General features: G+C 33.9%; 21 protein-coding genes, 1 long non-coding RNA gene, 1 other non-coding gene and 3 pseudogenes across 31 annotated transcripts in view; 9 read left to right on the forward strand and 17 right to left on the reverse strand.

Annotated features, from left to right (window-relative positions):
• Positions 1-6,651: 6,651 nt before the first annotated feature.
• Positions 6,652-8,137, forward strand: LOC114379318 (serine/threonine-protein kinase-like protein At5g23170). Its single transcript, XM_028337959.1, has one exon. The coding sequence runs from the start codon at positions 6,770-6,772 to the stop codon at positions 7,811-7,813; it is 1,044 nt and encodes a 347-aa protein (XP_028193760.1). The 5' UTR covers positions 6,652-6,769; the 3' UTR covers positions 7,814-8,137.
• A 1,182-nt stretch (positions 8,138-9,319) lies between these two features.
• LOC114380544 (protein transport protein Sec61 subunit gamma) lies at positions 9,320-13,407 on the reverse strand. The gene is made up of 3 exons (XM_028339653.1): positions 13,246-13,407; positions 13,047-13,162; positions 9,320-9,574 (listed from the first exon to the last, which is right to left on the reverse strand). Exons 1-2 carry the CDS (start codon positions 13,337-13,339, stop codon positions 13,047-13,049), a joined length of 210 nt encoding a protein of 69 aa, XP_028195454.1. The 5' UTR covers positions 13,340-13,407; the 3' UTR covers positions 9,320-9,574.
• An 18,366-nt stretch (positions 13,408-31,773) lies between these two features.
• On the reverse strand, positions 31,774-32,292 carry LOC114378969. The gene has a single exon (XM_028337546.1). It carries the CDS (start codon positions 32,290-32,292, stop codon positions 31,774-31,776), a length of 519 nt encoding a protein of 172 aa, XP_028193347.1.
• Positions 32,293-39,825: 7,533 nt separating this feature from the next.
• Positions 39,826-40,266, reverse strand: LOC114378970 (zinc-finger homeodomain protein 2-like). Its single transcript, XM_028337547.1, has one exon. It carries the CDS (start codon positions 40,264-40,266, stop codon positions 39,826-39,828), a length of 441 nt encoding a protein of 146 aa, XP_028193348.1.
• A 20,694-nt stretch (positions 40,267-60,960) lies between these two features.
• Positions 60,961-61,401, reverse strand: LOC114378972 (zinc-finger homeodomain protein 5-like). The gene has a single exon (XM_028337548.1). The coding sequence runs from the start codon at positions 61,399-61,401 to the stop codon at positions 60,961-60,963; it is 441 nt and encodes a 146-aa protein (XP_028193349.1).
• Positions 61,402-67,764: 6,363 nt separating this feature from the next.
• LOC114378973 lies at positions 67,765-72,831 on the forward strand (annotated as a pseudogene).
• A 1,357-nt stretch (positions 72,832-74,188) lies between these two features.
• Positions 74,189-78,500, forward strand: LOC114379672 (dnaJ homolog subfamily C member 2-like). The gene is made up of 2 exons (XM_028338363.1): positions 74,189-74,340; positions 76,341-78,500. The coding sequence occupies exon 2, from the start codon at positions 76,405-76,407 to the stop codon at positions 78,313-78,315; it is 1,911 nt and encodes a 636-aa protein (XP_028194164.1). The 5' UTR covers positions 74,189-74,340; positions 76,341-76,404; the 3' UTR covers positions 78,316-78,500.
• Positions 78,501-79,528: 1,028 nt separating this feature from the next.
• Positions 79,529-87,118, reverse strand: LOC114377892 (cleavage and polyadenylation specificity factor subunit 3-I-like). Of its 2 annotated transcripts, none has more exons than XM_028336358.1 (4): positions 86,972-87,118; positions 84,802-84,964; positions 81,957-82,499; positions 79,529-81,608 (listed from the first exon to the last, which is right to left on the reverse strand). In XM_028336358.1, exons 3-4 carry the CDS (start codon positions 82,389-82,391, stop codon positions 79,974-79,976), a joined length of 2,070 nt encoding a protein of 689 aa, XP_028192159.1. In that variant the 5' UTR covers positions 82,392-82,499; positions 84,802-84,964; positions 86,972-87,118; the 3' UTR covers positions 79,529-79,973. The 2 variants fall into 2 exon arrangements, with proteins under 2 accessions (XP_028192159.1, XP_028192160.1); XM_028336359.1 differs by lacking the exon at positions 86,972-87,118 and adding an exon at positions 85,500-85,641.
• A 12,106-nt stretch (positions 87,119-99,224) lies between these two features.
• Positions 99,225-99,298, reverse strand: TRNAR-UCG. Its single transcript has one exon. It is a non-coding gene; the product is annotated as a tRNA-Arg (tRNA).
• Positions 99,299-100,553: 1,255 nt separating this feature from the next.
• On the reverse strand, positions 100,554-102,917 carry LOC114379911 (multiple organellar RNA editing factor 1, mitochondrial-like). The gene is made up of 5 exons (XM_028338731.1): positions 102,453-102,917; positions 102,265-102,362; positions 102,117-102,182; positions 101,105-101,946; positions 100,554-100,859 (listed from the first exon to the last, which is right to left on the reverse strand). The coding sequence occupies exons 1-5, from the start codon at positions 102,821-102,823 to the stop codon at positions 100,848-100,850; spliced, it is 1,389 nt and encodes a 462-aa protein (XP_028194532.1). The 5' UTR covers positions 102,824-102,917; the 3' UTR covers positions 100,554-100,847.
• A 10,416-nt stretch (positions 102,918-113,333) lies between these two features.
• LOC114378444 lies at positions 113,334-117,233 on the forward strand (annotated as a pseudogene).
• A 391-nt stretch (positions 117,234-117,624) lies between these two features.
• LOC114378442 (ferredoxin-A-like) lies at positions 117,625-118,390 on the reverse strand. Its single transcript, XM_028337034.1, has one exon. The coding sequence runs from the start codon at positions 118,319-118,321 to the stop codon at positions 117,884-117,886; it is 438 nt and encodes a 145-aa protein (XP_028192835.1). The 5' UTR covers positions 118,322-118,390; the 3' UTR covers positions 117,625-117,883.
• Positions 118,391-119,787: 1,397 nt separating this feature from the next.
• On the reverse strand, positions 119,788-120,539 carry LOC114378440 (ferredoxin-like). Its single transcript, XM_028337032.1, has one exon. The coding sequence runs from the start codon at positions 120,364-120,366 to the stop codon at positions 119,923-119,925; it is 444 nt and encodes a 147-aa protein (XP_028192833.1). The 5' UTR covers positions 120,367-120,539; the 3' UTR covers positions 119,788-119,922.
• A 2,407-nt stretch (positions 120,540-122,946) lies between these two features.
• Positions 122,947-123,678, reverse strand: LOC114380335 (ferredoxin-A-like). Its single transcript, XM_028339338.1, has one exon. The coding sequence runs from the start codon at positions 123,574-123,576 to the stop codon at positions 123,133-123,135; it is 444 nt and encodes a 147-aa protein (XP_028195139.1). The 5' UTR covers positions 123,577-123,678; the 3' UTR covers positions 122,947-123,132.
• An 894-nt stretch (positions 123,679-124,572) lies between these two features.
• LOC114380334 (transmembrane 9 superfamily member 1) lies at positions 124,573-130,978 on the reverse strand. The gene is made up of 12 exons (XM_028339337.1): positions 130,831-130,978; positions 129,418-129,610; positions 129,223-129,327; positions 127,579-127,596; positions 127,389-127,486; positions 127,148-127,300; positions 126,877-127,011; positions 126,572-126,738; positions 126,245-126,339; positions 125,765-126,138; positions 125,249-125,522; positions 124,573-125,103 (listed from the first exon to the last, which is right to left on the reverse strand). The coding sequence occupies exons 1-12, from the start codon at positions 130,903-130,905 to the stop codon at positions 125,036-125,038; spliced, it is 1,755 nt and encodes a 584-aa protein (XP_028195138.1). The 5' UTR covers positions 130,906-130,978; the 3' UTR covers positions 124,573-125,035.
• A 3,228-nt stretch (positions 130,979-134,206) lies between these two features.
• LOC114380013 (serine/threonine-protein kinase SRK2A-like) lies at positions 134,207-137,273 on the forward strand. 2 transcript variants are annotated; one of them, XM_028338896.1, is made up of 9 exons: positions 134,207-134,673; positions 134,813-134,887; positions 134,983-135,084; positions 135,409-135,462; positions 135,563-135,655; positions 135,739-135,831; positions 136,258-136,362; positions 136,446-136,544; positions 136,720-137,273. In XM_028338896.1, the coding sequence occupies exons 1-9, from the start codon at positions 134,554-134,556 to the stop codon at positions 137,056-137,058; spliced, it is 1,080 nt and encodes a 359-aa protein (XP_028194697.1). In that variant the 5' UTR covers positions 134,207-134,553; the 3' UTR covers positions 137,059-137,273. The 2 variants fall into 2 exon arrangements, with proteins under 2 accessions (XP_028194697.1, XP_028194698.1); XM_028338897.1 differs by lacking the exon at positions 134,207-134,673 and having other exon boundaries at positions 134,975-135,084.
• Positions 137,274-138,181: 908 nt separating this feature from the next.
• LOC114380012 (thiamine biosynthetic bifunctional enzyme TH1, chloroplastic-like) lies at positions 138,182-142,877 on the reverse strand. The gene is made up of 8 exons (XM_028338895.1): positions 142,603-142,877; positions 142,437-142,512; positions 142,273-142,348; positions 141,868-142,002; positions 140,689-140,753; positions 140,399-140,526; positions 139,984-140,237; positions 138,182-138,974 (listed from the first exon to the last, which is right to left on the reverse strand). The coding sequence occupies exons 1-8, from the start codon at positions 142,858-142,860 to the stop codon at positions 138,464-138,466; spliced, it is 1,503 nt and encodes a 500-aa protein (XP_028194696.1). The 5' UTR covers positions 142,861-142,877; the 3' UTR covers positions 138,182-138,463.
• A 5,065-nt stretch (positions 142,878-147,942) lies between these two features.
• Positions 147,943-155,671, forward strand: LOC114380494 (ATP-dependent DNA helicase Q-like 4A). Of its 2 annotated transcripts, XM_028339581.1 has the most exons (25): positions 147,945-148,214; positions 148,303-148,340; positions 148,421-148,570; positions 149,008-149,065; positions 149,408-149,860; positions 149,947-150,077; positions 150,290-150,659; positions 150,729-150,860; positions 151,017-151,103; positions 151,202-151,329; positions 151,449-151,569; positions 151,656-151,807; positions 151,879-152,014; positions 152,317-152,440; positions 152,512-152,582; positions 152,666-152,734; positions 152,901-153,029; positions 153,117-153,275; positions 153,400-153,480; positions 153,593-153,754; positions 153,923-153,975; positions 154,205-154,334; positions 154,417-154,511; positions 154,720-154,797; positions 154,870-155,671. In XM_028339581.1, exons 2-25 carry the CDS (start codon positions 148,330-148,332, stop codon positions 155,246-155,248), a joined length of 3,459 nt encoding a protein of 1,152 aa, XP_028195382.1. In that variant the 5' UTR covers positions 147,945-148,214; positions 148,303-148,329; the 3' UTR covers positions 155,249-155,671. The 2 variants fall into 2 exon arrangements, 1 of the variants encoding a protein (XP_028195382.1); XR_003659759.1 differs by lacking the exon at positions 154,870-155,671 and having other exon boundaries at positions 147,943-148,214; positions 154,427-154,511; positions 154,720-154,799.
• Positions 155,672-161,730: 6,059 nt separating this feature from the next.
• Positions 161,731-169,450, reverse strand: LOC114380151. Its single transcript, XM_028339097.1, has 11 exons — positions 168,882-169,450; positions 167,969-168,093; positions 166,545-166,989; positions 166,315-166,430; positions 165,278-166,061; positions 164,501-164,953; positions 164,048-164,236; positions 163,710-163,937; positions 162,822-163,158; positions 162,529-162,712; positions 161,731-162,424 (listed from the first exon to the last, which is right to left on the reverse strand). The coding sequence occupies exons 1-11, from the start codon at positions 169,089-169,091 to the stop codon at positions 161,947-161,949; spliced, it is 3,549 nt and encodes a 1,182-aa protein (XP_028194898.1). The 5' UTR covers positions 169,092-169,450; the 3' UTR covers positions 161,731-161,946.
• A 9,379-nt stretch (positions 169,451-178,829) lies between these two features.
• On the forward strand, positions 178,830-183,608 carry LOC114379425 (serine hydroxymethyltransferase 7-like). Of its 2 annotated transcripts, XR_003659482.1 has the most exons (6): positions 178,830-180,074; positions 180,846-181,251; positions 182,138-182,239; positions 182,345-182,956; positions 183,211-183,319; positions 183,423-183,608. XR_003659482.1 is itself a non-coding variant. In XM_028338076.1 (4 exons), exons 1-4 carry the CDS (start codon positions 179,115-179,117, stop codon positions 182,566-182,568), a joined length of 1,692 nt encoding a protein of 563 aa, XP_028193877.1. In that variant the 5' UTR covers positions 178,830-179,114; the 3' UTR covers positions 182,569-183,174. The 2 variants fall into 2 exon arrangements, 1 of the variants encoding a protein (XP_028193877.1); XM_028338076.1 differs by lacking the exons at positions 183,211-183,319; positions 183,423-183,608 and having other exon boundaries at positions 182,345-183,174.
• Positions 183,609-201,058: 17,450 nt separating this feature from the next.
• On the reverse strand, positions 201,059-202,891 carry LOC114379348. Its single transcript, XM_028337992.1, has 2 exons — positions 201,967-202,891; positions 201,059-201,740 (listed from the first exon to the last, which is right to left on the reverse strand). Exons 1-2 carry the CDS (start codon positions 202,318-202,320, stop codon positions 201,153-201,155), a joined length of 942 nt encoding a protein of 313 aa, XP_028193793.1. The 5' UTR covers positions 202,321-202,891; the 3' UTR covers positions 201,059-201,152.
• Positions 202,892-205,904: 3,013 nt separating this feature from the next.
• LOC114380099 (potassium channel AKT2/3-like) lies at positions 205,905-215,371 on the reverse strand. 2 transcript variants are annotated; one of them, XM_028339029.1, is made up of 11 exons: positions 214,840-215,371; positions 214,318-214,536; positions 209,614-209,772; positions 209,465-209,522; positions 208,853-209,170; positions 208,140-208,379; positions 207,742-208,056; positions 207,466-207,651; positions 207,127-207,202; positions 206,454-207,020; positions 205,905-206,243 (listed from the first exon to the last, which is right to left on the reverse strand). In XM_028339029.1, the coding sequence occupies exons 1-11, from the start codon at positions 215,082-215,084 to the stop codon at positions 206,131-206,133; spliced, it is 2,496 nt and encodes an 831-aa protein (XP_028194830.1). In that variant the 5' UTR covers positions 215,085-215,371; the 3' UTR covers positions 205,905-206,130. The 2 variants fall into 2 exon arrangements, with proteins under 2 accessions (XP_028194830.1, XP_028194831.1); XM_028339030.1 differs by having other exon boundaries at positions 209,614-209,783; positions 214,840-215,370.
• A 13,587-nt stretch (positions 215,372-228,958) lies between these two features.
• On the reverse strand, positions 228,959-230,766 carry LOC114378411 (annotated as a pseudogene).
• A 2,021-nt stretch (positions 230,767-232,787) lies between these two features.
• Positions 232,788-244,238, reverse strand: LOC114378412. Of its 2 annotated transcripts, XR_003659325.1 has the most exons (11): positions 243,926-244,238; positions 243,779-243,854; positions 243,593-243,688; positions 237,727-242,796; positions 236,897-237,625; positions 236,121-236,818; positions 235,948-236,020; positions 235,756-235,851; positions 235,240-235,341; positions 233,641-233,743; positions 232,788-233,489 (listed from the first exon to the last, which is right to left on the reverse strand). It is a non-coding gene; the product is annotated as an uncharacterized LOC114378412 (long non-coding RNA). The 2 variants fall into 2 exon arrangements; XR_003659326.1 differs by lacking the exons at positions 232,788-233,489; positions 233,641-233,743; positions 235,240-235,341 and adding an exon at positions 235,348-235,656.
• Positions 244,239-246,522: 2,284 nt separating this feature from the next.
• On the forward strand, positions 246,523-247,186 carry LOC114378974 (protein MAIN-LIKE 1-like). Its single transcript, XM_028337549.1, has 2 exons — positions 246,523-246,717; positions 246,842-247,186. Exons 1-2 carry the CDS (start codon positions 246,523-246,525, stop codon positions 247,184-247,186), a joined length of 540 nt encoding a protein of 179 aa, XP_028193350.1.
• Positions 247,187-285,158: 37,972 nt separating this feature from the next.
• The window catches only part of LOC114379483 (E3 SUMO-protein ligase SIZ1-like), a 12,405-nt gene continuing 9,205 nt past the window's right edge, over positions 285,159-288,358 (forward strand). The window contains exons 1-4 of one of the 3 annotated variants that reach the window (XM_028338156.1): positions 285,159-285,374; positions 285,549-285,696; positions 286,157-286,237; positions 286,624-286,666. In XM_028338156.1, the coding sequence (XP_028193957.1) occupies positions 285,673-285,696; positions 286,157-286,237; positions 286,624-286,666 (148 nt within the window). In that variant the 5' untranslated portion in view covers positions 285,159-285,374; positions 285,549-285,672. The remainder of the gene's footprint in view (positions 285,375-285,548; positions 285,697-286,156; positions 286,238-286,623; positions 286,667-288,358) is intronic. The other 2 variants (XM_028338154.1, XM_028338153.1) reach the window with 2 other exon arrangements.

Raw genomic sequence — 288,358 nt, forward strand, 5'->3', positions numbered from 1 at the left:
TTTCATCATGGCAGAACAAGCTAGACAAGTATTTTACGTGCAAGACCTTTGTGATGAAAAGTGGTGCGTGGTTCTACAGGGCAAAACAATTGGTGTTAATGTAGAAGATGATGATTTATACATGGACACCTATGTTAGTCCTTTGACCGCTCAAATCACTCCTAACCTTGTCGGAGAAGAAGAAGCTGACGACGTTCATGCTAATCGAAATGATCATGATGAAGGAGAATTGATTAACATCGTCTAATGTAATTTTCTGCAGAGATAGAACTCACCAAAGCAAGTAAGTCACAACTACTTTTTTCTCTGATTGAGGCATCGGTATTTTCTTTTAGATGGTATCCTTACGAATTCATACAGCTCATGTTTGTCGCCAGTTTCATCATCCACCACCCTTTTCTTCTCTGTCTTCTCTCGTTTATTGTTGTTAAACCCATATTTATGCTTTCTTCCCTTCATGTCTTGTTTTATCACAAATTTAGCTGAATCTCCTATCTTCAACACAGTTGAATCTCCTGTCTTATTCTCCAATGACACACTTTGATGTCCTGTATCTTTTTTTTTCATATGTTCTAGTGCTTCAGCTTCAGAATGCATAAGGCAATCTGAATTTTCCAGTGATCACCAAAGGCTTCTGCATCAGCATTGACACTCTCCACCCTCTTTGGTTTATGCTTATGTGCTGCATTCCGTGCTTCCTCGTTATAAATCTCATATTTATTAGAGGTTGCACTAGAACGATCAGCACCAATCTGTGCTTCTTCCTCGTCTACCAGCTCAATATCTTTCCTTTCAACTTTTGTTTTGTAAATTACAGTGTAGTTTACAAAAGCAAAGGTGAAACGAAAGATATTGAGCTGGTAGAGGAGGAACAAGCACAGATTGGTGCTGATTCTTCTAGTGAGACCTCCAATAAATCTGAGAATTATAAGGAGGAAGCACGGAATGCAACACAGAAGCATAAACCAAAGAGGGTAGAGAGTGTCAATGCTGATGCAGAAGCCTTTGGTGATGACTGGAAAGTTCAGATTGCTCTATGCATTCTGAAGCTAAAGCACTAGAACATATGAAGAAAAGAGATACAGGACATCAAAGTGTGTCATTGGAGAATAAGACAGGAGATTCAACTGTGATGACGATAGGAAATTCGGCTAAAGTTGTTATAAAACAAGACATGAAGGGAAGAAGGCATAAATATGGGTTTAACAACAATAAACGTGAGAAGGCAGAGAAGGTAAGGGTGGTGGATGATGAAACTGGCGACAAACATTAGCTAGATGAAGTCCTAACGATGCCATGTACATGTGTATTTCTTAAGATATAGTATTTACATTCCGTGAAGCATACATTGACTGTTCATTACATGTAATACACTTTTTATAACATGGTTGCCCCAAATCACAATTAAAAAGCACAACTAAATCACTTTCGGGGCACCCCTTTTGTTGGGTTTTTTGTTTTTGGAAGGTGGCACCTTGGGTGTCTTGTATGTTTTATTAATAATATTATACTTTTGCCTTCCAAAAAAAAAACTTATGACTGATCCTCTTTTCATTAATCCTATTTTATATGTTATTGTATAAAAGATCATGGGTTCTCCACCTGCCTCCACTCCTCCTCCTCCTTCTCCTCCTCCTCCTCCTCCTTCGGAAGCATCGGCTTCGTTGTCTGCCGTGAAGCAGACACGCAAAGCCTCACGTCTACGATCGCTGTCCACTAGACCACCTGGTGCTGAGAGACCAGTGGTGCATGTTGATCCTGCTACCGGGAAGGCCGACGGTCCCCACAGGAAGAAATTAAGAACATATTTGGGGATTGTGGCGCGTGATAAGGTGGACATCACCTACGAGAACTGGAAGGAGGTCCCTACTGCTCAGAAGGACCTGATTTGGGAGGATATTCAGGTATTTTTCTTTGCTTATTTGATTTTGTTTAATTAATAGCCAAAAAATACATTATTGTAACAAATAAACTTTATTTCATGTTGTCAGGCGGAATTTGATATCCCAGAGGCTTCTGACAGTAGGAGGAAAATGAAGTTACTGCAGACCGTGGGGGAGAGATGGAGACAATTTAAATCAGACCTCATGAGTAAATGGGCCCTTGCAGCCGATCAGGACGGTGTCGAGGACACTGTCTGTGAGAAATATGGCATCAGCAAGGAAAAGTGGGCCCAGTTTAGCCAGACTCGCAGAGACCCTTCTTGGGAGGTATGTTCCTTGCCATTTAAGTTGTTTTTCAAATAACATGATGTTGTTATACTTCATTCTACCAATTTCAAACATTATTGTTTAATTTTTTCAGGATGTGCGCAAGAAGGCACAGGCCATCCAGAAGCAGAATACTTCCCCCCACGTTTTGTCTCGTGGGGGTTACGATTATTTGGAGCAGAAGCTCCTGGCTAAGAAGACCAAGAAGAAGCTGGAGGAAGCTGCATAGTCAGGAAGCGTTGATGGCGTCATTAACCCTCCATCCCCGGTCAAACGCCACGTGAAGTGGAAGATGGTCCGCACGAAGAAAACAGGGGAGATGACGACTGAGGCCGCAAAGGAAATCACTGAGAAGATTGTAAGTCATTTTCAACTAACCATTACAATTATATTTCAATATTTTGTGAATGCCATGTACCACTGTGTGTTTTCTGTGCAGGATTCCTTTGAGGAGCAGGCCACACAGGGATCCTTCGTCCCCCGTGGACGTCAGGATGTTCTCGTCGTTGCTATTGGACGTCCAGAGCACCCTGGACGTGTCCGTGCTGCTGGAGCCGGTGTGACCATCAAGCAATACTTTGGATTGGCTCCACGGACGTCCCACAGTGCTTCCTCCCTGCCTCCTGACGAATTGCAGCAGCTGATCCAGCAAATCAGGGACCAGCTAGAGGAGTCCATCACAGAGAAAGTGACGAGGCAGGTCATGGCATCCTTCAGCCATATGCAGTCCCAGCTTCAGTCGCAGATGCAATCTCAGGGACTTGCAGTGCCTCCTGAGCCTCTGGTTGGTCCCTCCAGTCCTCGAGTGAGCACAAAGGGAAGTTGTGTTGATCCCTCAGGAAATGATCCTGAGACCGGTGACTCTGACAGGTGCGGCTTGTACATAAAATCAGATCCTGCCCGCCTGGTTGCCATGGGGAGAGTTTATGAGGGATCCACTGTTGTTCATAAAACTCCTTTGTTGTCTGGCCAAGTAAAGGTGAGTGTGGAGGAGGTTACAGATACAGATGCTTTAGTTCTTGTACCCACTGATGAGGTTTCCTTAGTGGGGCAGGCACTTCACACCTTCCTTGCTTGGCCGACACATCTGGTCAAGTCTTTATCACAACAGGTACTTATTGTCCTTACTATATGTTTCTTCTTTTTAAATTAATTCATTAAGCGTGCCTCAAATTAGCCTATTTAACTTTGTTTCATGAACAGGTAGCTGTGTCTCCAGCAAAACCACCTCCAAAGCCCGATCCGGAGGTCGATGATCCACTTTATCTGATGACATTGACCATCCCAGAGCTTTTCTTGAGGCCTTATCAGGTTAGATGGGATGTCACCGTGTTCGGGGTCTTTAATCTAGATTTCCCCCTCTACATAAAGCACGAAGACCTCTCCGAAATCGCACACGGTGGTCAATGTCTCAGCATATCAATGTTACAGTTGTGGATTTTGTAAGTCATTTTATATTACTTTTAATTACCTAAGTTATTGCTTTCAATTCATAAATATTTAACTTTGACTTAACATAAACAGGCATCTCACTGAAACATGTATGCGAGTGGGGAATTCTGATATCTATGGATTCCTCGAGCCACAGTCCATTCAGAGGTCTGGGCAATCGCAGTTTGAGTCTGAAAGTTACATAAAGAGTTGGATGCAGAGTTCACAACGCGATGTCTATCTTGGAGCCTACCTAAATGGGTAAGTCACAAAATAACTAAATTTAATTAATGTTTACTAATGTACTAACCCATTTTAGGTTCCACTGCAGCGGACACTGGCAGATAGTGGTCATCCTGCCCAAGGAACACCTAGTTGTCTGGTTTTGTTCATTGCATAATAGGCCAGACAACTACCTTAAGGGGATTATTAATAGGTTAGTGTTCTTTTCAATACATTTGCATTGTAATACCTCATCGTACAACACCAGTTGTTAATTGTTACTCATCTGGAACAATGCGTTAAAAGGTCTTGATGATGCTCCACAACCTAAATCAAAGGCTTCTGCTAGGTGGATTATCGTCAAGGTACGTCATTTACATAAAACTTCGACTTATATATATTTCTTTATGTGTCTGTACACTAGTTGTTTAATTAATATTCAAATTTCATTATGTATTTAGTGTAATAGATAAAAAGGAAGTACAGAGTGCGGCTACTATGTGATGCACTGGATGTCCACCATCATTTTAGGAACTTTTAGGAATAATTGGAAAGCGGTAAGTTTATTTCAAACAAAATCGATTTATTTATAATTTGTATTACATTATTAACTTATTATCATTTATTTCATCATGCAGTATTTTAACGATCCTAGACCATTGGAGCCAGAGAGATTAAAGGCATTGCGGATCCAGTGGGCACAGTTTTATCTCCGAGTTAGAGATTAAAGGCATTGTTTTTTTCCTTAGTTTACTTTGGTTTAACATTTTTTACATTTTCTATGTAATATGAACATTGAATTCATTTGATGATTGTTCTTTATGATAAATCAATTATTTGATGTTTATTATCATTAAAACTGCTTGAAAGCAGAATAAAATGTTTATTTGCTGTGAATTGGCCTTGAAATTGCATTTGGCAGGTACAATTTTGGGTTTATTGTAAAAACAGAAAGTATATATAAAAAAAATACTTGAAAACAACATCGGTTATTAACAAAAACCGATGTTAATATGATAAACAATATCGGTTATTTACAAAAACCGATGTCGACATGAACCTTAACATCGGTTGTAATAGAAAACCGATGTTAAGGTTTGCATATTAACATCGGTTATTTGTATATAACCGATGTCAGCGTTTGTATTTTAACATCGGTCATTTGTAGATAACCGATGTCAATGCTTGTATATTAACATCGATTATTTATAAATAACCGATGTGAACATTTGAATATTAACATCGGTTGTCTACACATAACCGATGTTATACACTAAGAACTACACCAAATAAGTGTATGCATCATCAACGTTGACATCGATTTTCTAGAAAAACCGATGTTAACGGAATATATTAACATCGGATATCGTAGAAAACCAATGTGAATATATTTCATTAACATCGGTTTTTATGAAAAATCGATGTTAATATAACATATTAACATCGGTTGTACTGCAAAACCGATGTCAACATTCATCATGCGTACACTTTTTTTGTTGTTGTTCATTGTGTTTAACACCGGGTATTCAAAGAACCAATGTTCTCATATATATGTTAACATCGATTTTACAAAACCGATGTTAACATCCATACATTCAACATCGGCACTTTCAACATCGGTTTTAGAACCGATGTTAAAAGTGTATTTTCTAATAGTGTGACTAATTTTAAAACATGCTATATGAATATTGAAATAAAAATATTAATATATGATCTTTGGAGACCTGCAACTACCTTACAAATAATTTTAATTATTTTAATAAAATAAACAATTATGATCTTAAAAATATGTTAACTAAGCATTAAACTAATATAATTAATCAGAATGATTGATTTCATTAATAATTAAAAATGAACATACTAGCTCTAGCAAGGCAGATTAATCTTAAACATGCACTCATAAAAGTAAGATGGAATTCACTAGGGACTGAAAAGTTTGGATTCAGTAGAAACGAAACGACTATCGTCTGATTAGGCTATTATGAGGTAAACTTCTCAGGAAGAAAGCAAAGGTACCGTGGCGTACGGGAATCATATATCATTGCTTCTCCTCTTTTGTTCTTACCTTACACCTTAAAAATTACTTGTGTAGATAACAATAAATGAATCTTACATAAACAAACGAGTTTTGCATAGTCTCTTTTGTTTCACACATTCCAAATCTCTCCTCAGATGCCTCGCTTATCTTAACTTTATATTAGTACGTGATTGAGAAGTTAAGGTTTGTCTTTGGGATATATATAAGGATTGTAACTGATTTGTAAGATAATTATATATTATGTGTTTATAAGTTTATTCCTATGATAAATAAAAAGACCTGTGTAGAGAAATATAGCAATCATAATATAATATGATGTAATCACACCAGTATAATTAATTTGATGAGATGAGAATAGAGGATGGGAGAGGAATTTTTTTAAAAAAAAAGTTGAAACAAAAGAAGGCAAAGAACTGAGACAGGGGTCCCAATAACCAGCTAATGGGCATGGCATCCCTCGTCAGAATCCTGTCCCTTTGGTATAGAGGACACTCACAGGACACTTTCTTTTCTTTTGCTTTTCATTTAACTTTTCCTTTTCTCAATAATCTATATTAGTTTTAATTCTTTCTTAGGTCTCCAAAGCACCTTTATTCTCTGGGTACTACAAAAAGCTAAGCTAATGTGCATCTAGATATTGAAACTCACGGCCTCATCTTACTACAAATTAATATAAAAAAAATGGTTACATTATTTATTTATATATTCATCTAACAATCTTATTCCTTATTTCTTTAATTTCTCTTCTTTTGGTATCTCTTTATTTCTTGTAAAATAAAAGATATAAATTTGTCGTAAGTATTCGACATGCACTCCGTTGATATATATCCCCAAATGCTAAAGAAGAAAGAGTGATAAGTAATTAAGAATGGAAGAGATGGAGTTTGATTATGAAGAGGTTGTAAAAGCAACGGAAAACTTCAACCCTAGAAGAATCATAGGCAAAGGAAGCCATGGCATGGTCTACAAAGGCGTTCTTTTCAACGACAGATTGCAGGTTGCTGTGAAGAAGCCATCTCAAGGCCTTGAATCACTCCACAACAACTCCAAGCTCGAAAACGAAATTCGAGTTCTATCTTCTCTACGCGAAAGTCCTCATGTGGTTAATCTTCTGGGGACGAGTAGCTATAATGATCACAAGAAGCTCATCGTGATGGAGCTCATGCCCAATGGTTCCCTCCATGACTTGCTCCATGGCCATGCTAATAAAACCACGTGGCCAAAACGCGTTGAAATCGCCATGCAAATTGCTCGTGCAGTTCAGTTTCTTCACGAAGCTGTAGTGATTCACAGAGACATCAAGTCCTCTAACATCTTGTTTGATTCACATTGGAATGCTAAGTTGGCAGATTTTGGACTCGCGGTGAAAGGAGGATTGAGTGAACCGGGTCCTGCTCCCGCAGGGACAATAGGGTACATAGACCCATGTTACACCACCCCAGATAAACTTAGCACCAAAAACGACATTTTCAGCTTTGGGGTTGTGCTGTTGGAGATCATAAGTGGTAGAAAAGCCATTGATGTGTGCAAAACGCCGGCTTCAATTGTGGAGCGGGTGAAGACGAGTGATGAGTTGAAAGAATTTTGTGACACGAGAATGCCACTGCCACCGAATTACATGGTTGGCAGCGTCACTCGCTTGTTAAGCTTTGCTGCACGATGTGTGTCACTAAATGAAGAAGAACGTCCTTGGGCAGGGGAAGTTGTTATGGGAATGGAAATGGAGTTAAATTGCTTCTTCAGAGTCCCTGCTTGGAGATTATGCGTTTTGAAGGGTGTGGTGTGGTTCAGAAACAGAAAGAGGAGGAAGAAGCCTTTTGTGAGTATTATAAGTGTGTCAAGTGGGAAGAAGAAGTCATCGATGACCATGACCATCAAGGACGTTTTGGCTGATCTTACATTCCATTCTTGATGACTGAGGCTCAACTCGTTTTTCTCAATGTTCAACCGCTTTAATACATAAAATATGTTTTGTTTTTGGGCCTGCAGGGAAAGGGAATGCACTACAAACATTCGTACCAAGCCTAATTAACGTGATGGTTACGTATGGGGTAGGCAGAGAATACAAAGCCTTTAAGGGGATGCCCATGAATCATGATGATTTCGAGCTTTTTTTCTTTCTTTCTTTTTATTCTTTATCTTTCTAGTTTTTCTATTGTAAATTTATGATATTTGCATGCTCTAATGATTTTCTTTCATTACTTATTTAAGAAAATAAAAAAATAAAGATTGGGTTGAAACAATCTGTTTTTATTGTTTTGTTATTTAAAAACTTTCTTCCTTAAAATGTGTTAGACTTTTGGAAAATTATTAAGACTTAAATATTATGAGATAATATTTTTATTTTTATTTTTGGTCCTTATAAGTTTATTTTTTTAATTTTGATCTTTATAAGTTTTTTTTTAATTTTAGTGCTTTTAGTATTTTTTTTCATTAATAACTTCCATAAATTTATGTTTATAAGGATCAAAAATATATTATGCATGTGGTTGTCTTCCATTTGGATTCTTGATAGTGTAGTAGTCATGTCCCGAACTTGACTTGTCGGTGTCCTTTACCTTGGTTATTTATTGTATATCAAATATTAAAACAAGTTATATTCGTTTTTGTTTTATTCAATTGGCACGAGTAAATTTGAAAGAAAAAAAAAATACCTTCATCGCCTTGTATTTGAATCATATAGTTGTCACGAGAAAGGGAAGTTATTTCATCTTAAAATCTCTGAATATAACACAAGTTTAAGTCTTAGTAGTGAAATTTTACAGTGGTATTTACAAACTAATGATGAAAGTCCTTTGACACGAATCAGACCCAAATTCTATCGGTTAACACGTGGGAGCTTTAGATTTAGATTTCCTACAATAAAAAAAATTATACGTTCACTTAAATTAGAATCGTTAAGTGAAAGTCTGAATGATTCATTTTATTTTCGGTAAATCAGAGTGAAACCCGCACTTCTGAATCATCCAATCATCACCCAACCACACCAATTTAAAAGAATGCGTAAATGTGTGATTTACCTATTACATCAAAAGTACATTTTCAGGAGTTTCATGGTGGTTATGGATTTCGGCACAACATAAGGGGGAACTGTGCGGTTGTTTATGCGGGATAAAGGTTCTATGAATACTAAATAGAACAATGTGGTGATGGTGTGGACGATTTACAAGAGCTCGGGCAAATTATGGTGGTCGTACTATAGTTTTGTGACAAGTTATAGTTGGATGTGAGAAATTGCGACAGAAGCTTAGTCGAAAATGGAGGCATAACTGTTAGAGGAGTAGGGGTTTTATGGATAAAGGTTCTCTCTAATGGTAAGCTTTTAGCAAGGTCAAATGAGGGTATTAAGAAGGTGAATGCAAGGTGACTATGGTGTGGTGTGGCAGCTTTGGTTCTTAATTATGGAGAGAAAGGGATATTGGCTAACTATAGATATTTTTCATTCTTTTCCTGAATCAAAACAATGTGTCTAAAGGTCCAGCACATGGAAAAACAAAATTTTACATTTCAAATAAAATTGTAATGCTTCCGAAGATACAAAGGTAAACCAAAAATGAAATACAGCAGAACTACAATTAATTTCATTGAGCTATCTATTTGAAGTTGGAACTCTTTCTGCCTCTCATTTTGTTTGATAACTTGAATTCCTGAGGCGATTGCGATTCCCCTCATCCTGCAGAAATAACCAAGGATCATTTATCATTCATTTTGCACACTTAGCTAAAGACGCAGTTTCACCAACAAAACGGCCAACATCTCAAAACAGACAAAAGAAAAACAACATTAAATCGATAATAAAAACTAGATTATCTATAAAAGCTTTCAAAGAGTGTAGATATTCCAAAAACATAAAAGTTCTCATCATAGAAATAGGTTCCGTTGGGAAAAGGTAGCAAAGATAGGCTACTAACAAATAATCAAGGATCATCTCTCATTCATGTACCCATGCAGTAACTTCTCCCTGAGATGTTAGAACATGAAATATGCATACAGACTGATTACATCTTCAGGTTGTCCCTTGATAAATCACAGCACCTCATTGTCAAATATGTTTATTTAAAAAATTGCTGCAGTAGACTATACCCTAAAGAAGTCACTTTATAATGCGGTCAATTAACTCATTAATTTATTGACACTTTAAACAAATTCAACAATCTACATCAAAAACAATCCCATTCCAAATAAGCAAAGGCAACGTGGAACATAGTCAACACATACCACAGTCCAAGAACCAGACAATTATGGCCAGGAATACACCATTGATATGCATTAGTCAACACATACCACCGTCCCTAGACGAACAAGTACACGATACATACGGGATATTAGTAACCGTTAAGTACACTTGACTGACTTGAGTACTTATCAAAATTAATTTCTTGAAGGAAAAAAAAAATTGTACACAGCTTTAGTATACCTATGATAAGACTAAGTGAGACTTGGGAATTGGGATATAAATTGGGTTTTTTTGTCTCTCTCAATGTTTCATACTGTCCCTCCATTTTATCAATTACATTCACTATGCAGTAGCAGTATAGACCAACATACAAATCAACATATAATAATTTGGCTTGTTTGAATATACAACTGAATTAAATATTCAATAAGTTTTGGGGACATAAGTTTTTAATTATCAGGAGAAGGTATGTTATACTACGCCCAATTACAAATTACAACTGGTATATCTTATTTCAATTAAGTGGTAGTCAAATTTGGGCGTGATAAAATTGACTATAAAATAAATAAATTAAAATTAATTTCATAAACTATTACGCCCAAAAGTTTATTGAAATAAAATGGAAAAAGCTTATAAAAGTCATAAATTATTTTATTAGCTTAAATAAACTCCACATAAGTTCAAGTAGTTTTTTAAATAGAAAAAATTGATTGAAATAAGAGATTTTATTAAAAATAATTAATTGATTTTTTGGAAAGAAAATAATTAGTCATTGGTATTTTTTTGTTATCTAATGTTAAAGATCACAAATATTTTTCAATTCATTTATTCGGAGATTAATTTCGTTTACGATAATTTCATTTACGATAGATAACCCAGAAACATTTTGTACACATAAAAAACCAAACACAAATTATCTTAGATGTCCCCCACGTATGAACGCTCATTAATTGGTATTTAACAAAGTGAAGTAAATATTCCGCATCTTATATCATACTTAATAAACAATGCACGATAAATGACCAAAGAATTATCAATAAGATGTAAACCTTTTTCAACAACTTCTGCAATATTTACCACAATTATCTATTATATATTTTTCCTGCATATTTAAATACGTTAGAAAATAATTATGTAGGAAACTTTTACGCTTGTTGCCAATTGTCCTGCAAATTTTGTCTCTAGATTTATATGCTCACAAAAATTTTATTTTATTTTCAAAATTTGCAGGAATGTTTTTATACATAATTTTTTTTATAAATTTTCTTATAAACTTATTTATATTTTAAGAATAAAAATTACAAGAAAATTCATAGAAGTATCTATGAATTTTCTTACAAATTTATTTATTAAAATTTCCATTTTTAAAAATATTTTGCAGAAAAATATTTCTGAAAATATGATAGTGTGTAAAATATCCAGGGAATAAGTAATGATAAGGTATAACTAAATGAATTTAATATTTTAATATAATTGTATATATATATATAATTAAAAATATTAAGTCCATTTAATATTTTGCAGAAAATCCGTAGGAAAATTATAATTTAAAGACAAATTTAAACAAATCTGTATTATTTACTATATTTTTTACAGTTACTTCACTCACAAGTATTTTTTTTTTAACATATTTCCCTCACAAATATTTCCTCCGTCCCATAATAATAATAATCATCTTTGTAAAAGAAAATTATCCCAATATAATTATCGTTTTAACTTTTTAATATAATATTAATTATTTTTTTTCACTTATATACCTTATAATAATATTAATAATATTAATGATATGGACTAAACAAACTAAAAACGAATTGATGACCATAAGACTAATTTTATAAAATTATTATCATCTTTCATTCATTTATTATTTTTTCTTGATGTAGGTAAAATAACCAAAAATAACAATTATAATATGACAGATGCGGATGGAGTATTAATTAACATTAAACATACTTTCTTAAAAATAAGATTTACTCCATAGGTAATGGTGAACTAGGATTCAAATCCTAAACAAATTGAATACAAACCACTACACTCGTGTCAACATTGTTGGTCAGATAAAAAAATAAAATAAAAAGTCAAATTAAAAAATTAAAAAAAACGCATTTATTACATTGACAATAAAAATATCATATTTTAATATTTTTTAAAATAAGAGTCCAACTAGCAAGTATTTTAAGGACAATAATGAAATAGTATTATAAATATCATATTATTTTTTTTATTTTAAAAAGTAAGTGTCCATTAAATGGATTTAATTTTTTTTTATATAATACTATATTTTTTTTTAATGTCCCTAAAATACTCGTAGTTGAACTCTTATCTTAAAAAGTATTAAAATATGATATTTTTATTTTCAATGTAATAAATGCGTTCTCTCAATTTTTCATACTGTCCCTCCCCATTTTATCAATTACATTCACTATGCAGTAGCAGTATAGAGTATAGACCAACAGATAAATCAATAAGGAGATAATGAAGTTTACTGGCATATGAACCATACTGCGTTCTGATTCCTAGAAAGAAGAAAGTTAAGCAGAGAATCTACAATCGTTTTTCATCATGCAATGTGACGATGACAAAAAAGCAGCCAAAAAAGAAGTTGATCATAATTTGTACAATAAGCAGACAAGCAGAATTTATTTTTAATCTCAAACAAGCCAATCCATTATGCCTGACGCATCATAAATGTAACGAAACAGAGCACCCAATTCTATTTATTTTTTCCAATTTCTAACCTAAATTCCTTATTCATATCAAACAAATTGTTCTAAGATACCACAGCCAACAACTGAAACAATACTTCTTAGTAACCAAATAAGCCATCCAATTAGAAGAATTAAAAAATTACAAAAGAAAAAACAAATTCAGATCACGATCTCCAACTAAACATAGATCCAAGTAGGCAAGAAGGGGAATAGATAAAACGACTAAAAAACATAAATTTTGCGAAAGAATATAAGTTTACCTAACCAGATCCGACGATGATGTTGTTAATTGGAATGAAGATGAGCTTAACGAAAAAACCCACGAATCCCATCACAACGAAACCGATCGCGGTACGCACAGCAACCTTGGAGAATTCTAAAATACCAAAGGCATCCGAAAAATTAAGATCAGCAGTAAAGCGAAATGGAAGAAAAGGAGTGTTAGGATTAAGGTTGCACCTTTGCGATCGGGCTTGTGGCATCGCTTGACGAGCCTGACGCTGTCCTTGGCGAATTCCCTGAGCGGATCGAACACAGAATCAATAGCGTCCATTCTCTTCTCTGTCTGTCTCTCCTGCGTTTCGTTTGGATCTGAATTCTAATGTAATAGATGTTGATTTTTATACACTTTTCTTCTCGTTCATCAAATGTTTGTGCAAATTGAGTTCGGAAATATACGTGTACTGGCCAATAGAATCGTGCCATGCTGGATCAAGCGACGTCATTTTGGAACTCTATCTTGTCCTTCTAATCTAAAGTAAAATAAATGATATTTTTACAAATATTAATTTAAATAATACAAGATTATTTTAATAATAACTAAAAAAAAATAAAAATGCATAGGCTTAAATATGAAAATGGTCCAATAGATTGACATTTTGTTTCATTTTTTGTATGATTTTTTTGTTTAGTTTCGTCAAAGGATCTATTTTGAATTAGTTTAACTTTTTTTTACCGATTCAGCAATCATTTTTATTCTCAAATAATATTAAAAGATTTTGTTGTCATGGTAGATATTTTATTTTTCCTACAATTATTTGTCTCTTCCTTAAGGGAATAAGAAATCGTAAAATCTTATAATAATTTGTGATCAATTCATTCAAATGTTTTGATTTTTCTGAGTGGTCGAATCGATTACCAAATCGTTCCAGATTGAACCAACTTGTCCAATTCGATTTTCAAACATGGGCTAATCATTATTACAAATAAATATTGGCAATGATATCATCATGACATCATGCTAACATCATTGTGCATTGCATTAACAAAAGATAATGTGATTACATGTCAAATCAACATAATGTCACGTTGTTACCATATTAGCAAAAAGAATACATTGTCAATGTCATGTCAACAATGATGTCAAAAAAACTAAAAATGAAAAAAAATTACACCTCACCATAGTGTTGAATCTCACCTACATTGACAATCAACCCTAACATAAACAACACAAATAGGTAAGAGAGTGAGATATTGTGAATGTATGTATACATGATTTTGATGATGTCAAAAGAAGAATTAAACAAGGTTCATTTTGCTTCAAGATTAATACAAGATTGTTTCAACAAACAAAGCCTTGATTCAAGATTTCTTCAAGATCAAGCCTTGCCTCACAATGAAAGGTTTCAAGTCATTCAAGGCACATGTAATCGATTACCAATACATGTAATCAATTACCAATGGTTTGAAAGTGTGTAATCGATTACAGATCATATGTAATCGATTACCAGAGACTCTGAACGTTGGGAATTCAAATTTTAAATGAAGGGTCACAACTGTTCAAGAAAAACAACTGTGTAATCGATTACACTAATTCTGTAATCGATTACCAGAGAGGATTTTCAAGGAATATCGCCAACAGTCACATTTTTTCATTAGATTTGTGAATGGCCATCAAAGGCCTATAAATAGGTGACTTGGGCACGAATTTTATGCAAAGAGTTTTGCTTGGCAAAAATGTCTTATCCTCTCAAAAGACCATGAGAGAGATTCCAAAAGAACTTCATTGTCAAATGCTCTCTCAAGAAATCCTTGATCAAACACTTGCAAAATCTATAAGGATTCTTACATGATCTTCATTGTAATATTCTTCTCTTGAAGAGAGAATTCTTCTTCCATTCTTCTTATTCAATGAGATTGGTTAAGAGACTGTGAGTCTCTTGTTGTAAAGGATTCCTGAACACAAGGGATGGGTTGTCCCTGTGTGGTTCAGACTTTGTAATGGATTTTACAAAGATAGTGGAAATCTCAAGTGGGTTGCTTGAGTACTGGACGTAGGCACGGGTTGTGGCCGAACCAGTATAAAACTGTGTTTGCATTCTCTCTTCCCTTATCTCATTTATGTTAATGCAATCAATTTTGCCTTGCATGTTTATAGAACATTATTAAATTGATTGTTGTTGCTTCTTCTGCATTCTAAGCCTATCCCTCTTAAGATTATTGAGGCCACAAGGTTCAACAGATATCTCATCACATATAACATGATAGAGGTTGAGAGCAATTAAACACATACATAATTTTACATGTCAAACCATTTGTATCCTATGTAAAATCTTTAAGGGGTTTCCTAGATTATCAATTATAGGAAATCAACAGGATCTTGAAACCTATGATTATCACAAACAATAAATAAACAGATAATACGTATCTTTCTCCATAGGAACACTTATCTCCAATGTACTTTGCTTTCCTTGAAAGAGGAGAGAAACAAGATCTCACTTCCTTAGACTATTCTTTTTGTTTCTCTACGTTCGTGATGACTATGAGTGAGAGAGAACACTTTTCTGTCAGGAAGGGGACCTTATTTCACGTTGGAGGGTATTAACCCCCTTTTATAACCACTACTCCCATCAAGTAGCAGTTACATTTTAGAAACTTCTCCTATTTAACCCAATTACAATTTAGTCCTTAATTATTAATTATTTATTTATTTGTTCCTACATAAGTCACACGTCTCTCACATGAGATATTAATTCTAACATTCTCCCACTTAGCTCATGTGACATTAATAAAATATTATGGACAAAATAAATAAATAGATTAACTAACATAATGCGCATTAAAAATGACTAAATTGTTCTATACATTGGGTACATCATAATTTCATGATTAAGGATAGGAACCAATTCGAGTCATGGCGATTGTACATCACCTAATCGACATAGCCTCTTCCATGTACTACAAATTAGTCTTATCCTTAATATGACCATTAATTAGGAGTAGATAATTGGTCCAACATAATGTCTTCATTCAAGACAAAACCTGTTAACTTTACTCTAACACAAACATGCATGGAAAAATAGAGAACAGTTAATTAAAAACATATCATAATTGAGCTCAAATTGTCACTAAAATGCATAAGATAAATTACACTTAATGATCATCAATAACAATAATGTTCATACTTTCAACATGTTCTATAATGTCTTGGGCGATAATCCCTTATTCAAAGGGTCATCTATCATAAGGTTTGTGCTAATATGTTCAGTTGATACTCTTTGTTTATGAACTTCTTACTTCATGACAAAGTACTTCAATTCCACATGCTTAGCACCCTTAAAATACTTGTCGTTCTTACAAAATACTGCTGCAGAGTTATCACAATAGTGTTGGATCAAGTGGCCTCGGAATAATTAAGAAGGGGGGGTTGAATTAATTATTAACGAACATTTACTAATTAAAAATCTATCCTTCTTAATGTTACCAAAAGTAAAAGCAATAATTAAAGTGCACAGCAGAAATTAAAAAGTGTAAGGAAGAAGAAGACAAACACAAGAGTTTTATACTGGTTTGGCAACAACTCATGCCTACATCCAGTTCCCAAGCGACCTGCGGTCCTTGAGATTTCTTTTCAACCTTGTAAAAATCCTTTTACAAGCAAAGATCCACAAGGGATGTACCCTCCCTTGTTCTCTTTGAACAATCTAGTGGATGTACCCTCCACTAGAACTGATCCACAAGAGATGTACCATCTCTTGTTCTCAGTCACAACAACCCAAGTAGATGTACCCTCTACTTGTATTACAAAGGATGTACCCTCCAATGTGTTAAGACAAAGTTCTCAGGCGGTTAGTCCTTCGAAACTTTGTGAAGGGGAAACAAAAGAATTCTCAGGCGGTTAGTCCTTTGAAATCTTTTGTTTTAAGGAAAGGGAAGAATCAAAAGAATTTTCAGACAGTGTCGTTTTGAATTCTTTGACAAGGGAGAAGGGAGACACAAAAAAATTCAGGTGGTTAGTCCTTTGTTCTTTTGGAAAAGGGAGAAGAGAGACACAAAAAGAATTCAGGCGATTAGTCCTTGGCGAATTCTTTTTGGCAAAGGGAGAAGGGAATGAAAAAGATGAATAACACAAGTTTTTGAACAAAGAACTTTTCTTGAAAGAGAAAGTTTTGAACAAAAACTTTTAGAAAGATGAAGAGAAGATGAAACAGAAATTTCTAAAAGAAATGAAAGAAGATGTTGAAAGATAGATTGAAAGATAGAATGATTGAAAGAGATGATTGATATGAATCAATGAATTTTTGTTTCATGCCAAGGTCACATATTTATAGTTTCTTGATGACTCAATTCAAAACTTGTAACTCTTGACAATTCCTTTAAAACTAATCACTTAAAAAGATATGACTTTTGAAAGAATCTTCAGAAACAAGTCACTTGAAGAAATGTGACTTTTGGAAATGAATTTTTCGAAAACAGTCACTGGTAATCGATTACCATAAAAGTGTAATCGATTACACATCAACAGATGTGACTCTTCATTTTGAATTTTGAAAATCTTAACGTTTTAAAACCACTGGTAATCAATTACTATAATATGGTAATCGATTACCAGAGAGTAAAACTCTTTGGTAATGATTTTGTGAAAACTTCTTGTGCTATTCAATGTTTTGAAAAACTTTTTAATACTTATCTTGATTAAGTCTTCTCTTGATTCTTGAATCTTTGAGTCTTGAATCTTGATCTTGATTATTCTTGAATCTTGAATCTTGAATCTTGAATCTTCTTGAAGAAACTTTCGCTTGAATCTTTCTCTTTATTCTTGAATTGTTCTTGACTCAATCTTGAAATCATTCTCTTGGGCTTTTTGTCATCATCTTTGTTATCATCAAAACACCTTGAATCAATCTTGATTCATCATCATGAAGCAATGAAGCTTGCTTCTACAAATACATTTTCAGCGGCCTAGCAAAACTGTCAACAATTTCAAGCTCTGAAATAAAGTTTCGCAGCCAATTAGCTTGAATTGTAGCCTCAAAACATACTGCAGATTCAGCTTTCAAATGCAACAACAACTAATGCATACAAAATTTCTTCCATTTGTTTTCGTTCCATATCATTTCTAGGACATTGTGCGAGACTAAATTTGTCTCCTTTCTAAATTAGAACAGGTGATGTTAAACACCTTTCCATCTTGAATCTCTTTAGTACTTTATTGATATATTCTTTTTGAGGTAAGCCTAACAATCATTGTGATCTATTACGAAATATTTTTATCCCTATCACATAGTTTACCTCACCCATATCTTTCACTTCAAAGTTTCTAGAGAGAAATTTCTTAGTCTCATGAAGAAGACCAAGATAGTTAGTTGCAAGCAAGATATTATCAATATACAGAATTAGAAAATAACCTTACTCCCACTGACCTTCAGATACATACATCGATCAACAGTATTTTCCTTAAATCTAAAGGAAACAATGGTATCATTAAACCTCAAATACCATTGGCGGGAAGTTTGCTTTAAAATTGTATATTGATTTCTTTAGTTTGCACACCTTGTGTTCTTTTCCCTCAATTGAGAACCCCATTGGTTGGTCCATATAAATATTCTCCTCTAAATCTCCATTAAGAAAGACAGTTTTCTTATCCATCTGATGTGGCTCCAAGTCATAATGGGCTACTAATGCCATGATAATCTTGAAAGAATCCTTTTGTGAGACCGGTGAAAACGTCTCTTTATAATCAATGCCATTTTTCTGAGTAAATCCTTTAGCAACAAGTCTAGCCTTGTAACGTTCAAGGTTGCCATGAGAGTCACGTTTAGTCTTGAAGACCCACTTACAACCTTTTGGTAATTTTACAAGGTCCCAAACACCATTATGTTCCATGGAGTTTATCTCTTCTTTCATGGCATTTAACCACTTCTAAGAATTATCATAGCTTACAGCTTGTGCAAACGAAACTGGATCATTATCATTAATGCTTAAGTCTGCTTCTGTTTCATATAGGTATACCACATAGTCATTCAAAATAGATGGTCTTCTTTCTCTTTGAGACCTCCTTAATGCTATTTCATGCGGTTCTTCCACAATGGGTTCATTATGTATCATGGGCTCATTATTGTGTTGTGCTTCTTCATTATTGTTTGTAACAATAACTGAAGGAGCAATCACCTTACTACTAGAGGCACAAGCTAAAGGGACTTGCACTCTAACTTCTTTAATTTCCACTTCTCGTGGAACTATACTCCCACTGATTTCACCATTTTCAATGAACCTTGAATTTCCAGTTTCGACAATTCTCATACTATGATTAGGACGATAAAACATATACCTCTTTGACTTTTCTGGATAACCAATGAAATATGCACTGATTGTTCTTGCATCTAATTTTCTTTCTTGTGGATTATAAATCCTTATTTCTGCCTGGCAACCCCAAACATGTAGGTGCCTTATACTAGGTGTCCTATTTGTCCACAGTTCAAAAGATGTCTTTGAAACTGCCTTACTAGGAACCTTGTTCAACAAATACATGACAGTTTTCAAGGCATACATCCACAAAGATACGGGTAAATCTAAATTGATTAACATACTCTTAATCATATCCATTAAAGTTCTATTACGCCTTTCTGATACACCATTTTGTTGTGGTGTACCAGGCATTGTGTATAGCGCACAAATGCCACGTTTCTGAAGAAGCTTAGCAAATGGACCTGGTTGTTACCCAGTTTCATCATATCTTCCGTAATACTCACCACCTTTATTAGATCTAATAATTTTTGCCTTTCTGTCTAATTGTCTTTCTACTTCATTCAAGTAAATTTTTCAGGCATCTACTGTCTGAGATTTCTAATGCAGTAAGTTGACATAATCGTAATGTGAATAGTGATCAATAAAGGTGATAAAGTATCTTTCTTTTCCGAAAGAGTTAGCATCAAAAGGTCCACAAATATCAGTATGCACAATTTCAAGAAGCTATGTGCTTCTTGTAGCTCATTTCTTTGTATGTTTTGCTTGTTTTCCCTTTAATACAACCAACACAAATATTTAGATCCATAAAATCTAGACAAGGAAGAATTTCATTCTTTAATAATCTTTCCATCCTTTCTCTAGAAATGTGTCCTAAACGTTTATGCCATAAGAAAGCAGATCGTTCATTCACTAAACTACATTTAGTGCCAACATTATGATGCAGAGTTAAAATAGTTTTGGCATACAAACCATCTAATTTCAATTTATATAAACCATCACAAAGAACACCAGTACCAATGAGATGATTATGCTTAAATAAACTAAAGCATTCATTACCAAAATTAAAAGAGTATCCAGTAACATCAAGTTTAGATAATGAAACTAAATTCCTAGATAAACTAGGTACATAAAGAGTTTCCAGTAAATCTAAACGATGTCCAGTGTCGAGTTTTAAACAATAAGTCTTGACTGCTTCCACTGGAGCTTTCACTTTATTCCCCATGAAGATGAACTTCTCATTTGGGCTTATGGTTTAGATTGTAAAGAATCCTTGCATAGTGTTAGAAACATGAGTCATACATCCAGAATTAATTCACCAAGTATTATGGGGAACTTCAGTTAAGTTTGATTCAAAAACATACACGAGCATTAAGTTCACCCTTCTTTTCAAACCAAGACTCACACTTTAGGCAATCCTTCTGGAAATGTCCTGATTTCCTACAAAATTGACAAGTATTGCCCTTTGATACCTTCTTCTGAATTTGGAAAGAGTCATCATTGATCTTTAATGACCTTTGCCTTTATCATTCTTCTTCATAAATTTCTTTCCAACTTATTGATTCCCTTGGTGGCTTACATAATGGACTGAGTGACTTCCTTGATTCTTAAGCCTTGTTTCTTCCTAAACTAACATACTGTGTAATTCATGCACATTTCATTTATCTTTCATGGTGTTATAGCTCATTTGGAATGGGTCATACTTAGACGGTAATGAGTTCAAAATACACTGAACAAGAAAGTTCTCTTTCACAGTCATTCCCAAGGTCTATAGTCTTGTTGCAATGTTTGTCATCTCAATGACATGTTCATACACAGTACGTGAACCATCAAATTTCATGGTGGCCAATGTACTCATTAATGTCCTAGCAACAAACTTATCAGCTTTTTGAGAGCGTTCTCCCACTAATCACATAAACTTTTTAGCACTTTCGATTTTTGGGAGAGTTATCTTAATGATGTTTGCAACAATCATTCTCATTTACATTAGGCTAAGTCTGTTAGATCTTTCCCAAGCTTTATAATGGGTTTTCTCTTTATTGCTATTAGCATCAATAACAGTAACAAACTTCTCTTCCAACATAGGAAGATCAATATCTAAAACACCGAGGTGAAATTGGACTTACTCATTTCAGTTAGAGAAGTTAAGCCCATTAAAATTGGCACAGATGATACATGAGAATTTAGTGAATTGGAAACATGTATTACATAATAAAGTTCACATAAATGTTTTAAGACATAAAATACATGTCATACATACGATTCATTCAAATAACAATCAATGTATATTAATGTTCTCCTTTAGGTGATACACCAACACACAACATACAAACATGATGATGCTAATAAAAATTCTTAACATTATTTGGCAACTAAATATGCACCAATTAGTATTATCTATTTCCTTTGGGTATATAAATAAAACTAATGATACACACAAATCACCTACTATTATATTCATTAATTATAAGAACAACTAATCAACCTTTGGGCGATCCATAAATGCCTTATAACAATGAATTTCAATTACCCATAAACCAATAATCATATAGTTTAGCATCAATTATTCTATGAGTAATTGAAATAATCATTAATTTGGAATTAAATAACCTTATAAATTTGACCACTTTAGTGACTAACAAATTCAACATACATTTAATTCCAACCAAATATATATGGCCTGTACATACTTATTGTTATTAACAATTCATAGCCATTTTATTAATCTCATTCCAGGCCATCAAATAATATTCACATTTATTTGTGTTTTGCATTCAAACATTTTCAAAGAAATATGTAGTTTATTTACTGCTACCAATAATTTCAAAAGCATTCACGTTAATTTAATTGCAAAACATAAACTTTCAATCCTTTAATCACAGTTAACAATAGTATTCGAAAAAGAAATAGGTGGGATTGAGAATAGCAAAATGGGGTTTGTAAATAGCAATTCGAAAAGGAATCTTTTACCCCTGCAAATGACGTACATGTAGGCAGTGCTTTTCAAGGAATTGGAAACTTGCAATGACGGTAATGGCTTTCTCACATTATATGTTAAAGGAAAAAAAAATACCAACACCAGCCACCATTATCATCAAATCAAATTAGATTGCACAAAAATACAAATTTGAAATCTTTCTCCAAATTTAGTATATACAATTCAAAGTACTCACTACTTACAAACATCATAAGTTTTTTCTTCATTAAACACAATCAAAATAATATAATTTTGCGCATTCATACTTGTGATTTGAAAGCTAACTTAATTTATATCATTTTCAACATAAGATTTCATACTTGTAGCAGAAAAAAATTCCCTAAATTTCATAATTAGGGTTCATGCATAATTGCAATAAATTAAATCATTATTAGAGAATCATAAATTTCATAACAGATGCTCTGATACCACATGTAAAATCTTTAAGGGGTTTCTTAGATTATCAATTATAGGAAACCAACAGGATCTTGAAACCTATGATTCTCACAAACAATAAATAAACAGATAATAGGTAATGTGCCATTATTTTCTCCTATTTCTTAAACCTTTTTGCACCATTTTAATTACTGATTAGTTTTAATTGTCAAATTAATTAGGCAGTTTTATTATTTGGGCTCATTAAGCTAATTTGATGTTTTTAATCTAATTTCAGGAATTAATGAAGCATTGAGCTTAATCCGGATTTTGATCGTGGACTTAAAGAGGGCAAATAAAGCAACGTTTACCTTAGTTAATTTCTAATTAGGAGATTGCAATTTTATTTTATGTTGTTCTGTGTTTATTTCGTTTTGGGCCAGAATAATGTAATAGGGCCCAGTGACTTTGAGTGACCCTTATAAATAGTAGCCTTGGGATTCATGTAAGGGGGCTATTCTATTATTCTATTATTCAGGAGTTTAGGGTTTTACGTTTGAAGTTTGATATTACTATTCACGTGAATGCTATTTTTGATTTTTTTTGCTTCTAATTTCAATTTCGTTTTTATTCCTTCTTAGCTTCATTTACGTTTCTACTTCTAGTTTCATTTATGTTTTCTGTTTTCGTTGAACTTATGGAAGGCTAAATTCCTAGTGTTGTTTCCCTCTGAGGATGAAGCGTAATTCTCTTTGAGGTTCTATTTTTAATGTTGCTCTCCTATCGGTTTTCCTTTCACCAATTAACCCACATGTGTTCTGTTAATCTGTGCACGGTTCGTGTTCAATTAATTGCCTCTGTGCTTAAATTGCGTCCGTGCTTAATGAACAAGGGGTTAATTGGTGTATGTGTTGCTTAATCACATATTGACAACCCTAAGTTGATTTTCGCTTAGTAAATTAAATTAGGGTTGGATTAAGTGGTTAACTGCCATGGGTGAAATCTTCATAACTTAGGATAAGAGAATGGCTTCTGAATCAGAGGAAACAACACGTTTTTACTATTATTAATTTCGTATTCCAATCTGCTTGTTCTTAAATTCACAAAACAAACACAACCCCCCTCCCAATTGTTACTATTACTGCAAGTATATTATGAACATTTGGTTTATCATTGCTCGTTGAGAAATGACCTAGGATCACTTCCTAGTTACTGTATTTTAATGTTTATTTGATTCGGGTACGACCTCGATCAATAGGTACCTTTCTCCATAGAAAGACTTATCTCTGATGTACTTTGCTTTCCTTGAAAGATGAGAGAAACAAGATTTCACTTCCTTAGACTATTATTTCTGCTTCTCTACATTCGTGATGGCCATGGGTGAGAGAGAACACTTTTTTGTCAGGAAGGGGACCTTATTTCATGTTAGTGAGTATTAACCACTTTTTATAACCACTACTCCCATCAAGTAGCAGTTACCTTTAGAAACTTTTCCTATTTAACCTAATAAAAATTTAGTCCTTAATTATTAATTATTTATTTGCCCTACATAAGTCACATGCCTCTCACATGAGACATTAATTCTAACATCCGAGTCATACAATCACATACATTTTCATAGACACACATGCATTATGGTGAAGATTTGACTTAGAACTCTATATGCATGTGGTATCAATTAAAACACCTATGAAAGAAACTTAGAAGGACATGCAATAGACAAATTTCTAGACCATGGGTAATTCTACACCACACTCATAACCAAAATGAGATTGTCGATAGGGTTATCCAACCTTGCAAATATACTTCAACTCATGCAATCAACATGAGTCACACAAAGATTCCAAATTAGATAAAACCTCCAAAACCAAAGTCATACTTCAGCTTATTCATGGTTTTTTCTAGTTAAGCATAACAATATCCCTTGAAAAACTTTATATTATATATTGCACAAGGCATACAATACATCCATGGCATTTTCATACATACCATCGCATGGTGATCTCTGCCACATGTAAACCTGGATCACATACTTGTAATTTCAAAACACTACCATGATATCACTTGCTCCACCTCGTGTACATATATACACCATACTCTCATCACAAGCATATGAACTAACAATCATAGCACACCATCATTGAAGTATGCACATATACACATAAACATATAGTAGCCTAACATAATATATAGTCACTTTTTCTCCTATGCTACTATGATCTCCATAAAGTAATTATCACTTCTATGTTGACCTCAAAATCAAGTTTTATCATCTACTATGCCTAAAATTAGGAAGAACGCACACTCATCACATAATCTTGACAGATCGACCTTTGCTCATTAATTTGATCATATATTGAGTTTTAGACATTATTTTTTAGTGAAACTAAAGTCGTTAGTTAGTTAATCTATAGGGCTACAACTTTCATACAAATCATTTTTTCCTAATTCCATCGTTAAATTTGCCCAACAAAATTCCCCTCTCCTGGAAAAATTTGCATTCCCCCTGGTAAAATTACTTATAGCTCAACTTGTTTTTATCTCGATTTTGGACAACAAATTATTGTGTTTTCTCAACAAAAATTGACTAACAAAGAGTCCCAAATCTGCATTTTTCTGCATAATATTTCCCCAAAGGTTCCAAAAACTTAAAAATACGCTCTCAGTATATAAGACTCAAAAGTCAACCATACCAATCATAACAAACCCCACAAATCAAAGGAAACATCATTTAAATGTATTCTTTGAACTCAAGGATAGTCCCGAACTTTATTGGAAAGTGTACTGAGTTGTTAAAGTAATAATAAAACGGTAAGAAACCGAGTATCGAACTCAGAGAACTTGTTTCATTTGGTGAAGTTTCATTCAATAAGCAGACATTGATATAAAGTCATGTAAATAGAATTAAATCAAAGATGTATGTGTTGTAAATCTAAAATAACTACAAATATGCTTATCAAAACGGGAGAGAAAATAGATAATTAAAGCATTGGGTCCTTCTACTGAATGCTTGATGTAATTAAAATATTTTTTCTATTTAATGTTATTTATGTGTTCTATGCTAAGGACTAAAATACCAAACACCGATTCCTCGCGTGAATAGACTAATTCTAATTAAACCTCATTCTCAGATGTCTCGTCGAACTTAGCCTAACCGAACAACATTACAATCACAATATATCAAGAACTAAAACCCTGCACTCTATGTTTAGAAATGCAGTTATCTAGCCCTGCTCTATCCCGTTCTAAGGATTAATACATTTTCCAATGCTAAAAATCCTAACTTTACACACAAATAGGTTATCAGACGAAAAACATGCAATAATTAAGTGCAGATAGAAACAATGAACACATAAAATAACTTTAAATAAATAGTTAAGAATTTACATCAAGTTTCAGCAGAATTTCCCAACAGAGATACTTAGCCTTCCATCACAAGGCAACACCTTTCAGCTACAAGATGAGGGTTTAAGAAGAAAATAACAGATTACACAGTGGTGGGGATGTCTCCTCCACCTCTAGGAACCTAGAAATTACTCCTAAACCTAAGATCCTCTTTAAAGTTGAGGTTTTTGGCTTCCTTGCTCTGTTTTGTGCCTCTGTTTTTCTCTCTCAGACGAACTCTTTGATTTTTCCAACTTTAGCCTTAAAAAGGGCTTTCTGTCCTCGAAGACTCGCTTAGCGCCATTTTCGCGCTTAGCGCGAGTTAGTGAATATCCGCTGAGCGAGCTGGGCGCGCTTAGCGCAGGAAGAGACAAACGTCTCACTGAGCGAGCTGATGACGCATTGAGCGCACTGATGCTTCTTAGATTCTCCCAACTCGCTAAGCGGGCTGAGTGTCTCGCTTAGCGCATGATTCTCGCTAAGCGCACAAGCCTCGCTTAGTGAGACACCAGTTGTAAGCCTTCACAAATTTCATCCTTTTTACCAAAAATTGAAGTTGAAACACATTAAATTCACAATGTTGGGCATTTCTACTGAACAAAATTAAACTAAACCTAAAAATATGTACAAACCTACAAAAAGAACCATAAATTGGGGAAAAGACAAACATTTTATAAAACTTTTCTATACAAAAGTTAGTCGTAAATGACAACTAACAAACTCCCCCAAATTTACAGTTTTGCTTGTCCTCAAGCAAAGAAAGAACAGTTCACTTGTCCTCAAGTAACAAGCTCACAGTGGTTATTCAAAATTATGTTTGTTTCCAAGCATTCAATAACATGACACAAGTGGCATACAATGCTTCAATCAACATTTTTTCATAAGATATGCAGCTTTTCAAAGATATGAACATGATAATTAGGTACACAAGTGAAATAAGCTAGCAGGCAAGACAAATATCAAGGAAGATTCAACAAGCCAATGCCTCACGATCACTGTTTCTCTCAAGCACAAGTGTTTAAGGCTATTTCTCAATCAACAACCAACACAAGTCTCAATCTTTGCAATTCATCTCATGCCATACAGTCATAAACACACAAATTGAATCCGAAGGACTTTTCTTGGCTTGTAATGAGGCTGGGCTGCAAACAAAATATGGTTTTTCTAGGATGCAAAAATCTTAAGTTCTAGGAGAGCATTCATCCTTAGATCAACCTTTTTTCTCTTTCATTCCAGCTTCAATTACTTGCCTTTCAATATTTATAGTACTTAGCTTTGACAACAGCACACACTTAACTTAGCTTTTATTTTTGGAATTTCTCTTCTTTTTTTAATTTTTTTTAGCAACTTTTACTTGCTGCTTATTGATTTTGTTGTGTGTGTTGTCATCTTCTTACTATAATTGCTGTCACCCAATAAACTCCCCCAAATTTGGGACAAATTTGCCTTGAACTATGATGCTCTCCTACAACCTAAGACAAGGTAGATGGAGACTACAATTTATAGGCTCGGGGTTCAAGTCAATCAATCAAATTTTCAGCTCAACATGGGTGCAAGGGATAATTCATTCATGCACAAGGCAAGCTTTTTGGCTAAGTAGCTATTTAAGTCAATCATGGCCTTCATCATCTTCAAACTCATGCATTTGTTCAATAATTAGAGATTCATGCAAACATCGGTACTCAATGTTAGTCGTTCTCTCATAATTAATGATCACACACTCACCGGGTTGTGGCTAGTGATTATCTTCACAATCAATCTATCAAACCAACTAACATTTTCAACCATGTACCTAATCCATGTTCTTTATCTTCTAATTACTGAATATTCATTCAAAGCATATGATCTACGCATTACAATTCACTCAATTCATGCCATTGATCAATCCAATTCACTCAACAAACACAAGATTTTAAATCAAACCAAACCACTGCAATATCAATCAAACTGTGAACTGTTCAACAAGCTTTCAAAATTTTCTAACTAAGTAAACTGAACATAAAAACTGTACTAAAACATAAACTAAAAATAAAATGTATCTAAAGCAGAAAAATAAATAAAATTCCTGTCAACAATCATCCTGAACTAGTGTGGGCTCGTCCTGAGCTGATGCAGGCTCATCATGAGGTGAAGATGGAGTATCCTAGGCTGGCTGAGGTGTCTCTTGTGTTGTTGTAGGCCAGGGATCCCAGGTACTCTGCACCGCCTATAGATCTGCTGCATAGTTGGTGTCTTCAACGCCTTCTTCACCCTCAAAGACCTCCACGAAAGGTGAAGTAGCATGTGAAACCTGTGGAGTCGCCTCTGGAGTGGCCTCATGAGCAACCTCAGGCTCTGATTGAGGCTTTTGGGTTGCAGAAGCCTTACCTCCCCCCAAAGGAAAAGGCTGGACTCCTGGCTAGGCCACCTGTGCCATGAACTCATCCATGCTGATAATAGGTTGATGTTGAGCCAAGTCATGCATACTTTGCATCACCAGGCATAAGCCACGATGGATGCTCTACAACATAGGAGCTGTGACCTCGGAGCATCGGCACTAGAATGATAATGATGATGGAGTAAAGGTGCCAGTCTGAACTAAAGCTGATGGAAGTGGTGGTGCTGAAGTAGAAGGGGCTGGAGCTGGAGAAGGAGTAGGAGCAGAGGATGCAGGAGCAGGAGAAGCAGCTGAAGATGGACCGTCAGATCCTCGAGCCTGTGCCTTGCGGGTCCCTGGAAATTTGATCATGGGATCGTCCAGGTTCCAGCAGTTCTTCTTTATGTATGCCAAATTAATGGCAGGGATGAGGGACTCAAAGGTCAAAGAATATGAGACTACTCCTCGGGCCACGCAGAGTGAAGAAATGAGGGTTGGAAAGCCGAGACTCGAGGAGTTGGACTAGGCCATCTGAGAAATTTAGTGTGAAATGAGGAAGCCCACGTCCATGTCCATCTTCATCACAAGTCCATAAATTAACCTCGCCCGATCCATGTTCAGATAAGAGGTATGAGAAGTATGGGCGAGGTTAGAATATGACAGAACGCTCCAGGTCTGGGCCTCGTTAGATCCTTCCTCAGGAGCTTCCAAGGTGCTCCTTCAGCATTAAAAACAAATCCGCGCCTTGGAATGCAAAGCTTGGAGGCAAGCTCCTGAGGATCCATGCGCGACCTGCAAAAAATAGAGTATGAGGGGTACTGCTCCCCTGGCTGAATGACTGGTGGCGTCTCCAGGAAGTCATTTAGTGATGTCGTATCAAACTTAATTAGCCGCCCTCTTACTCAAACCTGTTTTGGTGATTTGTCTTCAGGGTCATACAGGTTCGAGTAAAACTCCTTGACCAGGGCCACATCAATGTGCTCGTCCATGAACTGGGTCAAGGCCTTATGTCAGTTCTGCCTGATCAGCTCACGGCGGAATTCGTCATATTTTGTGATGAAAAGATTAACATTCCTCTTCGGAAGGATGTTCCGGGAGTGAATATTCTGAGTAACGTTCCCAGGCCTCTTTAGAAGTCAATCTAGTGGTATCATAAGGCTCTTGGGCCGAGATGCTATGCCTTTCCTCTTTTTGGAGGTCATCTGCATCAAAAAATGAGCACAAGAATCAAGTTAGAAAGGTTTTTGTTTCAACTGAAAATAGAAAAATAAAACTGAAAAACAAACTGGGCGCTTAGCGAGACTAACTCGCTTAGCGCTCCTTATGAAAATAACAACACTCGCTTAGCGCGCAGAGCGCGCTTAGCACGACAACACAAAAACAAAGACTTTGGCTAAGCGAGACACACTCGCTTAGCTGAAATAGCACAGTGGCTAAGCGAGCATGACTCGCTAAGCCTTATTCTCTCATAGAGAGCTAATTGCGCTTAGCGAGACAGGCTCGCTTAGTGTGACACACTAAACAGGCTTAGTGCCAGCAGACGCTTTGCCTAAACAGACCTCTGGAACAAAATTTGCTTAGCAAGCAGGCTCGCTAAGTCCAATTCCAAAAATAAACAAAATAGAGAAGAAATTGCACTTAGCGAGCAGGGCTCACTTAGCGCATGAACAAAATCAAGGAAAAACACAAATGCCTTGGGCTTAGCGAGACTGACTCGCTTAGCCCAGGCTTATTCGGCCAACAGTGGCTGAGTGGCTTAGCGAGAGGACTCGCTTAGCCACCAACAGAAGACAAAAAAACTCTAAGAGTCTGACCTAAGCATCTAGCTCGCTAAGCGTGGCAAGCCGATTAAGCGAGATCATACTAATTGAAAATAAAAACTGGAAATTTAAATACTCGTTAAGCCCAAGGTGCAATGGCTTAGCAAGTTCATACAAACATTCAAACATGTGTTCAAAAATGATGAACGCGCTTAGCAGGACAGGGCCAGCTAAGCGAGTTCATCCAAAATCCTAGAAAATCAAAAGAAATTGATGAACTCGCTTAGCGAGCAGGCTCACTTAGCGAGGTCATCGAAAAATCCAGAAATACTTGGGGCTTTTCAACCCCCTACCATAGGCCTCTATTAGGCCTCAAAACCTAATCAAAACAGCACAAAAGCATGTACATTGTGTGCGAAAATAAACCCCTAATAGCATAGCATCTAAAGACTAACCTAACAGCAACATTGCAAAGCACAAAATCAAAATTTTAAAGAAGTTACAGTAAGGCATCTACCCTATGGTTCAAAGCAAAAATAAAGTGCTAAGTAGGGATTACTTACTTGGATTGTAGTAAGAGATGAGCAAGAGGAAGCACAAAGAAGTAGAGAATGCGTAGAAGCACAATGCAGATGAGTGTAGGATGCAAGGGATGAGAGTGAGAAGTGTTTTAATTTTTGCACAAAAGAAAACTTCATAAGGCAGTTAAGCCTTATTTTTGGCAGTTTCGACTGCCTCGCTTAGTGTGGGTGACTCGCTAAGCGAGCACTCAATGACTTTTGAGTTTTCAGAATTCAAACTCATGCGCTTAGCGGGTAGACTCGCTCAGCCCAATTTGAAAACATGACATTCCAGAGAAGAAATTGGGCTTAGCGCGAAGGGTCGCACTTAGCGAGTTCTACAGCTCTGATTGGTCTGCAACTCTTGCTTAGCGGGCCATGGGCCAGCTTAGCGAATAAAATGCTTCCTGATTTAGCAGTGTGGCTCGTTTAGTGAGAGACTCTCACTTAACGTAATTCCAAACCCGAGAGGGATTTGGGCTTAGCGGGCTGACCCGTTGGGCCCAATTCAAAATAAGGTCCAACAGAGAAGGAATTGCGCTTAGCGCGCAGTGGGCGCTTAGCGAGATGAAGTTGTGCGCTTAGCGAGATGACTCGCTTAGCCCAATTCCAAAAGATAAAATTCCAGAGAAGTTTTTGGGCTTAGCGTACAGGGCTTGCTCAGCAAAACCCCTTCAGCCAATAAATAGGGGTTGATGCGCTTAGCGCGAGAAGTGGCTTGCTCAGCGCATGAAGGATCATTCGCTTAGCACACGAGGCATGCTGAGCGAGTGGATGACTAAAAAAATTTTCTAAGTGTTCCTATCCACAGCTTCCAGAGAAGCTTGATCAACCCCATGTAACAATGCAAATCATGCTGATGAATTATTCAAACAATCACAAACAAGTATTCTCAAACTAAATACAGTGAACATAAAATTAAAAAGGACTGGGTTGCCTCCCAGCAAGATCTCTCTTAACGTCATTAGCTTGACGCATCTTACTTCATGGGTCTAGATCAAATTTGGTTCCCACCTTCAAAACCATCTCTTCCCATACTTCATTTACCTCTAAATAGACATTCTAGCTGAGCAAATGTTTGTCTTCATCAAACAAATCAAATTTTATCTTCTAATCATTAATTCCCATCTCAAGCTTTTTCTTTCCCATGTCCACTACACAGCTAGCAGTCAGCATGAAGGGACGAACCAAGATCAAGGAGATCTCAGTATCCTCTTCGATGTCCATCACTACAAAGTCAGCTGGGAAAGTGAAATGCTTCACTCTAACCAAAACATCTTCAATAATGCCATAGGGTCTGGTAACAGAACGATCTGCTAATTGAAGTGTCAAATTGGTTGGCATAATTTCCATCTCTCCTAACCTCCTGCACATGGAGAGTGGCATTAAATTTATACTAGCTCCGAAGTCAATGAGAGCTTTGCCAACAAACACAGCACCAATATAGCATGGTATAGTGACACTTCCAGGATCTTTGTGCTTCAGTGGAAGGATCCGTTGAATCACTGCACTACAATTTCCCTCCATAACAATGGTGTCACTTTGTATGTACTTGCTCTTTTTGGTTAGCAAATCTTTCAGGAACTTTGAGTAGAGTGGCATCTGCTGTAAGGCCTCTCCAAAGGGCATAGTAATCTCTAACTTCTTGAAGATATCAAGGAAGCGAGCTAGGTGCCGCTCCTTGTCTTTCTTTGAGGGTACCAAAGGGTATGGCACCTCTTTCCCTGTAGATGGACTAGCCTCTCTCTTCTTTTCATGAGCCAGCTCACTCTTAGTTATTCTCTTCTCCTCTTTCTCTTTCTCTTTTTCATTTTTTTTCATTTTCTTTTTGTTTTTGTTTTTCTTTTCCTTCTTTTTCTTCTACATTTATTTCCTTCTCATTCTTATTTTTCTCTTCTCCTTCTTTTTCTTTCTCATTCTCTTTTATTTTATCCTCCCTCAACTGATTACCTTATTTTTCCTTCTCATCTTCCTCTTCTTCAACAACTACTAGTTCTTGGTTATCCTCAATTGTCCTATCCTCATCCTCAATCGTAATGGCCCTCCTACCTCTGGTCATCACAACCTTGCATTCTTCTTTTGGATTCTTCTTAGTGTTCGCTCCAAAATTACTAGAAGATTTTTCTACAATCTGTTTGGCCAGTTGCCCCACTTAGATTTCAAGGTTTTTGATGGCTGACTTCGTGCTCTTGTGGTTGGACATTGAAACCTGCGTAAACTAAGCAAGGGTCTTCTCCAGCTTTGTGGTTCTCTCATATAGGCTAGGCCTCTGTTGCCGAGGCCTATTAGATGGTCCACCCTACTCTTTGTTGAATTGATTGCCAGGGTGGGCTCTCCATTGCCCTTGTTGCTGATTAAAATTTGAACCATGCTGAAAACTTGAATATCCTCCTGCATTATAACCTTGTCTGGGCTGATTCCCTCCCATGTAGTTCACTTCTTGTGCAGAATCATCAATGGGAATACAACAACCAGACTCGTGAGCTCCACCACAAATGCTGCAACCTCCTACCTGCAAAACAGCGAAATGGGAAGGTTGATTAACATTAAATTTGTTTGGCAACTTACTTAAGGTTTCGGTCAATGTCTCAAGCTTCTTGGACATCAACTTGTTCTGTGCCAAAAGTGCATCCTAGGATGAGAGCTCTAGCAAACTTCTTTTGGTAGGGATATGAGTCCTATCACGCAGTATTGCGTGATCACTTGCAGCCATATTCTCAATTAATTCCATGGCTTCTTCAGGGGTCTTCAATTTTATTTTGCCCCCTACAGAAGCATCTAAGAGTTGCTTCGATTGTGGCCTCAACCCGTCAATGAATATGTTGAGCTATATCGGTTCTGAAAATCCATGAGTAGGGGTCTTTCGCAGCAAGCTACAAAATCTTTCCAATGCCTTACTTAAGGATTCATCTGGAAACTAGTGGAAGGAAGAGATGGCAGCCTTTCCTTTTGCAGTCTTGGACTCTGGGAAATATTTCTTCAAGAATTTTTCAACCACTTCATCCCAAGTCTTTAGATTGTTGCCTTTAAATGAATGAAGCCATCTTTTTGCGTCTCCAAACAATGAAAATGAAAACAGACTCAACCTAACAGCATCTTCCAGCACACCAACAATTCTGACTGTATTACAAATTTCAATGTAAGTGGCTAGATGTGCATACGGGTCTTCATTGGGCAAACCATGGAATAGGTTACCCTGTATCAGCTGAATTAGTGAATGAGGATAGGTAATATTATGCGCTTGAACCTCTGGCCGCACAATGCTAGTGAAAAACTGCGGCACAATAGAACTTGAGTAGTCTTTAAGGGTTACTCTTCTAGGTTGCTCTTCATCCATTATGTCGGCTTCAGGCACTGCAGTTTTGGATTCCCTTGTTTCTGGAAAACTGGAAGATGACTCCGATGAACAAGGCTCCTCTAGAATTGGTACTGCCCTTTCTTGCAAGATTTCTCTCTACCTTTCTGTGTTGTTTCTTCTGCAAGTAGCTTCAATCTCCATGTCCAAATCAACCAAATCACCTGCAAAAGATCTATGATGCATACAAAGCACTAGCAAGAATAGTGGTTAACCAATTCAAGAGAAAAACAAATTCTGAACTAACTAATTATTCACACAAACAAATAATCAAAGAATAAAGAATTGATGCCTACAAACTGAACTAGACTTCCCAAATGGAAAGAAGTTCCCCGGCAATGGCGCCAAAAACTTTGTTCGAACTCTAGGACGGTCCCGAACTTTATCGGAAAGTGTACCGAGTCGTTAAAGTAATAATAAAATGGTAAGAAATCGAGTATCGAACTCAGGGAACTTGTTTCATTTGGTGAAGTTTCATTCAATAAGCAGACATTGATATAAAGCCATGTAAAAATAATTAAATCAAAGATGTATGTGCTGTAAATCTAAAATAACTACAAATACGCTTATCAGAACGGGAGAGAAAACAAATGATTAAAATGTTGGGTCCTTCTACTGAACGCTTGATGTAATTAAAATATTTATTCTATTTAATGTTATTTCTGTGTTCTATGCTGAGAACTAATATACCAAACACCAATTCCTCGCGTGAATGGACTAATTCTAATTAAATCTCATTCTCGGATGTCTCGTCAAACTTAGTCTAACCGAACAGAATTACAATCACAGCATATCAAAAACTAAAACCCTGCACTCTGTGATGTTCCAATATTTTCTCCTATTTCTTAACCCTTTTTGCACCATTTTAAGTACTGATTAATCTTAATTGTCAAATTAATTAGGCAGTTTTATTATTTGAGCCCATTCAGCTAATTTGATGTTTTTAATCTAATTTCAAGAATTAATGAAGCATTGGGCTTGAATCCAGAATTGGGCTTGGACTTGAAGAGGGCAGACTATTTTATTCAACAAAATTTTATCTTATCTAGATATTATTTAGATTTGATCTTATGTATATATTATTTCATCTAGATCTTATCTTATCTAGATTTGATTTTTATTTTATTTATAGGCTTGGATTTAAAACAGATTTGTAAGCTTTGAAGCTGGAAAACTATATAACAGCACCAAGGTTCTAGTTTAGGCCCTCTCTTCTCTCCTCTCCTCTCTCCTATTTTTCGTTTTTAGTTTTAGGCTTTTCTTCTTTCAGACACTTTTTCGTTTTGCAATTCCAATTTTTACTTTTTGTTTCAGCAATAAAATTTCGTTCTTCAATCTATAATTTCATTCTCTATTGATTAATGGAAGGCTAAGTCTCCAGCGTTTTTTTCTCTTGAGGATCAAGCACAGTACTCTTTGAGGTTTTATTATTACTATTAAATTATGTTCAGTTTTTCCTCTTCACTAATTACTTTAAATTTGTTGCTATTAATTCATGCATGCTTAGTGCTTGATTAATTGTCTTTGCGCTTAATTTACGTTCATGCTTTAATGATCGTTTATGATTAATTGGTGTATGTGTTGCTTAATCACATAATGAATGCCTTATGTTAAATTTCGCTTAGTAATTTAATTTAGGGTTGGATTACGTGGTTGAGCTGATAAAGGATAAACTCTCGTAACCTAGGATAAGAGACTTGCTTGTGAATCAAGGGGGTGCAATGTGTTTTAATTCTGATATTTTATAATTCACATCTATTCACTGTTTAATTTACAAAAGCAAACAACCCCCCCCCCCAATTCGTTATTATTTTCCTACTATCTGTTATGAACAATTGGTTTATCATTGCTCGTTGGGAAACGACCTAGGATCATTTCCTAGTTACTGCATTTTAATGTTTATTTTATTCGGGTACGGCCTCGATCACTCTATGTCTAGCAATGCAGTTATCTAGCCCTGCTTTATCCAGTTCTAAGGATTAATACATTTTCCAATGCTAAAAATCCTAACTTTACACACAAATGGGTTATCAGACCAAAAGCATGCAATAATTAAGTGCAGATAGAAGCAATGAACACATAAAACAACTTTAAATAGATAGTTAAGAATTTACATCAAGTTTTAGCAGAATTTCCCAACAAAGATACTTAGCCTTCCATCACAAGGCAACACCTTTCAGCTACAAGATGAGGGTTTAAGAAGAAAATAACATATTACACAGTGGTGGAGATGTCTCCTCCACCTCTAGGAACCTAGAAATTGCTCCTAAACCTAAGATCCTCTTTAAAGCTGAGATTTTTGGCTTCCTTGCTCTGTTTTGCACCTCTGTTCTGCTCTCTCAGATGAACTCCTTGATTTTTCCAACTTTAGCCTTAAAAGGGGCTTTCTGTCCTTGAAGGCTCGCTTAGCGCCATTTTTACACTTAGCGCGAGTTAGTGAATATCCGCTGAGCGAGCTGGGCACACTTAGCGCAGGAAGAGACAAACGTCTCATTGAGCGAGCTGATGACGCGCTGAGCGCGCAGATGCTTCTCAGATTCTCCCAACTTGCTAAGCGGGTTGAGTGCCTCGCTTATTGCATGATTCTCGCTAAGCGCACAAGCCTCGCTTAGCGAGACACCAGCTGCAAGCCTTCACAAATTTCATCATTTTTACCTAAAATTGAAGTTGAAACACGTTAAATTCACAATGTTGGGCATTTCTACTAAACAAAATTAAACTAAACCAAAAAATATGTACAAACCTACAAAAAGAACCATAAATTGGAGAAAAGACAAATATTTTATAAAACTTTTCTATACAAAAGTTAGTCGTAAATGACGACTAACATGTATCCACACACAATTTCACACTACTCAAATCAAAAGACAAAAAATGGGTAAAGCACCAAGAACAATAAAACAACCAAGTTATCATTCAATTATCAAATTAAAATGATTGGGGCTTTACAACTCATCCAATTAGAGAATGCATCATAAACACCTTGATGTTATCCTTCCTCATGTCTACAACATAAAACTTGCTCACACACGTTCAAACGCACCACAACAGAAAGAGACTAAATCAAATGTGATAAATCCATTTACCTAGAAACCATGGCATATGAGACAAGTTCGATGTCATGGATTTTGAGACTAGAGAAGAAGATAAAGTTAGGACCTAAATGTGAAGGGATTCAAAGACAGAGGTAAGCAAGGACAATGAATGAAAAAAAGAGAAATAGGAGGTAGATGTGGATGAGCCTTTTTGGTTTCGACAACTACAAGAATGAAGTAGGGGTAAAACCTCTAAAAGGGTGAAGGTTGGAGTGATGAACTCTTGCGACAATAATGAGAGTTAGATTAGGAAGTTTTTTTTTTCTTATTTAATTGTTTGTAACCTTCAATCTAAAAAGCATGCTGACTTTAATAGTGGAATTTATTAATGTCATTTAATTAGTAAAATATATTTATTATTATGGAATGCGTTTTTCATTTTAATACTGTAGCAATAAGTAAAAATATACAAAAATAATCGATGATATAAATGGTAGATTAATTGAATCCTATTATAGTTTGTGGATGAAAATCACCTATCTCCTCCAATTAGAGAGTGCCACGTAATGTCACCTCAATTCTACATTGGAGAAAATTAATGTTTTTTGTGTTTTGTCTTAGCTTCACTTTGATCAACACATCTTTCATTTTAGAGTCTAACCAATTCTTAGAAGCTTTACCATTTCCCTTGATCCGTGCCCAATACTAAATGGATCACCACCATTTTCTTCCTTTCTTGGCCTTGGATTTTTTCATTTTTTCAAAATAAATTATTTTAAACTTTCAATTATAGGCATGAAGTAGGGCAATGAGCTCTAAAAGGGTGAAGCTTAGGGTGATGGACTATTGGGACAACGATGAAAGTTAGAAAGGAAAGGAATTTATTTCTTATCTAATTATTTTATAACCTAACTCCCTCAGCATGCAAAAAAAATATTGATTTTAACAGTGACATTTATTAATGTCATTTATTTAGTAATATATATTAATTTCATAAAATACATTTTTCATTTTAATATTGTGTAGCTATAAATTAAAATATACAAAAATAATCAATGATATTAATGGTAGATTAATTGAATTTTATTATAATTTGTCGATGAAAATCACCTGTCTACTCCAATTAGAGAGTGCCACATATTTTCACCTCAATTCTACATTGGAGAAATTAATGTTTTTTGTGTCTTGTCTTCACTTTACTTCAATCCAACCAATCCAACACATATTTCATTTCAGAAACTAACCAATTCTAAGAAGTTTTACCATTTTCCTTAATTCATTCCCTCTATTAAATGGATCACAACCCTTTCTTCCTCTCTTGACCTTGGATTTTTGCCTTTTTTTTAAAAAAAACAAATCATTTTTAAACATTCAATTACAAGCATGAAGTAGGGTAATGAGCTCTAAAAGGGTGAGGGTTAGTGTGATAGACTAACTATTGTGGCAAAGATGACAGTTGGAAGGGAAATGAATTTTGTTTCCTTATCTAATTATTTTCTAACCTAGCTCATTACCCTACTTTGATAGTGAAAATTATTAATGTCATTGAATTAGTAATATATATTAATTTTATAGAATAAAATTTTCATTTTAATATTGTAGCAATAAATAAAAATATACAAAAATAGTCAATGATATAAATGGTAGATTGATTGAATCCTATTGCAGTTGTTGACAAAAATCACCTATCACCTCCCGTTAGAGAGTGCCACATCAATAACGCCACCATATTTTACATTACATTTAGAGAAAAGTCACGTTGTCAATTGTGTATTGTCTCTGCTTCACTTCGATTTAATCAAATCAATGTGTCTCTAATCTTAGAATCTTAACAATTCTTAATTCTTAGAAGCGTAACCATTCCCCTTAATTCATGCCCACCGCTAACTAGATCACAACCCTTTCTTCCCCTCTTGGTCTTAGATTTTTGCCTTTTTTTCAAAAATAAATTAAATTTTAAACTTTCATTTTACTATTTTTTTATTGTATGAATTCTATTATTTGGTGTGACTCTTGAATTGGTTTCTATATTTACCTATTGATATGAATACAAGTGTGGACATGCATCCTTTCAACTGTAGTTTACTCATTTTCTTTTTACCTTTAGCAACAGTACACACTCATCAATGGGACACAGCATGAAACACAAACTCTATCATCAAGGAAAACAAGAAGTGACAAAGAGGTTGGAAAAAGAGTTGGATTGGTTGGATTTAAAATGAAATAGAGATGAGATACACAATTTGTTAATCTTGTCGAAACCAAATATAAAATTGATCAATGAAATTTTTATTAATTGGCATGATGCTTTCTAATCGTGAGGAAAAAGGATCAGAGGCAGGATTAGAAACAAGTGAATTTCGTTTGCAGTTTGTCTTCTGGTTTCTTGTTAGATCTTCATTAGCCCAATTAATAAAAAAATAGCAGTAATTCTTATAAACCCCATTATGGCTTAGTAAATAAACAATCAAGCCAAACATAAAAATTATACATTTTGAAGGTAGTTTAAAGAAAGAGAGAAGGAAAATGAAAAATGCATTCCAAAACAACGCATATAAGAAATTAAGGTACATGGACTGAATGATCACTAAAAGCCAAGGCACTACAATTACATTAAGAGAACAAAACAGAGCTAAAAGACGGTGAAAAAAAAGCAAAAGCTGACAAAGAAACCCAACTTCCTGAACAAACTTAGTTTGAGTTTGATCAGAGTGATCTTATTAATGCCAAGTGCCAAGACTAATTCAACCATGACGACGAAATGAACAACTTCTAAGCATCATTGATTGCCTGGTGACGGTTGTTGCTGAGCCATACAACGAACTTCCTACGGGTGATTCCCATCTCAGAGCAGAAGCTTTCGATTTCGTCCTTCTTTTCCTTTCGAGGTTTCCACCCCACACTCTCAGCAAACCTAATCAGCTTGTTCTTCTGCTCTGACGAGAAGGTAGTCCTCTTCTTCCTCTTGGACCTCATCTCTTGCACTTGATCCGGTGTTTGAGTTTGGGGCTCAGCAGTGAAAATGGTGTTCTTATGGTGAAAGTTTCGGCGGCAGCCACAACAAGCACACAAGAGAGCATCCTCACCGGCGATATACTTGACACAACCATCATAGGTGACATGATCAAGTGCTGCTGAATGGTTATGCAAACACTCCTTGTAGGTCACCACCTCATGTGTTGGTAGTGGATGATTGATGTTTATATCAGACATGGTGAAATTAAGGAGTAGGTTAATTGATATGGAAGGATGTGTGTGCATTTGCACCAAGGGGGAGAGGCTTAAATAGAATGGCGATGGAGGAACATAGTGTACATGTCCACTTCTAATATGGTTTTGATGCATCTTGTGACGGGTCGCATCTTCATCCTAAAACGTGTCTTGTTACACCATATTACTATTATATAATGGATTCTTCATGTTCTTATTTATGAATCAAGGAAATAAAAAAAAATAGTGCTTCAATAAATAAATATTAATTTGTTTTATTTTATTTAATGATATTATCTTTAAAATATTTTTCATTTAATTGAAAATTTACTTTTAATGACTTTTTATTTTATTGTTAATATCAAGTTTGAGGGAAAAAAATCTAGAAAGAAAGTTTATTTTTTATATGAGATTGGTAAAGTTAGCAATGTTAACTAATTTCTTTTAATTAGTATTATAATTTTTTTCTCATACTATATTTTTTATATAATTTTTTTAAACTAATTCATAAGAACTAAGAAAGTTGATTAGTATATTATTATTATTATTTTATTTATTAATAATTTATATTTATATTTTTATAAATTATCTTTAAGAATTGTAGGATTCATCTTTTCACTCTTTTTACCTGATTAATTAATTAATGTGTGTTAATCATCTTCTCTAACCTTCACAAGTGAGTGAATGAGTTTTTCTTAATATTTTTTACCATTTATGATTTATAAAATAATTAGAATATTTTGATTAAAAAAATTAATGCAAGAAATAATTTTAAAAAAATCTTATAAAAAATATTATTTTTTGAAAATAGTCACATATATAAGGATAAAGGTCATACTTGAGTCTCAAGATCTTAATAAATTTTGAGGTTCACAATGAATTTAAGGGTGTAGAATTTTATTCACCGAAATATATATACCTAGGAGGTGTACTATAAATAAAGAATAAAAAGAATTAATCACAATCATATAATAATTATATATGCACTATTAAGACTAAATGAATTTGGTTTTTCTAAAGTAAACAATTTATTTTGGGAAAAAATAAATAATAAAACTTGTTGGCACAACGATTTGGCAATTAGCTATATGTCTCTTACTCAAAATATTAATTATCAATTTTTTTCCATGATTAATATTATTTATTTATTTATTTTATAAAATTTAAATTATAAATTATAATATAAAAGAGTATAATCTAGTTAGTTGAATAATGTGTAATAGTTTTTTATTGATAAATATTAGTTTTTAATTATTAATTTGTGTTAGTGAGAGAATTTCAATCCAAGATTTTCTCCTTTTTCTTCTATAAATGTTAGTTTTAGCTTTTTTAACTCCATAATAATATTTTTTAAATGTATTAGTTATTGTAAATTTTATAAGACTTGTTAATCGTGTTTGATTATTATTGATTTTTTTACAAATTATAATAATAATAATTTATTATTTACATAATAATAATAAAATATTTCCATATTTTTTTAAGGTGATCATTAATGATTACCTGATGTAAAAAAATCATAAAATTATATGGTGTTTTTGTGTCTTATCATAACTCCTATAATAATTCTAACTAATTAATGGAGTTGAAAAGTCAAAATTGAAGGTTGAATTGACGGTTATGATATTTAATTTATAGTCATTCATTTAATTTACATATTAATAAATTTTTTTATTACATTAAATATGATCATTTATTGCCTCTTTATGACTCTTTCTTCAAATTAATTGTATCTTTGTGAGCGGTTGTAACTCATTTTTTACTCACGCATATTTGAGGTTCATAACTATTGTACTCGTATCTGATTATTTTTTATTTCTACCTTCATTTATGTAGGGAAAAAATATTTATACTAGTAAGAGAAAAAAGTAAGCACGGAACAAATTTTACACAATAATTTAGTTATAAATCATCATAATAATTAATTGATTTTAATAAAAATTATTAAAAAAATTCTACCAACAATCATTTATAATTAGATTACAATAATAAACTCTATTAGTAAAGATGTGCTGGAATATAAGAATTAAATAGTTATTCAATAAGTTTTTGGGACATATAAGTTTTTAATTATCATGAGAAGTTATGACTACGCCCAATTACAAATTACAACTGGTTTATCTAATTTGAATTAAGTGGTAGTCAAATTTGGGCGTAGTAAAATTGACTATAAAATAAATATATTAAAAGTAATTTCATAAACTATTACGCCCAAAAGTTTATTGAAATAAAATGGAAAAAGCATATAAAAGTCAAATTATTTTATTAGCTTAAATAAACTCCACATAACTTCAAGTAATATTGTAAATAAAAAATGTGATTAAAATAACAGATTTTATTAAAATTAATTAATTATTTTTTTGAAAGAAATTAATTAGTCATTGGTATTTTTTTGTTATCTTATGTTAAAGGTCACAAATATTTTTTAATTAACTTATTTAGATATTAATTTCGTTTACAAGTATAACTGGGATTCCAAAAATATTTTGTACACATAAAAAACCAAACACAAATCATCGTTAGATGTCCCTCACGTATCAAAGCTCATTAATTGGTATTAAACAAAGTGAAGTAAATATTCCGCATCTTATATCATACTTTAAAAAAAATGCACGATAAATGACAAAGAAATAATCAACAAGATGTAAACCTTTTTCAACAACTTCTGCAACATTTATCACAGTTATCTATTATATATTTTTCCTGCATATTTAAATACGTTAGAAAATAATTATGTAGGAAACATTTAGGCTTGTTGCTAATTGTCCTGCAAATTTTGTCTCTAGATTTATTTGCTCACAAAAATTTTATTTTATTTTCCAAATTTGCAGGAATATTTTTATATATAGTTTTTCTATAAAATTTATTATAAAATTATTTATATTTTAAGAATAAAAATTACAAGAAAATTCATATATACTTCTATGAATTTTCTTACAACTTTATTTATTAAAATTTTCATTTTTTAAAATATTTTGCAGAAAAATATGTCTGAAAATATGATAGTGTGTAAAATATCCAGGGAATAAGTACTGATAAGGTATAACTAAATGAATTTAATATTTCTAATGTAATTATATATATAATTAAAAATATTAAGTCCATTTAATATTTTGCATAAAATCCGTTGGAAAATTATAATTTAAAGACAAATTTTAAAAAAATTATATTCGTCACTATATTTTTTACAGTAATTTCGCTCACAAGTATTTTTTTACATATTTCACTCACAAATATTTTCTTCGTCCCATAATAATCATCTTTGTAAAAAAAATTATCCTACAATAATTATCATTTTAATTTTTTGACGTAATATTAATTATTTTTTCCACTTATATACTTTATAATAATATTAATGATATAGACTAAAAAGAGTAAAAATTAATTGATGATTATAAGATTAATTTTGTAAATTTGTTATTATCTTTCATTCATTTATTAATTTTTCTACATCTATATAACAAGTATAATGTGACAACTAATAGAGTATTAATTAACATTAAATATACCTTCTTCAAAATAGTATTTATTCCATAAAAATAATAACTCAGGATTTAAGTCCTAAACCAATTGGTTAATAAATACAATTTACTACCAAGTGTTAAACATTGTTCCCTAGATAAAAAGAAATAAAAAAATAAAATTAGAAAATCATTATTAAAAAATATTAACAATAAAAATATCATATTTTAATATTTTTAAAATAAGAGTCCAACTACGGAGTATTTTAAGGACATTAATTAAAGAGTATTATAAATACCATATTATTATTATTATTTTAAAAAGTAAATTTAATTTTTTTAATATAATATTATATTTTTGTAATAAAGAGTTGCTAGATATTAAATATTATTGGATTAAGTGGTCTCAGAATAATTAAGAAGGGGGTTGAATTAATTACTAATGTGTCTTGACTAATTAAAATTTATCCTTCTTAATATTATTATATTCAATTAGGTTTTACTGCTAAGTTATGAGAAAGTAAAAAACAGAAACAATAATTTAAACAAAAGTAAAGTGAAAATAAAAAGTGCACAGCGGAAAAGTAAAGAGTGTACGAAAGAAGAAAGCAAACATAAGATTTATACTGATTCGGCCACAACCCGTCCCTATGTCCAGTCCCCAAGCAACCCACGATACTTGAGATTTCCAATAACCTTGTAAAATCCTTTACAAACAAAGATCCACAAGGGATGTACCCTCCCTTATTCTCTTTGAACAACAAGTAGATGTACCCTCTACTTGAAGCGAACCACAAAGGATGTTCCCTTCCTTGTGTTTACTATTACAACCAAGAAGCTACCTGCTTCTTACACAGAATTCTCAAACGGTTAGTTCTTTGAATTCTTTTGGCAAGAAGGAGAAGGAAAGAATCAAAAAAATTCTCAGACGGTTAGTTCTTTGAATTCTTTTGGTAAGAGGAAGAATGAATGAATAAGAAGAATAACACAAGTTTTTGACCAATGAACTTTTTTTGACAAAGAAAGTATTGAACAAAAAACTCTTAGAAAGAATGTTTTGAATGAATGAAAGAAATATGTAAGTTCTCTCTTTTTAAAATTCGTACCATGGTCACATATTTATAGTCATTTGATAGCTCTTGAAAAATCAAGTTAAAAGTTGTGACTCTTGACAATTTCTTCAAAACTAGTCACTTTAAAAGTTGTGACTCTCTTGAAAACTAGTCACTTTAAAAATTGTGACTCTTGAAAAAATCTTCAGAAACTAGTCACTTTAAGAATTGTGACTTTTGGTAATTTAATTTTGAAAATAAGTCACTCGTAATCGATTACAAGAATTGTGTAATCAATTACACAAGTTTAAAATGATTTGAAAATGTTTTATCACAAGTTGTGACTCTTGAAATTTGAAATTTAACGTTTTAAAACATTGATAATCGATTACAACTTTATAAATCAGTTTGAAAAGACTGTTGGCTATCAATAGTTATTATCAATTCTTAAATATTTTACACAGTATCATAAATAAGAAAAAAAATATATTCTTTTTGGTATTTAATATAGGTAGAAAAAATGAGTTTACACTAATTAAGAAATTAGTAGCATTATTTAAAATTCTTATCCTTCCTTATTTAAGTGTCAGATTTTGAAAAAAAAATGTTTTTAATTAATTTATTATTTTCAAAGTTCAAGATAAAGTTAATTATTTTTTTGAATTAGACTCTTACTTTTCATCTAACTTTTAATTAATTTATACATTTATCACGAAAGTGAAAACAACTAAAATGAATTTATTGTATAGCATAGTAGTATAAATGAAAAAAAAAGGATAAAATAGAACTTTATATGAAAGAAGAAAATTTATTGCTTTTTTTTATACTTGTAAAAAATCTTAAATAACACAAAAAAGGAACAAAGGTGGTTCAACTTTTTTTAAAACTATTATTCATCAAAACTTCATTACTACAAATGTTGTTGTAGCTTTGGTCATTTTTTTTAGCTAGCTAGCTGTGTACCATCATATTTGCTGCATTCCAAGACAAGACTTATAAGTAAATTAGCACATATATAGGCATAGCTGGCCACCCCATTTTTTTAGTTTCTCTAATCCAAAATCCAAAGCCAAATCAATTTTTAACAGATCGATCTTAAATTTTGCTTGTGAAGGAGGATCTATTTTTTATTTTGATATTCTTCTTCGTCACCGTCTCCAAATCACCACCCTGTCTTCAAAGCTTTCCCTTAATTTATAGTGATACTCTTCTCCTTTCTTTTATTTATATGACTGGCTGGGAATGCAGATGGATACAATTTGTTGGATCCTTTTGGCAACATCACCATCACATGGGATTTTTTGTCCGATAACGGGGATACAATTGATGTAAGGCATTTCTACCTAATTCTGATTTATGATTTTTTTAAAACAAATTATTTTCATAGTTATCATTTTTCTGGAAAGGTATGGAAGTGACTCACTCAATAATGATTGTAAGATGAAATAAATATTTGGATAAATAATTTTTTATCTCTGAATGTGTAGAGTATTGACAAATTCGTTTCCAAAAGATGACAATTTAAATTTTAGTCTCTGAAAGTAAAAAAAATGTGACAGATCCATCTATTTTAACTTTCATCTGTTACGGGATTAATGAAAGAGTCTGTGCGATACACATGAACAAAAATGTCACAAAAATGATTGTCAACATGACTATGAAATAGATTGGACCAAAATGTGAGTAAGTTTTCATTAGACCAAAATGTTAAGTTTCCATTATACTAAGATGTCAGTAAGTTTTCATTGGACCAATCTGTCAGACCCCAAATTTTGTTTCATTTAAAGGTAAAATATAATTTAATCTTTATCTTTTTTTTCATTTTTTCATCGTTGCATGCATAACATTACAATAAACACTTAAAAGAATTAGAAAAACAAATATAAATTAGAACAAGCATAATATTAATTAACAATCATAATATATTTGCTCTGAAATTTTTGTTGTGACAACATTAGGTAGTGTGAGAAAATCAAGTTGACTCTCATTTTTTTAAGGATTAACTTAATGATTGTGTATTTTATTTGAGTCTCATATTTCGGGTAGATGATGCGTACAGGGAGAAAAAGAAATATCAGAATCAAAAGAGGAAGTTTGCCAAGTTTCTGCTTGCTTTACTGCTCAACCAAAGGTTACATATATAGGGAGCGAAAATAGAATATCAAACTAAGAAATACTCCACTAATCCAAGACTAACAGAAAAGGAAATCCATTACTAACAGAAAGGACAGCTGGCACTACTCTACTACAGCAAGCACTAACTAACTGACAAGCATTTGTAAAAAATCAAACTAGCATATTGCCCTGAATTTAGACATAATTTGTTAAGTGTCTTAGAGTGATAATTCTTCTTTTGGGCCTTTCACTCATGCCACCCTGCTGCTTGTTTGTGGGCCTATCAATCCCCATATCCTCTGGAAACACCTTGTCCTTAAGGTGGAACTCTTCTTTTAACTGAGCCCAAACCTCCCAAGAAGTGTCATCTGGGTGCAAACCTTCCCACTAAACTAGAACCACCAGGCAAGGTTCACTCTCCCAAACCTCCCAACGAGCATCAATAATTGTGAGAGATGAAATTACAGGTTGGTGTTGTGGAAGCAAAGCTTCATGATGAATCAACAATGAATCAAAGGTGTTTTGATGATAACAATGATGACAACAAAAGATGATGACAAAAGTGATGAACAAAAAGCTCAAGAGAATCAAAGAACATCCATCTCAAGAAAATCTAAAACAAGTCAAAGAGTTCAAGAATCAAGAAGAATTCAAGACTCAAGAAGAAAGCCTACAAACAAGAATTAAGATTCAAGAATCAAGATCAAGATTCAAGACTCAAGATTCAAGAATGAAGAAAAGACTCAATCAAGATAAGTATTAAAAAAGTTTTTCAAAACTTTGAATAGCACATGAGTTTTTGACAAAACCTTTACCAGAGAGTTTTTACTCTCTGGTAATCGATTACCATATTGTTGTAATCGATTACCAGTAGCAAAATGAGTGTGAAAATGTTTTCAAACTGAATTTACAACGTTCCAAATATTTTCAAAAGGCTGTAATCGATTACAATGTTTTGGTAATCGATTACCAGTGCCCTTGAACGTTGAAATTCAAATTTAAATGTGAAGAATCACATTGTTTCATTCAAAAGCTTTGTGTAATCGATTACACATATTTGGTAATCGATTACCAGTGTTTGTTTCTGAAAAATCTAAAGATGTAACTCTTCAAAAAGGTTTTGACTCTTTCAAATGGGTTTTAAGTTTTTCTAAATGATATAACTCTTCTGAATGGCTTTCTTGACCAGACATGAAGAGTCTATAAAAGTAAGGCTTTGTTTTGCATTTTGAATCAATTTATTCCAAGTCTTTCTAACAATCTCTTACAATCCTTTACAAGCCTTGAATCTCTTTGAACTTCTTCTTCTTCTTTGTACCAAAAGTTTTCTGAAGTTTTCTGGTTTTCTAAACCTTGAAAACTTGTGCTATTCATCCTTTTCATTCTCTTCTCCCTTTGCCAAAAAGAATTCACCAAGGACTAATCGCCTGAATTCTTTTTGTGTCTCTCTTCTCCCTTTTCCAAAAGAAGGAAGGACTAACCGCCTGAATTCTTTTGTGTCTCCCTTCTCCCTTGTCAAAGAATTCAAAACGACACAGTCTGAGAATTCTTTTGATTCTTCCCATTCCCTAATACAAAAGCGTTCAAAGGTTTAACTGCCTGAGAATTCTTTTGTATCCCCATTCACAAAGTATCAAAGGTGTAACAGCTTGAGATCTTTGTCTTAACACATTGGAGGGTACATCCTTTGTGGCACAAGTAGAGGGTACATCTACTTCGGTTTGACTGAGAACAAGAGAGGGTACATCTCTTGTGGATCAGTTCTAGTGGAGGGTACATCCACTAGGTTCAAAGAGAACAAGGGAGGGTACATCCCTTGTGGATCTTTTCTTGTAAAAGGTTTTTTACAAGGTTGAAAGAAATCCCAAGGACCGCAGGTTGCTTGGGGACTGGAGGTAGGCACAGGTTTGTGCTGAACCAGTATAAAAATCCTTGTGTGTTTGTTTCCTTCTTCCCTACTCTTTTACTTTCCGCTGTGCATTTAATTTCCGCTTTTACTTTCTGTTAAGTTTCTCTTCTACTCCTCTTTCTCTTAACAATTTAGTAAAAGCCTTAAAAGAGTAATTTTTAATTAGTAAAGGTTTAGGAATAATTAATTCAACCCCCCCTTCTTAATTATTCTAAGGCCACTCGATCCAACAGGTGTTCGCAAACCTGAGGTGGTAACACTATAGGTCTGTCCTTGCTCGAAGGGGTTTGATAAAATGGTTTAAGTACAGAACATTGAAAAAACAGGATGGATTCTGGAATCCTTTGGAAGTTGTAATTTGTATGCTACTTTGCCAATACGAGATAAAATCTTAAATGGGCCATATATGTTGGACAAGTGGCCTCGGAAATATTAAGAAGGGGGGGTTGAATTAAAATTTCGTTGACTATTCTTAATTGAAATTTTCCCTTTCTTAATTATTCCCTAGATTCAATTATTTCTTTGTTAACAAGTTATTGAAATTATAAATGAAGGAAAATAACTTGCGGAAGTGTAAAGACAACAGAAAGTAAAAGAGATAAGGAAAGAGAGAATGCAAAACCGGATTTATCCTAGTTCGGCCACAACCCGTGCCTACATCCAGTCCCCAAGCAACCCACTTGAGATTTCCACTATCCTTGTAAAATCCTTTACAAGCAATGAACCACAAAGGAATCCCCTCCTTTGTGTTCAGTGATTACAACCAAGAAGTTATGCTCACTTCTTGCAATGAACCCAAAAGCGGTTAGTCTTTTGAGTCCAGTGTTTAACCAAGAAGACCTTCTCTTGAAAAACAGTCACCAAGAGTCGGTCTCTTGAAAAGCTTTTTGTAAGAATGGAGGAGGAGAAGAAAATGGAAAAGCACAAGTTTTTTCCCAATGAACTTTTCTTGACAAAGCAAGTATTGAACAAAAAATTTTAGAAAGATGTTGAGAATGATTCAGTAATTAGTATCTTATGAAATTCGTGTCATGGTCACATATTTATAGCCATTTGATGGCTCTTGAAGAAACCATGTTAAAAGTTGTGACTTTTGGTAATTTCTTCAAAACTAGTCACTTTAAAAGTTGTGACCCTCTTGAAAACTAGTCACTTAAAAGTTGTGACTCTCTTTGAAAACTAGTCACTTAAAAGTTGTGACTCTTGGAAAATTCTTCAAAAACTAGTCACTTTAAAATATCGTGACTCTTGGCAATTTATTTTTCAAAACTAGTCACTGGTAATCGATTACCGTTATAGTGTAATCGATTACACATCAACAAATGTGACTCTTCATGTTTAGATTTGAAAAACCAACGTTTAAAAATACTGGTAATCGATTACAAATGTTGTGTAATCGATTACACAAGTTTGAAAATGATTTATCACAAGTTGTGACTCTTGAAATTTGAAATCCAACGTTCAAAAACATTAGTAATCGATTACATGTCCATGGTAATCGGTTACTACTTTGTAAAACAGTTATAAAACTGTTTGGGCTTCTGGTAATCGATTACTGCCTTATGGTAATCGATTACTAGAGAGTAAAAACTCTGGTAAAAAGATTTTTCTTTGAAAAATTCTTTTGGACAAATTTGTGCTATTCAATATTTTGAAAATTTTTTTATACTTATCTTAATGGTTCTTGCATATCTTGAGTCTTCTCTTGATTCTTTACTTGAATCTTGATTCTTGATTGAATGACTCTTTGATTCTTTGAAACTTGCTTGAATCTTGATTGAATGACTCTTTGATTTTGAAACTTGCTTGAATCTTGATTCTTGACTTGAGTCTTTGGCATCATCAAAATAAGCCTGGAAGCTTTGCTTCTACAATAGAATCTTTTAGCAAGTTTTGAATAAGGAGTTCGGGTTACTGAAAGTTGGTGGTATGGCCTGAGCTTGACCATTGCCCACTGTCCTGGCTCGGAATTAACATCCCTCCAGTGATTGTCTCCTGCGGTCTTCATTTGAGTTTGTGCTTTTAAGAGCTTCTTTCATAATTTAACAAAGATCGCTTCCCTATCAGTTAGCATCACATCCACTGCTGCCACTGATGATGATCCCATCTGATATTGGGGAATACTGGGCGATTTTTTGCCAAAGGTTACTTCGAAGGGTGAAACTCTAGTTGCTGAGTGGACTGATGTCTTGTAAGACCATTTGGCCCATATCAGAAATTTGCCCTAAGTTGTAGGTTTATGGTGAACGAACGCCTGCAAGTATTGTTCGAAAACTCTGTTGATGACCTTGATTTGTCCATTTGATTAAGGGTGATAGGCAGAACTTATTCGCAATTTCATTCCACTCAATCGAAAGAGCTCTTGCCAAAACTTACTCACAAATAATGGGTCTCTATCATACATGAGACTTCGAGGTATACCATGAATTTTGCCCACCATATCCATGAACAACAACACAATAATCTACGTCGTAAAGTTCAAATTTAGCATGCCTAAGTGAATGCCTTTGGAAAACCTGTCAACCACCACCATAATGGTAGTATTTCCATGATAAGGGGGAAGACCCACAATGAAGTCCAATGAAAGGTTTTCCCATGGTCTCACCGGGGCTAGTAAAGGACACAGTAGTCCCGCCGGTTTTCGTGCTTCATATTTGGTATTTTGACAGTCAAGGCAAGAAGCAATGAACTGTTGAACATCATTGCACATAGCGGCCCAGACAAAGTTTTCCCCCAAACGTGCCAGAGTTTTCTTGATTCCCATATGCCCTCCCGTTGGTGAAGTATGGAACTCCGTCAACAATGATGGGATAAGGTTAAGGCCATTGGGCAACCAAATGGATTCCTGCATAAAATCAAATCCTAAATAATAGTATAATCAGGCATGCTTGTCGGGTTACCTTTGATTTTCTGTTACAGGGCGATGAACTCAAGGTGAATAGCCAACTCATGTTTGAGTTGATCCAGAAAGGCGAAGTGAGGTACGGAAAGGACAAATAATGAGCCTTGTGAATCTTTAGAAGCTCGAGACAGGGCATTCGCCACCTTATTCAATTTGCCTGATATATACTGGATGGTGTAATCGTACCCAAGAAGATGAGTGAGATACAATTGTTGCTCTGGGGTTTGGATGGTCTGACTCATACGCTCCTTCAAACTATGATGATTAGTCAAAATTATGAAAGGATGACCCAAAAGATACTACTGCCATTTCTTGATGGCGATCGTAATTGCTACCAATTCGCGAACATACCAGATGCTAGACGAAGCCTTGGGCAAAATTACCTGCTAAAAAATGCTAGAAGATGACCTAACTGATAAAGGACAAATCCCATCCCTGTTCCCAACGCATCAGTGTCCACCATGAACGACATCGAGAAATTCGAAAGTTACAGAGTTCGCACCGAACTCTCAGCATCCTTTAGCTTGTGAAAGGTTGCCTGAGCTTCAGTTGACCAAACCAATTAAGGAGTTGTCACCAGATGAGTCAAAGGGGCGCCAGTGATGCATACCCTTTGATAAAGCGACGATAAAACCCAGTGAGGCCCAAAAATCCCCACAGGGCCCTCAATGTCCGTGGGGTTGGCCATTGTTGAATCGCCAGTATTTTATCCTGAATAGGTTCAACTTCATGCGTCGATACTAAGTGGCCCAAGTACTCAATCTGGGATTGCGCGAACGAACATTTGGACATTTTGAGGAAAAACTGGCCCTGTTCCAGAACACAAAATGTTTGCTGCAAATGTTAGAGATGGCCAACCAATGTCTTGCTGTAGATAAGGATATCGTCAAAAAACACAATGATGAACTTGTGCAAATAGGGCCTGAAAGTGTCATTCATGGTAGCTTGGAATGATGATGGGACATTGCACAATCCAAAGAGCATTACATGAAACTCGTAATGCCCGTGATGAGTGCGAAATGCCATTTTGTTGATGTCTTCCTCCTTCATCAAAATTTGATGGTACCCTTGAAGCAAGTCAAGCTTCGAGAACCACTGTGCTCCTCCTAATTTGTCCAACAATTCATCCACCGTGGGAATAGGGAACCTATCCTTGATGGTGATGGTGTTAAGAGCTTGATAATCAACACAGAAACGCCAAGACCCATCACACTTCTTCACCAGCAAAATCGGAGATGAAAAGGGGCTCGTGCTTGGTCTGATGACTCCATTCTTCAACATAGAGTCCACTTGAAGTTCAATTTCCTATTTTTGGAAATAAGGGTAGCGATACGGCCTAACATTCACTGGTTCAGAGTTGGGTCGAAGCTTAATTGCATGATTCATGTTACGGGACGGAGGTAATGATGTTGGAATTGCTGAATCAAGGTCTCTATTTCGGGTGTTGGATATGGTAGCTTGGAAGTTTGGGTTAAAGAGGGCTCAATGCGCAGATGAAAGAACTCACTAACTCCATGGGTTTGGACAAGTTGACGTAGCTGGTGAGTTGTAATTGATTTTGCAGTGCCTTCGCGTTCCCCTTTTAATTCAACAACTCTGCCATCGAGAAGGAATTTCATGGTGAGGTCATTGTAGTTTGTGAGGATTGGACCCAATGACTTCAACCACTCAACTCCAAGTACAAGATCGACACCATATAGAGAAAGGACATGGAAGTTGACCAAGAATTGTTGGTCCTGAACCTGAAGAGCGATATCCCAGCACCACTAATGGCACTCGAGCTGGTGTCCATTGCCCACCATGACCTTCAGTGCTAGAACTAACCGTTCTTGGATAAAATTGTGGGTACTACCCCCATCAATTAATATCCACACTTGTTGACCCTTTAAGAGGCCCAATAAGCGTAGAGTCTCAGGAGCCATATGGCCTAAAAGCACGTGTAGGCTAATTTAGGCTGGGAAGGGCTCGGTACTAATAATTGATATGCTTAAATAATTTAAATATTTAAATCGCATAGAAATTATCTAATTTTTCTCTCTTTTATTGCTTCTTTTATGTTAGAACATTAGGAATTTACAGTGTTTTGGAGTGTATTTTTTGTAGAATTACACAGTAGGAGGCCTGGAAGATGGTTGAAGAATTGGAGCAACTCGCTCAGCACGTCAACAACCGCTAAGCGTGTGGAGCCAACTTGGAGGTCAGGCTTAGCGCACATCTGCAGCTTAGCCTGCATCTGCGGCTTAGCGCGCATCTGCGGCTTAGCGCACAGTCACTTATGCCAACTGGACTTTGCATGTGCGCTTAGCGAGCACATGCCGGCTTAGCACATGATCAATATCGCAAAACATGATTGTGTTGCATTTTAAAGGAAAAAAGAAGGGGAAAATCAAGCAATTCTTTTGGGGGACCAAAAAATGAGAAGCTAGGGCATAAGAGAAAAGAGAAAACCCATTCACTTGGGGACCTTTTCTTCCATTTTCTTCCACACCTCTTGCTTTCTTTTTGTATTAGTAAGTCTCTCATGACAATGAGAGGCTAAACCACCCATTGTTGGGAGCTCAACTACCGAACACTCTTGATGAAATGATTCTAACTATCTATTTAATGTTATTTTGATATTATTGTCTCTTTTTTGTGCTTAATATCATGTTTATGGCTTGATCACCCATGCTCATGTAGTGTTATAGGGTTTATGCATTGGAAAATGTTTATCTCCTAAGAACTTGAAAAGAGCATCTAGGTAATCCATGTCTAGGGATAGAATGATATTATTTAGCCTTATTTATGCATCTTTATTCTTAAAGCAAATTATTTGATATAGCTCTTAAGGGATTAGGAGTGAAATTAGGTAATTTAGGCTCTTTCACATGAGGAATCATGGTTAGGGTATGTTAGTGGATGAAGGTAATAATCGAAATAACATTAAATAGTGAAAAACCCTTAATGTTGCATCAAGAGTAGTTTTGGTAGGTTGAGTCTCAACACGCTCCGTAATTCTACTTCAATCGACAACTCACCTCCTGAGTGTTTGTATTCTATCTCTTTAATGTGCTCTACTTAATTATCTTCATTTACGTCAAATTTTATATTCTGTATCATTATTTGACCAATATCAATTTTAGTTCATTGATTGCTTAAAATTGGACATATACAAACTTTGAGTACAGTCAAAGTCCCTGTGAACTCGACACTCGGTCTTACCGTTTTAATTACTACTTGGACGAATTGGTGCACTTGCCAATTGGTTAATAGGTACCTTGTTCTTCAGCACAACCATCTGCATAGATGAGCAAATCATGAGGAGAATTGTCATTGTCGTTGGCAATGAGGAGGAAGAGTTTGGAGGTGCACTTGTTACCGCGGCTGAATTTCTCATCATAGTTAAAACACAGACCCTTATCCCGGTGCAGGGTGAGGTCTTCTGATGATAGTCGTTTGAATGGGACAAATGTATGTTTTGGTGGTGTCGGCAAGAGACCAGGTTTGGGTGACGAAGGGGGAACCCGAGGAGGGGGCGGACCTGAAGTAGAAAGCATTAGTGATCATCGTCGAAAGGGTTGATGGGAGTCTTTTATCTTTTCTTCCTGGAGATGGGCCAAGGTTGTAGCCTACACCATAGTCAAAGGTTGTGAAGCTTGGACCTCCTGCCGAATTTTCGGTGCCAAAGTAAAAACAAAACAACTCAATAAGAAGGTTGGTGGAAGACCAACGATTCGATTGGCAAGGGATTCAAATTCAGAGAGATACTCAATGACAATGCCCTTTTGTGTTAGCTTGAATAGGGTGCCGGTAGGATCCTCATATTGAGAAGGAGCAAATCAGGTCTCTAATGCCTGCAAGAAAGCGGTCCATGACGAAAATTGGTTGTTCCTCGACATCCATTGGAACCATGCTAGAGCCGGTCCTTCCATATAAAAAGAAGCAATCGTAAGATGGTCACATTTCGATGTGTCGTGGTAAGCGAAAAATTGGTTGATCTTGAAGATCCAACCAAAGGGATCGGAACCGTCAAACCGCGGTACTTCCAACTTCATACGAAGAGAGGAAGGGGATGAGTGATGTGGATTATGATGGGTTATGGACGATGTTGGTGAATGGGAGGTTGTCTCCAGGTGGGTCACTGATGTGTCATCATTTTCTCATATTTCTTAACCCTTTTTGTCACCATTTTAATTACTGATTAATCTTAATTGTCAATTTAATTATGCAGTTTTATCATTTGGGCCTACTGGATTAATTTTGTGTTTTTAATTTAATTTTAGGAGAATTATAAGTAATTGGGCTTGAATCCGAAATTGGGCTTGGACTTGAAGAGAGCAGACAATTTTATTCTACCAAATCTTATCTTATCTAGATTTTATCTAGATATTATTTAATTTAGATTTTATCTTATCATATCTAGATTTTATCTCATCTAGATATTATTTCATCTAGATCTTATCTTATCTTATCTTATCTAGATTTTATTTCATCTAGATATTATTTCATCTAGATTTTGTCTTATCTTATCTTATCTAGATTTTATTTTATTTATGTGCTTGAACTTAAAATAGATTTGTAAGCTTTGGGGCTGAGAACTATATAACAGCACCAAGGTTCTAGTTTTAGGCCTTCTCTCTTTTTCGTTTTTAGCTTTTTTTCGTTTTGGAGAATAATTCGAGTTTTCTTTGTTTTCTACTACAATTTCTTTTTCTATTGATTAATGGAAGGCTAAGTCTCCAGCGTTGTTTTCTCTTGAGGATCAAGCACAGCTCTCTTTGAGGTTTTATTATTACTATTGAATTCTGATTAGTTTTTCCTCTTCACCAATTACTCTGTATTTGTTGTTATTAATCCATGCATGCTTAGTGCTTGATTAATTGTCTCTGCGCTTAATTTACGTTCATGCTTAATGATCACTTTCATTCATGATTAATTGGTATATGTGTTGCTTAATCACATAATGAATGCCTTATGTTAAATTTTGCTTAGTAATTTAATTTAGGGTTGGATTAAGTTGTTGAACTGATAAAGGATAAATCCTCGTAACCTACGATAAGAGACTTGCTTGTGAATCAAGGGGAAACAATGTGTTTTAATTCTGATATTTTCTAATTCAAATTTACTTGCTGTTTAATTTACAAAAACAAACAACCCCCCCCAATTTGTTACTGTTTTATTACTATCTGTTATGAACGTTTGGTTGACCATTGCTCGTTGGAAGACGACCTAGGATCACTTCCTAGATACTACATTTTTAATGTTTATTTGATTCGGGTACGGCCTCGATTAGTCACCTTTTGACACAGGTCCTCCAACTTGTGGGATAGGCGGGCGATAGCTTCCTCAATGCGATCGATATTAATCTTAAGCGTGTTGATTCTACCATAGTCAATGAAAGCACCAAGATGATGCGTACAGGGAGAAGAAATATCAGAATTCGGAAGAGGAAGTTTGCCAAGTTTCTGCTTGCTTTATTGTTCAACCAAAGGTTACATATATAGGGAGCAAAAATAGAATAACAAACTAAGAAATGCTCCACTAATCCAATACTAATAGAAAAGGAAATCCATTACTAACAGAGAGGACAACTGGCACTACTCCACTACAGCAAGCACTAACTAACTGACAAGCATTTGTAAAAGATCAAACTAGCATATTGCCCTGAATTTAGACATAATATGTTAAGTGTCTTGGAGTGACAATTCTTCTTTTGGGCCTTTCACTCGTGCCATCCTATTGCTTGTCTATGGGCCTATCAGTAGAACAACTGAGAAGTTATGCTTATTAATCAATATTATATTTATTATTATATTTGTTCTAACTTACGATTGTTTTTGTATTTTTTAAGCGTTTATTGTAATGTTATGCTTGTAACTATAAAAAAGGAAGAAAGATGAAAATTAAATTATATTTTACTCTTAAATGAAACGAAATTTGGGATATGACAAATTAGTCCAATGGAAACTATTGTGGTCCAATTTATTCAACAGTCATTGTTGGCAATCATTTTTTTGACATTTTTGTCCCTTTATGTTATGTAGGCTATTTCATTGATGCTAACGAACTGAACTTACCATATAATTACTATTAACCCTATATATTATTAGAAAGTTTTGAGAAGGCATAGGAATTTTCGAAATTCTTAAGGAAAAGATGAGATGCATGCATACCTGTTTGTTTGTTACGGTTGTGTTCAACATAGTCATAGCTCACTTGATGACTCATACATAGGTGAGGGTATCAATATACAACTAGCAATTATTTTGACACATAGAGGCAACAGGGCAAGGAAATTGCACAAGATTCAGAGACCTCAATGTTGTGAGAGGAGGCAGTTATTATTGATGTTATGCCTGGAACCCCTTACAAACATATAGTTGCCTAACACAATATATAGTCACTTTTTCTCCTCTGCTACTATGACCTCCATAAAGTAAATATCACTTCTATGTTGACCTCAAAATCAAGTTTTATCATCTACTATGCCTAAAATTAGGAAGAACACACACTCATCACATAATCTTGACAGATCGACCTTTGCTCACTAATTTGATCATATATTAAGTTTTAGACATTATTTTTTAGTGAAACTAAAGTCGTTAGTTAGTTAATATATAGGGCTACAACTTTCATACAAATAATTTTTTCCTAATTCTATCATTAAATTTGCCCAACAAAATTCCCCTCTCCTGGAAAAAATTGCATTCACCCTGGGTAAAATTACTTATAGCTCCACTTGTTTTTATCTTGATTTTGGCCAGCAAATTATTGTGTTTTCTCAACAAAAATTGACTAACAAAGAGTCCCAAATCTGCATTTATTTGCATAATATTTCCCCAAAGGTTCCAAAAACTTAAAAATATGCTCTAAGTATATAAGACTCAAAAGTCAACCATACCAATCATAGGAGGTAGATATGGAAGAGCCTTTTTGGTTTCGAAAACTACAAGAATGAAGTAAGGGTAAAACCTCTAAAAGGGTGAAGGTTGGAGTGATGAACTCTTGCGACAATAATGGTAGTTGGATGAGGAAGTTTTTTTTTTCTTATCTGATTGTTTGCAACCTTTCAATCTAAAAAACTTGCTGACTTTAATAGCGACATTTATTAATGTCATTTAATTAGTAATATATATTTATTATTATGGAATGCGTTTTTCACTTTAATATTGTAGCGGTAAATAAAAATATACAAAAAAATCGATGATATAAATGGTATATTAATTGAATCCTATTATAGTTTATGGATGAAAATCATCTATCTCCTCCAATTAGAGAGTGCCACATAATGTCACCTCAATTCTACATTGGAGAAAATTAATGTTTTTTTGTGTTTTGTCTTAGCTTCACTTCGATCAACACATCTTTCATTTCAGAGTCTAACCAATTCTTAGAAGTTTTACCATTTCCCTTGATCTGTGCCCAATACTAAATGGATCATCACCATTTTCTTCCTCTCTTGGCCTTGGATTTTTTCCTTTTTTCAAAATAAATTATTTTAAACTTTCAATCACAGGCATAAAGTAGGGCAATGAGTTCTAAAAGGGTGAAGGTTAGGGTGATGGACTATTAGGGCAAAGATGAAAGTTAGAAGGAAAATGAATTTATTTCTTATCTAATTATTTTATAACCTAACTCCCTCAGCATGCAAAAAAAAAATATTGATTTTGATAGTGACATTTATTAATGTCATTTAATTAGTAATATATATTAATTTCATAAAATACGTTTTCATTTTAATATTGTGTAGGTATAAATTAAAATATACAAAAATAATCAATGATATTAATGGTAGCTAGATTAATTGAATTTTATTATAATTTATGGACGAAAATTACCTGTCTCCTCCAACTAGAGAGTGCCACACATATTGTCACCTCAATTCTACATTGGAGAAAATTAATGTTTTTTGTGTCTTGTCTTCACTTTACTTTAATCCAACCAATCCAACACATATTTCATTTCAGAAACTGACCAATTCTAAGAAGTTTTACCATTTTCCTTAATTCATTCCCACTATTAAATGGATCACAACCCTTTCTTCCTCTCTTGACCTTGGATTTTTTCCTTTTTTATCAAAACAAATCATTTTTAAACATTCAATTAAAAGCAAGAAGTAGGGTAATGATCTCTAAAAGGGTGAGGGTTAGTGTGATAGACTAACTATTGTGGCAAAGATGACAGTTGGAAGGGAAATGAATTTTGTTTCCTTATCTAATTATTTTCTAACCTAGCTCATTACCCTACTTTGATAGTGACATTTATTAATGTCATTGAATTAGTAATATATATTAATTTTATAGAATAAAATTTTCATTTTAATATTGTAGCAATAAATAAAAATATACAAAAATAGTCAATGATATAAATGGTAGATTGATTGAATCCTATTGCCTTTGTAGACGAAAATCACCTATCACCTCCCGTTAGAGAGCGCCATGTCAATAATGCTGCCATATTTTACATTACATTTAGAGAAAAGTCACGTTGTCATTTGTGTATTGTCTCTGCTTCACTTCGATTTAATCAAATCAATGTGTCTCTAATCTTAGAATCTTAACAATTCTTAATTCATAGAAGCGTAACCATTCCCCTTAATTTGTGCCCACCGCTAACTAGATCACAACCCTTTCTTACCCTCTAGGCCTTAGATTTTTGCCTTTTTTCAAAATAAGAAGCAGCAAAGAGGTTGGAAAAAGTGTTGGATTGGTTGGATTTAAAATGAAATAGAGATGAGATACAAAATTTGTTAATCTTGTCCAAACCTAATATAAAATTGATCAATGAAATTTTTATTAATTGGCATGATGCTTTCTAATCGTGAGGAAAAAGGATCAGAGGCAGGATTAGAAACAAGTGAATTTCGTTTGCATTTTGTCTTCTGGTTTCTTTTTAGATCTTCATTAGCTCAATTAATAAAAAAAATAGCAGTAATTCTTATAAACCCCATTGTTATGGCTTAGTAAATAAACAATCAAGCCAAACATAAAAATTATATATTTTGAAGGTAGTTTAAAGAAAGAAAGAAGGAAATGAAAAACGCATTCCAAAACAACGCATATAAGAAATTAAGGTACATGGACTTAATGATCACTAAAAGCCAAGGCACTACAGTTACATTAAGAGAACAAAACAGAGCTAAAAGACGGTGAAAAAAAAAGTAAAAACCAACAAAGAAACCCAACTTCCTGAACAAACTTAGTTTGAGTTTGATCAGAGTGATCTTATTAATGCCAAGTGCCAAGACTAATTCAACCATGACGACGAAATGAACAACTTCTAAGCATTATTGATTGCCCGGTGACGGTTGTTGCTGAGCCATACAACGAACATCCTACGGGTGATTCCCATCTCAGAGCAGAAGCTTTCGATTTCGTCCTTCTTTTCCTTTCGAGGTTTCCACCCCACACTCTCAGCAAACCTAATCAGCTTGTTCTTTTGCTCCGATGAGAAGGTAGTCCTCTTCTTCCTCTTGGACCTCATCTCTTGCACTTGATCTGGTGTCTGAGTTTGGGGCTCAGCGATGAAAATGGTGTTCTTGTGGTGAAAGTTTCGGTGGCTGCCACAACAAGCACACAAGAGAGCATCCTCCCCGACGATATACTTGACACAACCATCATAGGTGACATGACCAAGTGTTGTTGAATGGTTATGCAAGCACTCCTTGTAGGTCACCACCTCATGTGTTGGTAGTGGATGATTGATGTTTATATCAGACATGGTGAAATTAAGGAGCAGGTTAATTGATATGGAAGGATGTGTGTGCATTTGCACCGAGGGGGAGAGGCTTAAATAGAATGGCGATGGAGGAACATAGTGTACGTGTCCACTTCTAATATGATTTTGATACACCTTGTGACGGGTCTTGTCTCCATCCTAAAACGTGTCTTGTTACACCATATTACTATTATAATAATGGATTCTTCATGTGCTTATTTATGAATCAAGGAAATAAAAAAATAGTGCTTCAATAAATAAATATTAATTAATTTTATTTTATTTAATGATATTATCTTAAAAATATTTTTCATTTAATTGAAAATTTACTTTTAATGACTTTTTGTTTTATTTTTAATATCAAGTTTGAGGAAAAATAAATCTAGAACGAAAGTTTATTTTTTATATGAGATTGGTAAAGTTAGCAATGTTAACTAATTTCTTTTAATTAGTATTATAATTTTTTTCTTATACTATTTTTTATATAATTTTTTAAAAATAATTCATAAGAACTAAGAAAGTTGATTAGTATATTTATTATTATTTTATTTATTAATAATTTATATTTTTATAAATTATATTTAAGAATTGTAGGATTCATCTTTTCACTCTTTTTAATGTGTGTTAATCATCTTCTCTAACCTTCACAAGTGAGATAATGAGTTTTTCTTAATATTTTATACCATTTATGATTTATAAAAAAAATTATAAAATAATTATAATATTTTGATTAAAAAAATTAATGCAAGAAATAATTTGAAAAAAATCTTATAAAAAATCAAATATTTTTTTTAAATAGTCACGTATATAAGGATAAAGGTCGTACTGGAGTCTCAAGGTCTTAATAAAATTTGAGGTTCACAATAAATTTAAGGGTGTAGAATTTTACTCACCAAAATATATATACCTAGGAGGTGTACTATAAATAAAGAATAAAAATAATTAACCACAATCATATAATAATTATATATGCACTATTAAGACTAAATGGATTTGGTTTTTCTAAAGTAAACAATTTATTTTGGGAAAAAAAATAAATAATAAAACTTGTTGGCACAACGATTTGGCAATTAGCTATATGTTTCTTAATCAAAATATTAATTATCAATTTTTTTTGAATGATTAATATTATTTATTTATCTTATAAAACTTAAATTACAAAGTATAATATAAAAGAGTATAATCTACTTAGTTGAATAATGTGTAATATTTTTTTATTGATAAATATTAGTTTTTAATTATTAATTTGTGTTAGTGAGAGAATTTCAATCCAAGATTTTCTCCTTTTTCTTCTATAAATTTTATTAGTTTTTTATTTTTTAACTCCATAATAATATTTTTTAAATGCATTAGTTATTGTATATTTTATAAGAGTTGTTACTCGGGTTTGATTATTATTGATTTTTTTTACAAATAATAATAATAATAATAATTTACTATTTACATAATAATAAAAAAATATTTCCAGATTTTTTTTATTAAGGTGATCATTAATGATTATGTAAAAAAAAACATTAAATTATATGGTGTTTTTTGTCTTATCCTAACTCCGATAATAATGTCCAACTAATTAATAGAGTTGAAAAGTCAATATTGACGGTTATGACATTTAATTTATAGTCATTCATTTAATTTACATATTAATGAATTTTTTTATTATATTAATATATGATCATTTATTGCCTCTTTATGACTCTTTCTTCAAATTGATTGTATCTTTGTGTGCGGTTGTAACTCATTTTTTACACACGCATATTTGAGGTTCATAACAATTGTACTCGTATCTGATTATTTTTTTATTTCTACCTTCATTTATGTAGGAAAAAAATATTTATACTAGTAAGAGAAAAAAAGTAAGCACGGAACAAATTTTACATAATAATTTAGTTATAAATCATCATGATAATTAATTGATTTTTATAAAAATTATTAAAAAATTCCACCAACAATCATTTATAATTAGATTACAATAATAAACTCTATTAGTAAAGATGGCCTGGAATATATGAATTAAATACTTATTCAATAAGTTTTTGGGACATATAAGTTTTTAATTATCATAAGAAGTTATGTTATACTACGCTCAATTACAAATTACAGCTGGTTTATCTAATTTGAATTAAGTGGTAGTCAAATTTGGGCGTATTAAAATTGACTATAAAATAAATAAATTAAAAGTAATTTCATAAACTATTACGCCCAAAATTTTATTGAAATAAAATGGAAAAAGCTTATAAAAGTCAAATTATTTTATTAGCTTAAATAAACTCCACATAAGTCTAAGTAATATTGTAAATAAAAAAAGTGATTAAAATAAGAGATTTTATTAAAATTAATTAATTAACTTTTTGAAAGAAATTAATTAGTCGTTGGTATTTTTTTGTTATCTTATGTTAAAGATCACAAATATTTTTTAATTCACTTATTTAGATATTAATTTCGTTTACAACGTATAACTGGGATTCTAAAAATATTTTGTACACATAAAAAACCAAACACAAATGATCGTTAGATGTCCCCCACGTATCAACGCTCATTAATTGGTATTTAACAAAGTGAAGTAAATATCCGCATCTTATATCATAGTTAATAAATAAAAAATGCACGGTAAATGACAAATAAATAATCAACAAGATGCAAACCTTTTTCAACAACTTCTGCAACATTTATCACAGTTATCTATTATATATTTTTCCTGCATATTTAAATAACGTTAGAAAATAATTATGTAGGAAACTTTTACGCTTGTTGCTAATTGTCCTGCAAATTTTGTCTCTAGATTTATTTGCTCACAAAAATTTTATTTTATTTTCAAAATTTGCAGGAATATTTTTATGTATAGTTGTTCTATAAATTTTCTTATAAAATTATTTATATTTTAAGAATAAAAATTACAATAAAATTCATATATACTTCTATGAATTTTCTTACAAATTTATTTATTAAAATTTTCATTTTTAAAAATATTTTGCAGAAACATATGTCTGAAAATAAGATAGTGTGTAAAATATCCAGGGAATAAGTACTGATAAGGTGTAACTAAATGAATTTAATATTTATAATATAAATATATAAAATTAAAAATATTAAGTCCATTTAATATTTTGCAGAAAATCCGTTGGAAAATTATAATTTAAAGACAAATTTAAAAAATTTATATTCATCACTATATTTTTTACAGTTCTTTTGCTCACCAGTATTTTTTTACATATTTCACTCAAATATTTCGTCCGTCCCATAATAACCATCTTTGTAAAAAAAATTATCCTACAATAATTATTATTTTAATTTTTCAATGTAATATTAATTATTTTTTTCACTTATATAGCTTATAATAATATTAATAATATGGACTAAAAAAGTAAAAATTAATTGATCACCATAAAGTTAATTTTGTAAAATTATTATTTTTTTATCCATTTATTAATTTTTCTAGGTCTATATAAAATAACCAACAAGTATAATGTGAACGGATGGATGAAGTATTAATTAACATTAAATATATCTTCTTAAAAATAACATTTATTCCATAAGAATGGTAAATCAGGATTTAAACCCTAAACTAATTGGTTAATAAATATAATTTACTAACACGTGTTAATCATTGTTCCCTAGATAAAAAAAAATAAAAAAGTAAAATTAGAAAATCATTATTAAAAAACATTAATAATAAAAATATCATATTTTAATATTTTTAAAATAAGAGTCCAACTACGTCCTATTTTAAGGACATTAATTAAAGAGTATTATAAATACCATATTATTATTATTTTAAAAAGTAAGTGTCCGTTAAATGAATTTAATTTTTTTAATATAATACTGTATTTTTGTAATAAAGAGTTGCTAGATATTAAAATATCTCAAGAATATTGGTTTAGAAAACATAAATTTTAGTAACTCTTAATTAAAAAATATAGTATTATATTAAAAATATTAAATCCATTTAATAAAAAATTATTTTGTAAAATAAAAAATAATATTAATACCCTTTCATTAATGTCCTTAAAATGCTCGTAGTTGAACTTTTATTTTAAAAATAATATTAAAATATGATATTTTTATTGTTATGTAATAAATGCATTCTTTTAATAATTATTTTTTAATTTGGCTTTTGCTATTTATTTTTATTTCTACTTTTAGTATTAGATATGTTTTTATTTATTTATTTATTTGTCTTCTTAAAGTTGAAGTTAATATCAATAGTTATTATCAATTCTTAAATATTTTACACACTATCATAAATAAGAAAATATTATATTCTTTTTGTCTTTAATATAAGTAGAAAAAATGAGTTTACACTTATTAATAAATTAGTAGCATTATTTAAAATTCTTACCCTTCCTTTTTTAAGTGTCAGATTTTGAAAAAAAAAATGTTTTTAATTAATTTATTATTTTCAAAGTTCAAGATAAAGTTAATTATTTTTTTTGAATTAGACTCTTACTTTTCATCTAACTTTTAATTAATTTATACATTTATCACGAAAGTGAAAACAACTAAAATGAATTTATTGTATAGCACTAGTAGTATAAATGAAAAAAAAAAGAGAGGATAAAATAAAAAACTTTATGAGAAAGAAGAAAATTTATTGCTTTTTTTTATACTTGTTGTAAAAAAATCTTAAATAACACCAAAAAGGAACAAAGGTGGTGGTGTTAATTTTATTTGAAAGTTCAACTTTTTTTTAAAAAAAAAAACTATTATTCATCAAAACTTCATATCTGCTGCATTCCAAGACAAGACTTATAAGTGGCCACCCCATTTTTTCAGTTTCTCTAATCCAAATTCCAAAGCCAAATCAATTTTTAACAGATCGATCTTAAATTTTATTTGTGAACGAGGATCTGTTAAATACGGCCTCCTGCTTTTGATTTTGATATTCTTCTTCGTCACCATCTCCAAATCACCACCCTGGGAATGCAGATGGATACGATTTATAGTAATACTCTTCTGCTTTCGTTTATTTATATGACTGACTGGGAATGCAGATGGATACGATTCGTTGGATCCTTTTGGCAACATCACCATCACATGGGATTTTTTGTCCGATAACGGGGATACTATTGATGTAAGGCATTTCTAGCTAATTTTGATTTATGATTTTTTTTAAACAAATTCTGTTCCGAGTTATCGTTTTTCTGGAAAGGTATGGAAGTGACTTAGTAAGTAATGATTATAAGATGAAATAGATATTTTGATAAACAATTATTTTTGTCTCTGAATGCGTAGAATATTGACAAATTCGTTTCTGAAAGATGATAATTCAAATTTTAGTCTTTGAAAGTAAAAAAAAAAATGTGACAGATCCATCTATTTTAACTTTCTTCTGTTACAGTTAATGAAAGAGTCTATGTGACATATAAGAACGAAAATGTCACAAAAATAATTGTCAATATGACTACGAAATAGATTGGACAAAATGTGAGTAAGTTTTCATTGGACCAAAATATCAGTAAGGTTCCATTAGACCAAAATGTTAGTAAGTTTCCATTGGACTAATCTATAAGACCCCATATTTCGTATCATTTAAAGGTAAAATATAATTTAATCTTCATTTTTTTTCATTTTTTCATTGTAACATATAACATTACAATAAACACTTAAAAAATTAGGAAAAAAATATAAATTAGAACAAACATAATAATAAGTATAATATTAATTAACAAGTATAATATATCTGTTGCTCTAAAATTTTTATTGTGACAGCATTAGGTAGTGTGACAAAATCAAGTTGATTCTCATTTTTTTAAGGATTAACTTAATGATTGTGTATTTTGTTTGAGTCTCATATTTTGGGTAGAACAACAGATAAATTATACTTGTTATTGTATTTGTTCTAACTTATTATTGCTTTCGTATTTTTTTAAGTGTTTATTGTAATGTTATGCTTGTAATTATAAAAAAGGAAGAAAGATGAAAATTAAATTATATTTTACTCTTAAATGAAATGAAATTTGGGATATGACAAATTAGTTTAATGGAAACTATTTTGGTCCAATTTATTCAACAGTTATGTTGACAATCATTTTTGTGATATTTTCGTCTTTTGTGCTGTGTAGACTCTTTCATTGATGCCAACGAACTGAACTTACCATATAATGACTATTTACCCTATATATTATTAGAAAGTTTTTAGAATGCATGGGGATTTTCGATATTCTTAAGGAAACGATGAGATGCATGCGTACATGTTTGTTTGTTATGGTTGTGTTCAGCACGGTCATAGCTCACTTGATGACACGCACGTAGGTGAGGGTATCAATATACAACTAGCAATTATTTTGACACATGGAGGCAACGAGCAAGGAAATTGCATAAGATTTAGAGACCTCAATGTTGTGAGAGGAGGCATTTATTATTGATGTTATGCCTGGAACCCCTTACAACATGCAATCTGCAAATTGCTGTAAACATCCATGACACCATTCATCATTCATCATTCCTAGCTATAGCTGTGGGACACCATTCCGAGTTTGCCACCAATGCTAACAAGATTTGGGTCAGTTAATTAATTAATTAAGGAGATATATATCATTAATTATTTCTGATATAATACATGTTAACATTGTGCATGGCTTCATTGCAGTGACGTGTATTTACTCCCAATTTGTAGCATCACCTGCTCCAAAATGTTGTGTTTCCTTGTTTGCACTCTATAATAGTACCATTGTTCCTTGCCCCATATGCAGCCAAGGGCTACCATGACCAAATTGTTTCAAGTAATTCATTCTTCCCACCTTCACTTTTTTGGTTCTCTATTTCTCCAGTTTAGATTAAATTTTTTTCATCATTTTTATTAGTTATGTTGCAAACTCCTTGTTTCAAATTTTCAGTTCTAATAAGACTTCAGTGTTGCAACTACCGCAGACAAACCACCAGCACCAGTGATCAAGTGTTCACATCACATTGCCCCATTCGTGGTCACTGGCATGTGAAACAAAGTTATAAACAGCATTGGCGGGTCAAGATCACAATCATAAGCCTCAACTTTGCCAATAACTATTCCCATTGGTGTAACCCAAGTTTTCAGTTTCAACTACCAACCGCTGCCAATTTTTGGAAATTTCAGTAAGTTACTGCATTAATTATATCATCTTTCATTTAACCTAATATGATGCACCAATTATGTGATTATGTTAAATATGAGACTATATCACTTCCTATAAACAAATGATTTTGATTTTGGTTCCTAACTAAGTTATACTACAATTAAAGAATCACATTTATAGAAAAACAAAGTCTTTGAGGAACCAAAATGAAAAACACTTAATTAATTTGAAGGAAATTAACTTGTAAAATAAAAGCACAAGTGTGGCAAAATTGAGGTTGATGACTAATTTTTCTGTTCATTGTGTATAAAATTTCAGATGACATATAAATGTTTTTGGGGCTACCATACTACAATTGTTGGAACAATAAAGTTCTCACACACACTCACACTATGCATTCACTATCACTCTAGGTTAGAAAATAAGAGAAGATGATGAAGGAATTGATTGAGAGAAAATAGAGAGGACTTAGAATTTTGAAAAAAAAAACTTCTGCACTATCATGCACACTACTGCACACACTTCTTCTCATTGATGATCACTATTATTTTTATACACACTACACATGTAGCTATAACAAACTTCATAGTTGTCAAACTAACTTCAAAATGAATTAATAACTAATTCCTAAGTAACTGAATTACAGTATACATCAACATCCCTCCTTAATTCAGATTTGTCAAGGATGTCACTCCTAACTTGTCTCTCAATTCCTTGAACTTGATAGACTTCAATGGCTTAGTTAGTATGTCTACAACTTGATCTTCAGACCTACAAAACTCCGATTCAAGCTTCTCCTTACTCACTTGATCACGCAAGAAATGAAACTTGGTTTTAATATGTTTACTCCTCCCATGTGCCATGGGATGCTTGACTAAATTAATTGCTGATTTGTTATCAATCAACAACCTCATAGGACTACAATCCCTTAAGTTCAGTTCTTCCATTAAAGCTTTCAGTCATAGAGCTTGACAAGCTGCCATAGCAGCAACAATATATTATGCTTTACATGTTGACAAAACAACTACACTCTGCTTCTTTGAGCACCAAGAGATTAGTGTTGTTCCAAATTTGAAAACATATCCAGCAGTGCTTTTCCTATCATCCTTATCACTACACCAATCTGAATCATTATAACCAAACACTTCTTCTTTTATATTCTTTTGACCGTAAGGATATAAAATGCCAATATCCAATGTTCTTTTCATATACCTCAGAATTCTCTTTGCTGCCAGGAAGTGAGGTGTCTTTGGTTTCTCCATAACCCTGCTTATCAACCCAACACAATAGGCAATGTCAGGTCTGGTGTTACATAGGTACCTCAATAAGCCTACAATTTGCTTGTACAAGGTGGGATCAACTTCTTTCTCATTCTCATCTATTTGCAGCTTAATTCCAGTTTCAGTTGGTGTGATCGCAAAATTGCAATCCATTATATTGAACCTCTTTCAGAATGTCTTCTGCATACTTCTTTTGATGCATGAAAATCCCTTTACTAGTAGAAATAAATTCAATACCCAAGAAGTATGATAGTTCACCAAGATCAGACATCTCAAATTCTTCCATTATTCTTCCTTTGTACACTTTCCTATCTTCTTTACTACTGCTAGTCACTAGCAAATCATCTACATAAAGACATATTATAAAAAAAACTCCCCAGAATTTGTGTTTCTAACATAAACTCCATGATCAATAGTGCACTTGGTGAAATTCTGCTGGACTAGGAAGCTATCAATTCTCATATTCTAGGCTCTAGAAGCCTGCTTAAGGCCATATAGTGCCTTATTCAAATTGTAAACTTTATCCTTTTGACTTGCCACTACATAACCGGGTGGTTGAGTTATGTAGACTTCTTCTTGAAGTGGCTCATTTAAAAATGCTGATGTCACATCAAGTTGATATAGAGACCAATTTTTGTTGCTAGCAGCTGCCACAATGAGCCTAACGGTTTCAAGTCTTGTAACTGATTGTAGTCCAAGCCATGTTTCTGCAGAAATCCACTTGCTAATAATCTTGCCTTATGTTTGGATACATCTCTAGGCTTTACTTTAGTCTTATAGACCCACTTCACATCAATTGGTCTTTTTCCTTAAGTAAGTGGACTAACTCCCAAGTCTGGTTCTTCTCAATTGATCTCAATTCTTCTTCCGTAGCTGCTCTCCAATGTGAACTTTGTGAACTTAAACTTCTTAAAGATGTTAAACACTTCACTTTTCAGCTTAATGAGATAGATCCACATTTTTCTAGTAAATTCATCAATGAATGACACAAAGTAACTGTTACCTCCTAGGGATTTCACTTCAAAAAGACCACACACATAAGAATAGATCACTTCAAGATTTCTTTTGGATTTGATTGGAATTTCTGACTTAAAAAAATTCCTTGGTTGCTTTGACACACAACACTCAACACACAACTATTTTGGTATCTCAATTTGAGGGAGACCATGAATCATTTTCTTACTTTTCAATTCACTTAAACTCCTGAAATTTAGATGACCAAACCTGTGATGCCACATCCAACTTTCATCACTTATAGAAGCAACCAAGCATTGAAATTCTGCAATCTGAATTCCAATCTTGAATGTTTTGTTTCTTAGCAAAGGGGCCTTTAGAATCAACCTCTTATTGCTATCAAATATCTTCATTTGATTGTCCTCCATTTGCATTGAGTAGCCCTTTTCTAGTAACTGTCTCAAACTCAGCAAATTATTCTTCATATTGGGAACATATAGCACATCATTGATAAACGAGTGTTGTCCATCCTTCCTCTGAATCATCACCTTTCCAATTCCTTCTGCAGTTACAGAACTATTATCTGCAAAATTGATCTTGTTTTTCACCTTATCATCAATGTTTACAAACCACTCTTTATGTCCAGTCATGTGATTAGAACAACCCGTGTCAAGATATCACAGATTAACGTTGTCTTCTTCTGAGTTTGTAGTTGTCATTAGTAACACTTTATCAGAGTCAGAATCCTCATCTTGTGCCAATTGAGCTTCATCTGCATTTCTTGAAACCCTTTTATTTCTGCACTCATCTGCAAAATGTCTGCACTTGTTGAATTTCTTCTTGCCTACTTTGTGATTCCCTCCACTTTTGTTGTCAGTTTCTTTATTCTGGTTATGATTTCCAGAACTGCTGGAGCCCTCACCTGACCCCTTTCACTTATTGTTCTTCACTTTCCTTTCTTATTCTTGCCACCATCATAGTTGTTCCCTTTGGTTGTTTGGGCTTGCATAGCTTGCTCAGCTGATATTTGTGAGTTTCTTTCATTGAGCCTCATCTCTTGAGCTTCAAGTATTCCTTGCAGTTCTTCAATCTTCATTTTTTCAAGATCCTGGCCTTGCTCAATTGCCACCACTATATGATCGAATGTTGGTGTCAAGGTTCTTAATACCTTGTCAATGATCCCCAAGTCTGATTGCTTGTCACCATAAGCATTCATTTAATTTGTAATTGCCTAGATTTGAGAAAAGAACTCACCAATGCTTTCTTGATCACTCATTTGTAGAAGTTCATACTACCTTGTCAAGGTCTACAACTTAAATGAATGCTTCAGTTGATCCCCAAGCCTTTGCATCTCTTTTCATCAAATCACGATGAGCCACCTTCTGTGCATCAGCTGGGTTCTTTTCAGGTTCTTGAACCCTTTCTTGCACCACTTTTGTCACATCTTGAAATTGAAAGATTACATTCACCTTAGCACACCAATCATCATAGTTCTTGCCTATGAGAACAGACATAGATGTTGGAAAATTTCCATTCGAGGAAGCCATCTCAATTTCGGTATCCAGGGATCTTGAACCTCAACTCTAATTACCAGTTTGTTGGAACAATAAAGTTCTCACACGCACTCACACTATACACTCACTATCACTCTATGTTAGAGAATAAAAGAAGATGACGAAGGAATTGATTGAGAGAAAATAGAGGGGACTTAAAATTCTGAAAAAAACTTTTACACTATCATGCACACTCCTGCACACACTACTTCTCATTGATAATCACTATTATTTTTATACACACTGCACATGTAGCTATAACAAACTTCATAACTATCAAACTAACTTCAAAATGAATTACTAACTAACTCTTAACTAACTAACTAACTGAATTAGAACATACATCAACAACAATGACATGTTGTTGGCACATGGGGACAATAGGAATGTACAAAAAGAGGTGTTACTACACAAAGATCGAGGAGAGTTCACCTTCAAAGAAGGATGAACTTTTCCTAGAAAAATTCCATTCAATGGAGATGAATGTGTATTGCCATCTCCTGACACATACCCTAACTCCCCAACACAGCTCATGTCGCCACAGAAACCCTCCCATACTTTTTCTTTTCAATGTTATTGCTCCTAATATTGTTCTAGAAGTTTAGAAGGAAGGATTGTAGCGTGACATTACATTTCTAGTTAGTTATTCATTTGATTTCCTTAACTAAAACTAATTGTGACATCTATTTGACATCATCGATTCTTTTTTATCTACTGGGGTTAGACTACATATCTAATACGATTCCAAACGAATACGCACTAGGCAGTATGCCATTAGATAAATTTATGTAATATAAGGAGTTATGAGCATATTTACTTGATATGTTATTTAAAGTATAAGAATGTTTTATAATATAAATTAGTAATTTTTTTATAGATCACTTATATCATTTATATATAAGAAAATCTTGTTGGAATTAGATATAATCGTTATGGACGATAAAATTAGAATAATCTCACGTTAATTGATCTATACACCAAATATTAATTAGTATATCGTTAGTATATTTTTTCAATAAATAAATAAATATACATTATAATACTATAAAAACATGAAGTGCATGTCTGGATTATGGGATTCTACCGGATATTATGTAACATTATATTCTTATGCATCTCTAGTCATGTATTATTGTTAAAAAGAATGATAATAATACATTGAGACTAGCATGTGGTCAAACTTATGATCACATTAGTCATATATGAGATTTAAAGTCTTCACATAGGTACATATTAGAGTAATAATATATTGGATTCTCCCATTGAGAATGCTACATGAAACATTACATGAATGTCATAATAATAGAGTCTTTTTGCCTAGAAGTCTCTATAAGAAATGATATTTTGAAACAATTAAACATCATGAGTAAATAATGATCATAAAGTTTGTGATTAGGTGTACAACAACAATTATGGACATGGTTGAGTGATCTAAATGAGATCTATTTTTTCTCTTTTTTAAGTTCATATTATTTTTTTATGTTAACCACTTAATCTTTCTTCTATGAATTTAACAATATTATATATATATATATATATATATATATATATATTAGCACATAGTAGTTCATTCTTTTAGCTATATAATTATATTATAATGTAATATAATTTACATAACTATTTTTTATAACGTGAGCACACTATCACTTATTCTCTTCACGTTATGAAAATTAAACTCAATTTTAAATTCTATTTAAATCAATGATGTGCATCTATTTCATAATTTTAAAAAATATATAATTGGTTCCCAGCGTAAAATTTTGACATATACATACATAAAAATTAAACTCAATTGAATACATCTATTTAATAATATATACATAAGTAATTTTAAATATAAATTTTTATTCAATAATCAACAAAATTCACATGACAAAACATATATTTTCTTACATCTATATAAAAAACCTTAAAAAAAAAAAAAAACTTGTGTATTAGGTTTTTTTGCTTCTTCTCATTTGCTAATAGAGAGGGACATGAAGAAGTAAGATAGGGCATGGGGTGTTGGTGGCACATATAAAACGGCCAAAAGCAATGCTTAATTTCTCTTATGCTCTTCAGAGTCGGCTTCATTCTGTGATTCCTCCCTCCTTTTCTCTTCGCTTGGTAAAGTTTCCATCTTTCTTCGTCCTCCTCTTCTTTTTTCTATCTGATCACTTTCTGTATCACTTGCCATGTCATGATTTTTATGTTTCTCACAAATCACGATTGGTTCTGATTAGACCTACATTTTTCTGGGTTTGCGGGTAAAAGCTCCTTTGGGTATTGGCTCGACCGACCCTTTGTTGTTTCAGCTGGGGTTTTTCTGTTCCTTGTGATGTGATTCTGTTGCCGTTCTTTTCAACTATGTTTCGTTTATTCTTTTATAATTTGTTGTCCTCCCATCTGAAATTTCTTAGTTTCGGCGCTGACATCTAGACAAATGAAATCCACAAATTTTAGTTAATTACAATCTGTAATGAAATAAAATTTATTATACCCTAAAAATCCCTGCTTTTTTTCTTCTTCTTCAGATTAACTCATGCTTTGAGAAAAATACACTACTGCAAGGCCACTTTTACAATATGGATTTCTTGTTGATTGAATGGTAGCTTTAGACAGCTTTTTTTTATTAACTATAGAATATCGATGCATTGGATATGTTTTTTCCTTTAATATTTCTTGTCATTGAATGGGGGTGATTTTTATTTTATTCTTTACGTGAAGGCGGGGTGGGGAGGGGGAAGAATGCGCAGTGCTATGTACTCCTAAGTATATCAAGCTGTGTTTTTAGTGTTTCTGCCTTCAGTTTGAGTAGATTGTAGCAATATTTTCCTATGCATGTGAAGCTGGATCTTTATTTACTTTTTGGGGTCAGACACAGTACTATCCGTGAAATCACTGAAGTTTTTGCCTCTTTGATATCAAGTTAATTGTCTTTCAATGCATTTATTTTGTGCCTTATTCCTAAGGTGCAATAAATGAATAAATAACTACTCCCTGTAATTCTTTCTCATTTTAGTTTGCTGGTTATATAGTTTTGGGAGAACATTTTGATGGGAATATGGTTCTTTCTGAGAGTCTAGTCCTTGCATTTTTCATCTTTGTACTTTGCATAACTTGCCCATAAGCTACTTCTATTCTGTTCTTGGTTGTATGCGTCCTTCTCTCTTTCTCCTAATATGTTTGCTATGTGGAGAACTGTAGATCTAGCTCAGACTCAGAGGCAGTGTGTCATGTTTTTGTTCTTTTTGCATTGTAAGATGACTACTATCCCATGAAAGAATATTTTTGGGGGTCTTATAGGAGGAGCAGTAGGTGTTTTGGTGTACTTTGGAACAGTTTTTGGTGGTTTGTTTTAAAAGTTTTGGTAAATGCAGATACTAAGATTTTATTATATAGTGTGCTTGCCTTTGGTGTTCTATTAATCGGTTCATTACTACATCAAGGAAGTAACTATATATCAAATATGCACTGTTTTGAAACCTGGACCGGACCGGCCGGTTCGACCGGGAACCGGTCATGTGTCCGGTACAATGCTTCCTAAAAACCAGCTCAATCACTGAACCTGTTGAAAACTGGTGAACCCGTTGATTTAACTGGTTTAACCGGTTTCGCTGAAAACTTTTTCTTTTTTTTTTAAAAAAAAACTTTCAAATGACATCGTTTTGGTTTTAAAAAAAGAATATTATAAGTTGAGACTTTTAAGTGAAGTTTACTTTTTATTATCATCAATTTATGCACATTATGTTATTTTTTGTTCAATATTACCAGGATATTATATTAAAATATTAAAAAAAGATATTATTAAAACCGGTTTGACCTCGGTTGAACCATTGACTCTTGAACCAATGTCTTTACCAGTTCGATGACCAGTCCAGTTCTGAGAACATTGCAAATATGCATTGAGATTGAGCATTGTTGTTGCATTCTTAGTCTTTTTTTTTCTTCACTTCGTTGTTTATAAACTATCTTTTTTGGAGAATTTCTCCTTGTCCTCCTAGTTGTAGTTCTCTTTACTCTTTAATAAAATATCTTATTCTATTAAAAAAAATGATTTGGATGTATGATTTATGACTGTCAAGGTGACTGGGAATTGTCTAATTGAAATTTTATTTGAAATGCAGGTTCAAGTTGTTACAGTGTTAAATTTGAGGGGAGTCATATTTCTTGGTTCTGAAGGCCACCGTTATGGCTGTACATACAGAATTCCCTCTTATTACTTACTCACAAGAGATTGTAGATGGACAGCCTATTTTTGTCTCTTCAAACTGTCTTCCTATCAAGGCTTTGAAATTTGAACCTGCAGGTCATTCTTTCCATTCTGCTGCACTTAAACTTCTTGGTGTTCAGGAAGATAACAATGATGCTGATGATAAAAAAGTGGTTGATGATAAGGAACAAACATATCTCCCATCTGATTCTTATAGCAGCAAGAGCAAAAAGAAATCTGGCACTGGAGACAAGCAACAGGATCACTATGCATTATTGGGTCTGGGTCATCTAAGGTATCTTGCTACGGAGGATCAAATTCGTAAAAGCTATCGTGAAACTGCCTTGAGGTTTCATCCTGACAAACAGGCTGCTCTTCTTCTTGCCGAGGAAACTGAAGCTGCAAAACAAACAAAAAAGGATGAAATAGAAAGTCACTTTAAGGCAATCCAAGAAGCATATGAAGTGTTGATTGATCCTGTGAAGAGAAGAATCTATGATTCCACAGATGAGTTTGATGATGAGATTCCCACTGATTGTGCTCCACAAGACTTCTTCAAGGTGTTTGGTCCTGCTTTTATGAGGAATGGGCGGTGGTCAGTTAATCAACCAATTCCATCACTAGGTGATGATAATACTCCGTTAAAAGAAGTTGATAATTTCTACAATTTTTGGTACTCCTTTAAAAGTTGGAGGGAGTTTCCTCATGCTGATGAGTTTGATCTTGAGCAAGCTGAATCTCGAGACCACAAGAGATGGATGGAAAGGCAGAATGCAAAATTGACAGAAAAAGCTAGGAAGGAAGACTATGCACGGATACGCACTCTTGTTGATAATGCTTATAAGAGAGATCCCAGAATATTGAGAAGAAAGGAAGAAGAAAAAGCTGAGAAACAAAGGAAAAAGGAGGCTAAGTTCCTAGCAAAGAAGGTGCAGGAAGAAGAAGCAGCCAGAATTGCAGAAGAGGAGAGGCAACGAAAAGAGGAGGAAGAGAGACAAGCTGCAAAAGCTGCTTTACAACAGAAGAAGGTGAAAGAGAAAGAGAAAAAACTCTTGCGGAAGGAGCGAGCACGTCTTCGGACTCTTTCAGGACCTATTTTATCACAGCATTTACTTGATATTTCTGATGATGATGTAGAAAGGCTTTGCATGTCACTTGATATTGAGCAGCTGAGGAGTCTCTGTGAGAACATGGAAGGCAGACAGATGTTATTAGAACAAGCAAAAGTTTTGAGATATGCACTGAGTTCTAAGAAAGAAGAGGTGGTTGATGAGAAAACTAATCAACAAAATGCCAATGGTTCCATCAAGGCTAATGGGATTTCTTCCCTAAGCAACATTGAGAAGAAGGAGAAACCATGGAGTAAAGAAGAGATTGATCTATTGAGGAAAGGAATGCAGAAATATCCCAAAGGAACCTCGCGGAGATGGGAGGTTATTTCAGAATACATTGGTACTGGAAGATCTGTTGAAGAAATCATGAAGGCAACTAAAACTGTACTCCTTCAGAAACCTGATTCGTCAAAAGCTTTTGACACATTTCTTGAGAAAAGGAAACCTGGTGCACAATCAATTGAGTCTCCATTGACAACCAGAGAAGAATTAGGAGTGCCAGCTCCTGCCTCAACAAATAACGTAGAAGACTCTCAGAATAAAAGTACAGATAATCAGAACTCCCCTGCTAATGGAGTTTCTTCCAGTTCAGAACAGGATGTGTGGTCTGCAGTGCAGGAACGAGCGCTGGTTCAAGCTTTAAAAGTCTTTCCAAAGGAAACAAGCCAGAGATGGGAGCGTGTTGCAACTGCTGTACCTGGGAAGACTGTGAATCAGTGTAAGAAAAAATTTGCATTGATGAAGGAGAGTTTCAGGAACAAGAAAAGTGCAGTCTAATGTTCTGTTGTGATATTTTAGATTTCACTACTAATTTTTTCTTAAGAGTATAGGCTAGAGTCGAATATCCATACATTTCTAGTTTTCTTATCGCATTGATTGCTTTTGATACCGTACTTTGAACTTGGAATTAATACATTTACTTTTATTGCTTGAAATAGCAAATATCATTATTATTGATTAAATTGACGAGTACTTCACTAGTACTATAACCACAACGCTTTTAAAACCAAAATTCTATCATACAACAGGTTATTATATGTTACGGATATTTGGTTTGCAAGAGACTGTACTTCTTTACCATTCACAGTTTTTGTTTGTGTAGATACTAGGCCAAGTGTATATAATTTGTGGTTCGAGAGTCGATCTTGTTAGCCGGAAAGCTTTAGCTGTTGGCCTGTAGCAATTGAATAAATATTCCAAGTAGTTATTTAAATGAATTAAAATGGAAATATATTATTAACTACTCTGTTCTTGTTCATATTTTTTATGGAAGTGTTTTTGTCTCTTTATTTTGCGTTTAAAGAAAATTAACATTTTAAGTTTATGTTTACTATTAATATAGTAATACACGAGCGGAACGTCTAAGATAAACTTTTGGTAGAAATGGTTAATATATATATTGCTATTCTAAAGAATCCTACAAATGAGTACCTTTAAGTATCAGTTAAGAAATTAATAAATAAAACACTTATTCAAAATCATGATGAGATACACTGTAACCAAAATAATGATGAGATAAATTAAATATTATTTTTTATATAAATTTTTTAGTGTAAATTTTTTAACGTCTTAAGGCAGTGGTTAATATTCTCATCTCATTGATGTTATTATTTCGTGAGGACAAACAAATTGGTTAACATTCTCCTTGATGTTATTATTTTGAGGGAAAACAAATCGTCATAATTTCAACCGCAACGAACCTTGATCCCAGATATACTTGCAATCAACTTTATGAGATTAATATAAAAGAATCAAGAACTAATTCAAAGACTCGTCTGTTAAGAAATTTCCTTTCCTCAGTTGGGAGACATTAGCAAAGAAGGATAAAGAACACGATTTCCTGAAATGCGTTTTCTAAAAATTTGTATTCTTTACATTTTTTTACTCCAAACTAGAAAGTTATGGGGATTATTCATCCATCATGGGGGCACCTAATCATCTGTGAGAGAGATAAACACTACTAATCTCAAGGTAGGTAAAGAGAATAGAATACCAAACCAAAAGGTCCAAAGCTGTATTTCCAAGCAAAAGATAATCATGCCTGAATTAAAAGAAAATCATAATGCTTTAATAACAAGGACATCGGAGCAACCGCCAAATGAAGGTAACAGCCTCCAGTCTCTAAGGAGCAAAACAAACAGAAAACTACACGGCTATAGTGTTGTAGATACGCACCATCAGGCAGAAACCGGCAGGCAGAGAATGTAAAGACGCAACAACATAACATTTGAAGAAAATAAGTTTAGATTAAATGACCAAATATTTGAAGAATAAACAAAAGGAAACAGAGAATGCTGTGACAAAGCTCATCATGTTAAAGGGAAGGGAAGGTAACATGTTGTGATAATTGTCTCATGTTAGCGGGGACATGTGAGCTGGTGTTCCTTATCGGTGGCATTTCACCTTTTCCAAAGAAAATGTAAGGAAATGAAAAACTATGGCGCAGAAACAGGAATTGGCTTCACAGAACTTTGAATGCGCCGGAATGCTGTTCTTACTCTTTCCTTGAGACCTTCATTTTCACTCTCAACTTCCCCACTTTCTTTGTTTAGCTCTGCTACATTCCCATCAATGTTAATTATCAATTTTCCGTTTTCACCTACCTTCACATCTCCAAAGAGTGAAACGAGGAGGGCTTGCATAACCTTCTCTGCCTTTTTCTCATTCTCTTCCTCAATCTTAATGGCATCAGATTCATCCACTATTTTTGGGACATCGCGGTTGATATTTAAAACCAGAGCAACAATTGAATCAGATACCATGTCACTCATGGGATCAGAGGCCCAATGCAAGGAGACATGCTTTTCAGATTCATGTTTCACAGTAACACACTCATGGACTTGCAATGTGGGAACTCCAGATTCTTCATCCACTGACTGAGCTACACTTTCATATATCTGTTTGAGTCTATGCTGTATGACATTAAAGGCACCTGAATAAGGGATGGTAATCCTCTGAGTAATGTTTGCTGTTGATAGTTGTGAAAAGACATGGAGATCATCAGCTGCCATAATCTGATATGTGAAGCCTTTTTTTACAAGCAAACCACTGACAGTTTCACCAACTTCTGGTGTTTTTTCAGCCAGCTTCCCTATGGTTTTTGCCATTTTCTGCGAATTGAAATACATTTCAACAGATTGACAGTTTTTTGGAGTAAGAATTTTAGTGTTGCGATCAGCAAATTGACTTATGAGCTTCTGCTTGAGCCTGCCCATCTCATTAGCTTCTCCATGAACAAGAATTATGTTAGGAGGATTGAGCTCTTCTAAGAACGCACTTGTTTGAGCAGAGTCAGCATGAGCAGAAAAGGAAATGTAGTGCACCTGCATGTTAAGAGGTGCAGTGAGTCCATTCATGAGAGTAACTTCCTTGGGCTCATTGATGATGGTTTTTGCCAATGTCCCTTCAACTACATACCCTGGTAAAACACAAGAATTTTTCTTATCAGAGCACCACATATCAAATAATTGTCGTGACAAGCCACTCTGAAGTCCACCAGGGCTTGCCATCACCACAGATGGTCCTACATCTTTGAAAACTTCAATGCTACTTAAAGCCGATACGTGCTTAAAGGAAAACGGATTTGACTTTGCATTCTGGATCCTGTCATTCATGGAAAGGGTGTATGTTTCATACACAGTCAAACATTTTTTTGCAAGTGGAGAAGCATAATAGATGGGTATATTCTGGAGTTCAGGATGATTTGCCCAATATTCATCAAGGATAAGGAGGAGCTCCTGTGCACGGCCAAGGGCAAATGCTGGAATCAACACACGACCCCCTTGAGAAATGGTTGAGTGGATAACATCAGTGAAGCGTTTTTCGCGTGTGTGGCGAGGCTGATGGTGCTGTACACCATAGGTGGATTCTATAATGCATACATCAGGGGAGAACTGTGGGGTCTCAGCAGCTCGGAGATGGCGGTCTTCCTCACGTGAATAGTCTCCGGTGTAAAGCACTCGAACACCAGCTATGTCAACCATGAACATAGCAGCACCAAGGACATGGCCTGCAGTATAACACCAGAATCTAATACCATTGACTTCTACTGTCTGATGAAAATCAATAACCTGCACTCAATAATTTTTGTTAGCAGATGTATTGGAATCAAGAGGGTCAAAGCATGATAGTGTAAAGACACATTACATGTCTCGTAAGAGATAAACTATGGTCCTGTTGGACATGAAGCTAAAATAAATTGAAAATCAACTTCTTATGCACTTAAAATTTTATAAATTAACTAGTCCAAAAGCTAGAGGACATGAGTTGATTCAAGCTCATAAGAAAAGCTGAATTCAATTAAGCCCTTTTATGTTTAATTTTTTTCATTATCATGATTTTTATTTTTTTTATTATCATGATTTAAGCTTATAGGAATAAGTGAAGTTTATCTAAAAAGAGAAGCACATGAAAGTTACCTCAATTTTATCCATGGAGCGGTTGATGTCCTGTTCGTCAAAAAGCATGTCTTCGACGGAGACCTTGCTGACCTTGACAAAATCAGACAAAAGGAGCTTGTAAATGGCCTTGGTGGCGTAGGTCATGAAAACACGGCCTCGGAAGGTGGTTTTCTCGAGAAAATAGGGCAAGGAAGCAGCATGATCCAAGTGAAAGTGAGTGATGAGAAGAACATCGACTGTGGAAGGGTCAATCTCGTCGAAATAGGGCAAAGCAGCCATGCCAGAGTAAGCTGGGTGTATTCCACAATCGAACAAGACCGTCTTGCCTTTGTAGGACATGTAGACGCATGAACGACCCACTTCATTTCCAGCGCCCAATGGAGTCACTATCAGTTGATCTTCCTCTCTGCTGCTCCTCGCATTCTCACGTCTCTTCGCCGTACAATTATTCATCTCTCTCCAGACTCAACACAACTCAAGAACAGCAATGCTAAAACCCTAAGACATTGTTTCCTCTTAAATTCACTGCACTATGCGCTCGCTCATTCATCATTTACTTGCCTTCACAATTAACCCACAAACTTAGCTTGTTATAAATAATTAAATAAATAAAAGTTAAACATCACTTGTTTAAACTATTTATAATTTAATTATTTTATTTTTTTTTATGAAATTTGTCCTCAGATGATAATATTTTTTTATTCATGTGAATCGAAGGACAGTATCAGAAGAATTTATAATAATTTATGCATATTGCTCAACCAACTAAGCTATAAAATTATATATTATACAAGAGTGTTTCATATAAATAATGATTAATCAAGTGATCAAGCATAAGTGATTAATGTGATAAAGTTAAAGTTGAATCATTCAGGTAGTATATGAGTTTAATCGTTGATAAAAATAATTCTTGATCACGTTTTATTTACCTCCTAATCAAACTCTGAAATAATCAAGATTTATTTCTTCTAATGATTCGGAGAATTAAGACAAAAAATATAAATAACTATTTTCATAATTTTATTTTCTATAATGTATATAGAAAGAGAAAAAGATCAAATTACTTCAAAAGTAAGAGGTACTTCTCATTCTTATTTTTCATTTTTTTTCTTTCAATATGATAGACAAAGATGAGTTAGTTAGTATAACTTTAAAAAAATGAAGCATAAAGACAGAAAATATTTTAAAGTTACTCTTCAAGCAACTCTAGTGAAAGCACTTGTTTATGTGAGAAGATAATAACAAATAATCACAACCATTAGATTGATATTAAAAATAATAGACACTTGAGATTAAGATCAATTATAAACCTCTCTTACCAGACAATGTCAAATTTGTAAAACTTAGATTTAAACTTGTTGAAATAATCAAACTCAAGTTAAACTTAAATTTTATTAATTTAATTAAACAAACAAGTTTAATTGATCAAGTCAAGTTCAAATATTGACGAATAACTCAACTCTTACTTATCGCTATAGACATAGTCTATATTTGAATTAAAGTTTGGAAGAACAAAAGTACTACTAAATTTTAATCTAAACATGCACCTATTTAGCAATGACCATGTGTTCTTTGAATATGTTTTATTGCTAAGGATTCTAAGTTACTAACAAGAAAATGTTTGATCTAACTTATTAGGACTATCCAAAGAGGAAGAGTTTGATTTAGGTGGGATCAACATGGATAAAAGTAAGAGATTTCAAGAAGAGCTTGAGGAGAGACTAATTTCTCCCATCGAGGAAAGAGAAGAAGAAATAAAGCTTGTAAATTTTAGCCAACTTTTAAAATAGGATTTATTTTTGTTTTTTAATTGTATTTTAGGTCCATGTTTAGACTTGTAATGGATTGTCACAGTGAAGAGAGAGTTGTCTCTCTTGGTTCTTGTGTGAAACCTTAGGTTCTTATAAAAAAAAATTCTATTATCTGTGTTGAATCATTCTCAACTTATTAATCTTTCAAAATTGTAGTGATGTTCCTTTAATCTCATTTTCTAATTCTGTTTTTTTTTTTAATTTTTCCCAATTTCAAAGAGTCTTAAATAGGATTCACAATTTATTAATGCTAAAAATTAGATCCACATATTAGGATTTGACGACTGTGGAATAAGGTCTTACCCAACTCTGCAAATCTATCATTTGGAGTATTAGAAGTTCAAAAACTTGAAATACATGCCAATTTTAGATGTATATACACGTACTTTTTCAATATTTCAGCAAAGATAAATTTTTCCCCACTATTTTCCCTTGAAATGAGGGGGAATAATTATAAAAACAGTTTTAGAAGAAGATATTTGACTTCATCAAAGCAAGGATTATCAAAGGAAAAACATATCCAATGCATCGATATTTTATGGTTAATAAAAAAAAAGCTGTCTAAAGCTACCATTCAATCAACAAGAAATCCATATTGTAAAAGTGGCCTTGCAGTAGTGTATTTTTCTCAAAGCATGAGTTAATCTGAAGAAGAAGAAAAAAAGCAGGGATTTTTAGGGTATAATAAATTTTATTTCATTACAGATTGTAATTAACTTAAATTTGTGGATTTCATTTGTCTATATGTCAGCACCGAAACTAAGAAATTTCAGATGGGAGGACAACAAATTATAAAAGAATAAACGAAACATAGTTGAAAAGAACGGCAACAGAATCACATCACAAGGAACAGAAAAACCCCAGCTGAAAGAACAAAGGGTCGGTCGAGCCAATACCCAAAGGGGCTTTTACCCGCAAACCCAGAAAAATGTAGGTCTAATCAGAACCGAAGGTGATTCGTGAGAAACATAAAAATGATGGCATGGCAAGTGATACAGAAAGTGATCAGATAGAAAAAAGAAGAGGAGGAAGAAGAAAGATGGAAACTTTACCAAGCGAAGAGAAAAGGAGGGAGCAACCACAAAATGAAGCCGACTCTGAAGAGCAGAAAAGAAATTACGCATTGCTGTTGGCCGTTTTATATGAGCCACCAACACCCGCTGCCCTTTCTTACTTCTTCATGTCCCTCAAATTTAACACTGTAACAACTTGAACCTGCATTTCAAATAAAATTTCAATTAGACAATTCCCAGTCACCTTGACAGTAATAAATCATACATCCAAATCATTTTTTTAATAGAATAAGATATTTTATTAAAGAGTAAAGAGAACTACAACTAGGAGGACAAGGAGAAATTCTCCAAAAAAGATAGTTTATAAACAACGAAGTGAAGAAAAAAAAAGACTAAGAATGCAACAATGATGCTCAATCTCAATGCATATTTGCAATGTTCTCAGAACTGGACAGGACATCGAACTGGTAAAGACATTGGTTCAAGAGTCAATGGTTCAACCGAGGTCAAACCGGTTTTAATAAAATATATTTTTTTAATATTTTAATATAATATCCTGGTAACATTGAACAAAAAATAACATAATGTGCATAAATTGATGATAATAAAAAGTAAACTTCACTTAAAAGTCTCATAACTTACAATATTCTTTTTTTTAAAACCAAAACGATGTCATTTTGAAAGCTTTTTTTTATAAAAAATAAAAAAAGAAAAAGTTTTAAGCGAAACCAACTCACCGGGTTCACCAGTTTTCGACCAGTTCAGTGATTGAGCCAGTTTTTAGGAAGCATTGTACCGGACACATGACCGGTTCCCGGTCGAACCGGCCGGTCCGGTCCAGGCTTCAAAACAGTGCATATTTGATATATAGTTACTTCCTTGATGTAGCAATGAACCAATTAATAGAACACCAAAGGCAAGCACACTATATAATAAAATCTTAGTATCTGCATTTACCAAAACTTTTAAAACAAACCACCAAAAACTGTTCCAAAGTACATCAAAACACCTACTGCTCCTCCTATAAGACCCCAAAAAATATTCTTTCATGGGATAGTAGTCATCTTACAATGCAAAAAGAACAATAACATGACACACTGTCTCTGAGTCTGAGCTAGATCTACAGTTCTCCACATAGCAAACATATTAGGAGAAAGAGAGAAGGACGCATACAACCATGAACAGAATAGAAGTAGCTTATGGGCAAGTTATGCAAAGTACAAAGATGAAAAATACAAGGACTAGCCTCTCAGAAAGAACCATATTCCCATCAAAATGTTCTCCCAAAACTATATAATCAGCAAACTAAAATGAGAAAGAATTACATGGAGTAGTTATTTATTCATTTATTGCACCTTAGGAATAAGGCACAAAATAAATGCATTGAAAGACAATTAACTTGATATCAAAGAGGCAAAAACTTCAGTGATTTCACGGATAGTACTGTGTCTGATCCCCAAAAGTAAATAAAGATCCAGCTTCACATGCATAGGAAAATATTGCTACAATCTACTCAAACTGAAGGCAGAAACACTAAAAACACTGCTTGATATACTTAGGAGTACATAGCACTGCGCATTCTTCCCCCTCCCCACCCCACCCCACCCCACCTTCACGTAAAGAATAAAATAAAAATCACCCCCATTCAATGACAAGAAATATTAAAGGAAAAACATATCCAATGCATCGATATTCTATAGTTAATAAAAAAAAGCTGTCTAAAGCTACCATTCAATCAACAAGAAATCCATATTGTAAAAGTGGCCTTGCAGTAGTGTATTTTTCTCAAAGCATGAGTTAATCTGAAGAAGAAGAAACAAAGCAGGGATTTTTAGGGTATAATAAATTTTATTTCATTAAAGATTGTAATTAACTAAAATTTGTGGATTTCATTTGTCTAGATGTCAGCGCCGAAACTAAGAAATTTCAGATGGGAGGACAACAAATTATAAAAGAATAAACGAAACATAGTTGAAAAGAACGGCAACAGAATCACATCACAAGGAACAGAAAAACCCAAGCTGAAAGAACAAAGGGTCGGTCGAGCCAATACCCAAAGGGGCTTTTACCCGCAAACCCAGAAAAATGTAGGTCTAATCAGAACCGATGGTGATTCGTGAGAAACATAAAAATCATGGCATGGCAAGTGATACAGAAAGTGATCAGATAGAAAAAAGAAGAGGAGGACGAAGAAAGATGGAAACTTTACCAAGCGAAGACAAAAGGAGGGAGGAATCACAGAATGAAGCCGACTCTGAAGAGCATAAGAGAAATTAAGCATTCCTGTTGGCCGTTTTATAAGTGCCACCAACACCCCTGCCCTATCTTACTTCTTCTTGTACCTCTGTATTAGCAAATGAGAAGAAGTAAAAAACCTAATATACAAGTTTTATTTTAGAGAATTCTTTTTAAGGTTTTTATATAGATATAAAAAAAATTTGTCATGTGAATTTTGTTGATTATTGAATAAAAAATTATATTTAAAATTACTTATGTATATATTATTAAATAGATGCATTCAATTGAGTTTAATTTTTATGTATTTATATGTCAAAATATTACGATGTGAACTAATTATATATTTTTTTAAATTATAAAATAGCTACTATGTGCTAATTAATTAATATATATATATATATATATATATATATATATTATTGAATTCATAGAAGAAAGATTAAGTGGTTAACATTAAAAAAAAATATAAACTTAAAAAATTAAGTAATGGGAAATATATATTTATATATTTGATTGTTTTACTCTATCATGAAAATCAAAAATATTATTTTATTTTTTCAATAAATATTAATTGTTAGATTTATAAATATTTTTTTTCTCTCTTTTCACTACGCCTAATCTTATAACCCCTAGAGATATAATCGTTTGTTATATAGAAGAGATAGATCTCATTTAGATCACTCAATCATGTCCATAGTTGTTGTTGTACACCTAATCACAAACTTTATCTGTTTACTGATGATGTTTAATTGTTTCAAAATATCATTTCTTACTTATTAATCATAGCAACTTCTAGTCAAAAAACTTTATTATTATGACATTTACCTAATGTTTCATGTAGCATTCTTAATAGGACAATCCAATATATTATTACTCTAATATGTATCCATGTGAAGACTTGAAATCTCATATATGACTAATGTGAAGTTTAACCACATGCTAGTCTTAATGTATTATTATCATTCTTTTTGACAATAATACTTGACTAGAGATGTATAAGAATATAATGTTACATAATATGCAGTAGAATCCCATAATCCAGACGTGCACTTCATGTTTTTATAGTATTATAATGTATATTTATTTATTTATTGAAAAAATATAGATCAATTAACATGAGATTATTCTAATTTAACTAAAAATCTCGTGTTCGAGTTATAAAGTTTTATCGTTCATAATGATTTTACCTAATTCCCATAGGATTTTCTTATATACAAGTGATCTATAAAAAAATTACTAAGTTATATTATAAAACATTATTCTACTTTAAACAACATATCAAGTAAGTATGCTCCTAACTACTTATATTACATAAATTTATCTAATGGCATACTGCCTAGTGCGTATTCGTTTGGAATCGTATTAGATATGTAGTCCAACCTCAGTAGATAAAAAAGAGTCGATGATGTCAAACAAATGCCACAATTAGTTTTAGCCAAGGAAATCAAATGAATAACTTGTTAGAATTAATGTCTCATGTGAGAGGCATGTGACTTAGTAGGGACTAATAAACAAATAATTAACGATTAAAGGCTAAATTGTAATTGGGCTTAATAGGAGAAGTTTCTAGAGCTAACTGCTACTTGATGAGAGTAGTGGTTATAAAAGGGGGTTAATACCCACTAACGTGGAATGGTCCCCTTCCTGACCAGAAAAGTGTTCTCTCTCACTCATAGTCATCACTAACGAAGAGAGGCAGAAAAGAAAGGCCAAAGGAAGTGAAATCTTATTTCTCTCATTTTCCAAGGAAATCAAAGTACACAAGACAAAAGTTCCTATGGAGAAAGATACAAGTCTTCCTATAGAGAAAGGTACACATCATTGTTTATTGATTATTTGTGAGAATCATAAATTTTAAGATCCTGTTGGTTTTATATAATTGATAGTCTAAGAAACCCCTTAAGAGTTTTTACATGTGGTATCAGAGCATGTGTTATGAAATTTATGATTCTCCAAATTTAATTTCTCTCAATTATGCATGAACCCTAATTATGAAATTTAGGGATAATTTAATTTCTCTCAATTATACATGAACCCTAATTATGAAATTTAGGGATAATTTAATTTCTTTCAATTATGTATGAACCCTAATTATGAAATTTAGGGATAATTCAATTTCTCTCAATTATGCATAAATCCTAATTATAAAATTTAGGAATTTTATTTTTCGCTGCATGTATTGTTTTATTGGCAATATTTTTATTATTGTTGAATACCAATTTTTGGAGAAAGATTATTCGAAAACTTATGATTATGGGAGAGAAAGCTGCACAACATGTATATATTAAATTTGGAGAAAGTTTTTACTATTTCAATTTTGAAAAGCAGGTACGTTCTTGTGGAAAGAATATGAAATTTTGGAAATTGCTATTTGCTACCTTATGTTTGCTATTTCCAATCCCACTTGATCTTTTTTTTTACCGAAAAATTATTGTTGAACGTGATTAAAGAATTGAAAGTTTATGTTCTGTAATTAAATTAATGTGAATGTTTTGCAATTATTGGTAGCAGTAAATATATGTATATGCTACATATTTGCTTGAACGTGTTTGAATGCAAAAACACAAATAAATGCAAATGTTATTTTATGGCCTAGAATGAAATTAATAAAATGACCATGAATTGTTAATAGCAATAAGTATGTGCAGGCCATACATATTTGGTTGGAATTAAATGTATGTTGAATTTGTTAGTCACCAAAGTGGCCAAATTTGTAAAGTTATTTAATTCCAAATTAATGATTATTTTCAATTATACTTGGTTGGAATTAAATGTATGTTGAATTTGTTAGTCATCAAAGTGGCCAAATTTGTAAGGTTATTTAATTCCAAAATTAATGATTATTTTGATTACTCATTGAATAATGGATGCTAAATTATATGGTTATTGGTTTATGGGTAATTGAAATTCATTGTTATAAGGCATTTATGGATCGCCCAAAGGTTGATTAGTTGTTCTTATAATTAATGAATATAATTGTAGGCAATTTGTGTGTATCATTAGTTTTATTTATAAGCCCAAAGGAAATAGATACTACTAATTGGTGCATACTTAATTGCCAAATAATGTTAAAATTTTATTAGCATCATTATGTTTGTATGTTGTATGTTGGTGTATCACCCAAAGGAGAACATCAATATACATTGACCGTTATCTGAATGAATCATATGCATGACATGTATTTTATGTCTCAAAACACTTATGTGAATTTTATTATATAATACATGTTTTGAATTCATTGGATTCTTATGTATCATCTGTGCCAATTTTAATGGGCTTAACTTCTCTGACTGAAATGAGCAAGTCCAATTTCACCTCGGTGTTTTGGATTATGATCTTGCTATGTTGGAAGAGAAGTTTGTTACTAATATTGATGTTAGTAGCAATGAAGAGAAAGTTCATTATAAAACTTGGGAAAGATCTAACAGACTTAGCCTAATGTTGATGAGAATGATTGTTGCAGACAATATTAAGACAACTCTCCCTAAAATCGAAAGTGCTAAAAAGTTTATGGGATTAGTGGGAGAGTGCTCTCAAACAGCTGATAAGTCTGTTGCTGAGACATTAATGAGTACATTGACCACCATGAAGTTTGATGGTTCACGTACTATGTATGAACATGTCATTGAGATGACAAACATTGCAGTAAGACTTAAGACCTTGGGATATAATGACTGTGAATGAGAACTTTCTTGTTCAGTTTATTCTAAACTCATTACCATCTGAGTTTGGCCTGTTCTAAATGAACTATAATACCATGAAAGATAAATGGAATGTGCATGAATTGCACAGTATGTTAGTTCAGGAAGAAACGAGGCTTAAGAATCAAGGAAGTCACCGAGTCCATTATGTAAGCCACCAAGGAAATCAATGAGCTTGAAAAGAAATTTACGAAGAAGCACGATAAAGGCAAAGGGTCATTAAAGAACAATGACGACTCTTTGCAAATCCAAAGGAAGATATCAAAGGGAAATAATTGTTAATTTTGTAGGAAATCCGAACATTTCCAAAAGAATTACCTAAAGTGCAAGTCTTGGTTCGAAAAGAAAAGTGAGCTTAATGCTCATGTATATTTTGAATCAAACTTAACTAAAGTTTTCCATGATACATGATGGATTAATTCTGGATGTATGACTCATGTTTCTAACATTATGCAGAGATTCCTTACAATCCAAACCATAAGCCTAAATGAGAAGTTCATTTTCATGGGGAATAGAGTGAGACTCCAGTGTAAGCAGTCGATACTTATTGCGTAAAACTCGACACTGGACATCATTTAGATTTACTGGAAATTCTTTATGTACCTAGTTTATCTAGGAATTTAGTTTAATTATCTAAACTTGATGTTACTGGATACTCTTTTAATTTGGTAATGGATGTTTCAATTTATTTAAGTATAATCATCTCATTGGTACTGGTATCCTTTGTGATGGTTTATATAAATTGAAATTAGACAGTTTGTATGCTGAAACTGTTTTGACTCTGCATCATAATGTTGGCACTAAACATAGTTTAGTGAACGAACGATCTGCTTTCTTGTGGCATAAACGTTTAGGTCACATTTCTAGAGAAAGGATGGAAAGATTAATAAAGAACGAAATTCTTCCTTATCTAGATTTTATGGTTATAAATATTTGTGTGGGTTGTATTAAGGGAAAAACAAGCAAAACATACAACGAAAAGAGCTACAAGAAGCACTCGGCTTCTTGAAATTGTGCATATTAATATTTGTGAACCTTTTGATGTTAGTTCTTTCAGAAAGGAAGGATATTTTATCACAATTATTGATAATTATTCACGTTACGGTTATGTCTACTTACTGCCCGAGATTTCTTAGGCAATGGATGCCTTAGAAATTTACTACTATGAAGTGAAAAGGCAAGTAGACATAAATGTGAAAATTATTAGATACGATAGAGGTGGTGAGTATTATGAAAGATAAGATGAAACTGGGTAACACCTAGGTCCATTTGCTAAGCTTCTTCAGAAACGTGGCATTTGTGCACAATACACAATGTCCGGTACACCACAACCAAATGGTGTATCATAAAGGCACAATAGAACTTTAATGGATATGATTAGGAGTATGTTAATCAATTTGATTTTACCCATATCTTTGTGGATGTATTCCTTGAAAACTGTCATGTATTTGTTGAATAGGGTTCCTAGTAAGACAGTTCCAAAGACACCTTTTGAACTGTGGACAAATAGGACACCTAGTATAAGGCACCTGCATGTTTGGGATTGTCAGACAGAAATAAGAATTTACAATCCGCAAGAAAGAAAATTGGATGCAAGAACAATCAGTGGATATTTCATTGGTTATCCACAAAATCAAAGGGGTATATGTCTTATTGTCGTAATCATAGTATAAGAATTTTCAAAACTGGAAATACAAGGTTCATTGAAAATGATGAAATCAGTGGGAGTACAGTTCCACGAGAAGTGGAAATTAAAGAAGTTAGAGTGCAAGTCCTTTTAGTTTGGGCCTTTAGCAATTAGGTGATTGCTCTTTTTAGTTGTTGTTACAAAATTAATTAAGAGGAGCAACACAATAATGAACCCGTGATGCATAATGAACCTATTATGGAAGAACCACAAGGGGTAGAATTAAGGAGGTCTCAAAGAGAAAAGGAGACCAGCTATTTCGAATGATTATGTGGTATACCTACATGAAACAGAAACAAACTTAAGCATTAATGATAATGATCCAGTTTTGTTTTCACAAGTTGTAAGTTGTGATAATTCTGAGAAGTGGTTAAATGCCATGAAATAAGAGATAAATTCCATGGAACATAATAGTGTTTAGGACCTTGTAGAATTACCAAAGGGTTGTAAAAGAGTTGGTTGTAAGTGGGTCTTCAAGACTAAACGTGACTCTCATGGCAACCTTGAACGTTACAAGGCTAGACTTGTTGCTAAGGGGTTTACTCAGAAAGTTGGCATTGATTATAAAGAGACGTTTTCACCTGTCTCACAAAAGGATTCTTTCAGGATTATTATGGCATTAGTAGCCCATTATGACTTGGAGTTACATCAAATGGATGTGAAAACTGTCTTTCTAAATGGATATTTAGAGGAGAATATTTATATGGACCAACCAATGGGGTTTTCAATTGAAGGAAAGGAACACATGGTGTGCATACTAAAGAAATCAATATACAGTCTTAAAGCAAGCTTCCCGCCAATGGTATTTGAGGTTTAATGATACCATTGTTTCCTTTATAGATTTAAGGAAAATACTGTTTATCGGTGTATGTATCTGAAGGTCAGTGGGAGTAAGGTTATTTTCTAATTCTGTATATTGATGATATCTTGCTTGCAACTAACGATCTTGGTCTTCTTCATAAGACTAAGAAATTTTTCTCTAGAAACTTTGAAGTGAAAGATATGGGTGAGGTAAGCTATGTGATAGGGATGGAAATATTCCATAATAGATCACAAAGATTGTTAGACTTATCTCAGAAAGTATATATATCGATAAAGTACTAGAGAGATTCAAGATGGAAAGGTGTTTAACATCGCCTATTCTAATTTAGAAATGAGACAGAGTTAGTCTCGCACAATGTCCTATAAATGATATGGAACGAAAACAAATGAAAGTAATTTTGTAAGCATCAGTTGTTGTTGCATCTGAGAGCTGAATTTGTAGTATGTTTTAAGGCTACAATTCAGGCTAATTGGCTGCGGAACTTTATTTCAGGGCTTGGAATTGTCGATAGTATTGCTAAGCCACTGAAAATGTATTGTGATAACTCCGCAGCAGTATTTTGTTAGAACGACAAGTACTCTAAGGGTGCTAAGCATATGGAATTGAAGTACTTTGTCGTGAAGGAAGAAGTTCAAAAACAAAGAGTGTCAATAGAACATATTAGCACAAACCTTATGATAGTTGACCCTTTGAATAAGGGATTATTGCTCAAGACATTATAGAACATGTTGAAAGTATGGGTATTATTGTTATTGATGATCATTAAGTGTAATTTATCTTATGCATTTTAGTGACACTCTGAGCTCAATTATGATATGTTTCTGATTACCTGTTCTCTATGTTTGCATGCATGTTTGTGTTAGAGTAATGTTAATAGGTTTTGTCTTGAATGAAGACATTATGTTGGACCAATTGTGTACTCCTAACTAATGGTCATATTAAGGAGAAGACTAATTTATAGTACATGGAAGGGACTATGTCGATTAGATGATGTACAACCGCCATGACTCGAATTGGTTCTTATTCTTAATCATGAAATTATGATGTACCCAATGTATAGAATAATTTAGTCAATTTTTAATGCGCATTATGTTAGTTAATCTATTTATTTATTTAGTCCATAATGTTTATTAATGTCACATGAGCCAAATGGGAGAATGTTAGAATTAATGTCTCATGTGAGAGGCATGTGACTTAGTAGGGACTAATAAATAAATAATTAACGATTAATTGCTAAATTGTAATTGGGCTTAATAGGAAAAGTTTCTAGAGCTAACTGCTACTTGATGGGAGTAGTGGTTATAAAAGGGGGTTAATACCCACTAACGTGGAATAAGGTCCCCTTCCTGACCAGAAAAATGTTCTCTCTCACTCATAGCCATCACTAACGAAGAGAGGCAGAAAAGAAAGGCCAAAGGAAGTGAAATCTTATTTCTCTCATTTTCCAAGAAAATCAAAGTACACAAGACAAAAGTTCCTATGGAGAAAGATACAAGTCTTCCTATGGAGAAAGGTACACATAATTGTTTATTGATTATTTGTGAGAATCATAAATTTTAAGATCCTGTTGGTTTTCTATAATTGATAGTCTAGGAAACCCCTTAAGAGTTTTTACATAACTAACTAGAAATGTAATGTCAAGCTACAGTCCTTCCTTCTAAACTTCTAGAAAAATAGTAGGAGCTGTAACATTGAAAAGAAAAGTATGGGAGGGTTTTTGTGGCGACATGAGCTGTGTAGAGGAGTTAGGGTAGGTGTCAGGAGATGGTTCATCGCCATTGAATGAAATTTTTCTAGGAAAAGTACATCCTTCTGAAGGTAAACTCTCCTCGATCTTTGTGTAGTAACACCTCTTTTTGTACATTCCCATTGTCCCCATGTGCCAGCAACATGTCATTGTTCTTGATGTATGCTGTAATTCAGTTAGTTAGGAGTTAGTTAGTGATTCATTTTGAAATTAGTTTGACAATTATGAAGTTTTTTATAGCTACATGTGCAATGTGTATAAAAATAATAGTGATCATAAATGAGAATAAGTGTGTGCAGAAGTGTGCATGATAGTGGAGAAGTTTTTTTTTTTTCAGAATTCTAAGTCCCATTTATCTTCTCTCAATCAATTCCTTCATCATCTTCTCTTATTCTCTAACATAAACTGATAGTGAGTGCATACTGTGAATGTGTGTGAGAACTTTATTGTTCCAACAAAGCATGATATTGTAAAGACACATTACATGTCTCGCAAGAGATAAACTATGGTCCTGTTGGACACGAAGCTAAAATAAATTGACAATCAACTTCTTATGCACTTAAAATTTCATAAATTAACTTGTCCAAAAGCTAGAGTACATGAGTTGATTCAAGCTCATAAGAAAAGCTGAATTCAATTAAGCCCTTTTACGTTTATTTTTTTTTATTATCATGATTTAAGCTTATAGGAATAAGTGAAGTTTATCTAAAATGAGAAGCACATGAAAGTTACCTCAATTTTATCCATGGAGCGGTTGATGTCCTGTTCGTCAAAAAGCCTGTCTTGCTGACCTTGACAAAGTCAGACAAAAGGAGCTTGTAAATGGCCTTGGTGGTGTAGGTCATGAAAACACGGCCTCGGAAGGTGGTTTTCTCGAGAAAATAGGGCAAGGAAGCAGCATGATCCAAGTGAAAGTGAGTGATGAGAAGAACATTGACTATGGAAGGGTCAATCTCGTCGAAATAGGGCAAAGCAGCCATGCCAGAGTAAGCCGGGTGTATTCCACAATCGAACAAGACTCAACTTCATTTCCAGCGCCTAATGGAGTCACTATCAGTTGATCTTCCTCTCTACTGCTCCTCGCATTCTCACGTCTCTTTGCTATACAATTATTCATCTCTCTCTCCAGATTCAACACAACTCAAGAACAACAATGCTAAAACCCTAAACTCCTCCTGCCTCACTGCCAACTACGTCGTTTCCTCTTAAATTCACTGTGTTATACGCTCGCTCATTCATCATTTACTTGCCTTCACAATTAACCCACAAGCTTTGCTTGTTATAAATAAATAAATAAAATAAAAGTCAAACATCACTTGTTTAAATTATTTATAATTTAATTATTTTATTTTTTTATGAAATTTATTCTCAGATGATAACATATTTTATTCATGTGAATCGAAGGATGGTATCAGAGGAATTTATAATAACTCACGCATATTGCTCAACCAACTAAGCTATAAAATTATATATTATACAAGAGTGTTTCACATAAATAATGATTAATCAAGTGATCAAGTATAAGTGATTAATGTGATAAAATTAAAGTTAAATCATTCAAGTAGTATATGAATTTAATCCTTGATAGAAATAATTCTTAATCACGTTTTATTTACCTCCTAATCAAACTCTGAATTAATCAGAGTTTATTTCCTCTAATGATTCGGAGAATTAAGACAAAAAATATAAATAACTATTTTCCTAATTTTATTTTTCTATAATGTATATAGAAAGAGAAAAAGATCAAATTACTTTAAAAGTAAGAGGTACTTCTGATTCTTATCCTTCATTTTTTTCTTTCAATAGGATAGACAAAGATGAGTTAGTTAGTATAACTTTAAAAAAATGAAGCATAAAGATAGAAAATATTTTACAGTTATAAAGTTACTCTTGAAGCAACTCTAGTGAAAACACTTGTATATGTGAGAAGATAATAACAACTAATCACAACCATTAGATTGATATTAAAAATAATAAACACTTAGATTAAAACCAATTATAAACCTTTCTTATGAGACAATGTCAAATTTGTAAAACTTAGATTTAAACTTGTTGAAATTATCAAACTCATGTTAAACTTAAATTTTATTAATTTAATTAAACAAATGAGTTTAATTGATCAAGTAAGTTCAAATAATTGACGAATAGCTCAACTCTTATTTACTGCTATAGACATGGTCTATATTTGGATTAAAGTTTGGAAGAACAAAAGTACTACTAAATTTTAATCTAAACACACACCTATTTAGCAATGACCATGTGTTGTTTGAATATGTTTATTGCTAAGGATTCTAAGTCACCAGCAAGAAACGTTTGATCTAACTTTGTAAGACTATCCAAGGAGGAAGAGTTTGACTTACGTGGGATCAACATGGATGGACCAATCATTAGAACAAAGAGTAAGAGATTTCAATAAGAATTTAACAAGAGAGACTAATTTCTCCCATTGAGGAAAGAGAAGAAGAAATAAACTCATAAATTTTAGCCAACTTTTAAAATAAGATTTATTTTTGTTTTTTAATTGTATTTTAGGTTTATTTTTAGACTTGTAATGATCTGTCACGGTTATTTTCAAATCTTTTAATTATTGAATTAATTATTGGGCTCTAGGCTTAATCTAGGGTTATTAAGAGTTATTAGCATGAATATAAATAGACTCTTAAACACTTTGTTGACATTTTTTTTTATAAAATCTTAGACATAGGGCACAGAGTGTTTTTCTTGATTCTTGTGTGAAACCTTAGATTCTTATACAAAAATTCTATTATTTGTATTGAATCATTCTCAACTTATTAATCTTTTAAGATTGTAACATTGTTACTTTGATCTCATTTTCAAATTCTGTTTTTTTTTTTTCTCAATTTCAAAAAGTACTAAATAGGTTTCACAATTTATTAATACTACAAATTAGATTCACAAAATAGGATTCTATCACTTCAAAACTGCACTAAGGTCTTACCCAACTCTCTCCAAATCTATCATTTGGAGTATTAGAAGTTCCAAAACTTGAAATACATGTCAATTTTAGATGTATATACACGTACTTTTTCAATTTTTCAGCAAAGATAATTTTTTTCCCCACTATTTTCCCTTGAAATGAGGGGGAATAATTATAAAAACAATTTTACAAGAAGATATTTGACTTGATTTACCCTTAAGATGATGTTTCATTTTATTTACACCCCCTCCCGGCCTCCCCTATATGTTTGTGCACAGTGAAGGCAAAATATACATATTAGTTCTTCACTCTTAATACAAAATGCTTTCATTTAGGATCAGTTATTCAGTGAAATGTAGTAGATCCTTTCGTAAATTGTCTTTCTGACACGTTTATGAGTTGCTACAGCAGCTGCATTATCTCTAGGAGCATCCATGCTTCCTAGTTCCTACAACCAAAATATTAGCAAATTAAATACAAATATGAATGGCTGCCATGACTGAACAACTAAATTTGATTGCAAAGTACGAAACAATAAACGTAATCATGAATTTACAACTTGTTTTACATGGAAAGAAATTTAGAACAAGTAAACTTGGTAAAAGAACCTGAGACACTAATTGAGATCTGATCCTAAGATAGAAATATATAATATAACAATAGCTATATATAACAACGCGACATTTTGCTTCATGTATAACAATATCACCTTTCTTTACAATTAATTATTTGTACAAGTCAATTTCATTTTTCATTCCCACATTAAGGGGCATGCGTCTGCTCTTTTATGAGTTGGAAATGTCTAGCGTAAGAAGCATTTTGTTGGCATGTTTTCAATTAATTTAAAGGATACGGTTCTTTCATTTCACATACCCAATTTGATTAGCATATTATTAACCATCCATTCCCAGTGGAATCTGAATTGTTGCCTCCATTTTTCTACATTACATATTTTTATTAGTTTTATTAATTATAACTTCCTAAAGCTGAGTTAGAATCTTTCTAACTAGTACCCGTAACAGTTCTTACATCTATCTTAATGTCTTGCTGATATAATGCAACAACTTGTAGACTGCAATTTGTGATACATGAACTACAAAATTTAAGAATGATGTTAAATTGTTTTATCTATGTAAACAGATTTAAGACAAACAGAAAGGACATAGGTGAGATAAAAGGCTAGTAGCCTAGTAGTAGTAGAGAATCCTTCTTCTTCCTTTCTCTCTCTTATTGGCTACCACTTAGCAACTATTGGTGGTCTTCAAGACTCGAGTACTAGGAAACGATGTCGTTTCACATAAAAGTTTAGTTCAAAAGCAAAAAAGATGCGACCACAGTGGGAGTCGAACCCACGACCTTCTGATCCGAAGTCAGACGCGCTAATCCACTGCGCTATGCGGTCTTTCATATGCTATGAATCTTCAAATATTTTTAATATTGTTACTATTTTCTCAATTTATATTGCCCCTTTCTTTTTCTCTGCTTCGAAATTACACTACACATGAATCCACAAGATAACGCTACACATCCATTGTCACCTAAACTGATGTTAATGTTTTTAATATAATCATTCATTAACAACCATGTTATCCATATCATATCATAGTATTTATATTTCTTGTTTACATTTTTCCAATGAACAATCCTTAGAAAGTTTCACCAAACATATGTATACGTCCATCAGTGATGAACTTAGCATTCTCTAATTGTCTTGCATAGCAAAAAGCTAAGGTTACAGAAGGCGAAAAACTCATTACACATTTTTCAACTGAAATTCTTGATCACGGGAGCTATTGTGGTAAATTCTGAACTGTAGCCTGTTATGGTTAATCATGTGGTAAGTGCATCTAGAAGAAAATTGGATCATCCAAGAATTTTATCACCAAAATCAGGAAAAAGTCTTGTAGTTCAATAGACTTGACCCTCTTCAACCTCTTTATCTTTCTTGACATGTCTAATATAGTTTAGCCTATATGAACGGTGTGTTTGGATAACATATAATAATCAATCTTATCCCACAAATCATGGAGATATCATGAAAAAATAGAAACAACTATTTGTTGCTTTGTTTCCACCAAAAAAAAAAATTGATTATTTATCATCATAAAGCTAATCCAAACATTGCAATTGAGTGTTTAGAAATGTGGTGGATCATGTTCTGGTGTGGTAAAATATCATGGTGGAACACCATGATTTTTTTAATTAGCTAACAATCCAAACACACTGTATTTATAGGCTATTTGGTTCTGGAAGACCATCAAGTTGCTCATCCCAAAACTGACATTCGGTAACACCTACCTACATAAACAGAAGTTTTGTGGAATTGCCAGTTATATAAAAAAAAATGAAAACATATACCGTAAACTTATTTTCACTGCTAAAACATTCACATAATCTCTTCTTTTATTTATTTATTTATTCGAGTCATGTGTTATAGGAATTTTAGTTAAACTTTATTTTCAACACATTTGGATTTAGGCAAAATAAAGGGATGTTTGGTTTGGTTATTTTCTATTTTTATTTTCACTGAAAACAGAAAACGGTGATGAAAATGTGTTTGGTTGAATTTTTAAAAACATTTTTAGTGAAAATGAAAATAAGAAATAATCAAAAAATAAAAATAATAAAATCTCGTTTTCAGATAAACCTCAGTCTCATAGACTTCCAAGTAAGACCATTCTTTGAACGTGTTTTATTGCCAACGATTCTCAGTCACTAGCACAAGAATCCACGTGAAATTCTTAGTTCAACCATGTTCAAAAAACAAGACTGCAGCCAGTACTAACTTTACATACCAGATCCAACTTTGTCACAGAACAGTGCAGCTAAAATTGATGGATACACAACGAAAGCTCAATATATCAATATTCCACCAAACGGCAAGGACATGGAATCAGCTTAGAATGTGATTAGTACTTTAATACAAGCCGCCCACATGTCCCAGATTACTATCAGTATCTTCCCTGCAAAAAACAACAAAAACAAGTCATCTTTTCCATTGATTTGAGACAAAGTTTACAATTTTTCCACTAGCAAAGAATACAGAGATATGGACTCATCAATTACAGTTTCACACAAGTATAAAATATTGAACTAAATATTTGATAAAAAAAAAAAAGAAGAAGCATCAGTTTTTATCTCTATTCTGACTAATTTGATCCAGAATCAGAAACTTGAATATTTCTACATTTTTAGATCTCTAGTATACCTCTCCAGTAAAAGTGCCTGGGCCAGAAGGTGGATATCTTTGTTGCGATCCTGTCTGTTCTTTGGCAGGATGGTTCCCCAGCTCAGCCTGTTCAAATTCCTCCTTGTATGCTGATTTGAAATCCTGCACATATGATGGGGTAAAAGTATCACCCCTCGCCTCTGAAGCACCATGCCTAGGCACAGGATCTCTTCTTTCTCCTTGTCCCGGTCGTCCAATGTTCTGCTGTGGCATATAATTTCTTCTTTCTCCTTGTCCTGGTGGTCCAAAGCTCTGCTGTTGTGCATATTGTGGTGAAGATGGCCCATATCTTTGCTGTTGGGGATAATTCTGTGATGCTTGATCAAAGTTCTGTTGGGGAGGATAATTTTGCGGTGCCTGACCATAGTTCTGTTGGGGTGGATAATTTTGTGATGCTTGGCCAAAGTTCTGTTGGGGTGGATAATTTTGTGATGCCTGGCCATAGTTCTGTTGGGGTGGATAATTCTGTGATGCCTGGCCATAATTCTGTTGGGGTGGATAATTCTGTGATGCTCGAACAAAGTTCTGTTGGGGCGGATAATTCTGTGATGCTGGACCATAGTTCTGTTGGGGTGGATAATTCTGTGATGCTTGACCAGAGTTCTGTTGGGGTGGATAATTTTGCGAAGGCCCATAGTTCCTTCCACCCCTTGGCATGGGTCCCTGACTATTGTAAGAGGGATTCCCTTGGGGGCTTGGCACTGGATTCTCTTGCCGGTTGTATTGACCAGGACTCCTATTCCAGTCTCGTCTTCCCTGATTCCTCCCAAACTGTACTGGTGGAGGTCGAGGGATAATTGTTCCATTAATGTACTGATCTCCTATTTATCACACATGAAAATTACATTCAGAAACATTCTTGCAATCAAAAGGGTAGCAAATCAATGTAGTGCTGATCATATAGCTAACATTGAAATTGAACTACCAATGAATAGATTCAGTCAACTTATTATAGCATGACCAAACTTCTGAAAAGAAAAAAAAAACTTACCTCCATACTGTTTGTTCACGGGATCAATATAGGAATCTGGTAGCACGAAGATGACTCCGGGAAGACCTATTAAGATGTAGCAACTCCAAGATCAAATTATTTTCTCTGGACTGGGTCATGGAATTTGGAAGTAGGAACAAACAAATACCTTCAAATTTTTTGGACTCTTCTTCAGTCATGACCGCCTGAAAGCCTATGTAAGTTGTTGTGCTGCACGCATATATTTTCTTCTTGGCCTCTTCCAAACTAAAACCACGAATTCAAAGAAAAAGCAGGACTAAGAAACAAGCTGTAATAATTTTGTGCTTAACATAGGAACAGTTATTTGAGAGGAACCTGATGTTGAGACCCTTGGCACAAGTCTCTTCGTAAACGCGAACCATGTCTTCGGGAGAGGGTTTGTTGTCCTTGTCTTTGAATTCCATGACGATGAGCCAGTGGTTGTAGTCGCAGCCCTCGAAGAGAATGGTATCGGGACCAATCTCATCGGGGATGTTGCTCTGCCGCTGCGAGGATCGAAAAGAGAGAAGTGAAATTGAGCTTGACCTGAATGAACGGGGCTGAACCACACCCTTCGGTGACTGCAAACTCCATGAAACACCGCACCGAATGGGGACGGAATACGATGCCGCATGCACAGAGAAAGACTGGGCGACGCCGGAGAGTGCTCTGACGGTGCGGCGGAGGTGAATTAACGACGACGCCATGCGTAGGGTTTTGGGAGATTAGGGTTTTAGGGCCTTTTCGTCTGTTCTGTTCTTCGAGAGAAGTATATGAAGAATATTTTAGGAAGGAAATGAATCAATTGCTACAAATTAGGAATATATATATATATATAAAAGTAATTATCAATTTGCTACTTATATTGTATTAAAAAATACATCAAATTGATTTCTAAATTTTTAAAAGCTACTATTAGATTTTTCAAGTTATTTAAAATACATCAATTAGGTTCTAAAATTATTTAACATGCATCGAATTATTTTTGTTATTTTATTTAAATAATTTGAGAATTTGGAGCACTTAAAATTTTGAAATCAAATTAGTACAATTTAAATAATATAAAGATCAAATTGATAATTAAGTAAAAAAAAAATAGGAATGCAATTAAATAAAAAATAGGAATGCAATTCCACTAGTTTTTTTTTCTGAATACAATTGCACCTAGGTGAACATAACATGCCCCATCTTTTTTTATTACGAGGATGAATTACTGCATAAATCTATAGTTTTAAAAAAAGATGTTGCATAAATTTGCAATCAATCAATGATTAATATATGTAAACAAAACAAAAATCAATGATTAATATATGTAAAAAAACAAAAATCAATGATTAATAATGTGTCAAAAAAATGTGTTTTTTTTTATAAAAAATCAGCAATATATTATATATAATATAAAAGAGTTTGCACCAGGAGTGCTACAGAATAAAAACCAAATATTGGAAAAGGGAACCTACAAAACATGCCCTCAAACATGTTAAACAACCTCAACCCAAACTTATATATTTCCTCAAACACAAAACAACTTCTCATAGTAGGTTCATCGTATCTTTTCGTATACAAATCAACATGATTGCATAAGGGAAGATATGAATCTGTATGAAGAAGCCAATATTAGCACCACAAAGTAATTACTACATAATCGCAATGCCCACATCATACAGTGTGATTAGCAATTATAATTGTATCAAACAATTCCCAGGATTCACCTGCCATTGTTGATAAGAGTACTGGAAGTCCTTTTGATATGCTTTGAGCCTCGTCCATAGTGTGAACATACAAGATTGCCATAATTGTTCCTTGTCCACTTGTTTTCCCTCAAAAATAATTTTCGTTTCTGCATCTCCATATTGTCCAGATGATTGCAGCCCAAGCAACACCCCACCCACCACCTTGAAATTTGTTGTCCCTGCAAACATTATCCATGCTACCAAAAGTGGGCTTGAGCACACTGTGGTAGTGCCAAATTTAAATCAAAGAGCTTATACCATTTTCTCCAAGTTTCGTTTGCAAAATTGCATGAGAAGAACAAATGTGTAGCCAAATCATCTTCCTCATTACAAAATAGACATGATGAATGTTGACGATCAAGTTGATTTTTTTTTTTGAGATTATCCTCGGTAGGTAATCTATCATAAAATAACCTCCATTGGAAAAGTGTTACTTGTTGTGGTATCTTAATTTGCCACAAACTTTTAAAAATGTCCACCTCAATTGTGTCAAACCTCAAGTTGTACAATGTCATGTATGTAGATTTCAATGTATACATACTTGAGGAATCCTATACCCAACACCAACTATCATACACTTGCCTTCTAACCGCTATGAAATGCACCGTTCCACTTAAATAATAATATAATATTAAATAACAAAAGTTAAAATAACACAAGTCACTCCCTTGCAGTTTTAAAAATCCCGAGACCTTTCTCCCCCTTTCCTGAAACTTCTATTTTCTTTTTTGTGCAGCAGCCCACCCCCTCTCTAACCCTATCCCTTCTTCCCCCAAAGACTTAATCCTTCAACCTTTCGCTCATCTCCTCCCATGGTTCCGAAATTAGCAAGCTTTTTACACTTTTGGGTTTTTCCAAGCACGAGAAGGTGATGACGGAAAAAAAGGGAAAACACCACGCAGTTCCTAGGTTTTTCTATTTGATCTCTTTAAGGTAAATGTTTACGATCCATTATGTTAGATGAGTATGTTATAGCACTGATTAGTCATGGGCTGTGAGAAAAAGAGTTAGAAACTAAGTATTAGAGATTATTGTGATTTTCTCAAAACCCTAGGTTTGCAAAAATTGGGGATTTTGTCTAATCCCTTGTTCCATTATTTAAATGCTTAGGTTCTGTGGAAAATACAGTGGTTGACCTTCCTAACAACGGTAGAAGTTAGTGATTGCGTTATTTAGGTGAGTAGCCAATATACTTAGCGATCTTCTTAAAGTTCATTTATGGAGAAGCAAGTATACTTTCGAACATATATGTTTTTGGTGAGCTTTGAAATTTATTTTGAGATCTTGATAATGTATAAGGATGAATGTTGAACTGCTTGTTTAATTTTATTTATGTTGAGTTCATGAATGATATATGCCATTTGCTACAACGAAGAGATAATGTAGCCTATGAGATTATTTCTCATAGTATAATGATATATGTCGTTTGCTACAACGAAGAGATAATGTAGCCTATGAGTTGAAATCTTATAGTATAATTATATTTTTGTTTGCTACAACGAAGAGATAATGTAGCCTATGAGTTGCAATCTCATAGTATAATTATATTTCTGTTTGCTACAACGAAGAGATAATGTAGCCTATGAGATGATTTCTCATAGTATAATGATATATGTCGTTTGCTACAACGAAGAGATAATGTAGCCTATGAGTTGAAATCTCATAGTATAATTATATTTTTGTTTGCTACAACAAAGAGATAATGTAGCCTATGAGTTGATTTCTCATAGTATAATGATATATGTAGTTTGCTACAACGAAGAGATAATGTAGCCTATGAGTTAAATTCTCATAGTATATTTATATGTTCCGTTCGCTGCAACGAAGAGATAATGCAGCCTACGAGCTAAATGTCGTAGTTATATAATTACCGTTCACCACAACAAAAAGATAATGTGGTCTATGTGCACATAGTAGAATAAATGCTTGATTATATAAAGTAATTATGTTGAATACCAGATTATGAGAAGTTCTGAAATGTATATTCTTTGCGTACAGTGATTTCTAAAAGCAAGTTTATTTTCGTTCATTACTTTCAAGAATGTTATTTTAATATCTTTTGGAAATGGAAAGATTCATGTTAAATGGTGCTCTCTTTCATGTCTGCTTAGTATATTATGCTCTCACTAAGTCCTTGTGACTTACCCCTTATTTTACTTCTTTTCTCAGATACCCAGTAGTGGAGTAACCGATTTCCAGGGATTTGCTGACACACTCAGGAACTTGATTATCTTTTTTTGGTAGGTCCCCATTGTGACTGATGGATATTTTGGTTGTAACTCCAGTATAATACAGCTATAGGGGCCAGGGTAGTAAGAGATTTAGAGAGAATTCTTGTATCTTGGGATGTAATTGATTTTCTCTTGTAGCTATGATGAGAATGAACTTATGATGTTTTGAGGCACTTGGTGATTAGTAATTATAATCCACTTTGTTATTAAATGGATGAGATGAGATACTAGCAGATGGATTTGTCTAGATATATATATATGGTGTACTTTTACAGGTTATGTTGTATAGGAAAGGCTGGCCAGACTAAGGAAGTCATAGTCTGTGCGCCGGTCATTTCTCAAGAGTGGGTCATGACACGCTACACCCTCCAACAACCTCTCAAACTCAATGACCCTGTCCTTTTCCCAATCAAACCATGGTCTCCTCCAAGAAAACTTCCATTTCCATCTCTCATTTTCCCAAGCTCCGAAGTCTCCCACGACTTCATGCTTTTGTTCTGAATTTAAAAACATTCAGGCAAATACATGATTTAAACTCTCCTCCCCCACACCAAGCATCCTCCCAAAAACTAGTGTTTTTCCGATACCCAATTTTCCACTCAACATCAAACCATTTATCATGTTCTCTTCCACACACCAATTTCAAGTCCCTCCACCAAGTTGACTCACAAGACTTCACTCCTCCCTCATCTAAACCCTTCAACCCTTCATATTTTGAATCTAGCATCCTCACCCATAAATTTCCCCTACAATGAAACATATTCCATTTTGTAATTAAAGCAACATCGAACAAAGAAATAGAAAAAAATGTGTAATAGAAAACTAAATTCTATTTTTCAACATTCATTTATTTTTTGCTACATTTTTTTCTTGTTTGATTGGTTTGATCATCCTTGCAAAATCTTATATACCAATTATTAGACTATATGTATACTGTCCATATTCATTGTAATAATTAGCTTGATATTATCCATAATTAGCGTAATACTATGCCAAGTCTTAGGCTAGAATATGTGAATTGGTTTCACCTAAAACAGGAAAGAAGTTATGTTGTACATGTATATAATCACCTTCAATGGAATGAAATGGGACGAGGGGGAATTATTCTCCAATATGGTATCAGCCCTATAACGATCCCCCACAATCTTCACATACTCTGTTTCTTTTCTCTTCTCCACCGAGCCTATTCCTTCCCTTTTTCAAATGGATGGCAACGACTCCACATCTAAATCTACTTTCCATCTCGTTTTTTCTGTCTCAAACATTAAAAACCATATTCAAATAACCCTAGAAATGGAGAATGCTCATTACGATTCATGGGTAGAATTGTTCCTCAATGCGGCCAATGCCTTTGATGTCGCCGATCACATTATTCCACCCACGGATGCTACTGTTAAGAAAGATGCACAATGGTCCCGACTCAATGCAATCGTGAAACAATGGATTTATAGCACGATATCCATTGATCTCCTACATACGATTCTAAAACCTAGTGCCACCGCTCAAGAAGCATGGAATCGCTTAAAGGACATCTTTCACAACAATAAAAACTCTAGAGTCGTATATCTAGAACAACAATTCTCCCAAATCCACATGGATAATTATCCAAATGCGTCGTCGTATTGCCAAGCATTGAAACTGATAGCCGAACAACTTGGCAATGTTGGGGCTCCAGTCAACGAGGATCGTCTGGTCCTCCGCCTTGTGACAAGCCTCTCAAGTGGGTACGATAGTCTCGCCACCATCATTCAACAATTAGATCCGCTGCCATCATTTTACAAAGCGAGATCTATGCTCACACTTGAGGAAACCCGTCGCAATAAGAACACTGGTGCCGAGTCTGCCCTCCTCCACACACAATCTGATGTTTCTTCTGCCGCTCCAAATTGGTCTCCTGATGCTGCACCTTCTTGCTCCAACAACCGCAACACCGACGGTCGTGGAAAGCAATATCGTGGCAAGGGCAATAATAATAACAAAGGTAACTCTTACAAGAATTCCTCTGACAATAACAAAAATAACTCTGGCACAAATAATTAACAAGGAAATCAGCCTGCTTCTTGGACATGGGTTCCTTTTACGCCTCCCTCTTGGCCACAACAGCCATCTTGGAACCCACCACCATGTTCATACCCTACCACGGGCTGGGTTCCCTCTGCTACTGGTCGTGGTGTTGTTGTTTTGGGACCAATACCACACGTTTTTCTTGCCCAAAATCAGACTCTTGGTGCACCGCAAGGGGCACTTGTACCCATTGACATCGCAGCCACTATGCAGACCATGTCTCTTCAGCAGCCTGACGATAATTGGTATATGGATACAGGGGCATCCTCCCATATGACGTCGAATACAAGTACCTTCTCTTCTTATTTTAATTTGAGCACCAATAATAAAATTATCGTTGGAAATGGTAATGAAATTCCAATTCTTGGTTGTGGAGTGAAACAACTTCAACCTCCCTCGTCGCCCTTACTGTTAAAAAATGTTCTCCATGCCCCACATATTATTAAAAACCTTGTTTTAGTTAGGAAATTCACTTCTGATAATAACGTATCTGTTGAATTTGACCATTTAGGATTTACTATGAAGGATATGCAGACGAGGAAGCCACTTATGAGGCATAATAGTTTGGGCGAGCTCTACCCTCTCCTACCCACGCACCAAACCGAGAGCTCAGAACCTCACGCTCTCACTACCATTTCCGCTTCTACTTGGCACAACCGCTTGGGCCACCCGGGTCCAGCCATTTTTAGTGTTCTTCGTAATAATAACTTTATTTCATGTCGTTCGGTTTCTAAACATTTTTGTCATTCATGTCAGTTGGGTAAACATACAAAATTACCCTTTTCTTTATCTACTTCTTCTACATGTTACCCATTTGATATCGTCCACAGTGATTTATGGACCTCACCGGTTGTTAGCGTTATGGGTCATCGTTTTTATGTGTTATTTCTTGACGATTTTACTAACTTTCTTTGGACTTTTCCCATCAAGCACAAGTTGGAAGTTTTTAATATTTTCACTAAGTTTCACACGTTCATTACAACCCAATTTAATTGCCCTATTAAAAATCTTCAATGCGACAACGGTCGTGAGTACGATAATTCACCATTTCACGAATTTTTCAAAAAACACGACATGACGTTTAGATTTTCCTGTCCTCACACCTCCCCACAAAATGGAAAAGCCGAACGTAAAATTAGAACACTCAACAACATGATTAGAACCCTCTTGCTTTACGCCAACATCCCCCCTTCACAATGGCACTACGCCCTCTCTATGGCAACCTTTTTACACAATATCCTTCCCAGTAAGTCAAACAAATTTGTGTCTCCCACTTCTTCCCTCTACCTCCATTATCCGGATTACAATTCACTAAAAACCTTTGGTTGTCTATGCTATCCCCACCTCCTGTCATCGACAACTCATAAACTTGATGCACGCTCCACTCCCTGTGTCTTCCTCGGCTACCCGTCGCATCAACGTGGCTTCCTCTGTCTCGACATATCCTCACGTAAGATTATCACGGCCCGTCATGTAACCTTCAATGAATCAATCTTTCCCTTATCACATAACCCCCCTACACCAGCCTCTTCTTACTCCTTTTTAGACAGTGACCCATCCCCGTATATGACACACATTATCAACTCTCCGCTTGCATCTAACGACTAAACAATACCACCTCCTACTTCACCTACTACATCACCCACTACTTCTCCTATGGCTCAACAAGTAACCACACCCGAACCCACACATCAAACTGTGGCCGCATCACCTGTTCCCTCTCCCCCAATGAGAACACGAGCACAACATGGCATTCACAAACCCAAAGCCATTTTTGACCTCTCCGTTACCACCTCAGTCTCACCAATTCCCAAAAGCCCAATATCCGCACTCCATGATAAGAATTGGAAACAGGCCATGATCGACGAATTTGATGCTCTTATTAAAAATAAGACTTGGGTCTTGGTTCCCCGTCCTTCTGATGTTAATATTACTGGGTGTATTTGGCTATTTAAACACAAATATAAATCTAACAGTGATTTGGAGCGATATAAGGCTCATCTTGTTGTCAATGGCAGGTCTTAACAGGTGGGTATGGACTGTGACGAGACTTTCAGTCCAGTGGTAAAACCAGCTACTATTTGTGTGGTACTAAGCATTGTCGTGTCAAAGAATTGGACCATTCATCAACTTGATGTAAAGAATGCTTTTCTCTATGGGCACCTTTCTGAAACCGTCTACATGCATCAGCCTCCTAGATTTCGTGATTGAAATCATCCGGATCATGTCTGTCTTCTAAAGAAATCCCTATATGGCCTTAAACAAGCCCCAAGAGCATGGTACCAACGGTTTGCATCTTTTCTCTCCACCATCAGATTTGTTAATAGCAAGACCGACCACTCTCTGTTTATCTATACTCATGGTGACGACACATCATATATTCTTCTCTATGTTGATGATATTATTCTTACTACATCCTCACACTCTCTTCGTGACACCATTATTGCTGCTCTTCGGTCTGAATTCTCCATGACGGACCTGGGCCCTTTGAATTACTTCCTAGGAGTGTCGGCTACACGTCATTCTGGTGGGTTATTCTTGCATCAATCCAAGTATGTCGAAGACATAATCTCTTGTGCTAAAATGGTAAATTGTAAACCGACACTCACACCAGTGGATACCAAATCCAAGTTAAACGCAACTTCTGGTGAAAAATTTGATGATCCAATACTCTACCGTTCACTTGGCGGTGCTCTCCAATATCTTATATTTACAAGGCCAGACATCTCCTACGCAGTTCAACAAATTTGTCTCTATATGCATGATCCATGAACATCGCATTTTGCAGACCTAAAACGCATTATACGATACATTCAAGGGACAAAAGAATTCGGCCTACATCTCTCACCTTATACTGTCACCAACCTGAGTGCTTATAGTGACGCCGATTGGGGCGACTGTCCTTATACCCATTGATCTACTTCGGGCTACTGTGTATACTTGGGTGACAATCTCATCTCCTGGTCCGCCAAACGACAGACAACATTATCCCGCTCTAGCGTAGAGGCCGAGTATCGCGGTGTTGCCAATGTCGTCGCTGAGTCCTGCTGGCTTCTAAACCTGCTACTCAAACTTCACTGCCCCATTTCAAAAGCAACTGTGGTCTATTGTGACAACATAAGTGCCATATACCTCTCGGGAAACCCCGTGAATCATCAACGTACCAAACATATCAAGATGGATATTCACTTCGTTCGAGAAAAAGTTGCACTTGGTCAAGTTCATGTTCTGCACATGCCTACACGATACCAATATGCAGACATCTTTACTAAAGGCCTTCCAAAACCGTTGTTCGATGATTTTCGTTCCAGCCTCAACATCCATCCTCCTCCTGCTTCGACTGAAGGGGTGTATTAGACTATATGTATATTGTCCATATTCATTGTAATAATTAGCTTGATATTATCCATAATTAGCGTGATACTATGCCAAGTCTTAGGCTAGAATATGTGAATTGGTTTCACCTAAATCAGGAAAGAAGTTATGTTGTATAGGTATATAATCACCTTCAGTGGAATGAAATGGGACAAGGGGGAATTATTCTCCAATACCAACTAATAATATTCACATATCAATACTCTATTAATTTGTCGATATCTCAAATGATAAGATGATTTGAAATGAGAACTCAAGACAAAATATCCTTTGTTTGAATCTTGATATAGTCATAAAAGCTTTATTAATTTAATTCACTAAATCTTTTATATATAAGACTTAATTTCAAACTTTTTATGTAAAGAAATTTAGCTTAATTAAATAAATATGATGTATGAGTTATTATAAATCTCATGACATTATCTTTTATTCTACGGATATATTTTTTTTTCAAATTTTGTTTTTTATAATTTTATGAATTTTATCTTTTAATTTTTTTTCCCGCATTTTGTCCACGATTGATACATGACACTAACATGAACTGCTTGCATGACAAACGAATTAAATCATACTTTCTGTCTCCTATTTTCAAATTTTCGTGCATTTTGCTATAAAGTCACTAAGTCATGAATAATTTTATATAATTTAATAAAGATTAGGTTATACCTTAGGCTTTTATCTCATTGTTTGGATTTAATTTAGTTCTTTATCGTTTAAAAAAAAAGATAATTTGATCTTTTAGCTTTCAAATTTAGTTTGATTTGGTTCTTTCGTCATTTTGAAAATAATGCCTTTAATGTTTTATATTTTAGGACGGTTATAAAATTCAATTTAAAAGTTAAAGAATTAAATTAACTCAAATGTAAAAATTAAAGGATTAAAATAAAACTATGGTATATAAAAACTAAAATGTCTCCTCCACGATATATTTAATCAAATATAAATTTAAATAATTGTAAAATACTAACAATCATCAAATTAAGCCAATAAATACATAAACACCTCGGTAATATAAAAATTCATTTAACATCTTTTTATCTCTTTCTGTTACATGATCAGCTCTCGCATTATTACTTTTTTATTGTTTTTTTCTCCAATGATGTACACTAACTTTCGGTGTCCTTGAAAGGGAGAAAAAAAACTTAAAAGTAATTTTGTTTTTTTTATTCTTCAAAATTCATAATTTTAATTTTTTTATATATTTTAAAATAGAAACATTTAATCTTTATATTTTACAAAATTGATAATTTTAGTTTTTTTATTTTAAAATAGGAATAATTATTTAATTATCTGTAAAATCTATAATTTTATTCTTCTATTAATTTAAAAAGCATTGATTGAGAAGAAATAAAATTAATGTGACTTAAATTTAATGACATATCATGTAATTTTGTTTAATCTCTTAACCATGAACTAAAATTATGAATTTTAAATTTAAGGAGATTAAATATTTTTATTTTAAAATAAGAGATAAAAATTACAGATTTTAAAAAATAAGAAAACTAAAATTGTGTAAAAAAAAATGACATCAACAAAACATTATTCATAGAATAAATATCATCGTATTGTTATAGAGTTAAGTAAAGCATGTCAATTATTTGTTAGTGTGTTTGGATTTTAGCTGGAAACTTACAATTATTTTTATTTTCAAAACAATAAATTCTCATTTTTTATTTTATGTATCAAAATAAGTGATTGAATCAGTGGGTGCAATGCGTGAGTTAAGGTTCAATCTCCCATTTCCTGGATCCCATCTAGCTTGCATTTATGTGGTGAAATCAAAGGACATTAACTTTAAACAACATAAAGGAACTTAACATTCCACTTTAACCCATCAATGAGAATATCATGCAACAAAGCTCCTCTTCTTCCCCTCATGAAACTAATAGTGGACCATTCAACCAATGTGGAGAGGTAAGATTCTTTAATTGCTTTGTTCATTGCAGCCAGTGATTATATCCACTTTCATGATGTTAGCCAGTAATGGACTGGTTTCTCCTGTTACTGAATGACAGTGGTGATATTGATAGAGTACCATTTTGATACAAAGTGATTTCTGCCTTCACAAGAAATTCATTTTAAAAAAATTAGTTTAAGATTGAAAAAATACAAGGTAAACAAACTTCAGGGCATTATCTTCTGTTGAACAAACTGAGATCAAATATTCTTTGCAATACTACAAATCACCCTTCTGAAAATTTTAATAAATGAATGCAGGGCCATGAACCATTTGTTTCGTATGAGGGTCTTGAGCAGCTGCACCGGTTCTTATTTGTTCTCGGGATCACTCATGTTCTGTATAGTTGTCTGGCTGTTGGTTTAGCAATGAGCAAGGTCAGTCATCATAATTTCCACCTTACTATAGGATTATGTACATCATTTCTCCTTGGCACATTTATAAACCCTTGACGTGTTTTATAGAAACTTCAGTACAGGAATATTGACAATTATTAAAGGTGTCAATGTTCTTATAAACCAGTAATGACCATGGATAAACAGTGTCTTTGTTTGAGCCTTTGCTAGTGTACTACAGAGTAGGACAACGAAAGTGATTTTCCTTATAAGGGATCTTTGTTCCAATCACTTGGAGTTGTCTTAGTTGCTGCTGTTTTCTATGTTTGGTTATCTGGTTCATATCCTGTGATAGAGCACCTGAGATTAATTTATGAAATATTTTACTTGACACAATACAGCAATTTGCTTGCATGCCTCTTTTTGCTAAGCAAGCGGGGATTTATTTTCTCTTTGTTGCATGTGTTTGTAGATCTATAGTTGGCGCAGATGGGGAAATCAGGCTGCAATGGCAACCGGTGGAAACTTGCAAGGTAAATACCATAGAATGGTACTGTATTGAACAACGCCTTTGGGAATCTTGTCAATGTATAAACAAATGATTGAGGGGAAAACCCTCCAAGCTTGGTGTTTTTGCTTGTTTCTCAAGTAATAACTTATGCATCATGTATCACAAATCAATAATATGGCCTATACTTTTACTAACTGTTGTTCAACAGGAAAGAAAATCAAGGTGATGAGGCGGCAGACAACATTTGTTTTCCATCACACTTCTCATCCATGGAGCAGGAGTCCAATCCTAAACTGGATGGTAATATATATATCAACACAAATAGAACATCCTTAATTGTTGGTGTGCTTATTTTTACTGAGATGACAATTTTGATAGATCATTCTGCTAGCAATTGAACTATCTAAACACCTTTCGGTTTAAATAGTAACAATTCCAAATGTATGACAAGATAAGGAAATATTCATGGATTGGAAATTATTTTAGCGACTTTTCTCCTTGATTCTAATTTTGCTAAGTATTAACCTTGTTCTTGTTTTGAATGTCTGAATGATGTATTAAAATTTGTGATCTGACCTTGCCAGCTCTGTTTTGTGCGGCAATTTAGAAGCTCTATACAAAAATCAGATTACCTTGCACTCCGCTTAGGTTTCATCACTGTAAGTTTTTTATTTGCTGAGGGATTTAGGATAAAATAATGCATGCCTGGGGATTTGTTTGTCCATTATTATTCCCTGATGGCCTAATCTTTAAATTCTTCTATATTGAAGAAACCTTCTAAATATTAAACGTGGTGGACCGAGCTGTAATTTTTCATTCACAAATAAAAAAAAATCATGTCATTCTTCACGTAAAAGATCTTCATACAATAAGAATGTAAGGATTAACTTGCTTGTCATCTTCCTTACCAGCTTTATTCCACACCACTTCTCTAATTGTTCTCTGCTTTGTAAATTTAAAGGAACACAAATTGCCGTTCTTATAATTTCCATCAATATATGGTTCGAAGCATGGAAGATGAATTTCATGGCATTCTAGGAATAAGGTATGAACCCTTTTGAAATGGGTTTCTCCTTTTAACTGGCGTGTTGCTAACCCATGCAAGTTATTAACAGTAAATTGCTTACTTAACATAAAATGCTCGTGATTAACATAGGGAATGGAGTGAATAGAAATAATGTTTCCTGTGAGAAACTCCAGAGTTATTGTAGAAAATACCAATGTTTTTTTTTCTAATCAAAGGTTTATTAAAAAAAAAACAATGAAAAAACTTAGAGCTGAATAACCTTTTTTCTTTATTTCAATTTTGCAGCTGGCCGCTTTGGATTTATGCCATAGTCTGCATCTTCGTGAACATCCATGGTAACTTCTCTTCAGAATTGAAGTTTTGTATATAGTTAGTGTTTTTGCTTAACTTCCTCGATATTTAAGTTTCTAAATTTGCAGGTCTGAATATATACTTCTGGCTATCATTTATCCCTGCAATTGTATGTATATTCTAATTTGATATTTCAACAAATCAAAATGAAACAGTCCATTGAAAGTTATTTTCCTTAAGGTCTGATTTCTCTACACGTAAAAGCTTGTCATGTTGATAGGGACAAAACTTCAACATTTTGTATCCACTTTAGCACTTGAAATTATGGAGCAGACAGGTCCATCTGCTAGCACACAAGTAAAGCCACGTAATGATCTTTTTTGGTTCAAAAAACCGGATATACTGTTACAGGTGATACAATGTCATATTTCAGGTACAAAATGATAACACTTTATTTGTAGTCGGGTGATGCTGCATGATTGTGTTCTTTGTTCTTATTTTCTCTTCTGTTCATGCAGAATGCCTTTGAAATGGCAACATTTATTTGGACATTGGTAAGAATTCAATTTTTCAAGATGGTATCAGTGGCTTGTATATGACATGCTTATATTAGATGAATTTTCTTAATTTTGTTTGTCTAGTGGGGATTCCAAGAACGATCGTGCTTCATGAGAAACCATTACATGATCATCACACGGTTGGCATGGGTTGGTTTCACCTCTCTTTCAAGAATGCTTTGTTTTAGTTTCTTGACTAATTTTCCAGATTCTCCAACACTTCAATCTACAGGGACTCTCTTTTTTTTTTTTTTTTAACTTGCAGTGCTCTTGTTCAGTTCTGGTGTAGCTATATGACAGTGCCCCTGAATGTAATAGTTTCACAGGTTGGCTTAACTCTCTCTGTTAAGTTATTAAATAAAATATGTATAGTACATATTTTGTATGTGTTTCAACAGAAAAGTGATAGCAGAAATTTTATTTGATCCGGTTTTGATGACTCACTCCAGATGGGATCTCGATGTAAGAAGGCCTTAGTAGTGGAGAGTGTCAGAAAGTCCCTGCATAGTTGGTGTAAAAGAGTAAAACACAAGTCTAAGCATGATTCGTTGCATTCACACACAACAAGATCAGTATGTTCCCTCGAATCAACAATTGATGAGAGGGATGAAATAACAGTATTATCCGGCACTCTAATTCGAAGCTCGTACTTAGAGTCTTTGAATCAGATAACAGTGACTGTAGACCAGCTGAACTTAATTTGAGACTTCTAGCAACCCAAAAAATTCAACCAAGGTGGCTGAGTATTTGTCTGAATCTGTATATACTAATTCCCCACAACCATCCCACAATGGTGAATGGAGAGGAAGCAAAAGCTATCACTCTTCTTGATTTGTTTCAGAAAACATGATCAATTAATGTTTCATATAACTTCAGAACTAGTTGGAACTTCATAGAGCATAGATGTACAAATCATTCTTAAATGCTCTCAAGCATAGACACATAAGTAGTCGAGAATGAAGAAGCCTCATTGTACCGCAGATACAATTAGATATATCATCTCTTTCCCTCTTTTAAGTGATATAAAGGTTAAGAAATTTTGGCCATACAATTTATCTCGCATTTTGGAATTCTAATCCTCCGCATTATCATCATATTCTATAGCAAGTTAAGAACAGAAATAAGAAGCCACGTACCATCAGCTTGTAGAAGTTAAGAACACTGATAAGAAGCCATTATCAGTTATAGTATACAGTTAAGAACGCGGGAAAGATGCAGGCTAATTAGCATCGTTAACAATGGCAGGGTATGGCCACAGAAGAAAGAAAATCCATGCACAAAGCACAAAACATTTTTCTTGTATGTTGTACATATAACAAGGAAAATGAGAGTTGTTATTGAACCGTTGTGTGCAAAAACAGTAAGGAAAAGATTATTATAGTTTCAATACAACAATGAAGTTCAGTTGCTAATGGATGCATAAAAAGTTGCTCATGATAAACAAGCATATATATTATATATCCTGAGAAAATAGCACAACGTACACAAAATTAAACGCAACAGACATGATGGGGTGGGGGGGGGGGGGGGGGGAAAGGAAGAAAGTGTCAGAGACAGTCCAAGGATAAGACTACTAAAGCTCAAGCTTTAGACTCACTGACAAAAATTATTTAGTTCAATAGATTTTACAAAGCAAAAATGCAACAAACATATGTTGTCATTTAAAGTAAAGATGAAAGTTCTTATTTAAGCAGTGAGCTCTTCCTCCCTGTGAGTCTCAATGACAATATCTGAGGTGGGGTAAGCAACGCAGGTGAGAACAAATCCTGCATCAATTTGGTCGTCATCAAGGAAGCTACCATCTGACTGGTCCAGTTTGCCACTCACAACTTTGGCAGCACATGCAGAGCAAGAACCAGCCCTGCATGAGTAGGGAAGATCAATGCCATTTTCCTCTGCCTGATCAAGAATGTATATATCATCTGGGCATTCAAATTCTTGCTCTCCCTCTGGAGTTATCAGCTTCACCTTGTAAGTTGCCATGGCCCTCACACGACCTCCTCGTCCTCCTTTTACACCAAAGACAGCAGCGTTAGCCTTGAAGCTTGTCATGTTCACTGATGCCTGCCTCTTCAGGAAGGAGGTGTTCAACATAGTGCCACACAAAGCGCCTGTGGTCGCCATATTCTCTCCTCTCTCTCTCTTGCTTCTTCTTCTTCTTCTTCTTCTGGTTGATAGATAGATAAATAGATAACAACGAGGAGCTTGCATGCTTCATTATAATGAGTGAGCAGCGACATGCAACCCTATCTGCCACGTGCCATTATCTTATGCTTCAATCTATCTGCCTCTTTCCTTTTCAGTAAATCCGTCTCTCTATTCGCACGGCAGATTATTCACGATTCTGGTGGCTACGTACTATCCTCAGTTCCTCACCAGTCACCACACGTACGTTATACTTTATGAACTATTTACTGAATCTTTTTTACAATGTAAGAATTTAACTTATTTTTTGATTGGTTTTTAGTGAATTTTTTTTTAGTTACATAGAAATTATGCTAAAATATGTTTTTTATAATAAAATTAAAAAATATTTGAATTTTATTTCTAAAAAAATTTTAATATGTCCTAACATTAAAAATTATTTGTAGATTAAAAATCATTATAAATTATGAGGAAAAAAAAGAATTTGTGAGGATTTTTCTATAATTTGTAACAATTTTTTATAATTTGTGAATGCTTATAATCCTTAGAAATATATCCTAGCCCCACAAACAATATATCCTAACAACGTAGTCACTCTCCTTAAGACGGGTGTTTTTTTAATGAATAAAGTGTGGTCTCCGTGGCCTTGTTTGTATCCTAAAGGTGTCACGATCTTGGTAATTAAATCTCTCAAACCATACATATTCGGAGAATTATTTCAACTTGCAAATTAATAAAGCTGGCAGCAACTTCATAGCATGAGACCTCTATAATTTCCTCCTTAAGCTTCCATGTAATTAGAAAGCATAAATTGCAGGAAGAGATAACATTGCCCGAATTGTTTTCATCTTTACAACCAGAGCGAATATCTCTAAGTAATCCATCCCATATGTTTAAGGTCTCTAAGTAATCAATCTCATAGGTTTCAAGGAAACCCTTAGCAACCAACCTCACCTTGTCCCTCCTACTTGCCTTATATATTTTACTATACTACATATATTCATTTGCAACCAATCAATTTCTTTCCTTTTGTTTTGGCAAAGAAATCAACTCGAATGAATGTTTTGTTCTTCTCCAATGTCTTCATTTCTCCAAGGAGAGGAAGCAAAAGCTAACAGTCTTCTTGATTTGTTTCAGGATGTTTTATTACTTCAGAACCAGTTGGAGTTCAGACTTCAGAGAGCATAGACACACACATAAGTAGTCGAGAATGAAGAATATATCAACCTTTTTTCAGATACAATTAGATATCATCTCTAGTTCAGGTTAAAAAAATTTTCCATGTACAATTTGTGTACTTTCTCCAAGCATGGATCTTCTAGTCCAAGTTAAGAACACCGATAAAAAAATCCATCATCGGTTAAACAAAGTTAAGAACGTATGCAATGTAAGATTGACGGATCGGAAGAATTTTGGTTATATATGCAAATGCAAGCCACACGAAAGAGGAAATAAATTAAGGATATTGTTATTCAAGAATGAAGATGACATGGTACGTAGGTACTACAGTTGAAGTTGGTGATATGATAAACAAGCATATAAATGAAAATGCAAGATAGAAAGAGACATGAGATATAGAACTAGAATAGCTCATCCTCCTGGTGGGTCTGAATAACAACATCTGAGGTGGGATAAGCAACACAGGTGAGAACAAATCCGTTACCGATTTGGGTATCATCAAGGTAACTACCATCAGATTGGTCGACTTTGCCAGAAACAACTTTGCCGGCACAGGAAGAGCAAGCACCAGCCTTGCATGAGTAGGGAAGGTCAATGCCAAATTCCTCAGCCTTTTCAAGAATGAAAACATCATCTGGGCATTCAAATTCTTGTTCTCCTTCTGGGGTTATCAGCTTCACATTGTAACTTGCCATCGCACTCACACGCCCTCCACGCCCTCCCTTTAAGCCAAAAACACCAGCATTAGCCTTCAGCATTCTCATGTTCACTGATGCCATTGCCTGCTTCCTCAGGAACGAGGTGCTCAACAACACACTGCCACACAAACCGGGTGTGGTCGCCATTCTCTCTCTCTCTGCAATGCAAACACGATAAGGAGCTTGTGGTGTGGGTGGAAATAGTGTGCTTAATTAAACTCACATCTAACCCTATCTGCCCCGTGCCAATATCTATCTCTCTCTATTTTCAACTCAGAGTACTATTGGCTATCTACCTGACACTATCCTCACAGCTCACGCACAAGTTGCAGATATACTTTATGAATGCCATTTAATCAGAGTTTTTTTTTTTTTTTTAACCACCTGTTCATAAAGATAAAATGAATTTTATCTAATATGAAATTTGATTGAAAATTAAATAAAATTTGAGGAAAAAAATATTTTCGTTAAGAATCGAATTACTCGAATATTACCCAATTTAATCAGAGTATTATTTACTCCTTTTTACTCTGTCAACAAGAAAAATAACTCTTTGATACCATGTAGGATTTAAAAACACTCTTCAATTGTAACTCTAATACTAAAATCTAGTTTAAATTTTAATGGGTTTTATTTTATCTTTTCACTCGTATAATAACTCATATTTTCATTTGGAAACATGTTTATATATATATATATATTTAAGCAGGCTCTTTTTTTTTGTAGTTGTTTATGTACACAATTTCTATATGAACTCTACACGAATTCATTTATTTTAGTGATGTTTTCAACTTGCCTAATTTTAAAGCCAACATAAACAACTGCATTAGAATAACACTTATGTGACTCTATATTAGTATTGGTGATAGAAGGATTATAAATTTGAAAATGCTACTACTATATTTTTTAATTATTTTTTTCATATACAAAATTTAAATTTAAAAACTTATTTAAGAAGATCGAGTAACATTCCATAAATTATAGATACCTTAACAACAACATAATTTGTATTTAAATAAAATTTACGTGAGTTTTAGTTTTAAAAAAATACTTTATATAAATCATGGCACTATCTTCTTCCTTCCCTTTTTGTCTGCATGGTCCACCCATCCTCCCCTCCTCATTTGAGACTGAGACTTACGGACACGTCTTCTTCACATTCTCTTCCCTCACTCACTCTTTAGACTATTTTGCCCCCAAAAGTGGACATGTGTCAATTTTTTAGCTAGTCCAATTTCGTAAAATCACTGGCCTACTCTTTTATACATATTATGTTTAGATTAAAAAGCATAGTGCTAACAGTACGTGGTATGCCAGCTGTCCCATATATTTTTGCTGTTATTCTTTCTTTTTTTCATTTTGTCTCTATTCAAGCCACGCGTAAATAATATAGAAGGTCTATTTTAAACTTTTATATATATTTTATCAGGCAAGAATCAATCCAAATAATACATTTTTTTGGTGCTCGTCATATTTGTACAGATATTAATTTTATTAATGATTAATTTTTATTATTGATTGATTATTTTTTATGGATTTTTTTAATTATATTTTTTTCATATACAAAATTTAAATTTAAAAACTTATTTAAAAAGATCGAGTAACATTTCATAAATTATAAATACCTTAACAACAACATAATTTGTATTTAAATAAAATTTACATGAGTTTTAGTTTAAAATCTCTCCTTCTCATTTGAGACTTATGACACACATTTTCTTCCCTCACTCACTCTTTAGATTATTTTGCCCCCAAAAGTAGACATGTGTCAATTTTTTAGCTAGTCCAATTTAATAAAATAAGTGACCTACTCTTTTATATCTATTTATATAGTCAATTTTTTAGTTAGTTCAATTTTGTAAAATCACCTACCTACTCTTTTATATCTATTATTAGATTAGATGCTTCACTACTTAGGTTTTCATTACTGAGGGATTATAAAATTTCCACTAATAAAAAAATAACAATTAACAACGTTTGCTATAAAAAAGTAGTATTAGCGACTTATAAAATTGTATTGAGAAAAAAAAAATCAAGCACGTTTGAATACACGTTTGAAAAAGTTTCATGTTGTTTTATACTTCTCCAAGTTATTATTAAGTTTTCTATAGGGTAAGCTTTAAAAATTATGTCCCCATTTGTTTTATATAAAATTCTATTTCCCGATTCTTAATTTCAAAATTCTATAAGTAACCTATGACTATGAGTGGACTACTATTGAACAATTCGCAAATTGGCTGACCAAACTACATCGAATGCAATATTTGCGAGACAAGTAAATTAATCTTCCAATCACATATTGATACATTTACTTATCCACGGCAGAATTACCATAGTAAATTAATCTTCCAATCACTCTCCCCCGCAACCGTCCTTCAATGGTGAAGGAGAGGAAACAAAAGCTAACACTCTTCTTGATTTGTTTCAGAAAGCATCATCCATTTATGTTTCATATTTGAAATTTTACTTCAGAACCAGTTGGAACTTAATGGCATAGGATGTACAAATCATTTGTAAATGCTCTGAAGAATAGACAGATAAGTAATTGAGAATGAAGAACCTGTACTGCGGATACAACTAGATATAATCTCTCTTTTTTAAGTGATATGAAGGTTAAAAAAAAATTGGCCATACAATTTGTCTCCTAGCATTAACATTATCTTCTATAACATGTTAAGAACGCAAATAAGAAGCCCCATAAGAACGCAGGTAAGATGCAAGTTAGAATGACTGAAAGGGTATACCACATTTATAGTATCAAGGAAAATGAGAGTTGTTATTGAACCATTGTGTGCAAAACCAGTAAGGAAAGATTATTAGAGTTACAATACAACAATGAAGTTCAGTTGCTACTACAGGTGGAAGTAATGAATGCTCATGAATGCATAATATGTTGGTGAGAAAGGAAGAAAGTTAAGCAGCAGAGAGGTCTTCCTCCTTGTGGGTTTCAATGACAACGTCTGAGGTGGGGTAAGCAACACAGGTGAGAGTAAATCCTGCTTCTAATTGTTCATCCTCAAGGAAGGTGGCATCTGAATTGTCAACTTTGCCAGATACAACTTTGCCAGCACACACAGAGCAAGAACCAGCCCTGCATGAGTAGGGAAGCTCAAGCCCTTCCTCCTCTGCCTGGTCAAGAATGTATACATCATCTGGGCATTCAAATTCTTTCTCTCCCTCTGGGGTTATCAGCTTCACCTTGAAGCTAGCCATGGCAGTCACACCACCTCCACGTCCACCCTTTACACCAAACACTGCGTTAGCATTGGGGAATGCCTTCAGGCTTGTGACCACTGCTTTTCTCCTCAGGAAGGAGCTGCTCATCATAGTGCCGCACAAGGCTGCTGTCGTCGCCATTCTCTTGCTTGGTTGCTAATGCTGCTTGTTCTTGTGATAGATAACAATAACAGCTTGTGGAAATAGTGTGCTATTGATGTGCTTACAACAACATATCTGCTACGTGCATTGTTCTATGCCTCAATCTATCTATCTCTATTATCACCACAGATTGTTCACCATGGTAGCTGGCACTATCCCCACCGCACATGTTATTCTTTATTTAATGATTATTTTCATATGGCTTTATCACAAATGTTAGGAATATTCTCTAACACACTTGATGATATGATAACCATACACGGAATATTACGAGGGAAGAAATTAGCCACAAAATCCAGCTTCCAATATTGGCAATGATATCACGACTGAACTACTAGTGTGCCAAGTATAAAATTGCATTGTGAAAAAAATTGTTTAGCTTTAGTACTTTAGTCTTGCCAAAATACTTGTCTTAAAATGCTTCTCTCTACAAGACTACGTCCAAAATTGAGTGTTCTTATATTCTCGTTAAATCATGCAAATTCAAACTAAAAAATCTAACCTAGCCTTCAGTATATATATTCACATGATTTCGTGTCAAGAAATCAAGTTAAAACAACTTCAAATAACTTGTGTTAGATAAAATAAGTTATACCAAATTTTACTGATAAATTACTGTTTTTTTTAAATAAAAAAACATCTAAACACAAATTAATTTTATAAAATCAATTTCATTCAAAAATATTTGTTTTATTGCTCACCCCAAACATACTTTGAATGTTTATCCTTGCAGTGCCGCATTTTAGATCCCATGTTCTACGAAAACCTCCAGAAGCATCAGAAATGAAACAGCATGGGTTAAGAAACCGACTATGCACCAGAACAAACTGTGTATCTACCCCCTTGTCTTGGCTAAAATCGTGTATAGCGTTACACCCAGACACGGAGACAAATTTTTACAGCCTAAAAACACATTATAAGGCGAAACTGAAGAGCAAAAAGAAAACACGTTAATGATTTAAAACTCAGGAAAGATGAGCAGGAAGTAGTTAGAAAGGATATTCAGATTTGATACAAAATTCAGAATCACAAAATTCATTTCCGAGACTTCATCCCCTTTACGTACAATAGCTAAACCGCGTAGGGGAATCAGACATCATTCCGTCAATAGGGCACCTATTTATATTATAAAAAAAAGGATGAAAAAGTAGCAACGAGTCTGACATTTTGCTGACTATCTAATTATAAAGACCAATCCCTGCATTCTAAATCAAGGCTTTCAAACACAGTCAGGGAAAAAATCTCAGGGCCTCCCTAGTATAGAGAAAGAATACATCAACTAATATAGAGAAAAAATACATCCTCATCCTCAACCCTGTGATACTACCTGTAAACATTGTTTGGTCCCCACACATGACCAGAGGCTTCCTCTACGAAATTTATTGTCTCCAGCAACAAACATATGGAAGTGCTCTGGTCTCAGACTCCTACAAAAGCCTTAGTCACACTTGATGTTTCTGTAGATCCTCCTCACAAACAAATTCGAACCAAGATAACCCACAGCTCCTGCACATTTGGAGAAAAATTTAATCCAATTCAAGTGATAAGATTAAGAACACTCTAGCATTAATATAAATATTAAAAAAAGGTATTCAGCACTTAACTAAGGTATCCCATTTCTGCAGAGATTACAATTAAACTGAAGACTTACCACACAGAATTCCCAGTCCAAGACAAAACATCAAAGTGTATCCAAAATAGAAGCTGGTTTGGAAGAAGCCTGACATCTTCGTCTTCACATAGTAGTAGTATACTGAATACAAATACACGTAAACAGCTGTTGAGGCAGCTGAAAAGAAAGAAGTCCATTGCCAGTGGTAGTTCTCAGCATTTAACAAAAAGTATGTCCCCACAATTGTCACACAAACAGTAACAATGATAAGAATCAGAAAAACCAGTAGCATGAAGCCATAGACATAGTACACCTGTTTGTCAAAGTGGAAGGGGAAAAAATGCATAAGAAACTGTGCATATATTTAATTTACCAGCATTCACAGGAATATTAAAGAGTTGCTTTACTACTTGAAAGACCATTATATAGAAATATTGTTCTCATAAAATAATTATTGGCTCTGCTCCAAAAAAGTAGAAGTAAACTTTATACCAAACCAAGGGAAGAGAATAATAAACTTTTACTGCCCAGAAAAGTAATTGCATTTTAATTCACCTTGTAATTCCAGAAGGAAGTGAATACAAAATACATCTCGATGAATATGCTGCCAAAGGGAAGCAGTCCTCCCATCAGAGAAACTACAGATGGTGTGAGGTACCACTTTTTCTCAGGAATGGGACGAGGAATGGTCTTCACACGGCATGGATTATTTGGAGCACCACTCCAGTTTCTTCCAACAACTGTGCCAAGAAGTGCTAGAGGGAAAGAGATAAAAGCCCATATAACAAAGACGACAACCATTGTACCAAAGGGAATAGCAGCTAGAGATCCATAGAATATAGCAATAGTGTTTAAAATAAAACCAATTCCAAAGCACATGAAAGGGAACAGTGATGCTGTAAGGATCATGGATTTAATCCAATTTTTACCTGAAAATGATAAGCACAGTCATAATCATTCAGAGAGAGAGAGAGAGAGAGAGGCACCTAAACAAACATCAAGAGAACATGTAGCATAGATCAATGCGAATCTTACCCCCATTACGTGAGTACATCCCCCCACTCACATAACCAGAAATGAAAGATGTGAGAGCATAGCAAACAATGAAGGTTGTGACTATGGCTCCTCGTCTGCACATTGAAGGAAACTTACATAATAATGAAGGGAGAAGAAGTCGACAAAAAAAATATAGTCAATAGGAAAACTAGAGGAATGGAACATTCAGTGATAGTTGAAATGTATAAGCAGAAAATAATATGCACATATAGCATTTAAGTTCATTTTGTAGACAGTCACACTATCATTAACAAAATCATTATTCAAAGCAATATTACAGTCAGTCGTTTAAGGTTATGGACTTACCCAACATACAACATCCCAACAATAGCCAACAAGATGACAAGAAGAACCAGCAATGCAAGCTGAGCACCTGTACCAACAATAGCTGAAAGAATAACCAAACTGCGAGGAGGCCGAAAAACATCACCATGCACAAGTTTCCAGCCAGATTCTTCACTAACATCTCTTTCCTGGAAATGTATGGGGGTTGAACAAGAATTGACAATCAGAACCACAATGAATTTTCCAGGAAAGTAGAATCTATGTTCCACACATAAATTTTAAAAAATAGTAATAATAGTAACAGACAAACATCAAGAAAGCCTCACCAGAGTTTCCAAATCATCATCTTCCCGAGCATACTTTGCATAGTCATTTCTCAACGTTCGCATTAATATCATTGACACCAATCCAGTAAGGAAGATGACCATCATAAAAGAATTAAAAATGGAGAACCAGTGAATCTACAGAAAGAAAAATGATCAAAGTTCGCTCAGTGACATGGCTAAGATAGGATCCACATGAATGAACACGTAGCAGGTAACCAACAATAAACACCTCTTCAATCTAAAATACAAATATAGCAGCAATGATTTTCACCTGATGCTCAAAGAACGGATAGTCCAGGTATACATCAAATCGGCGTCCAAAAGTGACATTCGTAGGAGACCATTTGACAGAATATGTCATGTCCAAAGGTTTTCCTACTTCCAGAGGCCTTGGGTTGTCATTAGTTAGATTAACATGAATGATCTGCAATAAAAATGGACCTAACCTAAGTATGCACTCTATGAATCCCAAAACAGCATAAGATAGCAAAGATACTTAAATAACTTCTGACCTGATCTTTATTGTATTGAACATTGATGTTCTTGTGTGTGTAAAGTACATGCTTGCCATTATCACCATTCTTATCGGGATGTAACTCGCCAACATACCCTTAAACATGAATAAAAGAACCTTCTACAATGATCAACCAATCAAATGCAAAATCAAATCAAATAAAGAGAAAGTGGCAGTTGTAGGCATACCCCACAATGGAAGATCATCTGAACTTGTGATTAGCACATCGATGACCAACAAATAGAAAAACCATGGAAAGAAAGAATGCCAAGAGTAAGTTATTCGGAAAATTTATAAAAAAACATATGAATAAAAATGAAAACAAATAACAAAATGGTTGAAATGATGTGAGTGAGGGTTTCTTCATATGAATAACTTTAAACAAATGATTCTTCATATTATTGAAAAAGAGCCTTGGTGCTAAGGTTGGACTCTCAATACACATTCAAGTCATGGAATCAGCCTTTTGCAAGTGCAAAGTACAGCTGCCTACTATAGACCTACATTCATCCCTAGACCCCCCCCACATAGGATAGGAGGAGCTCTACCGCACCAAGATTCCCTTACCCATTTTTTACTTCAGGATATTATAATCAGTCAAGAATGCTTAAGCAATGACTTCACATAAAGAATTCTTAACTTCATCCTTCTTTCAGCTTCAAAACTATATACATCACAAAACACCCAGCCTGATGGGACTTGTAGTTGTAGTTATTGAAGGATCAAAATTGAGCAGGGCACTGCTCTTCCAGGCTCAAGTGTTTCTAAATATGAAGCACGGACACCTATCTTATTTGAAGTGTTGCCGTGTCGAACACGTTTCCAACACTTCTTATTAGGTGCCCAATTCAAAAATTACTTTTTGTTGGCTTGAATACTTAAGTCATCACCTTTACACAACTAATACACTTGAAAAAACATAGCAGGTTGGTTTAAAAAGATGAATATACAATTAATTTAAATATTTTGTTATATGTTACTCATATTTCATTTAATTAAAATCTCTCAATTTGTGTGTGTATGTGGTGTCCCCATGTCCTATATTTTAGACATTAACTGTGTCAAAATGTCCTTGTCCATGTCGTGTCTGATGTCCATGTCAGAGCTTGTGCTTCATAATTCTAATTCAGTCAATGTGTCACGCTGAATAATATATAAAAAATATAAATTTCATCATTTATACATCAATAATTTATATTCCCACATAATGAAATGTTGTAACAAGTCATGAATAACTCTCTATGGATGTAAATGACACAATGGTTATGTCTATTGTTCTTAGAATTAGGGAAAGAATTCCCATGACATTAATTCCACAACAGTTACAGAGAAATCCATAAGTTAAATCCCTTTATTCAATTTTAAAGGACTCTGATAAATCTTTTCAACTGAGACTATTGCGAAAAATCAGTAAAAGCATGCATTCAATATCTTGATCTAAAGCCCAAGCTGTGAGCCTCTCCTTCCCTATCAGACTCTCAAAAGCAATTGCATGAATATAACAGTAGGTATCTGCCAGGTTGAATGTAAGATTTAATATATCATTCACAATTAAAATATAATTTTGGCCACTTCCAGTGGCGTGTCCCTGAATGAAATTGGTTCGAAGGCTGTATCCAACAAGTTACAGCAGTTGATTGGGTAGCTAAGACAGAGTTAAGGGCAATATCCTTCAGGGTGCATATTATTTTAGCCCAGCCCCTTAAATTTATACAATGCCCCAAATACAAAAAAATTGTTGCCAGTGTCTAAAATTTCTTCACTACATAGAAGTACAACCATTCTAACAACTCTCTAAGTAACATGTGAAAGAAAGAAACAGTGCAACATACCCATAAAAAATTCAAACCAGTAATTATTCTCTATTGCATCCTTGAACTGTTTAACCTTTGCTTCATCAAGTTCTATACGGCAAAATATGGTCTTCTCCACATTTCCTTAAAAAAATAATTTAAAAAAATCTGTTAAAGCCAGTTTGTCTACTGATAGGTCTTATGAAATAAATAGGATGAAAGAAACCTCCATACCTAGGAACTTTATCTCAAGTTGGCTATCAATGAGCTCATTGCCACCCAGGACCTCACCAAGACCACCCCATTTGTGTGCAGTATTACCAGGTGGACGGCAAAATGGTAGGCTGTAATAATTGTACGTTTCTTGTGGATTGTTATAAGGACCAACTTTGTTCACCCAAAGGGTAACTGGGTCATCTTGTTGATACTGCAATAAAATCCAATACATGTTTTAAACAGATAGCCATTTTGAGATGAAGCTACTTACAAATAAAGGAAGCACGTATCTTTACTCCTAGCTCAAGGAAATGAGGGGGAATCCAGTGATACAATGATTAAAATTACAAATGCTTAAAGACATTTAGAAAAACATTAATGTAAGTGTACCAAATACTATTTTCGCATAAGTTATAACCATGAATTGATTTATTAGGTTAACATGAAGCTCATCTGCGACACAAAACACAAACACAACCGGTCAAAGTCCAACCCAACATTGACAAGCTTCTGCCAAGGTAAGACTCTGACACCCAAGCTCCTGATGTTCAGAGAGGAAAAAACTACTATCTTATGCACTCAAATTGTTTTCAAACCGAACTCTCCCATTGGATAGGTATGTGCATAATTTCAACCTTCAAAATACACAAATGATTGCTAATAGACAGCACAAAAGACGACTTAGAACTGCAAAACCCACCACTAATGTTTGGATGCCTTTTATTCTAAAAGAAAGATAGTTTAACTCAGTATAAAATTTGCAATCCAACTCAAAAGCTACATAAAGTTGCTTCAACTTAAAACCAATTATTGACTCTGGGATCAATTCTTCATCACGAAATAAAAAATGAAAACATTTACCTAAAATCACGTTGGTGATATTTCATCGTGATTTTGGATGACTCAAAGTAAAGCCAAACACACACAAAAATAAAACCACCGCTTTGCAATTTTGAAGTGAAGAAAAGGGGTAGATAAAAAGGACACCATTTGCAATAGACAACAGAGAGTGGACAGAGGAACAACAATTATGAAGCTTGTACGTCGAAATCATGCATGAAAACTAAGACTAAAGCAACCAAACAACGGCACGGATTTCTCACGTTTACTTAATACGGAGTCAAATGAAAGGGAAAGAATACTTAGAATTCCAAATATAGCGAAAATCATGAATTAATAACAGACCAGGGAAGAGTTGAAATTGAAACCCAATCATATCCAAAACGATAATGTCAATCATTATTAATGGAGACGAGTGAGCAAACAGCTGAGATCTAAAGCCAAATCACCAAACCATGTAACTAAAACTTAAAACACGAACGGAAACAAAAAAAGGACGCAGCTGAGAAAACCAAAGCGAAATTGGAAGATAGATCTAATAAAAAAAAATGAAGGAAAAGTAGATCGAGCGGTGGAATGGGGAAATCTTACCCTGTGATCTGACTCGGAAGCGAAGACCAGAGAGAGGAAGAGAGGGAGGAGAGAGAATCTGAAGAGCACGAACATGGCTGGCAGATCTCGAATCAGAACAGAGAAGAGAAACACGACGAAGACGAGGACTTGCCCTTGAAGGATTGAGACTCTCTCTCTTTTCTTTTCTGTGTGCCACTGATTACTAATACTATTTCTTTTTTACGTTCAATCCAACCAACCTTGCAATTTTCTTCTTCTTACGCTACAGTCCAAGAAAATCCATTTTTATAAAATTGAAACTCATAATAAATAAATATGTTTTACACTATTAATATATGTAAATATTAAACTCTTATTGTATAAGATGATTTGTTTTAAAATGTAAATTTATAGTACTTTTTAGAGATGACATTTTCTACAATACTATAATAAATAATGTTATTTGCAAGTAAATCCAATAATGTATTTAGTTACATCTTAAAATTTTTGGAAATATTTTAAAAATTAAAAATAATTAAAAAGAAAAGATAAATAAAATTAAAAGTTGTAAATATGTTAAAAAAATAACTTTTGGCATTTTTAAGAGAATATCACTTTTCATCCTATTAACAAGAATGAAGTCAAAGATGATATTATTATTTTTCCAAATACTCATTAAAAGTTAATAATTTATTAAAAAAATAAGTTTGTAACCATTATGGAAGTATTATATTTCTAAATTATATTTGAAAATGAAATTTTAATTCTTGAAATAAACACATAAGATTGTTTTTAATTAATGGTAAATTTTTAAAATATAAAAAATAAAATAATTTAATATGATTGGGAAAAAATAATTAGTTGCAATGATGATGTATAAAATATACAACCAAAGAAGAGAAGAAAAAAAATATTAAAATGTCTAATTATAAATTATTTTAAATTTTAATTTTAATTTTTAATGTAAGAATACAAATGAGTAAATTATTATTTTGTGACATTATTATTATTATTATTATTATTATTATTAGAAAATTAATATGTGCTGAAAACTTGGCACTGGTGTTTCAATTGGGCTTTTGGTGTATCGCGTACTTTACAACAAAAGAATCGATTTATGATAAAAAAAAAAAAAAATAGAATCGATCCAACGGGATGGGCCATGGCTAGATTCTGATTCATGAAGCTTCAGGCCCTCATGGCCCACACGTCTGTTGACCTTAAAAAAATGGACCCCATACCCATAAATGCGAGATGGCGACAATAATTTAATAAGAAAGTCTGACTTCAAAAAAAAAATCTTTAAAAGTCTGTTCGACATATGAAATTAAAATCATGGCTTTTAAGTTTAATCATGTAAGAATGAGAATTATTTTTTTATAGACCACGGATATTCTTTACCATAGGCAATCAAGTCGAATAAAATAGTTATAGGTGCAAAAAAAAATTTATAATAATAATTCATATGTTTGGATTATAAAAAAATAGAGCGTATGATACTATAATTTACAATAATGATTCATATTTTTAAATATTATCAATAAATTAAATATCACGGTTTCAAATATTTTTTTTTCTATTCTTTACTCTTCAACTATTATTATCTCGAGATAAAGGTTAAGAAAATAGTTCTAAATAATAATAATAGCTTTATCTTAACTGAACTACTAAAATAGAAACATAACCAAAAATGGAAGAAATATGAATCGTGAAAGGCAGTAAAATTACACCATTGTACGACATACATATAATGAGATGGGAGAAACTAAAAAGGGGAAACAAAAGGGCTGCCTCCTACTCCAAGGCCCAAATAAAAGAGGTGACTTAGTTAGTAAGCAAGAAGTCAAAAAATGAAGGTGAATATAATGATGATGCACACGCATAGAAATGTCATTTTCTGTTCTAAACTTCTAATCATGTGATTTAGAAAAAATGAATGAATTTTGGAGTGAGGGACAAGGAAATTCCAGAAGCTGAGAAAATGCTAAAAACTGAGAGGTGAAATGATGAGGCACGATGGACTTCATTTATGGAATGAATTAGTTTCACCTCCACATTAGGCTAAAGAACCTCATGAAGAGATTTTCTTTCAAAAAAATCTTTTACACCCAACACTTATTTCGTAAAACTTATATTTTTAATAATCCGTATGAATCATAGATTAGAAATTTGTATATTTATTAACAGAGATAATTTTAAAAAATTTAAAAAAGTATTGGGTGTAAAAAAGAAAATCCCCCTCATGACTCGTACAACTTCATTTTTGCGGCTCATGCAAATCCACTCTCCACTTGCTGCCGGTGTTTATGTTCACTTTTCTATGCTTCTCTCATTTTCTATTCTATTTTAGTACCTAACACACATGCGTGTACTATCTTTTTTTTATTTAATTTCAAACCATATTTTGTGTGATTTATATCGTACAATGATGCGATAATGCACACTATAACTGTTTTCTTATAAATAAATAAAAAGTGGTCGTAAATAAAATGAAATTCATGACCAAAACAATACGTGTTACATGCATGTTTGGAGTTCAAGTTAAAAGAACTCAAAAGTATTTTCTTTCTAATAATTGTTTGGATAAAAGTTGGAAAAGTACATTTACAAATCTTAAAACACAATTTCAAATTCCAATACACAAAATGAATAAGAAAGAAATTATTATTTCGGGAGTAAAAATATTTTTGAATTTCCCCGATTGAAAGTAACATGTATTTTTTCCTTCTTCATTTGTTGTATTGAAATTCATAAGAATACATTTCCAATTTTTATCTAATCATGCCTTGCAATGTGCATCACAAGTTTGCTCGATTCATCATTGGATGGTCAAACGACAATAAGGTGATGAACCAAAACATAGCAGAGGAACAATAAGCTCTATTAGAATCCTAAGTGCATTTCCCTTTATGCCCCTTGGAAGGTAGACCCTTCATACGATCCTTCTACCTTTGTAATTTTTCCATAAGAAGGAACTGACAACACAAGTTCTTGAGAAACAACAACATTGGGCACAACCTCAATAAAACAATGTCAAATCGTTAAATACATCGATAGAGATGAAGAAAAGATGTTGCAAAGAAAAGCATTGCTCATTAGTCAAGGAGTATAAGGGTTGAACAAGAAAACTATCGCACATTTTGACTCTAATATTGCATATGAAAATACTGAGTCCGAGTCTGAGTGCTGAACAATTTTTCATTAATACTTTTATTAAACAATGTGACGATTAATTAACAACTTCAATACAGTATTATGGTTAATGGGTAATTTTTTTTTCAACCAAAGGATCTATTGTGACATTATTTTGGACGATAATGGTAAAATCTGAGTGAGATTAATTTGAAAAGGATGAGTGAAAAGAGATGCTGATAGATAGATAGATAGCATATTCATATTCTGTATTCTGTAGTACTACTGCGCTACGCTACGCTACGCTACGCACACACAAATAACAATTCCTTTGTCTCTTTCTCTTTTCTCTTTTCTCTTTCTTCCTGCGTTAAAGTTGCAACTCCTCTGTTCCTTCAATTGTTCAAATCCCGAAATTATCATTAACCTTGCTGCAAATTGCGCACACGATTCTTTGCTTTCCTTCGAAACTCTCCCAAATCCCACTCTCTCTCTCTCTCTCTCTCATAAATTCGCCACCTTTTATTTTGCGTAACTGCTCTGCACCTTAGTCTTCTCTCTCCATTCTCCAACTCCATTTCTTCGATCTGGAGCTCTCCGCTTTCAAAGCTGTCAAATTTCCGATTCGGGATGGACAAATACGAGCTCGTCAAGGATATAGGATCTGGGAATTTCGGTGTGGCCAGGCTCATGCGTCACAAAGACACCAAGGAGCTTGTTGCCATGAAATACATTGAACGGGGTCACAAGGTTAGCTTCACTTTCACTCTAATCCTTTTTTTAAATTCATGTTCTTGTCAATTATTTATAATCCAAACACGATTCATGTTTAGATAGCACATGTATTGTCATGTTTTGTTTTTTGAATTGATTGATTGGTGTTTTCCAGATTGATGAGAATGTTGCGAGGGAAATCATAAACCATAGAAGTCTTCGGCACCCTAATATTATTCGGTTCAAGGAGGTCTGTACTCTGTTCATATGATATGATCTTCTTGTTGTGCCTGAGCCTGAGAGTGTCATGTTTAGGTTGTTTAATATGTGATTTCAGTTTTGCAGGTGGTTCTGACTCCAACACATCTGGGTATTGTTATGGAGTATGCAGCTGGTGGAGAGCTCTTTGAGAGGATTTGCAGTGCTGGAAGATTCAGCGAAGATGAGGTCATTTTTCAAATAAAATTATGCAAGAGTTTCCAAATTACAATGTTCTTAACTGATTTTTTATGTAAGAACCTCTGTAGAAAATGAAATGACATTGTATCTCAAACAAATGCTACTTGTTAAAATAACTGAAGTAGCCAATTTTAGCTATTAAAAATTTCGAGGCTTAACTACAATTCATTTGAGAAGTTGTTCTTTTTCCACTTTCCCACTTATTAGAGGCATAGAGCTGTTTTTCTTTTTTTCCCCACTTCATTCTTAGAACCAAGTGCTGGGGGATTCTAAGTTTGATTCTCATTCTTGTAATCTCCTCTACATTTCCAGGCTCGATATTTCTTCCAGCAGCTCATCTCAGGAGTTAGCTACTGTCATTCCATGGTGAATAGAATAATTATATTGAGAGTGGATTGTTCTGATGGTAATTTGTTTTTTTGCTTCCTTTGTGGTTGTTTTCTTTGTAATTTTCCTTCTTTTGCAGCAAATCTGCCATCGAGACTTGAAGCTGGAGAACACCTTATTGGATGGCAGCCCTGCCCCACGGCTCAAAATTTGTGATTTTGGTTATTCTAAGGTTCAATTATGGAGTGATATCAACACCGATTGCTTTAATAAATTATTAATTAGTTTTGCTTCTGATAACCTTTTATTTTCCAGTCATCTCTGCTTCATTCTAGGCCTAAGTCAACGGTGGGAACCCCAGCCTACATTGCACCAGAGGTTCTTTCACGTAGAGAATATGATGGAAAGGTAATTTTATTTCTATCATGGTATAAGATTAAGAATGTCTTGGAATGGTTCAACACATGCAGGGATTTCTCATAGGATGATAATAATTTCTTTTGGCACAAGGTCTTTAAGCAATATAGTTATGCATGATGTGTCACATGTAATTAATATATGTGAAATTGTGCATTATGCGCAATGATTTGATGTGCCCAAATTTAACTAGCCAAATAATATGGAAAAAATAGTATGTGTGAATTCGGTAGTTTACAATGCAAAATCTGCAGCACAGGTGTTGGCCATGGATAGATTAAATCTTTCTTGAATGAGTTTTCTGTGTATGGTACATCAATGATGTTCATTTTCTAGTTCTTCTATGCTGTTTTCTGTGTATGATATATCAATGATGTTCATTTTCTAGTTCTTCTATGCTGTTTTGTTTCTGTTCAGTTAGCAGATGTATGGTCCTGTGGAGTGACTCTTTATGTAATGCTGGTGGGAGCATACCCATTTGAAGACCAAGACGATCCCAAAAATTTCAGGAAAACCATCAATGTACTTTTTGAGTAGTTTTTTCCGTCTCGGTTGATTAATTTATAAACTGTGCATACTTTCTGACTTTTAACATTCTTATACAGCGAATTATGGCTGTTCAATACAAGATCCCAGACTATGTTCACATATCTCAAGACTGTAGACATCTTCTATCTCGCATTTTTGTGGCAAATCCAGCTAGGGTATGTACATACTACCTGCACATGATATCACTAGAAGCTAGCTCATAATCGTTCAACAATTTCATAATCATATTTTTGTTTTGTAGTGGTTTTTTCAGTCATTTGCTAAGTTTCAGACATGTCCTCTAATGGAGTGTAGTGCTAAATTGTCATTCTATATTGTGATTTACTGCAGAGAATCACCATTAAGGAAATCAAGTCCCATCCATGGTTTTTAAAGAACTTGCCCAGGGAATTAACAGAAGTAGCTCAAGCTGCCTACTACAGAAAAGAAAACCCAACCTTTTCTCTTCAGAGTATAGAGGGCATCATGAATATTGTTGAGGAGGCCAAGACTCCACCTCCAGCATCCAGGTCAATTGGAGGATTTGGCTGGGGAGGGGAAGAAGAAGAGGATGAAACAAAAGAAGAGGAGGATGAAACAAAAGAAGAAGCAGTGACCGAGGCTGAAGAAGATGAGTACGAAAAGAGAGTCAAGGAAGCACAGGCAAGTGGGGAATTTCATGTCAGTTAAAAAGTGTTTATTCTTAGATAGAGCAATAGATTCTTGGTTTCCTTTGCACTTGGCTAAGTTCTACTAAGGTGAGTGTGTTGTGCTCGTATGTATAAAATTTAGGTTTTCCACATGGGACATTTAGTTTGATAAATGACTGTACATTTTTTTAAGGTTGTGTTTGGTTGTTAATTATGATCATATTATAAGTATTAACCTGACCTTTTTGCTCTCTATCCCACTCTTCTCCCTATTTATCTCGCAGTAGGGATTTAGGGACATATGCTTCTCTTTGGAGGTCAAAATGCTTGGTATAGTGTCTTCTTGTATCCGTTTCCTTTCCCTTTGGTTTAGTTTTAAGGCCTAAAAGAGTTTCCTTGTGTTAAGTCTGGTTTTATGACTATGCTAGTAGTGATGCCTGTTTCAGTTCGTAGCTATCTGTTTCTCAGCTATGACTTGACGTCGTGGAAAGCAAAATATAGTTTAGTTCAACATAACCTTTTAGCATAACAAACTGTTTTATTTGTATGATATTTAGTTATTTACCAAAGTACCCAACTCTGAAGTTTCTAATTTGAATGCAAGTGAAAAGGGTCAGTGTTGTTGTACCGATAGGAATCTTATAGACAAAGCTCGCAAGTCCCAAGTCCCCATTCGAATAGAGAGGGAAAAAAGAGAAAAAAAATAGACAATTGACAAGGGTGTTAACAAGTCTGAGCTAAAGGACATTTTATTTTACGTTTTGTTTTGTTCGTAAAAAGCAAAAGTGTTTTTTGACATTTAGCTAAAAAAATTGTTTTTTTTTCCCGGTCAATATTCTATTTAGTTAACGTTTTAGAGAAATTATGAAGTAGCAAGAAACTATTACACATCTATGATTCCAATTAATCTTTATGTAACATGTATTCAAAACTTTCAATTTATGAAAAAAAAAAGAATAATATTCAATTACGGTCTTGTAAAAATTAGTAGAAACTATGATTCTCTTAAATCACTAATAACTTTTTAATATTCGGATTCGAAGGCATTATATCATTGGTAAAAGGCAGGTTTGAAAATTGTCTGATTGATTATTTTAAGGCTTTCCCAACATCTATGCTACTGCTAGCACTGTTAAAAAAGAACAAAATGCAAAGCAGAATAATTTTCCCGAACAATCATTCTATGTAAATCAGCAGGTACGAACATTCAACATAGGCAAATGAATGAGCCTCCAAATGTTTTGTTCTGCCCTAGTATCGAGCAATGCATAAATTACTTTATTGGTATTTTGTAAGTTCAGCACGGCGCCGTAAAGAATATGCAGTTGTATATTTCCATCCTAGGTGAAAGCAACTACAACTGTTGCAATCACTTCCTTGACTAGAAAGAACTTAAGCAAAATTGCTCCCACATTCTGGTATATCCATTGTATCAATAATGCTGCCTAACTTACTAATGCGTGCAGGTTTCTTGTCTCAGTCAAAATACATTCCCTGCCAAATAGAGCAGAAACGACAGCAACCCCATTGAGATTTGGTACACCAAGTTCCATGACTTCACGTGCATTTGACAGACCAATGCCACCAATCGCAACCACAGGCAGTTTAGAGGCCAGACATATTTCCTTCAAGCCTTCTAAGCCTATAGTACGATTGTTTGCCTTTGTATTAGTGGGATAAACACCACCACAACCAATGTAATCAGCACCATCAATCCATGCTTGGTGGGCTTGTTCAGGCGTCTTGCATGATACACCAATTATCTTTTCAGGACCAAGGAGAGTTCTAGCAAGACGTGCAGGCACGTCAGACTGACCAACATGAACACCATCAGCATCACAAGCAAGGGCCACATCTATACGATCATTTATAAGTAAAGGTACTCCATAGGAATGGCATATTTTGAGGCATTCTTTGGCAGCTTCAAGAAAATCCCGTGTCTCAGCATCCTTCTCCCTGAAAAATCAGAGACGTAAATCAGGATAAAATAATTCGTGCCTGTTGAAATTGTGGAGATTTAGGTATTGACTGAGGAAAATGAGAGAATAGGGACTGAATATTCTGTTGTGTTTCTAAGTGATCCAGAAGACAAAGCATTACTCTCCATTTTATATGTGTAGTAGACTTTCAATCCTGATTAAGTAATAAAACAAGATATTTTGAATGTTCTACATTTATTGTAACAATGCCTGCGCTTAAGTCCTTCTAGGAAGTAAAAATCAAGCATGCATCATCATACACTTCAAATAAAGTGACAAAACAAACATTTCTAAATTCAATTAATATTAGTAATCACAGACAAATAATGATCAAGCAATCGTTGAGTCAAGGGGGTCTAGCTCAGTTGGTTGAGTAGGACGCACGAGTGATTATATACCTCCTGACACTGTCTTCGGATAAAAAAAAAATCAAACAATCATTGATCTCAGGATTCACTTTATGAATTGGTATTTGGTAGTTAAGGCACAACAGGAATTATTGTCTCAGCAGAATGCTTTTCTTTGGAGGATAGCCTAATATCACTTCAGTTATGATACCATATCGGTTTTCATGGAAGGCACAATGTTAGATAGCCAGCCAGAGACGTTTAGGTTAAGTAACAGGTTAAGCTGAGCTGAGATATGACCAAAGAAATGTAGTAGACAGATTTTGGTGGTGATAAAATCATCTGAATGAGATTAGTTGATTTCAAACAGTTAAAGGCAGCACCACAAGAAAGTTTGCAAGACAAACTTCAACAAGACCTGCATGTGGTAACGCAGCTTAAACTGTCATGATATAAATATCAAGTGGAATATAGCATATACTTTGCAGACCTGTATTTGATTGCACGTACAAGAGATGAGAAATCTGAAACCATAGAGAATTATATCCGCTATGAAATACTGATGGCAAGAATCTCAGATATTCTATAACATGTATAGGATAGTACAAAAAAAGTAAAACATTGTTTGAAGAAACAAACCTTATTTGAACAATGGTAGCACCTCCTTCTACAGCAGCCTTAACAGCTTCAGCAATAGAACGGTCCCACTTCCTATTCATAGCCGAATCCGTTACAGCATATAACAGCAAGTCATTTGGATTGAACCTATTCTGCCTATAAGAACTCTGATTGATCTTAAGTGCCAAAAAATGGTCAAAAGGGCCTTGAGCTCCATTTCCAATTGTCATGTCTCTACTATAATCCAAGGCGGCCTGAATAAAATGTTTAGCTGTCTGCCAGAATCCAAATATGTAAAAAGTATTACAACTATACCATAATCCATCTTCCAATCTCTTTTATTTATAGAGAGGAAAAAGAAGGGAGTAAATCACAGGCATTGCCCAATGAGACCCTTCAATATTAATATGAATTCAATTGAGATAGTTGAACAAACCTTAACTGCAGAAAGCATTGATGAACCCTTTGCCAGCTCTGCTGCTATGCAGGATGCCAAGGTACAACCAGTACCATGACTATTGCGAGTATTTACACGCGGAGAACACAGCTCATAGAAATCCTCACCTGCAAAACTCAAGACCTAGAAATGGAGTTCATTTTTAACAAAGATTTGGACATTCATTAGCAAAAAGTAAAGGAAAGAGGTTATGTCTCATAGATTTTGTTGAATTTTTTTTTTTTTGGGGGGGGGGCATTGTGTCTCAGAATTAAAGACTTGAATCTCACCATCAAAGAATACATCAATAGCATCTAACGAATTAGGGAGGTCACCACCCTTGACAAGTACATTCCTGCAAATGAAAATTAATAATCAGTAAAAGCACAATACTTTGAAGTTGAAGTTTTTTTATATTTATTATTCTGACCTCTATCCATGAATTGTAACTCTCTTATATATATACAACAACATCACAATTTTCTGCTAATAGAAAGCAGGCAAAGCAATTGTTGGGCATCATTACTTTAGGGAAACAATTTAATAATCTACTTTGTGTGGGTCAATATAAACATCGGTATGATAAGCACAGAATGTATTCTCAATTCCAAAAGTACTACTAAGGCCCTCAAGGCCATAGTAAATATTCAATTAAAGAAACACTTCATTTCCATAGATTATCAAACTTCACTAGAAGTGATTTGCATGAGATATGTATAAATACAGTATGTTCTTTTGGAAAAAAATTGCTAGAAGTCTGAGTCCATGTTCTGGATATTGTATCAAGCTATCGGCAATTAGATATAATCAGTATCAAGAGTATATTTTCACCCAAGTTTCTAGGGAAAGTCTGAAGAAAATTAAGAAGAAAAAAAATGAAGGCTATGCAATTTTACCACAATACAGGCAAATATTTTTACAAATAAATATGTCATGTGAATTTCAACTTCAGCAGAAAGTGTATATCATACAATTTCACCTATGTTCTTCTGATTTTAGAAGCTCATTTCACTATATAGTTCTAATATCTATGTAAAAGTAATTTGCTAAATAGTACCCATTTGGAAGTATGACTTTAGTAAGGCACGTTTCTCCTTCAAGGAAATTCAGTAAAGGGAGGAATATACCAATTTATCATTGTTAACAGATTGATTTTTCAGTACTGCTTTTGCAATTACTGATATTATTTCCTTATAGTTTGAACTTCTTCAAAAATATAAAATGAAATTTTAAAAGGTCCATGAGTCATATTGTAAAGTTCAAGCTTTACCAAACTAGAAGTTTAAGGTTGGAAGTCTACTACTCGTGCAGCTAAGTTCTGCTAAAGGAAAAAACTTATATTTGATATTAATATAAGTTTCTTAAAGCATAGACAAATAACTATGAGTAAAACAGTAAGAGACAAAAAATAGTTTTAAAACATGATTTAGTTAGACTGGAAGAACCAAATATATTAAACAGCAACAAACCTAGGACCCAAATCATGTATCAATTTGGCAGCAGTATGCATGTCAGAAACTGATTTCAGTGGCACACCACCAAGTAAAACTGATGCCTCTTTTATATTTGGGGTTACAATGTCAGTCATGGGAAGCAGCTCCTCCCTGCACTCAGAATCCAATAAATGAGAGGAGCCAATTTTCTACAGTTTTATTAATAAATCTGAATTTTGAAATAATTTTAGAAGCAGTAACAAAGATGAAAATAAAATTGAATTTTGAATATATCTTTGTTTTAAAGTTATCCACCAATAACTATTAAAAAAAAAAACAATAGACATCATTTGAATCTAGATCCTGTTGTGAAGACTGAAAATATGAATAATGCTTTCATGTGAAACAGATACAGAACAGTTAAAGTTCATAAGCACATACAGAAATCCAGCAAGAACGGAAGGACCAACAAGTACATCCCCACTGGTAGATATCATGACAGGATCAACCACAAGAGCTGCCTTCAGCAAAGACAGAGAGCATAGAAGTCACTCCAATTGCAATTAAATACTAGATAGGGAATTGATTTTTGTACAAGTGAATACCTTTTATGGGAAATTTCCTAAGGGTCTGAGAAAGGACCTTGACTATATTAAGAGAGGGCAGCATGCCAGTTTTGACCTAGAGTCATAGCAACACAACAACATTAGCAATCCATGAAGATGCTGGAAAATAATAAGTGTTGCAGAGACAGTGATTAGTTAGACTTACGACATGAACATGCATATCAGAGAGCACAGAATGCAACTGGTCTGCAACAAAATCCTCAGGTAGAATGTTGAGTCCCTGAACCCCAGCAGTGTTCTGAGCAGTTACAGCAGTAATGACAGTGGAACAGTAGACACGGCGAGCCCCACAAGTCTTAAGGTCAGCTTGGATTCCAGCACCACCTCCAGAATCAGACCCAGCAACACTCAGCACGTGTGGGATTTTCATATCTGCTTCTGCTTGCAGTACCCTTACACTCATTAGATTCTTTGGATGAACTGAATTCCAAAATGGGAACCTCTGTTGAATATATACTTTAGTTGTGTAACCGCATAATATTTTAATTTTCAATTTTTAAAATAAGATTTAGTAGATAAGTTGGTTTTCATTTAGGAGTAAGTCAGTTTTAATGGATTAGCCTAGTCGATAAGTGATTCCTATCTTTAAGGAAAATATTCTGTTTTGCTAATATCTTGTTATCTAATTAGTTTATCTTTTGTTATTGATTGTATCACTGTTGAGAACAATTTGAATTAGAATAGAATAATTCTATTTCCTCCACATACGTATTGTTTCTCTTCTCTCCTCTGCTTTTTATAATTTTCTCCATAAAACCAACAATTGGTATCATAGCCTTATTCTTACGGGATCTCTACCATGGAAGGTGAAGCAAGTTTTTCCCACATAACTCTTCCAATCTTTGAGGGAAAGAATTATGATTTTTGGGAAGTGAAAATGCAATCCTACATGGAGTCTTTGGATTTGTGGGATGTTGTGGAAAAGGATTATGAATTATATCCGCTGCCTGAAAATCCCACCATGCCCCAAATTAAAAATCACAAGGAAAGAAAGGTGAAGAAGGCAAAGGCGAGATCATGTTTGTTCACTGGTGTTTCACAAATGATATTCATCAGAATCATGACTCTTAAATCACCCAAAGCAATTTGGAATTATCTAAAAGAGGAATACGCTGAAGATGATAGAATACGAAACATGCAAGTACTGAATTTAAGGAGGGAATTTGAGCTTCAAAGGATGGAAGAGTCAGATACAATCAAAGAATACCCAAACAACTTGTTGGGTATTGCCAACAAGATAAAGTTGTTAGGAAGTGATTTTGTTGATTCGAGAATTGTAGAGAAAATTTTGGTAACGATGTCGGAGAGGTATGAAGCATCTATAGCTTCATTGGAGAACACAAAGAATCTGTCGAAAATCGCATTGGCAGAAGTGCTACATGCCCTGCAAGCTCAAGAGCAACGAAGGTTGATGAGGCAAGATCGTGTTGTCGAAGGTGCTTTGCCCGCCAAACATCATGAAGTTGATGAAAGCAAAAAGGATTTTTTCAAGAAAAATCAATCAGCAAGCAGCGAAAATAGTGCAAACAACCAAAACATAGGTAAGGATAAAAAGAAAAATTATTCACCTTGTCAGCATTGCGGAAAATTGGGTCACCCACCATACAAATGTTGGAAACGGCCAGACGCAAAGTGCAACAAGTGCAATCAGCTTGGACACGAAGCTATAATTTGTAAAAGCAAATTTCAGCAGCAAGAAACCAATGCCCAAGTTGTTGAGCAGGAGGAAGAAGATTATATTTTTGCTGTAGCATGCTATTCGATGAGGAGTAGTTCTAAATGTTGGTTGATTGATAGTGATTGTACGAACCACATGACATATGATAAGACTCTATTCAAGGATTTGAAGTCAACTAATGTCTCAAAGGTCAGAATTGGGAATGGTGGCTATATTCCAGTAAAAGGAAAAGGAACTATTGTAATTTCAACATGTTCAGGTATTAAATTAATATCAGATGTTCTTTATGTACCTAACATTGACCAAAACTTGCTAAGTGTAGGTCAGTTGATTAAAAAGGGATTTAAAGTGTCCTTTGAACATCAACATTGCTTTATTTATGACATTGTTGGCCGGGAAGTTCTAAGGGTTAAAATGAAAGGTAAAACCTTCTCATTTGATCCAGCAGAGGAGGAGCATACAACCTATTTCACTCAAGTCACACCCACGAAACTCTGGCACAAGAGACTTGATCATTGTCATCTTGAAAGAATGCTAAACATGAAAAAAAGGAAATATGCAAAAGAAAATTTGAAGAAGTTTCAAATGGAGGAATGCAAATCTGTTAACACACCAATGAATCAAAAGGAGAAGTTCAACAAGGAACAAGGTGTTGATAACATTGATGAATGATATTATGGGAGCTTGATTGGATGTCTAATGTATCTCACTACAACAAGGCCAAACATTCTATTTTCTCAAAAGAACAAAACTGGAATTTTTGTTAACAATCAAGTAGCCATTGCTATTGCAAACAATCTCGTGTGTCATGGGAAGACTAAACATTTCAATATCAAGGTCTATTATTTGATAAAGATGCAACAAAGTGGAGAAGTGAACTTAATTTACTGCAAGTCTAAAGATCAACTAGCTGACATGTTTACAAAGCCATTACCTATCAACAAACTTGAACTCAAAGAATTGAAGTTTGCCGTTCCAAAAGTAAGGAGGAGTGTTGAAGATATACTTTTGTAACTGCATAATATTTTATTTTTCAGTTTTTAAAACAAGATTTAGTAAATAAGTTGGTTTCCTATATTTTAGGAGTAAGTTAGTTTTAATGGATTAGTCTAGTCAATAAGTGGTTTCTATCTTTAAGGAGCAAGTTAGTTTTAATATTCTATTTTGCTAATATCTTGTTATCTAATTAGTTTATCTTTTGCTATTTATTGTATCACTGCTGAGAACAATTTGAATTAGAATAGAATGATTCTATTTCCTCCACATACATATTGTCTCTCTTCTCTCCTCTGTTTTTTATAATTTCCTCCAGAAAACCAACAACCTCATAAACGCTGCTGCCTGCCATGGGATAGAGACAAACACAGAACAATAACGTGTTAACAAGGAACACATGTTTCATACACCGACGAGTTATGAACTATCTATCTAAAATAAAAATCTTATCTTGTGTTGTTCAATGATTCTGGGTTTGTTGTTGTTGAGTGATATGATTCCTTACTTACTTACCTGAGGCTGAGCACCACAACACATACACATACACAACAGCTGAGACGCCATTAGCTTCAGTCCTCATAACACAATTAATAATCTTCTAACTTATATCTATTCATCCAGCAAATTTGCCCTTTTCATTCATTTGACATAACATTCATCACAGGATTAATTTTTGTTTCGATGGATGCGCGAAAGTTACAACACTGAGATAAAATACAGTACTGTAGATGATAGTATTTTTTTTAGGGGATAAAGAAATACAAATTCATTTATATTAAATTCATTTTAGTCGTACAGTGTATTAAATTTAGAAAAAGTTGTTGTTTTTTTCCTTCTAGATTTCACCTAATTATACTATGGAGTACATTTGATTGGCCAAGAAATAAGAGACTAAACAACATAGATATTTATCTAACATAAAAAAAATGACTAAGGGATAATACAAAATAAAAAATGATAGACGAGACAAATGCTCAAAAACTTGTAATTCACTAAATTTTGTATAACCTTTTGTTTTGTGTCTAACAGAAATAAATTTCCAATAACTTTTCATTATGTTACATTTTTTTTCCATATGCGTCTTTTTCTCTCAACTTTTCTCTCCAAACGTTGTATCTTGACTGTCGGCGAGGGCTGCTTTGGATGTTAGCATAGGCACCTTGGTCGCCAACGAGGGTTGTATAGATTGTTGTTGTTTCTTTTTTGCTCATTATTTCTTTCTTTTCATTGTTAATTTATTTAAATATTTTCATCGTTGTCTTCTTCCTTCTAGTTCAATTCTGGAGAGGCAACGTTGTGTTGCCATGTTGCTGCCACCATCATCGTGACCTGATGGCACCCTCACGCCGTCAAGCCCTATGCTAGAGGCCACGCCTCCTCTGTGGAGGTGTCTCTCCTTTTGTTGCTTTGTCAAAGTACTGCTAATACACATAAGGGTTTATAGTAAAATTTATATTATTTTGTCAAGTACATAAATACATCAAACAAAATACAATACAAAATTACTTATAATGTGCATTAACCTATAATACAAAAAGTTGTCTTATGTCTCAGTTATTAGTTCAATGTTATTCTGTCGTGTAGGATAACAAAACATAATTTGGACTTATTTGAGAGTTTTTGGATTCTATGGTCTTTTGTGTGTTTTTAGAAAGATAGAGAAACAAAATAAGACCATAAAATATATGTTTTATTTTTATAGGACTAAATTAATATAAATTTTTTTATAAGTATCAAAATAATACTTTTCAAATTTTATAAAAAAAATAAAGTGTAAACAGGTGAAATCTCAAAATTTATTTTTCTAAAATTTTATATTGTTAACAGCTAATTTGTTAAAAAAGTGGAAATAAGACGGCATTAAAATATTTCCAATAACTAAACCTTATTGTTAGCTAGGTAGAATTAGATGAATCCTCCAAACAAACAAAAATGTTGAATTGAAGCAAGAAAAAAATAATGTTCAAACAAACAGGGACCAAAAAGTTCAAAATATAATTTTTAAATATATTTATTATATAAAAATGTAAAAAATATTAATGTATCAGAAAAATGTAAAATATTTAATAATTTTGAAATATAATTTAAATCATTTAATACTTTTTTAAATATATTTAAAGTGTTTAATAGATTGAATTTAATATTTTAATACACATACTCGTAAACACACAATAAAATATTGTTAAATAAATTATTTTTTTGGACAAAAACTCTAATAATTGTATACTCACAAGCTCAAAATGCATTTTCCCCCAAAAAAATACCATTTCATATGAAAATAAGTAATCCAATCAAATTTACACTGCATACCAAACCACATATATATTGGTTGCTCTCTCTCTCTCTATAGCATATTGGCTGCTCTCTTAGTAATATTGTTCTTGGAAATTATGAAATTGAAATACAAAAAAAAGAAAAGCAATCTTCTATTTAATGATTTGAGTAATTACTAAATATGGTATATATTTTTTAAGTGAAGTTAATAAATTTAATTATAGTGAACATTCTCAATTAAGGAAAAAATTCTTAAAAATTACAAAAAGATATATTAAAAATATGTTGATAACGGTTTTTTTATAAAATATTTTTATTTTTTCATTTCTTTAATAATTTTATAAAGACACTTGTTAACCTTTTTTTTTTCAATTTTACTATCTTATATAAATTATTTAAATTAAATTATCTAAATTTCTAATTACGTACTCAAACCTAAATGGTATGTTTAATTAAACGAAAATAAAATACAGAAAAAAGAATAATAATTTCAAAAAAAAAAAATTAAATTTTTTCTCCCTTCCCTCATCTTTTCTTCACCGCGCAAAATCTCAAACTTTCCGCGCAAAATCTCAAACTTTCCTCATCTGAATCCGAATGATCTAAATTTCTCGTAATCTAAGATAAGTTTTTGCAGAGAGAGAGAGAGAGAGAGAAAGATGGAATGAAAAATCCCGCCAATGCTTGGTTGCAGTAGCATTTGGAAGAAGAGAACCCTCTTTCATTCTGTTTCAATCCAATCGTCGCAATAATCACTTTTTTCTAGGGTTTGCTTTCCTATCGCATTTCTCTTCTGAAATTAAGCTAAGGTATGGTATGGTATGGTATGCCAACGCTTTTTCTCATTTTTCTGTATAACATCGTATCGCTGAAACTGAAAGAATTCTGAATCTGCAGGGAATATGTTGTTTGGTTGGTACTGAAATGAGGCATGGGTAATGTAATGTTCCTTATTTTTTTGTTTCCATCACTGTGCTTCATCGTTAGTCTCTAATAAGGTTTTGAATGTTCACAGTGAAGCCAATTCGGGCCAGGGTCCCAAGGTCAATTTGTTGCAGCATGCCAATGCTCTTGAGAATTTCTCCTCCCAAGCCAAATTTTTGAGCTCCACTTTTCTGTTTTCTGTCCCACCTAAGAAGCCACACCACGAACAACCAAACCCCGGGTATGCTTCAACAACAATTACCCGATTTTAGTCTTTGTTCTATTGCTAGTTAGTTGAGTTTCATGTCTATAGTTCCTAGACAATGGGATTTAAGCTTTTGCATATAATGATTAGGCATCATATTTGTGCACAGTATGGGCATTTCTTTCTGTCATCTGTCTAAAGTTTCATTTACTTCTATAGGCAATTATTGCTTTGCTAACACAGGAGTATAAGTAGTATAATGTGTTTCAGTTCAAAGTTACCGTTTTTGGATTATGAATTTTTACTCCACTTTTTGCTAGTCAGTGCAGAGATAATTTCTGAAAGGATTTTCATTTTTCTGTTTCTTCTGTCAACTGTGACTGTGCGCTATTACTGTGGAACTTGGTATACCAGATTAATATCTGGATTTCAGCATCCTATTAACTTGCTCTCTAATGCATTCGTTCTTTCAGGTTTGTATTTCGACGAAGTGAAACTATTCAAGGTTCACAGAGAGTACAGGTCGAGAAGGTATACTAGTATAAATGTTATATGAGCGTGAGTAGTTTTATTACATGTTATCACTTTGTTCTCTTTGGTTAACATTTTTATTGTTTATTGGGATGATGTTTCCCTTCCATGTTATTGATACACATGTTTTCTTTGAAATCAATATATTTTCTCTGATAATCTATATGCAGGATTCAGTCTAACTTGCATTCTATCTGTCAAGGTTTTTGTCCCTTATAATCATATAGATCAACCTGAACTTGGCATTTATTTCCCTATCTTTTGGTTGTGAATCAATGCAAATGTTCTTACTCAAGACTTCCATAATTTTTCTATGACTTCTGTTGAAACAATTCCCAACAGGCTTTGGCTGCTCATTCAAGTCTACAAAATTCTAGTAGGAACTATGTCCAACCAGGAAAAACTCAGGTTACTCCTCAGCTTCATGAAGATAGGAGAACAACTTCCTTCCATGGAGGCTATGAGAATGGCAACCATAGATGTCCTGATGTTGCTGCAACTCCAATTGTTAACAATCATAATTCTCGGGGTTTGGATGGTTCGGTAAACAATCATACTAATTACACAGGCCAAATCAACAAGTCTTCCAACTGCATGGCTGTAGATATTGATGATGATGATTCTCTCTTTAAGAACATTGATGTTGACCAAATTGTTGAGGACTATTGCACTCCCAAACCATCAATATCCAAGCTTCCTCCTATAACACCAACTGCCGATAAAGATAATTTTGCTAGACAGGGGGATGATGTTTTGCCACCGGAACTGTGTTTAGATTGCGTGCATGGGTACATGGTATTTTGTTCAGACATTTTGATCTTTCACAAGTTATCCATGTTTATTTGTCAGATTGATATGCCTAATCCTAAAACTGGATGCAGTTAGGGTTTTGCCCTGAAGCAGCTAGCCATTTGCAGGATATGAAGGATAATCTAATTGCAATCTTTAATGAGCTGCTTGACAATGGTGAAAACCTCAATTCTACACAGATAGCAAAGCTTCGCCATGATAGGTTTGCATTTCTCTTGGAATTTATCCTGTTTATAACATTTTCGTTATATACCACATACAATCCAAGGAAAAAGCTCAAAGGCTTCATCATGGATTTTTTATATATATATATAGTTATGCTGAATCATTACACTTCAAAAACAAATGTTACAGCATATTCCTTTTAAATTGAATAGCATTTGAGTTGAAAATAAAAGTTGTTGCTAATGCTAGGTCACAGCTCAATAAGCAAATTCAGCAGCTTGAAAAATATATTCATTCTGGTAATCTTAATGAGGAAAGGCAAAAGTCACATTTTTCTGCATCCACGGCACCACCTACATCTTTTGTGTATGAAACACCTCAGCAAACTGTCCTCTGTAATGGATCTAAGAGATATGATACTGAGGCTTATATGGGTAATGGGACATATGGGTCGTCGTTCCAGTCTCTTCCACCTTTTTCTGTAGATAATTGTAGCATGCCATCAGGTTCCGTGGGGAGGGAAGTGTTCATCCCAAAGATTATTGAAGTTAATTACATTGAAGGTTCTGGAGACAAACGCTGGAGCAGCTACGATTTTTCTTGGACAAAAGAGTTAGAGGTATTTAACTGAATTATTGTCAGTTTCCAGTGAATGTAACTCATCTTTATAACTTTTTCTTACTTTTAGGTTAATAATAAAAAAGTATTTGGAAATCACTCATTTCGCCCCAATCAAAGAGAGATCATTAATGCCTCAATGAGTGGATGCGATGTTTTTGTTCTGATGCCCACTGGTGGTGGAAAGAGTCTGACATATCAGGTAATATGATCTTTCAAGAGACCTTTTTTGAGTTATGGCCTTTTCCCTTTCTAATTTACATGTAGACTGTAGATAATGTTTAATTGGTTAGTGATTGATTTGCCTATATTTTACTAATATTGCGACCTTTCAACTTTGGATTGTCTTATCATGCAGTTACCAGCTCTTATTCATCCCGGTATAACATTAGTAATTTCTCCCCTTGTGTCCCTTATTCAAGATCAAATAATGCACCTATTGCAGGTTTTGCTGATTCTGTAACTAGTATGCTTTCTTTGTATGCCATGTGTTTTTCTGATAGATAGACATATGCTTATCAGCTCCTGTTGGCTTGTATACAGGCAAATATACCGGCTGCTTACTTAAGTGCCAATATGGAATGGACTGAACAGCAGGACATCCTCCGAGAACTTAATTCTGATTATTGTAAATACAAGTTATTATATGTTACACCTGAAAAGGTTGCCAGGTGAGTTTCATTTTATAGCTGTTCTACTCTTTGAAACATTTTTACTTGACATGCATTTTTTAACTTAATAACCATATTCTTCTTTTTCCATAATGCTATTGCTTTTACTTTGACTGCAGAAGTGATAATCTTCTGCGACACTTGGACAATTTACATTTTCGTGAATTGCTTGCAAGGATCGTAATTGATGAGGCTCACTGTGTGAGCCAATGGGGGCATGATTTTAGACCAGATTATCAGGTTGGAGCTTTTGTACCCTTCAAATTCATGCAAATCACATGATAATATATTTCTTAAATTTTAATTGCTGCTGTTAATTTTCCCAGGGACTTGGTATATTGAAACAGAAATTCCCAAATACTCCTGTTTTAGCATTAACAGCTACAGCAACAGCTAGTGTAAACGAAGATGTCGTACAAGCACTTGGTCTTGTTAACTGCATCATTTTTCGGCAAAGTTTTAATCGCCCAAACTTAAGGTGTGTTATACGAAGATTGACTTCTTACTAAACCTTCAACAGATAAATCATGCTCATTTTGAACATTGCAGGTATTCTGTTATCCCCAAGACCAAAAAGTGTTTAGAGGACATTGACAAATTCATTAGGGAGAATCATTTTGATGAATGTGGCATTGTCTATTGTCTTTCACGAATGGACTGTGAAAAGGTAGCTGAAAAATTACAGGTTAGTTCTTCTCAATAGTCATTACTTTATATTTGTATATTTGACTAGAAAGTATGATGTGATGAATTGGCTGTGTTTTTCTAGCTTGCTCTTGCTTTTTTTTTTCTTTTTTCATTATGGTTCGTGTTTGTGTTATGTTTTGCTGTTTCTGCATGATAATATGGGTATCTGATAAAAACATAAGTGCATTCCCATGACCTTCCTGCACATGGAGCCCGGTTTTCACAAGCTTCTTTTTTTTTTTAATGAAAAAAACTGTGGAAGTTGACATCTATTTTTTGGCTTGTGAATTCATTGTTCAGGAATGTGGGCATAAATGTGCATTTTATCATGGTAGCATGGATCCTGTTCAGCGTGCCTCTGTTCAAAAGCAGTGGAGCAAAGATGAGATCAATATAATTTGTGCTACTGTGGCATTTGGAATGGGTATATTTACTCGCTACTGCTTACTGCATTGATTAATTAAATGGGATCATATTTTAAAGTTGGTATTTCAGGTATCAACAAACCTGATGTCCGCTTTGTAATCCATCATTCCCTCCCAAAATCTATTGAAGGCTATCATCAGGTACCGACAGAACATAAAAATGTGTTAGAAATATAGGTTTTGCTTCTGTTGGCTTACATGTATGCTATATATTTTCCTTTCAGGAATGTGGACGAGCTGGTAGAGATGGTCAACATTCATCCTGTGTATTATATTATACCTACAGTGATTATGTTAGTATCAGTTACAACCTTTTTACTTCTTGAATATTAATTTATGTTTCTTGAAACTAAGTTAGCATTCATATTACTGGGAAATCATATGAAACAAGTGATGATTGAGATCCTACCTCCTTACCTCCTTTTATTGTTTATATCTAATTGCATCTCATATTTACAGATACGAGTTAAGCATATGTTAAGCCAAGGAGCAATAGAGCAAAGTTCCATGACATCTGGATACAACCGTTCAAATATGATAAATTCAGGAAGGATACTAGAAACAAATACTGAAAACCTTGTGCGAATGGTAATTTTATTTTTAAAAGAACTGAGATTCTATATTTTCTTTAAAAAATGTATTATATTACTAACTCTTTCTCTGGAACTGTCTCAGGTTAGTTATTGTGAAAATGATGTTGATTGTCGGCGCCTTCTGCAGCTTGCTCATTTTGGGGAGAAGTTCAATTCTTCAACTTGTCTGAAAACATGTGATAATTGCTTGAAGATCACAAGTTTCATTGAAAAGGATGTCACAGAGATTGCAAAGCAATTGGTTTGGGAGCAATTTCTATACATATATTTTTTTCATCCCTCCACTTATTGAATTTCTTTTAGTTTGTAATATTGAGTCCTCTCGTTCTCAGTTTCAAGTACTTTTTTTGTTGTCTTATGCTTAGGTTGAACTTGTTAAGCTAACAGGACAGAGGTTCTCATCATCTCATATATTAGAAGTGTATCGTGGTTCCTTAAGCCAAATGGTATGTCAATAAACATTTACTTGTTTTCTTTGTTTTTCATTCTTTGCAATATGTTGTCATTCTTAATAGCCATTAATTATCTTCTTCGTCATGTTTTTAATGCCAAAATAAGGTCAAGAAACACCGGCATGAGAGTGTGAGCCTTCATGGTGCTGGAAAGCATCTAGCTAAGGGTGAGGCTTCCCGCATATTGCATCATCTTGTTGTGGAGGATTTTCTTTGGGAGGAAGTAAAAAAAAGTGATTTTTATGGATCAGTATCATCAATATTGAAGGTATCAGCAACTCAAAAGTTGTATACTGCAATTTTAATTTTATCCACAGGTTTAATATTTGTTCATTGTGCTTTAGAATTTAAATGAGTGATATAGCTTCCTATGTTACTTTACATAATTAGATTCTAATGACTGTAAGTTTTCTAATGCATTGAATTGTTTTTTCAGGTAAATGAGCCCAAGATCCATAATCTGTTTGCTGGGCAGAGAATTATATTGAGGTTTGTCGATCTCATTAAGCTGTTTCTTGCTTAAATTTATGAATTAGAAGGGCTAATTTGTTCATTGGTTGAACAACTTTCCATGAGAGTTCCTTGTTTTGCATGCGAGTGCTTTTATAGATATGATTTCACTTGAATACGTCTCAATCTTCTCTGGCCTCAAGTTCACAATACATTTGTGTTTTTTTTCTGTTCATATTCTACTCAGTGGAATTTTTACCCTTTGTAGATTCCCATCCTTGGTAAAGGCATCAAAACCAGGGAAATCTGATGCAACTCCAGCTAAGGGTTCTCTGACTTCTGGAAAGCTGAATGTTATGCAAATTGACCCTCCTTCACCTCAAACTGAAGTGGATGATGTAAAAGATGGGTTATTTTTCAGTTTGCTTTTTGAATTTTCTAACTGTTTTTTTAATTATATTTAAGACAAATCTACTTCAGATTCTTTCAGCTAAGTTATACAATGCCCTGCGGTTGTTGAGGAAAAGTCTTGTTACAGAAGCTGGAGACGGTGTCATGCCTCACCACATATTTGGGTAAGTTATTTGACATTTTCGTTCTTGTTATTCAAGTAACAATTTCTCCATGTAGGATTCATGTACTCTTTGTTGTTTCGGATTCTAAAGAATGCAACTGAAAAATAAAATTTGCATGATAAATCCATTTATGCTTTATTACACGATATGATATATGTGTGCTATACCCTCATGATAAAAGCATCTGATAAGTTATGTTTCTATTTAGTAATGCTACGTTGCTTCTGATAAGCAAGAGAGTGCCGAGAAGAAAAGAAGAACTCCTTGATATCAATGGCATTGGCAAGTAAGTTCATTCTGGGAATAGCCGTGTCCTGGTTAGTGAACCAGCATTAATTAACGTTTTGGTTTAACACAGGGCTAAGGTAAGCAAGTATGGGGATCAGTTACTAGAAAGCATTGAAAAAACCATAAATGAACATTACAAGTTGGACAAAGTCAGTAGCGGCAGCAAAGGAAGTTCAGATTCTACCAAAAAGAGACGACTGTCAAATGGAAATCCAGATGCAAATGCTGAGGATGATGACGCCCCCACCAAAAGTACAGGTCGTTCAAAGAAAAGGATGGTAAAGAGACAAAACAGAAAAGCTGTAATATATGATTCTCCAGAGGAAGATTATTTTCAAGGATGCCCTGATGAAGACCTAGATTTTGACATCATAGAAATTGATGCATTAGATCAAGTGACTTGTAAAAATGCTGCAGGAAGAGTACTACCTCAATGGACAGCATCTTGAAATGATATATGACGATCATATTATGTCATGCCCCTTCAGAATATGTATGTTGTCATGGTAGGACTTTTGGTGTATCAAACTTGTAGTTATTTATCGTTGTTGAAAGAACTTTGTTCAAACGGACGAGTGGAAGATGACTACTATATATACGCAGATCAACGAAAAAAGCTCTGGATTACTTGTATTCTACCACCATCATTGTTGTCCAGTCTAACTATTAAGGTGAAAATGTATGAAAAACTTTAACACTTTTATGTGTAAAGAATAGAAGAATTATTAAGGTGACATTCAACTGGTCAATATCAGTATATGTCAATGTATAACTTTGAAAATAGTTTTGTATTTTGTTTGTAAGGGTTGTTAACCTGTGCTAACAACACCCATTTTGTAATGAATATCTACTGTAAGGGTTGTTAGCTTTCACTAAGAGTGTCCATTATGTGTTAGTCAGTAATTTAGGGAGTATAAGGGTTTGTCTAATTGCACCTCAATAGGATCAGTTAATTAGCTTTTTGTTAGAGTTAGTTATAGTTAGTTCTGTTGTATAGAGGTCTATAAATACCTAGATTGTAACTACCTCTAACTAATTTTTCAAATCAATAAAATCAGCTTTGTTCTTTTTTTCTTTGTTTTTTTCTATTTTTCCTTTAGTTTATTGAAAATGGTATCTGAGCCATTTTTTTGTAATCATTGTGTTTCTTCAAGGTCTTGTTCTGTGCTTTCACGGCTTCCGTTCAGTTAAATCTCATTTTTCAGTCGTTCCCTAACTCTATTGTAGAGAAGCTTGATGATTTGAATTATCTTTGGTGACAACACGTTGAACCAGTGATCAAATCACACAAGTTGTAGCGATTTGTTATTAATCCGGTCATTCCGCCTCGTTATCTCGTCAAGGATGATCGCATTGTTGATTGCGTCAATCTAGAGTATGAAACTTGGGAAGTTCAAGACCAATTGCTTCTTATTTGACTGCAATCTACGCTTTCTAAGACCATTCCTATCAGGTTTGGGACAAAATCCATGAATATTTCAGTCTTCACACTAAGTCTTATGCGCGTCAACTCCGCACAACGATGCGTGCAGTCACTCTTGATGGAAAATCGATTGATGAATATTTGCGCAAGATCAAAGGATACGTAGATGAACTGGCTGGTGTAGGTGTTCTTGTTCGTCATGAGGAGTATATTGATACGCTCCTTGAAGAATTACCGTCTGATTATGCACCGATAATCTTTGTCATTGAGAGTAAGAAGCACACTTCGTCAATTGCAGAAATCGAAGCTCTTCTCTATGGTCATGAAACCAGACTTACATGATACAATCGAGATGCTCAATTGATTAGTTCTGTGTCATTGAACGACACCCAGGGTTACGCGTAACCAAACACTTACAAAAGCAGTAATTCTGGTGGCTCTCAAGGCTCGTATGGTTGTGGCGATGGTCGTGGTACCTTTTCTGATCGAAATTTTGTACGTGGTAGTGGTGGTTCTAGTAGAGGCTGTGGAGGTGGCCAGATTGCCCATTTTCAATGCCAAATCTATCTTAAGTATGGACACACTACTAATGTTTGTCATTTCAGAATTGATATCAGTTTTCAATCACATGAGTCCTTAACCTTTTCTTGATCCCACCACGTTGCAATCTATCCCCTATTCTATTAGTTCAACCAGATCCTCCAATACTTAGGTTAATCTCAATGCTAAGTCCACTGTTCCTGGTCCCAGCCAACCCAATGCCAAACTCACAAACTCCTCCTCTCATGGTAATGGTGCATCTGGCTCCACCTGGATACCAGATTTTGGAGCCAGTTTTCATGTTACTGGCTCCTTAGTTTTTGTTTCTCCTAATGATACTGCCATAACCTTTCAGCTTAATAAATTGTTACATGTTCCTTCAATCTCGAAAAACCTGTTAAGTGTGAGTCAATTTGCTAAAGACAACTCTATTTTCTTTGAGTTTCACCCTCATTTATGTCTTGTGAAATCTCAGGAGACCAATAAAATTCTCCTACAAGGAGTGGTTGGTTCTTATGGACTCTATTCTTTTCACAACCTCAAGCTTCAAGGCAATCCTTCTCTACTAATGTCCACTTTTGCATCTGTTCCAAATGTCGAGTTTCCTACTTTAGCTGCTACTGGCAATAATACCTCTAATATTGTTTCAAATTTTGATGTTACCTTTTCCAATAGTGCTAATCTTTGGCATGCTAGGTTAGGACATCTTAATGATCATGTAATGAAAATTGTTCTCAAACAGTGTAATATTTCTCAACTAAATAAAAACATCACAGAGTTTTGTTCTTCTTGTTGTATGGGTAAAACTCATAGGTTGCCCTCTCATAGTTCAATTTCTGTTTATTTACCTTTAGAACTCATTTTCACTGACCTATGGGGACCCTCCCATGTTACCTCTTATGTTGGTTATACATATTATGTTTCCTTCATTTATGCTTTCTCTAGATATACATGGATATTTCCTATAAAGTCCAAGGCTGAAACCATTTTTGTTTTTCAAAACTTCAAGTCAATGGTTGAGTTACAACTTAACACCAAAGTCAAGAGTATTCAATCAAATTGGGGAGGTGAATATAGACCTTTCTCTAGTCATCTAGCCTCTTTTAGTATTTCTCATAGACTTATTTGTCTCGACACTCATCACCAAAATGGTGTGGTTGAGAGAAAACATAAACACATAGTTGATTTGGGTTTAACCTTGGTGCATCATGCTTCTTTACCCTTGCAATTTTAGGATTATGCCTTTACTACAATTGTTTATCTAATTAACAGGCTTCCCACTACTTCTCTCAAGTTTGTTGTTCCATTTGTTACTTTGTTTAATAAAGAGTCCGATTATCATTTTCTTAGAACTTTTAGGTGTGCCTGTTTTCCTTTACTAAGGCCATATCATACACACAAGCTCAATTTTCGATCTCAAGAGTGTTTGTTTTTGGGTTATTCCTTATCTCACAAGGGTTACAAATGCTTGTCATCCTTTGGTAGAATTTACATATCTAAGGATGTTCTATTTAATGAGTTGAGATTTCCCTATGATGGTCTTTTTTCTTCTTCCTCTAATTCCACAAAAAAAAATTTGATTCTTATTTTAGCTTAAGTCCTAACCTTTCTCCACCTTTTGTTGCCTCTATTCCCCAGACATCTCAAGCATCACTTGTTAATTCAAGCTTTGCTCTTCTTGTTCCTCTAGGTTTTTCACCCTTATCTGCTCATTCCCCATCACTACTATTTTTGTACCTTGTCCTTCCACTTATTCTGCATCCATCTTTGTTCAACCTCAACATTATGAGTCTATTAACCCTTCTTCATCTGCTTCAGAGTCTATGTCTATACCAATTCTATCCCAGTCAATACTCACCCTATGCAAACAAGGTCTAAATCTGGTATTCACAATCCTAGACTACACCCTTCACTTTTTCTCACTCATTTTGAGCCTAAAACTGCGAAACAAGCTCTAGCAAACAAAGATTGACTCACTGCTATGCAATAGGAGTATGATGCCTTGCTGAAAAATCATACTTAGTATCATTACCTCCTAACAGACAGGCCATTGGTTGTAAATGGGTTGACAGGGTCAAGGAAAATGTTGATGAATCAATTAATAGGTTCAAAGCAAGATTGCTAGCTAATGGGTTTCATCAAGTTCATGGTTTTGATTTTCATGAAACTTTTTCTCCTATGATCAAGCCTGTAACTATTTGAATTATTCTTACTCTTGCTTTATCCTATGGATGGAAATTGTTCCAACTTGATGTGAATAATGCCTTTTTAAATGGTACTCTTGAAGAAACTGTTTTTATGATACAATTTCCTGATTTTGAAGATGCAGACAAGTCACTGGTCTGCAAGCTAAATAAAGTTATATATGGGTTAAGATAAACACCAAGGCAATGGTTTGACAGACTCAAGTCTACTCTGTTACAGTTTGGTTGTGTTGGTAGCAAGAGTGATTCTTCCTTATTTATCTATCAGCATCAAATGGATGTTGTTTATCTGTTGGTATATGTGGATGATATAATTCTCACAGCTAACTCAGCCACTCTGATTCAGCAGCTCACAACAAATTAAATACTGCTTTTTCTCTTAAACAACTTGGTCATCTAGATTACTTATTGGGTTTGGAAATCAAATATTTGTCCAACATTGCTATCTTAATGACCCAGAGTAAATACATTCAAGATTTTCTTCACAAAACTCACATGGTTGAAGCTCATTCAATTTCTTCTCCCATGGTTTCTAACTACAAGTTGTCTAAACATGGTGTTCATGTTTTTCATGATCCTTCTCTCTATAGGTCTGTAGTTGGTGCATTACAATATGTTATTCTCACTAGACCTGAAATCAATTTTGATGTCAATAAGGTTTACCAATTTATGATTGCTCCTTTGGATTCTCACTGAACAATGGTGAAAAGGATTCTGAGATATCTTAAAGGTACTCTGTTTCATGGTCTGCTCTTGCAGCCTGCTTCTGTTAAAAATCTCTTGGCTATTCGAGCATTTTGTGATGTTGATTGGGCATCTAATGTGGATGACAGGCGCTCCACCTCAGGGACTTCCATTTTTCTTGGTCCAAACTTAGTGTCTTGGTGGTCTCGCAAACAAAAGGTTACTGCCAGGTCTAGTACTGAAGCTGAATATCGCAACATTGCTCAAACTTCCACTGAATTGACTTGGATTTATACTCTACTGATAGAGTTACAAGTTTCTTTCACTACTCTTGTAATTTTGTGATAATCAAAGTGTTGTTTCTATTGCTCACAATCCAATTTTTCACAGTCGAACAAAACATATGGAGATTGATGTGTTTTTTGTGAAAAAGAAGATTTTGGCCAAACAACTCTCAATTGTTCATATTCCAGCTTTGGATCAATGGACTGATATTCTAACTAAACCCTTGTATGCATCAAGATTTAAGGCTATGAGAGGCAAACTCAATGTAAAGAGTGTTTTCAATGAGAACTTTCCCCCTTGAGTTTAAGGGGGAGTATTAGTATATGTCAATGTATAAATGTGAAAACAGTTTTATATTTTGTCTGTAAGGGTTGTTAACCTTTGCTAATAACACCCATTTTGTAATGAATATCTACTGTGAGGGCTATTAGCCTTTGCTAACAACACCCATTTCGTGTTAGTCAATAGGATCAGTTAGTTATATTGTATAGAGGTCTATAAATACCTGGATTGTAACTACCTCTAACTAATTTTTCATATCAATAGAATCATCTTTGTTCTCCTCCTTTTTCTTCTCTGTTTTCTCTCTGTTTATCGAAAAGTCAAGGTCTTCTATAGGACACTTTATATCAAAATCTAGTTTACCTTTATTTTAGTTATCTTGATATTTTTTTTTGATGAAATTACAAAATAAATACAATTGATAATTATCAAGGACGAATGTAACAACCAATGCATATAGTTTAGTTGGTAATGAGAGAAGACTAGAGTTTGATTTTTATAGTCATAGATTATATTCTTTAGGGAAGATGCAAAGAACTTTAAGAAGAACTAAATCTCGTATAAAACATTGAATCAAGTACTTTAGTAATGATTCAAGTGGTTCTCAAAACAACAAACATATTCAATTAGAAATCAAATTCATTTTTATGTAATTAATATAATACAAAAGAAATATAGGATTTTGTGTTGTGCATAGGATTTATTTTTTATTTTAGTTTTATAGCTGACCTAAAAGAATGAAGTTTATGAGAATATTTTGATATCTTATTGGAGAGTCAAAAGTTTTAATTATGGTGTAAAAGTTTTAAAAAAAGAATAAATTTAGCAACAAGAATGCCTTGTGTTCAATGTGATGAAGCATCCAAGGACAGGAGTGTGCAAAAAACAAAATGGTTAAGTTCAAACCTAACCAAACTGAAATTGAATCAAATTGGTTTGAAAAAAATAATTACACTGTTTACAAAAGCAATTCAATTAATCCAATTATTTTTATAAAATCGATTCCGGTTAACCAAATTGATTTTTACCTAAATCAAATTAGTTTTATTTGAAAAAATAATTCAGAACCAATTTATTTTTTAGAACCAATTTAAAACTGATTTAAAACAGATTTTCTAAAACCAGCTCATTTTGAACCAATTTTTTATATCAATTTGACTATTAGAACTGATTATCAATTTGACAATTAGAACTGATTAAAAACGATTCGAAACCAATTCGATTTTTTCGTACATCCCTATCGAAGGGATAAATAATAGAGTATGGTGTTGTGTGTCACTATTTCTACTTTGTCTTATGAAATATTGCCAAGTAATAATTAACATATAATAATTGAAGTATGAGAAATGGTAGTTAACTTCATAAAATGATTAAAGGTTATCGCAAGTTTTACAGTTTATACACAACAGGGAAAAATAGTCAAATTGCAAAATTTAAAAATGATTATAATTTCACGTTACTGCCGACCATCTGAAACTTGTGCAGAAAATATTTTGAACTACTGATAATAAGATTCAAAATGAAAAGTTCAAGATCCAATCATACATTAGCAATTCAATGTTAAAAAGTTTAGATACCTATATACATTTCTGTTTGTTACATCAAAAGAATTCTACAAATAATGTCACTTCTCTACAAACCTAAGATACACAGCTTACAATTTTACACGCTCCTATGTACAAATGTGTCTTTTTTATTATATTATTATGCATGCACTTACCACCAAATATCACATGTTATCAGTCAAGTGTTTATACCAAGGCCCATGAACACTAACTGAAATAGTGGCTGCCAAAATCAAAACACCAGCAATTTCCACTACCTTATCAGTCAGAATACCAGCCCCAACTTTCATGAGAGCCATTTCTGCTAATTTCCTCCCATGGATCCCACTTCCACCAAGCACAACACCGCGCAAAGCTGAATAGACAGCATTATACACCCTCTCGAAAACAGCATCCCCAGCTTGTAAGCTCTTTCCTAGCATCCTAGCAGCAACTACCTTCCTTGACTCAAGTTTCCCTGTATCTTCACCGTCAACTGTGGGCAAATTGCAGATCACTTCTACAATGTCTTCAATATCAGCATCTTCAACACGGTCTAGGAGATCCAATAGTTGTGCTGCACACTTAGACACTAAGTTTTCCATATCTGCAGGGCTAGCTACTGCCTTTTCACTCAAGAGAACCTGACGGTGAATAAGAATGCTGCCATTCCCAAAATAGAGATAATATTAGTAAAATAGCGATTTATACATGATTGATACAGTACCATCACCAGCATAAATTATTCAATTAAGATGCTATTTTACCTTGTAGAAATCACAATAATCTTCTGAATTTGAGCCTGAACAGACCTCAGCCTCGAGAAGTTAAGGGATAAAGTTTCTGGGAGATCATCTTGTGTCAAACCAGATGTTCCACTTACTAATTTCAGCAAACCAAGCCTCACACCTAGATCAAGTTGTTCTCCCCTGCATTCTGGCAGCTGATCACCTGATCAAAAAACATACAAGTAGGTATTAAAGTGTTTGCTTAAATAGATGAAACAGTCTTCTTTAAAGAAAATTGAAGAATAGGGAATTAAAGTTTTTCAACTTGGAACCTTTAGCATTTGCGCCATCAGGAGAAAAGGCCATCGGACTGCCAGTTGTTTTGAGCAGAATACTTCCCCCAGTTCTGAGAGTAGTTGTAGGAAGCCATTCTTGGGATGAATTAGAAGCCAATCCTGATGAGGAACTCACATGCTCTTCCCATTCCTGACCTTTGCAATTCCAAACAGATGAAATCCATCTCAGTGTTGAAGGCAGAGAGGTATTGGCATCAGATGGAGATCCATATTTGTTAGCAAAGGCATTCCTAAGGTAGTCCAGACCAGCAGACCCCTTCACCAAAGACTCCATTAATCTTATTCGTGCTTTGCTTATCTCTTTCTTAAGAATCTGTCATAAGAATTTTACATGTCACAAAATATAAAAACAAAGTAAGACAGACATTTACAGGCTAGAAAATGTCCAAGCAGAAGCACTATCTTCTAAATAAAGTCCACAACAAGATCCAAATGTGGCATGTTTAATGGAAAGTATCCTCAAAATAAGGTTTTGTGCTTACAGATCACAAAAAGATCTACAACAAAGCACAGACAAAGTAATACAGACAGAAAGATTGTGCTTAATTTCATGGCTAACCAATCACAAAACATCTCAAGCTATTCAATGCATTACACCTAACTAACAACTAAAATTGAGAGCAGTGGTACTCAAGCATCCATAATTTGTAATAAATAAAGCAAAAGGAAAAACCATGAACATATTGATCAAGTAAAATTTAATTACAGTTGAAGGCAGTTGTACTTAAGTGCTTCCAGAGAAGCATCCATAATTCATAATTAATAAGCAAAAGGAAAAAACAAACACCATTATTGTAATGATCAAGTAAATTTTAATTACAGATAAAATTAAGAGCACAATGAAGGAAAGGTAAGCAAACAGACCTGAATCTGTCCAAAGACAAATTGCAAGCCCTTCACCAAGGCTACAACACATGAATGGTTTGACTCATCCCTTGATTGACATATTTCACTCAATTCATGAAATAATTTCTTGTGTGCGGCCTTCATCATCTCCTCATTCGCTGGAGCTGAGAGCTTCTGCAAACTGACGAGTGAAAAGTCGAGAATTTTTGCAAGGTAATCAATGCCCAGGTTACCTGATTTCAGCACCTTCAAGTATGCAGAAGATGTTAGAGGAGAAAATATTGTCATGCTCATGCATATGCCAATGATGCATCTAATAGCCATCACAGGTTACAAGAAGAGAATATAGTAACTACCTGTGAAAGAATTTCTAAATCGATGGCAGCAAAAATATCCTCCTTCCAGCTTTTTGGAGCCATCTCACAAATTTCATCCCTAACCTCCCCCATAAGTTGAACAATCCAGTCATAGTTGGGCTGGTCCCCCTCCACAGATTCCATGATACCATCCCAAAAGGCCTTCTCGATTGTCTGCTTTATTTTCCCCTGCAACATAAAAAGATGGGTGAATCAGAAGTCAGAACTAAAAATAGCATGTCACCAGCTGTCAGTAAATTTAAAATTATATACTGCTTTGTATACTAATATTGGAAATAATTCCAAAAGATTCTAGATTAGGCATACATTTCATAGTTGGTGGGATAACATGAGCAGATCAACATCAAAGGCCAGAGAAAGAGCCTTAAACAAAAGCTTCATCCAAAATCAGCCATTAATTCAATGCTAACATTTATACAAATATGAACTAACCTCAACGCTGTTTTGAACGTGATTAGAGACATCAAAGCCATCAGCTACACTATGGTGATGCTTGTGAAGAAATTCATTTACGAGAACCTCATTCTCTGCTAGCAACTTCTCAGAGGATGTGCCAAGCTGACTATCTGAACTGGTTCTGGGTTCAGAGAAGCTAGACTCTCCAGGGGAAGTATTTGTTTCCTTAAAGAGGGAGCGAACTACTCGGCTTGACCTATGATTACTCTCATTAGAAATATTTCTTTCACTTGAGCTGGCAGCAGTAGAAAGCGAAGTTGGGCTTGTGGGCATAGATGGAATCATTGGAGACCTCACTGGACTTCCGTCATCCTTCACTACAAAGTATCTAGATCTTGTTTCAGATAATGCAGATTCCATACGCTCAATTCCAGCATCTCCACTCAGGTGCTGCACCTTTTCTCTCAAAAGTTTTTGATCCTCAGAGACCTGCATTAAATGCAAAAAGAAAATAAGGCCAAAGCACACTTTGCTGCAACAATAAGAAAGCAGTCAAGGGTGGAAACACCTATAACTGTAAGTTTGAATGTAGTTATAGTCTTAAGTCAATGAGCATGAAACATTGTTTAAGAAGAGGAAACAAGTGAAAAATTTACCCAATAAATAAAAGAAGAAGAATTCGTACATATATGAAAATCTTCAATATGCCAGAGTTTTTTTTAAGTCATTAATGTTCCATGATATTATAAAAAATGCTCATCAACAACGGTTATCGTTCATGAAGAAAACTCAGCTATTGATGTGAAAAATTACCTGACGCTGAATAGCTTTCATATCATGACTAAGCTTACCACCAGCTCCTTCTGGAGTTAACTTGCAGGTTTGAATCATAGAAGCTTCAAGCTGGCAAGCTGCTCTAACCAAATCTTCCTCCAGTAATCGAGCATCCTTAACCTTCCATACCACAAAACAATTCAAGTATGAGCACCAAGCTTTATCAAAAGCAGCAAGCTGAGATCTGAAAGTACAACACTTCATGGATGCTGAGACAGACTCTTCATCAGAACTTCGTATTGGCCCATCTAGTATAATCTTTACCAACAGCTCAAACATTTGGACAAACTCTTGTGCAGATTTGGCTAGAGTAATCTCACATTCACCCATTCCACTGAAAACAGCATCTGGATGACCCAATATCATATAAGCACAAAGAACAACTCTCACAGGATACCTTGATAACCTAGCTAAGCTATTGTTTGACTCCCTGATTGAATCTACTTTCTTTGACTGCCTGCTTCTCACAGAACTCCTGGGAGTAGCCCTTTTCTTGGGGGAGGCAACCCGTTTAAGAAGGTGATCAATGTTATCCAAGCTAGACAAATTCTTGGCAGGAGCCACTGCTGTAGACACTTTAAGGCGGCTCTCAAACCGGTCAAGTAAAGTTTTCACAGTCTGAAGAGTAGAAACCGATTCAATCAGAAGGGCAAGCTGTTCAAACGGCATTGACTTGACAGATTTCTCATTGATCCCCAGAACATCATATGCTTTTGTCAAGGTAAATGTTGTTCTCTTTTGCCTTAGGAACCGCCTCCAGCACCTTCAAGAACAAAATAAAGTAAGAGGAGAATTCCTTTTTATAGTAATATCTAGCAAAAAACAATTCTAATACATCCATTGTATTTCAGTTTTAAGGCGTGTATGACAGAGGAACAAAACTTCAAATACTAAATTTATAGCTTAGTTTAGACCTCCACCTCCAGTTCAAAATAACAACTGAGTAAAGCAATGAAATTAGCAAAGCTTTCTACATGACCTAACAAATATATATCAATATTTAAATGCAAATAAACCTTGCTAGATTTCTGGAAAGATATTCTGCTTGCTTTGGCATCCAATTCCGATTCTCTTGGGCATAGCCACGCAATCTTCCCCTCTGCCTGAGATATTCAGCTCTTTGTCGTCTTGCCTAACCAATATAAATTCAGAGAGTTATAAACAAGTGCCATTAAGGGCCACCAGAACTCCTCCCCCCCCCCCCCCCCCCCCCCAAAAAAAAAACAGCTTCAAGCTAACACCATACCCTCTGCAATCGATCTTCCAACTCATCCTTCTTTTTCCTTCTTTCAATCTCACGCTGGTGAGATACAGACTTTGCCACATGTATCACCTGCGAGACTCGAGCATGTGCCCTATTCTTCTCAGCTTCCAGCAACCCAAGTCGTTTCGTTTCAGCAGCAGTTCGTTTTTGGTGAATTGCAGCACGTACACACTCTTTATATTTGTTTTCTCGAGCCATCCTTCTCATCAATGTCTGAGACGACCTTTCTCTATGAGAAGCCCTTCTTTGCCTGAGAGCCTTGAGAATAAGCATCCTATTAGCCTCTGCCTGCTGAACACGCGATTCAACTTTTGTTCCAAGCCTCATGCGTTCATTCTCATAGCGCATTTCAACTCCAGTTTTTGCTGCTTGACGCAATTCATCCAGTCTTGCTAAACGCATCTGGGCCTTAGTCAAGATGCTCAACCTGTCAGAAAGGCAGTAAATTATGTACAGTTAATAAAGCACGTCAAATAAATTGAAAAGAAATCATTAGGGGCCAGTTGCTAAAATCATGTTAAATAGTTAAAGGGTGGAAGCCTTCTTTCAGAATTAAGAAACAAACTTTCAATTATCAATGGAACAGCTAATGCATAAGAATTAGGTGTTAGATGAGATTATGTTAAATATTTAACTTTTTCTGAACACAAGATAAATATTTTTTAATTAGATTCTTATTTATCAATCAAAATGACCATTAAATTCCAGAAATAAGATTGTAGAGAAGGAGATGGGACAGATGAAACAGTCAAAATATCAGAAAGAAAGATCAAGATGTTTAACTATATTATAATCAAATTTATAAATTATACAAAGTTCCCCAATATAAGGATATAATATAAATAATACAGCTATACAGGCTTGATAAGTAAATGAACTACTTAATATTTCCAAATAAACTAATTCATAAAAAACAACAAAAGCAACTAGGACTGGCAATCCAATTCCAACAAAGACACCAAAATAACCATTTTGTGATTGAAATTAGGTCCATTTGTATAAGATTTTTCATAGAAACAAGTCTTTTTATTAAAATATATATCCAAAAGAGGATATTTGGATGAGTTTTTTTTAGAAAAGAAAAGCCAAAAAAAAATCAGTTAAAGTGCTTTTTCTAGAAACTAGGGAGAGAAGATCCTGAAATTTTTTAAAAAATACAGAAAAATGCTACCTCTCACAGTTTAAACTTAAAATTCACAAGAGCAAATTACTCCAAATGTTGCTTTTAATAGCTCATAAATGATCGTGAAAATTAAATTTTTAAGCCAAGTGGTTTTACTGAATGAAACAATAAAAACACACTGGCCGTTGGCAACAACAACAGTAATTGTACATGAGCATACAAAAACAACATTACAAGACAGCCTTGGGAAAACCAAAGTATTCAAAACCTTGGGAAAACCCACCTCTTCTGTTCAGCAGCCTGCAGTTTTGCTTCTAGTCTCTGACCAAGATCTTCCTCCTGAGATGAACACCTTGAGGGGCTTCTTGGCTTAGCACGTGCCTTGTTTGAGAGTTTCTCATAGTATTTCTGCATGGAAGAGAGGAGCGATAAGTAGAGAGCACCATAAAGGATCTTATCGACTATCAATATTGAATCTCTGATCAGAAGCAAGGAAAAAATAAAATAAAATAAAATAAGAACATTTAGACAGGTAGGAAAGGAGGAAAAAGAAACAGAGAATAGAATAGGACGTAATAGAGAAGAAACTGTAACTATGTGCATGGGCCAACTGCGAATTAAAAGGAAGGCCAGAAGAGCACTATTCGCGAATGCAGAAACCATAATATGTTGTTACATATTAGGATTCCAACCAACAGTAAGAACAAAGGTTAAAAAGTTTATAATTCATACATAGTACTAATACTAACAAAAACAAGTTTTCAGAAAAAGAGAACCATATGAAATTTGAAAAAAGCACCATCACCAAAGAGTGCAAATCATAATTGGAATAGAAAAGAGGAAGAAGCCTCTCCTATCCCACCTAACATAGAAACAACCTTGAAGATAAAGCAAGCAAGAAAACGAAGAAATAGATTCACCACAATAATTAACCAATAGAGAAGTAGCAAAGGAACCACATAAATTCTTTCCATAAGCACTTGTTTTTCTTCCAGAACATCAGGTTTAACACAAATTAATTAATTAATTAATAATAACTAAATACACGTGGTTAATTCGAAGCAAGGGGCAAAAAAATAAACAAACCAAGCGGAAAAAAGTGAAAAGCGTTTCTATAATCAATCAATTTGAAGACCATAAACTTTCTCACCAACCAAACAAACACACTGTTTTAGAACGGAAAATCGTAGGGACACCTGTCTGCGAAGATCAGCGTTGTGGAGTTTCGCTTCGATTTCCTCCACCGTGCTCGGAGACTTGCACTCCGCGTCACGAAGCCGTCGCCGGAGCCTCTTCGGCAACCTCGTTGGCGACGAGAACGATTCCTCATCACCGGCCGGAAACTCCATCACAATTCCGCCGCCACCGCCGCTTCTCCCCTCCGGCAACTCCACTCCGGCCGCCATCCTTCAACAACACCGCAACGTAGCAAACAACCTCTCCGTACCAGCGCGACGGCGATGAAATCGCTCCAACGACGTCGTACAGTACAAACCACACACACAGAACACAATAGAATCGCAACCACCAAAATAATAACAATAACAATAATAATCGACGATCGATGATCGATGATCGATGAACGGTGACCGGTGATTGGTGATATATATACAAACAACGAAGGGAAACGAAAAAGTGAAATTCGAAACGATTCAAAAAGGCAACGTCGCGACGAGTGGACTCAGTTTCGAGAGCTTCGTTTTATTTTTGAGTTTTTTTAGAGAGAGAGTGTGTGTTCCTCAGAAATGGCAATGTGAAGGGCGTGTTTGGGTTTATAATGGAATGGGTTTATTTGGAGTGTTCTTGTTTAACACTTTAATCAAAGAGGATTAGGGAGGGTATTAGCCACGTCACCATAGCCATCGCAACGGCACTCTCCTTTTTTGTTGTTTTTTACATTAATGCCCCCGTCCCTACCATTTTTGACCACATTACCGCTCCGGGGCCCATCTCTATCTACTACCTTATCGATTTGACATTTTTATTTTCCATTTTTCCTTTTAACTTAGAATCACATTTACTTTTACTCCAAGTTCTGTTTCTATTCTTTTCTTCTATTATTGATTGATTCGTCGTTTTTATACGCATTGGATTGGAGAATCCGTTTTTTCTTTCTTTTCTTTATTATTGGCAGGTATATTTCCTTTTCTCAAGCCCAAAATTCCAACGCTTGATTAAGAAGAATTTGTGTTTTCTAATAATTAAATACTCAACAGTTTATAGTTTATTATTATGCTTAACACGCAAAATATGTCTCATATTGTAATTAGTCAATATCAAATACTTATATTTCACATTGTGTACTACTAAAGGTTTGCCTTCATGTGTAATCGATGTTTATATTTGGGGTGTTTGGTTTTGTTTTTTTCTATTTTCATTTTCATTAAAAACAGAAAATTGTGATGAAAATGTGTTTGGTTGGATTTCTGAAAATATTTTCAGTGAAAATGAAAATAGAAAACAATCAGAAAATGAAAATATTCAGTGTTTTCAGTTGAGAACAAAAATCTTATTTTAGGTAAAATGAAATTAAGGTGACAATGAATGTAATTTTAAGCAAATCTAAAAATACAAAAAGACAAGAAGTCATTATATCATAAATTTTCAGTATTTTTATTTCATGAAAACATAAAAAAAAAATCAAACCAAACATATTTTTAAAATTTTAATTTTTTAAAAATAAAAACAGTTTTCAAAAAATAAAAACAAAAAATAAAAATACAAATCAAACACATCCTTTATAATTCATGTTTTCCTTTCTCCTGAGTTCTTTGGTATATGGTCGGTAGAAAACGATCAAACGGCGATGCAGCGTGTAAAAAACAATCAAATAAAGTTGACAAAGGATTCAATTCAAAAAAATGATTGAATCACAATTCAATTTTATCGCTAGCTTTGCGCTAACTAGCAAGTAACAAATTGATCAAATCGATATTCATTCTCATATGTAAAGGTCTTATCAGCATGAACCCATGTGACCATCTCACATAATAATTGAAACAATGCTACAGAGATAAGGGTGCTTGGAACAAATCATGGTCTATATGCCTTTTGAGTAAGTATGGATTAATGTTCAACTTTAAAGAAAGAAAGAAAGAAAAAACCATTCATGATAAAGCTGCAGGGTTAGGTTACTTTTCTTACATGTATATGTAAGAAACATACCCGCTAAAACAAATAAATTGAAATATAAATAAATAATAAAAGTGCTTATTAATAATATATAAGTTCCTTTAACTTGATCTACTTTGTTTTATCTTAAATAGTTACATAAAAAATTATTGTGCGTGTTTGTGGTTATATTAAAAAGGTTCATGCCTTTTAAACAAGGCTAGGTATCAAATGAAAGGAACAAGTAGCGAATATCTTGATTTGTAATTTTACATTACCACATTTTTGCTGTTTATTGATTTCGATTTTACGTTTTTAAAGGTCGCGATATTTTATATGCATTATTGAAACCGTATATAGATATTTTGTTGAATGGTTAATTAGTTCTGAAGTAGCGTATTCTTTGCTTGGGTTCAAAGGTAATTCCATTTACAAACTCCAGTCTAAAATCAATCAGAATATACATCATGCGTGCATCGGATATATATATAAAAAAAACGAAGGGTTTTGTAAGTGAACATATAGTGAATTGTCAAAGGATATACCTGAGTTGGTAAGGTGTGAGTTTTTGTAAATTTTCCTACACGATCTTCATTACCTATTCTTTTACGCCTATAATTTACTCTTTCCCCCTTGTGTTATTCATAAAGAAGGCTTTATTAATGTAACATATACCAACACCAATAGGCGATATTCAAATGCGGTGTGCTTTTTTATTTTTATTTTTTTTCAGAGACATGTGCTTGCAGCTCTTATTTGAATCCTATACTATTATTATCAAATAATTATATTAGAAGATACGAGAATTTCTTTAAGAAAAAAAAGATACGATAATTCAAGGTTTGATTATTTGGTAGGCGCGTGTTTAATTTGCTAAATTAATTAAAAAACCTAATGTAGTAAATATAATAATTGAAATAATAGCCCATCTTCAATGAAGAGTGAAACTAATTAATTAATTAGCATATTTTGATTAACACGCGCCCAATTTGATTTTTTTTTTAGTTCATAATAAAATAAATATAAGTAATAATAAGCACCGAGTAGCCTAAATAAATTTTAAAACTTTATATAAAAGTTGCAGTTATAAGAAAAAAGTTAACAAATGTTTAAAATATTAAAACAGTAAAATGATAAATGTACTTTTTTTTTTATCATATTTTGAACCCGCTTGATGATTTGAGAAAATATCACCAAACTACAAAACAGGATAGGAATTGGCAAATGGTAAATGTACTATTAGCAATACAACGGTACATAATGATCTCAATTGCACGAACAAATTTATAACACATCATTTAAATTAAGTACTTACCAAACTTGAGGGAAGAGTTTTCATGGGGCAGCTGATACTTCTTCATAGGTGTAATGGTATTGGTCACATATATCTTGGAAATCTATATTAAAAGCACGAAGATTAAGCACATGATTTAAAAAAACAAAATCAACTAAAAGTATCTATTTCTTCTTTTCATGCTATTTTATCAGTTTCAATGATTGAATGAATATGATTAATAAAACACATGTACATCAGTGCAGTTTATCTCAGTATTATAAAATGTAATATAACACTTACAAAAGTAAAAATTAAAAACCAAATATTAGGGGCAGACATTCAGTGTAAAAGTTTAAACAATAACAATCATAAGAAATGGATAAAACATTACAAGTGCTCTGACCTTTGCATCTCAATATATCGAAATATCACCTGAGAATGAAAAGAATTTTTCATTGTCCTTCTTGGAAGTAACTAGTGATATGTTGCTAACCTTAACTGCATGTTATTATCTGTAAGAAATCAAAACAGAGTCAACTTGGAAATTAATTTCTCAATGATGGGATTTGTCACTAATGAAATAACAAAGGACAGTGTCAGTGGGGAAGAGATAAGAATTGCTTTGAAGTATTAACCTAAAGTAACCAAAATTGTAATAAAACAGAAAACACAATTTGCCAAACATAAGAAAATTGAGATAGTTTTGTTTTCCAGTCATTTTGGGTCCCCAATTGTATGAACTTGGAATTGGAATTTGAATCTCTAATAATTGTGAGGAAATACATGCTTTTGGAATTCTTCAAGCTATTAAATGCTTTGCCTTTTCATTAAGTAATTTCTGTTTTAATTCCTTAATCATGAGTTTTTAAATGCTGTTATTATTTTTAGCACAGGATTTACCCTTAAAGGTGGGCAAATTCCTATTGCTTGTGACCACGAATTCCCTCTGGAAACACAATATTTGATTTCTGGATCATGCATGTATCCTACAATCCTAACCAATGTTACTATGTGAAAATTTGTTCCTCACGCCTAGCACATGATAATCCAATTTGGTGTAGCTATACGTAGCCGTGGGTTGAGTATGTATGTATATTCAAGTGTGCGGAATAGCTTCAACTCTTTGATGAACCTCATCACTTAACCTCTATCACTTCTTCCACAGTTTTTAAGTGATAATTTATTATACAATTTAAAATGTTTTGCAAAATTTTTTAATTCTAAAATCGAATAAAAAAAAGAAAATCTTTCTTTTCACTAACCTCTAATAAAAAAAATTAATAAACAAGTTATCTTTTGATTATTTTAATTATTTTAGAGAACGAATAGAAAGACATTAAGGAATTATTTCAAATAAAAATAAAAAAAGAGTATAATTATACAAATTAATATATGTTCTAAATTGTCATTGAAAAGGTGAGAGATGGATAAAAAGTATCAGCAAAACACACAATAATTAATTGTGTGTCTACTTTCTAGGACTAAAAGGTAGTTTTTAAGCATAGGAAGTAAAACTTAAAAAGAAAATAAGTATATGAAGCAAGCAATAGTTTAACCATTTTTTATTCAACATGAAAACAACACATCCTTCTCCCTTTTCTCCCTTTCCCAAACTTTATCATAGCCTTAGAATACATATACTCCCTCGCCCCTACATAGTTAGGTTTGTGATGACTTCCCGGTTTTTCCATTGAAAATGCAGCTTGTATGGCCCACATAAAAAGTAAGGGTAAACCTGGGAATCCAAATATTATAAACCTAAATCAACTCGTACTTCCCCTCTTTCGCTATTATTACGTCAGGCTTCGTGAATGCGCTACGACATTCGACGAGGTTGGATTGCGTGGCACTCGTTCAACGATCTGATGCACAAGGTTACGGTGATGTGGTAAGTACCAGAACGTTGCTCTTTCGGATAGAAAATTAAAAAGGAAACAAATAAGGAGGTGTTTGGTTTGACCCTATCATTTTCATTGAAAATAAAAAATGATGATGAAAAAGTATTTAGTTAAATTTTTTAAAACAATGAAAACAGGAAACAATCAGAAAATTAAAATAATAAAATTTCATTTTTAGTGTTTTCAGTTTAAAATAAGAACTTCATTTTGAATAAAATGAAAATGGGTTTGGTTTAACTGTTTTCATTTTCATTGAAAATAAAAAATTATGATGAAAATGTATTTGGTTAAATTTTTTAAAATAAAATGAAAACACTTTCAATGTTTTCAGTTCAAAACAAGAACTTCATTTTGGATAAAATGAAGATGCGATGACAAGAAATATAATTTTAAACAAATTTAAAAATACAAAAAAAAAACAAAAAGTCAATATATTATAAATTTTCAGTGTTTTTATTTTCTGAAAACAGAAAACAAGAAGTCAAACTAAACCTATTTTCAATTTTAATCTTTTAGAAATGAAAACAGTTTTTAAAAAATAAAAACAGAAAATAAAAATACAAACCAAACACATTTTAAATAAATAAAAAGACAAAAAGGGAAAAACTCAAGCGTGTGAAGAGCCACAAAATACACGTGCGCCGCTAGAGACGCTGGAGTCGGAACTTGATTTCAACCATAAAAACCGCTGAATGTGGGGCCCACAAGTTTAGTGGCCCTCGCGTTCGCATACGTGAAACCACGGACATGAAAATACGAATGTAGTAGACTCGTACATGTCCACTTACTCTAAGACATGTTCCAAATAGTTCATGATTAAAATAAATTAATTTTTGGTGTTGCTTGCATGGTGGACCTGAAATTTGATGCATGATCTCAGTTTTTTATTTTATTAGAAAAAAATTATAATAATGAAGAACAATGGCAATCACTAACAAGGGATTTGCATACTTGGCTGCGAGAGAATGTTCAAGTGGAGTTAATATTCTATTTCGTCCAATCAATTTCATGATATAGAAAAAAGGTTATTTTGCAATTGAATTATCTTCTTCACGCAAAATGCATTAAATCTACTAAATATGCATTAGATAAAATGATAGTTTCAACTTATAGTAGAAGTAGTAAGTTTACAAGTAAATAATGATTTTAGTAAGTTAATTAACTAGTTTTCTAGTCTTTACAAAGTAAATTAAGTTTATTGTGTATTGATACGTAAACGTAGTCATATTTATAGCATTGGAGACTTTTTTTTATTATTATTATTATCTTTATTTTTCGAGTGAGATAAAATGCAAAGGTGATTTTTTTTTATATCTACATTTGTAACGGTTCAATTTGTGTCGGGCTTAGGTACATGTACTATACTGCTAGAGGCATTTGAGGGATTTTCTAACAGTCATTTTTTCTTTTACACTCAATATTTTTTTTTTATAATTCTAACATTATCTTTATGTATACTCATACCAATTATTAAAAATATGTTTATGAAATAATTTAAAATTAATGATGCATGCAAATCTTGAATTTATGATTTTCGCATTATGACATTCTAACTAACTAAATTAATAAGTCAATTATATTATAAAATAATTAATGTTGATCTAATAATATACTTTTTTAAGTATATAAATTTTAAATAAAAATTATAGGTTTAATAAACTTAAGTTCACCATAAGCTTGTGCATCACATCGTTGAATGAGTGTTAAGAATATAATTATGTTATGTAAACTTATATATATAAATAAATTAATTATTAAATCAAAAATAATTACAAAATTTATTATATAAACGTATATATGTATTAAATATACATTAAAAATTTAATATTGTATATAGTGACATTAATTATTTTATACCATAATTGATTTATTAGCTCAATTGATTAAAATGTTATGCTAATAACATGAAAGTTACATGTTCGAGATATGCATGAGTCATTAATTTTAAAGTATTTCGTAAAACATATTTTTAACAATTTATGAGTCATACACATTGACAATTTGTATAGGTCATACGTAAGGGTGTTTTTGATTTTCCACTCTGAGGTGTAAAAGAAAAAATGACCGGTGCATTCTTCAATCTCGGCACAGTGTTGGGTCAAGTTATTGGTGGAAGGGAATTGCTATTCTCACCACCATTTGTAACAAAAAAACACTATTGCCCCTTGTTATTTTCCTACACCCCTCTTCTCTTTCTCTCATCCTTCCCCTCTCTTGTTTTTTCCCACACCTTATTTTTTATTTTTAACTTTTAGATCTAACAAAATTGTAATTTTTCTTTGTATCTAAACCTAGATAGATAATATAATCACGATTCTAATATGTATCTAAGTTTAGATAGGTTACAAATTCATAATTTTGTTGTGTATACAAGTTTAGATGTAAAATGGATATATATATATATATATATATATATATATATATATATATTATTTAATTATGATATAATTCATCATTTAAATAATAATTAATTAATTATTATACCAATTATCATAATGATATCAAATGTTATCTTTTTTTAATAGTACTAGAATTCGTTGTGATATAAATTATCTTTCTAATTAACCTTTAAATTAATGATGACACAAATTATCTTTTTTACTGTAATCAAATTAATTATGATACACATTAATATCATAATTAATTCGACTACCTTTATAAATGGTAAATTTTATTATCACTAATTCAATTTTAATTTTAAAAAAATTTATATGATACTTATTAGTATTAAAAAAGGTAAGTTATATATTAATTATTTTAATTTTAATTTAAAAAAGGATAACTTATATCATCATTAATTTTATTAGTTTAAACAAATAACTAATGTCTATAATTTATTACAATATTTTTTCACAAACATTAACAAATAAAAAATGTGTTTATGTTATATAAGAGTGAATTAAAAAATATAAATAACAAAAATATGAATTCATTGTATTAGTTACCCACCAAATTCATATTTTCGTTGGACTGGTATTTTGGAATATTAAAAAAAAATGTAACCATATGACGGTGAGAGTAGCAATTTGTGGGATAAGAATAGCAATTGCCATGGTAGAATGGATCTTTGCCTACTATAAGGCCTCACCTAACTGGTCGGCCTTGGCTGACTAGCACAAGAGAAAAGGAGTTGTTATTCTCACTTCAACTTTTGCTATTTACTTTCTATTTACACCTCCATGTGCTTTAAAAATTATTTCCAAAATATCCTTCTTTGCATAATGAAAATATGTTTATGTTGAGTAAGAGTGATGCAAAAAAATACACAATAAAAATGTATTTCCATTGTTTATGTTATATAATGGAAACATATTTTTGTTGTATATTTTTTACATTTTGTTACTTGACGAAAATAGAAAATGTGTTTTCATTTTTTTATTTGAAAAAAATTGTTATTAATTGTAAAAATATAGTTTTTAAATTATTCTTTAATTAATTATGATACAAAACATATTGGGTAAGGAAAGAGAGGGTTGCTTATGTTGGGTCACCTATGCTTGAAGGGTTGGAAAATCTGATGGTGGTGGATCTTTATGATTCCAGTCAAGGTTGCTGAAATACAAGATTGGTTGATAAAAATCTCGATGATTATGATGCTCAAGCGATTTTTAGAACCCCTGTGTATCCATATTTGGAAGAAGATAAATTAATTTGGGTTGCAGCTAAAGATGGTAGATTTTCTATCAAAAGTGCATACAACTTGATTATGCAAAAAACTTTGCAGTATGAGGATTGTAAAATTGAAGGTGACTGGAATTTGATTTGGAGAGTAAAGATTCCCCCACGTGTGAAAACCTTACTTTGGAGACTCTATACCTACAAGGTCTAATCCGAGGAGTAGAGAAGTTGAATGGCTCAACCGTGTACGCCCCTTGTGTATTTTTGGGCATTTTCCTCTTAAACAATGGAAACATGTATTTTGTTAAATAAATTATGTTTTCATGAAAAGGATATTTTTGAAATAGCAAAAATTTAAAACACCTAAGAGTGAGACTAGCAAAAGTGAGAATAACAACTTTCCTTACAAAACCTTTGTTTACTTGCCATGTGATTTGGTGCATTAATGTTTGCTATAGTATCTTCTACTAAACTCAATTCAAATAAAATTATTATGAGTAACAAAGTTTTGTTCGATTAGATAGTGTATTTGCATACCCCGACTTAGAATAGAAGCCTCTAGTTAAGTTGGAATAATTCTTTGATGTAATAATTTCAGGTGAGTAGATCCACACACTTGGATGTTTTATTATACTCAATTTAATATATTTAACAAGTTGTATTATTATATTTTTAAAAAAATGTCATATTATTTTGTATGAACATTTATATTAATTTTAATTTGAGTGTGCTTTGTTCTATCTTAGGGGTATAAGAGAGATTATACCTAGCGACAATGTTGGTTGGACAAGGATGATTGTAAATGAATAAGAAAAAAGAAAGGTAAATTTAAGAATTTATTTTTATGCAATATAAATATAAAAATTATATTATCAATCAATTAAAATATTTGTACATATATAAATCAACATATTATAAATCTTATATAATATATATAATAATTTTTAATTGGGTGATAATATATATTGAATGAGGATATATTTTTTATACATATATTTAATGAGAATATAATCATATAATAACATTTTAATTAATTTCCACGAGGAATTCTAAAGAAAGAATGTACATTAATAAGCAATTACTTAAGAGTTGTTATTAAAAAAGAAATTATAATTCCATCAATCAAGTTGGCTGGATTGATTGAAAATTTGAAATAATTAGGGAAGAATCTTGTAAATATGGTTAGTTTAAAGAATATGATTGTGATTTCCAAAGATTTTTAAAATAAATAAAAGAGACAACACAGAATGGGGAGTAGAGGATTTCTCATTCACAACCAAAGCAGCAGCGTCCAGGTGCATCCCCTTCCTCCGTCAAAACCACGCCCATTTCATTCTTCTCAATTCCCAATTCCAAATTAGGGTTAGGGTTTTCACAATCTCAATGACCTTCTCTTCTTCCTTCACCTTACAATCCCTATTCCACTACCGCTACTACTACTCCCTTTGTCTTCGTCGTTGTCGTTCGTAAGGATTAATCAATTAACCTATCGAATCGTTTCAGTATCTTCTTCTTCTTTTTCTTCCATGGACCTCTCTCACCCTCAGTCTAACTTGTCCCTCGGATTTTCTTCCTCCCACGCTTCGCCGCCTCCTCGCTCCGACCCGCCGGTGCCGCTGCAGCTCATGGAACCGCAGACGGAGAATGGCAACTTAGATGTTGAATCGGACGACGATGAGGACAAAGAAGTCGAGGAGTTTCGCATTCTAGGCCACTCAATGTGCCTCAAGAGGCGAAGAGATTGCGACTCCTCATCCTCCTCCTCCGCCGCCAAGAGGGTTTCCGTCGAGCCCGATCTCGACGCGCGTAAGGCAGCGGTGCGCGCGTGGGGTTGCCAACCCCTCTCCATCGCGGACCCCGACGTCCACGAGATAATGGAAAAAGAGAAGAAACGTCAATTTCGCGGGATTGAACTCATAGCCTCCGAGAATTTCGTGTGCAGAGCCGTGATGGAAGCGTTGGGAAGCCACTTGACGAACAAGTACTCTGAGGGAATGCCCGGTGCGCGCTACTACGGCGGGAACCAGTACATCGACGAAATCGAAACGCTCTGTTGCGAACGTGCTTTGAACGCGTTCGGTCTCGACCCCAAGTGTTGGGGAGTGAACGTGCAGCCATATTCGTGCACATCTGCTAATTTTGCTGTTTACACGGGGTTGTTGCTGCCCGGTGATCGTATCATGGGGTTGGATACTCCTTCTGGAGGGAACACTAGTCACGGTTACTATACTCCCAATGGGAAGAAAGTTTCTGGGGCTTCCATTTTCTTTGAGAGCTTGCCCTACAAGGTGAACCCTCAAACGGGTTATATTGATTACGATAAGCTTGAGGAAAGGGCGCTTGATTTTCGCCCCAAGATACTTATTTGTGGTGGGAGCTCCTACCCTCGAGAGTGGGATTATGCGAGGTTTAGGCACATTGCGGATAAGTGTGGAGCTGTGTTGTTGTGTGACATGGCACAGATTAGTGGCATAATTGCAGCCAAGGTGTGAAATATATTCCTCCTCCTACTTTTTACAAAACCTTTACTTTTTATACATATTATGTTGTTGTTCATAGTTGCTTGTGAAAATTTAGTTACAGTTCGTGTTTGTTGATGGGTCGTCGGGATTACATTACTTTTATGAGTTACTTATGTCATGTCTGTTGCCAGTTTTTCGTTTCCATTTATTTTACATCATTCTTTTGCCATTTATCCGTAAGCTACAGAAGTTCGTTGTTGTCCTCCAATGGTTGCTCATTTTGTGAAAGTGGTGAAAACCCCATCTTTGATGTTCTTGCCGTCATTGCTCTCTTACTTTGTTATACTGTCTGAACAAGACATAGAATGCTGGTTTTGGACTTTTTTGTCACAACTCTCTTAGCTTTTTTTTATTTTTTATCTTTTAATACCTGGAATGGCTATTTGGGATTCTGCTTAAGATTTGATTTGATTGTATTTTGATTTTTCTTCTTTTAAGTTACACCAATACAGAAATCTTAGTGAGATTATAATTTGAATTGAAGTCAGAGTCCCTTTATGATTTATATGAGATTTGGACCATGGACTGAAAATTCTATTTAGTTTTTGACAAGGGATGCTATTGTGTCTTTTGGCACTTTTAAACTAAAATGTAAGGCCATAGTCTGGAATTTATAGACCAGGCTGGATTAGTCCACTATTGTCTCTTGGGAAAATATCCAATAATCAATTAGTCTTCAATTTTGAAGAAATGCTCATTATTTTCTTTAATAGTATGGTGGTGTTGTCTTTGCAGGAGTGTGTGAATCCTTTTGATTATTGTGACATTGTTACTTCGACAACTCACAAGAGTCTTCGAGGTCCAAGGGGAGGCATAATTTTTTATCGAAAGGGTACAAAGCCAAGGAAGAGAGGGATACTTCTAAGTCAGGGACATGAAAGTGATCAATATGACTTTGAAGAAAAGATAAATTTTGCTGTTTTTCCATCAATGCAAGGGGGGCCACACAATAACCACATTGCTGCGCTTGCTATAGCTTTAAAACAAGTTGCTACTCCTGAGTATAAGGCATACATGCAGCAGGTGAAGAAGAATGCTCAAGCTTTAGCATGTGCTTTACTGAGAAGAAAATGCCGTCTAGTAACTGGGGGTACAGACAACCATCTAATACTTTGGGATTTAAGGCCCCTGGGATTGACAGGTATATCATGAGCATGCCATATTTTAATGATATATTGCTAATTGCTTCTTTTTTTTATCTGTTTAATGTCTGTGTGTCCATTAGACTCAACTAGTTTGCATGTTGGCTGCACATTGCATTGTTTTGTAAGTCTAAACCTTTAGATTCTTTGACATTTTATGTCTTCACATTTGCATATCAAGATGGGTATACGGATTTTTATAGAAAGTAGTGGCTTCCTGAATGGGCTTGCCCCCAAAAAGTCCGAGGTGTTTCCTGCTGTGTACCAGGGCAGGTGCTTCATTGAGACAAGGTGGCCAATGAAATATGAATTTAATATAAAGTCAATTATAATGACCAATTCTTATCTCATCAGAAGAAGTTTGCTACATGGATTGAGCAACACCATTAGGCTCTAAAAAAAACAAACAAATTTTGGGTAATTGATACAATGCCTTTTTTCCCATGGTATTTCTCAATATATTTGTTGGTGCTCCCTACCCTTTTTTAATTGAATTATCTTACATTTTGATCCACTTTTCATAAAAGTACCTCCACTGGTGTTTTTCTCACGTGTTGAAACCAACTTAAGTGAGTCCCATTATATTTCTCCTCAGTAGGTGAAACTTGAAACTTCACGATACATTTGTTCTGGATATCTTTTCTTAAATGTTAGTAAAACACCTTAGCATTGTCATCTTTATTATTATTTTTTGAACACTTTTAGGCACTTCACTACTGAATATTCATTTTCAGTAGAACATTGTTGGTGTTCTGGTTGTCTGGTAGACTTTTGCTTCGAGTTTATGCTTGAATCCTATTGTTCAAGCTGAACAAATAATGATTTTTTTTTTTTGCATATGGTAACAGTCTCTAACACTAGCTTCATTTTGTTTTGTGCTTGTAGGTAAATTTTATGAGAAGGTCTGTGAAACATGTCATATTACTTTGAATAAAATTGCTATTTTTGGCGACAATGGAACTATAATTCCTGGAGGTGTAAGAGTAGGTGAGTAATAGTTTATTATCTTTTCTGCTTTGCATGCTTGGAAGGAATATTTTATTGGCTGTACTTTCTCACGAGGCAGATTTTTATGCTGTATTTGTTACTCAGGTACCCCTGCCATGACGTCAAGAGGATGTCTGGAAGCTCATTTTGAGACAATGGCTGAATTTCTCATTAGAGCTGCACAAATTGCAAGCATACTGCAGAGGGAGCATGGGAAATTGCAGAAGACAACATTGAAGGGACTTGAGAGCAATAGAGACGTCGTTGAGCTCCGGGCACGGGTTGAAGCTTTTGCAACTCAGTTTGCCATGCCGGGTTTTGACATTTGAACATGAAGTGGCCGGTGAATTGCCATTATTGATTATTTACATATGCGACAATGGTGGGTCGTTGTGCCCGCTTTTTACAAAAGCACATCTTGTTCTTATATTTTGTGGAGCTTCTCTCTTCTCTGCATTGTATGCAGTTGTCAGATTTTCACATCTTGCAGTGAGTTGCAATCTGGTACAAGACAGTATGTAAGTAGGTACTTCCGTACTGCTGTTGAGGTTTTGTCTGGTGATCAAGTATCTTGTTCCTACCTTGGAGGCTGCACCATCCCAGCGGAATGCATCAAGTTAAGCCATTATAGGGGTTGGAACAGGGATTCTTGATCAACCAACCTGAGTACAGAATTCTTCTGGTGAATCTGCAGAAAATAATTACTCTGATAAAAAGGTTAGGCACTTTGAATTCTTTTAGCTGATGTTTGATGCTGAAAGCTATGTTATTAATCCTATTTTTTGCTATATTTTCCCCCTTTTTGGGATCATATTCGATACCTTACCGTGTTAATTGTTAAATATATAGTTTGATGTGGTAAATATGTGATTGCTTTGTACCCTTGTATTATTTTGCAAAACAATTTTTTTCTCAAAAAGAAAGGTTGATTATTCTTTGCGAGTTGGGAATGAAACATACTACTATTTCAGAAGCGCTTGAGTTCATCCGCAAGTTTTGTCAGTGCGGTTTGTTTGATGTACTCGGCGCAAGGGAATTAAATTGTTGCAGGTCAATTGAGATTTGAGGGGCAGTCACAAGGTCTTTTTTTTTTCTCTCTTTCCATTTGAGTAGTCGTTACCTGATGCTAGTGTAATCTTGGGAATTAAACCGTCACTTTCTCTCACGGCTTTGTGGTTTGCAGATATCTTCTCAAACCATTAAAGCTTGGGTTGGATCGTGGCATCATCTTGGGGATTAAACCTTTTATCTCACTTGCTAATGTAAGAAGGTTGCGTATTTTGTGATCGGTATTATATGCATATGTTATGCAACAGATTTTTTTATTACTCTTTCCAAAATACATTATCCAATTTAGTGTTTTTTTCAATTATTGGTTAAAATTCACGTACGACTTACTAAAAAGGTAGGTTTTAATTTTTATCTGGCGAGTTTAAAATTATTGTGAATTTTGACTAATATAATATGTTAGAACTTTCTGACCTTAATATCAATGTTGCTATTTCTTTCATTTTAATTTAACTCTCAAATAAAGTATTGCATATACATCAAGAACACTTATATTTTTTTTCTATTTAATGGACAACCTGAATGTTTATTTAATCAATAATTGCATCTAACTCTCTTAATAAAAACATTTTAGTTAAAAGAATTTTTATGAATCAATGCAGTTTGTTTAAAGATGCATGTATTACTATTGAAGCAATGCAATTTAGAGTTGAGTTATTTGTGAATTATTTTAGTTTGATTCATTGAATGCTTATCCAACTATATTTGTTTACCTAAACTTACAAGCTCAAACAAAATCTAGGTTTAATTATTAAATGTGTCAAACATAAATTTTATTAGTTTGTGATCTATAGCTTGGAACTCACAAATATCACTTAAGATAATTTTTATTTGTTATTTTTATCATCAAAGATTTGCTTTATATTTTAAATCATTCTTAACAATAAATTATATTTTATTGTTTTACCTTTTTAGTATCAAAGTATATCATATACTAAATTAATAAACAAAATTTGTGTTAATTCAAGTTTCAAAATTTTATTGAAGTGAAACTTCAGTTTTAAATTTATTTATTTTAATGAGTTATTTTTTTATTTCACAAGGCAAAATTGAACTATAATTATTTGACTTTATGTACCACTAGACCGCTACCTCAAAGTTGATGATGCTTGATGGAAATAAATGTTGTAAAGAGATACAATTTCATTAATTAAATATTAAAAAAATGACACTGAATGTGACATTATATTATATATAATATGAATGCTAGCAAAATTCTTTCTTTTCTTACTCTTTCTTTATAACACATTTTTATTGAAATTTATTAGTTTTTGATGAGTTTTACACTTTTATGCTTTTTTTTCTTTCTTATTTTAAAGTGGGATCCGACTTATGGTTCACAAGAGATGTCAAGTGAGTTTCTAGCATAACACCAGATATAATATAGTTGCTGACATGACATTCTGTCACACTTAGTGACTAATTTCAAGGATAAGGATAAAACAAAAAAAATATTACTGGGACAACAATTAAAAAAATGTTAGAAAGACTAAAAAAACTAATATATTATAGAGATTAAAAATATATTTAAATCTAAAAATTACATAAAAATTATCTTGAATATTTTCTTTTGACTTTTCTATATAATTTGATTTTTTTAAAATTATAAATTGTATAAAAGTTAACTAAAAGATCAATGACACAATGAACATCAAAGGTTTTAAATCACAATAAAAAAGATGACAAAGAAATGTATGTATAAGAAATATTATATCATCTCCTAAATAGCCGAAATAGTATTAATAAGACATCTCTTAATAGCTCATCAATTTATAATGACCAAGTATCCTATTACCTACGAAACTTAAAGAGACTTGAGGGTCACAATGAAAAAAAATCCACATATATTAGTCTTATGCCTCTGGTAGATCTATTGATACTCAAGTAAGAACAAACTAATTTATCTTATTAACGAGCCATAAGTTTATACTTTTTAAATATAGAAATTAACTCAAAAATAATTTTTTGACATATTTAAAGCTGAAACAAATTTGGCAGGAGGGGTCGGGCAACTAATTTACACGAGATTAGTGTGAGACATATGAATGATGGCGGTAGAAATAATATTCTTGAAATTGTACTTGTTAGGATTTGGCAATTAGTTTCATCATTCATGAGTAGACTAGGCTTAATTAGCAAGATATAATTCTGACTCAAATAAGACATGCTATGAAAGCTACTTTGTAGCAAACAGTTTAGGCTTTGAAGCTGTTTATTGAATCATTGTCAAATAGCCATCACAGCAAAGTTCGCAAGATTTACTATATATGACTGAGTGAGTAGGATGGGATCCACCAACTCTCTAGGTCTAAGCCATCAAGTTCAATATCTGGCCTCTACCCAAGAGAGGTCATGAATCATGATCCACTTCGTACCTCGTCAAATGATGTTTCTTGAAGCTTTACACTTGAATACATGTAGGGTAAGACTAAGGACTAGGTGCCATAAAGCAACCTCCACCTCCACCTTCCTGTCATTAATTTGATTTTTTTTTTTTTGCCTTCTCTTCACCTCCCAGCTTCCTCATTCTTAATACTAGAAGAGTCCCCAAACATATTCTCTAATACACTCTTTTATTATTCTCTAATAGACATATTTTTTTATTATTTGTTGATATTTATTGAAAATTATAAATTTTTATAGGTCTCATTTCTTATTTAATGAATTTCTCTCCTAATTTTATAATTTTTAATAAATTTCAATTAATAAGAGAGTGTATTTAAAAGAGTATTTTAAAGAGTGTGTTAGTATTAATATTGGTAGTAGAGGAAAAAAAGTGATTTTGTAGTTTTTCTCCACCCTTCTAATTCTAGATATAAAACTGCGGTTTATTCACGTTTTTTGTCCTTTCAAAATACACATTTTCTTTATATACTTTTGATCTTTATATATATTTTTTCAAAATATTTTCTGTAATATTATATTTTTTATTTTAGTTTCACGAGAGACTACGTAAAATTTTCGGGTAGGATTACATGTCAACAACAATATTATTAGCAGCAGGGAATGGAATGAGATGAATTTGAATAGAATGAAATAAAAATATTGTTCCATTGTTTGAATATTTTATAATTAAGGTTGGAAGATATAAGATGAGTTAAATAATTATGAAAAAAAGAGGGGAAATGAGAAAGGTCGTGAGTTCAACCTCCTATTAACAGAAACTAAGAATTAATATTTTAAATAAAGAAATTTTTAAATAGGATTAAACAATGAAATGAATGGATCATAGGTGCAATCGTATCAACGATAATGCATCAGATCTCACCAAAACTTACCCAAAAAAGAAAAGAAATTATAAGAATCATTTTAAAAATATATTTTAGAAGAACTAAAAAAAATATCTATTATAAATTATATTCATGTTAAATTAGGAATTTATTGGAATTGTAATTCAAAATTTTGATATGTCAATATCATCTACAAGGAGAAAATTTTAACATATCCTATAAGAATTTACTTTTAAAAAAACTTATTACTTCACCCAGGTAGCACTTCCTAATTAAATCCCCTTCTCTCAAACAGGTGGCACAGAGAATAGTTTTAGAGAAACAAGCTTAATGTTCAGGTGGTTGTAACCTGAGAATTTTATGATGAAGTTCACGAATAAACGATAGAGTTAATTATATAGTATAGGTAGCAATGGAATAAGCTGCAGTATTTTGCAGCGGCCAAACTAGACAATTTTTTTTTTAATTTATCATTTGGGGTAAAATTTAAGTTAATACTCTGAAAGGAATAATAGATGTTACAACTTTTAGATTGAAAGTTATAATCATAGTTCAAAAATTTGGTTTGACTTAGTTGGTCGAACTGGTTCAACGGACCCTATGATATAACTGAGTCAGTTTGAATATTGGACCGATCATGCATCTGATCCGGGATGACTCAGTTAGACCCGACTGATTTGGGATAAACTGGTGACCCACTGGTGATCCATACTAGTTTTTAAAACCCGTTTTGCATAAAAAACAAAAAAAAACGCTCTGAAGCACTCCAAAAAAAAAACCTAGGAGTTGTGTTATTGAATTATTATTTGTGTATTTTTGTTATTAACTTTAATACTTCAATTGTTATTTTAGATTTTAGAGTATAAATGAGTTTTTCTTAATCAAATAATATTAGTTATATATTTATATATAATAGATACATATATAATTTTAAATTTTTTAATATACATTGGGACAAATCGAGACAATTACAGATCCACTGATTAGACCACTGACCCACTACATTAACCGAATAACTGATTAGACTGGATTTCATAACTTTGGTCATAATATCTATTACATTTTTTTTACATTGAAGTCGTAACAAATTTTACTACTTCAATTTTTTATTTTTTATTTTAAATACAAATTTAATATCGTAAGAGTTTTCTTCCATGACTTTAAAGTCGTAAAGGAAAATATTTTTTATGGAAGTTGTAAATTATTTTACGACTTCAATTTTTTTTTTCATTTTTTCAATCATTAATAATTTTTTATTTTAATTATTAATGAATTAATGTAGGTTTTATTTATTTTATATGATTTTATTTAATATATTCTATATTGTTTTTACTAATGTTAAGAATTATTATTTGTTTTGTAAATTAAAAAAATAATGTAAAGACTTAAATTTCAATAAAAATAAATTTTTTTATTACTAATATTAAAAAATAGTATTAACTTATAATTTATCAAATAATATTACTTTTTTTTAAAAATTAATTAATTTTACAATTATCATTAAGTAAATTAATAATTTCATTTAGTAGTATTAATTTATTTTATTTTATAAATTATTTTAATATTAACAACAGAAAATAATTTAATAATAAAATTAGTTGTTAAAATAAAAATAACATAATATATTAATATAAAATGAATAATACAAATTAAACATAAATATAAAATTAAAAAGTAGAAACAATATTAACCGTCAACTTGCTTGCATGGACAGTTATTATGATTTTGTCCTCGAGTTCTACACAATAAACATTTCTTAGGTTTGTTTGGAATTATTTTATCCATCTCATTATGTATACGACTAGTGGCTAACCTTCCCGTTGTGTTTTGTCACTTCAAAGGATCACACATAAAATATGGACTCAAATATTGACGTGCTTTATCTTTTCTTCCAAGGGAATAAAAGTAATATTGATAAACTTTGTAAATGTTTTCTAATTTGTATGGAGGGTCAACAAAGTCACCTTAATTTAAATGACAAGAAACACATGTTGCAATTGCTTGCGAGCAAGAAATTTGAAGTGTCTGAAATTCTCCACAATCACAGTATCATTTGTTCAATTTGATAGTGCATGATATTGCTCGTTACCCAAGTCGCCTATTTGTAATTTATTGAACCTCAAACTTCCTCATTTTCCTAACATACATGCGAACATAATGCGTGATAGCAATGTGTCGATTTTCTTGCATATGACATATACCTCTTCAGGGTACCTATGTCATGTCTTTATCATATTCATAATTTTCATACAATTAGTAACAAATGAGTCATTTATTTTATTAAATGTTTCCTTGACTAATAGATAATGCTTGAGCTCCTTTCAAAACATAATTCATACATTTGGTAAGATTGATAGTCATATACCCATACCGTTTTATTACTAAATTATTTCTTGTTGTTAATATTAAAATAATTTATAAAAAATAATTAATACTACTGAACAAAATTATTAATTTACTTAATGATAATTGTAAAAATTAATTGTTTTTTTAATTAATATTATTTGATAAATTATAAGTTAATAATATTTGTTAATATTACTAACAAAATAAAACGAATATTTAGTACATTTTAATATTTTTTATTTAAATTTAAATGTTTTGCATTATTTTTTTAGTTTACAAAACAAATAATAATCCTTAACATTAATAAGAAATATAGAAAATATTAAATAAAACAATATACAAAAAATATTATATAAAATCATATATAAAATAAAAAAATATTAAATAAAACAAAAAAAATAAAACATACATTAATTCATTAAATAATTAAAATAAAAAATTATTTAAAATTAAAAAAAGTGCAAAAAAAATTAAAGTTCTACAATAATTTAAACTTCAATAAAAGAAATATTTTCCTATACGACTTTAAAGTCATGAAAAAAGTAATATTTAAAAAAAATAAAAATTAAAGTCGTAAAATATTTTATGATTTTAATAAAAAAAACTCATATTACAACGGAAGTATTAATTTAAATTTTATCCCAATTGTTAAATTTTTTTAAAAAATTGTCCCTTATTGATAGTTTGGCCATTTTGCAGCAGCTATTGACATTAGGAAGCACACATAATATGGATGGATTGGGTGTCCCTTGGTTTGAATATGTATGGAGTTGTTGATGAGGCGAATATTGTTGTACGTACCACGTTAAAATAGATAAGTGTCCTTGGGTTGATGGTTCCTTCACATAATCACATAAACATAAACATAAACATGTACGTAGTGATAGTGAGATTCCTTCCTTTGTAGGTGATGTGAAATGACCAGTTGGAAACAATGATGGAGAGAGAGAATCTATAAGACGATTTAATTTCAAAAAGCTTCTCATCGCAGTCGCACTACACAAGAAGAAGGTGCCTTTTGTCTGATATTATCTCTGTTAAACAGATACCATTTGGTCTGATTATTTATATATGTATGAAGCTCCTCATCATCCTCCTTTCTTCTTCACTAACGCTATAATGGATCTGTCACCTCTCTTTTCCACACGACTCAGGTCACCTATTTTAAGTCTCATGAACACGCTTCTTATAAAGTCACCAAAGACTATTAATTTCAGCAAGAATTTGCATACTATTTATCAATAACAAAAATTTGAGAATCAAATATAAGTCCACAGCTAAGCTAATTGATGAAATTTATAATACGTGGATAAAAGTAGAATAAAATAAGTGAAAAATAATATAGTGAGTAGTTCCACCCATTTTTAAAATTATCTCTCACCTCCACTAGCTGAACTAAACCAATCTCCCTCAATTTTATCCATGTAAATTATCTCTGTTTACAGAAACAAAACAGACTGTTAATTTTATATAGAAACTAAGTATTTAAAAAAATAAACTTTAAAACTTACATATAATTTTTGGTTTAGTTATAATTTCAGTACCCATAAAATGTTTTCTTTCCTTGTTTTCTTTTGCTTTTCGTTATTATAGTTTTTTTTTTCAAAATAGTATTTGCAATATAATATTTTTTTTGTTTGTTCTTGTTATTATAGTTTTTTTTGTTTCAAAATAGTATTTGTAATATTTTTTTTTGTTTTGGTGTTGTATGTTACTTTACCTATGTTAAGTATTAATGTATAGAGATATCAAATTTATAAAATGTGGAGATGAATACAGTATAACAAGGTAGAAAGGTAAACATTTGTCTATAAGTATTTTAATAGAATCCGTGATCTTTCTTCATTTTTCTTTCTTAATCACTTAATTTATCTTATATTTCTATTTGGTAGATTTGATTATAACAAAGTCATATACATACCTAATAAAAAAGGTCAAACAATAAGAAAAACTGTAATATTCCATTTTTTCGTAAAATAAATTAAAACTTTTTTATTTAAAAATAAATAAAGTTTTAAAAAAATAATAAAATTTTTATAATCAAATAAATAAAGAGAAATAATTTTATTAATTAAAATAATAGTTTTAAGGTAAATAAAATAAATATATGTTCTTAAAAGATATTTTACTTATTCATTTGATAGGAAGTAAAATAGAGTTTCTTTTTATAAAATGAAAAAAAATAGATTAAATATTACGCTATGAGTATCTTAGTTATAAATAGAAACATGTTAGGTCAGTTTTAACATTGATGATAAGTCTCTAGGCTTCCTCTTCCTCTTAATTGTTTTTCCTTCTTCCTCTTCCAAAATCTTCTTGTATACACCCAAACTTATCTCATTAAAACGACGATCTCAGACTCGTTAACGGTTGGATCGTTATGAAATTTGAACACCATGCTCGAAACTTATTTTTGCACATATTAACCGTTGGGATTTTCAAAATAATGTATGTGGTGAGGGAAATGTCTCTCGCACGTAGTGATGAGAATCATGAAACTGGCCAAATACAGGCTAAAGGCCCAAGTGGAGAAGGACGAAGGCCCAAGTGGAGAAGGACAAAGCCCCCGAGTGGAGAAGGGTGAAGGCCCAAGTGGAGAAGGATGAAGGCACAGAGGCAGAGACACTATCAAGACTATTAATTGTTGCTGAAGGCCCAAACTAATTTGAAAGCCCAAGTTAAATAAGTTTTTAGTTATAATTTATTTTTATTATAATTTTGGCCCAAACTGTTTAGAAGGCCCATGTCTATTTTTATATTTTTGTTTAGCTACACTATAAGTATTGGTTTTTGTTTTGAATAAAAAAAAACTTTTGGCATTTTGATAAAATTTGGTGAGAGTTTCTCTCTGGGTTCCTTGTTGAACCAATTATCAGACTTATCAAGGTAATCCTTGTGGCGTCTACCCTGACTTATCTTCCTTCACTGGAAGTGGCGTCTACCCTGACTTATCTTCCTTCACCGGAAGTGGCGTCATCCAAACCTTCGTAGCCTGTATCAAACGATCCGCCCCGTAAGATTCACATCATCTGGTATCAGAGCTTCAACTCTTGATACAGGTTTTATCCTATCCTATCCTTTTTTTTTCTTTTTTTTTGGGTAATTTATCCTTGTTTCGCTCTTGTTTGCGTCTTGTTGCGTTCTTGTTTGTGTCTTTGTTTCGTTCTTGTTCTTGTTCTTGTTCTTGTTTCTTGTGTCTTTCAGACTTTGTGTAAAAAAAAATCTGTTTGAGTTTTATTTCAAGTTTTAAAAAAAAAAGTTGCAGAAATTTGAAAAAAAAAGAGAGAAGAAAACAAGAAAAAAAAAAGAAAAGAAAAGAAAGTGGGGTGTTTGATCTTTGAACACGAAATTGAGGAAGTTAGAGGCTTTTTTTGGCAGAAAATCGTGTACCAAATCCCCTTATCTAGATTCTCATTTGAATTCTGAGCGTTTTGATATAATGTGGGCCTCAAACGGACAACCGTAACAAAAGTTATGAGCATTTGAAGTTTACTTAAGTTTACTTGTCATATCTGTTATCTTATATGCTATCCTATCTATTATCTTATCTGTTATCATATCTGTTATCCAAATTAAATCTAATTTGTTATCCTGATCTGTTATCCAAATCAAATCAAATCAAAATTTGTTATCCAAATCAAATCAAGTCTAATCTGTTATCCAAATCAAATCAAGTCTAATCTGTTATCCAAATCAAATCTAAATCCAAATCAAGTCTAATCTGTTAACCAAAATCAAATCTGATTTGTTATCCAAATTAAATCTGCTACACAGTCTGTGATAATTAAACTGTCTTTCTTGTTATATACCTTGTGTGTCTAATTTGATTCATCCAGGAACTTAAGAGGGAGTGAGTGGTAAAAGGCAAGAGTGAAAACATCACACAAAAGCCTATATTGAGAGCATCAAACACGAGTGAACTACCATCAAAGAGAGAAACACGTGAGTAGAGTGAGGTGAGGTCCTGAATTTTTTTTTAATTTACTGCAAAATTCTTTGTTCCTTAATCATGGCAAGAGCTGGTGACAATGGTGGTGTATATAATCAATTGGACGAATCTCAACGCTTATTTCTGGACGCGTGGACTACACAAATGCAACGTTTGTTGAACCGTAACAAAGAAGAGCTCTACAGACGAATAGCCGAATCTTCCTCATTTACTCTTAAACCTCTATCCCCTAGAGAAGTGTGTGATGACCAAATCAGAATGGGAGAAAAGAGAGAACAAGAGAAAGAAAATAGTGAGGCACCACAAAGGAATATGAAAAAGAAGAGTGATACACCCGAGGAAAAGAGTGATACACATAAGAGAGAGAGAGTAATACACATGAGAGAAAATTTAATTATTTTGTAGAGGCGAGTGAAGTGAGGAAAGTGTTACCTGCTCATGAACCACTCAATCTACAGTATTGCAAAGACAGTAAAATTTCTACTGATAATTCTAATGAGTTTACTATTTCTATTTCTCCTAGTGTTCAACCCTTATGACAGGAATTTAAAAATGTCTTTCCTAAGGAGATTCCTCATGGGCTGCCACCTTCAAGAGGCATAGAACATCAAGTTGATCTCCTCCCCGGAGTTTTATTGCCTAACAGGCCAACTTACAAAAGCAATCCCCAAGAGATTCAATGTAAGGATGCGCATGCCAAAGTTGAGTATGTGAAAAGATTGTATGACCAAGTGAAGGTGCAAATTGCAAAGAAGAATGAAAGCTATGCCAAGCAAGCCATCAAGAAAAGGAAGGAAGTGGTACTTGAACCCGGTGATGATCCTGGACATTTGAGGACAAATGTTTTCCAAGAAGGAGGGAATGATGAGAATCATGAAACTGGCCAAATACAGGCTAAAGGCCCAAGTGGAGAAGGACGAAGGCCCAAGTGGAGAAGGACAAAGCCCCCGAGTGGAGAAGGGTGAAGGCCAAAGTGGAGAAGGATGAAGGCACAGAGGCAGAGACACTATCAAGACTATTAATTGTTGCTGAAGGCCCAAACTAATTTGAAGGCCCAAGTTAAATAAGTTTTTAGTTATAATTAATTTTTATTGTAATTTTGGCCCAAACTGTTTAGAAGGCCCATGTCTATTTTTATCTTTTTGTTCAGCTACACTATAAGTATTGGTTTTTGTTTTGAATAAAAAAAAACTTTTGGCATTTTGATAAAATTTGGTGAGAGTTTCTCTCTGGGTTCCTTGTTGAACCAATTATCAGACTTATCAAGGTAATCCTTGTGGCGTCTACCCTGACTTATCTTCCTTTATTGGAAGTGGCGTCTATCCTGACTTATCTTCCTTCACTGGAAGTGGCGTCTACCCTGACTTATCTTCCTTTACTGGAAGTGGCGTCTACCCTGACTTATCTTCCTTCACCGGAAGTGGCGTCTACCCTGACTTATCTTCCTTTACCGGAAGTGGCGTCATCCAAACCTTCGTAGCCTGTATCAAACGATCCGCCCCGTAAGATTCACATCACGTAGCTCGTTGTTTTTCCTGCATACACTCAAACATATCCCAGTAAACCTACGATCATGCACTCGTTAACCGTTAGATCGTCATAACATTTGGAAATCAGGTTTGAAATGCATTTCCTCACATCTCCAACATTGGGATTTGCAAAGTAATGTATGTGGAGGGAGAAATTCTCATCGCACGCAAACAGTAAATTGAAGGCTCCAATCCCTTTTCCTTCTCTCTAACACTTGAAAATCATAACAGAGCAAACAAAAGAAAAACTTGAAGAATATTAGGAAATTGCTAGAGACGCCACTATCACTACCAGACTACACATGTGAGTCCGTTTAGAGGTAAGAGATGAGTTTATCGTAATTGAGGTTAGAATGAACATGTGTAGGGATTCTTAGGGAATCAAATTGAGGTTTATTTTGAAATATTTATTGTATTGTAATTCTTCATGTATGATTATAATTACGAGATTGTAATATTGAAATCATGAAATTGTGATTAAAAGTGTGTGTAAGTGATAAATTGAATATATGATGAATTGTGAAATAACATGTTGCTTTGAGATCGTAACATTGTTATTGTTATTGAGATTGAGTATAAGTGTAAAGTTGAACATGCGTTGATTTATGAAATGCACGTAAACATGTGATGGTGGATTGTGACGTTGTGATATGTTAAAATTGTGGACATGAAATTTGGTTGTAAATAAGTGTGTGGTTGACACTTGATGTGACAATACTTGTGTTGTGAGCAGTGAATTATACAAAAACCATACTGGTGTTTACCTTAAGAAAAATGTTTATGCGTAGTGTTAAAGGAAAAATGTAGGATTCGTAGTTAGAAACCTAAAGTGTTAAATTATAGCGCAATGTGTTAAACGTGTTTGAAACACGAGTGTGAGGTCGTGGTATTGTATAATTCATGAGCAGTGTCTGCGTGCAAAAAAATATTTTAGGGGTTGAACCTAAATCAGGAAGGTGAGACCCTAATGGATTCTTCAGAGTCTAGGCCTTAGGGGTAAAGACACTCGACTTTAGTACTCCTTTAAGCCTATGTTGATCCCATATGATTGGAACATTCTCGCAAAACAGAGTAACTCTGACTGATCACCTTATGATTTTACTTAGTGAGAGTGACCTGCCCATTGTGTGGTGTGTCTTGTTATGTACTCCTAAGCGCCCCAGTGTGGTTTTCCTCTAACATGGTACCACATTACATATAGGCTTAAGTCTTAGTATAAATGTTGCATAATGTCTGTGAATTGTTTATTATGAAATTGATGAGTGTTGTTACGTCTTGACTCGAGTGTGTAATTCATGTGTAATATGATTGGTGAATGAAAAATGAATTTTAAATGATAAAGTGGTAAAGTAATGTGGATTATATTAAGTTGAGCTATGTTATAAATACTTCTATAATTTATATTGATTATGTTTTTGTTTATCTGTATTTTATTTAGAAATGTGATAACTTACCCTTTTTGTGTTGTTTGTATTTGGATCCTGTAATGATCTCAAACTTTGTGTCCGTGGAAGCAGATAATTAGGTGAATGACTTTAAAGAACCTCGTGCTAGAGGACGTTGGGACACAATGCCTCTGATATGATGAGACATTGTGGCATGAGTTTTTATTTCAATTGCATGATGCTATTTTACTTTATTTTATTTTACTGTTTAACAAGATTTCTTTTGTAAACTTTGAAGGCTTTGTTTTGAGTCGAATATATTTTTAATAAGTTTTATTTGATAATAATGAAGTGAATGTGACTCTTTTACTCACATGAACTCATTTATGTTAATTGAATAAAATCATTTTAATTAAATTTCACATTTTTATATGTTTTTCTTATTTATATGTATGTCTGAGTAGAGGGTGTCACAAAAACACTTTTAAATCGATTGAAAAAAATTAAGTAAAGTTACTTAAAGTTAAACAACTAATGTAAGTATATTCCTTAGAGATGCTCTTATAATAACTAGTTTCGTTAAATACTTATTTAATAATTTTCATTACATAAAAATTTATATCATAAATTTAATTATAACTTTTAAAAATAAATTATACTGAAAAATTTATTAAAATAAATTTAAAAATTTATAATATATTTTCATAAATTTGAATAAACTTACAATAAACACTTAAAATGCCGTGATAATCTCATGAGTCATGAAAAGTGATACTGGATGTCTGCCACTCCTGCTTATAGCAAGGTGAAATAAACACATATTACACTTTTTAATGGAGTCACAAAGGTGTCGCTTATTGTGATCTTTTCTTGTTAAAGACAAAAACGTGTTTTACTATTTTTACAAATGAATCTTGGGGTCGGCATTGAGGGGATTATGCTTGGATCTCTTTTGTTATAAGAGAGAATTTGTCGTGTTTCTATTCTTCCCCTCTTAAAGATTTGTTGTCTTTAACCTAGGTTCTTTTTCATCGTTTTATGTAATTGTTTAATACTTTATGGAAAGCTTGTTTCTAAACTTGAAATTTTACTCTAAAAATGAATTTTGACGCAACAAAAACATTCTCTTTTATTAATACAGTTAATTAGAGTAATATAAAAAAGAACACATAATAAATTATTTTACACTATCATTCAATTATATATTTATTATAAATAATAAATTTATTAACTTTTAATATATTATCCTAAATATCAACTATAATAAATTTAATCATATTCTTGTCCTGCTTTGAGGGAAGCTAAAGGGAAACTTTCTAATCCTCCTAATGACAAGATTGAATGTTCATTCGATATTTCGAAGGAGGATCAAGTCTTTGATTATCTTTTGAAATATCAGCAGCTTTGTTTGATGAAGGGTCATAAGATCCCTTTGACAGATGTGCTAAAAAATTTGTTGATTTTTCCTATCAGTTCTGATTATATATATAGAAGCTTTTTTAAGGCTGGATCAAAGAATCTAAGAGATTGTTTTAGTAGTAGGAGTAGTGTTTGGATAAATTTTCCGTAAGTACTCATAGGAAAAAAATGAAATAAATTTACTCCAAAAGCAAAAATTAACTTTATATACAAGTTAATCAATTTTAATTTGTCCCTAAGCTAATTTTAGCTCTTGGGAGAAGCTTATTTTATTCTTTCTTATCTAATGAAAATATTTATCAAACAAGATCTCATTAATTTACTTAAAAGACTTTACTATAAAATAAACTTTTAGGTTAAATAAAAAATTTAAACATAAACCTATATCGAATATGGTTTAAGCTTTAAATTAGGGCACTAGGTCAAAGCTTAATGTAGCTCGACGCATTTCTACCCATATAGGGGACATTCGAAGCTTGCAAAATGAAAATAAAGAGTTAGGTCTACATCTCCTTATATTTTATGAAAGTTTTTTTGTTTGTTTTTTTTTTAAAATATGAAATAGAGAACCACTAAGACTTTCCATAAATTACTATGGCCCTAAAAAATGCAAAATTTTTATATTCATCTCTTTATCCAAATCCTACCATATATCAAAAGTTCAAAAGAGATAATTCAAATATGAAAAAGTTGTATAAAAAAAAAGTTGTACAACATATTTTAGAATGCACGTTTAATTTGTAGGATTATACTTAAATGTTAGTTCTTATATGTACAATAAGGAGACTAAGCGAAACATTTAAGTTTGGTAAAAATATTAATATTTTCATTCAGAGTTCAGGTTATGCAATATAACTATATAAGATAATGCGAAATCCATGTTCACCACCATAAATGCATATGAAATTTTGAGTTTTTTTCTTTATTTTTTATTCAAATGAAAAAGTTGAATTCTGGTATAAGTTTTTTTTTTTTCATTCATAAGTATCAAAAACATGTAGTAGAAAGCTTATAATAACTTACACAATCTATTCAATTAATTAAGTTAGACCTTTAGTTAAATTCTAATATAAGTGAATTTATAATATCTTTTAGGCATTATTCAACCAATTTAATTAGACTCATGCAATCTGAAATTGTTTTAACTTGAAAAGAAAAAAAATGAGTAAGTTTTTGAGACAAAAACTAACGCTAGCTACTAGTTGATTTGCTACTTTAGATGTGAAATAGACAAGCAAGAAGAAGGTAAAAAAGGGATGACACAGAAAGGTGAAAAGGGAAGGTTGGTATTTTCATTAAAACATTTGATTTGTTTCCTGAGTTTCTCTCTTTGTCCAGTAGGCAGGCAACACAATCCTCTTTTCTATGTTAAAATCATTGATCATTTCCACTTTCTTATTTTCCCATGTGGAACCACTTTTGACTTTAGCAGAGGAAGAGGAAGATCTGCTGTTGTTGCTGGTGAGATGTCAACTAACCTAACCCTAGGGACTAGAAAGCTTTAATTGAAAGGTAGTTTTCACTTAGTATTTCTTTAGCCTTTATGGGTGTAGTAATTCTTGGAGAAAGTTTTTCTCTTCCTCTGTCTTAACCATGTCGGATTGTGTTAACCTTTATTTTGCGGAAAGGCTAAATCACATTTTGTTTGCCGTACAATCTTTGTTTCTCTTGTTTACAATTAGAATGACCCTTTTTAAAAGTCAAATACGTAATCATTTGAGTCATGGCAAATTCTACGCTGGACAAGCAAAATACGTGATCCACGGGTGAATCACTAGTTTTTATAATTTTTTTAATATGTTAAAAATCCATTTTACCCTAAGAAAAAAAAAAAAATCTACTTCTACAATCATCTTTTGTTCTCTGTCACCCCACCTTCATCCTTGTTCGTCCCAAAACGACACATGCAGGGCCGCCACAAACGGTCGTCTCCATGCACAAAACTAGTGCGTGTTTGCTTTCAATTTTTTAATGTGATTAAGCACGTTAAAATAGAATCAACAAATACTTATTTTGCATAATGAGAATATTGGACGTGGAGAGAGTATCTTATTCACATTACATAATTCGTTCCAAACATACCGTAGATTGGCGGTGACAACAACTGTGGCATCCAAGAGACGCTGGATTTACGCTGTCGTCGTCGAAAATCTCCATTGTAGCTTCCAGGAGAAGCTCTACCACCTGGAAGAAGCCGTCTCCGTCAAAGATTGAATTTTTATTGATAATTTGATTGCTGTGATTAAAATCTGTGGAGGTTGTGGTATTGAAGTTTCTATTGTTTGTATTTTTGTGGGATTAAAATTTGTTGAGATGTTTTCATGTTTTTGTTCAGTTGAGGTATTGAAGTTTGGTGGTAGAGTTTTTGTATGAGCGGATTTATTTTTTTTTTTCCTTAGAACCCTTCCAATTTTCCAGTTGAATCTCTGGATGGTGGGGTGTGATGCAGTCCTAGTTTCCGATTGAATCTCTACCGTGTTTGCGCCTGTGTTAAACACTATATATGAATCTGATTTTCTTTTATCATAGCATACCAAAAGGGTGAGTTTAGAGCATAACGACCGGTGAAGAGTAATAAGCACTCGTTGGCGACAAGAGTTCTTTGGAGTGTGAATCCGGCAATAACCAATTTTTTATATATCAAATTAATATCTAATTGCCCCTCCCAAATCTTAACCATCCAACGGTTACTGATGAGATTAAAATTGACATTTCCTTTTCCAAATTCACAAGTCCAACGGGTGAACCATCAACTTATTACAAAAGAGCATGTAAATTTGGTTTCACAAGTATATATTAAGGGAGTGGTTGATATATATAGAGTGATGTAATGCTATTTACCCAATTAAATTAAGCAGCCAACAAACCCAAAATCAAAAGGAGAGAAAGAATGAAAAAAAATGAAGGCATATGATGGAGAAATAAAAAAGAATTAGAAAGAGAGACCGAATAGGATCCAAGTCCAGCAAATAAAAGGTATATATACATGATGTAAAAGAGAAAAAATGCCTAAAAAAATATTATAAAAATTTGTTATATGATTAACATTATTTATTGGTTTAGGCTAGTTAGAAGTTGAGCACGTGACCATGCCACCATACTTTCATGTTCCAAACTGGGTATGTCTTTTGGCATAGCAGTGACAATGAAATTTGATCCTATGAGCTGAATAAAATTACCTAAACTACTCACGCTAACCCAATATTGGTGGCTTATAATTGAGTGTATCTAATATAAAATGTAGATCTCTTCCCCGCATAATTTTCTAGCTACTTCGAAATGCACCAACAGACAATGCACAAGATCTAAAGGCTTTATTCAAGATAACTTTGCACAACCATTAGAATACAAAATTGTGATAAGAGTGAACAAGAGAATAGAATAGAACTCATGTCTAGTCTAGTTGCTTCATAAAAAGATTCTCATTGACTCCAGAATATATTTTAAATGAACAACTGAGATATGCCATCGGCTTTCTGATCCAGCAGGATAAAGAAAAAGCATCATTTAATCCCTCAAAAAACAAAAAACAAAAAACAAAGGAAAAGAAGCTCTTTATCAGAATACCATCTTCTTTCGAATTTTTTGCCACTTCCTTTCCCCCTGTCCAAACAATACTGCCCCTTGGATAGAAAGCCGTTTCTTTCTCTTGAAGTCACCAGCTTCTTAATATTCCGGTTTCTTATGGAAGAATAGTACTATAGTAGTAATGTTGCTTTTCTTCAAAGCAAGAATCACATTCTTTTTTCTCTTGCAAAATTTTCTTCCTTGGTTTTATCAGAAACTTGTTCAAGGCTTAACAAATAGCCTAGATTGCATTAATTAATGATCAATCAATTTGACTATCAATTAGGAAATTTGAAAAAAAAATTTTAAAAAACAAAGACCAAATATTAATGCATAAAAAAGGGGATGACATATTGCTTCATTTTTTTAACATTTTTTTCTCCTCCTGCTATGGCTGCGTATAATAAAATTGTTTGGTTTCTACCTATGACTGCACATGTCCAAAAGCTTCTTCCTTCCTTCTACTATTTCATCAAAGAAATCATCAAGTTGCCCCGTTATAGTATCGACCCCACATCTCAACAACCCAAAGCAACTCTTGACGTTGTCAACTTTTTCTTGGATCTCAGCATAACTTAAACTTGCTATTCTCTCCAACTCCACTTTGAGTTCCTCCATGGCACTCTTTGCTTGTTGGAACTCAAACAGCAGAATCCCTGGCTGCCCTTCAATCTGGTCTATCTCCTCTGCCACTTTTTGCTGCAATATTGCCATTGAAACCATGAAGTCAGATCCAAAAACCATGTGCCCATCGTACCCTTGGTGAAAGCAACAGGAGGACCAACAATACGCAAGCCCGTTAAGCAGAATCATCAGAAGTAGTGAACTAACACTCCTCATTGCATAGAGAACACCTCGGAATCCACTGAATCCATTTAACTTGGATTCCATTGAGATGTTCTGAATCAAACATTGGGACAACGGTTCAATCCTTGTTTCCATTAAGCTCTTGTTTTCCTCTTCCAATCCTAGAATATCCCTTTGACAAACATTTATTGCTCGAATAACCTGTATTACATTATTAGACCCATTAAAATTTAAGTTTTTGGTATCAAACATGTATCGTCCAGAAAAGACAATTCTGCTCGAATTAGATAAAATCACTGTGATAGACAATCTTGTTCGAGCTGAATAAACAAGTTGATGTTAAAAAAACAACAAATAAGCTTTTGAGAAAAGAACAAATTAGTATTAGTATTAGTATTAGTATTAGTATTAGTGTTAGTATACGAACCTGACGTGAAAGTTCTGGAGTAAAATGATGGTAACCATCCAAAGAAGAAGCAATGTTAGAGGCAGCTGAGTAATAATTCTCCATTCCAGAAATGGCAGATTTGAGTACATGGCAAGCATCCCAAAGCCTCGAGCTTTCGTCCATGTATTCATCCAACCATTTTCCTCCAACGGGCAAGCGAAGCTTGCGGACCAAGATGGTGAGTTGGGAATGGAAGGACTGGAGAGAGGAGATGACCTGTGAAAGGAATTGGAATGACATGAAGGAGTGGGAGAGGAAGGATTGGTGGAGTTCATTGAGTCCTTGTGTGAGGAAGTTGTAGAAGCCACTCACGGAAGTGTTAGTGCCCATCATGCAATTGCAATTGCAAGTTGATGGAGATTGATGGACTTACATATATATAATTGCAATCAAAGAAGTGGGTAACTTAGGAGCTCAGGTTTCTATGGTCCTGTTGGGTGTAATTATGGTTGTTTCCCAAACAGTGGAAGGGATGATTGGGAATCTGCTGTTTTTTTCTTTTAGTGAAATGGGCTGCTATGCTAATATATACACAGAGAGAGAGAGAGAGGGAATGAATGAAAGCAGAACAAATGAAATAAAATAAGGTAAAGTTTCTTTTCAATTTACCTGACAACTTCTTTTTCCTTGTTTGTTTGTTATTCCTTCAAGGAGTTGGTGTTAAGTGGTAGAAAGGAATATTAACAATCTTGGAGCTCTTCATATACGATATGTTGGATTATGTTTCTTGGGGATTAAAGTTTGACTACTTTGACTAAGATTCTGCTTCTCATTTTTCCATTTTGATTTGGTTCCCTTTTGGATTGAGTGCTATTTGCTGTGCTGTGCTATGCTTCCCTTTGGCTTCTTCCTTATCCTCTTCTATTCTCGCGAACTGCACCTTTTTGGTTTTGTATTCTTAAAAGAAAGTTGTACATAGTTCATTTTGGTTATTTTGAAAAGAGAAGTGAATGATAGGGTTCTGTGCACCCTGAGTATTTTACACATTACTATGGAGATTCTTCTTTCTCCTTTAGGACCCAACATTCTATAAGGGGCATTAAATTAAATCACTCATTTGCATGAAATATAGTATACAACGCCAAACATGTTGCGGAGGGTTCTATTTCTAGATAATAACAACTAACAACATATTCTTTAATATATTTATTTTTATTGATTATTTTTAATAAATTTTATCAATAAAAAAATGTGTGTTAAAAAATGTATAAGAGAATGTGATAGTAACATTTCTCATTTCTTGATAGCATATTCATATATGCAATGAATGTGTAATGTGTCTTCTTGTATGGACCATCCTTTTTACACACAAACAAAGGCTTCAACAAGACAATTCGGTTTTGTTTGTGTTACTGAGTGAGATAATTGCAAGCAAAATCTGCCAGCTGGAAGCTGATAATCTTCACTTTATCTGGGGCGAGCAAATCAAGTCAAACTGAGGCTAAATTTTTCACCGTATTATTATATCCACTAATGAATTTGCATAATGGAAACAAAAATCATCATTTCACATCTCAAAAGGTGTATAACAACTTGAATAAAATCCTCTGGCGACTGCACCGTTTAACAAGGAAAGAGAAAGATTCGGAGTTAAGTTTAGAATGAAAAAAAAAAGTATTAAATGCGATGAATGATGTAATAAAATAAATAAGATAAAAAGCAGTATAAGAGAATGTAAAAATTAAGACATGAAAAAAAAATCAAGATTGTAATAGAAGTATGGGATTAAATTAATACCAAACTTCATCTTCTATAGATAAAAAAAGTATTGTTGGTGACTTTCGTACGGTATAACAAAGTTGAAGAATCGTCTCTTGTAGTTTTTTGTGGTTTATTTCTCACCAAATCATTGCAGAATTTAAGAACAACAAACGAAATCAAAGTATATCTAGAAAGGACAACACTCTAATCGCTCTTTCCATTTGATTAGTCCGATTTTAAGGGCAAATGCAACCTTTAAAGGAAACCATATCACATATTCAAATATTTACGAATATTGGTCTTGTATTATAAAAAATTCCCTACTTGTTGATAATATAGTCTTTGTTAAGGGCATCTAAATTAAATATATTAAGTCTCGATACCAACTAGTCATTATCTGCGGTCTGGTTAGTTCTCAGTAATTGATTAATTTTGGCATAAAAGAGGTTCCATTTTTATTTTAATTAGGATATCTCTAACAACCTTCATATGTACATTTGTTGATGTCTTGGACTCTTTAACAGGTCTCATGGATTCGAATCAGAAAATGATTTGCATGTTTGAGATAGTTTAAATAAAGTACTTCTAGCGAATAATATGTCGAAATCATGTAGTTATGCTTATCATTGTTAGAAAATGAAGGATTATCGATCAGAGGTGTTATTAATTTATTCTTTTTGTTTTTCTTAACAGCATAACCAGAAAATTATCTTTCTTTAAAATGTCATAAAACTTTGAACTCTGCTTAGATTTTTGTGTAATGTAACTGTTACTTTTCATAAATAGAACAGTCTCAGTTTTGAGAAGTTAATAAAAAGAAACTTCAACGATATACAAATGCATAAATTAATAATGATTGACCCGTGATAATTTAGCTTAGAATAAGCTGCAATTTACGCACTCAGTTATCTTTTTATTCTCCCTGTGAAATAAGTTATTGGTATGAGACGTCATTCACACGTTTATATTGATATTAGTTGAAAGTTAATAAGTTAGCTGAAAATTAATAAGCTGTTTTATTTAATTAGAAGCATTTGTTAAAATTAGTTTGGTAAAATAGTTAAAAAATATAAAAGGACATAAAAGAATTCATTTATATGTTTTTTTAATATAAATTCTATTTTTTAGACAAATTATCTTCTAACATCATCGCAATTTTAATGTTGCTCTGCAAGAAAGCAAATTTGTGAATTATACACTCAATTATTTTATTCTCTTCATATAAATTCGTGGCTTATTAGCGGCATGAAGTTGTTTGAAATCTGAACACTCAAGAAAGGTGGTTCACGGTAGTAGCATGAATGTCTGTCAAAAATATTTTGACACCTAAATCAAATTAATAGTAACATTATTACATTTCGAGAGATTAAACCTTATGAGACTTATGATGTTGAGAGTGAGCTTCTATTCTACACTTAAATTATTTCAATAGTAGAGATCACGATTTGTTATTAGGAATGACAATATATAGAGTGTAGGTCAAATGCCATATATAAAAATCATTCCCCGCAGTGAGGATAGAAACTCAGGTGTCAGAGTCTAAGATGTATTACCGTCATCTTAACCGTCATGATCACACTTTAACCCAAAATATTAAGACTGAAGTTTATGATGTGAAATTTTATCTCACACTTATATTCCACACTTTTTCCCTTTCTCTTCTTCCTTAATTATCCAACCCACCATATTTTCCTATTCTTATTTTGCTGTAACCTTTGTTTCTTTTGGTTGTTTGATTTGTGGGCTTTGATTAAGACGATTTTATACTCCCATTTTTAGGAGTGTTAGCGTCTCTTTCGTGTCATATAGTATCTGCTTAGCTCCACCTTACAACATTTTGTTAAAAAGGAAGTTGTTAGCAACCATTACGTTATCCCCCTCAACTTATGATAATGTGTTTGGTGTTATAATAAGCATGTCATCAAGCTGTTGGGCTGGGTCAGGCACTTAGACAGGTAGTTTGGTGACTTGGTCGGGATGCTGCCTAGCAGAGCACACTTGGCAGGTCTTTCCCATTACGGTTCAATTATGTTATGCTAAAATAATAAATGAAATTAACATTTGCAATTCTTTAAGGATTCATAACCTCGACAATAACGATTTGAGTACCACAATTTGATTCCTACTAGCAAGACAATGGAATTCCTTTTGATCTTGTTCCTCCTGCAACTCAAAACTGTTCTCTATTAATTCTTTAATTAATCCAACACCAAAAGAAAAAGAAAAATGTCAACTGTATTTTGTGTAATAGGAAGTGATTTTTCAGTTATTGGAAGTAAAAAACTATGAATTATAAACCAAAAGTCAACTGAAAAATGTTTCCAATCAAGCCACTTCTTTATGGCTACAGGAAGAAGACAAAATTACTAACACAAAAGAAACTTGTAAGTAATTCTGTTGTGCGAGATTATATATTTACACTTGACATTTTCGCATCTCAGATTATTCAACAAAAAAAAGTTTGTCATTATCTCTGATCACATCAATGGAATCTATTTCTGCTCCTTCTTCATTTGTCACCATTGCATCTTTTGCATCAAACCCAAATTTTTCACCTGTTGAAGAAGATACAATATACAAACAAAAACATTTTAGTGTACTAAGACCTGCAAATTTTCTTTCTCAAACAATGTACACTTAACAAAACTATACTTTTTTTGGTGAATTTATATAGACAACCATTTAATAACAGATGGGGTTAGAAATTTGATTAGTGGAGATTTTCATAATTTCAATGCTGACTTGATGGAAATTTGAAATGTTACCTGCAATAGTTTTGAGTTCCTCTAATGAATCAGGCAACCTTATTAGCTTCCCAGCTTCCACCGAACCTTTTTCTCTTCTAACTACAGGGTGACCTCTATATATGCTTACCCTTGGAAACTTTAGTCCATTAGATCTTCCTCCATTGAGCTCCTGTTCTTGATGTTTCCCCTTTAATACAACTCCACTGCGCATGACCTCAGTTACATTAATTAGATGCCCAATTTCACGCTTCTGCAGCATTTCATCTAAGGTGGATGAACAAAATTCATGGTTATGCACATCAGAGACATCTGCACCATTCATGACAAGCAAATGAACCATGTCCACATGATTTTCTGCCATGGCAATTTGGATTGCAGTTGTATCATGGTGATCTTTGGAGTCAACGTTTAGTCCTTGCTTTAGAAGATCGGTCAACACTGTTAGTTCATTTCTTTTTGCTGCTGTACACAGGAGATCGCCCGCTGTGTTAGGATCAGAGACAGCAGAAAGCTGGAAGAGGATCCGGAATATGGAGTAATGTTTTGATGCTATAGCATCCCATATTGCAGTGTTACCATTCATGTCTGCCAATAATTAGAATATAAATCATTTCATGAAAGTGAACTATATATAATCAAGAAAAATTCAGAGGGAAATTTAAGTTTAAGAAAGGGAATAAGTATGTTATACCTTTTATATGCATGTTGCATGCATGCTTGAGTAAGACTTTAACACACTCTTCATGCCCTTTTGATGCTGCTATGTGCTGCACAACAAGTAACAATTAGTTGACGAATAAATCTCTTGCTAGTTTTAAAGCTGTGATAAGAACTATAGTAAAGGAAGGAACTAATCATGTAAAAGGTTAAATTATTTGGTAACGAGGTCCATTTGTTTTTATAAAAAAAAATACTTATGAGATCTGGACCAGATATTCAAGAACAATTTTAGAATGTGCATATTTTTTATTTGATTGAAAGAAATATAAAAAGGAATGAATAAGAACATGAATATTAGATATGAACATACCAATGGAGTTTTCCCTTTGGAGTCTCCAATGTCAGGATCCAAACCTGCTCTTAGAAGCTCCTCAAGAAAAGCAGCATTGCCAGTGCTAGCCACAGTTAACAAGTTCACAGCCATGTTAGGGTCCTCTTCTTCCACATTCTCCACCATCAAATCTTTGATACTCAGATCCTTAAGCTGCTTGATATGCTGCATTTGCATCACAGCTATTATATTTCAGAATTGAAACCGACCATAAGCATTAAGACCTATGACCCACAAGCCAAGATAGTACCCCACCTGAAGAAAATTTTTGAGTATTTGTCTGTCTTCTCTTTTAATCTGCATTGCTTCCATAAGAGTATTGGTTTTGAGTCTCAGGAGCTGTGTTAGAGTCTTGGTTCTGTAGGTAAAGCTCTGAGGTCTACTAATAAGTGCACCAACCTCTCCAAACATGTCCCCAGTATGTAGAGTCCCCAAAATTCTTTCTCTCTCCATTTCAGTATGGATGATCTCCACTTCGCCAGAGACTATAATGTAAATATCATCTGGTGCTTCATTTTGCATGATAACATCCTCTCTTGGTGGTATGTATTCTGCCTTCATTTTTGCAACCTGCACATCAACAATTCATCCCCATCAATTTAATTGCACAATGGTTCCATACAATTGTTAGAATCAAGTTTAGTTTTTCATACCAGGGACAAAAGAATTTCTTTTGAGACGTCTTTGAAAAGATAGACTTTCTCTACAGTTGCAAAAAACAAATGCTGGCAGATGCTTTTGCAAATCGATTTCGGAAGCTGTTCAATAAGCTGATGCTGATTCAAGTTCTCTGCCTTAAATCTTAAGCACATATAAGCCAAGATCTGCTCTTTTAACCTTGGAGGCAACCGATTTCGGCTCACGAAATTTGATGCTGCTTCAATGCTATTTCTCTGCACAGATAATGACATGAAGTTACATGGGACATTAGTCACAATAACATATAACTCTGGCAGCATTCCAAGAAACCTAGATGGATTCCAAGTTGTCAAGAATCTGAACTAAAGAAAGTAGAGAACATGGAGTAAAGAGAAAGAGAACTTTGGCAGAGAAGACTATCCAATCTCATTATTAAGCAAGATTCACATATACACCAGTATTTATAACTTTAGGGGGAAGACAGAAACAACTGACAAATACTAACTAATAAAATCTGAAACTAACTCTTAACAGAAATAACTAACTGCCTGATCACGACTTAACAAAGTTATCAATAAGAAAAAGGATGACATAAATATAATCTCCAACACTAGCTAATCATAACCTATATAAATTATTTTATATAGTACATGTACATGACCTAAAGTTTATTTATATCTCCTAGGTGAACCAAAGAAAAGTGACATAAATGTGAAGCAATACTTACAAACTCCATGGTACGGCGAGTTCCTTCAACAACAAGATTTGTCATGTTACCAATCAAGTAAGCTGTTAGGCCAAGGTTAAAGAGCATGTAGAAAATAATGAAGATCATTTCTAGGGTGTTGACGGCGTGGAGGTCACCATAACCTACAGTGGTCATGGTAGTGATGGACCAGTACATGGCCGAAATGTATCTGATCCGAAGGCTTGTCTCTCGGAAGTTTGGGTTCACAGCTCCAATCCATGTCTTTCCTTGGTGGGGGTAACGATCAGCTAGCATGTAATAGAGACAACCAGCACAATGAATTGAAAAAAGTGTTACCTGCACCAGATTTCATATAAATGTTTCAATATTTTGTATTTCAAAAATAATATGTGATTTGTCTAGTCGAAGCTAAATGTTTTTGTATGTGGGTGAGTGTGTCTTCCATTTTCTTAAGTGCAACATTTCAAAGAAATAAAAATAAAGTCATTTTGGCAGCAAATAGTATTTTGTAAGCATTGGCAAAATCCTGAAAAATGAGGAGTTTTAATGAAAGAATATAGCAGATGTTTATTGACTAAAGCATATAGTGAAAATATTTTTGAAATAGGAGTGAAATGAAATATGACATACAGAAAGAAGCCTAGCACATCGGACCCAGAAATAGCTGAACCTGATGTCTTTCTCAAGCCTGGCAAATGAATGCAGCTAGATCAATTTTAACATCGTAATAATGGTACTAAAGTGGATTGATTATTATTAGAAAAAGAAAGATGGAAAACCTTGTGAAGTATTGCTTGACCCGTCTGATTCTCCAAAATCTAAACAGACCCAAGAGGAAGTATGGGAGACCCAATTTCCGTTTGCCAGTGAACAAATATCCAATTGCCTCGTATGGTATAGTTGATGCCAAATCCATCACGAACCATGTAGACAAGTATCTACCACGTTACTAACACTATCTTAATTAGTTTTACTTTACTACATATGTATATAATTTGGACAAACTTAGCAAAACAAGACCACCTTAGTCACATAGTCTAAATTTGTAAAAATACAATTAGATGGCACTTGCTTATAAGAGGAGTGCTAGGTATATACCCTGTTTCTTATTCCTTTGTTCCAGGTGATTATTTACTCTTCCAACTCTTAGCTTCTCTTTGAATATGGAAAAAAAGATACTATTCAAATTACGCAAGAAATGTGTTCAATATGAATTATTAAATGCCATATGACACGAAAAAAATTGTATGAAAACACAGTAATTTCAATTTTCAAATCAAACAACAGGCAATGCATGATTCAAAGGAGAGTGAAAAAGATATGCATAATTTCGTACCATTTATCAATTTTCATATTTAAAAAGAAATTTTTTGTATTGTGAAACTAGGAGTGATGTTATTCAATAGCTTACGTGATAACATGCAAGAGTATGACTAAGTTTACGCAAATATTATTGCATTCTTAATTTCCTTGTCATATGGGTTTGGCAATTATCCCATTTGGGATGAATTAGAGTAGAAAGAAAATGAGATGAAAGAAAAAATATAATAAATATTTTTCATGCAAAATTATGATATCTCATAGCTTCATACTATTCACACCTCCTTTTTTTTAATTCATCATCTTCCAGAATTATTATCTCTTATGTAAGAGGAGTGCTATAACATATTTTTATATTGATTAAAATTTATTAAAAATTATACCATCATTAGAGAAATTTACTAAATAAAATATGAAACTCTACATAACTTTTTGATTTTTAATAAATTTTAACGAACATCAGAGGATGTATTTAAAGAGTGGATTAAAAGATGTTTTGTTAGCATTTCTCCTTCTATAAATACCATGTAACACCCGTTGTCTCTTTACTTCTGGAAACCCTCTGATTCTTAGTTTCTGCCCTAGTCCCTACCTCACTCCTGTCCCTTTGGATTTGTCATCCCTCCTCATTTTATTTCTCTTTTTCTTTGTGGCTTGAGGTCGTTTTGTCTCCTTTAATATTTTTCTTCTTCTCATTTTACATAGATTCCGGAATTTGTTTTTCTACAACTGGTCTGTGAGTGTTGAAGATATACTTTTGTAACTGCATAATATTTTAATTTTCAGTTTTTAAAATAGGATTTAGTAAATAAGTTGATTTCCTATATTTTAGGAGTAAGTCAGTTTTAATGGATTAGCCTAGTCAATAAGTAGTTTCTCTTATCTTTAAGGAGCAAGTTAGTTTTAATATTCTGTTTTGTTAATATCTTGTTATCTAATTAGTTTATCTTTTGCTATTTATTGTATCGCTGCTGAGAATAATTTTGAATTAGAATAGAATAATTCTATTTCCTCTGCATACGTATTGTCTCTCTTCTCTCCTCTGTTTTTTATAATTTCCTCCACAAAAACCAACAATTGGTATCGAGAGCCTTATTCTTACGGGACCTCTACCATGGAAGGTGAAGCAAGTTTTTCCCACATAACTCTTCCAATCTTTGATGGAGAGAATTATGATCTTTGGAAAGTGAAAATGCAATCCTATATGGAGTCTTTTGGATTTATGGGATGCTGTGGAAGAGGATTATGAAATATATCCGCTGCCTGAAAATCCCACCATGGCCCAAATTAAAAATCACAAGGAAAGAAAGATGAAGAAGGCAAAGGCGAGGTCATGTTTGTTCACTGGTGTTTCACAAATGATATTCATCAGAATCATGCAAGTGCTGAATTTAAGGAGAGAATTTGAGCTTCAAAGGATGCAAGAGTCAGAGACAATCAAAGAATACTCAAACAAATTGTTGGGTATTACCAACAAGATAAAGTTGTTGGGAAGTGATTTTGCTGATTCGAGAATTGTAGAGAAAATTTTGGTAACGGTGCCGGAGAGGTATGAAGCATCTATAGCTTCATTGGAGAACACAAAGGATCTGTCGAAAATCACATTGGCAGAAGTGCTACACGCCCTGCAAGCTCAAGAGCAGCGAAGGTTGATGAGGCAAGATCGTGTTGTCGAAGGTGCTTTGCCCGCCAAACATCATGAAGTTGATGAAAGCAAAAAGGATTTTTTCAAGAAGAATCAACCAGCAAGCAACGAAAATAGTGCAAACAACCAAGGTAAGGATAAAAAGAAAAATTATCCACCTTGTCATCATTGTGGCAAAAAAGGTCATGCACCTTTCAGATGTTGGAGGAGACCAGATGCAAAATGTAACAAGTGCAACCAGATAGGACATGAAGCGGTGATCTGCCCCAACAAAAATCACCATGATGAGGGAGCTCAGATTGCTAATCAAGAAGAAGAGGACCAACTGTTTGTGGCCACATGCTTCTTGAGTAGTAAATCAAGGGAAAGTTGGTTGATTGATAGTGGTTGTATGAACCACATGACATATGATAAGACCTTATTCAAAGATTTGAAGCCAACTAATGTCTCAAAGGTCAGAATTGGGAATGGTGGCTATATTCCAGTAAAAGGAAAAGGAACTATTGCAATTTCAACATGTTCAGGTATCAAATTAATATCAGATGTTCTTTATATACCTAACATTGACCAAAACTTGTTAAGCGTAGGTCAGTTGATTAAAAAGGGATTTAAAGTGTCATTTGAACATCAACATTGCTTTATCTATGACATTTTTGGCCGGGAAGTTCTAAGGGTTAAAATGAAAGGTAAAAGCTTTTCATTTGATCCAGCAGAGGAAGAGCATACAACCTATTTCACTCAAGTCACACCCATGGAATTCAAGCACAAGAGACTTGATCATTGCCATCTTGAAAGAATGCTAAACATGAAAAAAAGGAAATATGCAAAAGAAAATTTGAAAAAGTTTCAAATGGAAGAATGCAAGTCTGTTAGCACACCAATGAATCAAAAGGAAGAGTTTAGCAAGGAAGAAGGTGTTGATAACATTGATGAAGGATATTGTGGGAGCTTGATTGGATGTCTAATGTATCTCACTTCAACAAGATCAAACATTCTATTTTCTAAAAAGAATAAAACTGGAATTTTTGTTGACAATCAAGTAGCCATTGCTATTGCAAACAATCCCGTGTGTCATGGGAAGATTAAACATTTCAACATCCAAGTTTATTATTTGATAAAGATGCAACAAAGTGGAGAAGTGAACTTAATTTACTGCAAGTCTAAAGATCAATTGGCTGACATGTTTACAAAGTCACTACCTATCAACAAACTTGAACTCAAAGAATTGGAGTTTGCAGTTCCAAAAGCAAGGAGGAGTGTTGAAGATATACTTTTGTAACTGCATAATATTTTAATTTTCAGTTTTTAAAATAGGATTTAGTAAATAAGTTGATTTCCTATATTTTAGGAGTAAGTCAGTTTTAATGGATTAGCCTAGTCAATCAGTAGTTCCTCTTATCTTTAAGGAGCAAGTTAGTTTTAATATTATGTTTTGTTAATATCTTGTTATCTAATTAGTTTATCTTTTGCTATTTATTGTATCGCTGCTGAGAATAATTTTGAATTAGAATAGAATAATTCTATTTCCTCTGCATACGTATTGTCTCTCTCCTCTCCTCTGTTTTTTATAATTTTCTCCACAAAAACCAACAGTGAGTCAAACAAGACTTAGGAAATAAAACTCTGAAATGTAAATCTCAATTTCAAAAACAAATTTCTAATTTTATTTTTTTCATGTTTCAAACAATTCCGAAAATCATTTCTATTTTCATGCTTTTGAAATTTCAACTCCAGAATAATAAAATCAAACTCATATATAAGAGTATGTACCAGAAAAAACTGATATATAAGAGTATAGTCAAAATACAATTTTACCAAAAATAATTTAAAAGTGTGAATAGGGACAGAAGGTGATGCAAATACTGGACCCAACAACTAAATTGGGCTGGCCCGTTTTTGACATTCTAGTATCTTCACATTTATTTTATGGTACTTGGACCTGGCCAATATTTTGGTGATAAAACTGAACCAGATGTCCGTTATCTAGAAAGCAATAATCACTCAATATTATTAGAACAAAGACCTTTATCGGGTTGAATTTGATTGATTATTCAAAACCGACCCCTGAAAAGTTTGGTCTAACACAAATCAAAGTTATCAAACTTAGGTGGAAATTAGGCCCCGCGTTTGGAAACGAAATCAGATCAGAATTAATCCCTCATGCTTGCTTCGGGAGAGAGAATAATATGTTGTGCCAAATCAAGTTCTTCCAGTGTTAAGATAATATTAAATAGTGTGGTGAATGAACTTTATTATTATTATTATTTTTATATTGGAATAATAAAACTTTTACTTTATATTGTTGCATTCAAATTCTTTAGAATTATAAAATAGTAAAATTGTTTAAAGATAGATAGCTGAAGACATGTATAAATAAATTAGTAGTTTCTTTTTGTTTGTCCTGATCTAGACCGAGGGAACCACCACTATAAATATGATCCAATTAAGAGGCAAATAAATAATTAATTAGCAGTTATTAGTTGCCAAAGTTTGGTTTTTGCAACAGATTATAACTAACCTCACTACAATCTTCTTCTTGTCTCGAACTAGTAGATGAGTGGTTCGATCAATGTAAGCCACGAAGAATGTCAAAACAATATCAATACCGAAGAAAAGATCAACAACACTGTCCGCAATGTAGATTTTCATATTAGAAGACTTGTGCATGAAAGCAACTTCAAAGGGATACACCCATGCAGAATATGCTACCAGAAGAACCATAAAACTCTCCCAACACCTGCACATATATCCAACCAAAATGAAAATTTTAAGCCCCTCAAATTTGTAATTAAATATATATTTGCTTCAAATTAAGGAAGTACTATAAAGAATTAATCAAGTTAAAAGCTTAAAATTTTAAGTAAAGAACTTCAAAATAAAAAAAATTCTCTAACAAGTTCATATCATATTAATTGGGCAATAAACATTAATCAGAAGGCACCTATATATAGCAGTGTTAGGAATTCACCTAGAGAAACACACACGTACGGTTTTTCCAAATCGGGGTCTTAATTAATTAGTGGTAAGATAATAAGTGTACCTGTATCTGGAATCCATTGGTGATATGATCCATCCTTTTGAGTTAACTGGATTCTGGCTTGAAACACCCAGTGGGGGAAGAATGAGCTTTGAAATATTCCGCAGATTGAAAGAGGGAGACATATAACCTTCTTCATTGAGATGATGATGCTCCCCTGAATGATTATACTCTTGCTTACTGTAACTTTTCTTAGAGCTAGAGGCAAGTTGAGGATTGTATAAAGAACTGAAGTTCATCCCCTCCATTCTACTTCTACAGTTAAGACAAAATTGTTGGTTGGTGGATTTTCAGAAAGACTAAGGAGGGAGGGATATAGAGAAAGAGGTAAGAGTAGATTCTAATTAAGAAAAATGCTTGTTAAAGGAGAATAGTCAGAAAGGGCAAGCTCAACATATAAGGAGCAAGAGCTTTTATGATGATGATATTATTGTGGATGTATGTAGGAGAGTTGGCAGTATAGCAGTAATGAGGAATGGTGACCCAAGAAAATGAGGTCTTGATGATAGCGAATAATTCCAAATTCTAATGGTATAGCTACTTACAGTTCGTTATGTTTTATGTGTTTATATGTTAGAAAGCTGCCTTAATTTTGGTCATTTTTGACTGGCCTTAATTGTGACATGTTTAGTTGCCAATGTTTCTCAAAAGATTAATTATCTAATCAGAAAGACTAAGTGAAATATCATCATAGTATAATCTTTTTTACCGTACAAATCGAGTTTCTAGGATTGAGTCAAGTTTTAACCTCAAATTCTCAGATTATATGAGATAAAACCACTTTGAAGTAAAAACGTGGGGTATTATCAGGACTGTGTGGTGCAAGATCCACGTACTTCGTGCGCATTCCTCTCTCTTTCCTTCTTCCTTCCCCCCTCTTGTATAATATTGTAACATCATTTTCTGATGTTACATATTTGGTTGACAGGTTCCAATAATATTATAAACTTTTAGGAAAAACACGTAGAAAGTTTTTGACCAGCTACAAATTATTGTGGTTAGAAAGGTAAAGAATCATGACATCCACGTGCATTGCTAGAATTTTGAATTTCTGTGGTTTGTATCTTGGCATGATGTAAGTAAAAAAAATTAAAAAGGTAATTTCTCTTTGTTGTTATTATTACTATAACTTTTGAAACTTTGGGGTTTTGTACACTCAAATTTTGACTGCAATTAAAAATTAAATAAAAAACTTTTGGATTGAGTTAGCTTTAAACTTGAATATTTTTTATTCTGAAATTAAAAATGTGAAGAAATCATACTTCTATACAATATCTTAATTGAATTGAATTGTATGTAATGATCAATAAATTTAGTCTCATTAATTGGCCCGCTGGAACTAAGCTACGTACGTACTGCCTCTGCATTTAATTGTACGACTCCAACACATGTAAATTGGTTGGGTCGTTTGATATGCTAATTAATGGTAATTGGTGACTTGGTGCATCATTAGTGATGAATGGGTTAATTAATAAGATCTGCGAAATCGTTTTGGCACATTTCTTAGAGATAAAAGAGATGTTAATCACCAAAAAATAAGAAAGAAAGAAAATATTGGTAACGTTTGTTGAATTTGTGCACGGTATCACAACCATGTTTAACTAATTAGTCACCTCATCTTCCAATTAGAAATCCGTGTATATGTAGTGTTTAACATGTGTTAGTGATTAATTTGACTCGCGGGAGTTCGCATGCAAGAATAAGAACACAGGTAACATATATATATATATATATATATATATATATATATATATATATATATATATATATATATAATTTTCTGCAGATTTGATTCAAGGTTTTTAATAATGTTATGCAATTAATGTTAAACTGTTATGTATAATAAGATTGGGAGCTTTTATAATAAAAATTATATTTTAGGGTGATTTCTAATTGGTGTATGAAAATTAATCTAAATTTTTTACACCTCCAAAAAAAAAAAAACCTAGGACGCTTGTTCTCGAGTCAAATAACAAGAGTCAACCGTAATATACTCACCATCATGACCATGAATATGGTAGAAAGAAAAAAAAAAACACAACTTTATTCTCGTTGAGTTTCAAGCCAAAAGATAAGGTGCATATACATTTGAATTAAATTTTTATTACTAAGGTTTAGGTGACTTAAATGCAAAGTGGAAGATTACATTTTATTAAATAAACCTTAGTTAAATGGATGCATTGAAAGTTATTTTTGTTTCAACTTTCAAGATAGCTTATTTATTATAGTTGGTGACAATCTTCACTACAAATAGAGAAGAAAATTAGTGAAGAAAAATAACACATGAAGAGAGTGTGTGTGTGTGAAGAGAGATTGTGAAACAAAGTCACTTTGTTGAGAGAAAATTGTCTTTGTGTGAGAGTGTTATCATTTCTTGTAACCATTAAGTGGGCTACTCGGGTTTGTAGAGTGATACACTATTTTGGGTAAGTTACAATCTTGTAATCATTTTGTGATAGTGAAATACTTTTTGAGTTGATTCCGTGGACGTAGGCAAGAGGTGTCGAACTACGTTAAATTCTTGTGTTTGTTATTATTTTTCTTACAGTGTAATCTTTGTTGTATTCTCACGATCTTTTGTAGGAGTGAGTAATTTTATTTGTGAGAGCGTTGATTTCCCAACAGTGGTATCAGAGCTATGGCCGGGAGCACACAAAGGTTTGAGATACCGTTGTTTGATGGAAAAATAAATTTTATGATTTGACAGAGTATTATTCAAGACCTGTTGGTGCAGCAAGGTCTTGATCGGGCATTAGAAGATGAAAGACAGGCTTCTATAAATGAAATCGAGTAGACTAAGATCCAAAGGAAGGCTATGAGCACGATTCACTTAGCCCTTGCTCCCGAGATAAAACATAACGTGTTTAAGGAGACAACACCGAAGGCCTTGTGGGAGAAGCTCAAGAATATTTATGCATCAAAGTCGCTAACCAATTGCCTCTATTTGAAGATGGAGTTATATCGACTCAAAATGGAGATGGGAGGAGATCTCCATGACCACATCAACAAGTTCAATCAATTAATAAGTCAATTGTTGAATACAAATGATAAACTCTCTGATGAAGAGCAAGCGTTGTTGTTGTTGGCCTCACTACCAAGGTCCTTCAAAGTTTTGGTCCAAACATTGCTTGTGGGAAGATCAACTTTGAATTTGGATGAGGTGACTACAGCTCTTAGAGAAAATGAGAGAATGATGAGAACTGAAAATGTTGATGATGAACACAATGCAATAGTTGTGGTGGAGTTTAAGCGGGGGAGAAATCATTCAAGGAGACATGATGGGCCAAGAGGAATATCAAAATTGTAATTGCGTCCGCAACGAGATATGAGTAACATACAATGTTACTATTGCGGTGAGAATGGTCATATGCAAGATGATGTGTTTTTGGCAACAAATGACGAGATCGCTAAAATAAAATGGGTGATGGATTCTACTGCCTCAAAGCATATTTGCAAAGATCGAGAGATGTTTGATACTTTAAAAACTGATGGAGAATTCAGCCATTTTAAGTTAAGGAATGGTGGAAAAATGAAGGTTGAAGGCATAGGAAGTGTGAGGATGAAGCTCCATGATGGTACTATTCGAACTTTCTCAAATGTGAGGTTTGTACCTTTTGTTGTTATTAATATGATTTCTATGGGGGAAATGACATCTCAGGGGTACAAATATGTTGATTCAAAGTGGGGATGCAAAGTGTACAAGGGGAGACACTTGGTGTTGCAAGGACAAAAAAATAAAGGTAACATTTGTTATTTGGATGGTCAAGTCTTGAAGAGGAACCATGATAGCAAAGTGAAGAAAAAAGTGAAGTTTTCTAATGTTGTGAAAGTGTTGGGAGATACTTTCGTTGGAGGGAGAGTTTGTTCACTTTCAAATTAATTGAAGGATATTTCTCTTTTGGCTTGAGGGAGAGAATTATGGAGTTTCAAGCCAAAAGATAAGGTGCATGCACATTGGGAATTAAATTTTTATCACTAAGGTTTAGGTGACTTAAATGCAAAGTGGAAGATTGTATTTTACTAGATAAGCCTTAGTTGAATAGATGCATTGAAAGTTATTTTTGTTTCTACTTCCAAAAGAACTTATTTATTATAGTTGATAACAATCTTCATTATAAATAGAGAAGAAAATTAGTGGTAAAAAACAACACATGAAGAGGGAGTATGTGTGAAGAGAGATTGTGAAACAAATCACTTTGTTGAAAGAAAAGTGTCTTTGTGTTAGAGTGTTATAATTTCTTGTAACCATTGAGTGAGATACTTGGATTTGTAGAGTGATACACTATTTGGGGTGTGTTAAAATTTTATAATCATTTTTGTAATAGTGAAATATTTTTTGAGTTGGTTCCATGAACGTAGATAAGAGGTGTCGAACCATATTAAATTTTTGCGTTTGTTATTATTACGGTGTAATCTTTGTTGTGTTCTCACGATCCTTTGTAGGGGTAAGTAATTTTATTTGTAAGAGCGTTGATTTCCCAACAACTGTGAAGAGTTCTTTGATGTTGTGTTGCATCTACTACCTTTTGCATAATTTCTACTATATGTTTCAAGCATAGAACAAATAAAGTAAAAAAAAAAAGTTATGAATTAATTAGGGACCGAGGAAGCATGATCTTCTTCCGTGGTTACAATGATTTTTGAGGATAAATTTCACCACAACCACTCGCATGGTTCTCTATTAATATTTCTTTGTTCTTTTTTTCCTCAAAGAAATGGATTGCATGAAGACAAGTTAGTCACGTAAGTATTGTTCCAGTTATTTTGATAAGATATGGCGATCGAATCCATCAACAATGACAATTGAAAAATGAAATTCATTCTCCACTCTCTTTGGAACCTTCTTCCAACTTCACAAACCATGAAAATGGTGTGTGCATGCGCGAACTCGGATTTTTTTCAGGGCCACGTCTTCAGGTTTTTGTCTAAGAAATAAATTAAAAAAAGGTAAACGATTAATTAAAAAATATTAACTTTTTTAAAACTTTCTTAAAATAGAATATATTGATTATTGAGAAAAAAAATTATATACCGACCACGTAAATCCAATCACACTTTATTATGATAAGGTTGGTGATTTTTATAATAATTATATTAATGATAAATTGTAATTAAACAATAATATAAAAATATAAGTACTTTTCTGATTAAATTCTTGATTATATAAGTTGATGAAGAGTTTAATTAAAATATGTGTAAATAATTTTATACTATTAATTAAGAGTTTTATATGTGGTAAGCCAATTGACTTTTGTGATAGTTGTTGTTAAAATTATAAGAAATTAAATTCTTGTATGAAAATTTTACGGATGCTTTTTTATTATTATTAATTATTAGTATATGCTGTGATATATAAATTAAGGTAGAAAGTACAATCGGAATCGCATTGGCTTATCTTGGTAGGGACATGTCATAAACTCACCAATCAGAATTCGTAAACTAACCGACATAATATCACGAAAAACCATACATAGCTTTGTGATGAACTGATTATGATGATTTAGAAGAAAAATATATAATAACGTTACACGCCTTTTAAAACACGTTATTTTATTTTACAACTTAAAAAAAACTGTACCTTATTATCTCATCACAAATTCACAACTAATTTTATCTTTTTTTTTTTACATAACTATGTCTCATAAAAAATATATGATGAAGTATGGCTTCTATATTAAACATGTACCTAACGCTTTTAATAAAAGATAAATAATATGAATTTAGCACTTGATCCTACTCTTCCACGATAACAATGGGAATAAATGAAAAATATATACCATTATCAGAGTTGAATTCTTTATCCAGAAAATACAATAAAAACAAAAAAAATACACAAAGAATACATGTTTGAAATTATTTACCAAAATGATACGGCTTAGTGCTTTTAAATTTTAAAAATGATACGGCTTAACATGTTGTATTGCTGTAATGTTGATCAAATTTCATGCAATTTATTTTAATTAAAATATTGTAGCTTACAAATAACTTTTTTAACAACTGTTAAATTATTGGATTTTTAACATGTTTAAATCTTTATTATAGATTAATGATACAAATTTCAAAATTCAATATATCCTGTCAACTGTTATTTATTGATGTGAAATGGGTATCTCAGTGACCGATTGAAAGGCGCGTCATGCCTGGCTCTGCCGACACCCACTACTGTACTAGTGTTTTAACTTTTCAATGAAAACAAATTAGTAAGTTGGTGATTAATTTCTCTCTTTATTAATTTATTGGAGAAAGCAACATCGTTTTCACTATGCATTGCCTATTCGAAACCCATTACTTGTGTAGAGAGAAGACCGTGGACTAAGGGGAATAATGATCACCACTATCACTAGGTTGATTTGAACCATGTTATTTTTGTTCCCCAAGTGAACTTAATTCAACCTTGATAATACGGTACTAAATATCTCTTTTGCACTCAAGTTTAAGTTTATTCTGTATTCTTTGTTCACATCATAGTACTAGTAAATTGTGTGTGTCTATCTTCTTAATTAGGATTGAGCCAGTATATTGTGAGTAAAGGAGAAGAAGATTGAGTGCCTTGTTTCGAGGTTAAGGTCCCTTTTATGGGTTAAAGCTTTTTCTTGATAATATTCTTTGGTTTTATTCATTTCGTGCAAGGTCTTATATACAGCGTTTTCCATGCATGCACCTTATACATAACTACTTACAAGCGGTTACAACAAACTAACGGCCCTTTAACTAACTAACGGCCATGCTAAGCTTATTCACACGTAGTCATCTAAATGTTTGGGTCTCGAGACGTTCCTCTTTGGCCTTTCTGCACGTGCTCCTTCATTCACGGTGTTTGCTGCACTAGTGGCTCTATCATCATCCCCCCCCCCCCCCCCCCCCCTTGGAAAAATCACCTTGTCCTCAAGGTGGTGGGATCTGCAAATGTCATCCCACTTTTCCCAGGTAGATTCCTCAGGTGCTAAGCCAATCCATTGTACTAAAACTAACTGAGTTGAGGGGTCAGTAGAAGGATCCATACGTGAATTAAGGATGGTCAAGGGCTTCAATATGGGCTGGTTTTGAACTGTGTCTGGTGGAAGGGCGGAGACTGGTAGTTCCAAGGGGCCATGGTGGGGTCGTAACATGAAACAATGGAAAACCGAATGGATCTTAGACGCTTCTGGAAGTTGTAATCGATATGCTACCTTACCAATGCGTTCGATGATGGGGAATGGTACTAAGTAACGTTTGGCAAGCTTGTTAGGTGACTGGTCCTGCAGGGAAAGCTGGCGATGAGGACGAAGGCGGACGTAAACCATCTGCCCTTCTTCGTACTGAACATCTCGACGTCTCTTGTCCGCGAGAAGTTTCATATCTTCTTGAGCCTTTAGAAGTTTCCTTCTGAGTGCAGCGTGAACGACTCCCCGTGTGACTAACATTGTATCAACTGCATCGTTGCGGGAAGAGCCCTTGAGGTAGTCTAAGACTGAAGGAGGAGGCTTGCCGTAGACGACCTCGTAGGGGGTGAACCCCGTGCCGGAATGCTGCGATGTGTTGTATGACCATTCAACTAAGGCCAGAAACTTGTACCACTCAGCTGGGTTTCGATGAACGAAAGAATGAAGATATTGTTCAATCATGCGGTTCATCACTTCGGTTTGACCATCCGTTTGTGGATGGTAAGTCGTGCTCATGCGTAACGTTGTGCCACTCAGCCGGAAAAGCTCCCGCCAGAAGGAGCTGACCAAAATGGGGTCTCGGTCGGAGATGATGCTACGAGGGAACCCGTGTAGCTTGCATACGATATTGAGGAAGAGATTGGCCACCTTGAATGATGTATAGTGGGAAGGTAGAGCTCCAAGGTGGACTCCCTTGGAGAACCTGTCGACAACGACGAGGATAGCTGTGAATCCCTGAGAGCTTGGGAGATGAGTTACGAAATCCATGGAGAGGTCTTCCCAGATACCCGAAGGTATCAAAATGGGTTGTAAGAGGCCAGCACTTTTGCGCATGATGGGTTTCACTTGCTGACAGGTGTTGTAGTTGCGGACGAAAGTCTTAACGTCTCTGAGCATGTTGGTCCACTGAAAGTTGGAACGAAGGTGGTGGAACGTCTTCTTTACGCCGAAGTGGCCTGCGAGTGGAGCAGCATGATACTCATGCAATAATGCTGGAATGAATGGGTTTTGTGCATCAATCCAAATTGCACCTTTGAATAGAACGAAATCACCTGAGATGGAGAAGTCAGGGTGATCTGCAGGGGCAACTTGGATCGCTTCACGTTGCTTTTGGAACTCTGGGCTGCTTGATAAGGATTGCTTCAGCTGAAGCATGAACTCATGGTGAGGGACTGAGAGGACAAGGCACTGTCCTTGAGTTGAATCACTCACACGTGAGAGGGAGTCAACAACCACATTTGAGGTACCTGCCTTGTACTGGATATCGTAGTCGAACCCGAGCAGCTTGGCTAAGTAGAACTGCTGCTTCGGGGTCTGGATGGTCTGAGATACGAGCTCACGGAGGCTACGATGGTTCGTAAAAATGGTGAACCTGTGACCCAGTAGATACTGCCTCCATTTGCGAACGGCGGCAACGATGGTGTGTAGCTCGCGGACTTACGCAGATGCATGTTGAAGGCGTTGGCACAGTGGTTTGCTGAAGAATGCTATGGGGTGGCCTCGTTGATGAAGGACAACACCCATAGCATAGTTTGACGCATTCGTTTCTAGTGCAAAAGGTAGGGTAAAATCAGGAAGGGCCAGCACCGGTGCAGCTATCACGGCCTTCTTCAGATTATCAAAGGCTGCCTAAGGCTCTTCTCCCCATCTGAACGCGTCTTTGCAAAAAAGTTGTGTTAATGGTGCCGCAATGGCTGCGTATCCTTTCACAAAGTTTCGATAGAATCCAGTGAGACTGAGGAAAGCACGAAGGTCCCTCGGGGAACTGGGTTTGGGCCAGTCGAGAATGGCTTGTACCTTGGAAGGATTTGGTTGTACACCTTCGCCGAAGACGACATGCCCTAGATAATCAAGCTGACGCTGTCCAAACAAGCATTTGGAACGCTTGAGAAAATACTGAGCTTGAGACAGGGAGTTGAAGACGCATTCCAAGTGGTGTAAGTGGTCTTGCAGGGTTGCACTGTAGACGAGTATATCGTCGAAGAACACCGCCGTGAATTTCCTCAAGAATGGAATGAGCAAGGCATTCATTGCTGCCTGAAATGTTGATGGCGCATTGCACAAACTGAAGGGCATGACTCTATATTCATAATGCCCCTAATGGGTCCAAAAAGCTGTTTTCGGGATATCTCTTTTCACCATTAAAATTTGATGGAAGCCCTGTCTTAAATCTAACTTTGAAAACCACAAAGCATGGCCCAATTCGTCTAAAAGTTCTTCGATGGTTGGTAATGGAAAGCGATCACGAACCGTGATGAAGTTTAATGCCCTGTAATCCACACACATACGCCAAGTGCCGTATTTCTTCTTCACTAGTAGTACCGGAGAAGAGAAGGGGCTACGGCTGGGTTGGATCAGACCGAAGTCAAGGAGCGCCGTCACTTGTTTTTCGATTTCAGTCTTTTGGAAGTACGGGTACCTATAGGGTCTAACGTTGATGGGGTTAGCTGATGGGGTTAGCTGATGGGATGAGGTTGATTTGGTGGTCATGTTGGCGAAGAGGAAGGAGGCTTGTGGGTTGGTTGAACAGGGACTCGTATTTGAGTAGAAGCTCATCAATGGCGGGGACGGGGTGGAGTGCGGTGTTTAGTAATTCAGGTGAAGGAATGGGTTGTAGAGATAAGTGGAATAGGCCCGAAGTAGAGTTAGTGGATATGAGGCGCTTTACCTGATGGGCCGAAACCAAGTTGGTGTCTACCTGAACATCTGCGCGAAGATGAATGGGCTTTCCAAAAAGGGTGAACTTCATAGTAAAAGCGGTGTAGTCAGTAACAACCGGGCCCAATGTTCTTAACCACTCAACTCCTAAAATGACGTCGGCTCCGCTTAATGGCAAAACACGCAGCGTGACCACGAAGCTGTGATCCTGAATGAGTATCTTGGTCTCAGGGATCATTAGCTGGCAATCCAACACAGAACCATTTCCCACCATCACTCTGAGAGGTATCGTATCTTGCATGGGTAAGTTGAGGAACTTCGCAACACGAGGTTGAACGAAGTTATGAGTACTGCCGCTATCTACTAAGATGGTGACACAAATGTTGTTGATAAGGCCGTATAATCTGAAAGTATCCGTGGCTGGCACGCCAGCCATGGCATGGAGGCTTATATGTGGTTGCAATGAGGCTGGGTCGAAGGGCTGGGTAGGTTCGTCCACTGATGGGTCAGGTTCACTTCCAAAAGGAGGCAAGGTTTCCGTGAGACTCAATTCTGATGGTGATGACTCATCGGAGTTCGCAATGAAGAAGAGAAATCGCCCTTTACAACGGTGGGAGGAGCTCCATTTTTCATCACAATTATAACACAACCCCTTTTCGCGTCTATACGCCATGTCTTCTTGAGTTCTCTGGACGAATGGGGGCTTTGGTCGAGGTGTCTGCGTTGAATGAGAGTTAGAGGAGGTAGTGTTTGGTGATGGGTGGTTACATGGAGTGCGGGCGTGTTTCCGACGATCATTGATTTTATCTTCCTGAAGATGAGCAAGAGCTATAACTTTAGGTAGAGAGAGGGGTTGGAAAGCTTGTACCTCACGGCGTATCTCCGGGCTTAGGCCGGAGATGAAGCAACTGAGAAGAACCGATGGGGACAGGCCGGTGATGCAATTTGCGAGCTTCTCAAATTTCGTTAAGTACTTTGTGACTGTGCCTCGTTGAGTTAGCTTGAATAAAGCTTCGCGGGGGTCATCGTAAATTGAAGGAGCAAAACGGGATTCAATTGCTTGGAGAAGGGCCGACCACGAGGTGATGAACCCGTTTATGAACATCCATTGGAACCAACTGAGTGCGGGGCCGTCCAAGTAAAAGGAAGCTACCATGATACGATCCTCTTCTGGAGTTCCCTGGTAGTCGAAAAACTGTGAGATTTTGAAGATCCATCCAAGCGGATCGTGGCCGTCAAATCGCGGGACGTCTAGCTTGACTGGTGGTCGCGGAACTTGGGGACGTGGCGGAGCAGAAGAAGACATGTGAGAGAGACGCTCACACATGGCCTCAAACTTATTAGCCAAATCGGAGTGTTTCTCGGTGAGGGCGGCTATGGCCTCCTCGAGGCAGTCCGTGGTGGTGCGGCGGGTTCCATGCTCTGCCATGGACGAGGGCAGGTCGGACCAGTTGTTGTGAGTAAAGGAGAAGAAGATTGAGTGCCTTGTTTCGAGGTCAAGGTCCCTCCTATTGGTTAAAGCTTTTTCTCGAAAATATTCTCTGGTTTTATTCATTTCGTGCAAGGTCTTATATACAGCGTTTTCCATGCATGCACCTCATACGTAACTACTTACAAGCGGTTACAACAAACTAACGACCCTTTAACTAACTAACGGCCATGCTAAGCTTATTCACACGTAGTCATCTAAATGTTTGGGTCTCGGGAGGTTCCTCTTTGGCCTTTCTGCAGGTGCTCCTTCATTCACGGTGTTTGCTGCACTGGTGGCTCTATCACAGTAGAAGAAAGAACCAATGTTGTACTTAATTGACATTTTTCACTAAGAATAATGTCAATTGTGCCTTCTGAGCAGACGTCCATTGCTTATCAGTGCATCATCATTCTTTTGCACTTCAATATTAGGGGTGTTTAATCAGAAAAAAAAAGATAATTAGATATGTGGCACCAACCACCAAGTCACCAACTTTTACATACGGTTTGAAAGGCCAAATTGGACTCACATACAGTTGCTGCCCTATTTTCCTAAAAACCAAATTGGACACCATTGCTTTTCCAAATAAAAAATTATTGGTCAAACTTGAACTGATGATTGGAACACTCAATGATAAAAAGTAATTTATCTATATTGCCAAATATAAAAAAATATTTATTAACGTATAGACGTATAGTTTACCACAAACTAATTACTTTTGTCGAACCGTTTAATTTCCTGTAAGAAGTTATACAATTAAGTTTTATATATTTAGATTAATTAAAGAATAAACTTGCTACTAATTCTTGCAAGATACATCTTTTTCATCAATTTTGTTTTTTTATAAATAAGTTTCATTAATTTGGCTTCTAAAACTTCAAATTTGTAAATTTTTAGTCCCCCTCCATCTATTTGAGTTTAATAAAGTTATTTTTTAAGGCTAATTTATATCATTAAAAAATATCATTTCGTTCAAATAACTAAGGCTTTGATTCCTTTTATTACCAATGAAAAATGGATGTCAAGAAAGCTTTGTTCCCTTAAAAAGGTTCACCTAGTTCAACTTAATTAGTTAGGGGATAGTTTGTTTGAACTAAAACATATTTTTTTTATAAAAAAAAAAAACATTCTTTTTAAAAAACACTTTTTTAAGAGGAAGACAGGGGATATGTACCAAAAAAGAAGATAGGGGATTAGTTTGTTTAAACTAAAAAAACATTCTTCTTAAAAAAAAGGTTATTAAAAAATAATTTTTTAATAGGAAAAAAATAGTTTAAATAAACACATCAAAAAATAAAAAGTAAAACTGTTTATTTTATTAATTTTATAAAAATAATAAGTTTAAACAAATGGGCCCAGAATTGCTTCTTAAAATAAGAAAAAAAATCTAGTCTTTTTTAAAAAAATTGAACAAACACATTAAAAGGTATAAAATTGCTTATTTTATTAAAAAATGGGATTAAACAAAAAGACCCAGTATCTAAATGACTTTCTACCAGTGAGTTTAAGGCTCTACTTGTTTTTTTGTTAGAAAATCAATTCTCACTTTCCAGTAAAAAATGTTCCAATGTAATTTCTCTCTCTTTTTTTTTCAAAATTAACTAAACTAAACCGACACCAAGTCAATAAATATCATTAAAAGATGACATGTCTTGTGCAAGTCAAGTAAACCAAAATGATTTCATTTGCCAAAATATACATCTAAAAATGTATATAAATACTCTAAAATGAAAATACACTCAAGTATATTTTGAGTTCTTCGAAATATGACTTTCTTGCTCTATTTAAATTTTATTTACTTTTGGTTTTTGAATTAAAAGGACTACAAATACCATGGTCTTTGTAATTTTAAAGGACTGAAAGTGTAAATAAAATTCAAATGGATACTAATTTAAAAAAGCATCACATTTTTAAAAAATAAAAGCTTAATGAAACCAATTGAATACCATGTTTGCATACAAGCCCCAATTGTAAACTCAATAAAATGTCATCTTTTTTTCAACTTATATAAAATGAAATTTAACTTATATAGATGGAGGTATAAAAATAAAATAAAAAATCAAATTTTTAGGGACTAAATTAATATTTTTTTAAAGACGAAAATAAAAGTATTCTTATCATATCATATCACTTATGCACCTAAAAACCCTCTTAAGAATATGTTAGAATCTTCCAAATTATGTTAATATTGTAGCACTTTTTCTAATTGTCACCACTACTAAAAAAAAGGCCTTCTACATCGGTTCTGAGGACCTTTCTACATCAGTTATGACCTGTGGTGGTAGTGGGTGTCGTTGAAAAACCTAGGCCATTCAACATCGGTTGAACGACCTTCTTTAAAGGGCATGGGTTCGAAGACGGGCATGGTGCCAGACCCGTCTTAGAATAGAGATTGTTCTACATCGGTTGTGAAGGGAAAATCGATGTAAAATGGAAGTGTTCTACATCGGTTGTGAAGGGAGAACCAATGTACAATGGGGAGAGTTCTACATCGGTTATGAGGGTGAAACCGGTGTAGAATTGGGAGTGTTTCTACATCGGTTATCAGTAAACCGATGTAGAATGATGATTGTTTCTACATCGGTTATCTTTCAACCGATGTAGAATGGGGCTTTTTTTATATTTTTTTTGCGAAATTTATAAACCCAGGTCAAATTTCAGCTATCAAATTAGTTACTGAATAAGTACACGAAACTACGTTGCTTATATGTAATACAATACAAATATAATGAATGAAGTTCTGAAATTTTCTTAGATCAGCTAAAATATACTTACAATCTTTGCTTGAACTATGCTCCATGTCACTAGCATATATGGTGTGCGACATTGAGAACAATGATTTCACGACCCATGGAGAACAATGATTTCATGGCCCATAGAGAACAATGATTTCATAAGCTTGTACCTATAAAGATCTCATCTCATTAATTGCAAGAAACAATAGTATCAAGCGTGCCTGTAGGTATATATAATATGTAGATTAGGATGTCTTTGTAGAAAATGCCCAAAATAAAACAAACTATGAAAAAAATTCAGCTGCAAATTCTTAACTGGACACAAAACAAACTTGAAGGTGATCATATGCCAAAAATATATGCTAGTAAGCTACTTAGCAATGATATTCCAGGGTATAAAATGAATGTACCTCCATTTAAGCATTACTTCCTTCTGGTAATGTAATCAATCTTGTTTTTGAATCATACACCATTTTAGTTTCACAGCTGAGGCAAAATATAACTTTGGATGGTTAAACTAATGAGGAATCATAATTAATAAATCATATTAGTTTAATGATATGAAAATGAATAGTATGGAGAGACAGGGTGCGGATAGTGCAAGGCTAACTAGTTTTATACTTACTTTTCACATTTGACTTTGTTGGTGGAATCGCCACTTGAAACCGACAGTATAGTCTTAAAGAAAGAGGTATTTTCAGTACCATAGTTTGGACAAGGGCCCTTTAAAGATAAAACTATGTTAGTATATGTATTGGTTCGATATATAAACAGTGTAACAAAAATTTTACCTTTAAAATAAAAAAATCTTGTACAGTTGCCCTTGTGATTGATTGAGCCAGCCACAAATTAAAGGGAATAGCGGCAGACCAAGTTAAAATGAAACTAAAAGGCTCTGGAATATGCATTTAACAAATTCACGACATTAGTTAGAAAAATTAAAGGCGTAATGTACTATTTTCAAATTTCAAAGAAATGATTTCTAGTCTAGGAGATAAATCAATCTGATTTTCCTAGATAAGGTTTCTGCTCACCCTCAGACCGGACATCTCATAGAAAAATCTTGTCTAATAAATAGCAGAAATTCTATACTAAGGTTGCTTACTTCTTTTGGATTTACAACCTAGCTAGCCTCAAGGTTCTTAAAGAAGAGGAATATGGTCAATTGGTCATCATGTACTACAACAACATCTAGACAACACGTTATATTGTGCTTATGATTTTGTTATCAAATGGTAATCCACTTGCATTTTACTCTCTAAACTCTAAAGTGAACTTTGCACTCTAGAGGTTCTTTTTTCTGACTAGAAGATATACTGATATATGAAGAGGGGAAAGGGACATTAGAGGGAAATGTAAGAATGAAACTATTGTCTGTCTGATACTATGCCATTCAAATCAAACTAAATCTAAATAGACAGTTAAAAATGCCAAAACAAGGAAAAACGAGGGAGCATACCTTTATCAGATATGAGATCTCAAATCCAGTCACATCATCAAGGAAGAAGAACCTAACAAATTATAGGGGGGAAATGGAAAAGGCAAAATAAATCGAGATTTAATATATGCAAACAGTACCTTGCACATTACTTGAAGTCATGCATGCATACACAGAAAACAAAGTTACTTACAATCCTAGTGCAACCACAGTCTCTGGGACATTCAGCAAGAACATCTTTAAATAGTCACAGACAGGGCACTGTATACCTATAAAAAGGATGTCAATTAGAAAGCAATAACAAAGTACAATACATAATCTCGGTGACTTACTGCCAAAGTGAAGAGCAAACCTGTAAAACTTGATTTACTGTCAACTTGATAATAGCATAAGAATGAACATACTAACACATACCTTTCTACTACGAAGACTACACCGTGGACCTTCAGCCACAATTTCACTCCCTTCCATCTAGAAAATACAGTATGTGTCATTAAACATTAAAAGGATTTAATAATGGCTCATATAGTACATCCACTCTCGTTGTATACTTCCCATGGCTCATACAACAGATCTCCATTGTAGCTTTGGACTTATATGCCTTGTTCCACTAGTTTTTCTTTCATGTTGTGATCACGGACAACCTAAATCGGATCTGGTAGAATAATTAGGGAAAGAAATATGGATCAGCTAACTAGCATTGAAATGTGAAGAAATATATGTGGAAGTTATTTTGTTCATTATAAAGCAATCCTATTAGTGCCACTTAATTCTCATGTCTCAACTGGTTAAAGCGTCCATCTATAAACTAAATAATTGATTTGAGAAACAAAAGAAAAGTAATAGTGCTAGAATGCTTGAAACAAGTAAAGCATCATAATGTACATGCATTTGTGTGTCAACAGTTAACAAGCAAACATACAAATTTAAATGCATACTTTGTGCCACCTGCTATATAATGATTTTTAATGTGTCATGGCATTTAAAGAATCAATGCATTATTTTTTAGAATTCTCTGACCATCATGCACTCTTCATTTTTTACATAACATAATATCAAACAGAAACACAAAACAAATGAACAAAAATAGTAAGGATGAGAAAACATCTCAAGAAATTGTCACTTAGTGAACATACCATATTGTCTTCTAGGAGTACCTTACCTTGAAGGTCAGCCCTAAACCTCTTCTATATTATCAATAGAAAAAGCCTACTTGCTTCTTCAACTTTTGGAGATCCAAAACATTAAATGACATCAAATATATGACAGGTTCAAAATTGGCTAAAACATTTAAAACAGAAGGTTAAATCTACACTAGGTTGGACAACATAGTTTTTCATTAGAAGCTCAACAGATTTTTTTAGCAAAGGAGTTACAACATAAAGAACATGTACTATTCTGATGTTGTTGTATCTGCAACCATTTAACCTTTTAGGCTTATAGTGAAATATACAAAATAGAAAAAGTGAAAACTTGTGGTTTGACACTAATGGAAGGGTAGCCCTCGAGATTCTGAGCTTGGTGACCCTTCACTACTTTGAGAATGCCCTCTCCATGCATGTTGTAGTTGAGATGCAAACTGCAAGTTCCACAAAATATATTCTATAGATGGCCTATCTGCTGGCTCTTTAATCAGACACCTCACATAAATCTTCATCATTGTCTTCAATGATTGATCCAACCATGCCTTGCGAAATGCTGGATCAACAGCGCTCCTCCTACCCTCTTCATCAGCTCCTAAGCTTGCTTGCAATTGCCTCATTATGCAATTAACAGAAGCAAGGTCATACAATTTTACATGGTTTATATTAAATATGGATAATGAAAACTAACATTATCTTGCAATACGAACATTAATTTATGATGTTGGAGATCCTACATCGACTTATGATAATGTCAAATTAAAGTATGAAAGTTGAGGGCAACTTTTTTTTGTAGTGTTAAGCCCAAATCAAAATTCTAAGATATGGTCTCAGACTATCAAATAATTTCTTGATCATTTAGGCATTTACTTCGATACCACGAGGATGCAAATATGGATACGAAGATTGCTTAATCCAATATCCTTATCCATTTGTATTTCCTGTAATTCTATCTTATATTTTCCTGCTTGGAGTGTGTGGAAAAGTTTTTTGACATTTAATTAGTTAATTAATCTCTTTGGTGATAATATGTCCATATATAATAAATTAGTTTTGTATTGTGACTGCATGATCAAATTAGTTTTGTGATGCAGTCTATTGTACCAGTCAATGAGAGGAAATAAAACCACTGATTTTGTATGAACTTAGTTCTAAAGCAATATTCCTCTATATGCAAGATAATTTGAGACATTGTAGCATACCTTCCCATAAGAATCTTCACCCATTAAAGAAGTTGTGTCAAAATAGTTGTAGCTGATTCAATCTCTTCCAATGAGAAACTTCGATAAGTTGGCAGGCCAACTGCTCCCAAGTTCTTTGTTTGAGATATATACCCTTTTAAGTACAGGAAAAAGACATGTTTGTCAATCTATATTTAATATGGAATTATACTGAGAAATATATGAATGACTTATTATTCTTCCCATATGATCCTGTCCAGAAATATTTTTCAATCATTTTTGGACTTCATTAATAAAGAAGGATTCTAATAAATTGTTTAGTTGCAAATAAACTTATGTTTCTTTTATCAAATTTAAACAAATATGATGTCCTTGTATGTACAGTTTAGAAATGGGAAACTGTTTCCATTCAGGTATTAAAATTTAATATATTAAAGCAACTTTTGTCGATCAATTAGGTACAGAACTGTTGCAACAAGCTAGAGATAGAATGCAAACTTATAATTCCAAGAAGGTAAGTTCCTACTACTAACTCCCATACTTTTCTTGTTTTAGTGATCATTAACTTCAATATTTAATTTTTCTTTGGCTACAAAAGAAAAATCCCATTCTTAATAGTTATAATGCTGGCTACATATTAATTAGACTTGTAGATATCTGAGAATTTTCTGAATGTTCTGCATGTTGTGGATGAAGAAATGTATAAAATTGGACAAGGTAGTTTGATCATGCACCGGCTAGATATTTTAATATTGACAACCCCATCGAAGTTTAGTTGAAGATAATTAGAGTTGTGTGTTGAAATGTAGTCCTTCCCCATTTTTGTTGACTATAAGAGGTCCAATCTCAACAACTGCACCGTACCCAATATAGGAGCATCTGGGTCCTTCCAAGCAAACAAATTAATCAAATGAAATGATATCAAGATAATAGGATCTCTAATCTAGCTATAACCTTACTTGTAAAGTGGAAAACTATGTAATAATATCATAATGGTGGTTGACGTGTGACAGGCTTGATAGCAAACAATCACATACCTCCATTGAGCCAGAAAAGGAGAGGCTTCTTTGATGGTTCAAATTCAGTTTCATATAAGTAGAGTTGCGGCAGAGTGAAGGACCAAGGTATGACAAGTGATAACTGCTAAATAATAGTGAATTAATAGTGGAAAATCGGTCTAAAATTAACTTAGAATTAATTATTTAGCAGTTATTTATGCTTTAATTTGGAAAGATTTAATTAATTTCAAATTTTGATTGCAGATGTGAAAAAGGGAGGTACAACAAGAAAAAAGGAGCAGAAATAAAGGAAAAAAGAAGAAAATCAGAAAAAGCCCAAGCCCAAGTTTGCACCTATAAATAAGAGGGTCAACCTAGGAAAACAAACACACTTCCTGAGAGCTCAGTTTTCAGACCTCTGGCACTCAGTTCTCTCATTGTCCTTCCCTTTTCTTATATTCTTATTATCTTTCTTTCACCCCCTTCTCATTGTAAAGCCCTCATGACTATGAGTGGCTAAACCCCCTAGCTAGGGCCTGGCAGGCCTAAAAAGCCAATGATGTATGGAGCATTTCAAGAGTTATCAATAAAAAGAGGAATTCCCTCCAGGTTCTATATTTATTTACCGTTCTTTCTTTTTACATCTTGTATCTCTGAACTTGCTTTCTGTTAGGGTTTAGTCCACTTGGGAGAGGGTAAAGCCTAATTAGGGGTAAGGAATGAATACTTGAATCTGTTTTAAGGGTTAGGCCACTCGGGAGAGGGTAACGCTTAAGAGAACACTAAAAGGAAGAAATTATCAGGTTATCTTTTAGAGGGTTTTTCTTCCAGTTTCTTTTATCTGCTTTTCTTTCTTGCTTATTCTGCATCTCGGACTTTGTTTTCTGTTAGTCTTTAGGCCACTCGGGAAAGGGTAAAGCCTAATTAGGGATAAGGAATGAATGCGTGAATCGGTTTTAAGGGTTAGGCCACTCGGGAGAGGGTAACGCTTAATAGAACAATAAAAGAAAGAAATCATTGGGTTAGCATGACTTAATGCCTCAATGCCCATGCTTTAGCAAACATCTAGAATGTAATCTTAAAGCATCTTAGTTATTGAGTCTTCGCAAAGGGCACTTGGAAGATAGGTAATTAGGGTAGGCTTGTCATCATGAGACATCAGGGGCAAGTAGATGGATAGATGTGGGACAGAATTAGTTCACTGGTATTGATAACAGACAAATCCAGAATCCATATATCTAGGCTAATTAGACTTGTCAGGTTTTAGCGATTTTAATATATAGATTTTATTCCCTATTTTTTATTGTTGGTTTTTCTTAGAAGTAGTTATTCCTTATTTTACTGTTGGGTTTTAGGAGTAAGTATTTAGATTTAGTAGATTTAGATTTTATTTATTTGAATTTTGTAGAAGTAGTTATCTTTATCGCAATTTAAATATTTTATCTTCTATTTTTATCTTTTAATCTTATCTTTAAATCTTTTATCTTATCTTATCTATTATCTTTATCTTTTATTTTAAATTTTAAATTTCTTATCCCTTGCTAGATTTAGATTATATTTACTAAATTTACAATTTACAAACTGAAAAGTACTTCACATAAGTGCAACAAAATCTCTGTGGTACGACATTTGGCTTACCGATAAATTATTACTACGAGCGATTTGGTACACTTGCCAAAGAGCTAACAAGAAGGTTGCGGCGGAGTGAAGGACCCAAGAAGGAAGATGTTGAACGCTGACCTGCATACAATTAGAGTTGCACAACAAAAACACTAATCCTATATTGGGACCAATACAAAACGCAACCCAAAATCAGTGCATAGTAATAACGTAAACAAGTCACATAATCATGTAACGATGTTGAATTAAAAGTCATGACCAGACATAATGATGTGTCTTAATGAATGAAAATTTTACAAAGGTGCTTAATGTTCCTATGTCATCTAAATTTTTCTAATTTACATCCATTTTCCAACTTGTAGAAAATAGGCTGCCCATTTCTTGCGTAGTATTATGATGGTGTCAGTGTCTAATGGTGTTCCATCAGAAAAAAAACTACAAAGGGGAAGAAAATTAAATTTAGTTAGTACATCAACCATTTAGGTACGATTTCATACTACAAAAATTCATTTGTTAGTCTAATAGAGGACATACGTTGTGGAGTTCATTTTTCAAACCGCCGCTGACGATGCACCACATCCAATGCATCACATAATATCCACACTCATATGCTCCGGGTTGTACATGGCTCTACATGCAATATAAGCGCTCAATAAATGCTGGGTCATTCCAATTGAAACATCATTCTTTTTTCAAATTTTCAAAAATATAGGGATTACGACATACCTTAGCCTCAATCCATTGAGGTGGAGGTGCATTGTCCTTGCCTTGGAAATTACTGCATATTATCTTCATTGCACTAAGTTTGAAAATAACAAAAGACGTAGTTAACATGTAATGTTTTGACTAGTAAACTATAACTAATGACCAATGCTAAATTGAATAAGGTTGCAAAGTACTTGTTCACTGCAAACTTAATGTGAACATCAGGCTTTCTCCATACAGAACAGAACCATACTACAATGTTCTCTCATGGACATAACACAAGAAGTTGCCAATGTGCCCTGAAGTCAACAACATGAAATTCACCATCAAACTAATGCAAACACATTGATAACAACCATATGAATAGACTTATTGATTGAAGTAAGGTCCTAAGTAGACTTGTCGATGTGATTCCTTGACCCACGTTTCTATATACAGTTGACATTCTTCACGCGTGTCCTTTGTGCAGCGTATAGACTGGGGCTCAAGGAAACCATACACTAGAGCAAAACCAATGCTTGTACTCCAATCATTCATAAACTTGTTTTAAACACAATCAACAATATTCTTAGACAAATATGGAGTGGACAATACCATATGACAACCATCACAAAATATGATTTACTTACATCATCCACAATTGCAGTATAGATATGTTTAAACATTTGTCACCTAAAATTATTTCAATCACATCTGCATGTGTGATGAAAAAACCATTTGTGGAATTAGGTAACCCAAATTTTGCCTCGTCCCATGCCAACTCCATTGGCTTTGTGTAAACCACATACGACTTCTTAACCAATTCTCCCAGCGGGTCATCTGTGGCCACAGATGTGAACCTGTTCGGCTCTCCAACAAAGTTCAATGGAGGCTTATCGGGTCCCACGACCACCTATGATAATATAAATTAGTGTACATGTAATTATGCATGTCAACAAATAGAACAAATTCATAGGAGAAAAAAACTAACCTCATTAGTTACTTTTCTCACAAGATGTGTTGGCCATGCGACGAATGTGCCAATGGCCTGCTGAAGAATCCGAACCTCTGATGTAGGAAAAGGGACCTCAGTGTGATGAACATTCACCTTAACAACGTCATTTGCATAACGAACATTGTGTATGGTGGATGAATTCTCAAACACTTTTCCCAAGCTCGCAAGCACAGTATTTTCCCTAATAACTACGAACAAGCCCATCAAATCGTCATCAACATTCAAAACCTCTTTAAGTAATCCACTTCCGTCAAGTCCAGCACAGCTACCCTTTGTGCTGACACGCGCAAGTAGAGCTTGTATTTCTAGCACCTCAATGGGGGCTGACCGGTGTGATGCAATATGAGATAACTCTATTTTCAGTGCTTGCTTTAACTCTTGCTTCATTATCTCCATATTTTGCCACTATTTTTCTTCAACTGCCCTCATCCAAGCCTCTTGCTGCTGCTTGTGTTCTTCTTGTACCTCCTTTCTTATCTCATCCTTAATTCCACCGATGATTTCAGCCAACTGTTGTTGGCTGATCGATGGTGAGGATGTTCTAGAAGCACGTGAGGCTTGGCCAAAGTATTGGCTTATTGTGACACTTGTCCCTGCGACGCGAACACGACCTGGATGCTCAGGTCGGCCAAGGGCCATGTTCAGTATGTCCTATCGCCCATGCAGAACAAAACTCCCCTATGTTGCTTGTTCCTGTAATGAATCCTGCATGGATATACGATTGTCAAATTTGAATAAAATAAAGTTGACTAGGTTAGCTAACTATTATTTCGCAATGACAATAAACAAAGAATACATGAACTCACAATTTTGTCTTCAATTTGGTGTACCACTTCAGACGTCATTTCGCTATACCGCTTTGTGCGGGCGATCTTCCACTTCAAGTGTCTTACCACTGGGGATGGTGGGTCGACGTTTAGTGTTGGTTTTTCAGTAAATTAATCTTCCTCATATTGACGCTTGCTATTCTCCTCCTTAAGTTTCTTGTCAAGCAGTTCATACTTTTATGGCAGGAGATTTATGTCACATAAGGAATGTTGAAAATTGTTAAATGTTGCATGGATTAATGAAGAAGGTTACAAGTTTGGGTTATAATTGTAATACCTGAGTAGGATTGAACCATAGTTAATAGTTTAATTTCATATTTTTAAGGAAAAACCACAGTTTGCCATTCAATATCACAAAATTTCTCCGCTTCATCACTTTCCTACTTCGATCAAGTCAGAACAAAGTTAACCACAATGGAGCAGGCTGTCAAGACAGCAGGAATGAAGATAAAATCTTTCAAGGATGAGGATACAAGGATTTCAATATGGAACATTGCTGGTCAGCATAATTTTTTATCCCTCCATGATCTTATGTTCGCAGGGCATGGAAGTGCCTCATTTTTCATCATCATATCAAGCTTATTCAGAAAACCATGCAACAAAGAACAAAAAAGTTCAATTGAAATTGAAGAAGACCTGCAATATTGGCTCAGGTTCATTGTTTCCAACTTTAAAAGGGCAATACAATAGATTAAGTTCCAATAATGATCTGTTAGTCAGGTTATTGGATTCTCAAAATCTTTATGAACTTCGAAGATGGTTGACAATGAAAATTTTGGTGGAAAGGGGAAGAAAAATGACAAACGGATTAAGAAACCAGCAAATGTTGGTGCTGGATGGGAGAAATACAGTCCTGCGTACTCCCAGCTAGTCAAAAAATTGACAAGTTTCCAGTTCAACCTACTCGAATAGTGGTATTGAAGCCTAGCCCTGGGAAGACACATGAGATTAACGTAGTGGCTTAAGGTCACTCATTAACGCCCTCTAAATTTCCCACCACCTCTCAGTCCCTTGTGTCTCTCTCCCCTTGCAAAGGAAGGGAAAGAATGGAAATTGTTGTTTCTCTTTCCTATTTTTTATCTGTACCAATATTTTTCCATGTAACTTAGTCTGTGCCTTCTCTACCTAACTAATAAAATTAGTCCCTTGAAACTTATGGTACTATAGATATGCTTGCATGAGTTGGAGGATGCATGGTTTACTGTTACGTGTCATTGGATCATGTCGTAGTAGATTCTATTTAAGCAAAATCTATTTAGTTGAGCAATTGTTTTGGATTTTTTGCTACTGCTGGAATGGTGAAACAAATGAAAACTTTACCTGGTTATGAAGGTCATTGGATTCTAATTGCTACTTGATAAATAATAGAAATAGCTTTTCTCAGTCATCATTAGTAGTACAACACAGTACAACCTATTTGATTTGTTGTTATTGCAGATTACGAAATGTCCTAGGATCATATAAGTAAAATGTTATATCTTTACAGAAAATTGGTAAATAAATAGACTGGAGGTTTCTGAGAGTTGTGTTTTGTTTTTACAGCCTAGATTGACTCTGTGAAAGCCCATGGTGCCTGGGATTTCAAGTGAAAACCAAGGTCAGCCCAGTCCAATTTCTCTCACCTTATCATTGCTATTTCAGTAAGTTCCTTTTTGATATTTCTTGTGTTCTTTACTGTTTTATTACCTGATTGTGAATTTTTTTTGTAGGATCACGACTGTCTCTAAAGTCTAATTTAATTGATAAATGACCACCTATAGAATCAATAGCTCGGACCCTCTCATGGGACGATTCTTGTGCAGAGGTGGCAAGTCCATACCCTTTGAAGCCCTCATTGGCATCCTTAGACCCTAAGGTAGAGGATCAAGACTGGTTCGTCTTTGTTGACAAACTACTATCAATTGCTGGAGTTGATGATCAAGTGCAAACTGACTCATTTTACGCAAGATGACATTCCCTTAAAAGCCCATTGGATCCATCATTGAGGGACAAATATGCCAATCTCGACGACACGGAGCCTCAACAGCTCCACCAGGCCAAGCGAAGGCAGAAGAGGTCTAATCAAAAGCTTGTATTTGATTCTGTCAATATTGCCCTAATAGAAATTACTGGTTATGTATCAGAGAAGAATTACTTGATGGGTAGCTTGTGCAGTGGGAGCCACAGCAGGGTCCAACTCCCAGAAGCTGCACCTCCTCCCCCACTGGTGGACCTCATTGTGGCCCAGATGAAGGAGTTAATATCTAGCGCAATGAGGTCTATTTGGGTGGATTGTGGGGACAGTAATAGCCCTGCTCTGCTATGCTCCACTGCCTCCATCTCAAATTGCTAACGAGGATCGATCCATCAAACTAGGGGACTTAAACACCCACGTTTTTGGTTTTAGCCCCCACTTCAATGCAAAATCCATGTTTTATCCTATCAAAACTATTTTTTTTAAGTAACACATGTATCTTTTTTTGAGACTAAAATTATAGTTTATCTTTTACCACTGTCGAATAGTATATAAATGAGTATTTTGAAACTATAATTAACTTTTTCATAATAAATATCTTTACTTCCCTCTTATGATGGAAACAAGTAAGAATTTGATGAGGATTGTAAGTAACATCATTTTGGTTCCCACTTAAATAAGGCTGTTATGGTGTATATCGTGTTTCATACTCCTCCAGACCGTGAACAGAGAACACAAGCTCAACCTTGGGGGACCACCACTCCACTAATTCAAGTGGGGCTTTGAAATGCTATTTAGGCTAGAAAGATTCTCACCAGGTCTAAAATAAAGAACATCCTAATCTAAAAAAGGTTTTCTATAAATTTTGCTAGTTCAATTAACTAGTGTAAATTCGTGAGTTAACTTAGTAATTAAAATAGATGTTTGTAAATGGCCTACATTAGTGTGTAGTATCTTTGTCATCAAGGTTGTTGGTGTATACCCCCTCCCAATCCCTAGTTTCAAATAAAAACATAATTAACCCCTTACCACAATTTTTAAAAAAATAGACAATGAACATGTCATGTATAGATTAATCTAAATTATATGGTGTAGGACCACCTAATAATTTTCAATTTACAAGAAAAAAGTAACAATGTTTCATTTCATGTCATGTATAGATTAATCTAAATTATATGGTGTAGGACCACCTAATAATTTCTCTAATTTGAAGAGAACAAAAACCACTCAGCCTAGCATTACCAGTCACTAAATAACAAGATTTTTCAAGTTTTTTTCTTTCTGGTTGAACCATATCACTATAGCTATGTTTGTTTTTCCGTCTAAAACTCCGTTCAACGCCAATCCAACCTTTTTCCCAATTATTAGTCACATTGAACTGCATTGGAAAATGGACAAACGTTAAAACAAACACACCCTATATGATTAATTTAGTTAACAATGTAGAACCACTTCCATCTAGCTAGCAAGTAGCAGTTGTCTCACTACACGGTAATCAAGTAGGAACTTGAACAAAAAATTGACTTCATTCATGACTATAACTGATGAAGTGGTTACTAATTTGTAACTGTGTTATCCACGTAGTACACCTCATGAATGAACCCTGCACTCTCAGAAAATGTTAAGATCATTAGGTATTCCACCTTCTTTACATTGCTGTTAACATTTTTTGTAAAGTGATATTTCCACTGTGAGAATTTTCTTAGAATTTTCAGCATCCACAATTTTATTAGTACTTTTTGTTGACTTTATAGTATACATCTAATACACAACTTCCATGGCATTCTTCTCTCTCTTTCCTTCATTTATCTCACTCATATGTAACGTTGCTTCTCCATTTCTTGCTTCTCCATTTTCAGTTATTCACCATAATTTTTTAGAGTAAAATCGATTTTACTTGGTATCCAAATATGCACTAAATGAATACCTTTATGATATGACTGATACAGTACACCAGTGCTAAATTACAAAAACTTATATATAGTAGCTACATTGTCCAATCAGCTTGCCCTATTTGGCCTAATAGTTGTCTCCGATCTTGTCATTAGGGAAAAACCTAAATCACTCTGTTCTGTTTTATATTTTGTGTTCCAAACTATAATAGAAGAGATCTTGCATGTGCAAATTATGAGGGATATTGTGTGTGGAAGTTTTAGGTTTTATATTTTTAAAATACATCAAACGTATATGCAATACAGTAGAATACAATACAAGGAAATTGTTGATTGGTTTATTTGTAGTACTATATAACTTTCTATCTACTTGACTTACAATCTTTTTTATTTCTTCTTCTAGCTATATCTTAATGTAAGATTCTCCTACTCCTCTACAAATCATCGACCGTACTAACCAAAATTAAAGGTCCTAGAACAAGTCACAAGTTGAAACAAGTTTTTTCTTTCTTTTCTCTCCTTAGTCATTACCTCTTCTCAAATCCCTTAGGCATTTATCACTCTCTAATTAAGGTTGGCACCAACCATGACATCCCAACAAGGCCTGATCTTAACACTGTGAATTTGGTGCTCTCACAGTTTCCACAAGCACACCTTGCTAAGGCAAGAACAGTAGCTGATAGTGATCACGAAGAGCTAGATCGATTCATTGTTGAGATAGAGGATGCAGCAGATAAAGAATATGAAGTTGAAGAGGCAAAAGAAAAAAAAATTTGGAAGAATTAGATACTGGAACAAAGAAGAATTTGGTGGAAGATACAGAACATCATATGCTTCTAGAAATGATGACCATGATGTTGAGGCTAGAGGCTTAAGGGTTTGGAATAATTTTTCTGTTGCAAAATAGCATAGATTTCAATGACTACCATGCATGTACTCTATCCTTTGATACCATTAACAGAGAAACATGATTTCTGTTTCATATATTATAAAATGTTATGTTAAACACAAAATTTGGGGAAAAAAAGTTCAGTCTAATAATTTCCTAAATGCTAAGAATGTAACCCCAACCAAGGACCACACACACTTGCTAATAATTTAATTACAAAAAACCAAAAAATTGTTGAGATTGTGAAATGAGTCATACCTTAACAAAAGCACTACGAATAATCTTAAGCAAACGAAGTTGATGATGTGATCCCTCTGCAATTACAACAATAGATAAGACAAAAAGCACGACACTATAAACACAATAAAACAAGCAACTAAGTGAACTTCTTTGACTACTATGAAGATCATGTCTCATTCAGAAATATGTGTGATTAATGGAACTCCCTATACATGTTGTAACTCATTTGTGAAGCATGTTCTTGAACTTGTTTTCTAAATCTACATTTTCTTTCTATTATTTTAAATGTTGATTGAGTTTTAGCCACAAGTTAACCTGCATATGCTGCTTGGCTGATGAAATCAATTGGCAAGGATTATGACAATATTATGGAGCACGAATCTAATAGGCAGCTAATTCCTCCAAGTTCTCCTGCTAAAAGCAACATACTTGGAGCCCCAAGGTCAAATCCAGGAATACGAATTGAATACCAGGTGAAAGTTCCTTCCATGATATTTTAATCAAAACGGCTTAAACTTATAATGAATACTGCTGATTCAAAACTTGTACATGATGATAAATCATATAATAAAGGGAACAAGCATATTAGTAAAACAAAACACAAGAAAGGTAAGCTTGATGACATTTCACCAAGTGGGACACAAACTGCTAAAAGGAAACCATATGTGCAATTGTTCTTACAACTAACACGCCAGTAAGAGCACCAAAGAAGCTAAAATCTAATTTTTACACATAAACCATTAAAGTTGATACTGAATATACTAATAATATTTTACTAAGCCAGTCAAACATAAAGTACACTTAAATAGGTTTGGATTAACAGTTAAACTAGAACTAAAAAGTAACAAAATAATACCCAGAGGTACTTACAGTGAGCTTACTCAGTCCTTCAAATCCTTCCAAGCTTTCTAACTTGTTTTCTACTATGGATACCCAGTTGCGGTTAACAAATGCTCTTAACCCCTGCTGCAGCAGCGTGCAAATCAAATCAATCAACATAATTTATGATTATACTTTTAAAAATTGAAATCATTTTTTTAAAAAACGAAAAACTACCTGAAGTGGAGTCAGATTGTTGAGTGTGAGGTGAAGGTTTACGAACTCTACGAAATTGGCCAACCACGTTATCTGCCTAATTTCCAAAGTTTGAAAAGTATTTTTGTTGGTTAAAATTGTAAAAGGGGTATTTTACTAGAAGCTAACCTCGAAAAGACCTTTGTTAGTGGTAACGCAAGTTACATCAGCGACATGGATGAGAGCTCAGGCAGAAGACGACACAATGCACAAACCTCTCGGGATGAGGAGCGCGAAGCACGACAAAGGGAAGAAGGTGTGACACAGGAGAGAAGCTACTGCTAGGGCAAGCGCTAGCACTGTGTCAATGGGAGATTTCGAAGTGATGATCGAATCAGCCTGCAGGCGCGAATGCAAAAGGAACACTCATGTGTGTGGCTCGTGCAGGCACTCTTGTTGTACAACGACAATTATTGGGACAAGACCACCTTTGTATGTTTATCGATAACATACAAAGGCGGTTTACTAATGACACTGTAGTAGAAGGAAGGGTGTAAATTATGAAAACACCCATCGCGCCGTAACTACAAAGACGGGTGTCCACGATCGACGTAGTTACTTTCGCTTTATTTACAAAAATGCCATCAAGGCATATTCTAAGGCGGTTATAGGGAACCGCCTTAGAATGTTTGTCATAAAGAAAGGATATTTTAGTAGTGAACTCTGGGTGTTATAATGTTCAAAAATGACCTCGGCAATCCAATGCAAAGCCACATACATTTAAATACTTGGTCTCATTTTGTTAGTTGGGTCCGAGTCACTTGGTCTCATTTGATCACTTTCTGTGGAAGACTTTTGGAAGAACTGCAAATTCAAATCATAATCCTTCAACATAGCCACACCAAGATAATGTTAGCTGCAACTATAAACAAAAATCAGGGTGAACTAGTACGTTTTAAAGGTAAGTTATTATTCCATCTGGTCCAATAAGGTATCATTTTTAAGAAAAATTGGTGATGTTTTTTATAAGACACTTTACAGTCTCTATGTAATATTTAATTATTTTGCATTGGTTGTCCTTATTAAATACTTTAAGTATTTGTGTTTTTTATTGATAGTGGTGCATAGTAAGACTTTAATATTTTCACATTACCAATAACAAGTTAGTGATTATTAATAAGGTTAAAATATGTTTTTCGTTCTCGCAAAATATTCAAAATTCATTTTTAGTCCTTATAAAAAATTGTCTATTTTCGTCCTCGCAAAATAAAAATGTGTAACTTTTTGACCAGAAGCTAAGTTTGGACGAATCCAAACCTAGGTGAAATTTTTTAAACTGAAATTTTCAAATATAATTTTTGGAGGTTAAAAACCACCATAAATTACATTAAAAAAAACAAAACATTATTTATGATGATTAAAAACCTTCACTGCAAAAAAAAAAATGCAAAAATAGAACCCCACTTCTCATATCCAGAAAGAAAAACACAAGCATAATAAAAAAATTGAAAGACAAAAAGATTAAATTTATTAAAACCAGTTTTGAGCACAAGATGCGCCAAAGACGGATCAAAACCAAGGTTACAAAATGTTGAAACAATTGCAATAAACATAGCACAGGAGCCCAACACACAAAACAATACAAATGTGCAGTGGGTCATCCATTTTCACCTTTGAAGCCAAGCCAATGAAATATTATATCATGGGTGTTGCTAGTTGCACCTAGCATTATTGCTGGAGCACCCAGAATTTTAAGTGAATGGGCAAAAATGCCCTTCATTTAAAATATAAAAGTTGTACACCCAACACTCCACTGTTCATGTTATCCGTACGTTCTTCTTTGCTGCGCCGTTTGCTTGTTTTCGCGGTGACGTTCGAGCTTCTTCTCCTCCCGACGTTGTTTGCTTTCGTTGGAGGTTCGTTTGCCACACATTAGGTGGTTTGTTGTCGGCATTAAGGACCTGCAGCTCTGTTTTGCTCTTCCACCGTCGAGGTAAGCTTCTCATCTCCGTTAATGGCTGCATTTTCGTATTTCATTTTCTGTGTTCGTATGGATCAACATGATCCGTAAGTGTTATATGATCCGTATAACGCATACAGATCAACTTGATCCGTATGACCCTTTTTAATTAAAAATAAAAAATAGGTATTTATGTTTTGAAAAATGTTTTTAAATAGGTATTTTATTTGTTAGTTTTGTTTTAAAAATAGGTATTGTTTGTGTTTTAAATAATAATATGTATGATTGCATGGTGTTATGAAATAGTTTTAAATTGTAATAGTAAATATATGAATTTTGTAGTTGTTTATGTTTATTTTATTTCAATGAAAATAGTCATATATTATTTAATTATGTAGTTGTTATTTTGTTTATGAATTTTGTGTTTTTAATTATGTAGGCATATATGGTGTTATGAAATAGTTTTAAATGGTGTTATTTTATTTCAATGAAAAATAGTCATATATTATTTAATTATGTAGTTGTTATTTTATTTACGAATTTGGTGTTTTAATTATGTAGTCATATATGTTGTTATGAAATAGTTATAAATGGTTTTATTTTATTTCAATGAAAAATAGTCATATATTATTTGTAGCTATAAATTTTGTAGTTGTTTATGTTTATTTTAATAGTAAATATTGAATTTGACCAAAAAATGCATGTATGTCAAAATGTGCAGATTATGGTTAAAACTAGAGGGTTAGGTCGTGCCTTAGGTAGGGTTATAGGTAGAGCCCTAGGGAGAGAGGATCATCATGATTCAGATGATGTTCCCCAGCGCTGAATGCCTACAACATCCACACATAGGCAACGGGAAGTTGCCCCTGTTGCTGAGGATGATTTTGTGCTTACTAAAGATGTACATGCACATGCTGAAGAAGCTATTGATGATGCTGAGGGATTTCCAGGTGGGCCGCGTGACCTATCAGTGTTGACTGACTATGGTGACCATGTTGCAGTCATCGTATGGAATGATGAGGTATTTAAAATTTTAAATTAAACTTATTTGGTAAGTATTGTTATTATTTAAATTTGTCATAATTTTAATTATTATTTTTATAAGTTGTCGATTTTTTTTTTTGTAGGAACGTCCTGAATTGAAGTTATCCTCCCATGGAAGGAAGGTTCTGAAATTTGGGAGGCCTGCTCCAGAAATTGAAGGGCTAGTCGCTATCACAGGATTAAGTCCTTTGATCGCATGTTCAGTAGACACTGGCGATCGAGGACTTATATCCACTTTTGTCGAGAGGTGGCATAAGGAAACTAGCAGTTTTCATCTTCCTGTTGGAGAGCTGACCATCACCCTAGATGATGTGGTGTCTCTGCTTCATCTTCCAATTATTGGCGCATTCCACAGTTTTGAGCCCCTGCATGTCGACGAAGCGGTCTTGATGTTGGTGGAGTTACTTGAAGTCTCTAGAGAGGAAGCTAGAGCTGAGACAACATAATGTCATGGGGCATACGTATGCCTATCGTGGCTATGAGATATTTATCAGAGTAGATGTGAGGCCAGACATTGGACTGTTGCAGCTCATGCCTATTTGCTGCATTTGTTAGGTTGCACTCTTTTTGCTAACAAGAGTGCAACACATGTTCATGTTGTTTTTTTAGACGTTTTTCGAGACTTTAGTCAGAGTGGAGCTATGCATAGAGAGCTTTCGCCCTAGTGCATATGTATGATCATTTGAATGATGCTTGTAAGAGTGGCGGCCGATAGCTTTCTGGTTACATCACCCTATTACAGGTAATTAATATGTTTTTAATATGTTAATTTGGACTATGTTATTAATATGATTGTTGGATGCCTTACGGTGAGCACCATGCAGTGCAGGAATTTGATTTGATTTCATGCTTTTCAGGTCATCTACGATGGGGTCCCATTGTCGTCAGACACCGACCAGAGAGGGTGGTGCGGCAATTTGGATATGTTCAGACCTTCCTCCATTAACTACGGGTTCCATGTTATCATTTGAAGATATTAACGACAGGTGGATGCATTACTCTAACTATCTTGCAGCAATGGGGCAGATTTGTATTGTGCCAGGACAGTGTGCATCAGATTACATACAGTGGTTCTTCATGATTTCACATCTGTTCATGACACCAGCACAACCTGCTGATCCGACCAGACATCCACCCATGACGTAGGATGACACATATGTGGAGCCACATATCCCTGAGGTCCTAGTGGCACCAGCAGCAGCACCGGCATATGCCCCTTCTGATGTGGAGCAGCCCAGACATGTAGTGGTAAATAATGTTGCTTTAATGTTTTATCAAATGTCATTTAGTTCACTTATTGTAATACTTTATGGGTTATTTTCAATGTCATAAGAGGCTTGCCAAACAATTGCAGAAAGGTTGGAACGTTTGGTCAACCTAAGGATAGTCACTGCAGGCACAAAAATACACGAGGTCATGGAAGACAACATAAGGATCGCTAAGGGTGTCACACCAGATGGCAATGTTTATGTCAGGTCGCGACAAAGGCGACGCACGGATCAGCCATAGGCATCATCCATTTTATATTTTAATATTTCGACTATGTTTATAATTTTCATGTATTTGATAATATTTTGGTTTTTCCAAACATTTTGTAAATGTTAACTTATTTTGGTTTATAATTTTTAGTCTGTGTTTATCTCTCTAAATATTAGGGTTAACGTTAACAAATTATTTTAAATTATGTAACCGTTAAACGTACTAGGTAATCCTAGTAATGAGGTAACAGTATATCCATAAGTTCTACACCTTTGCTAATTAAATTTAACGTGACAAAACTACTGACAATTATGTGAATTTGCAGCCTAACAATTATATATTAATGTAGGACTTATGGAGTTGGCCATAGGTCCCTACATGTTCAGTCTTTAGTTATGTTAACATAGTCTCTTTTCAACATCATCAAATTTCTGTATTGTTGCATTCTACTAATATATGGAGTTAGCCACTGCTTTGCCTAAGGATGACAATTCCTACACCATAACAATGCCAGAGGCGGTAAAGAACAACGGTCTTTTAAATAAACCTGTTGTACATGCACAAACAATTTTACGTCAAAAGAACACAAATGATTGCATAAATTTAAAAATAGGACTATCTTGAATCTACCTGAACAAAATGATTGTCATAGACATGACCGATACATATTATGCGATGCACAGAAGAATCTGTTGGTGGTTGACTTCTAAGAGGAAAGAACGTCATGCTTTGTTGTAATGACAACGATACAAGGATTACATTATACCTTGATGCAATGACATATCCCATCTCGCTTATATCCATCCAATTATCCGTAGTAACATGAATCAAACAAATATACACATCACATTTATTTAAAGTTAATTCTTCAAAAGCAAAACACAAATTACATACCATGGATAACCCATCAACAAGTAGGGACCTCCTTAATTCCTCGAATTTGTCTGTGCCACCAAAGAGCTTGATATAGTCATATGACCGTTTGCCAAGTTCTTTAAGCAAATAGTTGCACACCAAGGACCAAGAATCTTCACCTATACCTAATAAAGTGGCAATCGCACGATATCCACAGTTATCGTCAGCTTTGACATCCACAATGTTGTCAATGAACTCGTGTATAAACGGCTGAAATTGATCCAATATTGGCATGGTCCTTTGTTCTTGCTCTTCAGCAAGTGTATTGAGTCGCACAAGTAATATAAAACGGTAAGACCGAGTATCGTATCCTCAGGGAATTTGTTTCACTTAGACACAGTACATCCAGTATGCAAACATTTGTATGGATTAAAAGTAAAGTAAATATCAAGTTGAATTATGTACTAAAGTCTATTGGAATATAAACTAAATATCTAGAATTTTGGAATTGAAAACAGTCAAGTAAAAAGCATTGGGTTGTTCTACTGAATTTTTCTTGATGTTAAAATGTATTTTTCTATCCTAGTGTTCTTATGCCGTGAAATTACTCAAACCAGGATCCCTCTAGTGAATGAGCCTAACCCTCTTTAAACTTCATCCTTGACCCCTCAACAAACTTAGTCTAAAAGAGTTGCATTAAGCCTACAACATAATATGAACTAGATCACTGCACTCCATTCCTAGACATAAAAATTTCTAGCTTTCTCTACCAAGTTCTAAGGCTTTAAATCATTTTCCAATGCTAAAAATCCTAAGTATACATACAAATGGGTGATTAAGCCACAAACATGTAAAATAAGCATAGATAGAAGCAATGAACACAAAAATAAAATTAAATAGATAGTGAAAGAGTGTTACATCAAGGTTTCAGCAGAACTTCCCAAGAAAGAGGCTTAGCCTTCCATTACAAGCAATATACTCTCAATACAAGAAATGATGAGTTTTGAGTGAAAGAAAATGGCAAAGGCTGGTTGAGGATGTCTCCTACAACCTAAGCTCTCTTTGTTGCTTTCCTTCTGTCTTCTCAGCTTCCTCTAGTGCTCTCTTTTCGACTCTCTATCTAAAACTATGTTTTATTTCCGCCAACTTCAGTGTTTTAAAGGCTCTTAGACCTTTCAACTTTCGAAGGCTTGCTCAGCGAGACTGGGCGTGCTAAGTGTGAGAAGAGACAATGACCTCGCTGGGCGGGCTGGTTGCGCGTTGAGCGAGCACATCTCTGATTGATCCTCATCTAGGGTTTCCCAACCCACTAAGCGAGCTGTATGCCTTACTTCGTGGATGCCACTCGCTGAGCGGATCTGCCTCACTGAGCGAGTCATCAGCTACTTGAACCTTTTCTTCTTTTGGCCTGAAACTGAAGTGGTTTCAACATTAATTCACAAAATGGGAGTATCTACTCTATAAAATCACACTAAACATAAAAATATGTACAATTCCTACAAAAAGAACCATAAATTGGAGGTAAGGCGCCATTTCCTTGCAAATATTCAACATAAAATTAACTCTTGAATAGCGACTAACATCCTTCTTGGAATTGGCTGGTAAAAAGATGATGCACTACGCTTCACTGAAGAATTACTATTTTGCACAGAATGTAAAGCATCAACATACTCCCAGTAAGACGGATCACGCTTTGTTGATCTTTGGTTTCTGTTCATCAGTTTTTTCTGTGCACCTTTAGTGTTAACCTTTTCTGGAGGAGCACACATAGAGTTTTGATCAAGGTATGCAATTTTCTGAAATTTACTCTTTAAAGTTACTTTACCACAAACATCAAGTTCCTCAAATCACTTAGATATGGTTTCCATTTCTTCCTTTATGGTCACTTGGGGCTCAGATAACCCTTGGTCTGTGATCGAGGCCGTACCCGAATCAAATAAACATGAAAATGCAGTAACTAGGAAGTGATCTTAGGTCGTTTCCCAACGAGCAGTGACAAGCCAAATGTTCATAATATACTTGCAGTAACAGTAACGATGGGGGGGTTGGTTGTTTGGTAATTAAAGAGCAGAACAAATAAAATGGAATACGAAACTACTAATATTAAAAACGGGTTGTTTCCTCTGATTCAGAAGCCACTCTCTTATCCTGGGTTATGGAGAATTCGTCCCTAACAGTCAACCACTTAATCCAACCCTATTTCAATTTACTAAGCGAAAATCAACTTAGGGTTTTCAATACGTGATTAGGCACCACATACACCAGTTAGCCCTTCGTCCATTAAGCATGAATGCAAGTTAGGCTCAGAGGCAATTAATCGAACACGAAGCGTGCACTGATTAATATTCACGAAATTGGGATAACTGGTGAAGGGAAAACTGCCAGGAAACCACATTACAAACGAAACCTCAAAGAGAGTTGGGCTTCGTCCTCAAAAGGAAACAACACCAGAAAATCTAGCCTTCCATGGATTCAAACAGAAAACGCAAATGAAACATGAAGCAGAAACGTAAATGAACAAGAACGTAAATGAAAAGAAACGTAAATGAACAGAAACGTAAATGAACATAGAAGAAGAAGCAAGAATGAACTCGTAATTAGAAGCAGAAAACGGAAATTTGCATTAAGAACGAAAACTGTAACAAGGGAACAGAAAAACGTGAAAACCTAAAACCAAAGCTCTGAATAATGAAAATAGCCTAGCAGAATAGAATGCCCTGCACGAATCCCAAGGCAGCTATTTAAAAAGAGCCACTCAAAGTCACTGGGCCCTATTACAATACTCTGGCCCAAAATGAAATAAACACTGAACAACATAAAATAAAATTGCGAAATTTCCTAATTAAAAATTAACTAAGGTAAGCGCTGCTTTATTTACCCTCTTCAAGTCCACAACCAAAATCCGGATTAAGCCCAATGTTTCATTAATTCCTAAAATTAGATTAAAAACATCAAATTAGCTAAATGAGCCCAAATAATAAAACTGCCTAATTAATTGACAATTAAGACCAATCAAAAATTAAAATGGTGCAAAAAGGGTTTAGAAAATAGAAGAAAATGATGGCACATCAGTCTGAAAAACCCAGTCTCCTCCAAAACATATGGATTGAATCTAGTAGGATGCTACCAAGAACATATTTAGATAACTCACATGCACAAGGAAGACCATGTGTAGTTCTCATGACACAACCATAACAAGAAGGACTCTTGCCAGCATAATGTACACGCTCAAACTCAACAACAATCTGATTTAAAGCATACCTTGAAACCATGTCAAGAAGCCTCTTGTATAAGGTAACTTTAAAAACATGTCTAACCACACGTGTACTTGTTTCAAAGGATGCTTCAATTCCAGTGTGTTGCAGCGTGATCATGTTGTTCATGGCATCCCAAACACTACATAAGTCTCCAAGACTATTCTGTAATACTCTTTTTAAAGTTCAATGAGTAGATTCAACCCTACATTTGAAATACGTAAAAAACAATAAACAAATACAATAATTAAAATCCATCAATTCATCAACCCTATTACAAAAACTTGAACATTTTCATACTTATTTGTTGTTGTGTTTCCTAAGTGTATCACCTTATTCGTCCAAGTGTAACAAATTTTTCCTTGTGGGAATTATCCATGTTTCGTTAACATAGTCAACAAACATTGGCCAAGGTAAACAAACAATTTCAAACTTCTTAAGGCAATCATCGAACTGATGTTTCGAAGGACAATCACCTAAACTTCCTCAGGCATCCATGACATACTCCCAAATATTTTTTTGACCAATTATGGATTTACATTTTGCATTGACATTCTTGTTGATGTGAAACCTGCATAATAAGTTTGTACATTCAGGGAATACAGTTTTCACTACATTCATCAATGCTAGGTCTCTGTCAATCACAATAACTCCAGGGAGGGCATCACCTCATAGAAATAAACCTTGAAACCATTCTAAAGCCCATACCACATTATTAACATGTTCACCCTCCAGATATGCAAAACCAGCAGAGAATGTCATCCCCGTTGGTGTCACACCAACAAAGTCAAGTAGTAGGAGTCTGTACATGTTTGTTTTGTAGGTACTATCTATCAAAAACACCAAATTACATGCATTGCATAACTTCACCGCATCAGGGTGACAACAAAAGATATCACGTACCACATCTTCATCCTTTAATCTATGCCAATGAATATATTAATCCTATTCAAGAAGCTTCATTAGATGTTGCATTTTAGTATCACTTCCTCTAATGGAAGAATGGTATGCACTTCTTGCATTATATATTTGTTTGATTGTTGTACAACTATTGACATTGTGCTCCTTCAACATTAGCAGAATGTTTCTTGGTTTGACCATTGACTTTGTCATATCAGCAATAATTATCTTTTCATCCTTAGTGAATCGCCCAACGTATGGATGTCCAACTAATGACTTGGCCAATTCATGATTATGACTCCCATACATCAACTTCACCATCCAACCTTGCCCTCCAACCACTGGTTTCCCACGAAGCTTGAAGGGACACCCACATTTCCTACTCCCAATATCTCTTCTAACAAAATCTTTCTTCCTAGACCTATACTGACCACTCCTTTCACAACCAATTAACACAAATGAAGTCCTTCCTCTAATACCAGTGTTTGTGCAGACCTCATAATCACCGCAACAAATCCGTTTTCATGAGCAATTGATCGAGCTCACTGCAAAACATCATCTCAGGTAGCAAACACCTACAACGCAAACCAGAAAATTTTAGTCTTCAAAGGAACATTCATTTTATCAATTTAATAACAATAATGAACATTATTACCTGAGAAGTATTTAATGCATCCGAACAATCAACATGTTTCTCATTCACACCACATTCTTGTTCATTTTGATCATCCATATCAACTTCTTCAGACATTATACTGTCATACATCCATTGATATTCGTCCATCTTAACAACAAATCAAAAATTTCCAAATGACAAACATACAACACCTAACCGCACTATACATATAATATCATACAAAACTCTACATAATCTTTTATTGCACACCATTTTATAAACACTACAATTCATAATCATATATATTAAAAACCAAAAACGCTATATCAATTTACATACGAATTATTTCAAATACACATATAAACAAATAACTTCTTTTTACAAATTTACATACAAACATATTAATAATTAAAAAAATAAACTTTAAACAATTTTTACAAAATTCAAAATCTGTAAAACATACGGACCAAGTGGATCCGTATGGTTTATACGGATCAACTCATTCACCCAGCAACAACGCATACTAGGTGTACCTCGGACGACGAATCAACCACCGCAACAATCACCATCGACCCGTAACACTTTCACCTCCACCAAAGCGGCACCTCTCTCAACAATGAAAAACCAACACCAAAAGGAGAAAGTAAAGAAGAAAGAACCAAGCGAACCATAAATGAAAAAAGGCTTAAACATAAACTTAAAAACGAAGAAGAAGGTGTAGGGGCATTTACGGAATTATAAAAAATTGTTGGGTGCACAAGCAATAATGCCGGTGCACCTAGCATCACCCTTATATCATCCATACCCCTCCCTCCAGCTACTTGTTGTGACGTGAATAGTAGAAATCAGAAACACACGAGCATCGTTGCTTGGGAGTATTGTGAATCTTGGTCGTTGGAGAAGCAATATTACACGTGTCAAGTTTTCTATGGGCAAACAAATATCAATAGATTTGGACTTATCCAAACCTAACTTTAGGTCAAAAAGTCATACATCTTAAATTTGTGAGGATAAATTTTTTTACAAGGAACTAAAAATTAACTTTAGATTTTTAAGAAAAAACATATCTTAACCCGTTAATAAAGATAAAATTGGTACACTAATAACATTTTTAAAAAAATAAAAATAAAATTAACTACATTAACTCTTTTATTAGTTTGCATGATTTGTGTCCAAAGTGTCTTATAACAACAACCACAAGAACCAGTGGGAGTAATAATTAATACTAGTAATATTATGCTTTTGTTATCATCTTCCCTCAAGACTAATGTCTATAATACCGATAGTATTTAGTAAAACATTTTGCAATAACCCTCATTCATGATGAAATATGCAACTGCCAAAGAAAATCCTTTGTAATTTGGTTAAATGTTGTTGTTCATTTGGTTCGCATTACAACACTAACTCAAGACATTGTCCAGGATAACATGGATTTTAATACTTCATCTACGTATAGTTTGACGTCACTGAATTCAAGTGAACGACAATCTCTTTTTGCCATCTGGAAAAAATCATGAAACCTGAACCAAAAACGTAGATCTTTTGCAATTCAACAACTAACATAGCAATCTTTATAAGTGAATGACTGATTCAAAACAAAACACCAAATTATCTCCTCTCAAGGTTTTACAAAAGTGAAAAATATTTTTTTTTAAATATGAATAAATAATTTCACTTCAATCTTAATACTTAATCTAATAGTATGTTTGGATAACAGGCAAGAAATAATTCTACCACTACAAAATCATGGTGATACCATGAAAAAGTAGAAGTAACTTTGTTACTTTATCTTCACCATAAAAAAATAATTAATTATTTCTCATCATGAAGTTAATCCAAACATACAATAAATCATTCAGACAAGATTTAGTTCTCGAAATTTATTATAAGGACAATTACAATAATTTATAAAGCGGAAAAATAGGGGCGATAGGTGGATGTTGTTGCAATGCACCCATTGCAAGAGAGTTAGAGAGAGATTAATAAACAACAAATAAAGAGAATAATGTTACATTATAATAGTCTTATATTTGTCATTGCTAAAACCCAGCTTTTCCCTACTGTATAGAAAAGATTTATTCTTGAAAAGAACATAAAACAAAGGGAATGGGGCAGGGGGTTGGAGGCATTGGTTACTCGTATATAGGCTTAATGAGATTAGGTGGCATGGATAGCCAACCATGTCGGTGTTAATTGCATTTACGTCAAGATTAAAATTCACTAACATTTCTATCTAATCAAAATTTTCTTTATGATCCTTGAACTGAACAACAGAGAAAGCAAATCTTCATTGCACTCCACTGTTGTTAATTGTGTTTGGTGGGAATGCAAATATATCAGCCAGACAGTCCTTGATCAGAAAGATATCATGATGCTATATGGTGCCAAAGTGCACCAAGGAACGCATTTTTTTTCAGGAACAACTTTGGCTTGCACAAAACATCTGTCTATCATGTTCACAACTCTGCCTTGGATTCCAAGTCCTCTTTCAATGCTTCATCACTACTCAAATCCTTTGATTGGTTAGGGGGTTACAAAGGTTCTAGATCATCACCTAAGATTCATGCAGTGAATTTACTCGCCTCCAAATCAAGGTCTGGCCACTCGGATACTATTCGTCTTGCACCCGAAAGATCAAAGTGGAGGCAAGTTAAAAATATGTGTGAAGTCAAGTAGCTGCAAAACATGCCAGCGGTAATATGATGTGAGTTTACAAGTACTGAGACTTTTCACCTGAAGTTTGGGTTCTTTTGTCATGGGATTGTTTCATAGATAAATTGTTTTCGCCTTTGATTTTGTAGCATTACCACACCATGACTCACACCAAAGCCATTCTTGTGGCAGAGAGAAAATGGGCACAATATGCTGAGCATTGTGACACCCTCTACCCCATACATATATGTACTAATAAAAGGAAAAGAAATCATAATTAATTAAAAGTTTTTAAAACACATTTAAATAAAATCTTTTCAACAGGGTAAAAGACTCACATTCACTTTCTTTTACATCATATTCAAACTTGTCCAAATAAATAATAAAGTCATCTCGGCTCAAACAAAACCGCCTAAGACTTCATACAATTAATATAGAAACCTATACCCCAATATCACATCCTATCAGAGCATTGTGTCCTGACGTCCTTCAACACAAGGTTCCTTAAAACAATTCACCTAGTCATTTGCTCCCTCGAACACAAAGTTCAAGATCATCACAGGATCCAAACACAAACAACACACAGGGAATGAGTTATCACATTCTTAACTAATGGAGAGAAACAAGATAGCATGTAGGTATAAATATCATATAAACAAAATAAAACTTACTTAAATATAGTTCACGTCGTTTCACCATTTTGTCGCCCAACATCACATCTCATTCATTTTCACAACATTCACGTACTCAAGGGTCAAAACACAAAATCACCAAGTCAATCAACATCGATCAATACACAAGCGTTATGCAACATCTACACTAAGACTCAATCTTATATGCAATGTGGTACCATGTCAGTGAAAAACCTCGTCGAGCGCCTAGGAGTACATGACAAGACAAAACATACACTAGCAAGTCAGATCACTCTCACTAGGTAAAATCATAGGGAGACCAGTCAAGGTCATGCTATTTTGCGAGAATGCTCCAACCATATGGGATCAACATAGACTTAAAGGAGCACTCAAATCGGGTGTATTTACCCCCAAGGCCTATACTCCGAAGAGTCAGTTAGGGCCTCTCCCTCCTGATTCAGGTCCAACCTAAAAAACATTTTTGCATACAGACTCTATCTATGAATTGTACAAAACACACAACTCCTCAATTGTTCTCAAAATAGTTTTAACTCGTCGCCCTTTAAGGGTCGTAGCATTAACTCGTTGCCCTTAAAGGGTTTTAGCATTAACTCATCGCCCCTAAAGGGTCTTAGCATTAACTCGTTGCCCTTAAAGGGTCTTATAGTCGTGCGATTGTACAATTCATAGTTAATAACTAAATGCACACAACATCTCAATCACATACATACTCAATTTATCACATACACTCGATCTCAATCACAATGGTATAATCTCAATTTAACACGTTATCATACCTCATGAATCATATACACTTTACCTATGAACTATGCAATACACACAACTACTCAATTGTTTTCAAAATCATTTTAACTCGTCGGGTTCCCACAGTGGATCCTATCACAATACTCGTCTCCCTTAAAAGGTCTTACAATTGTGTGATTGCACAGTTCATAGCTCACAACTCAATACACATGTATTTTACCTTTAATCACAGGTTCAATTTATCACATACTCACGATTTGAATCACAATTTCATAATCTCAATATAACAATTCATAAAAAAGGTTTATCACAACATGGGGAGTAAAACCCCTCAAATAATTTCACACAATTATATCAAAATCATAGGTCAAAACATAAAAACATCAAGAACACTCAAATTTATCAATCAATTCTCATAAGAACATCAATTGATACGTAAAACATAACAATATTGTATTTATAATCTTAAAGGAAAAATTATAATTCAATAAACATCTCAAAATAAACCCCAATTTAATCCTCTAAGGATTCCTACACATATTCATTCTAACCCCAAGTGCGAGATTGTCGTTTTTCTAAGATAGGTTTGGTGGTATACGGGAAAAGAGAGGGTTTTGATTTGAGAGGAGGAGAAGGGAAAACGAAATTGAAAGAAAGAGGAAGCATCGTCAGTATGAAAACTGACCTAACATGTCTCTATTTATAGCTAGGGTACTTACAACTTATTATTTACTCTATTTATTTATTTTTACTATTTTATAAAAAGGAACTTTATTTTATTTTCTATCAAATGAATAAATCAAATATTTTTTTCTTCAAACCATTATTTTAATTAATAAAGTTATTTCTTCTTATTTTTTATTATAGAAAAAACTTATTATTTTTCTAAAAATATATTTATTTACAAATAATAATCATTATTAAATTAGTTTACAAAAAATGAGATGTTACAAGCATAATTAGGAAGATCCTGAACCATTCATTGAGAGCAAATTTCAGCTACGAAGGCTCGTCAAAAAAGCAAAAAGTGATGCACACTAAGGGCAACAGGTGCTACATTAGAAGTAAATGAATATGTGGTCGTCTCAATAAAATAACATGAAACCACATACAAGAAACCCATAACTTAATCACAGTCAAAAAGGGGCAAACATTTATTTACATGAAAAGACATACAGAAGCTATAATTTTTGTTTCCTTAAAATACACAAAAGGTATAGCAGGCTAACATTCCTAAATTAAACAAGTGTATGCTAGTTAAGCCTTCCTAAGAAATATAACACACTAGAATAATCAAATTCAGAAGGTCTACAAAAAAAAAAATAGTCATTACCAAATACAAAAACAAGGAGACATGACGGTAAAATTGCCAAAAGTTTTCTTTTCATGTTAGTTTCTTTAGTTGGTAATTGGGGAGGGCTCCATATTTTTTAAGAAAATCACTACATGGTTCTAATATATGAATGAGAAGAATTTGGTTATATAACTAATGATAAGGCATCAACATCTTGGTTAAAAGTTAAACAACTATTTTCCTTTCCAGCTAACAATTTTAGGATAGGTTTATTTTCCAGCATGGTACTAGAGCTACAGTGACTTTGGTTTGAAGATTGAACCTTACTGCCTTCAATCTTATAAAGTTTCAATTTAAAACTGAAGTAATATTTTCCAATATAAAAAATCAATAATTTTTTGTGCATTGAGGGTTTCGTAGAAAAAAACAATAGTTGTGGAGGATGAGCCCTTTCTCTTCTTTGATAGTCTACCCGTTTCTTGAGTTTCTCTCCCCCTTTGGCAACATCAAAAGGTCAAAAATATCGGACAAAATAAAGAAGCCACAAAATCCAAAGCAATCATCACAAAATAACAAAAAGCTAATCATCCATAGCAACATAAAATAACCAAGTGCAAAATATCCAAAGCAAACACGAAATAACCAAGTGCTAAGTATCTAAAGCAAGCACAAAGGAACCAAGTGCTAAAATATCCAAAGCCAAATACAAGGCAGAACCATCAAAGAAGAGAAAGGACTCATCCTCCACAACCACTGCTGCAGGACAACGTCGCCACGACACATCCGGTGACCCACCAACACCACCTAATCCTTCTTTTTCTTCTCCACGGTCATTGACTCTATTTTCTTCAGATGAACAATGTCAAAGGTACTATTCCCTATTCTCAAATCGTGTCATTCTCGATCCTAAATATCTAGACATAGAATTCTTTGATGGGGAAACCTTTGGTTGTTATCAAGTTTTTCAAAATTCTGAGTCAATTGAGTTTATGTCTCTAAAATTGTCGTTCTATCTTGAATTAGTTCGAGTCTTTTATAATAATTTGCAAATTTGGGATGGTTTCATTTTCTCTGAGGTGCATAAAATACCCATTGTTGTTGAACATGGATGACAAAGTGGCAAGGGCTTCCCTTGAACATGGACGATAAAGTGGCAAGGGCGTCGGCCATCTGGTTTTCCTCTCTAGGAATGTGATGAAATGATATGTCATCAAAGAGTTCCATCAATTTCCTAATGTAAGCCTGGTAATGCACCAATTTGTGGTCCCTGGTCTCTCATTCACCTTTCAACTGATGAATCACCAATGCGGAGTCCCCGTATACCTTGAGTAACTTGACCCTAAAGTCGATCGCTGCTCAGATCCCAAGGGCACATGCCTCGTACTCCGCTATGTTGTTTGTGCAGTCGAAACACAACCTAGCAGTGAAAAGTATATATTGTTTATTCGAGGAAACCAATGCTGCCCCAATCCCATGGCCTAGTGTATTATACGCACCATCAAACCACACAATCCACTTATCTTTGTCCTCATCTTTGACCTCCTCCTCAAACAAGGTCATGATATCCTCATCAGCGAATTTTGGATGCATAGGCTGATAATCATTGATGGGTTGTTGAGCTAGATAATCCGCCAAGGTGCTTCCCTTTATTGTCTTCTAAGTGACGTAGACAATATTGAATTCTGACAATAGAACCTGCCACCAAGCTATCCTTCCAGTGAGAGTGAGCTTTTCGAAGATGTACTTGACGGGATCTATTTTGGACACCAACCAAGTAGTGTAACTCAGCATATACTGCCTCAAACGGTGAGCTACCCACACCAAGGCACAACACATCCTCTCTAGCAAAGAGTAGTTCATCATGCACGTTGTGAACTTCTTGCTCAAGTAATAGATGGCTCGTTCCCTTTTTTTGGATTCAACGTGCTATCACAGCACACACCCCATTGACTCATCTAATACTGTCATGTATAGGATAAGAGGTCTTTCAGGCATTGGTGGCACAAGCACATGAGGATTCATCAAACACCATTTAATCCTTTCAAATTCCACTTGAAAATCATCGTCCCATTGGACAAACTAATTTTTATGTAATAATTTGAAAAGAGGCTTGCAAGTGGTGGTTAACAGTGATATGAATTTCGCTATGTAGTTTAACCTTCCCAAGAAACCTCGGACCTGCTTCTCAGACGTGGCTCGGGCATTTCGAGACATGTTTTTACCTTGTCTAAATCCACCTCTATTCCTTTCTGGCTAACGACAAAGCCGAGCAATTTTTCCAATTTTACCCCGAACTTACACTTTGCAGGATTCAGCCTTAACCTGTATTTACGCAGTCGCCCGAACAACTTCCGCAAATTGACTAGGTGTTCCTCCTCTGTCCTTGATTTGGCGATCATGTCATCCACGTAAACCTCGATCTCTTTATGCATCATGTCGTGGAATAACGCCACCATGGCCCGCTGGTATGTTGCCCCAACATTCTTCAGCCCAAATGACATCACCTTGCTGCAGAAGGTTCCCCATAGAGTGATGAAGGTCGTCTTTTCCATATCCTCTGGTGCCATTTTTATCTAATTGTAACCCAAAAAACCATCCATAAAAGAGAACAGGGCAAAATTGGTTGTGTTGTCTATGAGAACATCGATGTGCGGTAAAGGAAAGTTATCCTTTGGACTGGCTCAGTTTAGATCCCAATAGTCCATGCACATTCGCACCTTCCCATCTTTTTTAGGGACTAGCACGATATTGGAAACCCATTATGCGTACCGAGTAATGGCCAAGAAACCGACATCAAATTGCTTCTTCACCTCTTCCTTTATCTTTAGGGACATCTCAGGTTTCATTCTTCTCAATTTTTGCTTTACCGGGGAGCACTCGGGATTCAGAGGTAGCTTGTGTTGCATGATTTATGAACTCAAATTAAGCATATCTTGGTAAGACCAATTGAAGATGTCTTGGTAGTCTCGTAACAAAGTCACCAACTCATCTCGGACCTTCATGGACATACAAGTGTCGACCTTGACCTATTTTTTCTCTCCGCCAATGCCTAAGTTCACAACCTATGTCTCTTCTTGGTGCAACTTCACCTCCTTTTCTTCTTGCTCCAACATTCTTCTCAAATCCGGGGGAAGTCCCCAATCCTCATTTTCTTCCTCCTTGGATTGATTTACTAGTTTCTCAAAGTCAACATTCGGGTCCTCGGTATCACTACTTCCACAGGACTCATCGTTGGATCTATGTCAAATCATTTAATCGCAACGAAAATAAATATGCAAAAAAATGAAAATGGACGAAAGTGCGAGTGGGAACGTATCAAACAACAAAAGGTTGTATATTTATAATTGCGGGAACATTAAAGAAAGAGATATGCCCAACAAAAGAAGTAGACCATAAAGCCTAGGCCCAACAATAGGGTTCAAACTAATGGATTACATTGGATTTGACACCAAAATCTCGGGTCGCTCCACGATCCGCCAATTCTTCAAATCGAAACCCGGGGAGCATGGCTGCACCCAACTTGGCTGCTCTTGGTTGGTTTCTTTGTCTAGCACAACAACCTGATTCTCATGCATCCATCCCTCGCTGACAAAGCTTTTGCTAATGTGGTAGATAGGGACTCTTTCCATCTGTGGTCCCCACCCTTGTAAATGGGCTAGGCTTCTTTCTTTCCTTTCTAAGGTGATCCTTCTCTTGTCGGCATGTGTAGGCTCATAACCCAGATCGAACCTTCCATGGTTTTCAACGAACCTCATCAAGCTTGTCGTGTCATTACCATTCCAGCCTAAACCCAATCCAGGCTCATACCCATCCCTCAACATAACTCGGGCCACCATCAAGTAGGCACCAGATAAATGCGGTTGCACCGGAGGAGCCTCTGTAGAAGCAAAGCTTCCAAGAGTATTTTGATGATGCCAAAGATTATTAAAGATCCATTCAAACAAGATTAAAGAATCAAGAAGATTCAAGTGAAGAATCAAGAGAAGACTCAAGATATCCAAAACCTCAAGAAAAACATCAAGGTAAGTTAAAAAGAATTTTTCAAAAAAAAGATTGAACAATACAAAATTGTCCAAGAGAATTTTCAAGAAATATCTTTTACCATAGTTTTTACTCTCTGGTAATCGATTACCATAAGGTATTAATCGATTACCAGAAGCCCAAAACATGTTATAACTGATTTACAAAGTAGTAATCGATTACCATGGGCATGTAATCGATTACCATTGTCTTGTAAAGTTCAAAAATATTTTCAAAATAGTGTAATTGATTACACAATATTTGTAATCGATTACCAATGGTTTTTGAACGTTGGATTTCAAACCTCAACATGAAGAGTTACAAATTTTGATAAAATAAATTGTGTAATCGATTACACCATTATGATAATCGATTACCAGTGACTGGTTTTGAAGAAATTGTCAAGAGTCACAATTTTTAAAGTGATTGGTTTTGAAGAAATTGCCAAAAGTCACAACTTTTAACATGATTTCTTCAAAAGCTATCAAATGGCTATAAATATGTGATCATGGCACGAATTTCAAAGAACCAATTTCTCAACATCTTTCAACGAGTTTTTGTTCAACATTTGCTTTGTCAAGAAAAATTAATTGGGCAAAAACTTGTGTTATTCTATTTTCTTCCTCTCCTCCATTCTTACAAAAAGCTTTTCAAGAGACCGACTCTTGGTTGTAAAAGTTTTCAAGAGACGGTCTACTTGGTTGAATCACTGGACACATAGGAGTAACGTCCTTTGGGGTTCATTGCAAGAAATGGAATTTGCTTCTTGGTGTAATCACTGGACACAAAGGAGTAACGTCCTTTGGGGTTCATTGCAAGAGGTGGGATTGTCTCTTGGTGTAATCACTGAACACAAAGGAGGAAGGTCCTTTAGGATTCATTGCAAGAGGTGGGATTGTCTCTTGGTCTAAACACTGAACACAAAGGAGGGAAGTTTTTTGTTGTTCATTGCTTGTAAAGGGATATTACAAGGTTAGTGGAAACGCTCAAGTGGAATTTGCTTGAGGACTGGACGTAAGCACGGGTTGTGGCCGAACCAGTATAAATCCAATTTTGCATTCTCTCTTTCCTTAATCTCTTTTACTTTCTGTTGTGTTTATATTTCTTTAAGGTTACTTCTCCTTATTTGTTATTCGAGTAACTTACAATTAAAGAAATAATTGAATCTAGGGAATATCTAAGTAAGGGAAAATTTTCAATTAGGAATAGTCAATGAAATCTTAATTCAACCCCCCCTTCTTAAAATTTCGGAGACCACTTGTCCAACAACTGTTGGATCGAGTGGCCTCAGAATAATTAAGAAGGGGGGGTTGAATTAATTATTCCTAAACCTTTACTAATTAAAAATTTATTCTTCTAAGGCTTTAACTATGTTGTTAAGAGAATAAGGAGTAGAAGAGAAATTTAACCAAAAGTAAAAGCGGAAATTAAAATGCACAGCGAAAAGTAAAAGAGTAGGGAAGAAGAAGACAAACACACAAGAGTTTTTATACTGGTTCAGCAACAACCCGTGCCTACATCCAGTCCCCAAGCGACCTGCGGTCCTTGAGATTTCTTTCAACCTTGTAAAAATCCTTTTACAAGCAAAGATCCACAAGGGATGTACCCTCCCTTGTTCTCTTTGAACCTAGTGGATGTACCCTCCACTAGAACTGATCCACAAGAGATGTACCCTCTCTTGTTCTCAGTCAACAACCCAAGTAGATGTACCATCTACTTGTACCACCAAGGATGTACCCTCCAATGTGTTAAGACAAAGATCTCAGGTGGTTAAACCTTTGATACTTTGTGAATAAGGATACAAAAGAATTCTCAGGCAGTTAGTCCTTTGAAAACTTTTGTATAAGGGAAAGTGAAGAATCAAAAGAATTCTCAAACTGTGTCATTTTGAATTCTTTGACAAGGGAGAAGGGAGACACAAAAGAATTCAGGCGGTTAGTCCTTTGTTCATTTGGAAAAGGGAGAAGAGAGACACAAAAAGAATTCAGACGGTTAGTCCTTGGCGAATTCTTTTTGGCAAAGGGAGAAGAGATGAAAAGAATGAATAGCACAAGTTTTCAAGGTTTAGAAAACCAGAATACTTTGGAAAGCTTTTGGCACAAAGAAGAAGAAGAAGTTCAAAGAGATTCAAGGCTTGTAAAGTATTGTAATAGATTGATTGGATTGATAGAAAGATTCTTTTCTAAATGCAAAACAAAGTCTTGCTTTTATAGACTCTTCATGTCTGGTCAAGAGAACCATTTAGAAGAGTTATGACTTTTAAAAAAAACTTAAAACCAATTTGAAAAAGTCAAAAACCATTTGAAGAGTTACATCTTTTGATTTACTCAGAAACAATCACTGGTAATCGATTACCAAATCAGTGTAATCGATTACACAAAGCTTTTATGTGAAAGGATGTGACTCTTCACATTTGAATTTGAATTTTAACGTTCAAAGGCACTGGTAATCGATTACCAAAACATTGTAATCGATTACAGCTTTTTGAAATCAATTGGAACGTTGTAAGTTCAGTTGAAAACTTTTTCAAATCCATTTTGCTGCTGGTAATCGATTACCAGAGAGTAAAAACTCTTTGGTACACATGTTTTGAGAAAAATCCATGTGCTACTCAGTTTTTGAAAAAACCTTTTCATACTTATCTTGATTAAGTCTTCTCTTGATTCTTGAATCTTGATCTTGATTCTTGGAAGCTTGATCCTTGAATCTTGATTCTTGATCCTTGAAATCAACTTTCCTCTTGAATCTTGAAGTGTTCTTCAACTTTCCTCTTGAATCTTGAACTCATTCTTTGATTGACCTTTGAGCTTTTTGTCATCACCTTTGTCATCGTCTTTGTTATCATCAATACATCTTTGAATCAATCTTGATTCATCATGAAGCTTTGCTTCTACAACAACCTCAACATAAGCATTGTTCACAATTTTTAGCGTTTGAAAAGATGTTTCCAATGATTCCTCCGCATCTTCCACATAGGGCGTAGAGGATGGACAACTCACTAGTATATCTTCTTCCCCTGACACTATAACCAGCTGTCCTTCCACCAGAAACTTCAATTTCTTGGGCAATGTTGACGGAACCACCCCAATAAAATGAATCCAAAGCCGACCTAACAGACAACTGTATAGCATTGGGTGGTGTATAGTTGGGAGGCAAGTCATACGGTGGGAAAGGATGCTTGCTCAGGACTTGCGCAAAATGGAGACCGCCTGTACTTCCCAATGCTTCCCCTCCCTAACCTACCATATCCGAAACTGGACGACTTACTTGATTTACACCAGATGGGTGAGTCGGATCTACCTTAGTGACGCACTTGTAGTGGCAACTATAGTCATGTTGACCTCCATTGTTTTCCTCATGCTCATTATGGCCTCCATCATGGTGCTCATTTGGTCTTTCATGGCCTCCATGTCAGCCTTTATCTGTTCTTGAACTTCCTCTATCTCACTCATGATTTTAGCCTTGGCACGGGTTCGGTAAGGGTATCGTAAAGCGCGTTCATTCTTTTTGGTTACTATGGCTACTTTTTGATGATGACAATGACTGCTAAACATATAATGCAATGAGTAATGAAACAACTGGATAAATGTGAATGCATGACAATGATAAGTCATTGAAGTATTGAACTTACACAGAACATTCCATAGAACATAGGGTCGAATCAAATCTTATTTTCATTAAAATAACATGGTTCATCACATCTTGTCAGAGTCAAAACATAAATACAACACAAACGCCTCAACGACTCCTAATTATGTGGGTCATTAGGTCGACCATGTGTTAGCAGTAATCGAAAAAACCATAAACTTCGTTGGGAGCCGAGTACGTGTCAGCCACTGCCTTGGCTCTGGTTAACAACCTTGGAAGCTCTTGACTCTCATTCAGAGTGAGAGCGAATCTATTCATCCATTTCATAGCTTCCCCATGCAACAACTCTATCACCCTCTCTTTTGCTTCCCTTTCAATCTGCAGAGCTGATACCTTTGTCTATTCATTGAAACTTGTTCTTGCTCCATTCTTCCTTTTGGACCCTTTTTGTTTCCCGCTCTAACACTTCAACCGTGGTCAGGTTGATATCTTTCAGCTCATCACACTTTTTCCTTTAGTGACTATCGTTTTTAGCTTCTCTTTCACCACTCTTGTCTTTTCGAGCTCTGCTTTCAAAGTTTTCAATTCTTCACTTTTCTCAGGAATTTCAGCTTCTTTCCCACTTAGACTTTTTAGCTTTGGGAGCCACGTTATCCCTTGCGTTCTAGATTTCAACCACTTGTGAGAGCCGCCGATGACGCCATTGTTACTTCCTCTAAGCTCCTTATCTTTTCTTCCCACTCTATTCCATGCTTTACGGATTTTCTGAAGTATCCTCGCATTAGCTTCATTGAAGCCTCGCGCGATGAAAGGCATGATGACTTCCTCCGACGGCGCACCTCTCATAGGGTAGCCAAACTGTCTTATGGCCAGCACGAGATTATAATTAATACAACCCCTCGTCCCTATCAAGGGGACATTTGGGAATCCTTCACATGAGCATAACACTCCTGCCCCTCCTTCTTTCACCGTGGGAGCCAACTAACTGACGCTCCCGTCATGCCAGCCAAGAGTTCTTCCTAATTTGCTTTACCCTTTTCGGAGCACATGCGATGACTTTGTAGGGGACAAATAGATCTACCTTCATGATAAAAAAATGTGGGATACCAACCATGCATAAAGAGCAGGCGTACAACAGATAATTCTCGCAATGCTCTTCTCGCACCTCAAGTCGAATGTATCATATGCATCCGCCAAAACAACAATGACAGGGTTTTCCTTATGTGGTGATAAGCAAGAAAGGCATCGATCGCTGTTAGATCCACTAGCCCGTCTACATTCAGAAATAGTATAGTCCCAAACACCAAAAGTGCTAATATGTCAATGAACGAGGTCCACTCCCCTTGATTTGCCCAAGCTTCTGCCTTCTCCTCCAAGCGCTTCCTTGGTATCCCTACCACTCCATTCCTATTTTGCTTCACTCGATCTAGCTCTTGTTCCAAGATCTTGACCACTCTTGCTATTCTTGTCAAAGAATGATAGAATTCGAAAAAGAGGTATGGCTTCCTTCCCCCTAATGGGCATCCTAAGATCCCTTCAAACTCTTCTATGGTTGGTGCCAACTGAAAGTCCCCAAAAGTAAAGCATTTGAGTGATTAGTCGTAGTATTGAGTGAGGGATGCGATGGCTTCAATGGAAACTTTTATCATTATCAGATCCCAGATCTTCTCATATGCCTTGCTAAGGCTTGACGTCAAACTTGATCCATCTGCTGCCCTAGTTCTCGCAAGCTGGCTAGCTCTAGATTCTTGACTTTGAGATGATAGAACCTCTTTTTAAAGGAAAGCGCTTGGCCCGACCCCATGTTTGCGAGAATGAAAATTTTGACAACCAATACTTCAACACCCTATCATAGAAAAGATATGATGAAAGCATCAGGGCGTGGTTATGCTATGCATGACAAACGTATTTATCAACCGACAGAAGACGCTCGAAAGACCATCTTTTCTTATCCACCATGCATTGGACATCATGGTTTGTTTGCAGTTATTACCATGTATCTAATGCATGCAATTAAGAAAGCGGTGCAGACTTTCACTCTTCTTTGTGACTTTGATGACAAAAAAGAATGCAAGGCATGGGTAACGACATGGGGGAGTATTCATGAATGAACATAATGACTAATGACAACAAAAGGTATGTGGTTGGTAGCACAAAGAAACATGCTAGACGAATGAGCATGATAACATAATGACTTAATGTGAAATGTCAAGTGTGAACATAATAAAAATACGTGTGAACATAATAAAAATGGTAAACACAAGAATAATGTATACTATTATGACGTATAAAGATATGCATGACTAGATCAAGGAAACAAGACATAGTGAGTTTGTTCTGTGTCTCTAGTTTAGGATCCTAATGGAAGGGATCAAAAGTTCGCTATCTGGTGATAACCTCCAAGGGTAGTTGTATGTAACTTTCAAGGTTTCTAGAGATATCATCCTCTTTGATAACAACATTGTAGCGGTAGGGACTACCAGCGACAACGCATCATCAAAAGAGGAAAACTCTAGATGAGACTTCACTGTTATCAAGCGAGTCGAAGACCCAGCATTACCACATATCGACCTCCACTTCCTATGTCTCACACAGACCCGAGTATAGGGCCTAATACCTCAATGTGTGTGCAAAGGTGTAGGTGTCATGCGTGCATAGAACAAACAAACATTCCTAACTATGAATGTAATAGATAGATAGATACACAAAAAAAAACACAATAACACAGCAAGGGTTATATACAAATATGGACAAAACAAAAGATAAAAGGAAAAAAGAAACATAAATAAAGAAGAAGTCACGATAAAACATTGCACACTAATCGAATGGCCTAACTCTCTAACAAGTCCCCAATGGAGTTACCATCAGTCACAACCTACCCTACGACAGGAGGGCGAAGGCAAAATAGATAAGTCAAAGCGTCTGTCTCCAAGGGAGAAAACGCGTGGAGTCGCCACCAACGTTTTTTTAAGGAAAACGTTAGAAAAACCAAAAGGGGTACTTAAATGATATAATTACACTTTGTGTTATTCATAAGAGTTGTATATCAGGATGTTATCTAGCTAAGGGATTTGATTTCACTCAAAAAAGATTTATATAACTCCAGATATTGCAATTTTAGTGAGTAAAGGTTAAGTTGTAAGAATTATGCAGTCAATTTGTATATTTCCTAATTTCAGGTTTCTTAACAATTGAATGAATTTTGAGGTCAACATAAAAGTTGTAAATAACTATCTTACCTTTCTAACGAGATAAGAACCAACTTAATAGGATTAGTTCAACTCTAGATATGATTATTATACTCTATGAAGGTCATAGTAACGTAAGAGAAAAATAAGTGTGTAATATTGATATCATAATGAGTGGTAGTATGATGCATCATGTTTTAAAGAATGAAGTGATGTGATGATATTATTATGTAAATGGGGTGAATGTGCCCATGACTGATATTATGACTAAATGTATGATATCCATGAGTATATGTGAAAGTAATATATCATGATATGTGTATGTGTTGCAAAAAATGTTAGGAGAACCTAATCCCTGTGGAATAGAAATCTCGAAGGGAATTTGAAAATAAACCGTATGCATAATGTCTATGAACCATGCATCATGTTGTACATATGTATTTTGAAGCGAAGGAAGTTTATGAACCTAATCGAGGAGTTCATGTTGGAATTTTCTTTAAGCTCATGTTGATCACATGCGTTGGAGTATCCTTGCAAGGCTGAAACACCATAATGCACGATGAGGGTGATAGTGTCGGGTTGCCCATTATGTGGCAATTGTCGACTACATAGACTCTCAGGCTACATTCACAATGTTTTCCAAAATGGCACCACATGCATACGAGTTTATTGGTCTAATTTGTATTGTATTTCATGTGTGACTTTGTGTATGAAATGTTTGATTTGGATGAGACATGCTTGTGTTGTGGAACATGATTTTTTATAAATGTATCTTTATGACTTCCTTAAAGTTTTCAATTTATTGTGAGATGTATTTTACTTCTCGTTTGTTTGTCTTGTTTGTGTTTGCGTTGAATACCACCTCTGTAGGGGAGCCTTTGTTAGGTTATGATCATGATGCTAGATGAGAAACTTAGGTCTCCCCTTTATATTACTATTAATTTTATGGTTATGTATGCTTAGAAACAATGTAACATTGGGATATAGGTTTCATTCATTTATCTAATGATTAAATTATGAGTAGTTTTTTAGCATATTTTATTTAATATCACTTGCATGGACTTTGGAGCACCAACATTTGTTTAACATGGAGTTATGTTTTTTTATCGATTTATTTTATTTAAGTTTACAAATATTTGACATGTAATACTCTTACTGCAAAACAAGCTTTTTTTTATTAACAGTCTATACATCCTTTTAATTAAATTTCACTGCGGACATATCTAGAAAACATTACAAGTGTATGTGTCTTGGGGTAGAAGGATGTTACAATTTCAACACTTGTTTTCATGCCATCAAATGTGTCATTCTGAAGTTGATTTGTGTTGACAAACTTGTCATAGTTCTTTCCTACTATGGTTTGTGAGAATAATTGTTTTTCTCCCCACATTGTGAAACTTTTTTTTCTTATCTTTGTACACGTTGTAGTCATTATTGGGTTTTTCTTCAATCTTTGACTTTAAATTTTTAAAGAAGACAACAAAGAATTCATGTTCGTGGGAGTCAACAAAGATGACTAGACAATTATCTTCAAATCATCCATTCCTTTTGCAAGTTCATTCACAGTTGACAATAACTTTGTTAGTTGTGTTTGTATATCGTTCTGTCACAATTGAATTTGTTATTTTAAATAATAAGGTTTTGTAATGATAATGTTGTTAATCAAATATACTTGGTGTTGTTTATGACCTTTAAATGTTTTTCGTGATTTACACAAACCACCATAGTCATCGTCAACATCCATTTTATGAATGTTTTCACAATTGTCGTTGTAATTTAATCAAATAAAATATTAAGTATCAAATCATTAAGAGCCTATTAGGATTAAAACTTAATTGTAATTGAATTATGAACCAAACAAAAGAATGATAAAAAAGTAAACAATGAATGAAAGATTAGGATGAACAATCATACTCGGTAAAAGCATAATTAAAAAAAATTACAATACAAATTCTATTTTATAAAATAAATAAATTATAGGTTGAAATATAGGTTAACAAAATAGTAGAGTGTCAAACAACGAAGTAAGAGTCACGTGGACGAACGGATTACTTTATGATCCTATCTCTAAAGTTTGTGTTCAACAAGTCTAAAGTTTGAAGGAATTTGTAGCTTAAATAAAATGAATTGATAATTAAACAAATCCAGACTAATTTAATATGATATTATGTAATAAAAAATTATATTAAAAATTCATCATCTTCAAATTATTTTATCTCATTAGATAAGATATTATCTAATTAGTTTTGTATTCATCTAATCAAATGTAATAAAATATATTATCTAATCTTTTTTTAATTAATCAATTGTAATTAAATATTATATAATAAATTTTAAATTTATCTAATCAAATAAAATGCTGTAATTATGTCTAATAAATTGATTTAATAATTTTTTTAATCCAATATAAAACAAGTATATCTTTTGTCCAAGATTAGAATAGAATAAGTATATATAATAAAATTTAAAATATATTTTTTTATCTTTATGCTTATTTTCTTTATAGAAAAAAGTTAGAGAGAAAAATATTATGCATTTGATAGAAATTTTTTTAATTTTTTATCCTATTTTATAGTTCATAAAAATCATTTGAATATAATGGAGGTAATTATAACCCATGTATATTCATATTTAAAATTTGAATAAATTAATTATTATCATGAATGTGTATGTTTTAATCAAGCTAATTACAAATATTAATTTTTTTATTATAATAAAAGGAAACAAGTATGAGAAGCAATTCTTATGCAATTTATTCAAATGTATTTATTTAATAAAATTTAACACTATTACAATTAATTTAATTAATGATATTATTTCATATGTAATATTTTTGTGATAAAATATATTTAATAAATTATGGCTAAAATATGATTGAGTAGGAGTGGGTCTACAGACCGGACCGGTCCGGCCCGTTTAAGGTCCTACCTGTGAAGTTCATATTTTAGACAGACCAGATCAGTTCGGCTCGCAAAATAAATAGAATTTTTTCAAGGTCTATATCCATCCCACAAAAGCTCACCAATAAATGGACCGGACTACAAACCCAAATATTAATTTGAATATAATTTTTTAAAAAAAGTGAAAAATGTATAAATTAAATAAAAAAAATAAACTTCATTTTTTAAGTTAAAATCTATTATAATAAATTATACCAACATTTTAAACATAACAAAATAACAATATCAACTTAAATTAAAGATCAAAATTTTAACATAATCAATTAATAATACTTGCACATTGGACTTAAGAGGGTTGAATGGATAGTCCGTGAGTCCACCAATAACTAAAGTTATTTTAATTTAGAAGGAAATTATATTTTTTGTTACATATAATGGTCTCTAGCATGATTATCTTTTGAGAATGATATTTATGATATCTACTATAAAAAATTAGAATTAATTTAATTTATGATATTATCGATAAATTTATTTAAAATTATTTTTTAATAATAATTTTATATGAATTCAAACTAAAAATAAATATTATTAAATTTTTTATATGCATTCATATTAACTACCCACAGTAAAAAAATTGGCATCCATAATTGCCTTGAACGAGATTGTCTCATTTGAAAATATTTGTGATATCTTTTATGGTTAAAATTATTTTAATTCATGACATTATTAAAGCTTTGGTATATACTTGTGTGAAATACTTCCAAAAAGAGTCTTGTTTTGTCGTACATAACAATCTATAGTATGATTATTATCTTCTTCTCTCGATGATATTTGTAATCTCTACTATCAAAAATTAAAAAATATATTTAATAAATTAATTTTAAACACAGAAATTTATAATAAATATATTAATTATTTAGATGTGAATTTTTTTGTATAAATTTTAAACCTTTAATAAAATAGTAATCAATAAAATATTTATTTATGATTTTTAACTGAAAACAATTTTATATGATTTCAAAATTAAAATAAGTTAATTAGTTTTAATATAATTATATATAAATATATAATTAAATTAATATAATAATTTAAAAACTATATAGTATTGAGCATATTATTATATTCAATATTTCAAGAAAAAATATCCTAGCAATTGATAGTTGTCAACACTTAAGAAATACTAAAATTGTATTTACTAAGCATTAGATAATCTAGATGACGGATTCGATTGACTTACTGTGAGTTTTTAGTTTTTAATTTCTTTTTTTTAAACCACTTAAGATTTGAACAATGATATTTTTAATAGCAATTTATGAAAGAATCTACCAAAAAGTCATCTCTAGTACTAAGTTCTACATAAACAATTATATTTATTAACATATATTAAAATAATAGTGATTGTGTTCACATTCATTTAGTTTAATGTTTAGTTATCTAATTAAGTACATATTAATTATATAAAATAAAATTTGATCTTGATTGGACAAAATACATAATAAAAAAAATTACATCATGTAAATAATATGTATTGTATTTTTAAAAACAAAAGAATTCATTAATGTGATTTAAAAGTATTTTACAGAAAATTTCTAAAGATTTTAAAAATTGTTGAATAATTTTTTTTAAAATTTTTTGAAATTGGATAATTGTATTAAATTATGAAAAAGAAGTAGAAAAATATGGTAAGTGACTAACAATGTCAAAATCAACTACTACTTTGGTCTATCATTTTAGTATTTATCCAAAGACCTGCACATAAAAAGAATGTATAACTATATCATCTCCATGAAAGTTACAACCTTTAAAAGATACCTAGGTGAAAGTGGGATATCATCTCCATGGATTTTGTGGTGGGGTTACCTATGACCCCCAAAGGTTTAGATTCCAATTGGGTCATTGTAGTCAGGTTGACGAAATCTGCTCACTTCATCCCAATTAACATCAGATATTCCTTAGAGAGGTTGACTAGCTTATACATCAATGAGATAGTTAGACTGCACGGTGTTCCTTCTAGCATAGTCTCTGATAGAAATTCCAGATTTACCTCTAGATTTTAGGAGAGTCTTCATAAAGCCTTGGGGACCAAACTTAAGTTGAGTTCTGCTTACCACCCATAAACTGATGGTTAGACCGAGCGCACCATCCAATCCTTAGAGGACCTCTTGAGAGCCTGTGTATTAGAGCAGAGGGGTGGTTGGGATAGTTTCTTACCCTTGATAGAATTTACATACAACAATAGTTTTCACTCCAGTATAAGTATGGCGCCTTACGACGCATTGTATTGTAGGAGATGTAGGACACCTCTATGTTGGGTAGATCCCAGTGAAAGCATTGCCTTAGGACCTGAGGTGGTTCAACAGACCACTGAAAAGGTCAAGTTGATCCAAGAAAGGATGAGAGCAACCCAAAGTAGGCATAAGAGCTACTATGATAAGAGAAAAAAGGATCTTGAATTTGTTATAGGTGATCATGTATTCCCGAGAGTCACTCCGTGAACTGGGGTTGGCAGGGTGTTAAAGTCTCGTAAGCTCAGACCTAGATTCATTGGTCCATGTGAAATCCTAAAACGTGTCGGCCCAGTTGCATATCAGGTGGCCTTGCCACCATCTCTCTCAAATCTCCATAGTGTCTTCCATGTCTCTCGGCTCAGAAAATATGTTCATGATCCGTCGCACGTGATCGAGTTGGACAACGTCCAAGTGAAAGCGAACTTGACATATGAAACACAACCACTGAGGATCGACGATCGTATGGTTAAGTAGCTAAGGGGGAAGGAGATTTCCTTGGTCAACGTAGTATGGGGAAGTGCTTCGGGCGAGGATGCTACCTGGGAACTAGAGGGTCAGATGCGTGATGCATATCCTACCTTATTCGATACCGGTAAGTTTTGGGGGCGAAACTTCTTTTAAGGGGGATGGAATTGTAAGAACCGTGCCTTTTAAGTTCCTATAAATAAATAAATAAATAAATAAAATCAGTTAGGTTATAATTTCCCCACTATATAAAACTACTTTTAACCCACAATAGCTTTTACAAAACATCTTTTGTTCCTTTCTTCTTCTTCTGACGCACAAGAATCCTAACAGAGCAACTGGAGGAGGAGCTTTAGAGAGCACCAGAAATGACACAATTGCTAACGGAGAACATTTGAGCGATTACATCAAGGTAAGGGATGAGTTACTCACACTTGGGAATTAGAATGAACATGTATAGGGATCTCTAGAGGATCAATTTTGGGATATTTTCGGTTGTTTTTATAAAATTTTAATTCATGAACCCTTTCAAATTGAATATTTCATACGCTAAATTGAATGTAATATCTATTATCATGAAATTTTATGATCCTGTTCAACGTATACTGACATGATATTTTTTTTAGTGTATATCAGATTTTTTTAATTGTCAATTGTTATTACTTAATTTTTATTTCTATATTACCGCATATGATTTTCTTTGTTTTGTGCTTGTGATTTACGATTTTTTTATGTGTCAGTGAATTGTTATCATTGGAATAAAAAATTAGATCCAAATAATTATATTTCCATTTGTTTGTAATCAAATCATGCATGTTATATCACTTTGACTTAGATCCAAATAATTATAGATCCAAATAACTATTAGTTAAATTCTTATTAGTAATTAATCGAGACTTAGAGATACATATCAGTATTTTATCCTTAATGTTTTGATTTGGTTAGTGCGTATATACTACCTAGAATTCTTATTATTAATTAATTGACATTGAAGATGTTATAGTGTTATTTTGATATGATGTTGAAAATTATTTGAGTTGATGTGTATGTACTGGATTGTGGTTTACAAATATTACTACTAAATGATATGTGTAGGATGCATTAGATATGATAAATTATCTTATTGGTGTTATGAAATTGTGATTGGGATTGTGTGTAAATGATAATCATTTGGTACGTAATGGATTGTGAATTATATTATTGTTGAGATGTTGTATGTATTGAGTTGTGAGCTATGAATTATGTAATCACACAACTGTAAGACCCTTTAAGGACAATGAGCTAATGCATGATGAGTTGTGATGGGATCCATCGTCGGAACCCGACGGGTTTAATCACTTGAGGCGCGATGAGTTAAAATAATTTTTGAAAAATAATTGAGATTTTGAAAACAACTGAGTAGTTGTGTGCATTGCATAATTCATAGGTAGAGTCTGTGTGTTTAAATGATTATGGGTTGGACTTGAATTAGGAGGGAGAGGCCATGACAGACTCTTCAGAGTGTAGACCTTGGGGGTCACCCGGTTTGAGTGCTCCTTTAAGCCTGTGCCGATCCCACAAGGTTGGAGCATTCTCGCAAAATAGTATGACTTTGACTGGTCTCCCTATGATTTTACTTAGTGAGAGTGACTTGACATACCCGTTGTGTGGTGTGTCTTGTCATATACTCCTAAGTGCCTGACGAGGTTTTTCACTATAAAATGGTACCACATTGCGTGTAGGCTTGAGTCTAGAGTATTTGTTGCATAACACATGTGTTTGACTTTCATTGAGTTAACAATTGTAGTTTGATATTATTATTCTGGAGTGTGTGAACTTGAATGGATGTGAATAATATGTGTGATTTTGTGAAGTGATGTTATTTATATAAATTCAGCTTTAAGTATTATATGTTTTACATGCTCTAATATTTTACTATATATGAATGTGATAACTCATTCCTGGTGTGTGTTTATGTTTGGATTGATGGTCATTTTGTTCAGGTGAGTCATCACATGATGAGTTCCATGCTAGAGATGGAGAGACTTAGTCCGTGATAGGGATATATTATGATAAGTGTGACATTGGGGCATTGGATTGTACTTCGCATGTTATAATTTCCGTGAATGATATGATTGCGTTATATTTTCTATTTTAGTTTTTTTTTATTCAGAATAGGCGGCCTTGTTTTAAGTCGGGATAACTTTTTTTTTATTCAAACAATTTCTACTATGTTTTCACTAATTCAATGTGAACTCTTTATTTTTTTGGAATTAATTTAAAGTCAATGTGTTTACAAAAAATTTTGCATGATTTTATTTCCTTTTATTCGTTATTTGTGAGGGTAGAGGGTGTCACAGGAACAAAATCAGGACATGTAAGTTTTTGGTGACCACGTTATTTACATTTAGAACATTTATTATTTTTCTTGTAATTTTTCTTCCGTGGAGCACCTTTTGTATTTACCTTTACCAAATTTGGATCACACTAATTGTTTTCAAGAACACATTCACTAATATGCTATCTCCCTGCTTTTTTAATTTATCAATCAGATTCAGAATTTCATCTCTAACAAAATTAAAAACCTCATGCTTCCTGGTAGCAATGTGACAAAATTTATTATAAAAAGCAACTAAGGCCCCAAACCGAGTTGTAATCATCATGTCATTGTTCATGTTCTCAAGCTTATAGCCTGAAATAGCTGAGCTTTTAACATCCTTCAACCACCTATTGCAAATCAAGCTCACAGGAAATGAATCCACATGTTGAAGCCGCATAACACATATTATATGGCAACGTGGAATGCCTTTAGATTCATACAACATACAATCTCATGCAAATTTAGATTCCTCTAAGTCATATACAACTTCATGCTGCTTATGACGCTGATCAAATTTCTCTATCTTAAATTTAACCTTGTCCACAATTTCACATCTGTTAGTCACATTCAATGCACCGACATTTTCAATATGTGAACTCACCATTTTAAAAATATATCTGATAAAAATCTTTGAGGCATGTTGTTTGATCTTCTTGAGACAAATAGTTAATATAGGTTCTGTATAAAATGATCTCAAATATGAACTTAACTAATTATACTTGCAATCTCTAAGAATGTGCTCAAACTTAGACAACAAGCCCTCAATTGTACTCGTCCTCATAATATACCTTTTTAGACAAGATTTAACGCTTTTAGACAAAGAAGTATTCATCATACCGATAAAAAAATTATCACGAAGATAAGTTGTTGCCCACATAAACCTCTTCTCATATGTTTGGAAAACCCAATTATTTCCTCCAAGCTGGTGTTTCACAATCATGTGTTCCCAAAATGTTTCAAATTTTTTTAGTGTAACATTAGCATACATTGCTTTTTCAAAATCCATTCAAAATGTGAAACCTTCCCATTCTAACAAGTATTCTTGCATAGGTGCCAAGCACACAGTCCATAACCATCTAGCACAACTGATTTTGGATGCTTGTTGCACATTACTTTCAAATTTTTTTGTAAGACCCACTTATATGTATCAATAGTTTCATTTGATACAAGAGCACAACCAAATATCACAGTTTGTGAAATGATGATTTTTACTTAAGAAGACTACTAATGACCTATTGTACTTGTTCTTCTTGTAATTACTGTTAGATCTCCAAAACATTGAAAATTAGACCTCCTGTATTATAAACCCAAAATATGTAACTTAGTTTACTGTTGCCTACAACCAAGTAAGTATCTTAGAAAAAACATAAGATCGTTATTTGTTGTTCCATCTACATAATTTAATGCAACTAGTGCATCCCCATCTTTTATTTGAGAATGCTTATGCCGCTTAATATGATTATACAAATCTTTCTTGTTAAAGCCAAGATTTACATGTGCATACAAGCAATCCACCTAAGCCTTGTTCGCATCGGTCAATCCAAGATGTGAACAAATAAATGACACAAAATGCGAATGACAAACATCATACTTATGGGTCTCCATAAATGACACAACTATCCATTTGTGCTCTTTTTTCTATCATCCCTGATCAAGTGCTTTTTGTCCCTCAATCCCTCTTTGTTGCATAGCCTTTGCTAATTTCAAAACCATGAACTTTTGCATAGAAATTATAACACTCATAAGCATCTCGTTCATAAAAAAAGTCAATCACTCTATGTGTTCAACTGTTAAATCAATAAGAGTTTTGTATTCATCTTTTGTCACATCTTCATCTAAAGCATCTTAATTAGATTCACTTTTGCTTCCATCCTTACTCTCTATGTCACTAAAACTAGGGTCATTGTCATCTTCTAAATTAACAAATGAATCCTTGTCAAAGTTATCCATCTGCATTTCAAATAGAAAAAAATAAATAGATTTCATGTATAAAATAAATAATAAACATTTGCTATAGGGTTATGAAGAAATAGACTACAAAGGAGTTAGAATAAAATGAGTTATATTTATGAAATAATCTAACATTTTATTTGGTGTAAAACTTTCTTATTTCAATATTTTTTTCATCTTGAATAAGTCGAATCTAAACCTTTAAGCATATAATTTTTAATTTCTGAAAAAAGCACTAAAAAAGATCAAGCAAATGAGCTATTATTAAAATATTGCAGCATCAATGAGAGACAAATTATTCAAAGTATCATTCTATACGCACCTATATCGAACAAATTTTGATAATGCAACAGTTGCAGCTTCTCTTTGATATTTTTGGGATCGACCTAATGAATTTTTAAAAAATAGACAAATATTTTGTACCTATGTTTCCAACAAGACAAGAAAGTTTGTCAACATTTTCACAAGAACACAATTATTTCTTGCCAACATTCTTAGGAGCAATAATGTTGGCACTTCACAGAGCACAAAGCTTTTTACTAAATAGCTCTTAAGGAAAGCAATTGATCCTTGATGGTACACATTTCTATCTTATTAAGCAAAAATGATAAAGCAAAAGGTCAAAATAACATTCAATTCATTATTTGTATAGCAAAAAAGTATGGAGGTGACTAAGTGGAGCTAAAAAATAAACAGCATGTAAATAAAGAAAGAGACGAGACATCCTTAAATGGAAAAAGAGAAGAAAAAATGAATTACAAATTAACATCAAACTAACATACCACTTTATTCATGATAATGGTGTTTTAAAATTAGCTATAGTAATCATTGTATTTCCGACATACCAAAATAATCTATCCAAACTCAATGTAAGCAAAGGCTTATTTTGAAAAATTATTGTTTGTCCTATTTGTTGGTTTCAAGACTCACAAGATTTGGTTATTAGTTATGCACAGTTGATTGGTTGTGGTTTTGCTTTATTATGAAGTTGAATGATAAATTACTTATTATGCATGTTGTATTAAATTCCATTTTATTGAAGATTAATGTCCTAAGAAAACGAGGTATATCAGGATAAAATGAATGAGCATCTTGAGAATCTAAAAGAAATTCTATTCAGTAGGATGTGAATGTTACATAAGTGAAGTCTCTAATGTAGAATAGGGCATATGTGTGTGTGTGTGTTGGCATCTCACATCAACTATAGATATGACCAAAGTAGAGCTTATAAAAGTTTGGGAAATCCTCACTTGCCTCATGAGCTAGATTGTAGGGTTTAGTTAGGCATAACCCAAACTCAAGGATAAAGAACACCCAAAGCTTCAAACTGAAGTTGTACTTGCACTTCACTTTAGCCATTACAACTGAAAATACATAGTAACTAACTAGAAGTCTAGGACTGACATCTAGCAGAGTTGCTATAGTAACAAACTATCTAATTAGAACTGACCTTTATCATAATAGCTACAGTAACAATTGACAGTAAGGTGTAAGTATCTGAAGCCAACTAAAATTCCTAACAGAGGTAAACTAGTATCATTATATAAGAGGAAAAAAAGTACTAGGGGTAACTGCAACCCTTACACATCCAAACAAGAGTGAGCATAACAATCAAGGATATATAAGTCCTTTTATCTAAGTAACAACTATACACCTCTTATCTAAGATTTAAAAGTATGTATCTTTCTTTGTACTACCATTAGTGATAGTGATATGTATTGTTATAAACACATTGAATAGTGGATATAGATAAAGCTCATCATTAAGAGGATTTTATAAAGAAAATTATGCATTTGATGATTTATATCCTTATTTTTAAATAGAGTGTGTATGTTTTCTTCTAATGAAATTAAAGTTCATTAGATATATATTTATTGTATTGGATAATCATAAATGCATGGTTGAATTGGATAATGTTAAGATAAGAGACATAGTAGGTTCATGGTTTCACCACTTCTACCTAACTGGTTGGCCTAGTTTGGCTTTTAAAACATTTTTTAAATATATTACATATTAATTTTGATTACCTCTATGCGAAAATCCTTTATTGGAGGTTAAATAACCGATTACAGAGTCCAATGAATTATGAAATGAATTCAACTCAAGGAAGAATGTTCAAATGATTTATACTCATGAAACTACATTTGTGGCCTATAACCAAAGGCTAGTGCAATGTGAATTAATTACACTCTTACCAAGTAAGGTTTTTGGATTATCTTATTTTACTAAGATACCACTATCTCTAGCCTATTCTTAAATTTTAGGCTCTTCTAAGAAGAAGAAAAATCAATAAAACAAGAATCCTAAATGCATGATTGGAATTTAAGGTTGAACTAGATACCTATTGCCAATTCAGATTGGAAAATCCCACTGAACTCTTCATTCTGGGAACTATTCCTAATTCATGAATATTGCCTATATATGTTTTTTATCTGGCCTACTCTTTTGTAAGTATGTGAAAATCTAGAATAAGGTAGTTAGGAGACATGTCATGAACTATATGATAATGACAAAATTGTTCACATAACATGACAAAATGAAGACATATATGATAATGGAGTGTACTTAAATGTGAACAATTTAAGAGTATTGTACCCATTAGCGCAGACATGTACCAACATAATTACACCAATCATGTGAAGTTGTATCAAATGATAGCTTCTAACAAAAAATATCGAATGATAAAGGTACCCCCCCCTAGGCAAAGAAATAAAAACTAGTTACCCATTATATGTCTAGCCCGAGATCAACATTAGGGATTAAGGATTTGAAATAGACGAACAAAAAAAAAATTAAAAATACCTTGTTAGGAATTCGATTCAAGAATGACGAGAAGTTGTAGGATTGAATTTGAGAATGATGAAGATTCTTATTTCTTCTATCTTTCAAAAAAACTTGAGACTTTTGTTTGACAAGGACTCTTCTGCTTGATAACGACCAGTGACCAGGTAGGAGACATGGCGTAGGAAGCAGCGCAAAGAAAATGCTCTTTTGCTTGACGATGGTGGAGTGAGTGTTCTTCCGATCGATGGGGTGGGAAAGAATGATACACAATGAAGGGAAGACTAGGTTTAGAATTAGGGAGAATAAGAATTATCTAGGGATAAAAATGTATTTTAATAAAAAAAATTAAAAATAAAATAAAATAATAAATTTGCAAAAAGATCCTTAGAATTTAATTGAAAAAACTAAAAATTAAACTAATTTATTTGACGTGATAGTGTACACCACATGGCATTACATGATTAATTAGTATATATGTTATATTAGTGTGACTTATTTTCGAGTCACCAAGTAGTAATGACAAAAAAATATCTTTTATATATTTTAATAACATATTTAACAATTTCTTATTCAAAATTGAAAAGGAGTTAAATCTTGTGAGGGGAGTACGAACATTTTAAAACAACAATCATATTGTATCCTATTTTTTTTCATATATATAATTCTATAAATATATTTTGCAAATATTTTTAATTTTTATTTATGTTTTATAACAAAATATATTTTAAACAATTATACCAATATAAATAGAAATATCACAATAACTAAATATTATAATATTTTATTTTATTTATAAATCATTTATAAGAATTTTTAAGTATTAATTTATGCATTACACTAGACTCATATCATGTCTTATAATTTTAAAAATTCATCATATTTTTGTGTTCATGTCATATCTTTATTTTGTATCATATTAATGCTTTTAAGAATCTTGTTTTAAATGGATTTATCTTATTGTTAAATATAAAATTTAAATTTAACATTTTTTTATATAACCTTTTTTTCTTCTATTTCTCTCTTTCCTATTTCTTTTAAACCAAACATTTTTATTTTGATTATAGTTTCATTCACTTTATTTCTCTTTTACCCATTTCTTACTTATTTCTTCCCATTTTATCAAATAAAGCCTCACGAATAGAAAAAGGTAAAAAAATAGAGCCTAAAGGTGAAAGTATCTAAGGTCAATCTAATGTAGAGAAGAAAATTGACCTTTAGGCGAATGTTAACGAACATACTTGATTTAAGAAAAAGCAAAAATTATTATCACAATAATATAGCACTTTCATTTTTTAGGAATAATGTTTTAGAGATTCACATACACAAGTTACCGCAACCCAAGTCTATATGTATATAAGAGTATTTGTTGGAACATGTCAGTCTTTGGAATAAATCACAATATATTGATAGATTTTTCATTGACTATTGGTTAGAAATATCCATAATTCACCTAAAAGATGATTTTTTTTTCAAATTATTTTTTCCCATTCCAATCCTTTTGAAAGGGGGCAGAAGTATTTTTCATATTTATGTCTCTCAAATATAAAAAAAACGATTATAGTCCTTATAAAATTTAATACATTTTTAGTTATTATATTTACCAAAAGTGACATAATTTTAGTCCCTTTATAGAAATGAAAAACATGTTTTTTTTATTATTAAAACACAAGGAGTAAAAATGTATTATATTTATAAAGGAATTAAAATCGAATTTTGAGATACAACAGATAATAACATATTTTATCTTTGATTTTTTAACATCATGTTTTGTCTTTAAAAAATAAATACACATGTTTATTTGAAGGAAAAATAATACATATGGTTTTGTGTTTCACTTATTTTCTATTGTTATGTCATTGTTTGAATAAGTAATTATAGTCACTTTTATTTTGGTATACTTTATTGTTAGGAACCACAATAAATGTAACCTAAGTAAGATAACATGTTTTTTGGTTCCCACAAATATTTTCCTTCAAAGACAATAGACATTATTAAACCCTAAATGTGAGAACAATGATTTGAATATTTATTAGTCATTTGTTGGAGGATAATACTTGTTTCCATATCTATATATATATTTTAAAAATTGTACCTAAATTCATATATATATATATAGGTATTGGCATTAAAACGTGTTTGAAAAGACATTCTATTATCTTATAAGCTAATTTGAGAAACTCAACCCAAAAATACTTGTTCCCATATTAATGTGAAAATTTATTGTAATTTTTATAATTACATTTCTAAAATTTCATAAAAAATATTGAAAAACATTTTTATTTTTTAATAATAGTAATTCACAATCTAGGTAACAAATACAAAGTATGGAGACACCCAATAAATAAAATATAAAAAAAAAATTGAAATTACCATTTTGGGTACAATTACTCTTAATTTTTTTTAAATGTGGGTAATTAAAGGAGTTCAATGTCACCATGGTGAAACCCTTAATAAATTGTGGCAAAGAAGAGGAACTTGCAGAAACAAGGAAACGATTTGTGTCCATTGAACTTAGACGCGAGCGTACTGAAACCTAGCCCGGACGTGTTCCCGTTAAGAAAATCGGATTGAATATCGGCGACAGGTCCGAAGCTTAAAGTGTAGGTTTCGTTTTTGCTCAAACAGAAACGCACACCAACACGCAAGTAAGCTCCCAAAACCCTAATCGTCACTGACTTTTCCTTTTTTTGCTTGTTTTGTGCCACGATTTCGATTTGTTTCCATGATTAGCATTTTAATTTGTGCTTAATTTTCCCTCCTCGCCCATAGTTATGAGTTTTACTCCTAATTTTTTCAATTCATCATCTAAATTGTACCAGTTGCTTTTGTTTTGCTTGTTTTACTTAATTTGAGTAGATTGATCGCTGCTGGAGGTGGCATGCGCTAGCTTCCGGGGCCTTGCTTGCGGATTTCTCTTCGTTTTTGCTGAAGATTCTGTGCAAAATGGATTGGGTAGCCAGTTGCAAGGTATATTCATGTTTTTTAAATTTTTTTTTGGTTTAGTGGTGCCTTACTCATTGGATTGCTTGTTTACATTTTCCTTTTTTTTTTTTTGTAATTTGTGTTAGTTTGGTTTGTCGTTAAATTGTTAATGCAGAATACAGTTTTGATTTTCGTTGTAATTGGCAGTATAAAGTTTAGAATGGTGACTAGGAGGGGGCAAGGAAATTTATTACTGTAAAATTTCTAAATTTGATTTACATGCATAGGTATTATAAATTTCTCTGGCAAGCTTAGTTTGTGCTTTATTCATTGACTGGACTTGACAGTTTTTGTTTAGTTTGGTTTATTTATCATGATCATTGTTAACCAGGGGTCCAGTGGTGCCGGGAGAGGTTTTACTCATTTTTTGTCTGAGTTTATGCTGTGTAATATTAACCATGGGCTATGCTGTTCTACTTTACTTATCTAGTGACTTTTCTTATAGGAAAAATTGCAATATTTCCGTTTAAAAGAGCTCAAAGATGTGCTCACTCATTTGGGACTTTCAAAACAGGGAAAGAAGCAGGTGAGGAGAGAAAACAATTGCTGACTATTTATCTTCAATTTTATGATTTTTCTTTGGAACCTTAATGCAACTGTAATTGGCATCATTGAATGGTGTTCGTTGGCTGATTACTTGTTATTTTTTATATGATTCCCACTAGATTACATGCAATTTGAATTGCTGTATTTAGGTTGCATGGCTTAGACCTATATGTCTCCTAGTAATCAAGAATATGAGACTGAAATGCTTGGAAAAGATGGATATTATGAGTGGCATATACTTTCAACTTTCATGATTGTTGTAACTTGTGCAATAATAATTATTTTTTAATGCTTAACTCCATTCTATCTTTTTTGAGTTTTAGGACAATATAATAATATGAATAATGAATGCTTCATTTTCTGTAGGATCTTGTTGATAGGATTTTAGCTATTCTCTCAGAGGACCAAGGTAAGATTGTACTTTCTTTCTCCATGACATACACACAAGGTGGTTGAATTGGGATACAAACCATGTATCGAAATGTCTATTTTCCGAATCGTGAATCGAATCATATTGTGAATTGTAAGATTCACGATCATTAAAAAAACAGAGAATATATATGTATGTATGTATGTATGTATGTATGTATATATTTAAGACATATATTAACACTCTAGGAGCATTTTAACATAAAGAAATATATGAGAAATGAAAACATACATACATATTTGATGTCAAATAACTAATAAAGGGCAATTAAACAATAGAAAAAGAAAACCTGCAGCTCGCCAAATGTGCAGCCACATGAGCAGCCAAACAGGGCAACCAACAGCCGAAAACGTGTAGAAAAAAGGGAGACCAGGCAACCAGCAGCTCAATAAAATAAAGAATGGGAACCACCTCTCCATCGCCATCATGTGTTTAGAAGACCAAGGAACAAAGAGAAATGTTTGGGGGGAATAGAGGAAAGAAGAACGTGAATGAAGAGTGAGCTGCTGAGAAGGATGGAACTTAGGGTATGGGTCATTGAGGGTTCAATTGGGAGGGAAACAATCGGCTCATTCCCGCTCCCTTTGTCTTTTTTGTTTTTGTTTTTAGGGTTTTCCCGAATTGGGCGGCGCATGACCTGATCCATTTTGGAGCGAGACCAGCTTGGCCAATCACGTGTGAAGAATCGTGCAATTCATCTGCAAATCGCGATTCAACCATGTTTCATGTCCGATACAGAAATTCAAGTTGCGTATCAGGAACGAAAACGAGACACCATTCGATTCGTATCGATAGCGTCTGGAATTGCATCGTAATGTGAATCTGATACTAACAACCATGCAAACAGACACAGAGACTCAACCTTTAGTTGTAATTCCACCGTATTTTGTTATGTTTCTGTTTGGGTTGTGACAAAGCTTAATATATTTGAATAATACTGTTATTAACCAAACTCTTGAACATACAGATGCCTCAAATGTTGTATTTGTCTGTCAATATATCATTGCAGCTGTTAATTGTTGTATATGTTTTAATGTATTACTTTTCTTCAACTCAAGTTAGATGGAAATCCTTGGAAAATGCAGTGATTTTTTATTTCACTTTATAATAAACTTTCCTTATTAATCTGATGTGGTTGGGCTGTTTCTTTTCACTCGGGTTAGTGTTTGTACGGAAAATTTCCTTTTATGGCTTGTCATACAATGCGTGTTTAGAGCACATTTTTAAAATTCCGATCAGTCATCAACTCAGTTGAACTTCTAGCTCACAGGGTTACACTGGTCAACCATAGTTGTCAACAGTGCCAAATAGTGGCTCTATTGTGGAATTGCTTTGGGGAGTGGCTGGAGAATGCCACAGAAGTTGAATAGCAGGGCAGTTTGAAGTAGCAGTTGTCATGGCTGCGATATCTACTAAATTGAAAATTGTCGCTGGAGTGGGCACTATTGGTGTGGGTTGCAAAAAAACTATTTTAGCCCTGAAACAATGCCATTTAGGTCTGTTTTAGGGGGATGGACACAGTCAGCAAGAGGTAGAAATAGGAAGGGGCAGAACTGGAGTTCTGCAAACTGGCCATAATTTTTTACCTAATAGGCCAGACCCAAATTGGTTTTAATTACAGGATTCACGAAGAAAGATGGGTTGTTGTCAAGCTCAATTCAGAAGCTGATC

The sequence above is a fragment of the Glycine soja genome, chromosome 12 (assembly GCF_004193775.1).
Source record: "Glycine soja cultivar W05 chromosome 12, ASM419377v2, whole genome shotgun sequence".
Classification (NCBI taxonomy): Eukaryota; Viridiplantae; Streptophyta; class Magnoliopsida; order Fabales; family Fabaceae; genus Glycine; species Glycine soja.

What these genes read in the sequence shown, in the direction of transcription:
- LOC114378442 (XM_028337034.1), bottom strand. Translation starts at nt 118,321, where the DNA reads ATGGCGACCACAGGCGCTTTGTGTGGCACTATGTTGAACACCTCCTTC.
- LOC114380544 (XM_028339653.1), bottom strand. Translation starts at nt 13,339, where the DNA reads ATGGACGCTATTGATTCTGTGTTCGATCCGCTCAGGGAATTCGCCAAG. An exon ending in CCACAAGCCCGATCGCAAAG is followed by an intron (nt 13,163 to 13,245) that starts GTGCAACCTTAA and finishes TTGGTATTTTAG; the next exon opens with AATTCTCCAAGGTTGCTGTG.
- LOC114378974 (XM_028337549.1), top strand. Translation starts at nt 246,523, where the DNA reads ATGCCTACAACATCCACACATAGGCAACGGGAAGTTGCCCCTGTTGCT. An exon ending in TCATCGTATGGAATGATGAG is followed by an intron (nt 246,718 to 246,841) that starts GTATTTAAAATT and finishes CCTGAATTGAAG; the next exon opens with TTATCCTCCCATGGAAGGAA.
- LOC114380013 (XM_028338896.1), top strand. Translation starts at nt 134,554, where the DNA reads ATGGACAAATACGAGCTCGTCAAGGATATAGGATCTGGGAATTTCGGT. An exon ending in ACATTGAACGGGGTCACAAG is followed by an intron (nt 134,674 to 134,812) that starts GTTAGCTTCACT and finishes GGTGTTTTCCAG; the next exon opens with ATTGATGAGAATGTTGCGAG. An exon ending in TTGTGGCAAATCCAGCTAGG is followed by an intron (nt 136,545 to 136,719) that starts GTATGTACATAC and finishes GATTTACTGCAG; the next exon opens with AGAATCACCATTAAGGAAAT.
- LOC114380494 (XM_028339581.1), top strand. An exon ending in CACGAACAACCAAACCCCGG is followed by an intron (nt 148,571 to 149,007) that starts GTATGCTTCAAC and finishes TCGTTCTTTCAG; the next exon opens with GTTTGTATTTCGACGAAGTG. An exon ending in ATTTTAGACCAGATTATCAG is followed by an intron (nt 151,570 to 151,655) that starts GTTGGAGCTTTT and finishes TAATTTTCCCAG; the next exon opens with GGACTTGGTATATTGAAACA.
- LOC114380335 (XM_028339338.1), bottom strand. Translation starts at nt 123,576, where the DNA reads ATGGCGACGACAGCAGCCTTGTGCGGCACTATGATGAGCAGCTCCTTC.
- LOC114379911 (XM_028338731.1), bottom strand. Translation starts at nt 102,823, where the DNA reads ATGGCGTCGTCGTTAATTCACCTCCGCCGCACCGTCAGAGCACTCTCC. An exon ending in GCCAAGGGTCTCAACATCAG is followed by an intron (nt 102,363 to 102,452) that starts GTTCCTCTCAAA and finishes TCGTGGTTTTAG; the next exon opens with TTTGGAAGAGGCCAAGAAGA. An exon ending in AGAGTCCAAAAAATTTGAAG is followed by an intron (nt 102,183 to 102,264) that starts GTATTTGTTTGT and finishes ACATCTTAATAG; the next exon opens with GTCTTCCCGGAGTCATCTTC.
- LOC114379672 (XM_028338363.1), top strand. Translation starts at nt 76,405, where the DNA reads ATGGCTGTACATACAGAATTCCCTCTTATTACTTACTCACAAGAGATT.
- LOC114379425 (XM_028338076.1), top strand. Translation starts at nt 179,115, where the DNA reads ATGGACCTCTCTCACCCTCAGTCTAACTTGTCCCTCGGATTTTCTTCC. An exon ending in AAGGCCCCTGGGATTGACAG is followed by an intron (nt 181,252 to 182,137) that starts GTATATCATGAG and finishes TTGTGCTTGTAG; the next exon opens with GTAAATTTTATGAGAAGGTC. An exon ending in TCCTGGAGGTGTAAGAGTAG is followed by an intron (nt 182,240 to 182,344) that starts GTGAGTAATAGT and finishes TTTGTTACTCAG; the next exon opens with GTACCCCTGCCATGACGTCA.
- LOC114380012 (XM_028338895.1), bottom strand. Translation starts at nt 142,860, where the DNA reads ATGAGTGTAAGGGTACTGCAAGCAGAAGCAGATATGAAAATCCCACAC. An exon ending in TAGGAAATTTCCCATAAAAG is followed by an intron (nt 142,349 to 142,436) that starts GTATTCACTTGT and finishes TGCTGAAGGCAG; the next exon opens with CTCTTGTGGTTGATCCTGTC. An exon ending in TCCGTTCTTGCTGGATTTCT is followed by an intron (nt 142,003 to 142,272) that starts GTATGTGCTTAT and finishes TTCTGAGTGCAG; the next exon opens with GGAGGAGCTGCTTCCCATGA.
- LOC114380334 (XM_028339337.1), bottom strand. Translation starts at nt 130,905, where the DNA reads ATGTTCGTGCTCTTCAGATTCTCTCTCCTCCCTCTCTTCCTCTCTCTG. An exon ending in ACTTGAGATAAAGTTCCTAG is followed by an intron (nt 129,328 to 129,417) that starts GTATGGAGGTTT and finishes TATTTTTTTAAG; the next exon opens with GAAATGTGGAGAAGACCATA. An exon ending in TTCAATACAATAAAGATCAG is followed by an intron (nt 127,301 to 127,388) that starts GTCAGAAGTTAT and finishes TTTTTATTGCAG; the next exon opens with ATCATTCATGTTAATCTAAC.
- LOC114380151 (XM_028339097.1), bottom strand. Translation starts at nt 169,091, where the DNA reads ATGGCGGCCGGAGTGGAGTTGCCGGAGGGGAGAAGCGGCGGTGGCGGC. An exon ending in TTGTCTTTGGACAGATTCAG is followed by an intron (nt 163,159 to 163,709) that starts GTCTGTTTGCTT and finishes TTCTTATGACAG; the next exon opens with ATTCTTAAGAAAGAGATAAG. An exon ending in ATTATTGTGATTTCTACAAG is followed by an intron (nt 162,425 to 162,528) that starts GTAAAATAGCAT and finishes TGGGAATGGCAG; the next exon opens with CATTCTTATTCACCGTCAGG.
- LOC114378972 (XM_028337548.1), bottom strand. Translation starts at nt 61,401, where the DNA reads ATGTCTGATATAAACATCAATCATCCACTACCAACACATGAGGTGGTG.
- LOC114379318 (XM_028337959.1), top strand. Translation starts at nt 6,770, where the DNA reads ATGGAAGAGATGGAGTTTGATTATGAAGAGGTTGTAAAAGCAACGGAA.
- LOC114377892 (XM_028336358.1), bottom strand. Translation starts at nt 82,391, where the DNA reads ATGAATAATTGTACGGCGAAGAGACGTGAGAATGCGAGGAGCAGCAGA. An exon ending in GCTCCATGGATAAAATTGAG is followed by an intron (nt 81,609 to 81,956) that starts GTAACTTTCATG and finishes TATTGAGTGCAG; the next exon opens with GTTATTGATTTTCATCAGAC.
- LOC114378969 (XM_028337546.1), bottom strand. Translation starts at nt 32,292, where the DNA reads ATGCCCTTTGGAGAGGCCTTACAGCAGATGCCACTCTACTCAAAGTTC.
- LOC114378970 (XM_028337547.1), bottom strand. Translation starts at nt 40,266, where the DNA reads ATGTCTGATATAAACATCAATCATCCACTACCAACACATGAGGTGGTG.
- LOC114380099 (XM_028339029.1), bottom strand. Translation starts at nt 215,084, where the DNA reads ATGGAGGGGATGAACTTCAGTTCTTTATACAATCCTCAACTTGCCTCT. An exon ending in GTCAAGCAATACTTCACAAG is followed by an intron (nt 209,523 to 209,613) that starts GTTTTCCATCTT and finishes TTCATTTGCCAG; the next exon opens with GCTTGAGAAAGACATCAGGT. An exon ending in CCAAAGGGAAAACTCCATTG is followed by an intron (nt 207,203 to 207,465) that starts GTATGTTCATAT and finishes CTTGTTGTGCAG; the next exon opens with CACATAGCAGCATCAAAAGG.
- LOC114378440 (XM_028337032.1), bottom strand. Translation starts at nt 120,366, where the DNA reads ATGGCGACCACACCCGGTTTGTGTGGCAGTGTGTTGTTGAGCACCTCG.
- LOC114379348 (XM_028337992.1), bottom strand. Translation starts at nt 202,320, where the DNA reads ATGATGGGCACTAACACTTCCGTGAGTGGCTTCTACAACTTCCTCACA. An exon ending in CTCCAGAACTTTCACGTCAG is followed by an intron (nt 201,741 to 201,966) that starts GTTCGTATACTA and finishes AATGTAATACAG; the next exon opens with GTTATTCGAGCAATAAATGT.